This window comes from Oncorhynchus keta, chromosome 29, assembly GCF_023373465.1.
Source record: "Oncorhynchus keta strain PuntledgeMale-10-30-2019 chromosome 29, Oket_V2, whole genome shotgun sequence".
In the NCBI taxonomy this organism is placed as follows: Eukaryota; Metazoa; Chordata; class Actinopteri; order Salmoniformes; family Salmonidae; genus Oncorhynchus; species Oncorhynchus keta.
Window position 1 is genome coordinate 45,755,901 of NC_068449.1, and position 282,500 is coordinate 46,038,400.

The following is a 282,500-nucleotide window of genomic DNA, read 5'->3' on the forward strand; positions in this document are numbered from 1 at the left end:
AGATTGTAACAAAAATCCTGAAAGAGGAGTTATGATTCTGATGTAGGTTTAAAAACAGTTGGAGTTAAGGTTAGATTGGATTAATAATGGGTGAAGAGTCGGATAAACATTTATAATAATGTTAGTATGAGTAGATTAATATTTCTATTTTGTAGATTTGAATGTATAATAGTTGATCAAAGGGAGGATTGATAGAGGAAATTATAGTTGAAATGATTAATTATATATACATTTCTGATTAAAACCATTTATTCTGATACTATTATGTTATGATATGAAATGCATGGGTTCTTGGTTCTTGGCTGTTACTGAAAATGTAAGCAGAACAAATTAATTGTCTGTGCCTCTTGGGAGGTTTAAGGGGTAGAGATGATATAGCTTTTCAGACAAGATAAGAATGTTTGGGCTATATTCCATTAGTGGAGAAAAATATATATTTTAGACAGATTGGAATGTCTGGTTTATGAGGGGAGTAGAAAGCATCTCCGGACCTAACAAAAAGGGGCTATTGTGGGAAACTGATGATGTCATTTTCAGTTTATAACCTGTGGAAATCTGTGTATGTAGTTAGTACTCTCTTGTAACAAACGCTGTTACCTTTGGCTTTTAAGACTGGTCTCAATCTACTTCATGCATAATTAATGAACTTACAACTCATTAATGAATTAGAAATGAGTGCGAATTGGTTTTGGCAATAAAACATACAGGAATTTAGAATTCCTCTATCAGATGGACAACCCACTGGGTGGACTTGACAGATTTAGAATTTAACCTACTACCTTTCCATTCGTTGCCCTGTTTGAGTAGTGTGCCCAAAACAGAGAGCATGCGTGATATTTACTTTGCGTGTGTTTTTATGCATGCTATTGATCAGAGAGAGAGATTAATCTAAACATCAGCACCACAGGTAACTTCCACAAAGCTGTGAACGAGCTGAGAGACAAGGCAAGAAGGGCCTTCTATGTCATCAAAAGGAACATCAAATTCGACATACTTATTAGGATCTGGCTAAAAATACTTGAATCAGTTATAGAACCCATTCCCCTTTATGGTTGTGAGGTCTGTGGTCCGCTCACCAACCAAGAATTCACAAAATCGGACAAACACCAAATTCTGGAAGCAATTCCCAAACCTTCCATAACAAAGCCATCACCTACAGAGAGATGAACCTGGAGAAGATCCCCTAAGCAAGCTGAACCCACAGAGACCCAGGACAGCAACACAATTAGACCCAACCAAATCATGAGAAAACAAGAAAGTATTTCTTGACACATTGGAAATAATTATTTAAAAAACAGAGCAAACTAGAATGCTAATTGGCCCTGAACAGAGAGTACACAGTGGCAGAATACCTGACCACTGTGACTGACCTAAACTTAAGGACTATGCCTTGCTATTGAGAAAGGCCACCATAGCCTGTCTTCTCTTGAGAGCCAGGTCTGCCTATGTGCAACACTGCCCACAAAACCTTCTGACAAATATACAGTATGACAATATTAGAGACACATATTTCCTTTAGATTACACAGATCCACAAAGAATTTGAAAACAAACCCCATTTTGGGTGAAATATCACTGTGCCATCACAGCAGCAAGACTGTGACCTAATTGCCACAAGAAAAGGGCAACCAGTGAAGAACAAACACCATTGTAAATTCAACCCATTTTTATGTTTGCTTATTTTCCCTTTCCTACTTTCACTATTTGCACATCGTTACAACACTGTATATACACGTAATGTGACATTTGAAATGTATTTATTCTATTGGAACTTCTGTGAGTGTAATGTTTACTGTAAATTTGTATTGTGTATTTCACGTTTGTTTATTATCTACTTTACTTGCTTTGGCAATGTTAACATATATGTTTCCCATGCCAATAAAGCCATATTGAACAGACATTTTGTAAATAATATTGCTTTTTTTGTTTGTTTAATGACCATATGCTAATGACCATTTAGCCTACTAAATCTTTTTACAACTAACTTTGAAGCTTATTTTTGGCCAAGTCACTGGATGATTTAGGAGTGTGTTGTTGTCGCGGTATCTGATTTAGGAGTGTGTTGTTGTCGAGGTATCTGATTTAGGAGTGTGTTGTTGTCGAGGTATCTGATTTAGGAGTGTGTTGTTGTCGAGGTATCTGATTTAGGAGTGTGTTTTTGTCGACTTATCCGATTTATGAGTTTGTTTTTGAGCACCAGATGCAGTTGGTTCCGGATGAGTGGTTTGACCACACTGTTTGATCCCATTTTCAGGCCTAGAAATGCAGAAATAGTCTAGTTGAACATTGGGCTAATAAACATTAGAGTATTAAGTTATTCTAGGAAATAGGTAGGCCTAATTGGGGTGTGATGATATTTAGGCTGTTTATTGGTGGTGCGTTACAAATGGAGGTGGGTGGGTAGAGAGAGGGGAACAGAAGGGTTGATTAAGGAAATATGAAATTATTGTTTTATCCTAATTTCCTCCACCTCTTCCAAGGTCTCAAGGTTATCGATGTACTGTAGGTTATTCATTGCAGCTTGTGTGCATCGGAAGCATTATTCTGTCTGGTAATTATTTTTATAAAACTTTACAGTGGATTTAAAACACATTGTTTCACTGACATAAAAACCACAAAAATGCATGTGAGTGTGATTATCTCACTACAAACCTACCACCACAACAACTCTGCTGGCTCTGTGTGTGTGTGTCAACAGAGAAGTGATGTGGCTGGGGACGATGTGGAGGTTCCAGTGGAGAACCAAGCCTTTATGGATGATTTCTTCGCCCAGGTATTTCTGACCATATGTCACGACTTCCACCGAAGTCAGTCCCTCTCCTTGTTCGGGCAGCGTTCGGCCGTCGACGTCACCGGTCTTCTAGCCATCGCCGCTCCACCTTTCATTTTCCATTTGTTTTGTCTTGTTTTCTCGCACACCTGGTTTACATCTCCTCATGATTACTATGTGTATTTAGCCCTCTGTTCCCTCCATGTCTGTGTGGGGTATTGTTTATTGTCTAGGTTGGCACGCTTCCGGCTGGTTTGCGCCTGGTTTTATTTGTTACCTGTGATTTGTGGCAGCCGGTACTTTGTACTTGGACGTTGTACTTTGTGCTGCCTCACTTGTTCTTTGGGCATTTGTTTTTGTGACGCGGTTGGGTTCTGTTCTTACGAGAGGTCGACCGATTACGATTAACAATTATTGGAGCACCAAAAAAGCCATTACCGATTAATTGGCTGATTTAAAAAAAAATATTTGTAATAATGACAATTACAACAATACTGAATGAACACTTACTTTAACTCAATATAATACATCAATAAAATCAATTTAGCCTCAAATAAATAATGAAACATGTTCAATTTGGTTTAAATAATGCAAAAACAAAGTGTTGGTGAAGAAAGTAAAAGTGTGCCATGTAAAAAAGCTAACGTTTAAGTTCCTTTGCTCAGAACATGAGAACATATGAAAGCTGGTGGTTCCTTTTTTTACATGAGTCTTCAATATTCCCAGGTAAGAAGTTTTAGGTTGTAGTTATTATAGGACTATTTCTCTCTATATTATTTTTATTTCATATACCTTTGACTATTGGACGTTCTTATAGGCACTTTAGTATTGCCAGTGTAACAGTATAGCTTCTGTCCCTCTCCTCGCCCCTAACTGGGCTCGAACCAGGAACACATCGACAACAGCCACCCTCGAAGCAGCGTTACCCATCGCTCCACAAAAGCCGCGGCCCTTGCAGAGCAAAGGGAACAACTACTCCAAGTCTCAGAGTGAGAGACGTGGTGGTCTCACGGGGCTCTCACGGGGTGGTCGTAAGAGTGCTCGGGGAGGTGTTTAGGGGTTTCCATTGGTGCTACTACGGTGGAAAGTCCAGACCAGGTCTCCACCGTGCACATTCCCTCCGAATATTCCGATTTGGCTCTCGCCTTCTCCAAGAAGAAGGCGACTCAATTACCACCCCATCGTAGGGGGGATTGTGCGATAAACCTCCAGGTAGACGCCACACTTCCCAGGAGTCACGTGTCTCCGAATCTCTGCGTCAGGGGTACATTTGGTCCACCCCTGACGCTCCCCTCACCCGCCTCCTCGAGTTTATTTTTTGTGAAGAAAAAGGAGGGAGGTCTGTGCCCGTGTATTGACTATCGAGCCCTAAACCAGATCACTGTGAAGTACAGTTACCTGCTACCTCTCATCACCACGGCGATTGAGTCAATGCACGGGGCGCTTCTTCACTAAACTAGACCACAGGAGCACTTTTAACCTGGTGCGTATCCGGGAGGGTGACGAATGGAAGACGGCATTCAGTACTACCTCAGGGCATTATGAGTACCTCGTCATGCCGTACGGGTTGATGAATGCCCCGTTAGTCTTCCAAGCCACTTCTTTTTTTTTGCACTGAAAAATAAAAAATAAAAACTTCTAGGGAGAAATGCAGGTTTTATCTAATTAAACAACAAAGAATATGATCTACATGATCTGTCTCTGTGTGTAAAATAAAGTGGTTAATGGGAACCTAACTCACAGCTAAAAAATTTCAAAATAGCAATCCAATGTTATTTGTTGCCTAAACTTTACTGCAAATGCCACTTAAGTCTTGTGACAAAAACAATACACTAATATTGCAGTTAGCCATGACAGCCTTTATAATAGAATGCTTGTGACCACACACACATAAATATTGCACTTGGGAAAAAAACATCTTAAAGTAGAAAAGAATGAACCAAACATGCATTCTATTTTTTCTCTATATATATATATATATATATATATATATATATATATATATATATATATATATATATATATATATACACACTATACAATAGACATCGATCAAGTGCACAAGGCTACATGTGTGCAAAAATAACGTTCACTAAATAAAAAAATATATATATAATCCCCCTCACTCACACACGTGTTACTGTCAAGTTCAACACAACAAAAACAATATATTTGGGCTACCCTGCAAATTATACACTTTCTGCCTGTGGACATCTGTTCTACAATGTGTTTGAGCAAAAGTGAGAAAGAGGGAAAGTGTGTGGTGGTCCTTTCACAGCTATAGTGGCATCCAGCTTAAGCCAGGCCCAGCTCCAGCTCCACTTGATCCCTGAATCCACTCATTTTCACCTAATTCTCTCATTCCAAAAATTAACCACATACTGTAGAGGGAAAACATGAGTTAACAGATAGTGGTTTGTTCGATAGCTAGTTAACATTTCACACAGATTTCCAGGGTCCAGTAAGCAACTAACGTGTTATAACTTGAGCGGCAAGGAGTCGTATACCAGTTAATACTATAGCGAATTAGTTAGGTTACTAATGTTAGCTCTGAGAGTAAACCGTTTTCTTTGCTTGCGCCTAGTTTTTGAAAAAACTTTCACCTTTTATGCTTTGCTGCAAAGTTTATTTTATAGCTAGCTACGGAATCAGTTTCAGACATACGGAATCAGACATGATGCAAGCAGTTTTCAACAATTAGCTCATTTGCTTAGTAAGAAATGCCTCCAGTCTGAGTGATAAGGAGACAATATAAAAAATGGATGCGTGATGAAAACTTCCCTTTTCCTCGACACACCAGGTCAAGCAGGAATATTAAAGTGTTGTTGTTATATTGCCTTTGCTCGGTGTGAGCTCTAGAAAACTAGATTCATTTGTTTATGTAGCTACAACCATATTACTATTTGGTGTGTTCAGTTGCTTATGCTATGCTGTTACTGGTATGTATACACTAGCTGTATATCTGCTAGCTAGATACAGTAGCTAATGAACTTGCTAGGTAGATGGTACGCTGACAGTGTTTGTATTCAGTATCTAGTTTCTCGCTAGCTACTTACAAACCTCAATCAACATGGCTCTGATTATTTAGAGCCATGTTGACCCACACACACGGACATTCAGTTTCTTAGCCTCACCCTTGTGAAGTCAGTGTCATGTATTCTAGCTAATATTTTCATTAGATAATGTTCTGTGTTGGTTTTCTCTGTTACTTTTTTAGAACCCTCTAACACACCCCAATCAACCTGGTTATGATGATTTAGACCGTGATGATGCCCTTGAGATGGTTAGTGTCAGGTGCACAAACACACGCACGCACACACACACACACATTTGTTTTTCTATCCTTGTAGGGACTTGAGACCTAAACTTGACCCCAAAAAAACATGTTCCCTAGCCCTAAACGTAACCCTAACTCTGATCCTAACCCTAACCTCAATGACCTAATTGTTCAGCCTAAAAATCACCTGGCCCTAATGCCTAACCCTAAACTCAACCCGCAATGCCTCAACCTAATAGTAACCCCAATTCTAACACTATATCCATTTGTATGTTTTCCCTGAACTTAACCCCTAAGCCAAAAATCGCAATTCCCCTCATGGGGACTTGCCAAATGTCCCCACGAGGTCCAATTTGTCAGGTTTTTGTATACGTGTGGGGACATCAGGTACCCACATAAATGTGGTACAAACACACACAGACATTCAGTTTCTTAGCCTCACCCTTGTGAAGTCAGTGTTATTCTAGCAAATATTGCAGTTAGATAATGTTCTGTATTGGTTTTCTCCATGTATTCCTAATTTAGGACCCCCTGACACTCCCCAATCAACCTGGCTCTGATCATTTAGACTATGATGATGACCGTGAGATGGTTAGTGGCAGGTGTACAAACACACACAACTCTCAGGCCTTAGCAATCTGTTCTACCTTTGCAGATTTAGTATAGGTTTCCTTCTGGCTTAAACAAATGTCTAAATATACTTTGCATCTAACTCTTTTTAAAATTAAGAAAGGATTTACCCTGGGGAATCAGTAACAAATGTGTCACACCCTGACCTTAGTGTTCTTTGTTTTCCTTGTTATTTTGGTTAGGTTATGACATGGGGGATGTATGTGTTTACTCTTGTCTAGGGGTTTTGTATGTTTATGGGGCTGTTTCCTTTCTAGGTAGTTTGTATGTCTATGGTTGCCTAGATTGGTTCTCAATTAGAGGCAGCTGGCAATAATGCTATTTTTTCTGCGTCATCACCTGACTGGAACTGCCCTGATAGACCTACTTGCCTTGCTGAATTTGCTTGTCTCAAACATCTAAATATCTCTTCAAAAGGTTTTTGGGTAATCCAGCCCTGACAGCTGTCTCTAATTTATTTTGTGATGAATGCCAAAATGATGAAAGCAACCCGAAGACACAAATTGCTCACATTGTGGAACGTCCTTCATCAGAGAAACAAAATGTTTTAATTTTGTCAATACCTTTAAGGCACCGCAAGATACACTGGAGAACCATAGAATAGATATTTTGAGGAAAACGGTGAAGGAAGAAGAATATGAAATTGAGGATGTCATGGATGGAAAGATGTACCAAACATTACTGAAAGAGAAGAGGCTATCTGCTGATGATTTAACATGAACCTGGAACTGTGATGGAGTACCCATTTTTAACTCCTCAAATTACTCAGTTTGGCCCCTTCCAATTTACCATAAATGAACTGCCTTACATACATTGGAAAGAAAATGTGATGGTTGCAGGACTTTGGTTTGGCCCAGAAAAACACAGAATGGATACCTTTTTATTGATTAATGTTGCGATTTAGCCCGAAAACCCATAACTTTGAAGAGAGAACAGTGGGATTCTGAAGAGGACAAAGGTCTTCTCCTTGATTTGTTCCTCAGATGCAATTGCCAGGCCAATCCTTCATTACTGTAAGCAATTCAATGGTGAATATGGTTGTGACTGGTGCTTGCACCCTGGTAAAGTTGTCCCCAAAGGCAGAGGATATGTAAGATCCTTACAGTCAACAACTCCAAATTGAAAGATCACACAATCAATTTAAGTGATAATGCATTTCACGCTGCTCGCACTGACATTCTGTAAAATGGTGTAAAGGGGTTGTCAACACTGTTTGTGCTTCTGTTGTCCAACCGAAGAGACAGAAGTTGTAGAGTTATGCCGAGGAATGCATGTGGTCAAGCACAAAACCAAACACAATGTTGAACAACGGAAGCAAATACGGGATACATGCAACTGTTTGAATCCACGGTACATAGGTCGACAAATGACAGAATTAGACTCTCGACTGCCAAATCTCAAGCCCCCAAAGGAAACCACAAGAATGCCGCGATCACTGCATATAAGAACATTCTGAAAAGCATCGGAGTGTTGTGGATTTCTTCTGTTTTATTCAATGACTGTTCTGCCATTCAGCATGCATATTTTGCTTCAAGGATCTATTTCACAGCGTGACCTTAGATGAGCTCACATTTCTTTAGTCGTCTTTGTCAAGAAAATGGAAGAATTATATGGAAAGAAAATGTTTCTTTCAATTGTCATCAGCTAATCCACCTTACTGATAGTGTACTGAATTGGAGGCCTCTCAGGGCAATGTCATCTTTTACATTTGAGGGTAACAATGGAAGTTTGAAATCTCTTTTCCATGGGACGCAGTGCGTTCCAGAACGAATTTGCCAGCTTTTCTTTCTTTGGCAAGTCATTCCCAAGCGTCTTAGTGTTTTAGGATTTCACCCAGAGTTAGAGTTCGGTATATTCCTTACATACCTTGCAGACAGGAGACTGAAAGGAGAAAAAATCTCAGGCTCCCTCAACACTCTTGGAAAATCTGTACCTCTTCACCTCACAGCTTGTGTAAAACTGGCTGTAGAATAACTAATTACCGGATCTGCCTCGTCCCAGCCTGTGGAGACATAAGGCCGATTCATTTATGAACAGATTGTTTATCACACAACTAACTACAAAATCTCAGAAAAAAAGGGATAATTACCTCAGTCGTGTTCAAAAATGGACGTTGTGCACAACTGCTGTTATTTTCCTTTGTTAGACTGAATTGCTTTTGTCAAACAAACTGCTTATGTCCACCTGTTCCCATTGTTGTGGTTCAACCGTATGTAATTCAAGCTGACAGCATGTTCATCAACCGCAATCTAGGCATCTCATCATCAAAAAAAGTGTGAAGGTGAGAGGTCGAGACGAAAAAAAAAAAAAGATATCAAGTGTAAATGTATTTATGTGGGTTGCTGGCTTGTCCCTCTGCCAAACACTTATGAGAGAGATTAGTTATGGCTGTTTTTTAGTGAGCTGGTTGATGTTATTGAGCTGATTTGATCATTAGAGCTGATTCTCATTTGCAATGGTGACCTGGCCAAGAAAAGCATCAACATACCTTAGTTCAGGTCCGTCCAGTGTGAGGACATGTTAGGGACGGGCAGCTTCCAGGTAAAACGCATGCATTTAGTTTTGAGGAATAGTTGGAGATCACAGAATGTGTGTTGTATGTCATTGAATCTGTGTGATTCTAATAGTATCACACATTGATAACTTATCAGGGACATACATCAGTGATGCAAGGCCCATCACTTATATATTGTATTGTACATGTTAACCACATGTTCAGTAAAAAAAAATAGATGTTTTTTTTATTAATATTACTGGTCTGTTTTTACTAAGATCCAACGTGTTTTTAATGGATGTAATGTATTGAAAGTATCCATTCCCAAAATGCACACTACTTTAAAAGTAACCTGGCTATACCCATGTTGGCATATAAAATAAATATTGGTTGGCTTTCTGTTTTTGCTTGCAGGAAATGTTTTGGCTTGGATCATTTTCATCACCTCAACTAGAATACTATTACAAACCCGACAGGAATAGCCTTCAATGACTTCAGGGGAATACTACAAAAAATAATGCAGGAACGCTATTTAAATTCAGAAGAATACTATAGAGATACTGCAGAATATTTATACCATTGAAATCTTATTACCATTGAAAGTTATTATAGGTCAAAAATACATACTATAGAGACTCCTATAATCATTCTATAGTATTGTCATGGCAAAATAATATATCATAGCATACTATAATATTTTGTTTTTCCCATTCATATTGTAACGACCCTGGGTTTATAAGCGCGGAAATCGACTCTGCTATGTACTATGAATAGCACACATACATAATCCATGTCTCAAGGCTTTAAAAATCCTTCTTTAACCTGTCTCCTCCCCTTCATCTACATTATTTGAAGTGACATTAATAAGGGATCATAGCTTTCACCTGGATAGTCTGTCGTGGGAAAAGGTGTTCCTAATGTTTTGTACACTCACTCAGTGTCGTTTACATGTTGTCAACAATCTAGGCCAACCCCCGTCAGTTTTGTTGCTTAACAAACAACCCGTCTGTTGGAGAAGCAGTTTCTGCCTATACTCATATTGTACTCTTTGATAAAACCATCAACAACCTTCTCTGTTGACCGTCAGAGATCACGTGATAGACACAAAAGCGTCACATACATTAGCCAAATTAATCAAAGGCCAACAGCACCAAGCTAACTGTCCCATCCGAAATCGTGGGGGTAAGTGTGGACGTAAGATTTTTGAAAATATTCTAAATTTACTCATCCATGTCAAAACACAGACATCAATTCAAAGATCTGAATACAGAATGATAATTATTGTATTGACACTCGTGCCTCGTCCTAAACAACGTTTGCAATTATGTTATTTAGTTAGCTAACGTTGTATAGCTTGTTAGCATAGTCAGAGAATACGTTCGTTCACGGTGGCTAACGTTAGCATATCGACTTGTTCCGCTCGAGCTGAGATTTATCAGTGCATCATGGTCATGCATGGTTGTAAATGCAACAGTTTTGTTTTGGTACATTGTCGTAAAAATAAGTTGTTAGGTACTGGACCAAGTGTGACGCCTCGTGAAAAAGTGCTGTAGTTCGCTAAATATAGGGGGTAGGCGGTTTGACTGGACTTATTGCATATGTAACTATAGCACGCTATAACTGCAGCAAAACGGTGTATACAGTTGGACCACTTCCATAAGGCAACAGTAGTCAGGTTTCTATTGGCCCAGGTTTATTCGACAAAAATGTCGCAAATAAAATCATTGCAACTTGTAATGGAAACGATAGATATAATGGCCGTTTTTTTTAAAGCTCAACAACATTTCTATTCGTATGACCGGTGCGTTTTTCTTTAATAGAAATTTCCGTATTTGGAGGGGGGGGCTGGTCCAGACTCAAGGTGTCATAAATATTGATTGGTTTCCTTAAATGAACTGTAACTCAGTAAAATCGTTGCGCTTATATTTTTGTTCTGTATATTTTCTACGCAAACGTTCGAATTGTTGCTCCAAAAAAGTCCAGATGATGTGTTGACGGAGATGGCAGCATCCCGACTAGTTTACGAAACTCTCCACTATTTTGTTTGTTTATGTACTATTTTTAAAAACTATTTAGCTCAGAAATGGTTTTATGTCATTACATACACCTGGGAATAACTATTGGATATAAAGAGCGGCGGTACCTCACCAGAACTTCCCTGAAGCGAATCCTTTGGTTTCTTTCCCCAGGGCAATTTAATTTATTCCAGAGTAGGGTTGCACATTTTGGGGAATATTCAGAGGTGGAAACTTTCCGTGGAAATATATGGGAATTAACGGAAATGTATGCAAATTAATATTAATACCATTTTTAATGTAGATTTTTTTGCATTGGATATATTTACCATATCATATGGAGACAGAAACATAAACATTTTAACTTATCATAAGTAGACATAATTGCAAATTATTAAATCCTTCCAATAGAAATGTAAAAAAATAAAAAATAGTTACGAATTGAACTGTAATTCAATTATTTGACTCTCCCGAAAACGTTTTCAGCATAAAATGATAGTCTAGAAATTAAAGCTTTGGTTGTCTTCCTCTGGCTTACATACCTTCTCCCTGGACCTCCTCAATGTCCACCTCTTCAACATCAGACTCTGAGGCCTCATCTTCACTGTCACTTTCCAACCTTGTTGATGATGGCTCGCTGTCAGGCTCAAAAAGCCTCAAAAGTTGCCTGGATGGCCACCAATTTTTCAACCCTTGTATTGGTCAGTGGGCAATGCAGTATGGATTTCTTCTCATACATCTGCACGCAGAGTCTGAACATCAGACAGGATGGCATTTTCTCCCTCAATTTGCGCAATGGCTACTGCTATAGGTTTCAGGAGATTCAGGCTGCTTACCACTCTTTCCAAAAATACATCATCCAGGAGGATCCTCTTGATGGTGCTGTCCATATCGGCAGACTGTGATATGGCCATTTCTTGGAGAGACTCCTTCCCCTCCAGGAGACAGGAGAGATGGTGACATCAACACCACCACAACAGGGGTTGCTGGGCAGCTTCAATGTGGTGCTCTTATTCTTCTCACTTTGCTTGGTGAGGTAGATTGCTGTTATAACTGGATGACCCTTCACATACCTAACCAATTCCTTGGCTCTCTTGTAGAGTGCATCCATTGTTTTCAGTGCCATGATGTCCTTGAGGAGCAGATTCAATGCACAAGCAGCACAGCCAATGGGTGAGATGTGAGGGTAGGACTCCTCCACTTTAGACCAAGCAGCCTTCATGTTCGCAGCATTGTCTGTCACCAGTGCCAAAACCTTCTGTGGTCCAAGGTCATTGATTGCCTTCAGCTCATCTGCGGTGTGTTTGTTGTCCCTTGTGTCTCTGCTCTTGTAGAATACTGATTCAGGAGTGGAGATGATGTAGTTAATTATTCCTTGCCTCGAACATTCGACAACCCATCAGAGCTGATTTCAATACAGTCTGCTTTCTCTCGGATTTACTTGACCTTCACTTGAACTCTGTTGAACTCTGCATCCAGCAAACGAGTAGATAAAGCATGTCTGGTTAGAGGGGTGTATGCTGGGCGAAGAACATTCAGAAATCCCTTCCAATACACACTGCTTGTGAGCATCAGAGGTGAACCAGTTGCATACAAAGCTCGAGCAAAACGTGAATCAGCATTTCCCTGACTATGTTCCTCCATTGAGTCAAAAACACTTCTGATTCCAGGAGGACCATGAGCTGTTGCAAATCGATAAGGTGTCTGATTCACCATTTTCACCTCGAATAGAAGTAGAGGGACTTTTGTCAGAGATTGCTTGTTGTGAGCGCCAAGTGAACTTTATGCACTTGGCCAGATGATTCTGCATTTTTGTTGCATTCTTCACATATGATTTGGCACAGTATTTGCAAATGTACACTGCTTTTCATTCTACATCAGCTGCAGAGAAATGTTGCTCTACATCAGATAGTGATTTTCCTGTAAAGATTAGAAAACCCAAATACAATTCCATGTACAGATAAATAGTTAAGCAGTTAGACTAAACAACTCCTTTGTAAGATAAATGTTTTTAAATGAAACAGGTGAAGTAACACTCCTCATTTAGCTGGCTCAATCAAGCTAAAACCCACATGGTAGCAAAAACTAACTAGCAAATCAAAGTTTATTTGTCATGTGCGCCGAGTACAACAGGTTTACTACTGAAATGCTTACTCACAGGCTCTAATCAATAGTGCACAAAAAGGTATTAGGTGAACAATAGGTAAGTAAAGAATTAAAACAACAGTAAAAAGACAGGCTATATACAGTAGCGAGGCTACATACAGACACATACAGAAATTGTTAACAAGTTAGAAATGATTTAAACACACTTTGATGTCTACTATTTACTACTTAACAAAAAATCATGTATATCATATAAAATATATTCACCCCACCCAGTATGGTAATCAAAACTTACCCGAAAGCATGTAGCCCTTCGCTCAGACAGCGTAGGGCTCAATAGCATCTCATTAGTGTGCAAGATCTTGAGAATCAGCTGTACATGTGATGGAAGAATGCACTGTGCATTCAGAGGGTTGCAATTCCATTGAATTGGGGATACTTTAAATTAACCCAAATATGCCCCAAGACCTAGAATTGCCTTATGTGTATCCCACAAAAAAATATTCATTGTTATAAGCTAACTTTTTTGATGAATTTAAGCCCGAGAATTTTGTTTAACTTCCCATTGGAAAATTTCTGGAAAAAATCCAACCTGTAGCAACCTTTTCCATAGGCTGACCCAAAACAATGCCGGCGGAGGACAACTACTCAAGGCTGTCTTCTGGTCTGACCACCGTTCCCAAGTATTTTACTCGTTAACAACACCTCTTCGCCAATCCTTAACACTGGGGACCTACAAGGGTGCGTGCTCAGCCCCCTCCTGTACTCCCTGTTCACTCATGACACTCCTCCAACTCAATCATCAAGTTTGCAGACGACACAACAGTAGTAGGCTTGATTACCAACAATGATGAGACAGCCTACAGGGAGGAGGTGCGGGCTCTGGGAGTGTGGTGCCAGGAAAGTAAGGAGATGATCATGGAAACAGTAGAGGGAGCACCCCTTATCCACATCGGTGGGACCGCAGTGGGGAAGGTGGAAAGCTTCAAGTTCCTCGCCGTACATATCACTGATAAACGGAAATGGTCCACTCACACAGACAGTGTGGTGAAGACTCTTCAACCTCAGGAGGCTAAAGAATTTTGTCTTAACACCTAAAACCCTCAAACTTTTACAGATGCACAATTGAGGGCATCCTGTTGGGCTGTATCACTGCCTGGTATGGCAACTGTACCGCCCACAACAGTAAAGCTCTCCAGAGGGTGGTGCTGTCTGCGGAACGCATTACCGGGGGAAAACTTTCCGCCCTCCTGGACACCTACATCACCCGATCCCATAGGAAGGCTAAAAAGATCATCAAGAACATCAACCACCTGAGCCACTGCCTGTTTATCCCGCTATCATCCTGAAGGCGAGGTCAGTACAGGTGCATCAAAGCTGGGACCGAGAGACTGAAAAACAGTTTCTATCTTAAGGCTATCAGACTGCTAAACAGCCATCACTAGCACATCTGAGGTGGCTGCCTATAGACATAGATTAGGAATCAATGGCCACTTTTAGGAATGGATCACTAGCCACTTTAATAATGTCTCCGTATCTTGCATTACTCATCTCATGTGTATAAACTGTACTCTATACTATTCTATGGTATCTTAGTCACTTTAATTGTGTGTAAATATTGCATCACCCATCTAATATGTAAACCCGGCAAAAAAAAGAAACGTCCACTCACTGTCAACTGCGTTTATTTTCAGAAAACTCAACATGTGTAAATATGTGTATGAACTTAACAATATTCAACAACTGAGACATAAACTGAACAAGTTCCACAGACATGTGACTAACAGAAATGGTATAATGTGTCCCTGAACAAAGGGTGGAGGGTCAAAATCAAAAGTAACAATCAGTATCTGGTGTGGCCACCAGCTGCATTAAGTACTGCAGCACATCTCCTCCTCATGGACTGCACCAGATTTGCCAGTTCTTGCTGTGTGGTGTAACCCCACTCTTCCACCAAGGCACCTGCAAGTTCCCAGACATTATTGGGGGGAATGGCCCCAGCCCCCACCCCCCGATCCAACAGGTCCCAGATGTGCTCATGGGATTGACATCCGGGCTCTTCGCTGGCCATGGCAGAACACTGACATTCCTGTCTTGCAGGAAATCACACACAGAACGAGCAGTGTGGCTGGTGGCATTTTCATGCTGGGGGGTCATGTCAGGATGAGCCTGCAGGAAGGGTACCACATGAGGGAGGATGTCTTCCCTGTAACGCACAGCGTTGAGATTGCCTGATTGCCTGCAGGCCTCGGTGTAACGCTCATTCCTTCGACGATAAATGCGAATCCGACCATCACCCCTGTTTAGACAAAACTGTGACTCATCAGTGAAGAGCACTGCTGTCCGGTCCAGCGACAGTGGGTTTGTGCGCGTAGGCAACGTTGTTGCCGGTGAGGACCTGCCTTACAACAGGCCTACAAGCCCTCAGTCCAGCCTCTCTCAGCCTATTGCGGACAGTCTGAGCACTGATGGAGGGAATGTGTATTCCTGGTGTAGCTCAGGCAGTTGTTGTTGCCGTCCTGTACGTGTCCCGCAGGTATGATGTTCAGATGTACCTATCCTGTGCAGGTGTTGTTACACGTGGTCTGCCACTGGGAGAACGATCAGCTGTCTGTCCTGTCTCCCTGTAGCGCTGTCTTAAGCGTCTCACAGTATGGACATTGCAATTTATTGTCCTGGCCACATCTGCAGTCCTCATGCCTCCTTGCAGCATGCCTAAGGCATGTTCACACAGATGAGTAGGGAGCTTTCTTTTGGTTTTTTTTCAGAGTCAGTAGAAAGGCCTCTTTAGTGTCCTAAGTTTTCCTAACTGTGACCTTAATTGCCTACCGTCTGTAAGCTTTTAGTGTCTTAACGAACGTTCCACAGGTGCATGTTCATTAATTGTTTATGGTTCATTGAACAAGCACTTGAAACAGTGATTAAACCCTTAACAATGAAGATATATGACGTTATTTTGATTTTTCTGAATTATCTTTGAAAGACAGGGTCCTGAAATGAGGCTGTTACTTTTTTGCTGAGTTTATATACTGTATTCTATACTATGCCACCATCTTAGTACAATGCCGCTCTGACATATATGTAAATATATTCTTAATCATTCCTTACTTAGATTTACGTGTATTTTGGATATATGTTGTGAAAATGTTAGATATTACTTCAAATCAAATTTCAAATCAAATTGATTTATATAGCCCTTCTTACATCAGCTGATATCTCAAAGTGCTGTACAGAAACCCAGTCTAAAACCCCAAACAGCAAGCAATGCAGGTGTAGAAGCACGGTGCAGTAATACTTGTTAGTTGAGCTAGAAGCACAAGCATTTCGCTACACCCGCAATAACATCTGCTAAACACGTATGCAACCAATACATTTGATTTGAACTTTAGCTTGGTGTCTAACATTAGCTAGGTTAGGGGTTTAAGTTTAGGAGTTAGGTTAAAGGTTTAGGGGAAGGGTTAGCTAGTATGCAAAATAGTTGCAAAGTAGCTAAGACGTAAGTGTTCGCGTGTTTGAATCTCATCACCATTTTAACAAACTTTGGTTGCTAGACATTCGCATTATGTACCTACCTATCCACCCCGACCAACCACCCTCCTATCATATTTGCCTTAAGTAACTTTCTGTCTTATGTAACCATGCCCAAATGTAACATATCATACTAATTTGAGTGTCCTGGATGTATGTTTACAATGTTACGCCTAGTCTGAGACCAGGCTGGTTTTTCAGCCTCTCTCTCTCCACCGTGTCTCAAACAAAACACATTGAAATGGCTTTCCTAGTGCCAAGACAGTCATGTCAACCAAGTGTCAATAACTGAATAACATGTGAATTACTCAAGTAGTTAACACTAATAGGACATGGTTGTCTGTCTGTTGCCACTTTTGGCAGGTATTGTTGTGACGCCACATCACACCAGCAGCACCCTTTGTGGCTTCTAATATTGATGATTTGATGCTGTCTTTTGAGCAGCACTGTAAAGGGTGAGACACAAACACTGCCAATTGTTGACCTGTTCTTCTTCTCCTCTTGTTATTCCAGTGTTTAATCACCAACTCATAGAACAGACCGCTATGGCAGAACCAGATGTACAATTTAAGGTGAATCTTTGACGATTTACAAGTAGCCCATTATTGTAAATAAGAATTTCAACTGACTAAAATAAAATTCAGGTGTCATTTGGAATTGTTCCATCGTCTAGCACTAACCAGTAGTACATTGGTGTTTAGTTGCTATTACCTTTAACAAATGTGTTTAATTAATTACTGTCCGTGTTTCAGCTAGTGTTGTGTGGAGATGGAGGCACAGGAAAAACCACCTTCGTGAAGAGGCATTTAACGGGAGAGTTTGAGAAGAAATACGTTGGTGAGTTCCTTAGAATCCAGACAGTCCTCTCTCCCTCTTCTCTCTCTCTCTCAGCTTTACATACCTCTTATTTGCCGTCTTCTGCTTCTTCTCCTTCATAACCCCACCATACCTTCAATCAATAATCAGACTTAATTCTCTCTAGAGGGAAATTGAGTTTGCAGGCAAGGGTAGCATGATGAACAAAATATGCTATCCATACAAGAGTTGAAACCCTTCTACATCCCTGAACCATGGCTGACCTGCCCTTCGCTCCCCCTCCTCTTTCCCCTGTAGCGACTCTGGGAGTAGAGGTGCACCCCTTGGTCTTCCACACCACTCGAGGGACCATCAAGTACAACGTCTGGGACACAGCCGGCCAGGAGAAGTTTGGGGGGCTCAGAGATGGCTACTACATACAGGGTACGTCACATTTGTGTGGGTCACATGTCTGTTTATTGTAGTACATACAGAGTAGGTCACATCCTGACCTCAGATCTCTACACAATCTTACCCTCTGGTGCAAAATGACTCGGATGATTACGGGCACCACACATTTAATGATTATCTGAAACACTCAATCACTCTCCCCCTTCTACTTTTCTGTACCCTACCTCTCTCCAGCCCAGTGTGCGATCATCATGTTCGACGTGACATCTCGCGTCACCTACAAGAACGTGCCCAACTGGCACCGTGACCTTGTGCGTGTCTGCGAGAACATACCCATAGTCCTGTGCGGCAACAAGGTGGACATCAAGGACAGGAAGGTCAAAGCCAAGAGCATCGTGTTCCACCGCAAGAAGAACCTTCAGGTAACCGTTGCAGCCCAACGCACACACTTTTAGAAAGTGTTTTGTAACTGCCAACGACCACACCTGTCTGTACAAGTCTATATTCCTCAGCTGGAGTGTTGTGTGTCTGCAGTGTTTCTCCTTTCCTGGTTCACATATTTTTAGATTCGTGTGTGTATATACACTGCTCAAAAAAATAAAGAGAACACTTAAACAACACAATGTAACTCCAAGTCAATCACACTTCTGTGAAATCAAACTGTCCACTTAGGAAGCAACACTGATTAACAATACATTTCACATGCTGTTGTGCAAATGGAATAGACAACAGGTGGAAATTATAGGCAATTAGCAAGACACCCCCAATAAAGGAGTGGTTCTGCTGATGTTTTGGTCACTTTTGAATGCTGGCGGTGCTTTCACTCTAGTGGTAGCATGAGACGGAGTCTACAACCCACACAAGTGGCTCAGGTAGTGCAGCTCATCCAGGATGGCACATCGATGCGAGCTGTGGCAGGAAGGTTTGCTGTGTCTGTCAGCGTAGTGTCCAGAGCATGGAGGTGCTATCAGGAGACAGGCCAGTACATCAGGAGATGTGGAGGAGGCCGCAGGAGGGAAACAAACCCAGCAGCAGGACCACTACATCCGCCTTTGCGCAAGGAGGAGCAGGAGGAGCACTGCCAGAGCCCTGCAAAATGACCTCCAGCCGGCCACAAATGTGCATGTGTCTGCTCAAACGGTCAGAAACAGACTCCATGAGGGTGGTATGAGGGCCCGACGTCCACAGGTGGGGGTTGTGTTTACAGCCCAACACCGTGCAGGACGTTTGGCATTTGCCAGAGAACACCAAGATTGGCAAATTCGCCACTGGCTCCCTGTGCTCTTCACAGATGAAACAGGTTCACATTGAGCACATGTGACAGATGTGACAGAGTCTGGAGACGCCGTGGAGAACGTTCTGCTGCCTGCAACATCCTCCAGCATGACCGGTTTGGCGGTGGGTCAGTCATGGTGTGGGGTGGCATTTCTTTGGGGGGCCGCACAGCCCTCCATGTGCTCGCCAGAGGTAGCCTGACTGCCATTAGGTACCGAGATGAGATCCTCAGACCCCTTGTGAGACCATATGCTGGTGCGGTTGGCCCTGGGTTCCTCCTAATGCAAGACAATGCTAGACCTCATGTGGCTGGATTGTGTCAGCAGTTCCTGCAAGAGGAAGGCATTGATGCTATGGACTGGCCCGCCCGTTCCCCAGACCTGAATCCAATTGAGCACATCTGGGACATCATGTCTCGCTCCATCCACCAACGCCACGTTGCACCACAGACTGTCCAGGAGTTGGCAGATGCTTTAGTTCAGGTCTGGGAGGAGATCCCTCAGGAGACCATCCGCCACCTCATCAGGAGCATGCCCAGGCGTTGTAGGGAAGTCCTACAGGCACGTGGAGGCCACACACACTACTGAGCCTCATTTTTACTTGTTTTAAGGACATTACATCAAAGTTGGATCAGCCTGTAGTGTGGTTTTCCACTTTAATTTTGAGTGTGACTCCAAATCCAGACCTCCAGGGGTTGATAAATTTGATTTCCATTGACAATTTTTGTGTGATTTTGTTGTCAGCACATTCAACTATGTAAAGAAAAAAGTATTTAATAAGAATATTTCATTCATTCAGATCTAGGATGTGTTATTTTAGTGTTCCCTTTATTTTTTTGAGCAATATATATATACTACACACACACACACAGTGGGGAGAACAAGTATTTGATACAATGCCGATTTTGCAGGTTTTCCTACTTACAAAGCATGTAGAGGTCTGTAATTTTTATCATAGGTACACTTCAACTGTGAGAGACGGAATCGAAAACAGAAAATCACATGATTTTTAAGTAATTCATCTTTCATATATATTGAGAGAGATATGACTATACCTAATCAAGACTCTCTCCACCTCCTCATCAGTACTACGACATTTCAGCCAAGAGTAACTACAACTTTGAGAAGCCCTTCCTGTGGCTGGCCAGGAAGCTGGTAGGAGACCCCAACTTGGAGTTTGTGGAGATGCCTGCCCTCGCCCCCCCGGAGGTTGTCATGGACGCCTCCCTGGCCGCGCAGTACGAGAACGACCTTAAAGTGAGTACACACACGCATGCTGAAAGTGTACACAAACACACATGCAGGGGACCCGTATGCAGAACACACACAAATGCAGAAGTACAGATAAATAGTTAAGCAGTTAGACTAAACAACTCCTTTGTAAGATAAATGTTTTTAAATGAAACGGGTGAAAATGTATGGAAACAGGTGAATTAACACTCCTCAGTTAGCTGGCTCAATCAAGCTAAAACCCACATGGTAGCAAAAACTAACTAGCAAATCAAAGTTTATTTGTCACGTGCGCCGAGTACAACCGGTTTACTACTGAAATGCTTACTCACAGGCTCCAATAGTGCAAAAAAAGGTATTAGGTGAACAATAGGTAAGTAAAGAATTAAAACAACAGTAAAAAGACAGGCTATATACAGTAGCGACGCTACATACAGACACTTGCAGAAATTGTTAACAAGTTAGAAATGATTTAAACACTTTGATGTAGGCTACTATTTACTACTTAACAAAAAATCATGTATATCATATAAAATATATTCACCCCACCCAGTATGGTAATCAAAACTTACCCGAAAGCATGTAGCCCTTGGCTCAGACAGCGTAGGGCTCAATAGCATCTCATTAGGGTGCAAGATCTTGAGAATCAGCTGTACATGTGATGGAAGAATGCACTGTGCATTCAGAGGGTTGCAATTCCATTGAATGTCTGTCAGCGTAGTGTCCAGAGCATGGAGGTGCTATCAGGAGACAGGCCAGAAGTCGCACACGCCGTACACACACAGGCTGGGTCAGTGTTTAATGTGTTCTTTTTTGAAATTGTATTTATTTACATCAGGAACTTGCATACTAGTATTTAGTTTTATAGGTGACAAAAATAATGAATACACAATTTTTATTCACACCTCCAGGTGGCCGCAGAAACAGCGCTCCCAGATGAAGACGATGACCTTTAACCTGTGACCTCTCTCTGGCCTCTTCAGTGTTCTGGGGGTGTGGCCTATTGCTGACCTTGACCTTTAATTGTACAAGCCCCCCCCAATGTTTTTTTTTTTGTGTGTTTCAAACTGAAAATGTGTCTCTGGTAGCGTGAAGATTTTAGTAGAGACAAACAGGAGTAGAATTTCACACTGGTCACAGTAGGCGTTACACACACACACACACACACACATACAAAAGAAAGACTTTGTTCACTCGCTGTACGATACTGACTAAGGGTGATATGAAATCACACTAAATAAAAAGTATTTGACTATAAACTATTTGCTGTATCAATTCATGTGAACAAAAGGGCGCGTGACTGGAATTTAGCAAAAAGCACGTTTCACTTCCTTGTGGGACTACCTGACTGATTGTTTGACAGCATTTTATTCTTCAGAGGTGCCTGTGGTGTGGTTGACCAGGATTGACAATGTACTGGTTCCACAACAAAGTTGTATAGTAAATACCTTAATACATATTTGTGTACAATAATCCATTTGTACTATTTGTAATATACAGTGCCTTCAAATTATTCATACCTTTTGACTTATTCCACATTCTGTGTTGCAGCCTGAATTCAAAATGGATTTTAAATCCTTTTTTTAATTTCTTACCCATCTACACACAATACCCTGTAATGACAAAGTGAAAACATGTTTTTACATAAGTATTCAAACCCCTGAGTCAATACACCTTAGAATCACCTTTGGCAGCGATTACATAAATACAATATTTGCACATTTTATTATTTTTTGAATTCTTCAAGCTCTGTCAAGTTGGCTGTTGATCATTGCTAGACAGCCATGTTCAAGTCTTGACATCGATTTATTTAGTGGATTTAAGTCAACAATAAAGCTAGGCCACTCATGAACATTCAATGCCGTCTTGGTAAGAAACCTGTGTGTATGTTTGGGCTTGTGTTTTAGGTTATTGTCCGGCTGAAAGGTGAATTTGTCTCCCAATGTCTGGTGGAAAGCAGACTGAACCCGGTTTTCCTCTGGGATTTTGACTGTGCTTAGGTCTATTCCGTTTCTTTTTATCCTCCAAAACACTCCCTATTCCTTGCTGATAACAATGCTTGAAAATATGAAGGGTGGTACTAAGTGATGTTGTGTTGGATTTGACCCAAACGTAACACTTTCTATTTAGGACATGAAGTTCATTTCTTTGCCACATTTTTTTCCATTTTTACTTCAGGGCCTTTTGCATGTTTTGGAATATTTTATTCTGTGCAGGCTTCCTTCTTTCCACTCTGTCATTTTAGGTTAGTATTGTGGAATAACTACAATGTTATTGAAACATCCATTAAACTGTTTTAAAGTCACCATTGGCCTCATGGTGTATCCCTGAACGGTTTCCTTCCTCTCCGGGAACTGAGTTAGGAAGGACGCCTGTATCTTTGTAGTGACTGGGTGTATTAATTACATTTTGGCTGGTGTGTTAATAACTTCACCACAGGAGGTTTGGTGGAACCTTAAATGGGGAGGACGTGCTCGTGGTAATGGTCGGAGCGGAATAGGGGGAATGGTATCAAATGCATCAAGCACATGGTTGCCATTTACTGTAGTTTTTGTTTTATCATCTTTGACCTAGAAGTTGAGGCTTTCTTCTTCAGGAAACCTACTGGAGAAATAAGAGCTAAGAGCTAATTTTCAATAACCTGTAGGGAACACAATATTTGTTATATACTTAACAACCCAAATAGCATGTAGGTTCTGGAATGTAGGTTTCTCACTTATGGGTGGACAAAAATGTGAAATGGGTGAGGGAAATGGGCAGGTTATATGAAAATAAGATAGTGTAGTATTTACTATAGTTTAAAAAAGTGTAGTGTTTTTGCAGACTGGAGTGTTTTGAGGAAACTACTGTACTATTTACTACAATTTGTTTTTTTTTGTGTGGATAATACTGTAGTATTTACTATAATATTCTACAGTATACTACAACATTCTATAGTAAGTACTACACATGCTCGAGGGATGCAACAGTGTGTATGTAGTATAGTATTCTACTGTTTACTATGGATTCTATAATAAGTACTGTAATATTATATATCGTAAACTGTAGTTTTTTTTTCATGTGGGTGGGAAACCAGCCCTGTGAGTATATGGACGGAGCCTTTCTCATATCTGTCCTTTTAATCTCTCCCTTGTTCTTTTAGAACCTAAACGGGTCTCTGCGAAGGTCAAGGCCTTTCTCCCATGTCCTGGCCATTCTACCTGGTATAAACTGGGTGTCACGACTTCCGCCAAAGTCGGTCCCTCTCCTTGCTCGGGCGGCGTTCGGCGGTCGACATTGCCGGTCTTCTAGCCATTGCCGCTCCACTTTTCATTGTTCATTTGTTTTGTCTTGTTTTCCCACACACCTGGTTCACATTCCCTCATCAGACTAAATGTATATTACCCTCTGTTTCCCCCATGTCTGTGTGTGGAATTGTTCTTTGTGTAGGGTGTTTGCGCTACAGGCTGGCTTGCGCGAGGTTTGTTTCTAACCTAGTTTTGTTTGTTTTGTTTAATCTGGTTCAATGTTACCGTGGTTGTGCTTTGTGCTGCCTCGCCTGTGCCTTTGGGCCAGGGTGTATATTAAAGTTATCCTGTTATCACCCATCTCTGCTCTCCTGCGCCTGGCTTCCCGGCAACCAGTTTCTCATCCCGTTACACTGGGGTCCAAATGTGTTAAGCACTTCAAGGAAGAATTGGACTTTACATCCGCTGAGGTAAATTCAGACTTCTCTAAGGTTTTAGTCTACAGACCCAGTTACTTAACCTTTATTTAGGCAAGAGAGTCCCATTGATACCAATGTCTCACTATATACTGTAGTATACCTCTGTATCTCTACATGATATGCAGAATTACCAAAATTACCACCATAACTAACTCAAAGCAGCATGCTGTACAATTATTGTTGATGGAGATTCTTTATTGAGTCTGCTTTTTAGTCCAGGACTAGGCTTAATGTGTATCCAGGAACCCAAACCCATAGTGTTCATCATTCAATTTGACCAACTAGATAAAAACCAGGTGGACAACAGTGTTCATGCCCCCCAACGCCTTCTGTCCTTATGCTTGATCTCTGTCTCTTTCATTATCTCTCTCTCTCTCTCTCTCTCTCTCTCTCTCTCTCTCTCTCTCCTCTCTCTCTCCTGTCTCCTGTCTCTGTTTCTCTCTCTCTCACAGCCTCACCGCTACCTCTGGACTGATGGGTCCAGCATGGACTACTTTACCTGGCTTCAGAAGCCCAAGCAACCATCCGGTGATGGACAGTGCATGGAAATAATCTGGCAGAGGAAGCAAGAGACGGCAGGGATAATGAGAGGGGGTGATGGATGAAAGGGAGGGAGCAGGGGGCAAGGGGAAGAGGGGACATGAAATGTTTTGAAATTACATTTTACATTTTAGTCATTTAGAAGACGCTCTTATCCAGAGCGACTTACAGGAGCAATTAGGTTTAAATGCCTTGATCAAGGGCACATCAACAGATTTTTCACTTAGTCAGCTCTGGGTTTAAAACCAACTCTCTTAACCTCAGCTACCATCTGCACCAAATCCAGTATGCTGATCTATTCAGAATTGTGTTAACTACTGTGGAAAAGGGAGTGGGAGGTTTTTGATTTGAAGTATGACAAATCTCACAAGTTTTGTGTTATAACTCAGCGACCATGTGGTTAGAGTGACTGTCCTGAACTTGAAAGGTTGGAGGTTCAATCCCAGGTCGAGTCATACCAAAAGGGGCCAGATTCCTCTCTGCTTGACACTCAGCATTAAAGAGAAGGATTCGGGGTAAGGCCCTGCGATAGACTAGTGTCCAGGCGGTGTACTTGTATTAAACAATACATCAAAAGCCTCATGGTACAGAAACAGTAGATAGGTTCATGCCATTCTGGCTTGGACAAGGCTGCTTAGCTAATTATATAGCTCAAAAAGGGACTAATAATGAATAAAAATAACTTTTTTGTTTTATCTACATCTCAGTCCAAGGGGGATGGAATGGCAAGTCGTGCAGCCAAACCAATTACTTTCTCTGTGCCTTGAAACCTGAGGAAAGAGAGGAACTGAATGGAGGAGAAGAAGAGGGGATGGTGGAAAAGGGGAGTGGGAGGTTTATCATTTAAAGTAGGTGACAGATATAGTATATACTACCTGTCAGATATGCTTTGCATTACAGCTTTCTCAGACATCACGACCCCAGGACCCTGTAAAATGTTAGAGAAAACCCACTGCTCAAAGACTGTGGTGGAAAAAGGACCCAATTTTCATACTTGAGTAAAAGTAAAGATACTGTGAAAGAAAATGACTAGAGTAAAAGTGAAAGTCACCCAGTGAAATTCTACTTGAGTAAAAGTCTAAAAGTATTTGGTTTTAAATGTACTTAAGATTCAAAAGTATAAATAATTTATAATGTCTTATATTAAGCAACATGATTTTCAGACAACATGATTTTCTTTTTTTCTTTTTTCTTTAAGGATAGCCATGGGCACAGTTCAACATTTCAACATGTGTGTTTAGTGAGTCTGCCAGACCAGAGGCAGTAGGGATGACCAGGGATGTTCTCTTGATAAGTGTGTGAATTAGACACTTTTCCTGTCCTACTAAGCATTCAAAATGTAAGGAGTATTTCTGGGTGTCGGGGAAAATGAAAGGAGTAAAAAGTACATTATTTTCTTAATAGTAAAGTAAAGTACAGATCCCCCAGAAAACGACATAAGTAGTACTTTACACCACTGCATTTGAGAATCCAATCTAGGCCTATTGTCAGAAAACAGTGTAACCTAATCTATTTTCAGGGGGAATGGTGTTGATGAAATGCTGCTTCACTTGTTTGTACTATGAAACACTGTGCATTGCTTGACTAGCAAATAAAAAAGGAATACAACAATATCTTCATGAATCAATAATCATTGCATGACTTTCTTTTGTTGACCTGACCTTATTTAGCAACCAGATGGGGACAAGGGGTCAAGACATAACAATACAGCCTCATCTTATTTTTAGATGGACAACCCACTGGGTGGACTTGATAGATTTAGAATTTAACCTACTACCTTTCCATTCGGTGCCCTGTTTGAGTAGTGTGCCCAAAACAGAAAGCATGCGTGATATTTACTTTGCATACGTTTTTACGCATGCTATTGATCAGAGAGAGAGAGAGAGAGAGATTAATCTCCCTCTACACAACTGTTGCTCTAATCCTCTTTGAGAGGATAGGCTTAGTAAAACTACAGGTTGGAAACACTGCTGCAGCCATATTGAACAGACATTTTGTTTAAAAAAATAAAAAGAACGATTGTTTTTTATTTTATTTGATTACCATATTCTAATGACTATTTAGCCTACTGAGTCTTTTTACAACTAACTTTGAAGCTTATTTTTGGCCAAGTCACTTCTGATGAATCAGTAGGCTAATTAATTGTAATGGTCTAATTTGGTAACCGTTTAATTAGTGGTTGTAGATTAGAATATCTCTTCTTGATAGTTTAGAGATTGTGACAGTGGCAACACAGTTTTGAAGATGAAGGACCGACTGGAACAGTTGAAGGCGGTAAGCTTAGTCTTTTTATACACTTGTTCATGTTTTCGTGGCCTTGCTTGCTATTAGCTTAACATATAACCGTTGCTAATCATATAGAATGATATAATAGGGATGGGGGACGTATCTGATTTACTTGTTTGTTTTTGTCGAGGTATCTGATTTAATCGTTTTCTTTTTGCGCACTAGATGCGGTTGGTTGCGGTTGAGCGGTTTGACCACAACGTTCGATCAACTGTTGATCCCATTTTCAGGCCTAGAAAAGCAGAAATAGTCTAGTTGAATATTGCGCTATTAAACATTAGAGTATTAAGTTATTCTTGGAAGTAGGTAGGACTAATTGGGGTGTGATGATATTTAGGCTGTTTATTGGTGGTGCGTTACAAATGGAGGTGGGTGGGTAAAGAGAGGGGAACAGAAGGGTTGATTAAGGAAATATGAAATGATTGTTTTTATCCTAATTTCCTCCACCTCTTCCAAGGTCTCAAGGTAATCGATGTACTGTAGGCTATTCATTGTAGCTTATGTGCACCGCAAGCCTAATTGGGTCTGGTTTAAAAAACAACAACTTTATAGTGTATTCAAATCACATTGTTTCACTGACCGCTAAAAAGACTGTGAGTGTGATTATCTCACCACAACAACTCTGCTGGCTGTGTGTGTGTGTGTGTGTCAACAGAAAAGTGATGTGGCTGGGGACGATGTGGAGGTTCCAGTGGAGAACCAAGCCTTTATGGATGACTTCTTCGCCCAGGTATTTCCGGCCATACTCCTGATGTATGTGTGTGTGTGTGTGTGTGTGTGTGTGTGTGTGTGTGTGTGTGTGTGTGTGTGTGTGTGTGTGTGTGTGTGTGTGTGTGTGTGTGTGTGTGTGTGTGTAGGTGTTCGCCATACTGTGTGCGTGTGTGTTCACCGGTGTGTCATCATTGCCCGTCTCGGTCTCAGATTGAGGAGATTCGCAGCAGCATCGATAAGATAGATGAGAGTGTGGCGCAAGCAAAGAAGCTGTACTCGACCATCCTCTCCGCCCCTACATCAGAGCAGAGTAAACATCATCCTTCAATCCCTCTCTCTCTCTCTCTCTCTCTCTCTCTCTCTCTCTCTCTCTCTCTCTCTCTCTCTCTCTCTCTCTCTCCTTCACTCTCTCGCTCTTCTCCTTGTTATCTCACCCACTTTCATTCCCATTCCAAAGTTTTCCGTCCTTTGTGGCTTGTTGATACTTCTATGTTACAACCTCTCTCTCTCTCTTTTTTTTCTTCTCTTTCTCTGTCTTCACCAGAGACGCAAGATGACTTGGAGGCGGTCACCAACGACATCAAGAAAGCAGCCGGCACCGCTCGCAACAAACTAAAGAGTAAGTCCTTCCTGCCCCTTTAAATATTAAACGCACCATATCTTACCCCACAGTCTTTCTGACGACCAACCGTATTCTGACGACCAACATAAATGTATAAATGTAGCTTTCCTGTCAAGATCATGTGTGTTTCTTCATTGCCATGGACGGCAATACCATGGTAGCTATTGTTGTCGGTGGCCGTAGTCATGGTAACGGGTGCATGTTCCCATCCCTGGCAGGTATCGAGAAGCAACTTGAGACAAACACAGAGGAACGGTCGTCAGCAGACACGAGGATCCGGAAGTCCCAGGTAACCCTTTAAAAAACGAACTAACCTCAACAAGATCCTTAACCCTATCGGTTTGCACGTCAATCACGTCCCCGTCATTTTTCCTGTTGGAGACCGGGGTTGGAGACTCGGGTTTCATTCCCACTGGTTACCATAACAACCTCTTTACCCATCTCCACCTTTTTCCCAGCATGCCATCCTGGCCAAGAAGTTTGTGGAGGTGATGACCAAGTACAACGAGGCTCAGACGGACTTTAGAGACAAGAGCAAAGGCCGCATCGCCCGGCAGCTGGAGATCAGTGAGTCTGATGCCAGTCGTAGAGACAAGATACCTGGTGTAACTAGGGCCAGGGTTTTTGTTCCTGGACAAGTCAATTGTCAGGAAAAAAAATCCAGGCCCAAGTTGCATTACGTTGAAGATGGGAGTGCATGTTTCAACCTATCAAAGACAGACTCAAGCCAATACAGTGCTCTTTACCAGTTAAAATACTTGGAAAATCCTTTCAAATACTTTGAGTGTTTGCTTGAATCTGCCTGGAGTTGGACAGGATTGCAGTTTTGTTAATTTTCTTTTCTGGTTTATTAAGCCAGGCAAGCGGTAACGGACACAGATAAAGTATTTGAAGTATTTGTTTTAAGTATTTGAAACCCAGATCTACTTTTGATGGTATGTATTAGTTTATTCTATGCCAGCATTAAGGGCCTATTATATGTTGTTAACTTGTCATTAAGCCTTTTAAACATGTTATTAATCCTTTCATACGTGTTATTAACGCTTTTCTGTGAAATCTCCATTCCACAGCGGGAAAAACAACAACCGACGAGGAGCTGGAGGAGATGTTGGAAGGAGGGAACGCAGCCGTCTTCACCGCAGGGGTAATTCTGTGTGTGTGTGTGTGTGTGTGTGTGTGTGTGTGTGTGTGTGTGTGTGTGTGTGTGTGTGTGTGTGTGTGTGTGTGTGTGTGTGTGTGTGTGTGTGTGTGTGTGCGTGTGTGTGTGTGTGTGTGTGTAACCGATGTGAAATGGCTAGCTAGTTAGCGTTGGTACGCGCTAATATCGTTTCAATCGGTGACTTCACTTGCTCTGAGACCTTGAAGTAGTGGTTCCCCTTGCTCTGCAAGGGCCGCGGCTTTTGTGGAGCGATGGGTAACGATGCTTCGTGGGTGGCTGTTGTTGATGTGTGCAGAGGGTCCCTGGTTCGAGCCTGGGTATGGGCGAGGGGACGGACTAAAGTTATACTGTTACATTGATGCTGTTGACCCGGATCACTGGTTGCTGCGGAAAAGGAGGAGGTCAAAAGGGGGGTGAGTGGTACCGATGTGAAATGGCTAGCTACTTAGCGGTGGTACACGCTAACCGTTGTGTATATATGTGTGTTAAACCGTTGTGTATATCTTCTCCTATGTGTGTGGGTGACGTCACTTGCTCTGAGACCTTGAAGTAGTGGTTCCCCTTGCTCTGCAAGGGTATATCTTCTCCTATGTGTGCGTTGTGTATATCTTCTCCTATGTGTGTTTGTGGAGCGATGGGTAACAATGCTTTGTGGGTGACTGTTGTTGATGTGTGCAGAGGGTCCCTGGTTAAACCGTTGTGCGCCCGGGTATGGGCGATGTGTGGGACGGTCTAAAGTTATACTGTTACATGTACAAGAGGGAAAGCTATGTGTGTGTTGTGTGTGTGTGTGTGTGTGTGTGTGTGTGTGTGTGTGTGTGTGTGTGTGTGTGTGTGTGTGTGTGTGTGTGTGTGTGTGTACTATGTGTGTGTGTTAAAGCTATGTGTGTGTGTTAAACCGTTGTGAAAGCTTGTGAGTGTGTGTGTACAAGCTATGTGTGTGTGTTAAACCGTTGTGAAAGCTTGTGAGTGTGTGTGTACAAGCGAGAATGCTTGTGATTGTGTGTGTGTGTGTGTGTGTGTGTGTGTGTGTGTGTGTGTGTGTGTGTGTGTGTGTGTGTGTGTGTGTGTGTGTGTGTGTGTGTGTGTGTGTGTGTGTGTGTGTGTGTGTAAAACCGTTGTGTATATCCTCTCCTATGTGTGTGTTAAACCGTTGTGTATATCCTCTCCTATGTGTGTGTTAAACCGTTGTGTATACTCTCCTATGTGTGTGTTAAACCATTGTGTATATCTTCTCCTATGTGTGTGTTAAACCATTGTGTATATCTTCTCCTATGTGTGTGTTAAACCGTTGTGTATATCTTCTCCTATGTGTGTGTGTTAAACCGTTGTGTATATCTTCTCCTATGTGTGTGTGTTAAACCGTTGTGTATATCTTCTCCTATGTGTGTGTTAAACCGTTGTGTATATCTTCTCCTATGTGTGTGTGTTAAACCGTTGTGTATATCTTCTCCTATGTGTTTGTTAAACCGTTGTGTATATCTTCTCCTATGTGTGTGTTAAACCGTTGTGTATATCTTCTCCTATGTGTTTGTTAAACCGTTGTGTATATCTTCTCCTATGTGTGTGTTAAACCGTTGTGTATATCTTCTCCTATGTGTGTGTGTTAAACCGTTGTGTATATCTTCTCCTATGTGTGTGTTAAACCGTTGTGTATATCTTCTCCTATGTGTGTGTGTTAAACCGTTGTGTATATCTTCTCCTATGTGTGTGTTAAACCGTTGTGTATATCTTCTCCTATGTGTGTTTGTTAAACCGTTGTGTATATCTTCTCCTATGTGTGTGTGTTAAACCGTTGTGTATATCTTCTCCTATGTGTGTGTGTTAAACCGTTGTGTATATCTTCTCCTATGTGTTTGTTAATATCTTCTCCTATGTGTGTGTGTTAAACCGTTGTGTATATCTTCTCCTATGTGTGTGTTAAACCGTTGTGTATATCTTCTCCTATGTGTGTTGTGTTAAACCGTTGTGTATATCTTCTCCTATGTGTGTGTTAAACCGTTGTGTGTGTGTGTTAAACCGTTGTGTATATCTTCTCCTATGTGTGTGTGTTAAACCGTTGTGTATATCTTCTCCTATGTGTGTGTGTTAAACCGTTGTGTATATCTTCTCCTATGTGTGTGTTAAACCGTTGTGTATATCTTCTCCTATGTGTGTTTGTTAAACCGTTGTGTATATCTTCTCCTATGTGTGTGTGTTAAACCGTTTGTGTATATCTTCTCCTATGTGTGTGTGTTAAACCGTTGTGTATATCTTCTCGTATGTGTTTTGTAGATCATGGAGTCGGGTATATCGAAGCAGGCGTTGAATGAGATTGAGGCGCGGCACAAAGACATTGTGAGGCTGGAGAGCAGCATCAAAGAGCTTCATGACATGTTCGTGGACATTGCTATGCTGGTGGAGAACCAGGTAACCCTTCACACCTTTTAGTGTGCATCCCACACTATTCCCTACATAGTACACTGCTTTTGACCGCTGTTTGTGTGTGCGCCTCTCCCAACACTCCGCTCCGCCCACCCCCTTCAAAGGGCGGTATGATTGACAAGATTGAGAGCAACATGGACCAATCGGTGGGCTTCGTAGAGCGGGCGGTTGCCGACACCAAGAAAGCAGCCAAATTTCAGCAGGAGGCCCGTAGGGTGAGTGGGGCTGAAACCATAGAATTAGAATGAGGGTCGGTCGATGATGCCATAATAGGTGATTCTATTTCTACGGCTGAAACGTCCTGTTTATAGGTCCACTTCAGTCCGGACCCTAGACCTATTACCTATCACCTTGGTTCATACAGGTCAAGGGATACATTGGTTTTGTCCCAAATGGCACCCTATTACCTTCATAGTGCATTGCCTTTGAAAGTACTGCACTATACAGGAAAGTACTGCACTATACAGGAAAGTACTGCACTATATAGGGAAAAGGGTGCCATTTGGGACGCACTCTAAATCTACTGTCTTGCAACAGGGGGTTCAGCATTCTCACTGATGCAAAGAATCTCTTAAAACTTCAGAACCTGCAATGCCACATTTAGTTTCGAAATACTTATCTTGGCTTATGTTTTCTCTCTATGCTCAGGTCAATTGTCCCTTTCGTTTTTCTGATGTTTCTCTCGTTCTGTTTCTTCTCTCCCTTCCCTTCATTGTTTCTTTATATTTCTTCCTCCTCCACTTCCTCCTCTGTGTCCTCTTCCTCTCTCGCATCCTCTGTCTTTCTTTTGACTGTTTTGTTCTGTCTTCCGCCCTTTAGAAGCAGATGATGATCATGTGTTGCTGTGTCATCCTCTGTGTCATCGGAGGGTCCTTCCTCTACAGCTTTATCAAATAGGAAATACCGTCCGGGTAAAGCTGGTTGTAAAACTGAGATGTGTTCAAAACTCAAAACTTACACTTTTAAATCATGTATTGATGCAGAAGGATGTCAGCCTGGTCACAAATGTGTTTGTACTCTTGCAAACTCCATTCCTGTCCCTGTCAAGCCAAATATGTGTGGCATGGCGATGAGTGACAAGGAGTTGGCATGATAGCACAAACAGGCTGGCACTCAGGCTAAAAGGATGCAGATGTGCGTAAAAGATTTCTGGGTGTGATCAGGGCCTGTATTTATAAAGCCTTTCAAAGTGTGAGTGCAGATCTGGCATCAGTTTAACCTTTTAGATCACAATGAATAAGATTACATGGACAGGCGGTGCAGGATCCTAGATCAGCACTCCTTACTCTGAGATGCTTTATGAATACGGAACCAGATTAGATAACATTAGATCCAGGTTATTCTTAGTCTTTGTCCCACATGGCACCCTATTCCCTTTGTAGTACATAGGGAATAGGGTGCCATTTGGGATGTAGACTTAGGCTGTATTATTGGCCTCAATGTGATAATCACCTGTGACTCTGGCCTCAGGTGAAGTTGAAGAGGAGTGTCCCAGATTACCCCCAGTCTAACCTGGGTGGATGGATCAACAGTGGACACTGTCTGTCAAGAGATACATTCAGCGCTACTCAGAGGAGATACACCTCAGTCCGGCTAAAGGCCTTCCACACTACATTGTCTTTCGTCTTCTCTCTCTCTCTTTCCTTCCATCTTTTTCTCTCTCTCTCTCTCTCTCTCTCACACACACACACACACACACACACACACACACACACACACACACACACACACACACACACACACACACACACACACACACACACACACACACACACACACACACACACACACACACACACTCTCTCTCCCTCTTTTCCCTCTCTCTCTCGTTCTTTTTTTAAGGCATGCTTCCCCCCACAGCTCCTTTTCCCACTTCAAGGATTTGTGTCAATTAGCTTTGGTAGTGTGCTTCCTTAATAATCAAGGCGGAGACAGGTGAACGTTAACACTGTGTAATCATGTCAAGTAACCTAAAGATATTGGTAAACAAATAAAACGATGATTAAAAAAACTATACAATTTCTCACTGCCCTACTGACAGCTAGCAATCAAAAGGACCCCAAAAGGGCACGCTTTTATGTTGTTATTGTATTATTGTGTGTTGAAGTTATTGCATAATATTTCACCCACGCATTTCATTTTTATCCTACATGTGTATCGATGCATGTACCACCAGGGGGCATGCCTGTGTCAAACTGTCACATGCACTCTCTCTAGAAATGATGTGTATAAACCCTGGATGACTGTCAGGGGGCGCTGTATTGAAGCCACCGTGCAGCCATCTTGGTAATCCTCCTCAAGCGTTAAAAATATTTTGGAAGCAATAGAAATGGATTTGTTAATGTCTACATTCGTTTTGACACATTTTCATTTTTTTATTAAATACACTTTAATGCATACTTTTAAATGATATTATGTGAGCTAAAAAAAAATGTATATGGGGAGAGTACTTATGTTACTGTCACCACAACATAAAAACAACAACTTAAATACATGTAATTTTGTCCTTGAAATACCGTAGAATTACATTCATTCCTATGGAGGACTGCGCCTTAAGGGAATGCCAATATGGCTGACCGGTGGCTTCAAAGCATTTCATTGGCATCAACAGTCCAGGGTTTATTTATGTAAGTCATTGCTCTATCCTATCTAATAATAGATAAGATAGTATTTTTGTTGTGATGTGAGCAAGCAAGCAGTATCAAGTGAATAGCCAATATATGTGTTTGTGTCTTCAGTCGCATACGTTTGTAGTGATTTTGTATGCATTTATATGGAAAATGTTATCTGATCAAAATGTAAGGTCAGATTTCAGTTTTTGTAGCCTTTCCCGTCTGTTGACAAAGAATTAAAAAAATATAAAGATTCGCCCTTTGCCAAGTGTTTTTATTTGTAAGTTTTCATTATTCAAATATTTTAAACTGCTTTGAAAAATAGAAAATAAAACGAAACGGATTGCCTTTGACATTTCTCGCCGTCTGTATATTGTTTAATTGGCAGGCCAAAGCCTCCAATTGCTGCCATCCACCCAACTGTGGGACCAATAGACAGCCGCTTCCGGATTACAACTGCCATGAATGGGCGGCTTTGCTGTAGCAACCCAAGACAGAAGTAGCTACCCAGAAAACGTGTCTCAGCAATGCAAAGCTCCGGGAGTCAAGACATAGCAGAAGCCAGGAAGCAGACTACGCAGACTGGCCCGGTCGACCGTCCTTGAACAGTTCTACTCAATCATGGTGGTGTGTAACAGAAATACATTTTATTTTTATGGGTTCATAAGTTGTATGGCTGGTCTGGCAATTTTTGTAAGGTTGAGTTGGGTAACACGATGTCTGAATTGCGTGATAGTTCATTGGCTGCCATATTGACCCCTTTTGTATGTTGACCAATTATTATTCTCCTCTGAAGACCGTAGCAAAATGGTCGCCAATTGGAGTTCGAGGCGTCCAATAACTTGCAATGTAATTGGTCATTCACGTGTCGTTTTCACTTTTTGCTGTATGTTTGTCCAATCCCTATCGACAATGTATTTCTGAGTGACATACTTACCGACCATTTAGCGCCTCGCCGGCTTTGCTGCCTTTGGACAATTTTATTGTTGTAGGCGGGTCTTGAGAAACTAGTGGCGTTTTGTGACGAGATGAAAATGGCGGCTGATGGCTGACCGCCGACTATCGGATATTATACATATAACTGCGATTTAAACCGGCGTTCTCTGTCGATTTTAACAGAACTTAATTGTCATTTAATATTACCCGATTTTTAACGATTTCCTAAACTCTTTGGCTGGAGTTTTCCAAAAGACAAAACGGAAAGTTCCCTTGGAAATAATAGGTTACTCGCTGTCTGCGGTTGCATTTTAAACTCGGACGTTCGTTTTAGTTTAGCTAACAGTTTGTTGTTCAGCATAAGAAAATGTGTGTGAACTAACGTTACTTGCCGCAAATAACCCAGGACTGGTAACCCCCTCACCCCCCTCACCACCCTAAAACTAGCCAGACAAGTGTCTAAATTGTATCAATAGTAAGCTACACTCTATAGCTAACTTTAGCTATAACAACGCTAAACGCTAGATAATGAACCACACTATAATCCCAAATGCAATATTGGCGCTATAAACACAAACTAAAACTTGTTTGTTAATCCTATTCTCTCGGTAGGGTTTTGTTTTGGTGATCGACAACAATGCTTCCCTTTAGTGGGGGATAGCTAGCCTCTTTACTATTTCACTAGCTATGTCCTAGTAGTAATTATCTATCGGTAGCTCTTTATTCGTACGGTGTTGTTGAATCAAATCAAAATGTCTTTAACTTGGCTACATTGTTGACTGTATTTTAGATGTAGTTTGTCCGATTTGAAAGGCTGCTTTTAACCCGCAAAGTGACAGTAGACACATCTGATTTCTAGTAGTGCAATGTTTAAGTTAGCTTAGCTCTGTCAAATAAAGTCAAACTATATTTCCAATCACGAGTTAGTTGTAGTGTTCAGCAGCTTGACAGCGCGGTCAGGGACCCACGTGTATCGGCGAATCGCCTACCAAAGCAGTCCACTGTCAAGTGACTGTCCATAAAATATGGAAGATAAGCGTCGACCACGGTTCAGCAAGCGACTGGTAAGTAACTAGTTGGCCCAGCGTTATTTCAATGTCTCCTTGTTTTGTCTGTAGTAAGAGTTCTTAGCTAACGTTACTTTAGACGTTGGTGATGAACGATCTGAAATGGCATGGACTGCCGGTAGTCACTAACTATGTTGAAAAGTGCGTGGTATGGATATTTAATTATTTGTTGTGTTTTTAAACTATGCATATGGATTGAGATGTTGGGATTTTAAAGACAGTCAGAGAGGAAGTGAGTTGACGTTACTAGTCTACGTTTAAATTCCAATACCTCATAATTTAGGTTATGGGAATAACTGTAGTGTTTTTTTCCACCTAAGTAACCATTTAATTTGTTACCAATACCAAAAAGCTGAGAAGTTTGTCTCTGACTTGTCTTGCTTGATGGTGTCATGTAGTCCATATTGGCACTCTTGACTGCAATTTGAGAGAGCACGGAAAACAGGCTCTTTGGTCAAAAGTAGTGCATTATAAAGGGAAGCGGGTGTCATTTTAAGACGAGCCAGGTTCATGTGTTCATTGTTTGGGAGGTTAAACCCTGCCAGGAGTGTGCATCATGTCACAGTCGCGCCAAAACATTGTAAAAGCAAACCGAACAGAAGACATTTGGTTAAAGAGGACCAGATCAACTATGTCTGGAGCAGTGATCACAGGGTTGGGTTGGGCAATGGCTGGGATTAGTGTCAGATCTAGCTAAAGCCTTGAAAAGGAATATTGCACATTTTTGTTACAGTGTGTGTTTTTTGATTGAGGGTCCAACATGTCAGATAAGATTATTGATTGTGTTTGAGGTGAGTAATCTTCTTCCTTTTTTTTGCATTCGATTGTAATTGCATTTCTGGTTTGTTATGGGTATCAGACAGGAGTATCCTTGGCTTCACGCCTGTTGAGCGAATTTGAATGTGTACTGCAGGGTTTAGTAAGGTGACTAGGATCTCAGCCTACCTGACTGTGTAGAATCTGGATAGTTACAGGTGAGGTGACACACAAAGGCTTTTACTAGACAGTGGACCGTGGACATTATGTTTGTAATGTACAGTGTTGTGATTGTTAAAGTTGCGTTTCAGACGATAGTCACGTTTGTCAGAGCAGAAGCAGAACATATATCGCTCAGAGCAGTAGCCAGGCAGCATCACTCCTCTGATGCAGAGACAAAGTTTTTAAAATTATGAATAGGATGAGATTTAGGCAGTAGTGGTCAGGTCTACATCTCTTAGTCTCTGTTCTGTTAGGGAGCCACTTTGAGCCATGCATCTCCAGAAGGCATATTGCATGCAGTACAACGGTGTAAGTGGATTGGAGGGAGGTGGGGTGTGTGTGTGTGTGAGTGGAGAGGACACTGGTGAGAGCACGCTGTCTGCTCTGTGTGAAGCGAGAGAAGTTGTTACTGGAGAGGCTGGCTGCCTGACTGGCCATGTGAGCAGAGATGCGGATGAAGGAGATGATGATGATGATGTGGGGGGGTACTGCAGAGGCGAAAGGATGACAGAGCTGGATAGACCGCAGGCCTTTTTTCCACTCTAAAAAGAGAGACGAGGGGGAGCGGAGGATGGCGAACAGAGATGCTGCTGCACTACGAAGGGATGTGGGAAAAGAGGAGGAAGAAAGATAAGGAGAGGAAGAGGGGTGTAATGGTGACACTGAAGGTGCGAGGTGTGTCGAGTCTCTCTCCATCCCACAGGATTCCCCAAGGTGCACTGCAAGAGAGGGAAAGGGCAAGAGAAAAGGAGAGAAATAGAATAAAATTTAGAGGATACTGGATTGCTGCAGTGAGGGGGAGAGAGAGCATCTGTAGCCCTGCTTGTACTGCTTCCGAGACCCACCGTCTCTTGGCGACGATCTTTGATAATAAACATGGACAATGCGGTTAGATACTGCGTCGGCCCTTACCCACTCTGGTTGCTCAGGCGTTGTGGTGGGATTGTGTAGCTCAGGGTCGTCCATTGTTTCTTCAGTAGCTGAGTGAGTGGGTGGCCTGGAGACCCAGGATCTAGACAGGGGCTATGGCTGTCCTTCGTTCCGCAGCCAAGGCATCTCCCAGACGGACCCCCCCGCACCCCTCCAGACTGTTTCTCTCTCTAGAGTTTGTCGTCATGCAAGCTGAGTTCCCGCCTTGGGAATACTAGTTGGAGCTGGACACTGCAGTGTGTGTGTGACCAGCAGCTGGTCTGTGTGATGTCTTCGTTAAAGGTCGTTGGTTTCGCCGGGTGCTGTGGCAGCGTAGTGCGTCGCTGAGAGACGGTATGCTGTGTCATTGTCTGTGTCTCCAATGGCACCCTATTCCCTACGTCGTGTACTATCTAGGGAGCCATTTGGTTACACGCAGCCACTGTCCACTGGGCACTGGCCCAGGGGAGTACAGACGGACAGGCGCACTGCATTACGCCGCTCGTTGCAATTCACTGCAATGCCGTTGTTTCCGTCTCCTCTACCAAACCGCCTGAATGGAACAAAGCTCTCTCGTCAAACCAGGCTTAAAGATGGATAATGGATTTTGAATTTACTGGGCCAGGGTTGTCTTTTTGAAGGGCTGGGCTGCCCGGAGCCAAGGAGGATTGCGGCGGCTGGCAGATGGGCAGTGAGATATTGGAGGTAGGGCAGGTGCCTCGTGCTGCATCTGGTGTCACTGATTTGGCTGCTACAGCGGTGGATACTCGTGCTGTTTAATGTCCTGCTGTGGAGTGGCATTGGCTTGTGGCTGACTTGTGGACAATACAGCGAGGTCGTTTCACATTGTGCGGTCATGTTGTTGTGTCATGTTGAGTTGTGTGTGTCATGTTCAGGCTGAAGCTGTTTAGAGGTGTGTGTGTGTTCAGGGCCAGCTGAGGATGTTTGTATGTGTAAGACGGGCGGAGAGATTGCGTTCTCCGACATCTCTTATTGTTGTCACTGAGCTCTGGGCTGCTCCCCCCCCTCCTCCCTCCCAGGGTCAGCTGGTGCATTGCTATGGCAACCCTGGCCCACTCCCTGGTCCACTTTGTGTAGCTGTTAGCGATACTGCTAATGATAACCATCTGCTGGTAGATGGAAAGACTTTCTGAAAAACCCTCTCAGTTTAATGTTAATCAAAAAGTAGCCTCTGCCTTTCTGGCAGAATTATATCATGATTAATTGCGTCAATCCAATGGCCATTTGTTTTTGCAGACTCTGCAATCACATGAGCGCTATAGAAACACTGCTAACCAAAGGACATGCACACTTGCTTTAAAGGGTAACTACACCCATAATTAAATATATATAATATATATCCCGATAATTAAAAATGTCTTTACTTTTGAGGTCTTGGAAAAATCAGTCTCCTGATGTGGTGTATCCATTGTTGTGCACTTAGAACATTAAATGTTGTATTTCTTAAACTTTTTACATTTTTTATTATAAACATTTTAACAGAAACATGGAAAAACAAACAAAACTGAGAAAATGGAATTTGGGGGGGGGGGGATTATGTGGATTCAGGCCAAAAATTAACAATTTTATGGGGGCCTAAATGTCAGACAGATTGCTTTCATTTTATTACCTACCTAGGTTTTTTGAAAAGTCCCCTTTGAACTCACCATGCTTTTTTAATCATTGAAGCTGTCAACCCAATGCAAGGCGGTGAGAATGGATGGACACTAAAAGGGGGTTTACTATAACCTAGCATGTGTTCTTGAGGATGAGTTGGGGTGGACATTGGATAACTAGATCCTTTTTTTCCCTCATATTTATCCAAATTTTATGTGTCCTCGTGAACTTGTGTTGCCAGCTGCGTTACAAACTTAAAATCTATGGACTTCTACCTAATATCTTATAAACCTAGGTTGACAACATTGAGCGGAGGAGCAGGGGAAAGGGGCATGGTCCTTAAGTCAGGTTTAGGGGAGGGTGGGATATTATCCTTCTATCATCTGTTGTGCCCTTGAAGCACTGGGTAAAGAAAGGTTCCAAGTACCCCCCCCTGTTCTTTCTCTCCCTCTCGCTTTATCCCCCCATCCCCGAGAGAAGGGAGAGTCAGTGTGAGGGGAAATTAATATAGGCTACATTAGAGAATTGATACCCTAGTCTGAACATCAATGTACTGTGTGTTGTCTGTGTTGATATGGGGTTGATATGGGTATGTTCATTCTTCCTTGCCCCAGTGTGTGTTGTTGTATTCCAACTTCAATCTCTTGGCACGAGAGCAGGTTTCTTTTTGTAGGAGGGAGCAGCAGGCAACTGTGTGGGAGCATTGTTAACACAGCCTAACACTGCTGTCTTTAAGTAGCATTACATTTGACAGAAAGCCCTTAAAGAACCTAGAAGTATATTAAGCCTAACTTACAAAGTACCGTAAATACCCTAAAATAGTGCTCAATGGGATTTAAAGGGTTTACAGCTGTTGAACACATTGAGGTAAATCTCTGCTCTTTATTCCCTCTTCCTCACATTCCTCTTTCCTATTCTATTTTGCTCCCCCCTCATCTCTTTCCTCTTCCCCCTCCTCACTCCAGCGGTCGGGCACGAGGCGGCGCTACCATGACGATGGTATCTCGGACGACGAGATCGAGGGGAAGAGGACCTTTGACCTGGAGGAGAAGTTGAGGAGCGAAAGGTTCACCTCAGACAGGGTGAAACGCATGGAGGGGAAAGGTCAGTGTTGGGGGTCATCGTAATCCTACATCTGTGTCCTACAGTGGAGGGTTTGGCTGTGGCTAAATATTGGAGACATTGGCTGCGTCTGAAATTGCACCCTATTCCCAATATAATGCACGTCTTTTGACAGTAGTAGTATGCTATCGGGTTACAAACTTGAGTAGCTTTGAGGATTCCTGTTTAGTTTATGGATTATCTTGTGTGTGTGGTTTTTCCAGACCTCACGTTTGAGTACATCCAAAGAGGTGGGTTGAGGGACCCGATCATCTTTGAGAAGCCAGACGGACTGGGTATCAAGTCAGTCCCCCCCTCCAAACTCTGTTGGAAACGCACTCGCTTTATTCTCTCTGCGGCAATTAGAATGGCTGAAATTGTGTTAGTCTGTAAGTCTCCTTGAGTAATATGTAACCCCGGTTTGTTGTGTTCTCTAAAGGATGCCAGATCCAGACTTCAGTGTGAACGACGTCAAGATATTTGTTGGTAAGATTCCACCCTCCAGTGTTTCTATCCAAACACGCCTCTTCCCCTTTTTTCCAACTTCTCTCCTTCACCCACACTCTATCTCTATGCTAACTCTTCCTCCATTTCTTTTGGCTTTTTAACACTCCCTCATTTACTCATCTCCTTTATTTCCCTCCCTCCCATTTTTAACAACACAGTCGACCAAACAAGCCTGCAGGCTCTAGTTTGATCTAATAGTGATATGGTCAAGTGCTGCAAAGAAGGACTTAGAAAATCTGCAGCTGGCCCTAGAAAATCTGCAGCTGGCCCAGAGCAGAGCAGCATGTCTTGCCCTTCAATGTGCACAGAGGGCTTATGTCAACTGTCTGCATGTCAGTCTCTCTCTGCTCAAAGTACAGGAGAGATTGAATGCATCAATTCTTGTGAGAAATAGTGTTAATTTCCAAATTGGTTGTATAATCATTTTACATATAGCTCTGACAGGTGTACTTACCCACCAGACATGCCACCAGGGGTCTCTTCAGTCCCCAAATCGAGAACAAATTCAAGGCAACGCACAGTATTCTATGGAGCCATTATTTCATGGAACACCCATCTCAAATGACTCAAGCAAACCGCAAAAAATGTTGCTTCAAAACAAGACCTCACAGAACAAGGCCTCTCCCGATCTGACCTAATTAACTGATAGCCAGTATTCAGACCCCTTCACTTTCCCCACATTTTATCACGTTAGTCGTATTCTAAAATTGATGAAGTACCCCATAATGAAAAGGCAAAAACAGGTTTTTATGCATTGTCAGGTTAGATGGGGAGCATCGCTGCACAGCTATTTTCATGTCTCCAAAGATGTTTGATCTGGTTCCAACCCGGGCTCTGGCTGGGCCACTCAAGGATATTCAGAGACTTGTCCCAAAGCCACTCCTGCGTTGTCTTGGCTGTGTGCTTAGGGTCGATGTCCTGTTGGAAGGTGAACAGTCTGAGCACTCTGGAGCAGGTTTTCATCAAGGTTCTCTGTACTTTTCTCCATTCATCTTTCCCTCGATCCTGACAAGTCTCCTAGTCCGTGCCGTTGAAAAACATCCCCACTGCATGATGCCACCACCATTTTTCACCATAGGGATGGTGTCCCGGGTTTCTTCCAGACATGACGCTTGGCATTCAGGCCAAAGAGTTCAATCTTGGTTTCATCAGACCAGAGAATCTTGTTTTTCATGGTCTGAGAGTCTTTTAGGTGCTTTTTGGAAAACTCCAAGAGGGCTGTCATGTGCCTTTTACTGATGAGTGGCTTCTGTCTGGCCACTCTACCATAAATGTATGATTGGTGGAGTACTGCAGAGATGATTGTCCTTCTGGAAGATTTTCCCATCTCCACAGAGGAATTCAAGCTCTGTTGGTGACCATTTGGTTCTTGGTCACCTCCCTGACCAATGCCCTTTTCCCCTGATTACTCAGTTTTGGCCGGGCGGCCAGCTCTAGGAAGAGTCTTGGTGGTTCCTTAATTCTTCCATTTAAGGATGATGGAGGCCAATGTGTTATTGAGGACCTACAATGCTGCAGGAATGTTTTGGTACCCTTCTCCAGATCTGTGCCTCGACACAATCCTGTCTCGGAGCTCTACAGACAATACCTTCGACCTCATGGCTTAGCTTTTGCTCTGACATGACTGTCCACCTTTTAGACAGGTGGGTGTCTTTCCAAATCATGTACATTCAATGGAATTTACCACAGGTGGACTCCAATCAAGTTATCGATACATCACAAAGATTATCAATGGAAACAGGATGCACCTGAGCTCAATTTCAAATCTCTTAGCAAAGGGTCTGAATTCTTATGTAAATAACGTATTTCTGTTTTTTATTTTTAATAAATTACCCCCCAAAAAATCTATACCTGTTTTTGCTTTGCCATTATGGGGTATTGTGTGTAGATTTGATCCATTTGTGAATAAGGCTGTAACGTTACAAAAAGTGGAAACGGGCAACGTGTCTGAATACTTTTAGAATGTACTGTACATGTACTGGTGTGTGGGTACCTGTCAGCAGGACATTTTTGTTGTCCTGTTCTCATTTTAAATTGGTGTCGTTCAGTCCTTGAGCTGTTCTTGTTCGTTGATGTTCTGTATTATTTCACGTTCAGGAAGAGTTGCTGCTTCAGCAACAGTTAATGGGGATCCCAATAAAACACTAAATACACTGACCTTTTCCTCTCACCTTTTTGTCTCTCTCTTTCTCTCCTTTGTTCCTCCCCTCACCGTGTCACCCATCTCTGTCCCCCTCCTCTGTCCCCCCCCCTTGCCTCTCCCAGGCAGCAGGCGTATGATCGATGTTATGGATGTGAGCACTCAGAAGGGTATAGAGATGTCTATGGCCCAGTGGCGACGTTACTACGAGACGCCCCCCTCCCAGAGGGACAAACTCTACAACGTCATCAGCCTGGAGTTTAGCCACACCAAACTGGAGAACCTGGTCCAGAGGCCTACATCGGTCAGTCTGATATATATATACACATAGGAACGCACGGGCACTCACACACACACACACCGAGCTGACAATCCTGATCCGGAGGCCCGCGTTTGCCAGTCTGAGACACACACACAGGCATATTAGCACGCAGACACGCATATCAGCGCACACACACCCTCCTGTCTGTTCTTACCACCTCCTGTGTATCTTATCAGGTGGACATCATAGACTGGGTGGACAACATGTGGCCTCGGCACCTGAAGGAGAGACAGAGAGACTCCACCAACTCCATCACAGACATGCAGTACCCCAAAGTGCAGAAGTAAGGCTCAAATGTGTCCCCAAATGGCACGCTATTCCCTATGTAGTGCACAACTATTGACCAGGGTCTTCAGGCTCTGCCAACTCCCATCACAGACATGCAGAAGTGAGACCCTCTCCCTCATCAACTGCATTCTCCTTCCCCCTTTTCCCTCCTCCAACCTCTGTTCCAGGTACTGTCTAATGAGTGTGCAGGGCTGCTACACGGACTTCCACATTGACTTCGGAGGTTCCTCGGTCTGGTACCACATACTGCGGGGAGGCAAGGTAAGAGCGGGCGACTTAATCTCACACTGCAAGACTTGACTCGAGTCTCGACTTAAGAGTCGGACCCCTACGACTTGAGATTCGAGTAAGAGCAACTCTTGTTTCCCCACACTTCTTACCTCTGACCCCTTGCTTCCTGTCAGGTGTTCTGGCTGATCCCGCCCACGCCTCAGAACCTGGAGCTGTATGAGGACTGGGTGTTGTCAGGGAAACAGGGAGACATCTTCCTGGGAGACAAGGCCCAGGACTGTCAGAGGATAGAGCTGAAGCAGGGCTATACCTTCATGATCCCTTCAGGTACCCACTTAATATGTAGTGAAATCTGGTGTACATGTATTGTAATGCCTTGGCAGCAGCTAATGGGGATCCATAATAAATACACTTTGAATTGTACTTGTGCTTTGGCACATACAGATATTTAGCCGTTTGAACTTCAACCTTGTCTGTTCCTGTTTCTGATGTTGATCTTTGTTTGTGTCCTGTCAGGATGGATCCATGCGGTCTACACTCCAGTGGACACCCTGGTGTTTGGGGGGAACTTTCTCCACAGCTTCAACATCCCCATGCAACTCAACATCTACAGCATTGAGGACAGGACACGGGTGGGTCACACACACACACACATTCTCCCATTTAATCTCTCTCTCCTAAATGTACTGAATGTTTTTATTCCTGAGCACTCGTAGAAGAGAAGTTCCTATGTATGTAGTGGAGGTTACTAATAAGTTGAACTTGGTGTCTGTGCAGGTACCAGCCAAGTTCCGTTACCCGTTCTACTATGAGATGTGTTGGTACGTGTTGGAGAGATACCTCTTCAGTCTGACCAACACTTCCTACCTCACGCCTGACTTCCAGAAACATTCCCTGGGCATCGGTCAGTGCCAACACTACCCTCTCTCTGTTTCTGTCTCTTTGTTTCTCTGTTCTCGCTCTCACCCCCCCCCATCCCTCCCTCTCACCCCCCCAACACTTCTCTAACCATCATTACTCTATATTAGGTGATTACGTGTGAATGACAACACGAGATCTATAGCTTGAGGCGTGCGTTCTCCGTATTACGTGTTAGACTACAAACCTTGAATTGCTCCGTGAAGTGCCTTCTCTTTCCAGCTCCGCCTCTTAATCTCTCCGTCTGCCCCCCCAGGTCTTACGAGAGACCCTCCACCTGTGAGTCCGTCAACGGCCACACCCAGAGGGAGGATGAAGAGGAGGCTCCCCCGACGCGGGGCTCTAAGCCCGGGGTGAAGGTTCACCTGACGCCCTTTGAGCTGGAGGGTCTGTGGAACCTGCTGGGGAAGCTGGAGTCGCTGCCCTCACAGAAGAACTGTGTCCCGGCGGGCATACACAATGCTCCCGCGCTGCTGCACGACATCAGGGTGGGTACGGGGTGTGTCTGACAAGAGTTAAATATCCTAATATCAAAATGGATGCATGCAGGGCTGACTGTAAGTCACTTTAGATGCGTCTGATGATTGGCATGTATTATAAAGTGTGTGTGTCTTTTTTGTTCACGTATTAACCTTCCTGTCCTCTCTTAAGGCCCTGCTGAAGGAGCATGCTAATGACATCCCCAAACTGTCCTACACTGGGAAGCCCATCGTCAAGTGGCCCACTAGGGTGAGAAGGACACGCCACATTCAGTCACGTGCTCATAGTAACCGTTTACACTCGTCGCCATAAACGGGTTCAGATTGGCAGGTTTGGCCACTGAGAAGCGCCTTAATTGGGACGCCAGCGGCTGTACGGTAACATGCTGTACCTGACGTCAGAGCTCAGGTTGTCCACTTCACGGCTCCTGACAGCCATTATAAACTTGAGCACCGCACGGCAAGGAGTTGACCTCCCCACCCCTCCTTTTTGGGGGGGGGGGTCGTCTGAGTCACGGAAATGCATTTTAAATTATGAGGACTCAATGTATTTTGAAAGATGAAGTGTTGAGGTTGATAATAAATACAGCTTTGACATCATACAAGCCAAACACCTGGGTCCAAATGTGAACTGCACATTTCCATATAAAACTCATGTCATATACAGCGTGAATGATCACTGTTTGATGTATAAGATGGCATGGTGTCATAGGCTCATTCTGTTCAGAACAGGGTATGTTTGTCTATCGTGAAGAGAATTTCTAGGCACACGAATGCACTCCCGACTCCGTTCTACACACACCGAAATTCCGATCTGTTTCTCTGAATTGCCGTGTGAAAGCCTGACACCGTAAGATCGTATTTGACAACTTAGCCAGTCATGTTGGCAGTAGAAACAAGTTTTCAAGTGATGCCCACTTGACCCAGACTGCAGTTTATAATGAGATGTTTTTGGACAGCAGTAATTGTGTGATGGCGGGGACACAGGGCTGTGTTCCAAACAAATCATCTACAAGTGTACTGGTACTTGCTCTAGTTCCTCAGCGGCACAACTAGCAGAGCTCAAAAAGGACCTTTATATAGTTGAAGACTCTTCACATAAAAGTGCATTGAATTGAATAATAATTATTGAAAAATATATTTAAATAATGTTACTGAAGTATCCAGATTACAGTAAATGTAAAATGCACATAAAATCAAGTTTAATGTTTGGATTCAATCTTGTCAGGTAAACTGTTGTCCTCAACTTTGGTTGAATCATTTTCCCATCATAACCCATAACTGTTGCTACCATTCTTATGCATTTTGTTCTGTGAGAACCATTTCAATGTAGCCCTGTCCATATAGGCCTCTAGCCACAAGTCTGAAGGGTTAACACGCGTGTACTGTACATTGTCATAAGACGAGAGCGAATCATGCCACGTTCATGCCATGACTCCTCCACACCTCAAACGCTTAAAATCCATGTTACTTATCTGACTCTCAAATTCGAAGGGTCATTTAATCCACAGAGGGATGCTTTTCCAGACAGAGATTAAGCCTTGTGCTGGACTGTTTCCTTCCTTCGCCTCCAAAAACTTTGAATGTATCTTTATCCCATTCATTCTCACCCCCCCCACCCTTCCAGCCGTCGTGGTACCAGCCTCCTCCCCCTCCTCCCCCGGTGGCTCGTCCCAAGCTGTCTGCCACGGTGGTGACCCCGCGACCCCAGAAGCCCGCCTCCTCCATGTCCGTGCTGCGGCGGCGGCGCGTGCGGTGTAAGCGCTGCGAGGCCTGCGTCAGGACGGAGTGCGGGGACTGTAACTTCTGCAGGGACATGAAGAAGTTTGGCGGGCCGGGGAAACTCAAACAGACCTGCGTGCTCCGACAGTGTCTGGCGGTGAGAGAAAGAGGGGGGTGTGTTTGATCTGTGTGAGCTGTCAGATTTGTACAGTCGAAGCATTGTCACTCTCCCTCTGCTAGCTGTGTGTGTCACTTACTGCTTGGATTTGATGCCTGTGTCCTTATCTATCTGTTTCCCAGCTAGTATACTGTGTGTGTGTGTGTGTGTGTGTGTTTGATTCATTCTGACAGAATATACTAGTCTCTGTGTATTAACTCCTCTCTCTCTCTCTCCCCCAGCCGGGTCTGCCCCTGTCAGTGGTGTGTGAGCTCTGTGGAGAGGGGAACCAGGAGGGAGGAGAGGGGCCAGTCTTCGCCCTCACCCTCATGGAGTGTTCCAACTGTGCCCAGATAGCCCACCCCGCCTGCCTCAAGGTAACCCCCGACACACTCCTCAAACTATACTTTACCTTCAAGTTTCAGCTTCATCTTACTCACCAGAGCTCTCGCAATCTAATCCGCATTCAAACATGCATGACCACACACACAATCACTTTTTTGTTGTTGTCTTGTGACATCAGTACAGATGGAGGTTAAACTCTCCCTCTTACCTCTTTCTTTTTGTTCTCAAACAAAATGCTCTATACCTCTAACCACCCTTTCCTCTCTCCCTCCACCTCTCGCTCTCTCTCTGTCTCTCTAGGTAACAGGGGAGGGTGTGGTGAACACCGATCTGCCCAGCTGCTGGGAGTGTCCCAAATGTGTTCTGGGAATCACCGATACTGAGGTAGACCCTCCTCCTTTATCTACACGCTCTCTCTCACACACACACACCACTGTGTCCCGGCGAGCTAACGGCCGTGACTCTCTCCCTGTGCTGTGTGTCAGTCTTCGGGTACCGATGATGATGACGACAGCGGGGCGTCCGTTGGCCTCTGCGCTGGCGCAAGCCCCCTCTCCCCCGCCGCCCTCTCCTCCTCCCAGGGGCCTTTAGGGGTCTCCATGGAGCCAGGCTCCGCTCCTGGGTTGGGGGACGAGGGCTGGGGCAGGGCGTTACTGCTACACCCAGGGCTGGTTCCCAACCACCCCCCCTCCTCCTCCTCCTGGTCCTCAGAGGCGCCCCTTCCCTCCCCTGGTCAGCTACTACCACAGCAGCGCGGCCTCAAGCGGGCGGGGAGATGGGCAAGCGGGCGCAGGAAGAGGGTGAGAGGCCTACCGCCGCCACCGTCCTTCCCCCCGCCCGTTACATCATCATCACGCGCCTATCGCTGCTCTGACTGACGAGGGGAGGGGCTGGGGGAGACGTGGTGCTTTGGGCTCCACAAATACTGGGCGAATGCAGAACCCTTTGCTTTAGGGTTGATATCAGACCTGAGTTTTAAGTCATTTCAAATACTTTATCTGTTCTTGTTTTGAGCTTCCCTAGCTTAATGTTCCAATAGAATAGTCCCAAATCTGCACATCTTGCACTCCGGGCAAACTCAAAAGTATTTCGAGGTTTTCAACCCTTTGAACCCAGGTCTAGTCCATATGAGACAGTATTTGTGGAGCAGAAAGTGTTTGTAGCCTGAACGAAAGCCCAAAGCATGCAGAGGTTGAGTGAGAGAAACGGCGGCTTGTGATGTGAATGTTCTTGTCTGTCTTCACAGTGCAGCATTATGTCAACAGAGATGTTACAGTATTCAATGAACAGTGAGTTTCTGTTGCATTGATGTTTTTTATTTGTTTTTTGATTTCAGGTGAAAGGGGACAAGAATAAAATGTTACACGCGGTAAGCATGCCAGCCAATAAAAATTTATTCAATTAAACCGAAGACCGTTTTTCATCCTTACCCTAACGGATACTTTGTTCTCTCCCTCCTATCCTCCCTCTCTCCTTCCAGAAACGCAAGTCTTCTTCGTATCTCGACGGCCGCATAGCTAAGATCTACCGTCGCGGTGGTCACAGCGATGACTCGGGCAGCGATGATGATGATGACGACGATGATGAGGATGATGATGATGATGAAGGATCCAGGGGCGGAGGAGGCGGCGGCGCGGGAAGGAAGATGTCCGGACCACGCCCTCGCGGCAGTGGTTCCGCCTCTCGAAGAGGGTACGGGACTGGGAGGCGAGGCATTTGGAGAGGCTCCTCCCACAGAGGGGCAGGCCGTGGGAGCGGGCTGGCCCCTCACTCCTCCCTGAAGATGAGGCGTGGCAGAGGGGGGGTGGGGCGAGGGGACAGGGAGAGAGGCGGGAGAGTGCGCCTCCGGGGAGGCACCAGGATGCAGAGACGCAGGGACGAGTCAGAGGAGGACGACAACGATGATGATGATGATGAAGATGACGACAGCGAGGAAGATCCGCAGCATCACCACCGGCATAAAGACCACCGGCCACGCCGCAGGCGGAGGAGAACGGACGACGAGGAAGACGACGATGAAGACGATGAGGAAGACAGCTCGGCCCGGGACCTGGAGGGGGAGGATGAGGACGTGGACGATGAAGATGAGGATGAGGAAGACGACGAGAACCAGTCAGACTCCGAACCAGAGCCTCCTGTTCTCCTGGTGTCTGACCTTAACGACGACTTCCTAAATGGCTCGTACCTGACCGTGACCCTACAGCGCCCCCCAAGGGCTAAACGCCACCCCGGCTCCATCGTACCCAAGCTGGAGGCCGCCATGTCTCCCAGAACCCACGGCGGCGGTCCAGGTTACGTCCAGCATAAAACCCTCGGGAAGACGCGGCACAAAAACGGCACGGTCGCCGCCGGCAATGGCCTGGCCCAGCCCGCCAAGAATCCAGTCGGCCGGCCGCCTCGTCACCGTATCAACAATCCCCACGGCGACACAGCAGACAGGGAGAGGGACACTGCCTCTCCTTCCTCCTCAGACTCCTCGGCCTCCCCCACCCCTCCTCCCCACTCCTCCCACTCTCCTTCCTCGCTCTTGTCGCTGCCCTCCTTCAAGGATGTAGGAAATGAGAAAGGAGGGGAGAAGGAGGTGTGGGTGGCGGTGTTCCTTTACCTGAGCAGAGCCGAGCTGGCTAGCTGTATGACTGTCTGTAAGGCCTGGTACAAATGGTGAGTCACACCCGTCCCTCTGTTATTAGAGTAACATTCACAACCATTCGCATGGCTTGTTTTAGTGATTGGGTGGGGGGTGCTATACAGTTGCATATTGGGATATTATTTTTGTGCTTGTTTTTCCTTTATAGCTTGTTCTCCGCAAATTTTGTTTTCAGCACTTATTTCCATGACTGATTTAAAACTCGTTTTCTCGTGGCTCTCTGAGCAAAACGTTTGGAACATCGAATCGCATTAAAATCGCAGTATCGAATCGCGTTACAAATAGAATCTCATCGGCACCGAAGTGTCGCGATAATATCACATGGTGAGCTCCCTGGCAATTACCAGCCCTACTTATTGTTTCTACAGATAAAGGAGTTTATTTCCCGTTTCTGCTTCAATGCAGTTTTAGGATTTTTCATCCGATAAAGTTGCATGACTGTCTCCGTAATCGGTGGACTAAAGGACACTTTCTATGGGGCTTCTCCATAAAGCAGTTTTTTTTTTACACCCGAGGATGAGACGGTGATGTCATTTTTATGGCTGGGAAAATACTTGAGCTTTGTTGAACCAGAAACGGGAGACATCCAACAAGACTGTGTCCAGATCCTCATATCTTCACCCCCCCATCCCCACCCTGCTGGATTCCCCCTCTCCTTTCCTGCCCTTCTCCTTCTCTCTCCTCTCTGTAGGAGTTGTGACAAGCGTCTCTGGAGTGGTGTGGATGTATCGCGTTGTCCCTCGCTCTCCTCCCAGGCCCTGCAGGGCATCATCAAACGCCAGCCCACCTCCCTGGACCTCTCCTGGACCCCCGTTTCCAAGAAACAGATCACCCTGCTCATACACCGCCTGCCAGGTAGGACACACACACCTCAACCCTGCTGCCTGTCCGGTACACACACACACACCTGAAAAATGCAAGATGAATTAACCTTCCTCCTCTCCTCTCTCAGGTCTGAAAGAGTTGATGATAGCAGGTTGCTCCTGGTCGTCTATGTCAGCCTTGTCCACCCCCAGCCTGCCGTGCCTCCGTACCCTGGACCTGCGCTGGGCAGAGGGGGTCAAAGACACCCAGATCAGGGACCTGGTCACACCACCAGGTCACTAGTCAATATTAACTGACTGAGGTGTTAGGAGTTACATCTCTCTCTTCTTTTCCGACAGGCTGTTATAACTGCAGCAGGCCACCGGTTTGTGGGCGCGCGTGTGTAGTGGTTTCTTTTGGGGAATTATCTAGCTACCTCACCTATGATAAATGAATCTAGTGTTTTAGGCGGTTGGGTTGGCAAGTAAGTATTTGTATTGAAGGGTGTACTGTATCTAACCCCTCTCTCCCTGCAGGCTGTGACAGTCGGTCTCGGCTGCGTGGCTGTGTGGTGCTGCGTCTAGCCGGCCTGGACATCAGTGACTCCACCCTGAGGCTGATTCTCCGTCACATGCCCCTGCTAGAGCGGCTGGACCTGGCTCACTGCGGAGACCTCACGGACCAGTCAGTCTGCCTGCTCACCGCCGCCGGCACACACACGCGTAACACACTCACGGAGATCAACCTCTCAGGTAGGCACACACACATCCCATGAAAAACATAGAGATTGACCTTGGAGGTACACACATACACACACACACATCGCAATCCCTGAGATCAACCTCGCAAGTACACACACTCATTTCCCTCGTACAGGTTGTATGCCTCTACCTGTGTCACAGCCCTCCTCCTCCCCCAGGCTGTAACAAGCTGACGGACGGCTGTCTGGCGTACCTGAAGAGAGCGTCTGGCCTGGTGCTGCTGGACCTGCGGGGCTGCAAAGGTGTGACGCGGCGGGGCTGTGAGGGCTTCATCTCGGACCTCTCTCACTGCGTCCTGTTCTGTATGACGGAGGAGAAACTCATCCAGAGGATATCATAACTGACCCCCCCTCTCGTTCGTACCCCTGCGCAAGGGGCACAGAGACCCCACACCAGCCAGGCAGGGGGGAGAGAGGGGGAGCAGCAAGCACCCCTCCCCCGATACGGAGAACAAGCGCTCCAGAAAAGGGGGGGCAAGAAAAGGGTGAAAAGACGTTCACACTCCTCACTTAGGGTGATAGAAGGAAGACATGGGGGTTTGGTGGAGGGAGAGGGTAGACTGTGCTGTTGCAGCATCATGTGTTTATTAGGCGGGTTAGGAGTTATGAATAGCACAGACACTTGTTAGTGTTGTTCACGCTAGATGGCTGAAAATGGGAACCCGAAGGATTGAATGTGCGTGTTTGTACGATGTGGTCCCACAAAGCGGTAGAGTGAATCGGTATAGATTTCAGAGGGAATGGGACTGGAGAAGATTCCGGACATGACTGGTGTCCCACTAGGTCTAGACTCTATGCTGAACTTTCCATGGACTCCTTGGGAAACCGAGCCGTCGAACGGGTGCCAAACCTGTCCTAGAAACCCCCCCGCCCCGCTGTCCCTCCTTTTCGCACCATCCTCACCCCTCTCCGTTTGATACGCTCACAGCCGTGAGTTTTGTTGGATGAAAACCGTACTGTATCGCTCATTAGGGTGCGTCCCAAATGGAGCCCTAGTTCAAAAGTAGTACACTATATAGGGAACAGGGTGCTATTTGGGACGAATACATAGTCTCTCTTCAGTTTTACTTGACTCCCTTTTCTCACTACCAGCCACTACAGGTCTTAACGTTATAGTCTTCGAATTCCCTCATTTGACAGAATATTTTCCTCCTGTCGTATTCATCTCTTTCCTTTCTGTCAGTCCTTTTCAGAGGTGTAACGTTTTGTTCATCCCTTCGCTCTATCACCCATAATGTTATTGTTGAACCGGAGGGCTCATGGGATGCGTCCCAAATGGCACCCTAGTCCCAGTATAATGCACTACTTTTTCAAAAGTAGTGCACTATATAGAGAATAGGATACCATTTGGGACGCGATCTTGGTGAATTGTCGGTTGCCCTACTGCAGTTGCTCAATGGGCCTGGAACATGCCTGTAGCATTGCAATCAATGATATAAATATTTTCTGAAATGTTTTGCAGAAATACTTTTTTGTTTGTTCATTTGTGGTTTTTACAAGAAAAAAAGAAATAAAACAAATCTTCAATGAGTAGTGTGTGCGCACGTCTTGATTTTTAAATTAAATGGAGGTCAGTAGCCATATACAGTACCATTTAAAAAAAAGTTTGGACACCTACTCATTCAAGGGTTTTTCACTATTCTACAATGTAGAAAATAGTACAAATAGAGAAGACCTCAACTATGAAATAACACACATGGAATCATGTAGTAACCAAAAAAGTGTTAAACAGATTTTAGATTCAACGTAGGCACCCTTTCCCTTGATGACAGCTTTTCCAACAGTCTTGAAGGAGTTCCCACATATGCTGAGCACTTGTTGGCTGCTTTTCCTTCACTCTGCGGTCCAACTCATCCCAAATCATCTCAATTGGGTTGAGGTCAGGTGATTGTGGAAGCCAAGTCATCTGATGCAACACTCCATCACTCTCAAATAGCCCTTACTCAGTCTGGAGGTGTGTTGGGTCATTGTCCTGTTGAAAAACAAATTATAGTCCCACTAAGCGCAAACCAGATGGGATGGCGTTATTGCTGCAGAATGCTGTGGTAGCCGTGCTGGTTAAGTGTGCCTTTTTTTAAAATTCTAAATAAATCTGTCACCAGCAAAGCACCATCACACCACCACCTCCATGCTTCACAGTGGGAACCACACATGCGGAGATCATCCGTTCACCTACTCTGTGTCTCACAAAGACAGATATTGGAACCACAAATGTAAAATTTAGACTCATCAGACCGAAGGACAGATTTCCTCCGCTCTATTGTCCATCGTGTTTCTTGGCCCAAGCAAGTCTTCTTATTGGTGTCTTTAGTAGTGGTTTCTTTGCAGCAATTTGACCATGAAGGCCTGACTCACACAGTCTCCTCTGAACAGTTGATTTTGATGCGTCTGTTACTTGAACTCTGAAGCACTTAATGAACTTATCCTATGCAGCAGAGGTAACTCTGGGTCTTCCTTTCCTGTGGCGTTCCTCATGAGTCAGTTTCATCATAGCGCTTGATGGGTTTTGCGACTGCACTTGAAGAAACGTTCAGTTCTTAATGTTCCTTATTGACTGACCTTTCATGTCTTAAAGTAATGATGGACTGTCGTTTCTCTTTGCTTATTTGAGCTGTTACAATAATATACCACCCCTACATTGTCACAACACAACTGATTTGCTCAAATGCATTAACAAGGCACACACGTTAATTGAAATGCATTCCGGGGGTCTACCTCATGAAGCTGGTTGAGATTATGCCAAGAGTGCAAAAGGTGGCTACTTTGAAGAATCTCCAATATAAAATGTTGATTTAACACTTTTTGGTTACATGATTTCATAGTTTTGATGTCTTCATTATTCTACAATGTAGAAAATAGTAAAGAACCCTTGAATAAGTAGGTTATCTAAACTATCATATGTTGGCTGCCGTGTTCATACTCAACATTGTAGTGGATTTTCAGTAAAGTAGAGACAATCCACAAGCTTTTAGGGATTATAAAACAATCCTTTAATGGCATTCATTTATAAGTTGTAATAACATAGAAGGCTCCCATGCACAAAATGGTGCCCCAGTTGTCCCTGGGAAACGTAGTGCACTCCTACAGTAGCCATCTTTGTTGTAGGCTCATCATTAAAGTGAAACTGCAAGTCAAAAACCGCTAACTATATTCACAAGTTCCTCTCCTTTTTAAGAAGGATACCATCTGCAAGATGAAAATTCAAGTCAAAATTTTTTAGTATCAAACATTCGCTTATTAGGCTATGGATGTATCTGAAATGGAACCCTAAAACCTATATAGTGCACAACCTTTGACCAGGATCCATAGGCCTCTTGTCAAAAGTTGTGCACTATATAAGGAATAGCTTGCCATCTCAAACACCCTACATCTGTCAGTATTTCATATGTAACATAACGTCCTGTGTTGAAAGCGGTATATAGAACAATGCAAGCTTATTATTGGGCAATTCCTCTGTAACAATGTCCTGTGTTGAAAGCCTATACAGGGTTCAGGATGGAGGAGAAGGAGAAAGGGTTGAGCTTGTATCCCGTTCCACTGTAGAACTTATTCTGGAACTCCACCCTGGGAAGAGGAAAAATAGGAATATTAGGGATGGAGAATGGTGTGGCTTGAAGGACGTCACGCTGCTTATTCAGCGACGACCACTTCTTCCTGACATGGCTCGAGCTGAGGCTGGAACCAAGCATCTCTGCTTTGCTAGCACACGTGACTGCCCTCCCGAAGCGCCACCGAAACGCTCACAATTCTGCGACACTCCAGGCTGAGAAGTTTCACATGTCCCCATGTGTGCTGTGCGTGGGATACAAATCAACTGGTTGTGTTTGTGGGCGTGAGAGATGGAAAACATTGAGGGGCAACAGTTTGGTATGTGAATGACAACAGGGTGTGTGACCCACCAGTGCAATCTGAGCGCGTGCAGGAACGCGGACAGACCCTCCATGACGAGCAGGATGGAGACGGTGAGTGTGGCGAAGAAGGAAAAGATGACTGCTAGAACTACAGATCCCACGTAGCCCTGCCACGACAGGCTGATACGCATCACCATCACCCATAGTACCTCCGACAGCTCTGCAACACACACAACTGGTATTATGCCGTACTCAAAACTACTGGGAACTCTGACTTGAGTGAGTTCAAGACAACTGGTAACTCTGAGGAAAAACTAGCTCCGACTGGGAAAAATCATTTTGAACGGTCATCTTTCTAGAGCGCCGACCTGAAGCTCACTGACGTCATGATTTGACCTTGTTTTTTTCCCAGATGTCTTGAAAGCACCAAAAGTAGGCGGTCACTTTTCCATTTAGCAAAGAGCATACAAATATGTGGCTCTTTTTTTAAATTTATATAATCACCAGGTCACACAAATATATAAATGATTATGTATGTAGAAGAGCTGCTTAAAATGTACACTGCTGTCAAAGGTTTGGGGTCACTTAGAAATGTCTTTGTTTTTGAAAGAAAAGCAGTCTAGACATTGACAACAGTGAAGAGGCAACTCCGGGATGCTGCACTTCTAGGCAGAGTTGCCAATAAAAATAAAATATTAAGATGGGCAAAAGAACACACTCTGGACAGAGGAATCGCCTCTTCACTGTTGACGTTGACACTGGTGTTTTGCGGGTATTATTTAATGAAGCTGCCAGTTGACTTGTGAGGCATCTGTTTCTCAAACTAGACACTAAAGTACTTGTCCTCTTGCTTAGTTGTGCACCGGGGCCTCCCACTCCCCTTTCTATTCTGGTTAGAGCCTGTTTGCACTGTTCTGTGAAGGGAGTCGTACGAGATCTTCAGTTTCTTGGCAATTTCTCGCATGGAATAGCCTTCAATTCTCAGAAGAATAGACAGTTTCAGAAGAAAGTCATTTGTTTCTGGCCATTTTGAGCCTGTAATCGAACCCACAAATGCTGATGCTCCAGATACTCAACTAGTCTAAAGAAGGCCAGTTGTATAACTACTTTAATCAGGACAACAGTTTTCAGCTGTACTAACATAATTGCAAAAGGGTTTTCTAATGATCAATTAGCCTTTTAAAATGATACACTTGGATTAGCGAACACAACGTGCCATTGGAACACAGGAGTGATGGTTGCTGATAATGGGCCTAAGTAGATATTCCATTCTTTAAAAAATCTGCCGTTTCCAGCTACAATAGTCATTTACACCATTAACCGTGACTCCACTGTATTTCATCGGACAACACATTTGCTCTTCTTTAAAAAACAAGGACATTTCTAAGTGACCCCTAACTTTTGAACAGTAGTCAAGATATGTGTACAGTACCGGCCAACACTTTGGAGCCCTTGACTTTTTCCACATTGTGTTACGTTACATCCTTATTCTAAAATGGATTAAATAAATCAAAAATCCTCAAACAAAAATGAATGACATTTTTTTAATGTAAGAATTCCACCCCTTTGCTATGATATTTGAAATTGAGCTCAGGTCCAGCCTGTTTCCATTGATCATCCTTAAGCTGTTTCTACAACTTGGAGTCCCCCTGTGGTAAATTCAAATGATTGGACATGATTTGGAAAGACACACACCTGTCTATATAAGGTCCCATAGTTGACAGTGCATGTCAGAACAAAAACCAAGCCATGAGGAGGAAGGAATTTTCCATAGTGAGCCGAGACAGGATAGTGTCGAGGCACAGATCTGGGGAAGGGTACCAAAACATTTCTGCAGCATTGAAGGTCCCCAAGAAGAAAGTGGCATACATAATTCCGCCCTAGAGCTGGCCCGCCCAGCCAAATTGAGCAATCGGGGGAGAAGGGCCTTGGTCAGGGAGGTGATCAAGAACATAATGGTCACTCTGACAGAGCTCGAGAGTTCATCTGTGGAGATGGGAGAACCTTCCAGAAGAACAACCATCTCTGCAGCACTCCACCAATCAGGCCTTTATGGTAGAGTGGCCAGACAGAAGCCACTCATCGGTTAAAGGCACATGACAGCCCACTTGGAGTTTGCCAAAAGGCACCTATAGACTCTTAGACCATGAGAAATAAGATTCTCTGGGCTGATGAAGCCAATATTGAACTCTATGGCCTGAATGCCAAGCGGCACGTCTGGAGGAAACCTGGCACCATCCCTACGGTGAAGCATGGTGGTGGCAGCAGCATGCTGTGGGGATGTTTTTCAGCGGCAGGGACTGGGAGACTAGTCAGGATCAAGGTAAAGATGAATGGAGAAAAGTAGAGAGATCCTTGATGAAAACCTGTTAAGACGCTCAGGACCTCAGACTGGGGCGAATGTTCACCTTCCGACAGGACAACGCAGGAGTGGCTTCGGGGCATGTGTGTCCTTGAGTGGCCCAGCCAGAGCCCGGACTTGAACCCGATCGAACATCTCTGGAGAGACCTGAAAATAGCTGTGCCGCAACCTGCCAGAGATTGAGAGGATCTGCAGAGCAGAATGGGAGAAACTCCCCAAATACAGGTGTGCCAAGCTTGTAGCATCATACCCAAGAAGACTCAATGCTGTAATCGCTGCCAAAGGTGCTTCAACAAAGTACAGAGTAAAGGGTCTGAATACTTATGTAAATGTGATATTTCACTTTATTTTTATTATCTAAAAACCTGTTTTTGCTTTGTCATTATGGGGCATTGTGTGTAGATGGATAAATAAGGCTGTAACGTAACAATATGTGGAAAAAGTCAAGGGGTCTGAATACTTTCCAAAGGCACTATCAGTGGATCAGGAGCTATAGCTATCAGTGGGTAAGTAGTTATGGGATACTTATGGTATATTGGATATTGCATTCAAAATGGCATCCCGATAGCCTTTTTAGTTTTGGACTCAACCAGAACATACTGTATCTCAAATCAAATGTATTTATATAGCCCTTCGTACATCAGCTGATATCTCAAAGTGCTGTACAGAAACCCAGCCTAAAACCCCAAACAGCAAGCAATGCAGGTGTAGAAGCACGGTGGCTAGGAAAAACTCCCTAGAAAGGCCAAAACCTAGGAAGAAACCTAGAGAGGAACCAGGCTATGTGGGGTGGCCAGTCCTCTTCTGGCTGTGCCGGGTGGAGATTATAACAGAACATGGCCAAGATGTTCAAATGTTCATAAATGACCAGCATGGTCGAATAATAATAAGGCAGAACAGTTGAAACTGGAGCAGCAGCACAGTCAGGTGGACTGGGTATCTCCATGAACTGCCGTGCTATGTTGGCATCGTTCAACATTTGGAGTTAACTTGGGAATAGAATGTGGGCTCTCTTTCGATTGCTTAAAGGTGATAGGATAAGGGTTTCCTGATCAAAAATAAAACAAGTAGTCTTCTCCTTGTCTCCCGCCCTTCATCTATTGATTAGGAAGTACTACTGATTAGTAAGTACTACTGATTAGAAAGTACTACTGATTAGAAAGTACTACTGATTAGAAAGTACTACTGATTAGAAAGTACTACTGATTAGAAAGTACTATTGATTAGGAAGTACTATTGATTAGGAAGTACTATTGATTAGGAAGTACTACTGATTAGGAACTACTACTGATTAGGACGTACTACTGATTAGGAAGTACTACTGATTAGGAAGTACTACTGATTAGGAAGTACTACTGATTAGAACTACTTCTGATTAGGACGTACTACTGATTAGGACGTACTACTGATTAGGAAGTACTACTGATTAGGACGTACTACTGATTAGGACGTACTACTGATTAGGAAGTACTACTGATTAGGAAGTACTACTGATTAGAAAGTACTACTGATTAGAAAGTACTACTGATTAGAAAGTACTACTGATTAGGAAGTACTACTGATTAGTAAGTACTACTGATTAGAAAGTACTACTGATTAGAAAGTACTACTGATTAGAAAGTACTACTGATTAGAAAGTACTACTGATTAGAAAGTACTATTGATTAGGAAGTACTATTGATTAGGAAGTACTACTGATTAGGAAGTACTTGACAGGTGAAAGAAAGTAATGTGATGGAAGCTGGATTTAAGGCCAGACCACCACCCCTGCATTCAGTTGTCCAACTGACTAGGTATCCCCTCTTTTATCATTAGGCTTAGCTTTCACCTGGTCAGTTCTTTCAGATCAGTGCCATGAAGGATGGATTTGAAAAACAATTGAGACGCGTGTAGATAAAGCAGGAGATTTAAGATTTAAGTTTGTGTGTGCATGTGCGTTATGACAATGTCACACACAGGCACAAGCGTCACTGGCACAATGTGACTGTGTGTGTGTGAGTGTGAGTGAGAGACTCACGGGCATGTGCGAGGCTGAGGGCCCACAGTCGTAGATAGGAAGCTGTGTTGGAGATGCAGCCCAGACAGTACTCTATAGTGTGGATGGCCTGGTGCATGAACACATCCGCTGTATCAAACTCCTGCAGGGGAGGAGAGAAAGGGTTAAAACCAGAATCCCAAATCAACACTTAGCCCTGGTCCATATTCACGAGACACCAAACAAAAAAAACAGACCGAAACCTGGAGGGACTACCTTGTCCAATAAGAAACACCCATTTTCATTTTCAGTTGAAAAACCTTTTGGTATGGTTTACATTAACAAGACCCAGTTTCCTCAAATGAACCCTCCTACTTTCTATCCCTCCCTCTCCCTCACCTCCTCCTCTCTGGTTCCTCCTTCCTCCAGGTCTCCTTGTAACGCGTTGATGGAGCTGGTGTCCGTCACAAGGGGGCGCTCTTCTCCCTGTCGCACACACACACAAGACATGTGGCATCTATTACTTACAATCAGAGGGTTGAGGTCTAGAACCAATGACTCAGTGGGGTAAACAGACTTCATGTCTCAATCACACACACTTAACTGTTCGCATTTGTTACAAATGCTGTCGGACTCCTTTGCTTACAAGCAAAAATGTAGTTATCCACTTCCAATCCCGCTCTCCCTCCCTCCCTCCCTCCCTCCCCCCCTTACCCCTCTTGTGTTGGCTCGTCTCCTGTGGTTGTAGTAGAGATAGAGTGGTTTCCCTAGTAACAGGACAGGCACTGACGCCAGAGCGACCACCACCAGGACCCTCTGGACTATCATCTAGAGGGAGGGAGGGGACAGAAGAGAAACAGACATTCGTTCACGTTGTCCATTGCTAGAGCTTAATGCAGCTCGGTGGACAGGGCAGGTACGATCACGTGTGTGCGTGCATGTCTGTCCGCCGTCCACACGTGACGTGTGTGCGCGTCTCACCTGTCCGCGGTAGAGGGGTGGATTATCCTCATTCTCAGTGAACAGGAACATATCTATGAAGTGTATGAGGATGCTGGGGGCCCGGTCGGAGTCCTGGGGGCTGAACGCCACCCACTTCAACAACACCATGAAGACCAGGTAGCCAAACAGACACTGCATGAACAACAGCTCTGGGATCAGTACCAGGAACACACTGCTCAGCTGGTTCAAGTGACTGGAGGGTGTGAGAGAGACAAAGAACATGACTGTGATCAGATGTGTTACTAAGGTCTCCTTGGAAAAGACGGGGTTCATTATAATACAAGGGTTAGAAGATATAGTGGCAAAAGATGTAGACGATATATAAATCCCCGTGGATTTGTTACGGTAATGGTTTTAGGGTTGAAATGTTTGTGTCGGAGTAGAAGTGGAGACCTACATGTAGTTGAAAAAGGACAGGCAGACTCCGAAAGTCATGTGGACGACCCCGATGATGACGGACATCTTCATCTTGTACGAGTTCAGGAACGTCAGGTGGTTGTTGGCCAGCCGCCAGATCTACAGGTCAAAGGTCAGAAAACAGAGCCCAACAGACATCGTTTTGGAATGTGTCGAATTCAAGTATTCCGCACACAAGAATGTTTCTTTACGTTTAGTTTGTTTCTCTTTTCATTTCTTGTTGAAACTAGCACAGTACCTCACATATTTGTACGGTTATAGGCCTATCTATGCCTGTCAGTAATCGTCATTGCAGGACAATAAAAGGAAATGGAATTGCGTAATGTTAACGCCATGTTTTCATTTGACTCAGTCCTGAAAAGTGTTGATGTGGCATCACCAGAGCCGACTCACTCCAAAGCAGCAGTATGAAAGAGCTGGGATACATGTTTCCAGGGGGTTCCCAGAGCCAACTCACTCCAAAGCAGCAGTATGAAAGAGCTGGGATACATGTTTCCAGGGGGTTCCCAGAGCCGACTCATTCAGTATGGAATGAAGACGTCGAACGGGAAAATAGGCCAAACCGATATAGATAAAAAGAGATGGATGGATGTAGTTTAGAGTTAGTTACCGGGTCGATGCCAAACGGATAGGGTCCCTGGAACACTCCGGTCACGTTCGGGTCCAGAGTAAGATACTGGTTCTCCCTCAGAGTCTCATCACTGACACAGAATGGAGAGGACAATGTTAGTGTGTGTGTGTGTGCGTCTGTGTGTGTGTACGCATACATATGTGTGTGTGTATCCATTTACGTCCAGTTGTAGTGCTGGAACATAGGTTGTAGGTGCCATCCCGACGGGAAGGGGCTGAGGCCTTTACTGAAACACTCGTTGTAGACGGCTCCGGTGTAGATAGAGAATAGACCCATCAACAAGATCAGATACCGACCACCAAACATCATCTGCCAGATCTGTGAGAGAGAGAGTGAGAGAGAGAGTGAGAGAGAGAGAGAGAGTTGCTCTTCAGTTGGATGAGGTCAAGACAGGTACAGTGTGTGGCTGGGCCAGTTGAAACACTTTACTTTCCAGTACTGATTTTACATGAAGACAAACTAGAGACAGGAAACTGGGATGATTGTGTGTTTGGGAAGAGGCTCTAGCTTCAGCTCCAGTCCCCTGCATTAGAGGACTCTCCCCTCCTCCTGTTTACCTTGTTGCTCCCGAGTGGAGCAGCGGTCTAAGGCACTGCATCTCAGTGCTAGAGGCGTCACTACAGACACCTTGGTTCGAATCCAGGCTGTATCACAACCCGGCCGTGATTGGGAGTCCCATAGGGCCGAGCACAATTGGCCCAGCGTCGTCCGGGTTTGGCCGTCATTGTAAATAAGAATTTGTTCTTAACTGACTTGCCGGTTTAAATAAATAAAAAAATATATTTTTTACATAAAATAGTCCTGAGTTTCGGGTCTTTCTCCTGTAGTACCATCCACAAGGAGAGTGGTAAAGCTGTGTGTACCTCGTTGTCGTTGGTCCTGAGATTGAGGTCTCTCTCCTGCAGCACCATCCAGAGGGCGGCCATGGTCATTAGGAGGCCGTGTCCCACGTCCCCAAACATCACCGCAAACAGGAAGGGGAAGGTGATGATGGTGTACACCGCTACAGACGGAGCCACAGGAGGGACAAACACACAAAACATACACAGAGAGCGAGAATTAGGGTTGACAGAGTTGGTGGATGACTGTTTAGTTTTCGTGTGTGTGAGTTTTCGTGTGTGTGTGTGTGTGTGTGTGTGTGTGTGTGTGTGTGTGTGTGTGTGTGTATATATATATATATATATATATATATATATATATATACCTGGGTTGACCTCTCTGTATCTGGCAACACCGTATGCGTCTACAATGCTCTGGAAGCCGGCTGTGAAGGAGTTGGTGTGGAAGAGGGTGGGAGGAGGAGTGCTGGGGTCCGGGAGGCGGTTATAGAATGAGTCCACACCACTACCGTTCTTCCTCTGTGGGAGAGGGAGAGATGCGAGAGAGAGATATTCCTGTTAAAGTAATCATAACACCAAAATCTGATTACGCATTCTTATGACGTTTCTACCTGACCATGTGGTCCTTCTGTAGCTCAGTTGGTAGAGCATGGCGCTTGTAACGCCAGGGTAGTGGGTTCAATCCCCGGGACCACCCATACGTAGAATGTATGCACACATGACTGTAAGTCGCTTTGGATAAAAGCGTCTGCTAAATGGCATATATGACCAAAAGTCTCATTTCTTTCACCTTGATCATCCCTGTCTATTCTTTCACCTTGATCGTCCCTGTCCTCCCTATTCCTCCCATCTCAGAGCAACTTTGATGGGGGTGGGGGCCACACAAAATCTTAACTGGTCATGCGGGTCTGCAGTAAACTTGCGGGTCTGCGTACCCACATCCATACACACACATGTAGTCGACTGATTTGTGCAATCAATCCATCTGTGCAGTTAAACTACACTGAACAAAAAATATAAAAGCAACATGCAACATTTTCAAATATATTTTTCAAATGATTAGATGATTATTAGATGATTTATTTATTGGTATTTTATCCTCTTTTTTTCCTCCCCAATTTCGATCTTCTCTCATCTCTGCAACTCCCCAGTGGGTTTGGGATGCGGAGGTCGAGTCATGCATCCTCCGAAACGTGACCAGTCAACACCCGCGCTCTTAACACCCGCCCGCTCAACCCGGAAGCCAGCCGCAACAATGTGTTGGAGGAAACACTGTTCACCTGACGACCGAGGTCAGCCTGCAGGCGCCTGGCCCGTCACAAGGAGTCACTCGAGCGCAATTAGCCAAGTAAAGCCCCCCCACCAAAACCCTTCTCTTACCCGGACGACGCTGGGTCAATTGTGCGCCGCCCTATGGGACTGCGATCACGGCCGGTTGTGATACAGCCCGGGAACGAACCAGGGTCTGTAGTGACGCCTCTAGCACTGAGATGCAGTGCCTTAGACTGCTGTGTCACTCGGGAGCCCAATTTCTACGATTTTACTGAGTTACAGGTCACAGAAGGAAATCAGTCAATTAAAATAATTAAATTAGACCCTAATCTATGGATTAGCTATAGATTGTGGCATGTGGAGTGTTGTCCCACTCCTCTTCAATGGCTGTGCGAAGTTGCTGTATATCGGCGGGAACTGGAACATGCTGCTGTACACGTCAATCCAGAGCATCCCAAACATGCACAATGGGTGACATGTCTGGTGAGTATGCAGGCCATGGACAAAATGGACATTTGCAGCTTCCAGGAATTGTATATACAGTTGAAGTCGGAAGTTTACATAAACTTAGGTTGGAGTCATTAAAACTCGTTTTTCAACCACTCCACAAATTTCTTGTTAACAAACTATAGTTTTGGCAAGTCGGTTAGGCCATCTACTTTGTGCGTGACACAAGTCATTTGTCCAACAATTGTTTACAGACAGATTATTTCACTTATAATTCACCGTATCACAATTCCAGTGGGTCAGAAGTTAACATACACTTTTATTGTCCCCAGCACAAGATGCACCTGTGTAGTGATTATGCTGTTTAATCAGCTTCTTGATATGTCACACCTATCAGGTGGATGGATTATCTTGGCAAGTAGAAATGCTCACTAACAGGGATGTAAACAAACATTTTTGAGAAATAAGCTTTTTGTGTGTATGGAATCTTTCTGGGATGTTTATTTCAGCTCATTAAACTGGGGACCGACACTTTACATGTTGCGCTGATAGTTTTGTTCAGTATACTTAATTCTCTAAACTAAATGCATTATACCAGTAGCCAAGCCAGGCCTGGTCCTAGCCTTTTGGGGGCCCTAAGAGATATTTGGTTTTGACGGTGGAGAGAAAATGTAGATGTAATTTTAAAGTTCTAAACATTTTGCAATTTTGTCATGGGGCGGAGAGAAAATGTTGCAATTTTATAACTCATTTCATGCAATTCTACCCAATCTACCATGGGGCAGAGGACAACATTTTTGTTTTACAACAAATATTTTCTTTCAAAGCAATTTTCCTGCAATTCGGCACATTTTTACATGACTTAATATGATATCAATGAGGGCCCCCTGGAAGTAGAGGCCTCTGGGCATGTGCCCGGTCAGTACTCATCCATGATTAATTACTACACGTTTTGATCGCTGGCTAGACTAACTTACCAATCTAAAAATGATGAGCTGACATGGATAATTGAGTGACTGTCAGTGACTGACATAACAAGAGGAAAAACTGCTGGTTCACAACCAAATATAGAAATTGCACCTTGTATATTCTACTATTCTAACTTGTAAGTTGAGACCTCTACTGAGTTCTTAAAAGAAATAAAAAAATAAATGTTTTTGGAAATTGATCCGAGGGCTTACAAAAGCTAAAAAAAAGAGAGAAAGAAAGAGAGAGAGAGAAAGCCGCCATTTGCACATCCCTCCTCTATCTCCTCCCCCTCTCTCACCGTTCCCTCTATCAGGGCGCTCTGCAGCAGTAGCAGTTTCCTGACGGGACACCAGGCCTCGGCGATCAGACACTTGTCAGTGACGGAGGGGCTGCAGAGGTTGAGCACGGCCTGGACGGCCTTACACTTCTGGACCCGCACCTTCCACTGGGGCAGCACGGCCACCGAGCGACACAGCAGCTGCTGCAGGTAATGTTCCGTCTGGGAGAGGACCTGAGGGAAACCATGGAGGGAAGGAAGGGGTTTAATAAACACAGAATAGATAAGAATCCATACAAATAGAATGAGAACCATTCTAATGATATGGATAGAACACCTTCCACTGGGGCAGAACCTCCTGTCTGGGAGACCTGAAATAAATCATGGCGAAGAGGAAGGGGTTAACAAACCAGGGTGCTGCCATAGGAGTATTTTTTAAATGTAAACTTTATTTAACTAGGCAAGTCAGCTAAGAAGAAATTCTTATTTACAATGGCAGCCTACCCCGGCCAAACCCAGACGACAGCCTACCCCGGCCAAACCCAGACGACGGCCTACCCCAGACGACGGCCTACCCCGGCCAAACCAAGACGGCGCTGAGCCAATTGTGCGCCGCCCTATGGTACTCCCAAACAGGGCCGGTTGTGATACAGCCTGGAATCGAACCAGGTTCTGTAGTGACACCTCGAGCACTGAGATGCAGTGCCTTACACCGCTGCGCCACTCGCGAGCCCAAGATAGAACGGGAGTAGCCTGATATCTACCCAACATCGATGACGGCTGACGAAGACACAGAAAACTGAGAGATAATGATTGTTCCAGCTCAAAATGATCTGATCGTCTCTGCCCATCTCTCTCTGTCGCTCAATCTCTCCCTTTTCTTACCGTTTTGATGTCTACTATCCTTCCCTGCAGCCCGTGCAGAATCTTCTCTCTCTCCGTCGTGCCCTCTGGGTAGTCAAAGGTGTGGGTGTGGAAACTGAGAGAAGGACAGAAGAAGAAAGAGACGGAGGAAAGAAAGAAAGGGAGACAGAAAGAGAGAGAGAGAGAGAGAGAGAGAGAGAGAGAGAGAGAGAGAGAGAGAGAGAGAGAGAGAGAGAGAGAGAGAGAGAGAGAGAGAGAGAGAGAGAGAGAGAGAGAGAGAGAGAGAGAGAGAGAGAGAGAGAGAGAGAGAGAGAGAGAGAGAGAGAGAGAGAGAGAGAGAGAGAGAGAGAGAGAGAGAGAGAGAGGGTAAGAAAAAAAGGAGACCAAGAATCATTAGATTAGACAGTAAATTAGACAAATTCAACATGTAACTGAAAATTGTTATAAACTTTGGATCTGCTCTCACTAACCAATCACAGATCTTCTTGACTTTCTGTCCAATTTGCTCGCCCCAGAAAGAGATGAGGAATACTGTCCACTGGACCATCTCACCCTGTGATTGGTTGAAGTAAGGAAGTGGGATTTAGAAGGGGGGGGGGGACATAATTTTGCTGATGTGTGTGGAAAGGGAAATACGTCCATTCTTCATAAGGATCCTCCGACATTCTTTCCTTTGCTCGTCCATCTTTATTCCTTATTTCCTGTATTCATCCCTCTCCTGTCCACCCTCTCATTTATTACCGTTTCAGGGAGCTCCAGCCTCTCCTCCATCTCCCTGAAGTCGACGATGATGTAACCGCGGCACGCTCGCCATAGCAGCCGCTCAAACGACGGAACCTTCCACGGGTGGACCACGCCAGCCACAAAACTGGGAAGAAGACGGAAGAAGACACGTGAGGGAAAAATACTCGGAAACACTTTATTTGGATAGTCCGCCTGTCTACTGACTATCAGTAACATTTCGACCAACTATCTACTAACCCTAGCTCTAACCCTAACCCTAACCTTGACCCTTATCTTAACCTTGACCCTTATCCTAACCCGTTATCTAACCCTAACTTTAAGCCTTAACCTTATGCTTAATCTAACCCTAACCTTAGAAAGCAGTTGCTTATCAACAGATAGTTTATTGGTCGTATGACCATCTGTAGAGCATCTACAGATGGAAAATCCGGAATATACAAATAACGTTTGACCAAATATCTTTCATCTTTTCTCCTCTTGACTCTGGTTGCGTCAAATGGCAACCTATTCACTATATAGTGTACTTATTTTGACCGGGGCCCTTAGGGAATAGAATGCCACTTGGGACACAACCCACTTTTGCTTATCACATATTCTCTTTTCTATATTGCAATGCAAACTCTATTTAGGCTGCTTGTCAAGCCAGTAGAGAATGGCACCCAGCCCAATTGCCTTTATAGTGCATTACTTTTGACCAGAGCCAGACCACCGCATAGGAAACAGGGTTCTATTTGAGACGCAGCCATTGACAATGAAGTGATTGATATCAGAGGAGGCTGGTGGGAAGAGCTATAGGAGGACAGGCTCCTTTGTAACGGCTGGAATGGACGGAACGGAGTCCAACGTGGTTTCCATATGTTTGATGTATTTCCATCGATTCCGTCCCAGTCTTTACAACGAGCCCGTCCTCCTATAGCTCCTCCCACCAGCCTCCCCTGATTGAGATATATATATATATTTGTCCGTCTGTCACCTCAGCCTGATGTCTTGTCTGTTGTCCAGTAAGGCAGCAGTCTCCAGTGTCGAGGGAGGATGAGCCTGACAAGAGAGGGAGAAGAGTACAAGGTGCTCAACCAATGAGAAAATAAGTACAACCAAAAATCATGAGAACATTTGGAAGGAATAGGTGCAACTCTCGCTTAAAATTCTAATCTTGATCCTTTATTTATCAAATTTGAGGTAAAATCGTGATGTTTTGGCCGTCAATGTCCTTTTTCAGAATGAAAGCTTCAGCTAAAGAAATCAACGCTTTTCCATACACATCTGCTGTGTTCAAGAGTTCCTCGGAAACTTGGCCCATCCCGTTTGAAAATAACTTCCGAGGTTTACTTGAATCGTTTTTTTGACATTGGGACCTCTTAATTCCAAGAGCGTGTGAGTACAACAATGGCCGCTCACAGAGCAGCAGAGAGAACACTGGGATCTGTAGTTCATACCTGTGAGGTGATAAGAGGCCATGCTGGGAGCTGTCGTTCCTACCTGTGAGACAGTGAGAGTGTGTGTCTGGATCAGAACCCCTCTGTATTGGCTGAGCTGGATCAGCTGGTTCATCAGGCAGTCTCTGTTCCTGGACACCTGGACCAATCAGACAGCAGAACAGTATGAATAGCCCAAACAATGAAAGGAATCAAAAATAACCTGGCGTACAGCTGGATATGGTCCTGTCGAGTCAATTGCAACGTTTCGACTGGAATGTCTAAGGAGGGATATATATTTTTTTAGGAAAACAATTCCCCCTCCTTTCTCAGTACCTCTCCCCCTCACTCCTCTCCCATTTTCTCCCCCCTCCTAGCTTCTCTTTCTCCCCTCCTCACCTCTCGTAGCTCCCTGGCCAGCCTCTCGCTCTCCTCCTCGATGGCCATGAGTTCTCTGGGCTGGGGGGCGGCGGGCAAGGGGCTGGGGGTGGGGAGAGGACCCGCCTGCGGGGGGAACAGGGACCGAACGATCTCCTGCTCCAGGTACGCTGGGGAGGGAGGGACGAAGAGAAGGAAAGGTGGTGCGGAGAGATGAATGAACGGAGTAGGCGATGAACAGAAGGGCGGATGGAGGGATGGAGAAGGGAAAGAAGATGTGCAGAAAAGGAGAGTGGAAGAGGGGCGAGGGAGCAAGTGGACATCAGGTGCCGATTATCAAAGAGGAAGTGAGGATATGTAGAGGAGGCTTGATGAATATCCCATTTGGGAATGCTCTCTGATCGTATGGTGTGAAGGTCAGAGACTCACTGAAGGTCTTCTCCATCTCCTCACAGCGCCGCACCTCGTTCACAAACTTCCTCTGGAACGAGTTGACACTGGGGTTCAACTGGAGTGGAGGGGAAGAGAAGAAGAAGGAGGAGAAGGAAGAAGAGGAGGAGGATTTAGAATACTAGAATGGACGTGAGCCTTCTTATGACGGATTAAAAAGTCAGCCATTTTAGTAAGGGAGTTGGTCAACCATAGTCTGCCAGTGCTGTAATAAGATAATTGTGTAAAACAATTAATGTGAATATTATTTGCACTGTATGTTGTCTAGCTCGCCAGCCATACAGTCTTAGAGGAATAATTACATTATTTTTTCCAGATTAACTGCCAATATCCCAACACTCCATTCAAACAATGCAGTCAATTCACAGCCACACACTGGCTGAAATTAGTTGCTGATAGGACTTAGACAATTTATGTTTCACTACATACCTGACTTTTACTTTACTGCTTAAGTAGAAGCAGGAAATGCATCACCTATGCATTTAATACCATTCATTCCAATTAGACTGGTTTGGATTTCTCACTGACCCCAATGGCTGCTATTTTCACCCCAGGAACTGAGGATTTGTGGCATAGCCCCTCCGGTAATTTAATAGGATATCTATGGTATTGACGTTAATTATACATTTATAAGCCAAGTAAGCTTATTGTCTAATTAGTCTACTATCAGCGTTTACAATAGAGGTTCAATACTAAAATGTCAAAGATAAGAACTCACATCTCGGAATTCGACCAGTCCCAGCTCTCCAAGCTCGCTGACGCAGTTGTAGGCTGACCCCGATTGGAGAAAGAGCTGCACGAGACACACCTCCTCGCTCCGAAAGAAAGCGCCCATGGCGGCCTGCAGAAATGAGTGTCAAATAAACAATCAACTATAAAAGACATTATAAATGACCTGTTCAAAACTTCCGATAGACTCATTATTGGAAAAAGACAATAGCCTGAGTGTCAATGTTTGGCCTGACGCTGATCAGCCGATGGAGTTCGCAAAGAGCACAAACAGGTCTGGGACCAGGCTAAAAAAAAGAAAAGGTGTTTCTTCTCAACTTTACCTGTCAGGTTGGTTAAATAACAACGGTAACACAAATGTCAATAAATAAAAGCTAATATAGATCGTCCGGAGAGGAGTGTAAGCATCAAGAGAAAGATGGAGAGTAAGAAGGGATAAGACCAGGCAGGAGGAGTTGTCGCGAGCTACTGAACACAGAAAAGTTCATTTCTCGATATGTGACTCTGGGACAGATGGCCGGACAGTAATTGAGTTAGGATGAGGGGAAGAGAACAGGATACCACCCCATGTGACTGAGAGATGGTAATGAGAGAGAGACTGATGAAATACTACAGTCACTCAAACCTATAATCAAAGTCAGCTGAGGCGTAGTGGGGGCCCTAAAACACACACACACACACACAGATGTAGGTACTGCAAATAAGAAAAGGAAATCAGAGAGCTGTAGTACACTTTAGTATACATGGAAGCACTATCACTACTAACATAAATAGTAGCTAGTTACCATCTAATTAAATTGTTAGAATGAAGTATTCAGACCTACTTAGAGGAAGACATAGCAAGGAAACATGTACAGGCTGTATTCAACAGTGATGGACTCTCACGAGGACTGTGTGCTCTCGGTCGCCGTGGCCGACGTGAGCGAGTCGTTTTAGCGCGTAAACCCTCGCAAGGCTGCCGGCCCAGGCGGCATCCCAAGCTTCAGAGCATCTCTCCATATCCCACTCTGTTGTTCCTACTTGCTTCAAGATGTCCGCCATTGTTCCTGTAAACCAGGAAAGCGAATGGCAACTGAACTAAATGACTATCGCCCCGTAGTACTCACTTCTCGCCATCATGGAGTGCTTTGAGAGGCTAGTCAAGGATCATATCACCTCCACCTTCCCCGACACACCCCTAGACCCACTGCAATTCGCATATCAAATACACGACTGATGCGATCGCCATTGCTCTGCACACTGACCTATCCCACCTGGGCAGGAGAAATACTTATGTAAGAATGCTGTTCATCGACTAAAGCTCAGCCTTCAACACCATAGTGCCCCTTCCAAGCTCATCACCAAGCTGGAGGCCCTGGGTCTGAACCCCTCCCTGTGAAACTGGGTCCTGGACTTCCTGACGGTAGGAAACTACACCACCGTCACGCTGATCCCCAACACGGGGACCCCACAGGGGAGTACAGCTCTCTCCTGTGCTCCCTGTTCACCCAATGACTGCGTGGCCAACTCAATCTTCAAGTTCGCTGACGACACAACAGTGGTAGGCCTGATTACCAACAACGACGAGACAGGAGACGAGACAGGAGGCGAGACAGGAGGCGAGACAGGAGGTGAGGGCCCTGGCGGAGTGGTGCCGGGAAAATTACCTCCCTCTCAACGTCAACAAAACGAAGGAGCTGATCGTGGACTACAGGAGACAGCAGAAAGAGCGCACCCTCATCCACGTTGACGGGCCGCAGTGGAGAGGGTCAAAAGTTTCAAGTTCCTCGGTGTGCACATCACTGACAACCTGAAATGGCCCCTCAGATCCTGAAAAGGTTCTACAGCGTTGAGAGCATCTTGACTGGCTGCATCACCGCTTGGTATGGGAAACTGCTTGGCATCCGACACCACAGAGGGTGGTGCGAGGACATCACTGGGGCCAAGCTCCCTTACCATCCAGAGGAAGGCCTGTAAAACTGTCAAACACCTCGAGCCACCCAAGTTATAGACTGTTCTCTCTGCTACTGCACAGCAAGCGGTACCAGAGCACCAAGTCTGGTACCAAAAGGCTCCTGAAAAGAGTTAACTGTTCAGACTGCTGAACAGTCATCAAATGGCTACCTGGAATTTAATTCACCCTTTCTTTCCCATTAACTATCATTGACTCTATGCACACTCATATACTTATATTGACACTCCAACACAGACATACACACACACTTTCACATACGGTGCTACTACTCTTTATTAACTATCCTGACTGCCTAGTCACTTTTACCCCTACCTTCATGTAGATATTACCTTAACTACATTGTTCCCCTGCACATTGACTCCTACTGTTACTCCTTGTATATAGCCGGGTTTATTGTTTATTTGTTACTATTTTTTAAGTCTAAACCTGTTTATTTCGGCTTATGCGTCAAATACAATTTGATTTGAAATGGTCTATTCAGACAGACAGCTTGGTGAAGGCGACCTCAGGAGGCTGAAGAAATTCAGCTTGGCCCCTAAGACCCTCACTAACTTCTACAGATGCACCATTGAGAGCATCCTGTCGGGCTGTACCACCGCCTGGTACGGCAATTGCACCGCTCACAACCGCAGGGCTCTCCAGAGGGTGGGGCATCCAGCCCAACGCATCACCGGGGACGCACTGCCTGCCCTCCTTCCAGGACAACTACAGCACCCGGTGTCACATGAAGGCCAATTTAGATAATCAAGGACCTCAGCCACGGCCTGTTCACCCCGCTACAGTTAAGAAGGCAGAGACAGTACATCAACGCTGAAACTAGAGCTCTGGAATCCTAGGGGCAGTGATGGGCTAGTTTTAGTTTCATCGGATTCAGCATAGCTAGCTAGGATACGATGCGAGGAGGACACAATTACTCACCACGAGGCAATGTCGCTAACTACTCTCTTTTGGAGTCATGCAACACTGTCCCGAATCGTTGCAGTAGGAGACGCTAAACTGGCTAGCGGCCATCAATCAGCAGCGTCAAAACGGCTAGCAGTAACCTAGCTGGTAAAGGCAAGCTAGCCGACGTTGGCTCGCATAGCTATACACATGCCCGTGAAATAATAGAGATGGTTGACCTATTTCATCGAAACGTCTTCACGTCGTAGGGCGATAACGTTACCTGGACCGAAAAGGAACTTCTGTAACTTACCGTTATCTCGCTCGCTCCCCGGTTAGCAGTCTATTAACTGGGGCATGCTATCCCAGTGTTTCTCCCTCTAGCAGGTGGGGTGGTGCAACGTGCACGATGCAGAGATGTATGTAAACAAAGGGACTACAGTACAGATGACCGTTACGTTAGATAACGACGTTAGATGGCCGAAACTATTTGGGACAGTGTTGTCACACACACCGGGGTAATTGCGTTGTATGACAATGTGTGTAACAAACCTTTAATAGACAGCACACAATGGGAGCGGATTAGACTGTTTTGACGTTTATTGATTGATGATCCAAAAACAATCTGAACCTGGCAAAAGCATAATGCATAAAACAGGCATTTCATGAAGAAAGCAGGGACAATACGATAATAAAATAAAGATATGAAGGTTAAAAAAATATATACAAATATTAGAATTTCCTCAAATCATTGGCATCACTTACCAACTAACCGAAATCATTCACATTGTACAATAAACAATGGATAGTTAAAAAAAAGGATGAGGAGAATAAAAGGCATGAAATCAAGACGTTCACAAGCTGTAAAGACTAATACCACATACTGATACTGTAATGATATGAATACAAATAAAGGTGGCACTGAGCTTCAAATATATATATATTATATATATCTACAACATTAATGTTCACTCTGAAGTCACCTCTGTGTGTGTGGTGGGGGGGGGGGTCTTACAAGGTACGATATACACATTGATGAATGGACATGGTCTACAATATGCTTGTATGGCTCTTGGTGTGATTCAGTCAATGCTTGCGTCCCAAATGGTACCCTATTCCCTTTATCGTGTACAACCTTAGGGCTCCTGTCAATAGTAGTGTAGCCCTATATAGGGAATAGGGTGCCATTTGGGACACGCACCATGGCTCTTAGTATAGTATGATTGTTGCATGACATATTTTGGGTGAATTCCAGTCACCCGGAATCCAAACTGATGTGCTCTGTTTCACCATTGTTCATGGAGCATATCAGTTAAAAATCCATTCTAACATTCCAGCCTCAGATTATTATCCAATCAGGCTGCATTTTCCTTCTGATCAACTGCTGCAGGGTCTGTGTGTCCCCCAGATGGCATCCTATTCCCTAGGGTGCCATTTGGGACGCATCCAAAGTCTCTTTCCATGTGACCTCAGAGAGGCCAGCCAATCAGAGCCATCCATCACTCTGCCCATATGATCTTTGATCCCTGTTGTTACAGGCTGTAGAACTTGAGGCTCCTGTCCATTCCGGTGGAGGTGAGGAACTGTGCGTGCTCCCCGAACGCCACGCCAGTCACCACCCCAGTGTGTTCTGGGTAAAGAAAAACAAAACAATAACAAGGCAAAAATGTTAGACTTGAACTCAACTCAAAAGCATGAGTTGACGCACACCCAATAAAGTTGGGGAGGTGCTGATAAACAGAATAGTACATTTCACAGATACACTTTTTAAATATTTCATAAAGTACTGTATATACATACAAACATGCTATCATCATCAACCCAGGCACTTTGAAGACCCACCTCTAGACCACTGTTTCTGTCCCAAGCTAACTCAGCACTACTTGCCACTGCATCTCTAGCAGTATAACACACACCCACACACACACTGTGCATTCTCTTACCTGTGAAGTTGAGGACCTCGGACCACTGCTTACAGATGTAGACCCTGATGTCAGTGCCACCCACAGCCAGGTACGTCCCACTCTGGTCAAACACCAGGGACTTCACCTGAGGGAGAGGAAAGAGACTCGCATATAATTTACCTACATTGACAGGGTAGTTCAGTACAAGGAGATTACAGTAGTCATACAGGGCAGATCGTTGCTAGCCTGGGTGCCAGTTGGTTTCTGCTCTCTTGCAAACTCCTTATGGAATTGTCATGCCAGTGACAGAAATGAAGAATGCAAGAGCACAGATGTGGGACCAGGCTAGATTGTAGCACGACTAGCTTCTGAATGTCCAGTATACAACGACTGTCTCAAATAGCAGTGGATTTCTTAGATCATACACTAGGCTCTGGTCAAAAGTAGTGTAGGGGATAGGGGTCATTTCAGATGGGCACAAATTATTTTCTGTTCTTTTTACCTCGTAGTTGTTGTCCAGGGTGATGGTTTTGAAGTTTTTCAGCTTCCTCAGATCCCAGAGCTTCACTGAGCTGTCCTGGGCACCTGGAGACAGGAGAGGTGGTGAGGTGAGCAGGGCCAAAAATGTACTCATTTTTTTAACCAGACAAAATATTTTGGTTTGCGATAATTACACCAACAAAACAAGAAAAGAAAAAAAGATGAGCGTACTTTAATGTTTCTAAAACAATACAATTTATAACTAGTAAGAAGTTGTGGTATATTGTTTAATTTTTTTTTTGTGACCCTAGTCTCTTAACCAAAATATCAGATGACACAAATGTTCACCTGCCCCTTTAAGGGGGAGGTTACCGTGGTAACGTGAATCAAATCAAGTGTGTGCCAGTGAGATTGAGTCTGAATTAGTAGACGCATTGTTTTCTTGTTCCAAGCAGATGAAACTCAAACATTAAAAAACAACCCTAGCTTGTGAATAAAACAATGTACATAGCCAAGAAACACAAGGACAAAGTCTCACTTCGGTAGACTTTCGTTTCAAGTCAATTATACCAACTTTTATGCCAGTGTGCAGCGCTTCTAAAAATGAATATTTCAACTCGGCTCTTCACTTACACTGTTGCAGCACGAGGTGGGATAGGCTATAGGATTTGTAGTGATATATCTGTTTGCAAACAATGTGAACATTGTTTTTATAATAATTGAGTTAATAAAGCCACGTACAAACATGGTCTCTTTCTTTAGTAAGGCAGCTCCAAAATGCAGGTGTTTCAGTGCTTTCTCTGGTGGTGGGGCAGCCAGCGGAAAATACGAAGTCTAGGGGTTGGTAATGTTCTCTAGTTGCGCCGTAATTGGCTCAGTGTTCTGTCACTACCTCACTGCAAAATCTACAGGGAGAGCTCGAAAATGTAAGCCTCTTGGGTGCTGCCATAGATTTACATTAGAAGTGCCCATCCAAGATGGCTCAAGGTCATTGGCCATAAAATGACATCAAATCAAGTGATATCTACCGTAGCTTTGATTGACGTCGACATGAACAGTCCATACTTTCAAAATTGTAGCTAGTCAAGCAGTCGTCATCATGAATCAAGTCGACAATCTACTGGCAAATCCTTTTCAATCCTTGTCATATGAAGATAAAGTATAAATAAAACATATCGGTGGCCATTGGACATAAAGATTATACAACAACTTGGAAATCGCAAATTCAACAATGAGTGGTTTGGAAGGAATCAGTGGTTAACTGCAAGCTGCAAAGAAATCACTAGCCTGCTACTCAGTGGAGTGGGTGTGTGGTCCAAGTCTGGGTTTAAGTGTCTCTTGAAAGTATAAACATTCACGTGCCATGAGCCAGAAAAGGTTGAATACATAGGCTATGCTGTCAATACAGACAACTGGGAACTCTGGGGGAAAAAATTAGTTCCGACTGGGAAAATATGTTTTGAAATGTCCTCCAACATGGAATTCCAAGTCGGGAACTCAGGCCTCTTTCTAGAGCTCCGAACTGAAGGTCACTGACGTCATGATTCAACCTTGTTTTTCCCCCCCGAGTTCCTAGTTGTCTTGAACGCACCATAAATCCAGAGAATGCTAAACTTTGATGACAAACTTTGCCCACAAAAAGGACCACAGCGCCACCTTCCTGTTCAAGTGAGCACAGCACAACAAAGTGAGTCCACAAATATATTGTATGCTGCTGCATAAATGATGTAATATGGAGATATGTAGGGGAGATATTTATACTGTAGCCAAGAAAGTTATACTAAGTGTATGTTGTGTAGTAAGCTGTTAGTAGTCCATGTGCCTCACCCTAATAATTTGGTCCCTTTCCCCCTCATAACTTAGCCAACTGTTCTGACTTGTTGGTGCACATGTAGCCTATAGCCTGTTTTAGAGAAATGTAATTGAATATTGTAAGAGCATTCATTGTCTGCTTATATGCCCCGTTTATTTATCATACGGTTTTGACTTGGTGTACAGGGAGAACACTGTAAGAACGGCCCATCTTCTGAATTCGGTCGCTGTACATTTCAAAAGTGCTGAACAAATAGTTATATTGACTACGTCCGTCCTAGCTCGCTCATTAATGTCTTAATCGAAATTACGGATTGCCTCTTATCTGCTCGTCGTTCCCTTATGCCATAGTTTGTACATCTCAATTGTCAGTAGAAACCACATTTGTTTAAGTCAGTCAGCCATATCAGCTATGTTTTTTTTAAAGGCAGTAAATGAGGCTGGATGAACTGTTTCACTGCCAGATAAGGCTCTGCTGATAGCCAGGTGTAGCAGTGGCAAAGATTCACTCCATGGTGCTTAACAGAAAGCTCCGTTGTTGGGACAGCTTTTTGTAGGCCCTAACAGTTTATGGGCACTGTTTGTCACCGTTATAGTGCAATTTATGTATTGTTTAGTGTTGCGTTGTGTAGTGGTGGCTTTGCTGCCTAAATCCCAAATAATGTGGGGGACTTTGCCCCACCAAAATGTATATGCTAAAATCGCCTGTGTGTAACACACAGGAACAAAGACAACTTTCCACACAGTCACTCAGACAGAGAGTAACAGAGACTGACACACACACGCTAGTCTTCTCTCTCTCACGTGTGCACTCACACACATAGAGAGTCCTCTCACACACACACACGCTAGTCTTCTCTCTCTCACGTGTGCATTCACACACATAGAGAGTCCTCTCACACACACACACAGCAATCTCACCTGTAGCCAGGTAGTATCCGTTCTCAGAGAAGGCGATGGAGGTGACAGGGCCGATGTGGCCGGGGAAGTTGGCCACATTGGTGCGCTCCTTCAGGTCCCAGATCTTGATCTGAGAGTCGGCCGTCCCCGTCCCGAAGATCAGACCGTCAGGGTGGAACTGGGCACAGGTCAGAGCTGGAGGGGCACAAGACAGGATGTGTAAAGAACATGCATTTGCAATGTATCAGTGTGCTTTGAGAGTACAGGGGACGGGTTGGTTAGAAATATTACCACAGTTAGGTACTAGGTCAGTCAATTCACAGGGGGAGGGTTGGTTAGAAATATTACCACAGTTAGGTACTAGGTCAGTCAATTCACAGAGGGGAGGGTTGGTTAGAAATATTACCACAGTTAGGTACTAGGTCAGTCAATTCACAGAGGGGAGGGTTGGTTAGAAATATTACCACAGTTAGGTACTAGGTCAGTCAATTCACAGGGGGAGGGTTGGTTAGAAATATTACCACAGTTAGGTACTAGGTCAGTCAATTCACAGAGGGGAGGGTTGGTTAGAAATATTACCACAGTTAGGTACTAGGTCAGTCAATTCACAGGGGGAGGGTTGGTTAGAAATATTACCACAGTTAGGTACTAGGTCAGTCAATTCACAGGGGGAGGGTTGGTTAGAAATATTACCACAGTTAGGTACTAGGTCAGTCAATTCACAGGGGGAGGGTTGGTTAGAAATATTACCACAGTTAGGTACTAGGTCAGTCAATTCACAGAGGGAAGGAAGCTGGTCCCTAGCAACATGTGGCCACTAAAACATCTTGCCCCTAGCAACATGGGGCCACTAAAACATCTTGTTCCTAGCAACATGTGGCCAATAAAACATCTTGCCCCTAGCAACATGTGGCCACTAAAACATCTTGCCCCTAGCAACATGTGGCCACTAAAACATCTTGTCCCTAGCAACATGTGGCCACTAAAACATCTTGCCCCTAGCAACATGTGGCCACTAAAACATCTTGTCCCTAGCAACATGTGGCCAATAAAACATCTTGCCCCTAGCAACATGTGGCCACTAAAACATCTTGTCCCTAGCAACATGTGGCCACTAAAACATCTTGTCCCTAGCAACATGTGGCCAATAAAACATCTTGTCCCTAGCAACATGTGGTCAATAAAATGTCTGGGAAGAGAGAGAGGGTCCAACGGTGTGGGCCAGCGATTAGAGCTGCCACACTCGCCATGGGTTCGAATCCGGCCCACTGCCCTTTCACTCCCCCTACCGTCCTGTGGTAGACTAGTGTCCTGTCTGGGGGGGTGTACTTATACATCAAGCTGCCTCACACTACAGAAACAGGACAGATGCTCCTGCCCTTATGGGCCGTTCTGGGTTGGACAAGGCTACTTTACTTACTCCCATCTTTCATGTCTTTTCACCACAGTCTTATCTCCTCAATTAAACATAATAATTGGGTGGGAGAGAGATAGAAACACTCACCACATCCTGCAGCCTCATCAGTGACTTTGGTGAGAACACGACCTGTTTGGATGTCAGAGAAGGCCCAGTACTGATGGAGAGAGAGAAGGGAAGAGATAGCAATTGGAGAAAGAGGGGGAGACGGCGGATTGTGAGAAAAATCGTAATAATAGGTCTTTACATAACAGTAGCATTCTCGACATCCAAATCCACGTGTGTGTTTACATATGTTACGTGTGTGTCTGTTTTTTTTACCTGATCCTCGGAGGAGCTGAGCAGGTAGTCTCCGGTGGCGTGGAGAGAGAGCCCGGTGACGCTCGCCTCGTGAGCCCGCACCACCTGGACACAGTTGCCCCCGGTAACGGACCACACGCGGATAGTGCTGTCTGGAGAGGCCGAGAACACTACCGACTGGAGGGAGAGAGTGAGAGGAGGAAAGTGCGCAGAGAGAGAAAGGGGGGAGAGAGAGAGAGAAATTGTTGAGGTAAGGCATATTAGAGTTAGAGAGTAATTCCAGTGCAAGACGTTGCTGCTGACTACGTCAACGGAGAGTAAAGGAAAGGAAGTGTGTGCGTCTCACCTGAGAGGGGTGGTAGATGACAGAGGTGACCTTCTTGGTATGTCCTTTCAGGGTTGCGATGATCTGCTCCTCCTTCTTATCAAACACCACCACGTTCTTATCAGCCCCGCCTGTAGAGGGAGACAGAGAGAGAAGTTAGGGGATTGTATCTGGGTCTGGCCAGGATCTCCATCCCAAACGTCACCCTTCTGGTCAAGAGTAGTGCACTATATAGGACATGTAGAGTAACTGTTGGGACACAGCCATAGTATTTTCTTATTATTATTATTTTTTCTTGAGGAAGGAAGCATTTTGATTGAATTCACACAGAAACAATATGTGTGTGTATATCTACAATGGGCAATGGACGGTGTATGTGTGTGTGTCTCACCAGTGAGCACTTTGTTGGTGTCGGAGGGACACAGGTCCAGAGACAGGATCCCAGGCACACTGGCACTGTGGAGACCCTGACAGACAGACAGACACACAGAGAGAGAGAGAGAGAGACATAGAAACATAATTTAGGGCTGCGTTCAGTAGGCATGAAACGGAAGAAAAATGATCTGAAACAGGGAGGAACTTTTCTGAACTTGCCCAAGGTTTGAAGAATAAGTGTTCCAACACAAGCCATAGCTAGAGGTCCTACACACACACACACACACACACACACTCACTCACAGCATGGGTAGCCACTTGTCTGTACTTGCTGAGGTCCTCCGTTCGGACCAGCTCTTCTGGAACTGTCTTTCCTCTCTGTGGGAAGAGGAGAGACGGTAGAGGTGAGGTCCAGACAAAAATGTCTCCCAGCGTGGCTATGTCCCAAATGTCACCCTATGGCCCCTGTTCAAAAGTAGTGCCCCGTGTAGGGCGTAGAGTGCCATTTGAGACACAGGCCATAGCTTATACTCAGCTGACAACTGGTTGGACATTAGGTCGGTTCTTCTATGAATAACAACAGGGAAGTTGTTTGAATTGGTACCTTCTTTCTCTCCGTGGTCAGGACAGTGGCCTTGTCTTGCAGCTGTGGAGAGAGGCGGACATCTTAGTATAGGTCACTCTGTGCTGTGTTGACTGATTGGATGGTTGACTGCATGGTTGATTGGTTATTTGTTGTGGTATCGTTTCTCTTGTACTGTGGATGTGAATGTCGTGAGGTCATGGATCATCTCTTACCTTCTGTATGATCTCTGGTATCATTCCCACCTGCTCACTGACCTCCATGGGCTCTCCTGCACCTCCAGCCTGTGAAATGAAATACAGAATGAATAACAAAACGAGAATTGGAGATTTCTTATTCGAAACTGTGTGTTTGCGTCAGCTGTCCAAAAAATGATTTTTATTTTAACAAATAGATACTACAACTTTACAGGTCTTAGTTAGACAAAAGACTTCAAGTCAAGAAACGTTTTGAGCTCATGCGTTTATGAGAAGTTAACCATCAAACCAGTTAACTATCAAATGAAACCCATTAACTGGAGGGCTGTGAGCTAATCACTGACCGTGACAGAGGGCTGGGAAGCGACTGCCTGAGCAACCACCAATCCCGCCTGTGGCTTCAGAGTGGCCAGAGCTACGGGGAGAGAGAAGGGTAAAACATAGAAAAGGAGAAATGAGAAGTGACGCCCCATGGCCACTAACATCCAGATGAACATAAAAGAGTGTGTGTGTGTGTGTGTGTGTGTGTGTGTGTGTGTGTGTAAAAGAGAGTGTGTAGGTATGTTAGAATGGACAGTGGCAAAAAAAGAGAGCATGTGAACCCTTTGGAATTACTTGGAATTCTGCATAAATTTGTCATAAAATGCGATCTGATCTTCGTGACAACAATAGACAAACAGTGTGCTTAAACTAATAAACACACACATGATTGTATTCTTCATGTTTATATTGAATACGTCATTTAAACATTCACAGAGTATGTTGGGAAAAGTACATGAACCCCTAGTCTAATGACTGCTCCAAAAGATAATTGGAGTCAGGAGTCAGCTAACCTGGAATCCAAACAATGAGACAAGATTGGAGCTGTTGGTTAGAGCTGCTCTACCCTATAAAAAACTAAACATTTAGTTTGCTATTCACAAGAAGCATTGCCAGATGTGAATCATGCCTCGAACAAAAGAGATCTCAGAAGACATAAGATTAAGAATTGTTGACTTGCATAAAGCTGGAAAGGGATACAAAAGTATCTCTAAAAGCCTTCACGTTCATCAGTCCACGGTAAGACAAATTGTCTATAATTGGAGAAAGTTCACCACTGTTTCTACTCTCCCTAGGAGCGACCGTCCTACAAAGATGACTGCAAGAGCACAGCGCAGAATACTCAATGAGGTTAAGAAGAATCCTAGTGTCAGCTAAAGACTTACAGAAATCTCTGGAACATGCTAACATCTCTGTTGACGAGTCTACGATACGTAAAACACTAAACAAGAATGGTTTTCATGAGAGGACACCACGGAAGAAGTCACTGCTGTCCAAAAAAAACATTGCTGCACGTCTGAAGTTCGCAAAAGTGCACCTGGATGTTCCACAGCACCACAGTGCTACTGGCAAAATATTCTGTGGACAAATGAAACTACAGTCGAGATGTTTGGAAGGAACACAACACTATGTGTGGAGACAAAAAAGGCATAGCACACCAACATCAAAACCTCATCCCAACTGTAAAGTATGGTGGAGGGAGCATCATGGTTTGGGGCTGCTTTGCTGCCTCAGGGCCTGGACAGCTTGCTATCATCGACGGAAAACTGAATTCCCAAGTTTATCAAAACTTTTTGCAGGAGAATGTAGGCTGTCTGCCAATTGAAGCTCAACAGAAGTTGGGTGATGCAACAGGACAACGACCCAAAACACAGAAGTAAATCAACAACCGAATGGCTTCAGAAGAAAATACACCTTCTGGAGTGGCCCAGTCAGAGTCTTGACCTCAACCCAATTTAAAATGCTGTGGAATGACCTTGAGAGCGGTTCACACCAGACATCCTAAGACTATTGCTAAACTGAAACAGTTTTGTAAAGAGGAATGGTCCAAAATTCCTCCTGACCGTTGTGCAGGTCTGATCCGCAACTACAGAAAACGTTTTGGTTGAGGTTATTGCTTCCGAAGGAGGGTCAACCAGTTATTAAATCCAAGGGTTCACATACTTTTCCCACCCTGCACTGTGAATGTTTACACGGTGTGTTCAATAAAGACATGAAAACGTATCATTGTTTGTGTTATTAGTTTAAGCAGACTGTGTTTGTCTATTGTTGTGACTTAGATGAAGATCGGATCAAATTTTACAACCAGAAATCCAGTGTATGTATAATCAAATGTGTTGAGTGTATATATGTGTATAGCGTGTGTGTGTGTGTGTGCGTATGTATACGTCTCTTACCCTCTCTGGCGGCAGTGACCTCCTTGGTGAGACGGGCGATGACCCTGCAGGCGGCGTCGTGCTGGTAGAGGGCGTGGCTCAACTCCTGACGTGTCGTCTGTAACTGCTGCCTCAGGGTGAAACTGTGGAGCATCACCGCATCCTGAGAGAGAGAGATTTAGAAGACTGTGTGGTACGAAGGGGAGTGTCTATGTGTGTGTCTCGGTTCAGACACAGCAAAAGGGGAGTGTAGGAGAGTATACCCATATGGACTCACCCACTCGTCCTGCAGAGCTTTGAGGATGGCTGGGATACTAGTGGATGAGGGAGCTTTGGGTCTGATGGGGTGAGAGACTGACACAGGGGGGGAGACAAAAATAACTTAATGTGTTGAGATATCTTTTGACGCCTGACTAGTGGGGTTATCATTGTTGTTGAAGTGGCAGAATGCACTCCAGCCTAGAGATTGCTGGGCACCGTGCAGGAATAGTAGGAAGTAAAATGATATGGCTAACCCTTACTGTGTCAACTTCAGCTCAACATCAGATCTGAACACACTCTGCTCCATGTCTCCCTCACCTTTAATGTCTATCAGCTGTTCCTCTGACAGAGGCTGCCCATTCATAGGGTCTGTTCCATTCTCGGCGATGTACTTCTCAATCAGCCGCCGCTCGAACACCTGGTTGGACACCGGCGACACGCAGGGGTGCTCCGGCACCTCATTCGAGACTGGATGGACGGTAGAGCGAGAGGGGTAAATTAGCATGCCCGAAATTACAACAGAAATACAGCAAACATTACTAGAGTCAGAAGATGGAAGAACACATGACCGTTTAAGTGTACTTTGCACATAAATAAAGCAAAAATCAGCAAAAAAAGAAATAACACCCTTTTCAGGACCCTGTCTTTCAAAGATAATTAAGGTCACAGTTATGAAAACTTAGGACACTAAAAGATGCCTTTCTACTGACTCTGAAAAACACCAAAAGAAAGATGCCCAGGGTCCCTGCTCATCTGCGCGAACGTGGCTTAGGCATGCTGCAAGGAGGCATGAGGACTGCAGAGGTGACCAGGACAATAAATTGCAATGTCCGTACTGTGATACGCCTAAGACAGCGCTACAGGGAGACAGGACAGACAGCTGATCGTCCTCGCAGTGGCAGACCTCGTGTAACAACACCTGCACAGGATCGGTACATCCGAACATCACACCTGCGGGACAGGTACAGGATGGCAACAACAACTGCCCGAGTTACACCAGGAACACACAATCCCTCCATCAGTGCTCAGACTGTCCCCAATAGGCTGAGAGAGGCTGGACTGAAGGCTTGTAGGCCTGTTGTAAGGCAGGTCCTCACCAGACATCACCGTCAGCAACGTCGCCTATGGGCACAAACCCACCGTCGCTGGACCAGACAGGACTGGCAAAAAGTGCTCTTCACTGACAAGTGGAGGTTGTGTCTCACCAGGGGTGATGGTCGGATTCACGTTTATCATCGAAGGAATGAGCGTTACACCGAGGCCTGTACTCTGGAGCGGGATCGATTTGGAGGTGGAGGGTCCGTCATGGTCTGGGGCGGTGTGTCACAGCATCATCGGACTGAGCTTGTCGTCATTGCAGGCAATGTCAACGCTGTGCGTTACAGGGAAGACATCCTCCTCCCTCCTGTGGCACCCTTCCTGCAGGCTCATCCTGACATGACCCTCCAGCATGAAAATGCCACCAGCCGTACTGCTCGTTCTGTGCATGATTTCCTGCAAGACAGGAAAGCCAATGTTCTGCCATGGCCAGCGAAGAGCCCGGATCTCAATCACATTGAGCATGTCTGGGACCTGTTGGATCGGAGGGTGAGGGCGAGGGCCATTCCCCCCAGAAATGTCCGGGAACTTGCAGGTGCCTTGGTGGAAGAGTGGGGTAACATCTCACAGCAAGTCAATGGGATTGCAGTCCACGAGGAGGAGATGTACTGCAGTACCTTATGCAGCTGGTGGCCACACCAGATACTGACTTACTTTTGACCCCCCTTTGGGACACATTATTCCATTTCTGTTAGTCACGTGTCTGTGGAACTTGTTCAGTTTGTCTCAGTTGTTGAATCTTATGTTCATACAAATATTTACACGTGTTAAGTTTGCTGAAAATAAACGCAGTTGACAGTGAGAGGACGTTTGTTTTTCTGCTGAGTTTAGTAACACTGATGTCAAGCTGATCCAGTGTACAATGTTTGAAAAAGGATGCTTGCGAATTGAAATGTATAACATGCATAGGGTGACAATAATAAGGGAAGGTTCAAGAGACATTTTTATACACAAACATACGTGATATTTGCGGTCTATATAGTTACCGCTAACGTTACGGAAGGGCAGCTCAACTCATTCATTTGAACTTACTTGCACAAACCAGGGACATTTTCAGTAGCTAGCTAAACCCTCGGTCGTTCGTTTCCTCCAATATCACCGTATCAGTACAGATAAATTAATGTTATTCGGATCCAAATATAGCTTGTTTTTGTGTTGATTCTCATATAATAATAATCCGGCTAAATAAAATTTTGATGGATGAATTTTCCTTTCCGTATTCATGCACGCTGTTCCGCGGCTGCGCGTGTTGGGTACAGCTCCGACTATTGCATGCTGGGATAGCACGGGTCCTCCGAACCCGCCCCTAGTCTGTAGTCCCCAACAAACTATAGTGTTCTTCAAAATCCTTGGGACACCCGTACCCTAATGTAAACTTCAATGGGGGCAAGGACACCCCGAAGATCCCGGATAGCAAGTACCAACAAACTATAGATTAATAACAGAGATAGCCTAAATACTATATAGTCATCAAAATGTGACAAAGGCAGTGCTGAAATGTGGGTGAATCTGCTTTCACCATTCACCACTGGGCTTCCGAGGGGCGCAGCGGTCTAAGGCACTCCATCTCCGTGCTAGAGGCGTCACTAAAGACACCCTGGTTTGATTTCAGGCTGTATCACAACCGGCTGTGATTTGGAGTCGCAAAGGGCGGCGCACAATTGGCCCAGCGTTGTCCCGTGTACGCCGTCAAATTAAATAAGAATGTGTTCTTGCTTAGTTAAATAAAGGTTACATAAATAAACCCAGAAGAAGTAGACTTATAGTCTAGACAAGTGGACTAGGGCTATAAATAAAACCAGGCTGGGCACGCCCCCTTCCTCATCAACGGAGCTGCCACGGAGACGGTCAAAAACGTCAAGTTCCTCAGCACTCTGAGGAGCTGAAATGGTCAAACCACACGGACACCGATGTGAAGAAGCCACCACAGCGCTCTCCAAGGAGCTGAAATGGTCAAACCACACGGACACCGATGTGAAGAAGCCACCACAGCGCTCTCCAAGGAGCTGAAATGGTCAAACCACACGGACACCGATGTGAAGAAGTCACGACTGTGACTCTTCAACCTCAGAAGGCAAGAAGAAGCAGCCTATAGGGAGGAGGTCAGAGAACTGGCAGTGTGGTGCCAGGACAACAACCTCTCCCTCAATGTGAGCAAGACAAAGGAGCTGATCGTGGACTACAGCAAAAGGCGGGCAGAACACACCCCTATTAATATCAACGGGGTTGTTGTGGAGCGGGTCGAGAGTTTCAAGTTCCTTGGTGTCCACATCACCAATGATCTATCATGGTCCAAACACACCAAGAGAGTCGGGAAGAGGGCACGACAAAACCTTTTCCCTCAGGAGACTGAAAAGATTTGGCATGGGACCCCAGATCCTCAAAAAGTTCTACAGCTGCACCATCGAGACCATCCTGACCTGGTATGGCAACTGCTCGGCATCTGACCATAAGGCGGTACAGAGGTTAGTGCGTACAGGCCAGTACATCACTAGGGCCAAGCTTCCTGCAATCCAGGACCTATATAATAGGCGGTGTCAGAGGAAAGCCCATAAAATTATCGGAGACTCACCCAAGTCATAGACTGTTTTCTCTGCTACCGCACAGCAAGCGGTACCGGAGCACCAAGTCTAGGACCAAAAGGCTCCTTAGCAGCTTCTGCCCCCAAGCCTTAAGAGTTCTGAACAATTAATCAAATGGCCACCGGACTATTACATTGACCCACCACCCTCCCCATTTGTTTTGTACACTGCTGCTACTCGCTGTTAATTATCTATGTATAGTCACTTCACCCCTACCCCTACCTTTACAAATGACCTCAACTAACCTGTACCCCCGCACACTGACTCGGTACCGGTACGTATATAGCCTCGTTATTGTTATGTTACTTTTTATTATTAGGTCAATATTTTCTAAACTCTTCTTGAACTGCACTGTTGGTTAATGGCATTTTCACGGTAAGGTTGTTGTATTTGGCGCATGTGACAAATAAAGTTCAATTTGATTTGAAATGTGGCCTGTCCTCGAGGGCCCTCACAGTGTTCTACAGGAGCACCATCGAGCTGCATCAAATCAAAATCAAATCAAATTTATTAATATAGCCCTTCTTACATCAGCTGATATATCAAAGTGCTGTACAGAAACCAAGCCTAAAACCCCAAACAGCAAGCAATGCAAGTGTAGAAGCACAGTGGCTAGGAAAAACTCCCTAGAAAGGACAGAACCTAGGAAGAAACCTAGAGAGGAACCAGGCTATGAGGGGTGGCCAGTCCTCTTCTGGCTGTGCCGGGTGGAGATTATAACAGAACATGGCCAAGATGTTCAAATGTTCATAAATGACCAGCATGGTCAAATAATAATAATCACAGTGGTTGTCGAGGGTGCAACATGTCAGCACCTCAGGAGTAAATGTCAGTTGCCTTTTCATAGCCGATCATTAAGAGTATCTCTACCGCTCCTGCTGTTTCTAGAGAGTTGAAAACAACAGGTCTGGGACAGGTAGCACGTTCGGTGAACAGGTCAGGGTTCCATAGCCGCAGGCAGAACAGTTGAAACTGGAGCAGCAGCATGGCCAGGTTGACTGGGGACAGCAAGGAGTCATCATGCCAGGTAGTCCTGAGGCATGTTCCTAGGGCTCAGGTCCTCCGAGAGAGAGAAAGAAAGAGAGAATTAGAGAGAGCATACTTAAATTCACACAGGACACCGGATAAGACAGGAGAAATACTCCAGATATAACAGACTGACCCTAGCCCCCTGACACATAAACTACTGCAGCATAAATACTGGAGGCTGAGACAGGAGGGGTCAGGAGACACTGTGGCCCCATCCGATGATACCCCCGGACAGGGCCAAACAGACAGGATATAACCCCGCCCGCTTTGCCAAAGCACAGCCCCCACACCACTAGAGGAATATCTTCAACTGCCAACTTACCATCCTGAGACAAGGCCGGGTATAGCCCACAAAGATCTCCGCCACGGCACAACCCAAGGGGGGGGGCGCCAACCCACAACCTGGTACAGCCACTCCACTGCCTCTGGCCCCCCCGACCCTCCCCCAATGGACATTTACCCTGCCTCCACCCCAATGGACATTTACCCTGCCTCCACCCCAATGGACATTTACCCTGCCTCCGCGCCAATGGACATTTACCCTGCCTCCACCCCAATGGACATTTACCCTGCCTCCGCGCCAATGGACATTTACCCTACCTCCGCCCCAATGGACATGTACCCTACCTCCGCCCCAATGGACATGTACCCTGCCTCCACCCCAATAGACATTTACCCTGCCTCCACCCCAATGGACATTTACCCTGCCTCCACCCCAATGGACATTTACCCTACCTCCACCCCAATAGACATTTACCCTGCCTCCACCTCAATAGACATTTACCCTGCCTCCACCCCAATGGACATTTACCCTGCCTCCGCCCCAATAGACATTTACCCTGCCTCCACCCCAATGGACATGTACCCTGCCTCCACCCCAATGGACATTTACCCTGCCTCCGCGCCAATGGACATTCACCCTGCCTCCACCCCAATGGACATTTACCCTGCCTCCGCGCCAATGGGCATTTACCCTGCCTCCACCCCAATGGACATGTACCCTACCTCCGCCCCAATGGACATGTACCCTGCCTCCACCCCAATAGACATTTACCCTGCCTCCACCCCAATGGACATTTACCCTGCCTCCACCCCAATGGACATTTACCCTGCCTCCACCTCAATAGACATTTACCCTGCCTCCACCCCAATGGACATTTACCCTGCCTCCGCCCCAATAGACATTTACCCTGCCTCCACCCCAATGGACATGTACCCTACCTCAACCCCAATGGACATGTACCCTGCCTCCACCCCAATAGACATTTACCCTGCCTCCACCCCAATGGACATTTACCCTGCCTCCACCCCAATGGACATTTACCCTACCTCCACCCCAATAGACATTTACCCTGCCTCCACCTCAATAGACATTTACCCTGCCTCCACCCCAATGGACATTTACCCTGCCTCCGCCCCAATAGACATTTACCCTGCCTCCACCCCAATGGACATGTACCCTACCTCCGCCCCAATGGACATGTACCCTGCCTCCACCCCAATGGACATGTACCCTACCTCCGCCCCAATGGACATGTACCCTACCTCCACCCCAATAGACATTTACCCTGCCTCCACCCCAATAGACATTTACCCTGCCTCCACCCCAATGGACATTTACCCTGTCTCCGCCCCAATAGACATTTACCCTGCCTCCACCCCAATGGACATTTACCCTGCCTCCACCCCAATGGACATTTACCCTGCCTCCGCGCCAATGGACATTTACCCTGCCTCCACCCCAATGGACATTTACCCTGCCTCCACCCCAATGGACATTTACCCTGCCTCCACCCCAATGGACATTTACCCTGCCTCCACCCCAATGGACATTTACCCTACCTCCACCCCAATAGACATTTACCCTGCCTCCACCTCAATAGACATTTACCCTGCCTCCACCCCAATGGACATTTACCCTGCCTCCACCCCAATAGACATTTACACTGCCTCCACCCCAATAGACATTTACACTGCCTCCACCCCAATAGACATTTACCCTGCCTTCACCCCAATAGACATTTACCCTGCCTCCACCCCAATGGACATTTACCCTGCCTCCGCGCCAATGGACATTTACCCTGCCTCCACCCCAATAGACATTTACCCTGCCTCCACCCCAATAGACATTTACCCTGCCTCCACCCCAATGGACATTTACCCTACCTTCACCCCAATAGACATTTACCCTGCCTCCACCCCAATGGACATTTACCCTGCCTCCGCGCCAATGGACATTTACCCTGCCTCCACCCCAATAGACATTTACCCTGCCTCCACCCCAATAGACATTTACCCTGCCTCCACCCCAATGGACATTTACCCTACCTCCACCCCAATGGATATTTACCCTACCTCCACCCCAATGGACATTTACCCTACCTCCACCCCAATGGACATTTACCCTACCTCCACCCCAATGGATATTTACCCTGCCTCCACCCTAATAGACATTTACCCTACCTCCGCCCCAATGGACATGTACCCTACCTCCACCCCAATGGACATTTACCCTACCTCCACCCCAATGGATATTTACCCTGCCTCCACCCCAATAGACATTTACCCTGCCTCCACCCCAATAGACATTTACCCCCTACCTCCACCCCAATGGATATTTACCCTGCCTCCGCCCCAATAGACATTTACCCTACCTCCGCCCCAAAGGATATTCACCCTGCCTCCACCCCAATGGACATTTAACCTGCCTCCACCCCAATAGACATTTACCCTGCCTCCACCCCAATGGACATTTACCCTACCTCCACCCCAATGGACATTTACCCTACCTCCACCCCAATGGACATTTACCCTGCCTCCACCCCAATAGACATTTACCCTGCCTCCACCCCAATAGACATTTACCCTGCCTCCACCCCAATGGACATTTACCCTGCCTCCACCCCAATAGACATTTACCCTACCTCCACCCCAATGGATATTTACCCTGTCTCCACCCCAATAGACATTTACCCTACCTCCACCCCAATGGACATTTACCCTACCTCCACCCCAATGGACATTTACCCTACCTCCACCCCAATGGATATTTACCCTGCCTCCACCCTAATAGACATTTACCCTACCTCCACCCCAATGGATATTTACCCTGCCTCCGCCCCAATAGACATTTACCCTACCTCCGCCCCAAAGGATATTCACCCTGCCTCCACCCCAATGGACATTTAACCTGCCTCCACCCCAATAGACATTTACCCTGCCTCCACCCCAATGGACATTTACCCTACCTCCACCCCAATGGACATTTACCCTACCTCCACCCCAATGGACATTTACCCTGCCTCCACCCCAATAGACATTTACCCTGCCTCCACCCCAATAGACATTTACCCTGCCTCCACCCCAATAGACATTTACCCTGCCTCCACCCCAATAGACATTTACCCTGCCTCCACCCCAATAGACATTTACCCTGCCTCCACCCCAATGGACATTTACCCTGCCTCCACCCCAATGGATATTTACGCTGCCTCCACCCCAATGGACATTTACCCTGCCTCCACCCCAATGGATATTTACCCTGCCTCCACCCCAATGGATATTTACGCTGCCTCCACCCCAATGGACATTCATAATTGTTACAGTTGTAAATATGTATAAATGATTACCTGCTGCCCCTGTCCTGCAGACTTCCTACCCCTGCTATAATATATTGCTATCAATGTGAATTAATACAATTTGTTTCACTTTAGGTTAGAGGCAATACCATTTTAGAGTAAGCTAAACTAGAATGAACGCCTAAATTAGAGCACATCACTTAGGCCTAGGCTCTGAGAAAACAAAGTTTTCTAGGCTTCTAAAGACTATTAATAGTAAGCTATAACAAGTTATCATTTTCAAACAGTAATTACCATTATTTTGAGAGAATCATCTAGATACATTGTCTCCTCCTGTATCTTCTAGAACATACATCCCAAATGGCACTCTACTCCCTGTAATGCAGTACTTTTGGCCAGAGCAGAGCACTAAGAGGAACAGGGTGCCATTTGGGACTATCGTACTGATGAAGCAATGTGGGAAGTCACGTGTTAATGCCGCGTTTAAGACAACTGGGAACTCGTGACATCAGTGATCTTCAGGTCGGAGCTCGTTTTTTTCACAGTTGTTTTGAACCCACTAAAGTCGGAAGTCGTAGATTTCCTAGTTCCCAGTATATTTGAACGCGGCATAAATACGCGAGGAATTTCTGCTGCCTTGCTTGACCACACCCTCCTTCCTTGCTCCTGGCCTGCCTCTTCCACCAATCCAATTGTTTCTTATGGACAGAAAAGAGCAGAGGCTCTGAGCTGTCCGATCAGGTCCATTGTCTACTCGTCCGTCATTAGCAGTCCCAACACGCCCGTGCGTTTTCCCCCCCCACTAAACTCAGACTACCCTTTTAGTTATATCATCTCCGGTCACTGCGTGAAGCTCCTCCCGGAAAATAGAGAGAGACACTGTTATGAGAAAAACAGCAAAAGAATCAGCTGGATTCTTTCATATCAAGGTATGTCTCCCTATCTATTTCTTCTGCATGCACAATAAGAAGTGTGTGTGAGGTCCATGTTTACTGCTCAAAGTGAAATGTTTCATTGTGGCTTTTTAGTTTATCCAGCCTGTTTCTTTGCAACAGGCAGTTGACACTCTTTGTAGGATTTACTTCAATTGCCTTGTTCAGTGATGTTTGTTTAGAATTTGCTTTGGAGATTCTTGTTATTTTTATTGCATCGTAATCCACGGTGTCTGGGCGTTTGCGTGCGAGTCTCCCTGTCTCGTGCAAGGTGGGTTGTGCGTGTGTGCATATTGTTTTGAGTCAGACTCGCTGTCTCCCCGGTCACAGTGAACCGCACTATAGGCGTTAATGGCACAGTGCAGTCCAAAACGTGACAATCCTGTGTTTTTATGTATATTTGAAGAGTTTCATTCCAAAACACTGCATATCCATGTTAAGAAATGTTGATTTAATTTTTTCACTATCTAATCATGGCATAGGGTTGTTCAATTAGACATGTATTCGTTTAAAATCTCACTTGATAAAAAAAAAAAAAAAGTTGTACTTTTTTAAATTATTTGGTAAATATTTTCTTAACTCTTCGTGAACTGCACTGTTGGTTAAGGGCTTTACACGGTAAGGTCAACACTTGTTGTATTCTGCTTATGTGACAAATTAAGTTTGATTTGAAATGTGACCTGTCCTCGATGGCCCTCGCAGTGTTCTATAGGAACACCATCGATAATGTCGAGTTGCATCACAACCTGGTACAGCCACTCCACTCCAATGCCGCTGACACCCGACCCTCCCCCAACGGACATTTATCATTGTTAGTTGTAAGTAGTATAACTTATTACCTGCTGCCCATGTCCTGCGGACTTCCTACCCCTGCTATAATTTACTTTATCGTGTAATGCACTTAACCAACTGCAACTGCCATTTGGCTTCGCAGTGTTAATGCAGCGTTTAAGACAACTAGGAACCCGTGACATCAGTGATCTTCAGGTCGGAACCTCACTTGCTTTGGCAATGTTAACACATGTTTTCCTCTAGAAAGAGTTCCCGAGTTGGAATTCCGAGCGGGTTGACCGTTCAAATCGATTTTTCACAGTCGGAGCCCGTTTCTTTCCCGATTTCAGTTGTTTCGAACCCACTAAATTAGGAGGTCGTAGATTTCCTAGTTCCCAGTTACGAGTTCCCAATAGATTTTAACGCGGAATAAATACGCGAAGAATTTCTGCTGCGGGTCTGAACACGCCCGCGGCGTTCTTTTCACTAAACTCAGACTACGCTTTCAGCTCTGCCATCTCCGGTCACTGCGTGAAGCTCCTCCCGGAAAATGGAGAGAGACACTGTTGAGGACAGACATGTATTTGTTTAAAATCTATCACTTGAGGGTTTCATTTGAGGCTAATCGTATGTTTGTTTGTTTTTTTCAGCAAAATGCTATAGGCTACATACATCCGCCTCACTCTCAAATAAATAAGTAGTACTGCTAGGTTTTACACAGTCAAATGTAACAAATAACTCCTTTTTTATAAAGAAATGATACATTTGTGACATGTCTAAACATATTATACCAAAATAATTCGATGCAGTAATATGAGATCTGTATGCAAAACATTTACATTTGGTATTTTATTCATTTAGCAGATGCTCTTATCCATAATGACACAGTAAGTGGATTAATCTTAAAATAGATACTTGAGATGCCCACATATCACAGTCAAATATACAGGATATGAACATTCCATTTCAGTTAAACAAGTCATAAATAGCGTTTTTCATACACTATGAATTATCAATCTGAGAACAATAATATAATAAACACACATGAAGGTACCCATGATCAAGAATTTCTGATGAAAAAACAAATGTGAAAAATTGGTGGATCTAGCATTTTGGGAATAAACTCTTAATTTCCACACTATGGGGTTGGAATAATACTGTGGAAATTCTAATCCCCTTTTTAGTGTAATAGCTATTTGAAATGTCAGCCTGATTTGGTGGGATGGAGTTTTGGCCTGCTTCGTGACATCACCAGGCAGCAAATTAGTTTATAGACCAATAAGAAAGGTCTAACTAGTATTTCCCTCCCTCCCCGTTGTCTCCAAACCTCTCTGCCAATTACAGCTAGTTTTCAGTTTTCCCCTCCCCGCTCCGACCACTCCAAGACAGTCCTGGCAAAAATCTTGCTTGAGAAATTTCTCTTTGCTAAGAAGCTTCTTTTGATTTTTTTTGTTTTACCATTTACATTGAAAACAGTAAGATACTTAATTGTTACCCAGAAATTATTTGACATTGAGATAAAAATGTCTGCATTGGATTTTTTTTTTTTTTTTTTTTTTTTTTAAGAAAATATAAAATAGTAGACTTCCTTCATTCCTAGAAATCTGCTTGAATGTGGTTCTGGTTCATCATTGTTTGTTTTTTGTTGTTGCTTAAATTCTATTGTCCCACTCCCAAAGTAAAAGCATCATTCTCTGTAGATTATACAGCCCCATGTGAACTGCCAGTTCTCGGCAGAGACGGCCACTACTAACTAGTGTTCTATGGATCCTCATCAGGTTGAGGCCGTTTAACCTCTTATGTGATCGGGATGGTTGAGCTAACGTGCCCTAATGTGATTAGCATGATGTTTTAAGTAACAAGAACATAGACATGTCTGAAATGGGCAGAAAGCTTAAATTCTTGTTAATCGAACTGCACTGTCCAGTTTACAATAGCTATTACAGTGAAATAATACCATGCTATTGTTTGAGGAGAGTGCACAATTATGAAATTAAATGTATTGATAGCCCAAACGTGCCTAATTGGTTTGTCTTGATACATTTTGAACAGAAATTCAATGGGGCATTGGATTAGTCTACAACTTTGCACATTCACTGCTCCCATCTAGTGGCCAAAATCTAAAGATTCCTTAGATTCCTAAGTCACATATTAGCCTTTATCTTGCATTTCAAAGATGATGAGATTTATTTTTTTGTATTATCTTTTACCAGATCTAATGTGTTATATTCTCCTAAATTAATTTCACATTTCCACAAACTTCAAAGTGTTTCCTTTCAAAGGGTAACAAGAATATGCATATCCTTGCTTCAGGTCCTGAGCTACAGGCAGTTAGATTTGGGTATGTCATTTTAGAAAAAAATGGGCGGGGGAAATGGTCCGATCCTTATCAAACGGTTATGCTAGTCTCCTAGTTTCATTTCAATTGGCTGACTAAATTGCCCACCTTTCGGTTTAGTGTGGCAATGATTTAAAATAAAGTTTCAGAGATTGTTTGATGGTTAGGCTACACAAAGGTACAAGGCTATAATAGTTTATCACAGAGCCATATTGCCATAGAATCACGAAATGTGAAGCATCGAATTCCACACTTCTGTAGCGTGCAAATTCCAGAGGATGTGGGTAAACTGTGTTTTTTTCCACGGTGGCTGTGCTGTGTGTGGGAGAGGACTGTAAGCATTACAACAACAGGAAGGGTTGTACAATAAAGTTTGTTCTGAGACATGACGGGGGGGTAGCGGTGTGACCGGCCATGTTGTGTGAGTTCTTATTTACAATGATGGCCTACACCGGTTAAACCCGGACGACGCTGGGCCAATTGTACGACGCTGGGCCAATTGTGCGACACCCTATGGGTCTCCCAATCACGGCCGGTTGTGATTCGGGAGCCCACGTTACCTTGGCAACTCCATGGACCCCTAAGTGTCTCAGAGTAGGAATGCCGTGGATCTAGGATCAGTTAAGCTTTTTATAGTATAATAAATAAGAGGGGGGTGTGATCATTTCAGTTTTGCGATTTTTACTTTAACATTCCTAAAGGTAAAGCTGCAAATAGCCTACATTTGAGCTCAGTTGATTTGCATTATTTGCGCTCATCTCTAAATCCAACAAAATCTGAACTCCTCATGAGGGTCTGCGGTTGCCCACAACTTTTTTGGGAAATGTATCTGAGGGTCTCCAGTTTCCCATCACTGCACTAGAAGAACTGCTTCTGACTCATACCGATGCCACACAGGCTGTTTTCAATCACTCCCCCGGTTTTGTTGTGACTATTTAGATTGCACAGAAGACATTCTTTTGGTGTAGTTGTACTGTATAAATGATCAGCATCACTGTAAATTGGGTTATTTTATGTATTCGCAACCTGTTCATAATACAATTTCTTGTGATATGCCAATACAGATGATGTGGAGTCTTTGGATCCTGCTGGGCACCGTTCTCAGTGTGGGTGAGTTGGAGCTTCCTGTGTATTTATTTTTATATATATATATATATATAGTCGGGCACCACGTAACCATCTGAGTGCGAGAGAGAGTGTGTGTGTGTGTGTGTGTGTATATATATATATTATTCTTCCCAGCTTTCTCTCTTCTCTCGCACTCAGATGTCATTTATTTTCTTTCCTCTTTATTATATATATATATATATATATATAAATATATATATATATAAAAATATATATATATATATATATATATATATATATATAAGAGGAAAGAAAATAAATGACACGGGTGGAGAAGGGAGAAAGCTGGGAAGAATGACATACTGATTTTTAACCCTATCCCCAGCCGGGGGTTGCGAGCGGGGAGTGTCACCAGAACCCCACGGCACTCCCGCTTTACCGGCTCTTACATTCCACTGAAAGGTCACGAACAAACCAACAACAAAAAAACATGTGAAAACACAGTTAATGGACAAATGATATTTGGTTGACATTTCAAGATGAATAGACAGGAATGTTCAAAAGTACACTGCCGTGTAGGTAGGGCCCGTTTACGGCTCCTGCACCACACCTTCCTACACCACCAACTGCATTAGGCAACAGCGGAAACCTTGGGCCCCGTCACTAATGGCACCCTATTCCCTATATAGGGCACTACTTTTGACCACGGCCCATAGTGCACTTTATAGTGAAGATGCCATTTGAGACAATGTCAGCAGATGCCAAGAATTTGTAGATTAAAGTTGTTTTTAAAAGGGTTTCAAGCGACATTATCTGTGTTTACCGCGGCTTCAGATAATGTGGAGTAAAATGTGTTTAATCCTCACCCTTTTTCTCTCTCCACTTTTGCTCTCAACCATTTTCTGTAACTCACTCTCTCGCACTCAGATGGCTACGTGGTGCCCGACCTGCACAAGCGTCTGTCCCACGGGCATCAGCTGAAGATCTACCTCCCGAAGAGTGCTGAGAAGCTGGAGTTCACCCCCGCTGCAGAGCCCCTGAAGACGTACCTGTACTGGGACCGTGGGTCCCGGGCCACCAGAGGAAAGGTGTCTGGGACAGGAACCGACAGGAGCTGGTATCTGGACAAAGTGAGTGACTATCTCTTTAATTGTCTAAGTGAAATTTCACCCCCGAGGACAATAAAGTATATCAACTCAGATCATACCACCAGAGGTCATTGAGCGGGGATTTGAGGAGATGGTATCCTACTTAACAAAACTCACCACTTGGTTTTGACCGGTACTGTTAATATTACTTAACACCCATCCTGTCCCAGCAATGCACCTACCATCCTCTACCTCTTCATTTAATATATTATTTAAATATTTTTGTGAAGAGATTTTAAATTAACTTATAAAGTTTGATTTTATCGTCCCTGTTAAGTGTTTGACCTTTGCCCCCTGAAGGTGACTTACAAGGACCAGGGGACCTATGTCCAGAGAGACTACTGGAACAAGGAGATCTCCTCGCTCAAAGTGGCTGTGACCAGTGAGTGCTTTGCATGTTATTTTAAAGGGACATGTTATTTTAAAGGGACTTCCACAGAGTCCGATGAACTTGTGGATACCATTTTTATGTCTCTGCTTAAGTTTGAATGAAGTTGCTAACTAGCTGTTAGCGCAATGACTGGAAGTCTATAGGAACAGCTTGCATGCTCTAGAGCTAGTTAGCATTGGCTCGCAAAACAAAACTACCTCTAATGTCCTTCATAAATGGTATCCACGAGTTCATCTGACCCTGGGACTATGGCTATCCCTTTAATTAGATAGCCATAACAATTACTTTGTTATAGTCTTGGCCTTTTGTCTTTCTCTCTCTCACCCTTTCCCCCTAATGCAACATGTTCTTCCTTTTCTCAGCCAGGCGTGAGTACACGAAGTGCGTGGTGGGCGAGGAACTCCACATCTCATTGGAGGGCATCGACCAGGCCGACGCCACGCTCTCCTTCTCGGGCGCCAACGCCAACGTCACCCTGGTGCATGATGGGGCAGTGGTGGCCCAGGACCTCCCGGACTACTGGAACCGGGTCAAGACCCTTTCCACCAAGATCAGCATCCAGAACGTCAACACCTCGGACGTGGGCTACTACACGCTGAAGGACACGCGAGACCGGGTGGTCGCCATCGTCAGGATGGAACTCACAGGTTGTGGTTTCGCTGTGTTGCCATAGATTGTTAGTTAGCTCTGCAGCGTTACTCCCTTCTACTGAGTTATCGTGTGTGTGTGTTGGGAGGGATACCACTTCACTCCAAACCTTGGTCTGCGCAGACGCTTCCTGCGTTCCAAATCATGAAAAAAAAAATCTACAGTTATTTGTCACATGCTTCTTAAAACAGGTGTAGGACTGGTGAAATGCTTAGTTACGGGCCCTTCCCAACAATAAAAATAATAATAATAATAATAATAATAATAATGAGGAATAAATACACAATGAGTAATGATAACATGGCTATATACAGAGTACCAATACCCAGTTGATGAGCAGGGGTATGAGGTAATAAGGCTGTAACGCAACACGCCTTATTCTTAAAATGGTCTAAATAAATAATCCTCATTACTTTACAGACAACCCCATAATGTCAAAGCGAAGACAGGTTTTTAAAAGCTTTCGTAAAATACAGAAATATTGAGCTCAGGTGCATCCCGATCCTCCTTGAGATGTTTCTACAACTTGATTGGAGTCCACCTGTGGTAAATTCAATTGATTGGACATGATTTTGAAAAGGCACGAGCGTGTCTCTATGGTCCCACAGTTGAAAGTACATGTCAGAGAAAAAACCAAGCCACGAAGGTCCATATCGGAATTGTCTCTAGAGCTCTGAGACAGGATTATCGAGGCCCAGATCTGGGGAAGGGTACCAAAAAAATGTATTCAGCATTGCAGGTCCCCAAGAACACAGTGGCCTCCATCATTCTTAAATGGAAGAAGTTTGGACCCACCACGTCTTCCGTTACAGGAAGTCTGTAACGTAATTTAATGGGGAAAAAGTAGAGGTCTGACTATTTTGCGACTGCACTGTACATATACAGTGGGGAGAACAAGTATTTGATAACCTGCCGATTTTGCAGGTTTTCCTACTTACAAAGCATGTAGAGGTCTGTAATTGTTTTAATCATAGGTACACTTCAACTGTGAGAGATGACATCTAAAACAAAAATCCAGAAAATCACTTTTTTTTTTAAGTAATTCATTTGCATTTTATTGCATGACATAAGTATTTGTTTGATACATCATAAAAGCAGAACTTAATATTTGGTACAGAAACCTTTGTTTGCAATTACAGAGATCATACGTTTCCTGTAGTTCTTGACCAGGTTTGCACACACTGGAGCTGGGATTTTGGCCCACTCCTCCATACAGACCTTCTCCAGATCCTTCAGGTTTCGGGGCTGTCGCAGGGCAATACGGACTTTCAGCTCCCTCCACAGATGTTCTATTGGGTTCAGGTCTGGAGACTGGCTAGGCCACTCTGGGACCTTGAGATGCTTCTTACGGAACCACTCCTTAGTTGCCCTGGCTGTGTATTTTGGGTCGTTGTCATGCTGGAAGACCCAGCCACGACCCATCTTCAATGTTCTTAATGATTCCTCCTCTGGATCATCCAGATGGTCATTGGCAGACTTCAGACGGGCCTGGACATGCGTTGGCTTGAGCAGGGGGACCTTGCGTGCCCTGCAGGATTTTAATCCATGACGGCGTAGTGTGTTACTAATGGTTTTCTTTGAGACTGTGGTCCCAGCTCTCTTCAGGTCATTGACCAGGTCCCGCCGTGTAGTTCTGGGCTGATCCCTCATCTTCCTCATGATCATTGATGCCCCACGAGGTGAGATCTTGCATGGAGACCCAGACCGAGGGTGATTGACCGTCATCTTGAACTTCTTTCATTTTCTAATAATTGTGCCAACAGTTGTTGCCTTCTCACCAAGCTGCTTGCCTATTGTCCTGTAGCCCATCCCAGCCTTGTGCAGGTCTACAATTTTATCCCTGATGTCCTCACACAGCTCTCTGGTCTTGGCCATTGTGGAGAGGTTGGAGTCTGTTTGAGTGTGTGGACAGGTGTCTTTTATGCAGGTAACGAGTTCAAACAGGTGCAGTGAATACAGGTAATGAGTGGAGAACAGGAGGGCTTCTTAAAGAAAAACTAACAGGTCTGTGAGAGCTGGAATTCTTACTGGTTGGTAGGTGATCAAATACTTATGTCATGAAATAAAATGCAAATTAATTACTTAAAAATCATACAATGTGATTTTTCTGGATTTTGTTTTAGATTCCGTCTCTCACAGTTGAAGTGTACCTATGATAAAAATTACAGACCTCGACATGCTTTGTAAGTAGGAAACAATGCCGATTTTGCAGGCTATCAAATACTTGTTCTCCCCACTGTAGGTAGGGGTAAAGTGACTAGACCACAGGATAGATAATTAACAGTAGCCGCAGCGTATGTAATAAGCACCCCATGGCACCCTATTTTGTACACTGGGCTCTGGTCAAAACTAGTCCACAAATATCCAAGTATGCTTAGTGCATAGTGTAAGTAGTAACAAGTCCGAGAGATACAAACTGGTGCTGTATAGAGAGAGACAAGTGGTGTTGGCTGCATAGAATTCTTAGAATTAAATTACCTCTGTTAGGTCATGTTGAAGTTCGAGTAGGTCATGGAAATAGACACAGCATCAGGATCCCTTCCCAATGGTCTGGTATACTGGCCCTTCGTTCCAAATGGCACACTATTCCTGATATAGTGCACTACTTTTGACCAGGGCCCATAGTGGAATAGGGTGCCATTTGGGATACACATTGTTTGACTCGCAGCTCATCTGTCCCTGTTTGTCACTAATTAGTTGGTTATTTGTAGGACTACAGGGCTGCTCAGTAAGCTATGGGGTGGTGGGAAAGAGGCGGGTGGGGTGAGGGGGGGATAGAATACAACATGCATAGAGTGAAACACATGTCGTCTGTCAATCACTCCCTCCTGTTCCCCTTACGGCTTTGCAATGTCTCCCAAATTAACTTACCCGTCTCGCTCCTTCTGCATCTCTCTCTCTCCTCCCTCCCTGTCCCCCCCCCCCCCCCTATCCCCCTCCAGACAAACATGAGTATGAAGCAGGCAACCCCCTCATGGCCCTCCTCCTCCTGCTTGGTATCCCCGCCAGTATCTGCTTCTGTTGCCGGAAGAGGATCTTCAAGAACAAATCCCCCGACACCACCGCCATCCAACTGGACAACCCCGAGACTCCGCACCCCCCTCCCGGCTACAACATGCCCGGAGGAGGGGTGTCCCCTGGACCTGGTGTGCCGGTGAGGGATAGTTAGATGGTGGCTTGGCTACGAAACGGCACCCGATTCTCGCCATAGGTCTCCGGTCAAAACTAGTTCACTCGGGAATATGGTGCCGTTTGGGACAAATCCCGTGTAGAAGTTGCCCTTAGGTTCCTCCCTCTAATCGGTCTCTCCTCGTCTCCCATGCTGCACTACTAGAATAATGACATTGTTGCAGTAACGCATGGTGTATTGTAGTTGAGCGGGAATAACGTGACGTGTTTTATTTTCTGTGGTTATTGCAGACGTCCTATCATGGCCCAGGCCCAGATGCATGCCTTGTGTTTTATATGTCATTGGAATAGATAGTGATTATATGTATATGTATGTATATATGCATGCATGCATGCATACACACACACACACACACACACACACAGTCGTGGCCAAAAGTTTTGAGAATGACACAAATATACATTTTCACAAAGTCTGTTGCCTCGGTGTCATTAGATATTTTGGATATTTATGTTACTATGGAATATTGAAGTATAATTACAAGCATTTCGTAAGTGTCAAAGGCATTTATTGACAATTACATGAAGTTGATGCAAAAGAGTCAATATTTGCAGTGTTGACACTACTTTTTCAAGACTTCTGCAATCTGCCCTGGCATGCTGTCAATTAACTTCTGGGCCACATCCTGACTGATGGCAGCCCATTCTTACATAATCAATGCTTTGAGTTTGTGGGTTTTTGTTTGTCCACCTGCCTCTTGAGGATTGACCACAAGTTCTCAATGGGATTAAGGTCTGGGGAGTTTCCTGGCCATGGACCCAGAATATCTATGTTTTGTTCCCAGAGCCACTTAGTTATCACTTTTGCCTTATGGTAAGGTGCTCCATCATGCTGGAAAAGGCATTGTTCATCACCAAACTGTTCCTGGATGGTTGGGAGAAGTTGCTCTCGGAGGATGTGTTGGTATCGTTCTTTATTCGTGGCTGTGTTCTTAGGCAAAATTGCGAGTGAGCCCACTCCCTTGGCTGAGAAGCAACCACACACATGGTCTCAGGATGCTTTACTGTTGGCATGACACAGGACTGATGGTAGCGCTCATCTTGTCTTCTCCGGACAAGCTTTTTTCCGGATGCCCCAAACAATCGGAAAGGGGATTCATCAGAGAAAATGACTTTACCCCAGTCCTCAGCAGTCCAATCCCTGTACCTTTGCAGAATATCAGTCTGTCCCTGATGTTTTTCCTGGAGAGAAATGGCTTCTTTGCTGCCCTTCTTGACACTAGGCCATCCTCAAAGTCTTCGCCTCACTGTGCATGCAGATGCACTCTCACCTGCCTGCTGCAATTCCTGAGCAAGCTCTGTACTGGTGGTGCGCCGATCCCGCAGCTGAATCAACTTTAGGAGACGGTCCTGATGCTTGCTGGACTTTCTTGGGCGCCCTGAAGCCTTCTTCACAACAATTTAACCGCTCTCGAAGTTCTTGATGATCCGATAAATGGTTGATTTAGGTGCAATCTTACTGGCAGCAATATCCTTGCCTGTGAAGCCCTTTTTGTGCAAAGCAATGATGACTGCACGTGTTTCTGCACATGGTTCCTCCAGGTAACCATGGTTGACAAAGGAAGAACAATGATTCCAAGCACCACCCTCCCTTTTGAAGCTTCCAGTCTGTTATTGAAACTCAATCAGCATGACAGCGTGATCTCCAGCCTTTTCCTCGTCAACACTCACACCGGTGTTAATAAGAGAATCACTGACATGATGTCAGCTGGTCCTTTTTTGGCAGGGATGAAATGCAGTGGAAATGTTTTTTGGGGATTCAGTTCATTTGCATGGCAGAGGGACTTTGCAATTAATTGCAATTCATCTGATCACTCTTCATAACATTCTGGAGTATATGCAAATTGCCATCATACAAACTGAGGCAGCAGACTTTGTGAAAATTAGTATTTGTGTCATTCTCAACTTTTGGCCACAACTGTGTGTGTGTGTAGTTTTCTTATCTTCGTCTTGTCATTAACCATAATGTGTTGAGTATATAAGTCCTTCTATCTAACTTTGGGAACTGTGGTTGTCCATGTTAGTATCTGTTGATGTACAGTACTTGTATGAGTATATCGCATATAGTATTCAATTCAAAATACTTGATTTATCCCACGAGGGATAAAAAAAAAAAAATAGCATCCAAGAACATACAACACCAATAGTGTTTGAGTCCCTCTGTTTTACTGTGGTGCTCCTCCATGTACAGGGAGGTTACCCTCAGGTTTACCCTCCCCCCAACCCTGGGATGCCTGGCCAGCCTCAATGGACCGGACCCCCACCTCAACCAGTGAGTCCATCCATCTCTCCTCCATTATGTTTCTCTCTGTGAGTCCACCCATCTCTCCATTATATCAGCGGTTGGTATGGTTGTTAGTGAACCCTCATAATCCCCCCCGTCAGGGGTGAAACTCCTCGGGAAAAAAAAACTAAAAGAGTGTGACAGTGTTTTGTTGTGGTTTGTTTCAGTGCTTCAACCCAGGCTACCCCTCCCAGGACCCTTTGTACCCCCCTGCCCAGCCCCCACAGTGGAATGGCCCACCACCCAACCAGCCACAGTACAACCCTGGTGCTCCTCCGATGGTAGGGATTTATACTCTACAATCTTCGAAAAAAGGGGTTCCAAAAGGGTTCTTCGGCTGTCCCCATACAAGAGCCCTTTTTGGTTTCGGGTAGAACCCTTTTGCATTCCATGTATAACCCTCTGTAGGAAGGGTTCTACCTGGAACCAAAAAGGATTATCCTATGGGTACAGTCAAAGAACCCTTCAAGGTTCTACATAGTACATTTTTTTTCTAAGAGTGTACTCTGTTCTATTCCACTCTATGCTAGTCAACCCTATTCTACACAACTCTACAAATCAGCCCCTACTCCTCTTCCCTCTGTTCTACAATCTAACTGTGCCTCTCCTCTGACCACTAACAGTAGTGGGCCACCTAACCAGTACCCTGTTTCTCCTCTGACCACTAACAGTAGAGTGGGCCACCTAACCAGTACCCTGTTTCTCCTCTGACCACTAACAGGAGAGTGGGCCACCTAACCAGTACCCTGTTTCTCCTCTGACCACTAACAGTAGAGTGGGCCACCTAACCAGTACCCTGTTTCTCCTCTGACCACTAACAGTAGAGTGGGCCACCTAACCAGTACCCTGTGTCTCCTCTGACCACTAATAGTAGAGTGGGCCACCTAACCAGTACCCTGTGTCTCCTCTGACCACTAACAGTAGAGTGGGCCACCTAACCAGTACCCTGTGTCTCCTCTGACCACTAACAGTAGAGTGGGCCACCTAACCAGTACCCCGTGTCTCCTCTGACCACTAACAGTAGAGTGGGCCACCTAACCAGTACCCTGTGTCTCCTCTGACCACTAACAGTAGAGTGGGCCACCTAACCAGTACCCTGTTTCTCCTCTGACCACTAACAGTAGTGGGCCACCTAACCAGTACCCTGTGTCCCCTCTGACCACTAACAGTAGAGTGGGCCACCTAACCAGTACCCTGTGTCTCCTCTGACCACTAACAGTAGAGTGGGCCACCTAACCAGTACCCTGTGGCGCCGATGGTATATTCCACTCTGGTTTTGATCCTTCTCATCTCAGAGTGTAGTTAGTGTGTGTGTGTGTGTGGAAGCTTGCGTAACTGTGTGTGTTTCAGGGGTATGCGCCGGTGATGTACAGCGCCCCCTCAGGGAATGAGGAGATAAAGATGGAGAACATGTCTCCTGCTGATCCCCTCCTTGCCCATCCACCACCCCAGGTCAGTCGCCTCACTCACACACACACTCTCTCACACTCATACACACAGCTTCTGACATTGTTCCTCCGTCCTCCCCCCAGGTCCCCCCGCCCACCTCTGAAACTCTGCACTCCACAGACGGAGCCTTCCAGTTCAACATCGACACAGGAAAAAATGCCCCCACCAACTTCCTGTAGAACGCCTGTCATCGGTCCAATCAGGAGCGGCCTTAGTAATGTTGCCACGGCTCCGTCCGGAATACGGTTCAATGGCTTCCTTTGCTCATCTCCTTGACTGTGACCACTTATATAAATGGGGAGGGATAGGAGAGGAAGCAGTATGTTGTAGATGTAACTGTGACCTAGACATTGCCCCTCAAATCACCTATCCATCCTTTTCTGGTGAGTGTTATACTGTTTTCTGACATTATTATTATTATTCCTTTTAAAAAGGCATATTTAGATGACCCCCGTTAAACCATGGGGCCTGTTTGCGATTCAAACTAGGGAGGTGTTAAACAATGGAAGTGTTAATGAATTTCCCTGCAAAAAGACAGAGATCCATTCTCATAGATACCGTTTTTGTTTGTTTTTTTTGGTTACAGGGTCTGTGAAAAAACAGGTTTCATTACTAGGTCTCGGTGGTTTTTAAAAATGTACCCATGTTTTTTTTATTTTTTACTCCCTACCCCTTTTCACATATACAAAAACGAAAGTAACAATTTTATTTTTTATTTTTTTTGTCTCTGTGTAAATGGGATATTAGTGAAGGAAAGGAGATCATTTAAAAGGACTATTTCCTGTATAGCTGTGATGAAGTCAGTCAAAATGTCTGGGCGGGGGGGGGGAAACGTGTCAAACTTAATCAGAGGCCAGATCCCTACCCTTCTCCAGAAGTGTGCACAGATCCCTACCCTTCTCCAGAAGTGTGCACAGATCCCTACCCTTCTCCAGAAGTGTGCACAGATCCCTACCCTTCTCCAGAAGTGTGCACAGATCCACTCCCTCTCATGCATTGGATTAGTGCAAAAAATGTCTTTGAGGGAGTTTCCACCATATTCCCAGTCCAGTTATTTTTAGAAGGGGAGTGTACAAGAGAATTGGAATGTAGCCCATAGAATGATAGAGGCCTCTAGTGGCCAAAAGGCAGTATTGGCATGTGCAGCGCCATTGAGGGCTTCCACCAATTTAACACTGGTCGTGTTCCCCTGCGGAGGCGCTGCATGCATCAACCAATGGTTGCGTGCCACGTCATCGGCTGTGCCGTCGTGCACAGTCGATAACATGTGGTTAGCTGATACGTAAAATAGCTATCCAACAGTTGTAAGATCTGGCATTTGTCTGAGGATAGGAACACAACCGATAACTGCCTGAGAACTCCCTACCTGGAACCAAAAATAGGGACAGCCAAAGAACCTTTTTGGAAATGTTTTTTTTCTAAGTGTATCATAATCCAATCAGAACCCACATCACTCCTAATCATACAATCAGAAGATGCTAGGACAAATCATCATCCACTCGGTAGACCAAGTAAAGCTCTCCGCCAGTCAGGTAGCCACTTCCTGTTGTGTATATTTAGTGTGTGTGTGTGTGTAAAATATATATATATGCAAATACGATCAGAAATGACTTTACTTCCCAAAGTATAGCCGTTTTCATTATATGCATGATGTATCATTTTAGTTCTACATATGAAACTGCTGTCATTTCAACAGGGTGGGTATGTAGTTAACTTATTAATACACTGGGAGGGCGCTATTTTATTAAGACGTTATACATCGTCTGCATCCCCCTCAAAAGTAGTGTACTATAGGGTGCCATTTGCAACACACATCATCTTGGTTTAAAAGGCTCATTTTGGTATTTAAATATAAAATCCTATTTCTCTTAAATAATGACGCACTCCTGAAGGTTTTACAGACAGTTCGAGCGGATCACTTTTGTCAAGTCAGTGGCCACCACCTTTCAAAGTGTGATGCATTATTGGGATAAAAATGATCCCACTTGTGCCTAAATGTCAACTGCATGAGCTTACCAAAAAAAGGTAATATGAAGTTTTGACTGCATGTTTCTGCAGTTGCTCTTCACCAACTTCCTCCTGCAGCCATCGCCTGCATTGTGGGAGGCTCTATTAGTCAACCAATCATTAGGTTGTTTTTGTTTGACCCACACGAACATGACTAACATGTTGATTCTTGACTGAAAAAGGAACCAACTTTGCCTTGATTTATGTATACAGTGGATATATACAAAATGAATGTGATAGGAGTCTCATTGTTTGTACAATGTACACCCGCATGATTTCAAATTATGATTGTGTGATAAGGGAGTTGGAGACGTGATTATTTTAACGTTACAAAGAAATACTTTCATAACAATGGCAACACTTATGTTCGTCTGAGATTTGGTGCAAAACCACGTGCCCAAACTTGGCTGTTGCCGTTGCTCCTCCCCCGATTTCACTCCTCGAATTTAATCTAGTCGTTTGCTTAAGCCTTATCACACAAACGCATCCAGTGCCGCCTTGTCCTGGGGTATCTTCATAAGTGCACAATGAAGCAAACAGTAACAACTTTTTGGGATAAATTCAGTTAGTCCCTACCCGTTTCAACCTCTTTGCTTCCGTTAGGTTCCTAATGAATGTACCCCTGGTCAGGTCAGGGGGTGAGAAATGTATTTTACATGATTATATTCAGGGAGAGGTCATTTCCAGACCATGTAACCAGAACAGTGAACTCCTGGCCCTAGTTGGTCAAGGAAAAAAAATCTCAATTGGAGAAGGGCAGATGAGAAGGCCTCTTGATTACGCTTAAACTTTTGGAGTTACTTTTAAAACGTTTTTCGCACCAACTGTCTCATCACCCTACACCAAACACGCTTTAAAAGGAATGGACAGATCTCAAATGTAGGTAATAGGAAGTATGCATGAGTTTTGTTTTATTTGAGAACTTGTTTGTGTTGTATACTGCCATAACTGGAAAGGCGTGAGAATGAAAGGTGATCCGTGTAGACATGAAGAAAATATGATTTCCAATGACATATCACGAGACCTTATGGAATGTTTAGTGTTTCTATTCTGCGAATATCAAAAGCATTTATTGTAGGACATGCATAGGTCCACCTCAATAAACAGAAAACACAATACTCTGTCCGTCTGTTTCCTTTAAAACAAGCCAATCATATTTGCTGTCAATTCTGTTTCTCACACACATTCACTAAGATCTTTATGAAAAAGGCAAAGTACTTCATTATGCAAAACGATACCATTTTTGTTTTTAAACAACTTTATGTACAACGTCCTTGTTACGATCCTAGACCTAGGTTAATGTACAAAACAAGGCCTTTCAGTTCCCATCCAGCCACCCCTCACTTCTCTTTCCTCCTCTCCATTTCTCTCACTCGTCTCTCTAGCACCCTCACTTGATCCTCCAGGTAGGTTTTGTCGCCCCCGGTGCCAGAATGCCCGATACCCAATAGGACGCAGACGCTCACCAGGCCGGCCAATCGCAGCGCCGTAGTCTCCGTTCCAGCACTGCTGTCACTTAGGATCAGGCAAAACAGTCCTAAAACCACACCCAGCTTCAGTAGCCACAGGACCCGCCTCAGAGTGGACGCCACCCATCGGAAGGCCAGGGACAGCAGCCAGTAGCCAATGAGAGCCAGCAGAAGCCACTGACCGATATAGACCACAGCATCTGGGGTGATACTGTTAACAGGCATTTCAACTGGAGGACAGAAAGAAATAGATACACATGATATTAGTGCATTTTCTGGCCTAGCAATCTTAAAATGCTCCCCTTTACTTGTCTCCATTCCAAGACTTGGCAAAAATGTGGTTTTAGTATGTTGCTATGTAATTATTGTACCGGTAGTTAGTCACAACGCCTAGTAGGTTACTGTTGGCAATGTGGAGAAAAAGCTTTCTCCGTCTGGCGCACACACCTAAACCAGGGCATGTCTGTCAGTGGCTCCCTTGGCAGGTCAGACTTTCATCCGGTTTTGTGTTGTGTGTCTACAGAGAACAGTTACAGTAAATGACGATGTGAGTGTACCATCGCACTGTATATGGGTTGTGTTGATGTTGCACGATGTGGGATCAATCAATAGAATGACTTATTTGAAATGATTATTTTTGTGTTGACAACTGTCTGTTCAATTATTGAATAGTGCACTGGTTATCAGCCCTGGTCCTGGGGAGCCACAGGTTGTGCAGGTTTTTGCTCCAGCCCCGCTCTAACACACCCGATCATCGAGACATTGATTCGGTGTGTTAGTGCTGGGCTGAAACAAAAGGCCTGCACGTGACATGCTTTAGCTCTCTGGGAACAGTGTTGGTGACTGACTAGAGTATTGCAATGGCTTTCTGGGCCTGTATTCCTAAAGTGGGAATAGGAGTGTTGATCTAACATCTGTTTTGCCTTTAATATTATAACGAATGATCCCAGCTGTTTACCATCAACTCCTGCTGCCATCAGGAACTGGGCGAGGTACTTCATAACCACATTCGCTCCACTGGCCGCTGCCTCAGCCAGATACTTGACCACCTGAAAGAAACACTGATAGGAGGGTTGAGAGGGTTCTGTTTGAGCAAACACATGGGTCACTAAATCCGGAACTAAAACAAGCTGTGCATAAGGGTTCCCGTATATGGCCGAGTTGTTACTACTTGCACCTACCTAATTCGAATCATTAGACTAAGAATTTATGATTCGAACTAAACTTAGAGCCGGCTATTCTTTGTTCCTCACCTTCTGTGCATTTTCAACGGACCTTGCCCCGAGAAGGTGGACCAGGTAACCGTGCGCCTCCTCGGACAAATCCGTGAGCGTCTCCCGGAGGAATTGCATCATTCCCGGGGAATAGTTGAATGACTTCTCGAAGCGACTATTTTCTCCCGAACAAGAAACTACCACCGTGCTCAGCACACACACGACGAAACACACTTTCATTTTTTTCAGACGCCTTATTGAAAGTCAAACCATAAAAAACATCCAACGTCTTTTAATTTAGTTGGATATGGTTAGTTGAATATGGTTTCACTGCAAAAAATATATGCTACGACAATCTAAACCGGCCACTTTACGGACAGGAACATATTGGCTACAATGTAGCCTATGTCTTACATATGGCAAGAAAAAAAAAGTCAGTTTCTAACGGAAGTTTCTAGGATATAGTAAGTAGGCAGGCCAACTCAACGTACTGCAGTAGTTGCGTTGCCTTTCTTCTTCATCTGAAGTTTTATTGGCGAATCGCAATTAACTGACAAGTGCATACACCGCCACCTACTGTACTGGAGTGTGAAGACATATCTATGCCACGATATTCTCTTAACTAACCCCGGATTTCTAATAAAATAACTCTGTACAAACCTCACATCACCCCCACCCAAAATACCACCCACACCCGTCCAACCTCTGACCCTGTCAAACAACCTACACACATTCCACAAAATGGTAATACATGTTCAACCGTTTCCTCTACCTATATAGCCATTACACATTCCAGTACCATGTTCCCCTATCAATTTCAAAAGATAAATTCAATCCCATATGCCCGAATCTCATCCTACACAACATAACCTCCTCCCTTCTGTTCTCATTATATGACACCATCTCCAGTACAGATTTCCTTGTACTATAAAAACGTCTTCCTTTACTACTTCCATCCCATTGTCTTTGCCAGCGATCTAACCCATTTTTTTTTCGAATTAATGTTTTAATTTCTCCTCTACCCAACTGCACCTGTATATCCACAATTGTACTTTTCACTGCTGTTTTTCAATTATATCTACTATATAATTTCAATACTCCTGTATGAGCCGTATTCAACTGAAATAAATTTCAGTACCATTTTATTTGTAACCCCAACGAACTGCATCATTATTTCTAACCACACATCCTTTCGTTTTGAATTTTCAGATCTTAAACTACACAGATCTGATGCAGTCCCGACGTATTACTAGTCTTCTTGGTTGCGCCTCCTCTATCGGGTGGGTATAATTTGTGGAACGTTCCAAAAGGAATCTGTTCCAAAAAACTTAGTAAATGACAAGGTTGTCAACAAACAACACATACAAAGTTGTATAGAGGCAGAATAAAATACCAAACAAATTTGGCAGTCGACAGCCCCAAATGTATTTTATACCAACCTTTATTTTCATACCCTCATCTCCCGTTGTCTATTTGTTCGACACTTTTTTTTAAAATGTACTAGCAGTAGGCTTATATATCTATCACACGCAAAATAACTAAAATAACTGAATGAACTTCAAGTGTTATCCCGGGCCCCGGTGAAAAGTAGTGTTGATTTAATTCCCTATGGACCTGGTCAAAAGTAGTGCACTAGGGTATAGGGTGCCATTTAGGACACACTTCAAAGTCTTCTTCCTTTACTTGTTCCTCTAGGCGTGAGCCTTGCAGGTCAGGTAGGCCAGCTTAGTGGTGAGCTGCTCGGTGAAGACGGGGTGGAACGCCCGCGTGATCCTCAACATGTTGCCTTCACGGGCCTCGTCCACCAGAGTCTGGCCCCAGATATCTATCTCCTGGGTGGGAGGGGAGGAGAGGAAAGAGAGAAGAGCAGGAGAGAGGACACAAGACGAGAGCTGAGGTAAGTGGGAGGAGTAGATCGAACTTGAAGGTGAATTAGGAAAAATGACATTCATTGCCATTGTCAGATTTAGTGGTGGTATGTTGAGGATGATGCTGAAACCCTAACTGTAGAGTAAAAACACGTAGGAGGCATAACGGTCCAGTTGCTACAGTGCTTGGGTGAAGTCTCAATCAAGTTCTATTTTACCTCTCCTACCCCACCCTGAGATGAGCAGGGTCGCACTGTAGAAAAACGTTTCAAAACATTGTGCAAGGGAAAACGTAAACAAGTGTTTCTTATTGGACAAGTTCATATAGTACCATTTCGGCCTGTTTGCTTCCGTTTAGTACCTAGTGAGTAAATATGACCCTGTTTTTTTACCAGAGGGTGGCCCTAAACTGCCCACAGGACTTCTTATACCTCACATCTCTCCTTCTGTCTACCCCATTTGAGTACATCAGGGCGGTATTTACTAGGCACGAAATGTAAGCAAATGGGCCGAAATTTGAGGATACGGGAGGGACTACCTGAACTTGTCCAATAAGAAATGCTTGTTTTCATTTTTCATTTGATCAGAGATCCCTCGCTGGGGTTCTCTCTATAGCTGTGACAAAGAACAGGTGGTGTGTATTACAAAAGATAAACACGCAGAATGGGTAAAATACCAAAGCTATCTAACTACTCTGCTAACGTTACTAGAAACTAGCACATCAAGTTCAGGTAGCTAGCTAATTGCAGCACTTAGCTATCTTCCCTCTACATATAGGGGTGAACTAACTAAAGTAGCTTGCTACCTTTCTATAGTATCACCAAATATGTATTGTATGGACTTAATTCATTGTAATTACGTTACTTTTTAAACACCTAACTGTTCCTGTAGCAATCTAGCTTGCTCATCAAGATGCCAGTGCCAACCAACCAACCAACCAACCAACCAACCAACACAACCGTTGGACGGCGCCTGAGATGAATGGCCAGATTTGTTTTTTGCTTTTGTCTTACAATTTATAATGTCCACTAGGTGGTAGCAATGCCCTATATTGCGTTGAATACATGCCTCTTTTGGTGGCACAAAATGACAAATGTGCATACAGTGGGGCACAAAATGTATTTAGTCAGCCACTAATTGTGCAAGTTATCCCACTTAAAAAGATGAGAGAGGCCTGTAATTTTCATCATAGGTACACTTCAACTATGACAGACAAAATGAGGGGAAAAAATCCAGAAAATACATTGTAGGGTTTTTAATGAATTTATTTGCAAATTATGGTGGGAAATAAGTATTTGGTCATCTACAAACAAGCAAGATTTCTGGCTCTCACAGACCTGTAACTTCTTCTTTAAAAGGCTCCTCTGTCCTCCACTCGTTACCTGTATTAATGGCACCTGTTTGAACTTGTTATCAGTATAAAAGACACCTGTCCACAACCTCAAACAGTCACACTCCAAACTCCACTATGGCCAAGACCAAAGAGCTGTCAAAGAACACCAGAAATAAAATTGTAGATCTGCACCAGGCTGGGAAGACTGAATCTGCAATAGGTAAGCAGCTTGGTTTGAAGAAATCAACTGTGGGAGCAATTATTAGGAAAAGGAAGACATACAAGACCACTGATAATCTCCCTCGATCTGGGGCTCCACGCAAGATCTCACCCCCTGGGGTCAAAATGATCACAAGAACGGTGAGCAAAAATCCCAGAACCACACGGGGGGACCTAGTAAATGACCTGCAGAGAGCTGGGACCAAAGTAACAAAGCCTACCATCAGTAACACACTACGCCGCCAGGAACTCAAATTGTGCAGTGCCAGACGTGTCCCCCTGCTTAAGCCAGTACATGTCCAGGCCCGTCTGAAGTTTGCTGGAGAGCATTTGGATGATCCAGAAGAAGATTGGGAGAATGTCATATGGTCAGATGAAACCAAAATATAACTTTTTGGTATATAATATATATATCCCACCACACCCCATGAATAATATGATCACGGTAATTAAGCAATAATACCCCAGATAATAACGAATATTACAGTGCTGAACAAAATATTAAAGGGGAAGCGTTTTACAACTTGATGTTAGATGGTTCCTAACCTGGAAAGTAGTCTATGGGCCAGGAGACACTGTAATCTGTAATCTACATGTGCTCTACACACATACATGCACATTGTCATGTTGCTGTATTGTGGATTTTATATTGTACATTTGTAATAATATAGTAATAATGTATTTTATGATTTCTTGTTTTATTCTTGATGTAGGCTGTTGTGTTTTACTGTGATCTAATTATTTTAACCCTGTTTGGACCCCAGGAAGAGTATCTGCTAAATGGGGATCCTAATAAATAATACATATAATGTACATGGTAACCTTGTAATCTACAACTGTAAATTGAATGAAATACTGAAATTCCCCTTTAAATGTATTTTCCCGTCTGTCTTACTGAGTATGGTCCGTAACGCCTCCTCTCCATGTACAGGATGTAAGAGAGTGTTGAGGAGATGGAGATCTGGATGATGGTGAAGAGAAGAAGGGACGACTTTACTCCATAACTGAACATCTGAGGTACTGAAAGGGGGTGGGGGGGGTTGGACACACCTACTCATTCATGGGTTTTTCTTTATTTTTTTTTACTATTTTCTCCATTGTAGAATAATAGTGAAGACATCAAAACTATGAAATAACACATATGCAGTGGTGTAAAGTACTTAAGTAAAAATACATTTAAGTACTACTTATGTAGTTTTTTGGGGGTATTTGTACTTTACTTGACTATTTATATTTCTGACAACTATTACTTTAACTCCACTACATTCCTAAAGACAAGTATGTACTTTTTACTCCTTACATTTACCCTGACACCCAAAAGTACTCGTTACATTTTGAATGTTTAGCAGGACAGGAAAATTGGCTAATTCCCGCACTTATCAAGAAAACATCCCCAGTCATTCCTACTGCCTCTGATCTGGCAGACTCACTAAACACAAATGCTTTGTTTGTAAATTATGTCTGAGTGTTGAACTGTTGACCCTGGCTATCTGTACATTTAAAAAACAGGACAATCGTGTTGTCTGGTTTCCTTAATATAAGACATTTTAAATGATTTTACTTTTGATACTTAAGTACATTTAAAACCAAATACTTTCAGACTTTTACTCAAGTAGTATTTTACAGGGTGACTTTTACTTTGACTTTTTTATGTATGACAATTGGGTACTTTTTCCACCACTGCACATATGGAATCATGTAGTAACCAAAAAAGTTATTCTCTAGGGTAGGGGGCAGCATTCAGAATTTTGGATGAAAAGCATGTCCAAATCAAACGGCCTGCTACTCGGGCCCAGAAGATATGATATGCATATAACTGGTAGATTTGGATAGAAAACACTCTAAAGTTTCCAAAACTATTAAAATAGTTTCTGAGTGTAACAGAACTGATTTGGCAGGTGAAAACCTGAGAAAAATCCATTCAGGAAGTAGTTTTATTTTTGGTTTTGTAATTTAGGACTCAAATTGCAGTTCCTATGCCTTCGACTAGATGTAAAAAGTCTTTAGAAATTGTTTCAGGCTTGTATTCTGATAAATGAGGGAGTAAGACCAGTCTGAATGAGTGGACCCTGACGTGTCACAGAGCTTTTTCATGCGCAATCCCGAGAGAGTGCCTTTCTTGTTTACTTTTTATATTGACAACGTTGTTGTCCGGTTGAAATATTATAGATCTTTTAGGCTAAAAACAACAACAACAACAACAAGGTATGAGTATAAACATCATTTGACATGTTTCTATGAACTTTACGGATACAATTTGGATTTTTTTTGTCTGCCTGTTTTGACTGCGTTTGAGCCTGTGGATTACTGAAGAAAAACATATTTTTTTAATCTGACACTGTGGTTGGATTCACAAGAAGTTAATATTTAAACCTTTGTAAAATATGTCTTGTTTTCTGAATTTTTATAATGAGTATTTCTGTATTTGAATTTGGCGCTCTGCAATCTCACTGGATGTTGGCCAGGTGGGACGCTAGCGTCCCACATACCCTAGAGGGGTTAAACAAATCTGTCATGGATGACCCCCGGTACTGCTACTCATTCTGTTCACCAGTTCCGGAGGTCTACGTCACCGGCTTTCTAGGCTTCACTGAACGGGATTCATTATCATCAACCCCGGACTGTCTTGTCTGATTAGACACCCCTGGTTCCCATTTCCCCTGATAAGTATGTTATATATGTGCCCTCTGTTCCCTCTGCCTTTGTCGGTTATTGTTCCCATATCCGTTGGTCATTTGAGTACCTATGAGTTGGTGCAGCTGTTATGCTGCGTGCTTCATATTTTGTGTATTACGGGTATCGTCCCATGTCGTTCAACAAGGTTTACCCTTGCTCTTTTGTTTGGGTACAGCCCAGTGTGTTGTATACGTGTTTTGTTTTGGGTGTATTAAAAACCCTTATTGTGTATTCCTGCGCCTGTTTCCAAATCTTTTATACCCGCGTGACAGAATAACCAACCCCGAAATGGAGACAGCAGGAAAGGCGTAGTGACCTGTACCTCGCTCACTACGCCGGGACTGTTTCCAGAAGAGACAGGGTTGCCATCTCGGCACTGACCGGACGGGCTCTGGACTGGGGTGCCGCGGTCTGGGAGATAGGTGGACCCGAGGTCGCGTCCTATGAGCGCTTCACTCTCCTCTTCCACTCAGTGTTTGATCATCCTGTGGAGGGCCGTGAGGAGGGTGAGCGTCTACTCCGACTACTCCAGGGATCTAGGACCGCCTCGGAGTTCGCCCTGGAGTTCCGGACCATCGCAGCCTCCACCGGATGGAACGAGTTGGCTCTAGTCACCGTTTTCCGCAGCGGACTGCGGGAGGAGGTACAGCTGGAGTTAGCCTGCCGTGATGACAACCTGCCATTCAACCAGCTCATCAGCATGGTGATCCGGTTGCACAATCTCCTGCGGTCCAGAAGAAGACCTGCGCGGAATTCAGAGCCCATGGCTGCCCCTGCTCCGTGGCCAGAGCCGATGGAGGTGGGCTCGGCACATTTGCCTGAGGCAGAGCATAGGAGGAGGAGGAATCTGTGCCTCTGCTTCAATTGTGGAGAACAGGGTCATTTCTCCCCGACCTGCTCTCTATCCACTAGGAGGCGAGGAGGTGACAAGCCAGAAAATTCCTCTGCGCCAACCCAGGTAGGAGGCAAGGTCACTTCTCCTTGTCTGTCAAATCAACCAGTGTGTTTTCCCGTTAAATGTTTTCCCATTAAATATGATAATTGACTAGTCTCTCAAAGCACTTCTTGATGAAAGGAGTCAGTGCTAAAGGGTGATAGTCATTTAGTTCAGTTACCTTTGATTTCTTGGGTACAGGAACAATGGGGGCCATTCTTGAAGCATGTGAATACAGCAGACTGGGATAGGGAGAGATTGAAAATGTCGGTAAACATGCTCTGAGGACGCGGCTAGGGATGCCGTCTGGGCCGGCAGCCTTGCGAGGGTTAACACGCTTAAATGTCTTACTCACATTGGCCACGGGGGAAGGAGAGACCACAGTCCTTGGTAGCGGGCCGCGTTGGTGGCACTGGGTTATCCTCAAAGCGGGCGAAGAAGGTGTTTAGATTGTCCGAAAGCAAGACGTTGGTGTCCGCGACGTGGCTGGTTTTCCTTTTGTAGTCCGTGATTGTCTGAGCCGTTGAATTGCAACTCCACTTTGTCTCTATACTGATGTTTTGCCTGTTTGATTGCTTTTCTGAGGGAATAACTACACTGTTTGTATTCTGCCATATTCCCAGTTACCTTGTGGTGGTTCGTACTTTCAGTTTTGCGCGAATGCTAACATCTGTCCAGGTTTCTGGTTAGAGTAGATTTTAATAGTCACAGTGGGTACAACATCTCCTATACACCTCCTGATAAACTCAGTCACCGTATCAGTATAATCGTCCATGTTATTATTGGAGGCTACCCGGGAACATATCCCAGTCCACGTGATCAAAACAATCTTGAAGCGTGGATTCCAATTGTTCAGACCAGTGTTGAATAGTCCTTAGCACTGCTAGCAGTGGTCGAGTGTTTTAGCAGCGTAAGTATTACAGTCAATGCGTTGATAGAACTTTGGAAGCCTTTCCTAAAATCTCCAGCTACAATAAATGCGGCCTCGGGATATGTGGTTTCCAGTTTGCATAAAGTCCAGTGAAGTTATTTGAGGGCCATTGTGGTATCGGCTTGAGGGGGGATATACACGGCTGTGACTTTAACCGAAGATAATTCCTTTGGGGGATAAGGAATGAGTGGTTGTGAGGAATGAGTGGTTGTGTCCAAACTTTTGAATGGTACTGCACATGTATTAAAGTAGTAGAAAGTATTTAGTCCAATTATTTATAGCATGCAATTACTACATCAAGCTTGTGACTCTACAAATTTTTTATATATATTCGCTATTTGTTTTGGTTCTGTTTCAGATTTTTTTTGTGCTCAATAGAAATTAATGGTTCGTAATGTACAGTTGAAGTCGGAAGTTCACATACACCTTAGCCAAATACATTTAAACTGTTTTTCACAATTCATGACATTTAATTTGAGTTTTAAAAACTGTCTTAGGTCAGTTATGATCACCACTTTCACTTTTAAGAATGTGAAATGTCAGAATAATAGTAGAGAGAATTATTTATTTCAGCTTTTATTTCTTTCATCACATTCCCAGTGGGTCAGAAGTTTACATACACTCAATTAGTATTTGGTAGCATTGCCTTTAAATTGTTTAACTTGGGTCAAACGTTTCGGGTAGCCTTCCACAAGCTTCCAAAAATAAGTTGGGTGAATTTTGGCCCATTCCTCCTGACTGAGCTGGTATAACTGAGTCAGGTTTGTAGGCCTCCTTGCTCGCACATGCTTTTTCAGTTCTGCCCACAAATGTTCTTTATGATTGAGGTCAGGGCTTTGTGATGGCCACTCCAATACCTTGACTTTGTTGTCCTTAAGCCATTTTGCCACAAATTCGGAAGTATGCTTGGGGTCATTGTCCATTTGGAAGACCCATTTGCGACCAAGCTTTAACTTCCTGACTGATGTCTTGAGATGTTGCTTCAATATATCCACCAAAATTTCCTCCCTCATGAAGCCATCTATTTTGTGAGGTGCACAAGACCCTCCTGCAGCAAAGCACCCCCACATCATGATGATGCTACCCCCATGCTTCACAGTTGGGATGGTGTTCTTCGGCTTGCAAGCCTCCCCCTTTTTCCTCCAAACATAACGATGGTCATTATGGCCAAACAGTTCTATTTTTGTTTAATCAGACTAGAGGACATTTCTCCAAAATGTACAATCTTTGTCCCCATGTGCAGTTGCAAACTGTAGTCTGGCTTTTTTATGGTGGTTTATGGCAGTGGCTTCTTCCGTGTTGAGTGGCCTTTCAGGTTATGTCGATTTAGGACTCGTTTTACTGTGGATATCGATATTTTTGAACCTGTTTCCTCCAGCAGCTTCACAAGGTCCTTTGCTGTTGTTCTGGGATTGATTTGCACCTTTCGCACCAAAGTACGTTCATCTCTAGGAGGCAGAACACGTCTCCTTCCTAAGCGGTATGACGGCTGAGTGGTCCCATGGTGTTTTTACTTGCGTACTATTGTTTTTACAGATGAAGGTGGTACCTTCAGGCATTTGGAAATGTCTCCCAAGGATGAACCAGACTTGTGGAGGTCTACATTTTTTTTGTGAGGTCTTGGCTGATTTCTTTTTATTTTCCCATGATGTCAAGCAACGAGGCACTGAGTTTGAAGGTAGGCCTTGAAATACATCCACAGGTATACCTCCAATTGACTCAATTGACTCAAATGATCAGAAGCTTCTAAAGCCATGACATCATTTTCTGGAATATTCCAAACTGTTTAAAGGCACAGTCAACTTAGTGTATGTTAACGTCTGACCCACTGAAATTGTGATACAGTGAACAATTGTTTATAGAATTACTTGTGTCATGCACAAGGTAGATGTCCTAACCGACTTGCCAAAACTATAGTTAGTTTAAAAGAAATTTGTGGAGTGGTTGAAAACAAGTTTTCATGACTCCAACATAAGTGTATGTAAAATTCCGACTTCAACTGTATATTGTATTTAAGAATATAATATGTTTCGAAACATTTCTACATTAATGTTACAGACTCACAAATATGATATCCCCAAGTCATGCTAACCTCTCACCATTATAATAACAGGGGAGGGTAGCACTTTTTTGGGGGGTATGATATTTGTGTTTCTGTAACTTTCTTACTCATCATTATTCACAATTTATTCAGGATTATCCATAATCATGGTAGCATCCACATTAATTCAGAAGTGTTTAGAAACACATTCTATTGTTATTTACAATATAAGTGACTCCAAAATTGCACAATGGTGTTTACCATTCAATGGCCATAATAAATAGGTATGTTGCCAGAGGGCAACCTTGTTTTATGCCTCTTGACAATTCAAAGTTCTCAGAGGAGTAACTGTTATTTATTAATTCACATAAAGGATTGTTGTTCATGACTTTTACCCATTTTATGAGAGAGTTCAAAAATCCAGGGACTGTATAAAATGCTTTCTCAAAATCTGCCATGAAAATTATACCTGGTTTCCCTCATTCTCATAGTTTCCCTTTATTTATAGTAGTTGTCTTATGTTGTCTCCAATATATCTTCCTTTTAACAATCCCGTCTGATCGTGATGAACAATGTCCGGTAGGACCTTTTTATTTTATTTTATCAGAAATACATTTTGCCAATATTTTTGCATCACAACATTGAAGGGTGACCATGTATTTGATATATTTCATACCATTCTACCAATTCCGCTCCAGCCATTACCACGAGCCTGTCCTCCCCAATTAAGGTGCCAAGCTTCATGTGGCTTCTGTTTATTTTATGCATAAACTATATGTGATATAGTGTACATCATTGGATGGTTTGGTTTTCTTTTTTAACATCTGTAGCAATTGAAACAACAGATATTGTTTATACTTTCTTTTAAAGTTTGTGATGGCAGGGTTGTTCGCCTTGGCCTGTGAGAAGTCTCCCAGCAGACAGCTAGTAAGTCATTACAACAGTCACATGTTGCATTGCATACACTGCTCTAACCGGGTTTAATAGATTCCATTATTTAAATGTCCACCTGGGTCGACCTGCAAAGCAACTCACATGTTAGGCTGAACATGTTTCCCATAGGCTACTGTGCAATGTATATATCCTATTACGTGTATGAGAAGATACTTCCATTATATAGCAACATTTAGGTCCTATACCTTTTTTCTCTTAGGAACAATAAAGTTTATCGTATTTCATGTTTGGGGCCAGGAGATTTTCCTGTCTCTGCTTACTCTTTCTTCCATGTTGTGTCTTCCTCCCCAGCTGACGGGCTGTGCCTACACTAACGTGGCCAGCCTGGTGGCGGGCCTACTGGCTCTGTGTTTGTACAGCGTCTCCCTACACTCCGTCTAGGGCTCTGCTGCACCCTGCACTCTGCCAAGCATCGACCTGTACACATGGGCTGCACAAAAGTGCCCAGGAGAATACCTAGAGGTAAGGAATGATTTGTGGGTGGTTCATAAGCGTGTGTGTGTGTGTGTGTGTGTGTGTGTGTGTGTGTGTGTGTGTGTGTGTGTGTGTGTGTGTGTGTGTGTGTGTGTGTGTGTGTGGACAGTTTGTCTTGTTTGCCACTATGCTATTTTAGTGCCCTGTATTGTGTGTGGCACTGTGTTTTTTTGTGTTGTTGTTTATCCTTCCTTGTGCTTTTCTCTGTCCCATGAGTTCTTCAGGAGTCTCACAGTCCTACTCATCGTTTATGACTTGGGTGCTCTTACCCTCCACTCTCTCCTCTCTTTCTCCGCACTCAAGGGACTCGGAGTGAGACTGTGCTGAATTATCAATTAATCAATTAGTCCAACTGATTAACCAATGGATGCTAGTGGAAAAACCTGTTTTAGAAAAATACTGATCTGTTAAACAAAATTTTCTCAGTGACCACATTACCGTTAACTTGTTTAAGTTCAAGTTTGTTTATTTCATGGGTTTGTTTGTTCCTTTCGAGCTTTACAGGCTTACAATGTTTTGAGAAACCTAATAAAATAATTTGTATAAACTCCGTGGACTGATGCTTATTTAGATTGAGGGTTGTGTGTTCAGTGTAAGGTCACTGCTGGCTTTTTATAATAACCTATAAATATCAGTAAAATGGTATAGAATCAGCTTGATCCCCTCTGTCGAAGATGCTTGGACCTTCCTTTTTGATATTTTCAGTGGTTTTGTCCCCATAAAGAAAATGATCATTAAAAACAGGTTCAGCCCCTGGTTCGACTGTGACCTTGTAGAGTTACTCCACCTCAAGAATTGCATTTGGCTAAAGACTCCGAACACGCATACTCAGGCTGACTGGCTCTCGTTCAGGCAAATGAGAAATAAGTGCACTCAGGCTATCCGGAAGGCCTAAGTTAGTTACTTTAAGGAGTAGTTCTCGCTCTGTGGGTCTAACCCAAAGAAGTTCTGGAAAACGGTTAAAGACCTGGAGAATAAACCCTCCTCAGAGCTGCCCATGTCCCTTAAAGTTGATGATGTGGCTGTTACTGACAAGAAGCACATGGCTGCGCTCTTTAATCACCTCTTCATTAAGTCAGGTTCCTATTTGACTCAGCCATGCCTCCTTGCCCATCCAACATTTCCTCATCTTCCACCCCTTCTGATGTGACTACCCCCGATGCTTCTCCCTCTTCTTCCCCTGCCCCACTACAACGTTTCTCTCTGCAGGAGTCACTGAGTCCGAGGTGCTAAAGGAGCTCCTGAAACTTGACATCTGGGTCAGATGGTTTAGACCCTTTCTTATTTAAGGTTGCTGCCCCTATCATTTCCAAGCCTATCTCAGACATTTTTAACTTGTCTCTCCTTTATGGAGATGTTCCCATTGCTTGGAAGGCAGCCACGGTTCGTCCTTTATTTAAAGGGGAGACCAAGCTGATCCTAACTGTTGTAGGCCTATTTATATTTTGCCCTGTTTATCAAAAGTGTTGGAAAAACTTGTCAATAATCAACTGACTGGCTTTCTTGATGTCTATAATATTCTCTCTGGTATGCATTCGGGTTTCCTCTCAGGTTATGGATGTGTCACTGCAACCTTAAAGGTCCACAATGATGTCACCATTGCCATTGATTCTAAGCAATGTTTTGCTGCTATTTTTATTGACTTGGCCAAAGCTTTTGATACGGTAGACCATTCCATTCATGTAGGCCGGCTAAGGAGTATTGGTGTCTCTGGTGGGGTCTTTGGCCTGGTTTTGCTAACTACTTCACTCAAAGAGTGCAATGTATAAAGTCCGAAAATCTGCTATCTCAGCCACTGCCTATCACCAAGAGAGTACCTCAAGGCTCAATCCTAGGCCCCACGCTCTTCTCAATTTACATCAACAACATAGCTCAGAGAGTAAGAAGCTCTCTCATACATTTATATGCAGATGATACAATCTTATACTCAGCTGGCCCCTTCCGGATTTTGTGTTAAATGCTCTACAACAAAGCTTTCTTAGTGTCCAACAAGCTTTGTCTACCGTTAACCTTGTTCTGAACACCTCCAAAACAAAGGTAATGTGGTTTGGTAAGAAGAATGCCCCTCTCCCCACAGGTGTGATTACTAACTTTGAGGGTTTGGAGCTTGAGGAAGTCACCTCATACAAGTACTTAGGAGTATGGCGAGACGGTACACTTTCCTTCTCTCAGCACATATCAAAGCTGCAACCTAAGTTAAATGTAGACTTGGTTTCCTCTATCGTAGTCGTTCCTCTTTCACCTCAGCTGCCAAAATAACCCTGATTCAGATGACCATCCTACCCATGCCAGATTACGGAGACATAATTTATAGATCGGCAGGTAAGGGTGCTCTCGAGCGGCTAGATGTTCTTTACCATTCGGCCATACCTTAGATTGTAAACTGTCATGGTCAAAACATAGATTCAATGGTTGTAAAGATGGGGAGAGGTCTAGCCGTACTAAAGAGATGCTCTGCTTTTTTGACACCATTCTCCAAAAAGCAAGTTCTGCAGGCTCTAGTTTTGTCTAATCTTGATTATTGTTCAGTCGTGTGGTCCAGTGCTGCAAGGAAAGACCTAGTTAAGCTGCAGCTGGCCCAGAACAGAGCGGCACGTGTTGCTCTCAATTGTAATCAGAGGGCTGATATAAATACTATGCGTGCCAGACTCTCTTGGCTAAGAGTTGAGGAGAGACTGACTGCATCACTTATTTTTATAAGAAACATTAATGTGTTGAAAATACCAAATTGTTTACAAAGTTAACTTACACACAGCTCTGACACACACACTTATCCCACCAGACATGCCACCAGGGGTCTTTTCGTAGTCCCCAAATCCAGAACAAATTCAAGACAATGTACACTATTATACATAGCCCTTATTGCATGGAATTTCCTTCCATCTCATATTGCTCAAATAAACATCAAACCTGGTTTCAAAAAACAGATAAAGCAATACCTCGTGGTACAACGCTTCTCGCCTATTTTACCTAGATCGTTTGTGTGTATGCATTGATATGTAGGCTGCATGTGCCTTTTTAAAAATGTATGTAGTTCTGTCCTTGAGCTGTTCTTGTCTAATGATGTTCTGTATTATGTCATTCTGTATTATGTTTCATGTTTTGTGTTGGACCCCAGGAAGAGTAGCTGCTGCTTTTACAACAGCTAATGGGGATCCTAATGAAATACCTACTATACCGAATACCATCAGATTTGCCATTGCTCTTTATAGGGCACATCACTGCACTCTATACTCTGTATACCCATTGCAAGACCCAATGGTTGATGCTTATTTATAAAACCCTCTTAGGACTCACTTCCTCCAATCTGATACCTCCTGCAGCCCTCATCCTCCACACACAACACCCGTTCTGTCAGTCACATTCTGTTAAAGGTCCCCCAAAGCACAGACATACCAGGGTCGTTTGTCTTTTCAGTTCGCTGCAGCTAGCGACTGGAACGAGCTGCAACAAACACTCAAACTTCATCTCAACCTCTTCATTCAAAGACTCAATCATGGACACTCTTACTGACAGTTGTGGCTGCTTTGTGTGATGTATTGTTGTCTCTACTTTACTGCCCTTCGTGCTGTTGTCTGTGCCCAATAATGTTTGTACCATGTTGTGTTACTACCATGTCGTTGTCATGTTGTGTTGCCACCATGCTGTGGTCATGTGTTGCTGCCTTGCTATGTTGTTGTCTTAGGTCTCTCTTTATGTAGTGTTGTCTCTCTTGTCGTAATGTGTGTTTTGTCCTATATTTATACACTGCTCAAAAAAATAAAGGGAACACTAAAATAACACATCCTAGATCTGAATGAATGAAATATTCTTATTAAATACTTTTTTCTTTACATAGTTGAATGTGCTGACAACAAAATCACACAAAAATTATCAATGGAAATCAACTTTATCAACCCATGGAGGTCTGGATTTGGAGTCACACTCAAAATTAAAGTGGAAAACCACACTACAGGCTAATCCAACTTTGATGTAATGTCCTTAAAACAAGTCAAAATGAGGCTCAGTAGTGTGTGTGGCCTCCACGTGCCTGTATGACCTCCCTACAATGCCTGGGCATGCTCCTGATGAGGTGGCGGATGGTCTCCTGAGGGATCTCCTCCCAGACCTAGACTAAAGCATCCGCCAACTCCTGGACAGTCTGTGGTGCAACGTGGTGTTGGTGGATGGAGCGAGACATGATGTCCCAGATGTGCTCAATTGGATTCAGGTCTGGGGAACGGGCGGGCCAGTCCATAGCATCAATGCCTTCCTCTTGCAGGAACTGCTGACACACTCATGTGGCTACATGAGGTCTAACATTGTCTTGCATTAGGAGTAACCCAGGGCCAACCGCACCAGCATATGGTCTCACAAGGGGTCTGAGGATCTCATCTCGGTACCTAATGGCAGTCAGGCTATGTGGGCACATGGGCTGTGCGGCCCCCCAAAGAAATACCCAAAGACTGACCCACCGCCAAACCGGTCATGCTGGAGGATGTTGCAGGCAGCAGAACGTTCTCCATGGCGTCTCCAGACTCTTTCACGTCTGTCACATGTGCTCAGTGTGAACCTGCTTTCATCTGTGAAGAGCACAGGGCGCCAGTGGCGAATTTGCCAATCTTGGTGTTCTCTGGCAAATGCCAAACGTCCTGCAGGGTGTTGGGCTGTAAGCACAACCCCCACCTGTGGACGTCGGGCCCTCATACCACCCTCATGGAGTCTGTTTCTGACCGTTTGAGCAGACACATGCACATTTGTGGCCTGCTGGAGGTCATTTTGCAGGGCTCTGGCAGTACTCCTCCTGCTCCTCCTTGCACAAAGGCGGAGGTAGCGGTCCTGCTGCTGGGTTGTTGCCCTCCTACGGCCTCCTCCACGTCTCCTGATGTACTGGCCTGTCTCCTGGTAGCGCCTCCATGCTCTGGACACTACGCTGACAGACACAGCAAACCTTCTTGCCACAGCTCGCATTGATGTGCCATCCTGGATGAGCTGCACTACCTGAGCCACTTGTGTGGATTGTAGACTCTGTCTCATGCTACCACTAGAGTGAAAGCACTGCCAGCATTCAAAAGTGACCAAAACATCAGCCAGGAAGCATAGGAAGTGGTCTGTGGTCACCACCTGCAGAACCACTCCTTTATTGGGGGTGTCTTGCTAATTGCCTATAATTTTCACCTGTTGTCTATTCCATTTGCACAACAGCATGTGAAATGTATTGTCAATCACTGTTGCTTCCTAAGTGGACAGTTTGATTTCAGAGAAGTGTGATTGACTTGGAGTTACATTGTGTTGTTTAAGTGTTCCCTTTATTTTTTTGAGCAGTGTATATTTAAAAAATATATTTTTTAAATGCCCAGCCCCGGTCCCTGCAGGAGGTCTTTTGGTAGGCTGTCGTTGTAAATAAGAAGTTGTTCTTAACTGACTTGACTAGTTAAATAAAGGTTAAATAAATCAATGAAAAAAAAAATAACAGACAACATATTCTTTCCATACTGTTAGAATGTATTTTTTGGATATAGTGCTGCCAATATGTTTTATTAGTAAAAGCATTTATTGTGAGAGTCATGATGACAGATATTGGCCGTTGACATAATGTTTCCAGTTCTTCCAACCAGACTTCCTTTACTTTACTGGTTACCTCTCTGCTGGCATTCATGGAATACTCTTGTCACGTAGGGGTGGATTTCCCTTCAAATCAGCTGCGCGCTGGATGAAACCATTGCCCCAAGAAGTGGATGTACTGTCAAAGAAAACTGTTCGTGCTATCTAAAGATTCGTGTGGTAAAAACAGCAACACGATCACAATATATTTGAATTTTCTTTAGTTGGAAAGGTCATTAAATTATTGACACTGCATTTAATAACCCCCCACGGAAGCAGAATATGGGTCATTCCAAAAATGGCGGCGGTTTCTGGTAGTGTGAAGTGAAACTTTCCAAATATTGCTGATAAAACATAGCTATTCTTTAATCTATTTTTATGATTGTCGTCGAGCAGATATTAAAGTAATTATTGTTGGACTACTGCTGTATCTGACATCAAGCAACACGGTCGAATGAAGATCGCGAACGGTGGGCTTTCCTCAAAGTTGACGGTAGCAAGATTGCCTTTCATTGAATGTGATCATAACGATTGTTGTTGTCATGCCTTCACGGAACTCGAACAACCCGTTAAGGCTAGCTAGCACGTATAATTATGTTAGATTCGTCTTTTACCGGTTATTTGTCCTCAACCAGATTGCCTTGTTTGTATATTGGGATCAGGGCTCCCGTGCCCGTTTTACGTCATCTGTCACACACACACACACACACACACACACACACACACACAGAGGTTGATGCCCGTAAATGTTGTGCGCCCTGTCGCAAAGAATTTCTTGATTTGCTAGCAGCATAACATAAGTAATGTTGCCCTCTAACTTGCTTTATAATGTGATAGCCAGTCTGCTTCCTGTGGCTAACTATAGCTGGTTGACAACAGTATTAGTGTTGGTTAGCTGATGGCAAGCCATCAATCAAGATAGCTAGGGTGCGTTTAGCAGGGCACAATGTTGTGGAGCGTTACAAACATGCCTTTCTGACATGTAGAATAAGGAGCCACAACGACAGATGTCAGCTCCCACTCAGCCCAGTCAAAGCTCTTCTCTGTCTTGGGACCCCACTGGTGGAACAAGCTTCCCCCCCTAATGTCAGGGCAGCGGAGTCCCAGCCCATCTTTTGCAAATTTATTTGAAACCCTAACTCATCAAAAGAGTATCTTAAATAAGAAAATAATTATCTGCAATTGTCTTTTCCTGCTAGCACTGGCTTTGTTGATAATTTACTTTGAGGGAAAGTGTATGTAGTGGTGTGGTAGCAAGACTGGTGTGTTGTCTCGCCTAACTATCTTAACATGCATGCACTAATTGTAAGTCTCTATTCGTTTAGTTTGGTTTATCAAAGCATAAAATGTATGTGGTAGAGCTTGGGCGATAAACCGAAAATCATAGACATATCAAATTTTAACACCCCGACCTTACCATTCACTTATCACAACCATTTTGCTGATACCGTTCATTACGATAAGTAACCTATACTAGAGAAATGTGAAGTTTTGAATGAAATAAGTTTGCTAATATGGGTGAATCTAATGGGACAATTGATGGCTACAACCATCAAACTAGTAGTAGTTTAAAGGATAATAAAACACTTTAAAAACTGTGGTGCACATTCATGTTAAAAACTTATTGTTCTGTTTATCGTTATCTCATCAATTCAGGGAATTTATTGCAATATAGATTTTTGTCCGTATTGCCCAGCTCTTGTATGTAGCATCATGGTGGAACAATGTAACATTTTAGTGCTCACATATAACTGCCAATTCTGTCTTGTATGATAACGTTAGATTTTTGTCTAGAAAATAGATTTCCCATTTAATATTTGATCAGCCTGCCTGTTCATTTCTCAATTTGTGTGGATCTATTTTGTATCCTATCTGTTAACTTTAAGTTTAATTTCTTAAATGATCCATGTTCGGTAAACAGGTGACATTGACAGCTCACTTTTCCCTCCATGTGATTGACAGCTGTCCTTGCAAATCAATGGACAAGCTTCAGGACCTCAGCCAATCCGAGTTGGAGGATTTGCTGGACAATACAGAGCGGGTGGAGTCCATGGCATTGGAATCTGATGAGGTAAGCAATCACGTCTTTGCTTTGTCTCATTGTCTGTCGATTGTGTCTTAAATAGATTGAGTTGTAGCCTGGTCCCAGATCTGTTTGTGCTCTAACCAACTCCTATGGTCATCTATTATTGTCATGCGTCATGTTTGGCGTGACATTGACCACAGGACTTTGCAAGACGGCACAAAACTGATCTGGGACCAGGCTAGTCGAGATGCGCCTCATACTGAAATGCTTCCCGTGGTTTTTTTTTGTATCTGATTAAGGGATAATGAATAGCCAAGTTTGTCTATAGGGCCTATCTCTGAGCTGAGGCCTTGCTTTTTCTGTCACACAACTTGGCTATTACTCAGTGTAGGACCTAGATGAATGATTCATCGGAGGACGGACATCTAGGTCTCATCTCACTCTGACCAGTAGCAATGTCCAGGCTCATCCTGCCATCAACAGTCATATTTACTTCTCTTCCACCTTTGTCCATAAGTCCAAAACACTAACCAATGGGTTTAATTTGTTTGTCTCCACTCTTCAAGTGGGGAGTTATGTTAACTAGATGTAGATGCAAATGACCTGTTCCTGGCTAACTCGTCGTGTTAAGTTGCTGCTGTCTTAGCTAGCCAGGTCTGCCTAAACAAAACATCTGACTTTTGTCAAGCAGGTCTCAGAAGGCAGGACCTGGCAACTTCTGTCATACACCAACTGGTAATGTTGTCATTCAACTTGTTGCCGTGGCGTCACGTACAGGAGGAGAGAGTAGTGCCCTGAGCAGGACCTGAACCCGGGTCGCCTGACCCCGAAGACGAACGCACTATCCACAATCCCAATAACGCTATCCCAAATGGGAGCAATCCTATCATGGTGATCAAGGCTAGGGTCATTATGAGAATTAGCGAGCTATGGAAGTTAACGTCCGGTCGCTACAATGTCTGTTGTACATAGTCCCGGTCAAACAGACGTGAAGGAAATACAATGTATTATGGACTCCTCCTTCTTCCTCGTCTATAGATTCAGAACATCCAGCTGGAGAGGGAGATGGCACTGGCCTCCAACCGTAACCTGGCAGAACAGAACCTGGACATGAAGCCTCGCCTGGAGAGACAGAGAGAACATCTAGTGGAGAGATACTCTGAACTGGAGGGAGTCAGAGAGATCTACAGACAACACTGTGACCAGAAAGGTAAGGGATAGAGGGAGGGATGAGGGATGGAGAGATACTCTGAACTTGAGGATGTCAGAGAGACCTACAGACAGCACTGTGACCAGACCGGTAAGGGATGGACGGAGGGAGTCAGAGAGACCTACAAACAGCACAGTACCCAGGGAGGGAGGGAGGGATGAGATGGGAGGTTATTGATGGATAATAGATAGAGATGAAGAAAAGCAACATTATAGAAGAAGAGGGAGAGGATATGGAAATAGAAATAGGAAGATGCAGCGATGAGCGGGAGGGAGACACAGACAGACGGCAGGAACAGACTTGAAAGAGATTGTGTAGTGTAGGGATAGATAGAGATTGTGTAGTGTAGGGATAGATGGAGATTGTGTAGTGTAGGGATAGATAGAGATTGTGTAGTGTAGGGATAGATAGAGATTGTGTAGTGTAGGGATAGATAGAGATTGTGTAGTGTAGGGATAGATAGAGATTGTGTAGTGTAGGGATAGATAGAGATTGTGTAGTGTAGGGATAGATAGAGATTGTGTAGTGTAGGGATAGATAGAGATTGTGTAGTGTAGGGATAGATAGAGATTGTGTAGTGTAGGGATAGATATAGATAGAGATTGTGTAGTGTAGGGATAGATGGAGATTGTGTAGTGTAGGGATAGATGGAGATTGTGTAGTGTAGGGATAGATGGAGATTGTGTAGTGTAGGGATAGATGGAGATTGTGTAGTGTAGGGATAGATAGAGATTGTGTAGTGTAGGGATAGATGGAGATTGTGTAGGGATAGATAGAGATTGTGTAGTGTAGGGATAGATGGAGATTGTGTAGTGTAGGGATAGATAGAGATAGAGATTGTGTAGTGTAGGGATAGATAGAGATAGAGATTGTGTAGTGTAGGGATAGATAGAGATAGAGATTGTGTAGTGTAGGGATAGATAGAGATAGAGATTGTGTAGTGTAGGCATAGATGGAGATTGTGTAGTGTAGGGATAGATGGAGATTGTGTAGGGATAGATGGAGATTGTGTAGTGTAGGGATAGATGGAGATTGTGTAGTGTAGGGATAGATGGAGATGTGTGTAGGGATAGATGGAGATTGTGTAGTGTAGGGATAGATGGAGACTGTGTAGTGTAGGGATAGATGGAGATTGTGTAGTGTAGGGATAGATGGAGACTGTGTAGTGTAGGGATAGATGGAGATTGTGTAGTGTAGGGATAGATGGAGATTGTGTAGTGTAGGGATAGATGGAGATTGTGTAGTGTAGGGATAGATGGAGATTGTGTAGTGTAGGGATAGATGGAGATTGTGTAGTGTAGGGATAGATGGAGATTGTGTAGTGTAGGGATAGATGGAGATTGTGTAGTGTAGGGATAGATGGAGATTGTGTAGTGTAGGGATAGATGGAGATTGTGTAGTGTAGGGATAGATGGAGATTGTGTAGTGTAGGGATAGATGGAGATTGTGTAGTGTAGGGATAGATAGAGATTGTGTAGTGTAGGGATAGATGGAGATTGTGTAGTGTAGGGATAGATGGAGATTGTGTAGTGTAGGGATAGATGGAGATTGTGTAGTGTAGGGATAGATGGAGATTGTGTAGTGTAGGGATAGATGGAGATTGTTGTGTAGGGATAGATGGAGATTGTGTAGTGTAGGGATAAATGTAGATTGTGTAGTGTAGGGATAGATGTAGATTGTGTAGTGTAGGGATAGATGGAGATTGTGTAGTGTAGGGATAGATGGAGATTGTGTAGTGTAGGGATAGATGGAGACTGTGTAGTGTAGGGATAGATAGAGATTGTGTAGTGTAGGGATAGATAGAGATTGTGTAGTGTAGGGATAGATAGAGATTGTGTAGTGTAGGGATAGATAGAGATTGATTGTGTAGTGTAGGGATAGATAGAGATTGATTGTGTAGTGTAGGGATAGATGGAGATTGTGTAGTGTAGGGATAGATGGAGATTGTGTAGTGTAGGGATAGATGGAGATTGTGTAGTGTAGGGATAGATGGAGATTGTGTAGTGTAGGGATAGATGGAGATTGTGTAGTGTAGGGATAGATGGAGATTGTGTAGTGATAGATCTTGTCTGGCCTGTTCAGATCCTGGACACTCAGTTCGTCTCTACTAGTCAAACACAGTGACTGCGTCCCAAAAGCACTCTCTCGCCCCAAATAGTGCACTGCTTAGGTAGTATGGGAAATGGGGTGCCATTTGGGGCTAAGCCTTGGTCTTTATTGGTTACACAGGTACACAGACAGCCCCCCCCGCCTTCCCCAGGCTTCCAGATCTGGCCTGTGTGTCTGTCTGCCAGGGTCTCGCTGGATACCACCCCATCAACTCCCATTCCACTGCCGTCAGCTCTCAGACCAGGCCGTGTGATCTGTGTACATGCACACATTACATTCCCGCAGCCTTGTTTTGTCAGCTTTTCATGAGAAGCTGTGTTTGTGATGGTGTCCGTTTGCAGGGCTGGAATTGGGTACGGCTCATTATAGTTACGTCGTATGTTTTTCCTAAAGGTGATTAGGTCATATGGAATGCGTTGTTATTTCGCCCCTGAATCAGTCCTCTGAGTGATTCACCTTGACTGGGTGTTAACCTTGAGCTTGCCCTCATTGAGAAGTCTACCAGAGGTATTTGAAGATGCATGAAAGTCGATTTTCCTGTTGCGTGTGTATCCATGTTTATCCAACATTGAGCTTCATAACATTCGTTTGTTCTCATTTTTAAATGTGTTTAATAGGCTTCGGCGGTATCCAGATTTTCATACCGTCCTCCTCTCATTCCAGGATTTACGGTGTTACCTGTATGGCACACATGGGGGCGCTAAAAACGCAAGTACCCATTGTGCTTCTATTACCAGAATGCTAGCAAAATTAGCACAAACTAATAGTGAAATCACATAGACGCTGTTAGCTAAGTGCTAACAAGCCAAAACGAACAAATGCATTGCAAGTCCAGCTCATTAAGTTATACAAGCATAGTTAGTAACTACCGAATGACGTTTTTGGAGAGTGTGGACGTTTACGAGAGAAATCGCGCAAATGAACAAAGTTTTGGCGCGTACTTTTCTGAAGGAAGAGCTGCATGTGTACATGGAGCAAATGGGAGGAGAAAGAAAACTATTAGTAGGAAGCACAGGGGGTAAAAAATGGCTACATTTAGTAGTGAATTGCGTACAATTGTAACTTCATCACCTCTTGTGTGCCGCACAACTGTGATTCGCCGATAGATGTCAAACGCTACGGACTCACTAGCTCGCTTTCTCCCGTTGTGCCATTTACAAACAAACACGTGACTGTCTCAACTGTTCTGGCGAACAACGGCAAGCTTCATAATGTAAAATAATGAAGAACGCAATCTGCTTTATCTCCTAACATATTATACAAGTTGCCTGCGGGTAATAACTTAAAAAGTAGCTACAAATGTTCCAATTTATTGAAAAACTTCAGCTAAGTAGTTTTGACGGTATTGAAAAAAAACAGCCTGTGGCTTTTTCCCAAATACCCCAGGATATGGTATATACAGTATACCTCCCAAGCCTACTGTTTAACAACAGGCGCGAAGCATTGTGCTGTCGGTGTTGTGTGTGTCTACGGGGACTGAGAAGCTTGGCGTGACATTGAAGTGTGGGAGGTGTTTATGCCCCTTTCTCTTTCTTTCGCCCTCTTTCTCCCTTTTTCTCTCTTACACTCCCTCCCTCTATACTGGTCTCTTACACTCCCTCCCTCTATACTGGTCTCTTACACTCCCTCCCTCTATACTGGTGTCTTACACTCCCTCCCTCTATACTGGTCTCTTACACTCACTCCCTCCCTCTATACTGGTCTCTTACACTCCCTCCCTCTATACTGGTCTCTTACACTCACTCCCTCCCTCTATACTGGTCTCTTACACTCACTCCCTCCCTCTATACTGGTCTCTTACACTCACTCCCTCCCTCTATACTGGTCTCTTACACTCCCTCCCTCTATACTGGTCTCTTACACTCCCTCCCTCTATACTGGTCTCTTACACTCCCTCCCTCTATACTGGTCTCTTACACTCCCTCCCTCTATACTGGTCTCTTACACTCACTCCCTCCCTCTATACTGGTCTCTTACACTCACTCCCTCCCTCTATACTGGTCTCTTACACTCACTCCCTCCCTCTATACTGGTCTCTTACACTCCCTCCCTCTATACTGGTCTCTTACACTCACTCCCTCCCTCTATACTGGTGTCTTACACTCACTCCCTCCTCTATACTGGTCTCTTACACTCACTCCCTCCCTCTATACTGGTCTCTTACACTCACTCCCTCCCTCTATACTGGTCTCTTACACTCACTCCCTCCCTCTATACTGGTCTCTTACACTCACTCCCTCCCTCCCTCTATACTGGTCTCTTACACTCCCTCCCTCCCTCTATACTGGTCTCTTACACTCCTCCCTCCCTCCCTCTATACTGGTCTCTTATACTCTCTCCCTCCCTCTATACTGGTCTCTTACACTCACTCCCTCCCTCTATACTGGTCTCTTACACTCACTCCCCTCCCTCTATACTGGTCTCTTACACTCCCTCCCTCTATGCTGGTCTCTTACACTCACTCCCTCCCTCTATACTGGTCTCTTACACTCACTCCCTCCCTCTATACAGGTCTCTTACACTCACTCCTCCCTCTATACTGGTCTCTTACACTCTCCTCCCTCCCTCTATACTGGTCTCTTACACTCACTCCCTCCCTCTATACTGGTCTCTTACACTCACTCCCTCCTCTATACTGGTCTCTTACACTCCTCCCCCTCACTCCCTCCCTCCTCTATACTGGTCTCTTACACTCCTCCCTCCCTCTATACTGGTCTCTTACACTCACTCCCTCCCTCTATACTGGTCTCTTACACTCCTCCCTCCTCTATACTGGTCTCTTACACTCACTCCCTCCCTCTATACTGGTCTCTTACACTCACTCCCTCCTCTATACTGGTCTCTTACACTCACTCCCTCCCTCTATACTGGTCTCTTACACTCACTCCCTCCCTCTATACTGGTCTCTTACACTCCCTCCCTCTATACTGGTCTCTTACACTCCCTCCCTCTATACTGGTCTCTTACACTCACTCCCTCCCTCTATACTGGTCTCTTACACTCACTCCCTCCCTCTATACTGGTCTCTTACACTCACTCCCTCCCTCTATACTGGTCTCTTACACTCACTCCCTCCCTCTATACTGGTCTCTTACACTCACTCCCTCCCTCTATACTGGTCTCTTACACTCACTCCCTCCCTCTATACTGGTCTCTTACACTCACTCCCTCCCTCTATACTGGTCTCTTACACTCCTCCCCCCTCTATACTGGTCTCTTACACTCCCTCCCTCTATACTGGTCTCTTACACTCACTCCCTCCCTCTATACTGGTCTCTTACACTCACTCCCTCCTCTATACTGGTGTCTTACACTCACTCCCTCCCTCTATACTGGTCTCTTACACTCCTCCCTCCTCTATACTGGTCTCTTACACTCACTCCCTCCCTCTACTGGTACTGGTCTCTTACACTCACTCCCTCCCTCTATACTGGTCTCTTACACTCACTCCCTCCCTCTATACTGGTCTCTTACACTCACTCCCTCCTCTATACTGGTCTCTTACACTCACTCCCTCCTCTATACTGGTCTCTTACACTCACTCCCTCCTCTATACTGGTCTCTTACACTCACTCCCTCCTCTATACTGGTCTCTTACACTCACTCCCTCCCTCTATACTGGTCTCTTACACTCACTCCCTCCCTCTATACTGGTCTCTTACACTCACTCCCTCCTCTATACTGGTCTCTTACACTCACTCCCTCCTCTATACTGGTCTCTTACACTCACTCCCTCCCTCTATACTGGTCTCTTACACTCACTCCCTCCCTCTATACTGGTGTCTTACACTCACTCCCTCCCTCTATACTGGTGTCTTACACTCACTCCCTCCCTCTATACTGGTCTCTTACACTCCCTCCCTCTATACTGGTCTCTTACACTCACTCCCCCCCTCTATACTGGTCTCTTACACTCACTACCTCACCCTCCCCTCTATACTGGTCTCTTACACTCACTCCCTCCCTCTATACTGGTCTCTTACACTCCTCCCTCTATACTGGTCTCTTACACTCACTCCCTCCCTCTATACTAGTCTCTTACACTCACTCCCTCCCTCTATACTGGTCTCTTACACTCACTCCCTCCCTCTATACTGGTGTCTTACACTCACTCCCTCCCTCTATACTGGTCTCTTACACTCACTCCCTCCCCTCTATACTGGTCTCTTACACTACACTCCCTCCTCTATACTCCCTCCCTCTATACTGGTCTCTTACACTCACTCCCTCCCTCTATACTGGTCTCTTACACTCACTCCCTCCCTCTATACTGGTCTCTTACACTCACTCCCTCCCTCTATACTGGTGTCTTACACTCACTCCCACCCTCTATACTGGTCTCTTACACTCCTCCCTCCCTCTATACTGGTGTCTTACACTCACTCCCTCCCTCTATACTGGTCTCTTACACTCACTCCCTCCCTTATACTGGTGTCTTACACTCACTCCCTCCCTCTATACTGGTCTCTTACACTCACTCCCTCCCTCTATACTGGTCTCTTACACTCACTCCCTCCCTCTATACTGGTGTCTTACACTCACTCCCTCCTCTATACTGGTGTCTTACACTCACTCCCTCCCTCTATACTGGTGTCTTACACTCACTCCCTCCCTCTATACTGGTCTCTTACACTCACTCCCTCCCTCTATACTGGTCTCTTACACTCACTCCCTCCCTCTATACTGGTGTCTTACACTCACTCCCTCCTCTATACTGGTGTCTTACACTCACTCCCTCCCTCTATACTGGTCTCTTACACTCACTCCCTCCCTCTATACTGGTGTCTTACACTCACTCCCTCCCTCTATACTGGTCTCTTACACTCACTCCCTCCCTCTATACTGGTGTCTTACACTCCCTCCCTCTATACTGGTGTCTTACACTCACTCCCTCCCTCTATACTGGTCTCTTACACTCACTCCCTCCCTCTATACTGGTCTCTTACACTCACTCCCTCCCTCTATACTGGTGTCTTACACTCACTCCCTCCCTCTATACTGGTCTCTTACACTCACTCCCTCCCTCTATACTGGTCTCTTACACTCACTCCCTCCCTCTATACTGGTGTCTTACACTCCCTCCCTCTATACTGGTGTCTTACACTCCCTCCCTCTATACTCCCTCCCTCTATACTGGTCTCTTACACTCACTCCCTCCCTCTATACTGGTGTCTTACACTCACTCCCTCCTCTATACTGGTGTCTTACACTCACTCCCTCCCTCTATACTGGTGTCTTACACTCACTCCCTCCCTCTATACTGGTGTCTTACACTCTCCCTCCCTCCCTCTATACTGGTGTCTTACACTCACTCCCTCCTCTATACTGGTCTCTTACACTCACTCCCTCCCTCTATACTGGTCTCTTACACACTCCTCCCTCCTCTTACACTACTCCCTCTCTATACTGGTCTCTTACACTCCCTCCCTCTATACTGGTGTCTTACACTCACTCCCTCCTCTATACTGGTCTCTCCCTCCCTCACTCACACTCCTCCCTCCCTCTATACTGGTCTCTTACACTCACTCCCTCCCCTCTATACTGGTCTCTTACACTCACTCCCTCCCTCTATACTGGTCTCTTACACTCACTCCCTCCTCTATACTGGTCTCTTACACTCTCTATACCCTCCCCTCCTCTATACTGGTCTCTTACACTCACTCCCTCCCTCTATACTGGTGTCTTACACTCACTCCCTCCCCCTCTATACTGGTGTCTTACACTCACTCCCTCCCTCTATACTGGTGTCTCTTACTCCCTCCCCCTCTATACTGGTCTCCTCCCTCCCTCTATACTGGTCTCTTACACTCACTCCCTCCCTCCTCTATACTGGTCTCTTACACTCCTCCCTCCTCTATACTGGTCTCTTACACTCACTCCCTCCCTCTATACTGGTCTCTTACACTCACTCCCTCCCTCCTCTATACTGGTCTCTTACACTCACTCCCTCCCTCTATACTGGTGTCTTACACTCACTCCCCCTCTATACTGGTCTCTTACACTCACTCCCTCCCTCTATACTGGTCTCTTACACTCACTCCCTCCTCTATACTGGTGTCTTACACTCCTCCCCCTCTATACTGGTGTCTTACACTCACTCCCTCCCTCTATACTGGTGTCTTACACTCACTCCCTCCCTCTATACTGGTCTCTTACACTCACTCCCTCCCTCTATACTGGTCTCTTACACTCACTCCCTCCTCTATACTGGTCTCTTACACTCACTCCCTCCCTCTATACTGGTCTCTACACTCCACACTCCCTCCATCTATACTGGTCTCCCTCCCTCCCTCTATACTGGTCTCTTACTTCACTCCCTCACTCCCTCCCTCTATACTGGTGTCTTACACTCACTCCCTCCCTCTATACTGGTGTCTTACACTCACTCCCTCCCTCTATACTGGTGTCTTACACTCCCTCCTCCCTCCCCCTCTATACTGGTCTCTTACACTCACTCCCTCCCTCTATACTGGTCTCTTACACTCACTCCCTCACTATACTGGTCTCTTACACTCACTCCCTCCCTCTATACTGGTCTCTTACACTCACTCCCTCCCTCCCTCTATACTGGTCTCTTACACACTCCTCCCTCTATACTGGTCTCTTACACTCACTCCCTCCTCTATACTGGTGTCTTACACTCCTCCCTCCCTCTATACTGGTCTTACACTCACTCCCTCCCTCTATACTGGTGTCTTACACTCACTCCCTCCCTCTATACTGGTCTCTTACACTCACTCCCTCCCTCTATACTGGTGTCTTACACTCCTCCCTCCCTCTATACTGGTGTCTTACACTCACTCCCTCCCTCTATACTGGTGTCTTACACTCACTCCCTCCCCTCTATACTGGTGTCTTACACTCTATACTCCCTCCCTCTATACTGGTGTCTTACACTCACTCCCTCCCTCTATACTGGGTCTTACACTCCTCCCTCCCTCTATACTGGTCTCTTACACTCACTCCCTCCCTCTATACTGGTGTCTTACCTCACTCCTCCCTCCCTCTATACTGGTGTCTTACACTCACTCCCTCCCTCTATACTGGTGTCTTACACTCACTCCCTCCTCTATACTGGTCTCTTACACTCACTCCCTCCCTCTATACTGGTCTCTTACACTCACTCCCTCCTCTATACTGGTGTCTTACACTCCCTCCCTCCCTCTATACTGGTGTCTTACACTCACTCCCTCCCTCTATACTGGTGTCTTACACTCACTCCCTCCCTCTATACTGGTCTCTTACACTCACTCCCTCCTCTATACTGGTCTCTTACACTCACTCCCTCCCCTCTATACTGGTGTCTTACACTCACTCCCTCCCTCTATACTGGTGTCTTACACTCACTCCCTCCTCTATACTGGTCTCTTACACTCACTCCCTCCTCTATACTGGTCTCTTACACTCCTCCCTCCCTCTATACTGGTGTCTTACACTCACTCCCTCCCTCTATACTGGTCTCTTACACTCACTCCCTCCCTCTATACTGGTGTCTTACACTCACTCCCTCCCTCTATACTGGTCTCTTACACTCACTCCCTCCCTCTATACTGGTCTCTTACACTCACTCCCTCCCTCTATACTGGTGTCTTACACTCACTCCCTCCCTCTATACTGGTCTCTTACACTCACTCCCTCCCTCTATACTGGTGTCTTACACTCACTCCCTCCCTCTATACTGGTCTCTTACACTCACTCCCTCCCTCTATACTGGTCTCTTACACTCACTCCCTCCCTCTATACTGGTGTCTTACACTCACTCCCTCCCTCTATACTGGTGTCTTACACTCACTCCCTCCCTCTATACTGGTCTCTTACACTCACTCCCTCCCTCTATACTGGTCTCTTACACTCACTCCCTCCCTCTATACTGGTCTCTTACACTCACTCCCTCCTCTATACTGGTGTCTTACACTCACTCCCTCCTCTATACTGGTCTCTTACACTCACTCCCTCCCTCTATACTGGTCTCTTACACTCACTCCTCCTCTATACTGGTGTCTTACACTCCCTCCCCCCTCTATACTGGTGTCTTACACTCCCTCCCTCCCTCTATACTGGTCTCTTACACTCACTCCCTCCCTCTATACTGGTCTCTTACACTCCCTCCCTCCCTCTATACTGGTGTCTTACACTCACTCCCTCCCTCTATACTGGTCTCTTACACTCACTCCCTCCCTCTATACTGGTCTCTTACACTCACTCCCTCCCTCTATACTGGTCTCTTACACTCACTCCCTCCCTCTATACTGGTCTCTTACACTCACTCCCTCCCTCTATACTGGTGTCTTACACTCACTCCCTCCTCTATACTGGTCTCTTACACTCACTCCCTCCCTCTATACTGGTCTCTTACACTCACTCCCTCCCTCTATACTGGTCTCTTACACTCACTCCCTCCCTCTATACTGGTCTCTACACTGGTCACTCCCTCCTCTATACTGGTGTCTTACACTCACTCCCACCCTCTATACTGGTGTCTTACACTCACTCCCTCCTCTATACTGGTCTCTTACACTCACTCCCTCCTCTATACTGGTCTCTTACACTCCCTCCCCACCCTCTATACTGGTCTCTTACACTCACTCCCTCCCTCTATACTGGTCTCTTACACTCACTCCCTCCTCTATACTGGTGTCTTACACTCCTCCCTCCTCTATACTGGTCTCTTACACTCACTGGTGTCTCCCTCCCTCTATACTGGTCTCTTACACTCACTCCCTCCCTCTATACTGGTCTCTTACACTCACTCCCTCCCTCTATACTGGTGTCTTACACTCACTCCCTCCCTCTATACTGGTCTCTTACACTCACTCCCTCCCTCTATACTGGTCTCTTACACTCACTCCCTCCCTCTATACTGGTCTCTTACACTCCTCCCTCCCTCTATACTGGTGTCTTACACTCCTCCCACCCTCTATACTGGTCTCTTACACTCACTCCCTCCTCTATACTGGTGTCTTACACTCACTCCCTCCTCTATACTGGTCTCTTACACTCACTCCCTCCCTCTATACTGGTCTCTTACACTCACTCCCTCCCTCTATACTGGTGTCTTACACTCACTCCCTCCCTCTATACTGGTCTCTTACACTCACTCCCTCCCCCTCTATACTGGTCTCTTACACTCACTCCCTCCTCTATACTGGTCTCTTACACTCACTCCCTCCCTCTATACTGGTGTCTTACACTCACTCCCTCCCCTCTATACTGGTCTCTTACACTCACTCCCTCCCTCTATACTGGTCTCTTACACTCACTCCTCCCTCTATACTGGTCTCTTACACTCACTCCCTCCCTCTATACTGGTCTCTTACACTCACTCCCTCCCTCTATACTGGTCTCTTACACTCACTCCTCCCTCTATACTGGTCTCTTACACTCACTGGTCTCTCCCTCCCTCTATATTGGTCTCTTACACTCACTCCCCTCCCTCTATACTGGTCTCTTACACTCACTCCCTCCCTCTATACTGGTCTCTTACACTCACTCCCTCCTCTATACTGGTCTCTTACACTCACTCCCTCCCTCTATACTGGTGTCTTACACTCACTCCCACCCTCTATACTGGTCTCTTACACTCACTCCCTCCTCTATACTGGTGTCTTACACTCACTCCCTCCCTCTATACTGGTCTCTTACACTCACTCCCTCCCTCTATACTGGTCTCTTACACTCACTCCCTCCCTCTATACTGGTCTCTTACACTCACTCCCTCCCTCTATACTGGTGTCTTACACTCACTCCCTCCCTCTATACTGGTCTCTTACACTCACTCCCTCCCTCTATATTGGTCTCTTACACTCACTCCCTCCCTCTATACTGGTCTCTTACACTCACTCCCTCCCTCTATACTGGTCTCTTACACTCACCCCTCCCTCCCTCCCTCTATATTGGTCTCTTACACTCACTCACTCTCCCTCTATACTGGTCTCTTACACTCACTCCCTCCCTCTATACTGGTCTCTTACACTCACTCACTCCCTCTATACTGGTGTCTTACCCTCCCTCCCTCCCTCCCTCCCCTCCCTCCCTCCCTCCCTCCCTCCCTCCCTCCCTCCCTCCTCCCTCCCTCCCTCCCTCCCTCCCTCCCTCCCTCCCTCTATACTGGTCTCTTACACTCCCTCCCTCCCTCCCTCCCTCTCTCCTCCCGTGTCTCTTACACTCACTCCCTCCCTCCCCTCTATACGTGTCTCTTACTCACTCCCTCCCTCCCTCTATACGTGTCTCTTACACTCCCTCCATCTATACTGGTCTCTTACACTCACTCCCTCCCTCCCTCCCTCCATACTGGTCTCTTACCTCCCTCCCTCCCTCTATCTGTCTCTCCCCTCCCTCCTCTATACGTGTCTCTTACACTCACTCCCTCCCTCCCTCCCTCTATACGTGTCTCTTACACTCACTCCCTCCCTCTATACTGGTCTCTTACATTCTCTCTCTCCCCCCCAGATGGCATCATGGGGCAGGTATCACCAGAGGGGTTGTTCTCCAGACTCCAGACAGAGGGCGCCAGCACAGAGACTGAGTCAGAGGTGAGAGGCCACAGTGACAGACGACTCAGTAGGAAAATGAAACCGTCAGATTATACTGTTGGCGAGATTGGGAAATGCCTATGTATCCTTAAACACAGGACCAATGGCAACAAAATGATCTACTCATCTCTTACTCTATTGAACGCCGTACAGAGAACCAGCAGTTGGAATAAGACATAATTACAATACTAATGTTCTCAGACATTGTCAATAGTGTGTCCATATTTACCCAGATCCCTCGCTCTTTTTCTCTCCATCTCTCTCTGTCTCTCTCTCTCTCTCTCCATCTCTCTCTGTCTCTCTCTCTCTCTCTCTCTCTCTCTGTCTCTCTCTCTCTCTCTCTCTCTCTCCATCAGAGTCTGGCAGATGAGTTTCTGGATGGCCAGCTGTCTCTGGACTCGTTCCTTGACCGTTTCCTCTCCCTCCGCTCCCTCGCTCACAAAAGACGAGTGCGGATAGAGAAACTGCAGGAGATCCTGCGCCAGAAGAAGGAGACTGCCGCCGTTGACGCCGGCTCCATGACATCACAAACAAGCGCCAGTCAGGACCCAGCGACAACACAGTCATCGCCATGGAATCATCATCATCATCATCAAGCTCCTCAGCAACAACAACCGCAGCAGAATTCCAATCCCAACAATCACTCTAGCTTCCAAAACCCCTCTTCCCAAAATGGCCCTGGCTCCGCCCTACCTTACACCCCTTACCCCGTCTCCCCTCCTAACCCGACAGCCACTTCCGCAGGACCAGGCCCGTCCATTCCCCCAGGTCAATTTCCTCCCTATCCCAGCCCCGGCTCACCTTTCACCTCAGCGGCGAGCTACTCAACCCGTCCCGCTTTCGGGCCTCCGGCCAATGCCTGCCCGTACCCCACCCAGCCCACGTTCCCTGGCGTCCCCGGCTCAGGGTCTGCGTTCGGGCAGTACAGCGCCCCCTACCCTTCTGCGTACCCTTACGGCGGGATTGAGGGGTATAGCTACCCCACGGGCCCTGCTCTGCCCAACTCTCAGTCCCCCACAGGCAGGCCATTGTACAGGCCCGGGTTTGGAGTGCCACAGCCCTACTCCTGAACCTCCCTCTGCTCTCACCTCGTCACTCCTCTCCCACCACACATTCTCCAGTCTCTCCCTCATTTTTCTCGCTCTCTCTCTTTCTTTCTCTCTCTTTCTCTCTCTCTTTCTTTCTTTCTCTCTTTCTTTCTCTCTTTCTTTCTCTCTTTTTCTCTTTCTCTCTTTCTCTCTCTTTCTTTTTCTCTCTCTCTTTCTGTCTCTTTCTGTCTCTTTCTTTCTTTCTTTCTTTCTTTCTCTTCTCCTCCCCTCCTGTCATTCTCAAGTGCATAACTGTCTCAGGACCTCCCCTTGTGTTCCAATGTGTTGTTAGAAACACTCTCCCATTGGCTGTCGGGCCCCTTCACTCTCCCCTTTCTCTCCTCCTATTGGCTGTCGGCCCTTTCACTCTTCTCCCTCCCTTTGTGGAATACTGAGCCAATCAACAATACCTTGGCCATGTACGTTTCAGATAGAAATGGAGCTGACGTGACTCCTTATTCTACATGTCAGAGAGTCATGTTCTACATAAAATAGATCTATGTATTCCTTATCGCTGGTTTCACCCCGTAGCACAAGTCCCTTGTGGCACTGTACGGTATACGCATTGGAGTACATTTGACTTGTTCTAACACCCATATCATTCTACACCGATGTCAGATGACATGTGTTGATCATATTCGTTCGTACATGATGATGTTAACTTAATACCCACCCGAGCCAAAACGTTTTACAGGTGCAGTTCTGTTCAGGGATTCTGTTGTCCTGTAAACTGTCTTTGTCGCTCTTCGTTCTGGTTAGGAAGTACATAAGACAATACTAAAGAAGGAAAATCCCTTGAAATCATAGCAACTCTAGGACCTGTCCATGCAATCGTATTCATTATGATCTAAAAGGCTAAACTGATCCTATATCAGTACTCCTACTCTGAGCGGCTTTATGAATGCGGGCCCTGATCAGTGGTCATTTTGGAGACTTCAATAACCCTATCTTCTTTCTTATTCACCTGGCTCTGCATGTATGATGTGTGTTTCTATGCCAAATCTGGACATCTTTACAGGTGTAGGATCTTAGTTTGATCAGTTTCTCACAGCAGGAAAATAATCCTGCAGCAAAATGACGTGTGGATTATAATGGAGGTTTTTGTAGGGTTCGATAAATTGTCAAGGCAAATTAAGTCTGAAATGAATAACTTAAGACAGTTTTCCACCTTGAATACACTATAAGTTTGAATTTTCTGCTGTGCAGGAAATTTCCTGCAACAACAGTGTGATCAAGTTAAGATCCTACATCTGCATGTCTTACAAGTTTAGCTTCCAAGTCTTTTTTTTTTTCTTGACAGGATGTTTTGGTTGGTTGGTTTAGGTGTTTTGATGCCTATTGACAATGACGTCATTGTTTACAGAATCATATCTGTATTCTCTGTCGAGAATCATGCCTGTTTCTCTTCTCTCTGATCTCTCTGTTTTCTCACTTCACACTCTGTCTTTTCGTCTCTTCCCCCACGAGGCTCCCTTGGCGTTAAACTCGCCTCTCGTCTTTCTCACCTCACTCTCTATTTCACCCTCTCTCCATAATCTGCCAGTCGACATGAACTGATGCTTGACAATGAATACAATGAGGAAATAGTTTATTTCTGTAAGTTCACTTTCAATGAGAATAATATAATGAAATTTGTATAAATGATTAAAGAGCTGTGATCAATAACATGTGACATGGCATTAAAACAAGGGATTGATAGATTGCTCCCCAAATGGAACCCTATTCCCTTAGGGCTCTGGTCAAAAGTAGTGCACTACATAGGGAAGTGGGTGCCATTTGGGACTCGTCTGCCTGCTTTGGCTCAGAAAGCACAAGAGGAGAGAGCTGTTACCGAGGGGGGTTCTACAGAGATTCATACCGCCTTCACGACGACTCATACAGCATTCATAGACTCGTCTTAAAGTCGTGGGCTCCACAACCTTAATCGGTGGTCTTCAACAGAGCATTACTACATTGGTTGTCATCATGCCCCTATGAAGGTGTTATGAAGCTTCTGTTTAGTTATGTAGGGCTTCTTCATCAGGTTAACTGGTTGGACTGACTGGTGAGGTCTACGACCAGGGGGCAGTGTCTTAATGGGATTGTCACACTACAACTGTCCCAAATAGCACCCTACCCCTAACAAAAATGCACCACTTTTGACCAGAGCCCCTGTGGGCAGAGAATGGTGTTCCGTTTGGGAGACAAGCCTAACTCCGTATTTAAGGAAGAAAAGATGAGTCCGAAATTGGGTTTTAGAAGCCCAACGGGAGATATGCAGCATACTTAAGAGGGACATAAAAATACAAGCTTGGAGCTTGTTTTAAGTTTCTTATTTTTTTTGTGTGAATATTAATTAAATACTGAACTTGATCTAAGAGGACTGTGTTCTGACTCGTAATTTGAATGATAAAAAAAAATGTTTTATCTACTTATCTTTTCTCCGGTGTTGGGAGAAAATACTAATTCCACGATAACTGCCTGACGTGGGGTGAAAGTTAGTTTTGCCTGTTACTCCCAATTGCTTCAAGATGAATTCAATCGGATAGAACTTGATAAGAGTTTAATTGATTTGTTCTGAAAGGGCGTGGGCCTTGCTTGTTTTGTCTCGAACAGAGTTTACTATCAGGCCTTCGTTCCCCCTCGCTGATTGTGATTATCTTTTTCTGATGTGGGCCGAGAAGACCTAACCAGGGAGAAGAAAGAGAGCGAGAGAGAGCGACGGATCGCCGCGGGGAAAGGAGGCCACTGAAACACTAGGTGACTTCAGTGGAGGAAAAACTCCCACCCAACCGATCAAATATTACTACTCAGTGATTATTGTCATCAATCAATTGTTGGTGGAACGATTTCTGTAGCTGTAGTCTATAATATACAGTACAGTAGGTGTATGTAGGCTCAATTGTACATTTACTGATAGACAAATATCATCCAAATTCATACTGTTACAGAAAGATTTTTAAAAATGTGAGAAATTTAGATTTTTTGTTTTGTTTAACAACTAGGAGGAGGAGGGGAAAGCGGGATGGTCCTAGGTTTTGAATATTCAGTCAAAGTACGGAGAGAAGTGTCTCATAGAGAAAGGAAGAGGAGGGCAATTTTTTACGGGGCTTTCTACACATCTACGGCTCGGTAAACCAGAGACTGAAGATGAGAGAAAACGAGAGCAAAAGAGGGAGGGAATGGACGGGTGTGAACGAACAGAAAACATGAGTAATGGTTGAATTAAGAAAAGAAAACATTAAGTACAGTGCCTTCAGAAAGCGTTCACACCCACACGACTTTTTTGACATTTTGTGTGAATTTTAAATGGATTAAATGTTGACTTTTAGTCACTGGCCTACAAACAATACCTCATAATGTCAATATATATATATATTTTTTAACAAATTAGTAAAAAATGAAAAGCTGAAATGTCTTGAATCAATAAGTATTGAACCCCTTTGTTATGACAAGCCTAAATTAATTCAGGAGTAAAAATGTGCTGAACAAGTCCCATACGTTGCATTCACTCATTGTGTGTGCAATAATAGTGTTTGACATGATATTTGAAGGACTACCTCATCTCTGTGCCCCAGACATTCAATTATCTGTAAGGTCCCTCAGTCGAGCAGTAACTTTCAAACACAGATTCAACCACAAAGACCAGGGAGGTTTTCCAATGCCTCGCAAAGATGGACACCTATAGATAGATGGGTAACATTTTTTTAAAAGCAGACATTGAATATCCCGTTGAACATGGTGAAGTTATTAAATACACTTTGGATGGTGTATCAATATACTCCGTCTCTTCAAAGATACAGGCTTCCTTCCTAACTCAGTTGCTGTTGACATGAAGGAAACCACTCGGATTTTCACCATGAGGCCAATAGTGACTTTAAAACAGTTACAGAGTTTAAGGGCTGTGAAAGGAGAAAACTGAAGATGGATAAACATTGTAGTTGCTCCACAATACTAACTTAATATTTCAAAACATGCGTCCTGTTTGCAACAAGGCACTAAAGTAATACTGGGGAAAAAATGGAATAGCGATGAACTTTTTGTCCTGAACACAAAGTGTTATGTTTGGGGAAAATCCAATACAACACATTACTGAGTACGAATCTTCATATTTTCAAACATAGTTGTGGCTGTATCATGTTATGGGTATGCTTGTATTTGACTGGGGAGGTTTTCAGGAATTCATGAATTCACCTTTCAGCAGAACAATAACCTTAAACGCAAGGCTAAATCTACACTGGAGTTGCTTATCAAGAAGACAGTGAATGTTCTTGAGTGACCGAGTTACAGCTTTGATTTAAATCTACTTGAAAATCTATGGCAAGACCTGAAAATGGTTGTCTAGCAATGATCAACAACCAATTTGACAGCATGAAGAATTTTGAAAGACTCTCAGCTCTAATTGCTGCCAAAGGTGCTTTTAACAAAGTATTGATTCGGGGGTGTGGATACTTATGTAAATGAGATATTTCTGTATTTAATTTTTAATAAATTAGAAACCATTTCTAAAAACACGTTTTCACTTGGTCCTTATCGGGTATTGTGTGTAGATGGCTGAAATAAAAAATGAATAGTCCATTTTGAATTTCTGCTGAAACACAACAACGTGTAGAACAAGTCAAGGGGTATACATATTTCCTGAAAGCACTGTAGGATAACAAAGAACATAATAATAATATGGTTATTAAATAGGATATAAAATAATATGATATGGTCATTTAGCAGACACTTTAATCCACAGCTAATGTATTACGCTACAGTTAAAGGGAAGGTTGTACACAACACTATCCACAAACTAACAACGGATTTATAATATCCCCTTTAAATCCTCTAAATTCCCCAACAATATAAATGATCATTAATACATCGTGAACAGGTAACTGCCAAAGTAAAAGAAACACTTGAGTAAATGAGGGATACAAAGTATATTGAACGCAGGTGCTTCCACACAATACACTTCCTGAGTATATTAAGCAGTTAGCATCCCATCATGCTTAGAATCATTTATTAAAATGCCCAGTTGCCAAAAAATATATTGGCTACCATGGCTAGAAGAATAGATCTCAGTGACTTTGAAAGAGGGGTCTCAAAGATGCTTAGTGTAGGGTGTTTAAAGCGTGTGTGAAATCTCAACCCAATTGAACACTTATGGGAGATTCTTGAGCGGTGCCTGAGAAAGCGTTTTCCACCACCATCAACAAAACACCGAATGATGGAATTTCTCGTGGAAGGATGGCGTCACGTCCCTCCAGTTCCAGACAGAATCTATGCCAGGGAGCGTTGAAACTATTCTGACGGCTCGTGGAGGCCCAGCGCCCTATTGACCCTTTGTGTTGGTGTTTCCTTCATTTGGGCAGTTACCTGTAGATGTGGCCTATGCAGGAATCAAACTCATAATAGGGATCTTGCTGCAAACAACTGGTGTACCTGGCATTGACCTATTGGAGAACACACACAAACACAGGCGCACAAACACACTTCACTGTTGGAAGGCGTATGAAAATCAGGGTCATGACTGACTCAACAAAAATGTCTAAAGGTGAACAATTCTCATTTTTCTTTCAGCCTCTCGCACTTATCCTCCACTCTTCTCCTTTTCACTTCTTTCTTTTCTTCTTCTCTCTTTCTTTTTTTTGTGCCTGTCTTTGAAGTGAGGAAGTTTGCAGAAAACCTCTCAGAAGAAAAGCAGCAAACGCCAAAGATGAAGAGAAGGCTTTATGGATAGAGAAACAGAGGGTGGGGAGAAAGGAGAGCGAGGAGTTTAGACTTCTGCACCGTTTCCTCTCTCTTCAGTCTGTCTGTCGTTTTTTTTTTGAAGCGCATTGTCTCTCTTCTCTTCTTCTCTCCCCTGTTTTTCTCAAGCTGGTCATCTCCAGAATGAATAGAAGGCTTGTACTTACAGTCCTGGCCCTGAATGTTGGTAAGTTTTTATTGAAATACAGTCTCGTGGTTTCCGTGAGTCCATTGTGACACACAATTTTCTCGTGTTCTGATACACAACACTGACATTGACGGTTGAACTCGAAGCAGCAGAATTGTAGTCATTTGGCTGCGTCCCTATTCCCTCTCAGAGATGGGCAGTATTTCTGTTACATGTATTTGATATGTGTATTTCAATTACTTCGGAGTATTTTAAAACGTGTATTACACTGGGCTAAACTCCAATGTATTTCGTAACAAGATACTTTCAAGAGCTGTCATTTTTATTTTCATTCAATACTTTTCTACACAATTTCTTTTATAGCGGTTCACAATTTTGCGTCCCCCTTTCTCCCTGCATTGGTATCAGCATTTTGATGGCACTATGGTGTGCTAAAAGCATCTGCTAAATCAATTAAAACATCAATGTAAATGTGAAATTGTACAATTGCAAAGGATGCTGAGTATTATTCTAATGAGGTCCAACCCCGAAACAAGGCCAATAACAATAACCACTGTGCTTTTGCAGATCATTTTGGTATGTTCATTTTCACATATTTATTTACATTTTGGTCATTTTAGCAGACACTCTTATAGAGCGTGACTTCGACTCAGTGCATTCGACTAAAGTAGATAAACAACAACATATCAAATAAAAGAAATGTGTATTTGTCACATGCTTTGTGAACAAAAGGCTGAAGGCGAACAGTGAAATGCTGACTCACGGGTCCTTTTCCAACAATACAGAGTTAAAGATAATAGAACAAATATGAATAACAAATATAAAGAGTGAAACGAGGAATAAATACTCAGGGGAAAACAACTAACAGTAATGAGTCAAAATAACATGGCTATATACAGGGGACAACAGTTCCCGAGTCGATGTGCAGGGATACGAGGCAGTTGAGACACAGTGCATTCGGAAAGTATACAGACCTTTTGACTTTCTCCAAATGTTGTTACGTTATATCCTTATTCTAAAAAGGATTAAATAGATTTTTCCCCCTCATCAATCTACACACAAATATCACATTTACATAAGTATTCAGACGTTTTACTCAGTACTTTATTGAAGCACCTTTTGCAGCGATTACAGCCTTGAGTCTTCTTGGGTATGACGCTACAAGCTTGGAGTACCTGTATTTGGGGAGTTTCTCCCATTCTTCTCTGCAGAACCTCTCAAGCTCTTTCAGGTTGGATGGGGAGCGTCGCTGCACAGCTATTTTCAGGTCTCTCGGGTTCAGGTCCGGTCTCTGGCTAGGCCACTCAAGGACATTCAGAGACTTGTCCCGAAGCCACTTCTACATTGTCTTGGCCGTGTGCTTAGGGTCGTTGTCCTGTTGTAAAGGTGAACCTTCGCCCCAGTCTGAGGTACTGAGCACTCTGGAGCAGGTTATCACCAAGGATCTCTCTGTTCTTTGCCCTGTTCATCTTTCCCTAGATTTTGACTAGTCTCCCAGTCCCTACATTTGCAAACATTTCTAAAAACCTGTTTTCATTTTTTGTCATTATTGAGAATTGTGTGATAGATTGAGGAGGATTTTGTATTTATTTCATCCATTTCAGATTAAGGCTGTAACGTAGCAACGTGGGAAAAGTCAAAAGTGTCTGAATACTTTCCGGAATGTACTGTAGCTATGCACATGTAGGTCGAGTGACTAGGCAACAGGATCAGTCACGGCACGCAAAACATTCCTGTTACTGTTGCTGAGAATGTTGACCGTTGTTCGGGGCCGGGTACCTGCAAGTGCATTTCTGTATTTTAAAATGTAAAAGTACATGTTTTTTAATACAATACATTTCCAAATACAAGTATTTGGTCGTTTATTTTGATACATTGATCTTTATGGTATTTTGTCATTGTATTTTGTCATTTATGCCCATCCCTCATCCCTATGGGCCCTGCTTAAAGGTAAGTACACTATAGGATGCTGTTTGTTGTAGTATTATTATTATTATTATTATTATTATTAGTAGTAGTAGTAGTAGTAGTAGTAGAAGTAGAAGTAGTAGTAGTAGTAGTATTATTATTATTATTATTAGTAGTAGTAGTAGGAGAAGTAGAAGTAGTAGTAGTATTATTATTATTATTAGTAGTAGTAGTAGTAGTAGTAGGAGAAGAAGTAGTAGTAGTAGTAGTAGTAGTAGTAGTAGTAGTAGTAGTAGTAGTAGTAGTAGTAAATATCATCCATTGGTCTGATAATTACCCTTATGACCTCATCTCTCAGTAGAGGGTGAGCATTTCCGTTTCGTTAATTTGTTGTATTAATTGATAGATTAGAGAGGGTTAGGCTAATTCAGGCCAATTTTAGTCCCCGCTGCAGGTGGACAAACATTCCCTGTTAGACTTTTGAAAAACTGCCTCTGTGATTAGAAACTACCGCATGACATGTAATATTGATTTTTTTAAATCTAATAAAAATATTTTTTGTAGATATGGATTCCAAGATACCAATTTCCTTTCTTTGCTGTTGTTTCCGTGGTATGAATAATCTCTCTCTCTCTCTCTCTCTCTCTCTCTCTCTCTCTCTCTCTCTCTCTCTCTCTCTCTCTCTCTCTCTCTCTCTCTCTCTCTCTCTCTCTCTCTCTCTCTCTCTCTCTCTCTCTCTCTCTCTGTAGTAACCAATGAAATCAAGGTATCCACCTCCCAACCTCTCACACCATCCAACTCCACTCCTGCTACCTTCATTCCCCCTGCTCCCACCACTTCCTGTGTGTGTAAAGTCTCCACTTCCTGTTCCTCTCCGACCCAGCCCGAGTCTCCTCTACCTGCGCTGGGTGTTATCAAGGTCAAATGGGAAGAAAAGTCCTGTAAGGGGGACGTACACCTGTCTCTCCTCTCGTCCCATTCCTTGCCAGTCTGCTTTAACATTCTTACCCATCGTAGCCTTCATCGTGCAGGGCTGTGTAAGAGGAAGGGCTGCGAGGGCTCCCCAAAGTGGACTAAGATCAATCCTAAAGCTTTGGGTTACCAGATCAGTACGAATGGAAGTGTTGCCAACAACCCCTGTACAACACTGGGGATCCAATGCGAAGGTGAGTCCTGTATGTTTGTGTGTCCTTTCTGCGTATATTTCTCGAAGTGTCTTGACAGTGGGTTGAAATACCCCACATGGGTACAAGTACATGAATATCTTTGTAAGTACACTTTTTGACATATTTTTGTCAGTGTTTTATACGGTGCTGTAAAACAATAGCCTGGTCCCGTATCTATTTAGGTTGTCTTGCCAAATGACCATAGGAGTTGGTAAGACTGTACGAACAGATCTGGGGCCAGCCTAGTAAAGTCACGGTTAAATATGAATCTCATCTCCTCTCCACTCCAGTCGTCTCAGATCAGTTAGTGGGCTATAAGGTGGTGACTGGTCTGCTGTGTGTTCTGGTGCTGGTGGTGCTGATGGTGCGTTTCGGGCAGCCCTCCCTCAAGGCCCTCCGTAGGAGACGTGAGTACCAGACACCTGGGCCTGAATCCACAAAGCCTGGCGGCGTAGGAGCGCTGATCTAGGATCCGTTCATGTACTCGTCGTCTTCATTACGATCCAAAAGGCCAATGCTGATCCCAGATCAGCACTTCTACGCTGAGATGCAGTGCGTTAACGGGCCCAGATCTAAACACTGAACACATGAGCGTACATTTAGGATGACAACAAAGTACTTCAATTACTGCAATAAAGTTCTTAAAGAAACAAGTCCACAGTACTTGGACCGATCCAATAGCAGTTGATCAAATAATGTGTCATAAGGTCATGGCAGAAAAGAAAAGGATGTTGATACCAGGATCGGTGTGGCATTTATTTGATTCGTATTTTGTCAGTTATGGATCAAGTGTTTCTTTTGTCATTGAGGCATGTTATCTTGGTGTGTGTTGGTAATGTGGTGTGTGTTGCTCGGGTACTTGGTGTGTGTTGGTAATGTGGTGTGTGTTGGTCGGGTACTTGGTGTGTGTTGGTAATGTGGTGTGTGTTGGTCGGGTACTTGGTGTGTGTTGGTCATGTGTGTCGACAATATAACATTATAACATGACCTCTACTCAACATGTTTTATGTCTGTGATTCAGTGTCAGACAAGAGGCAGAGTCGGTGGATCGGACCTACGCAGAGCCAAAGTGGTGAGTCAATGACTCCTAGACACACGCACACCCACCAGGCCAAGCTGCAGGCCTAAGTAGGAGAGACGTGGAATCGGTGAATAATGCGTGGAGTTGATGAGTTCACGTTACACGCACACACAGACTTCGGTTGTTCTCTCTCAAATAATACAGCATCTTGGCAAGCGTTGTAAATCCATAACCACCTCTTCCCCCTCCTACGTCTGTCTGTCTGTCTGCCTGTCTGTCTGTCTGTCTGTCTGTCTGTCTGTCTGTCTGTCTGTCTGTCTCACAGTCTCCTACCATAGAGGGAAGGCTGGACTCCAACTTAACGACAACACAGACAAGAGACACTCCTACCCTGGTGAGGCACACACACACACACACACACACACTCTTCTATTTACACAGGCGGAAGCCTAACCTGACAATTGTGTGACTTACACAAACTTTGAATGACGCATGCATGCAAAGGTATCTCAATTTTAGTATTAGACCCTAAAGCGTTTACGTTCCCTCTCGTTCTCCCAGGATTGGAGAGGCTGACGGTGAACACCAGCCGAGAGCCTTCGTCTAACAGAAACAGTGATTACGACTCTTATAACTTGTGATCATCATCATCATCAGTCATATCCTTCATCCACAATGACAATACACTGTACATGTATTTTTCATATTTTATTATATTTTTAATATTTTTATGCTAATTGTAATATTTTTTTAAGCACATAATATCTTTTTTTGGGGGGGGGGGTCACTGTACGTAATTCAGTCATTCACTTCTTTTATTGAATAAAGTAACGTTTGTTGTTGAATAAAATGTTTGGACCTCGTACTTAGAAGTGGTCCTTCTGTAGCACAGTTGGTAGAGCATGGCGCTTGTAACGCCAGGGTAGTGGGTTCGATTCCCGGGACCACCCATACGTAGAATGTATGCACACATGACTGTAAGTCGCTTTGGATAAAAGCATCTGCTAAATGGCATATATTAAGTGAACCGGATGCTCAAGAAGGCAATGAAAAGCAGGATGAAAGCAAGACGGAGAGAAAAGCGTGTTGTGAGAAAGAAAGGGGGATACAGAAAGATGTGGAGGTGACGAGTGAGGGGTCTCGCGCGCGCACCAACTTCTGATTTCTGCAACGGTGTGGCTTCCTGTGCCGTTGACACCAACATCCTGTTGCTGTTATTTCTGTCACACTGTTGTTCCCTCGTTATAAATTGATGTTCACCTTTTACACCTCTGTCGCTCTGCTCCTCCTCAAATAACCTCCATCGCCCGTTTGTGTTCTTGTTCCTCCGTCCGTCATCCCTTTCTTCATTAATCCCCCTCTTCCTCTCCATCGTCCTGCCTATTCATTTGGCTGTCGTGTCTCCATTTTTCTCATTTATTCTCTTAAAATACGACTATTGTTGTGAGGGGAGCTTGTTCTTCCGCATCGTTTCACGCCTCCTTTGAGTTGAGTGAAAGGATGTTTTCTGTCTGGAATTGAAGTGGAGAAGATTGTGCTGACGGCATCTAATTGTAGCAAAACATTGTTTGGCGAACCGAGCCTCAGTCAATCTTCCGCGTGTGTTTGCGTGTGGGTCAAAAGGTCAAATACAGGGTGCTTATGCATGTCCTTTTTCACACGTGTACAAGAGTGCAACCTATAGAGGTTGTGGTGAAATGGAAATCTTTTTTTCATATCCCGTTCCCCCTGAGACTCCCTTGGAGAGTGGGGTCACGGTGTGTGTGCATGCATGAGTGTCTCTCAATTCAATTCTCAATTCAATTCAAGGGCTTTATTGGCTCACACAAACACACCATTTGGCATGGAAGACAACTATACATTTGTACAAATAATTGTGTGGGTTGTATTTACAATGGTGTTTGTTCTTCACTGTGTGTGTGTGTGTGTGTGTGTGTGTGTGTGTGTGTGTGTGTGTGTGTGTGTGTGTGTGTGTGTGTGTGTGTGTGTGTGTGTGTGTGTGTGTACATGCAGGGCAGTGTGTGACATAATATGTGTGTCTGTGAGCGAGAGTGTGTGGGTGTAGTTCTGTGTGTACACAGCAGTGTGTGACATAATATGTGTGTCCGAGAGTGTGTGGGTGTAGTTCTGTGTCTTCCTCTCTGTCAGGTCACGCTAGACTAGACGATTAAATCTGTCCCATCAGAGGAACAATGACAGATGACAACAGATTACACACAGAGATTATCTCAGAAAGAGGGAGAGATGTGGAGTGAGAGGGTGATGAAAGATGGGAGAGAGAAGAGAGAGAGTGGAGATGAGAGATGAGAGAGGGGAGATGAGAGAGCAGGAGATGAGAGATGTGTGTCTGTGAGAGAGAGAGGAGTGAGAGAGAGGAGAGAGATCTGAGAGGAACAATGAGATGAGAGAGAGAGAGGAGAGATGTGGAGATGAGAGGAGATGAAAGAGAGGAGTAAGAGAGAGGGGAGATGAGAGAGAGAGGAGAGGAGATGAGAGGAGAAGAGAGAGGAGAGAGAGAGGAGATGAGAGAGGAGATGAGAGAGAGAGTGGAGAGAGGAGATAGAGAGGAGAGAGAGAGAGAGAGAGAGAGAGAGAGGAGAGAGAGAGCGAGGAGGAGAGAGAGAGGAGAGAGAGAGGAGATGAGAGAGGGGGAGAGAGGAGATAGAGAGAAGAGAGAAGAGAGAAGAGAGAGGAGAGAGAGAGGAGATGAGAGGAGAGAGAGAGAGGAGATGAGAGGAGAAAGAGAGGAGAGAGAGAGAGGGGAGAGAGGAGATAGAGAGAGAGGAGAGAGGAGAAAGGAGATGAGAGGGGAGGGGAGAGAGAGGAGATGAGAGAGGAGATGAGAGGGGCGATGAGAGAGAGGAGAGAGAGAGGAGATGAGAGAGGAGAGAGGAGAGAGAGGGGAGAGAGGAGAGAGACAGAGGAGATGAGAGGAGAAAGAGAGGAGAGAGAGAGGAGATGAGAGAGGAGATGAGAGAGAGGGGAGAGAGGAGATAGAGAGAGGAGAGAAGAGAGAGGAGAGAGAGAGGAGATGAGAGGAGAAAGAGAGGAGAGAGAGAGAGGAGAGGAGAGAGAGGGGAGAGAGGAGATAGAGAGAGAGGAGAAAGGAGATGAGAGGGGAGGGGAGGGGAGAGAGAGGAGATGAGAGAGGAGATGAGAGGGGCGATGAGAGAGAGGAGAGAGAGAGGAGATGAGAGATGAGAGAGGAGAGAGGAGATGAGAGAGGAGAGAGGAGAGAGACAGAGGAGATGAGAGGAGAAAGAGAGGAGAGACAGAGGAGATGAGAGAGGAGATGAGAGAGGGGATGGGAGAGGAGAGAGAGAGGAGATGAGAGGAGAGAGAGGGGAGAGAAAGGTTTTACGCTAATCCGTCCGTGTCGGGGACGTGGGTCACGTCTCAAAGGTCCCTATATAGTGCTCTACTTAGTGCACTGTGTAGGGAATAGGGTGCAATTTGGGGCGCAGGCATCATCCCTAAGCCCCTTCTGTTGGCCTGTTACAGGTGTATCACTGCACAGAAATGCGGGGAGAGAGGGATCAAAACTATCCAGAATTAAATTAATATTGCAACTCTCTCCGAGTCCTCTCAATCTCTCCACATTTCTCTATCTTGTTCTCCTCTTCTCTCTCCCCCTTTAGTTTTGATCCCATCCTCCTCTCATCTCAACATATTTCGAGCCAAATATTCAACACCCACCTACAGTTTTGTTTGTGTGTACACTACCTGTGTTCTGTAATGGCTGCCGTCAGATGATGATGTCACAGTTGTGATATATCACGGTGGGACACCATCAGACACCATTTGAACTGTTATGGGGGAATCAGAGGAGTAACATGAAAACATGGAGCAGTGGATGTTTATACGGTGATGGGAAATGATGGTAATACCACAGTTAGAGAGAGAGTGGCAGGGGAGAGAGAGGGAGTGGCAGGGGAGAGAGAGGGAGTGGCAGGGGAGAGAATGGTGGGGGAGACAGTGGCAGGGTGAGAGAGAGAGTGGCAGGGGGGAGAGGGGAGAGAATGGTGGGGAGACAGTGGCAGGGTGAGAGAGAGGGAGTGGCAGGGGAGAGAGAGAGAGAATGGTGGGGGAGACAGTGGCAGGGTGAGAGAGAGAGAGTGGCAGGGGAGAGAGAGAGAGAATGGTGGGGAGACAGTGGCAGGGTGAGGGGAGAGAGAGTGGCAGGGGGGGGAGAGTGGCAGAGAGAGAATGGTGGGGAGACAGTGGCAGGGGAGAGAGAGAGAGAGAGAGAGAGAGAGTGGAGTGGAGAGAGAGAGTGGCAGGGGAGAGAGAGGAGTGGCAGGGGAGAGAGAGTGGAGGGGAGAGAATGGTGGGGGAGAGAATGGTGGCAGGGGGGAGACAGTGGCAGGGTGGCAGGGAGAGAGAGGGAGTGGCAGGGGAGAGAGAGAGTGGCAGGGGAGAGAAGGGGGGGGAGAGAGAGAGGCAGGGGAGAGAGAGGGAGTGGCGAGAGGAATGGGAGAGAGAGAGAGAATGGCAGGGGAGGAGTGGCAGGGGAGAGAGGGAGTGGAGAGTGACAGGGGAAAGAGAATGGTGGGGGAGAGAATGAATGGTGGGGGAGAGAGAGCGAGAGAATGGGTGGGGAGAGAATGGCGGGGGAAAGAGTGGCAGGGGGAGAGAGAGAGAGTGGTGGGGGAGATAGGTATTGGGGGAAAGCAAGGAGGAGAGGAGAAGAGGTGGGGGAAAGGTTTCGCGGGTTCACTTACAGATCTGTCATTTAATCAAACCGTGATTATGAAAGGATAGACGGAGAGATGGAGGGAGAGAGAGCTCGACAGAGATGGAGAGAGTTCATATAGGATAGTGAGAGGAAAATACAGAGGGTTAACATGGGATAGGTTGGATGTGTTGATGACAGAAGGATAGATAGAGGGAGAGAAAGAGGCATATTTGTGTTCTGTAGCAAACCACATCACAGGGTCTGCATCCGAAATAGCACCCTATTTCGGATGCAGAGAGAGAGAGAGAGAGAGAGAGAGAGAGAGAGAGAGAGAGAGAGAGAGAGAGAGAGACAGAGAGAGAGACAGAGAGAGAGAGACAGAGAGAGAGAGAAAGAGAGAGAGAGAGAGAGAGAGAGAGAGAGAGAGAGAGAGAGAGAGACAGAGAGACAGAGAGACAGAGAGAGAGAGAAAGAGAGGGACAGAGAGAGAGAGAGAAAGAGAGAGAGAGAGAGAAAACATACAAATATAAGAATCAATCTGGCCACTAGCTGAAAAAAAAGAAAAGTTGAAAGAGATGTATTTACTTTAAGAGACTGACTGGGTAGAGGAGAGTGGTTTGAACCTCTGATGCGCCGCATTTAGAACTAAGCCTCAAAATGATTCTACTATTAAACATGAGCGGCTTAATGCAGCAGATACATAGACACTCTGACTCTGAACAGAGTTGAAATCACTCCCGAGAGGAGAAGAGAGAGCGGGGGATGGATGGAGAGATAAAGTGTGGGGGAAGGATGGAGAGATAAAGAGTGGGGGAAGGATGGAGAGATAAAGAGTGGGGGAAGGATGGAGAGATAAAGAGTGGGGGAAGGATGGAGAGATAAAGAGTGGGGGAAGGATGGAGAGATAAAGAGTGGGTGATGGATGAGAGATAAAGAGTGGGGGAAGGATGGAGAGATAAATAGTGGGGGAATGATGGAGAGATAAAGAAGGATGGAGAGATAAAGAGTGGGGAAGGATGGAGAGATAAAGAGTGGGGGAAGGATGGAGAGAAAGAGTGGGTGATGGATGAGAGATAAAGAGTGGGGGAAGGATGGAGAGATAAATAGTGGGGGAATGATGGAGAGATAAAGAGTGGGGGAAGGATGGAGAGATAAAGAGTGGGGGAAGGATGGAGAGATAAAGAGTGGGGGAAGGATGGAGAGATAAAGAGTGGGGGAGGATGGAGAGATAAAGAGTGGGGGAAGGGGGTGCTTAGCTAAAAACTTTAGGGCGAATGAATCTGGCAGCGAAAGGGGGGAGGACGTAAGAAAGAGGGGAGAAGAAGAAAGAGGAGAAGGGAGGGGGAGGGGAGGGAGGAGGGGAAGGGAGGGGGAGGGGAGGGATTATTCACCGTTTCAAATGAATAATTGCGTATTGTGTGAATCTGGCACACAGAGAGAGAGAGAGAGGCAGTGAGGGAGGAAAATCACATTGAAAAAGACCTAAAGATCAAAGAAATCCACATAAAAAATAGAGGGGAAGAATTCTCAACTGCCAAGAAAAGGGGAAGAACAAGAACTGATTTTTAAAAAAGTGTTTTCATGATCTCTAAAATCTCTCTGCATTGGACTTGGAATACGCTTCTCTGCAGTGACAACCACCAGATACCAACCAACTAAAGAAGACTTCGCTTTAACATAAACTTTGGAACAGCAAAGAGGAGCTGGAGCCCTGAACATACGATAACAGAACACGAAAGAGAAACGAACGAACATGGCATTGGAATAAAGAGAAACTCAGAGTGAGCACAGGTGCAGAAGAGAAGATAAGAGAGAGAGAGAGAGAGAGAGAGAGAGAGAGAGAGAGAGAATCGAGTGAAGAGAAAAAAAGAAGAGAGAAGGAAAGCATCAGAGGGTATATTATTTCTGCTTCATCACCCCCCGATGAGAGGACAACACCTGCCAGGTGAGTTATGTTGTTAAGCACAGTCAGGTGGGTTATGTTGTTAAGCACAGCCAGGTGAGTTATGTTGTTAAGCACAGTCAGGTGGGTTATGCTGTTAAGCACAGTCAGGTGGGTTATGTTGTTAAGCACAGCCAGGTGGGTTATGTTGTTAAGCACAGCCAGGTGGGTTATGTTGTTAAGCACAGCCAGGTGAGTTATGTTGTTAAGCACAGTCAGGTGGGTTATGTTGTTAAGCACAGCCAGGTGGGTTATGTTGTTAAGCACAGTCAGGTGGGTTATGTTGTTAAGCACAGTCAGGTGGGTTATGTTGTTAAGCACAGCCAGGTGAGTTATGTTGTTAAGCACAGTCAGGTGGGTTATGCTGTTAAGCACAGTCAGGTGGGTTATGTTGTTAAGCACAGCCAGGTGGGTTATGTTGTTAAGCACAGTCAGGTGAGTTATGTTGTTAAGCACAGCCAGGTGGGTTATGTTGTTAAGCACAGCCAGGTGAGTTATGTTGTTAAGCACAGCCAGGTGAGTTATGTTGTTAAGCACAGCCAGGTGGGTTATGTTGTTAAGCACAGCCAGGTGAGTTATGTTGTTAAGCACAGCCAGGTGGGTTATGTTGTTAAGCACAGCCAGGTGAGTTATGTTGTTAAGCACAGCCAGGTGGGTTATGTTGTTAAGCACAGCCAGGTGAGTTATGTTGTTAAGTACAGCCAGGTGGGTTATGCTGTTAAGCACAGCCAGGTGGGTTATGTTGTTAAGCACAGTCTGGTGAGTTATGTTGTTAAGCACAGCCTGATGGGTTATGTTGTTAAGCACAGCCAGGTGAGTTATGTTGTTAAGCACAGCCTGGTGAGTTATGTTGTTAAGCACAGTCAGGTGAGTTATGTTGTTAAGCACAGCCTGGTGAGTTATGTTGCCGGGCGGGGACAGTTTTGCAAATAACTACATAACAGAATGATGTAAAATATGATTTGTCACGTTTTAGTTCTGATAGTTGTAACTATATGAGGGCGCTGTCAGTGTACGTGTGGTCCATGTAGTAGGACTCTGTTCTGTCAACCACTAAAGAACCTACGGTTTCACGAGGATGTTGATGATATAGGACCTACTGGTTTATGAAGGACAGTTTTTGGATGTATGGTCAATAGAAGCCTACTTCCCCAGATGCATTTTTTTGAACGCGTGTGAACCTAAACCATCGCAACACCTCTCAACACGTAGCAACACCTTTCAACACCTCGCAACACCTTTCAACACCTCTCAACACCTCTCAACACCTTTCAACACCTCTCAACACCTCTCAACACCTCTCAACACCTCTCAACACCTCTCAACACCTCGCAACACCTCTCAACACCTCTCAACACCCCTCAACACCTCTCAACACCTTGCAACACCTTCAACACCTTTCAACACCCTCAACACCTCTCAACACCCTCAACACCCTCAACACCTCTCAACACCTCTCAACACCTCTCAACACCCCTCAACACCTCTCAACACCTCTCAACACCTCTCAACACCTCTCAACACCTCTCAACACCTCTCAACACCTCGCAACACCTCTCAACACCTCTCAACACCTCTCAACACCTCTCAACACCTCTCAACACCTCTCAACACCTCTCAACACCTCTCAACACCTCTCAACACCTCTCAACACCTCTCAACACCCCTCAACACCTCTCAACACCTTGCAACACCTCTCAACACCTCTCAACACCCCTCAACACCTCTCAACACCTCTCAACACCTCTCAACACCTCTCAACACCTTGCAACACCTCTCAACACCTCTCAACACCTCTCAACACCTCTCAACACCTCTCAACACCTCTCAACACCTCTCAACACCTCTCAACACCTCTCAACACCTCTCAACACCTCTCAACACCTCTCAACACCTTGCAACACCTCTCAACACCTCTCAACACCTTTCAACACCTCGCAACACCTCTCAACACCTCTCAACACCTTGCAACACCTCTCAACACCTCTCAACACCTCTCAACACCTCTCAACACCTCTCAACACCTCTCAACACCTCAGAGCTGTAAGGATGTTACAACACTTTTGGGGTTGTGTGGTGTTTCTGGATCCTTCAGGTGTGCAGTGATGGGTGAGCTCAGCTGCCCTAGTGCATCGTGGGGGAGAGAGGGTGTGAAGGCTCTCGTGCTCTATTCGCTCCTAGTAGTCGGTGAGTGAAGTTATTTTTCTTCAAAAAATCTAGTGTATTGAAAATATGTTTTTTAATTATTTTTTTATGAAAAATCTATTGTATTGATATATATATGTTTTATGAGTGTATATATACCAACAATTTATCTGCTACCCTTTTCACGTGTTTAAAATAGCTGATATTTGTGATTTACAGTAGGTGTAGGCCTAACAATTTATGTGAAATTGATGTGAACTATACCAAAGAGAAAGAGACACAAACCAGTCAATATTTCCCTCCTCTCCTTTTCTGTCGATCTCTTTATCTCATCCACCAGTACACACATCCCATGCCCAGCCTCCCCTCCCTCTCTCCCTCCTGGCCAAAATCATTGTCCCCCCTCCCTGGCACGCTCTGCCCCTGTCGCAGGCTGATCTTGGCCCACTGTTCTCCAACTCCAGCCCCTTCGCCTTCACCCAGTCCCTGCTCATGGTGCCTCCGGCTGGGACAGCCTCCAAAGCGGGGGTTCGAGCTTCATTCGGGCCTTACTCTGTCAGCCAGGTAAATCAATTGGGATAGGGATCCTTGACAATCAGCAGAATGCTGTAGATCTCGACTTAAACGTTTGGATAATTAGTTCCATAGATATCATATTATTCCTGCGTGTCCTAAGAAGTTGCAAGATCATCTGTAACGCAGAGCTCTTCCTCTAGCCCTCTCTCTAACAGTGTAACCCTCTCTCTAACAGTGTAACCCTCTCTCCTTCTCTCTAACAGTGTAACCCTCTCTCCCTCTCTCTAGCAGTGTAACCCTCTCTCTAACAGTGTAACCCTCTCTCTAACAGTGTAACCCTCTCTCTAACAGTGTAATCCTCTCTCTAACAGTGTAACCCTCTCTCTAACAGTGTAACCCTCTCTCTAACAGTGTAACCCTCTCTCTAACAGTGTAATCCTCTCTCTAACAGTGTAACCCTCTCTCTAACAGTGTAACCCTCTCTCCCTCTCTCTAACAGTGTAACCCTCTCTCCCTCTCTCTAGCAGTGTAACCCTCTCTCTAACAGTGTAACCCTCTCTCTAACAGTTTAATCCTCTCTCTAACAGTGTAACCCTCTCTCTAACAGTGTAACCCTCTCTCTAACAGTGTAATCCTCTCTCTAACAGTGTAACCCTCTCTCTAACAGTGTAATCATCTCTCTAACAGTGTAACCCCTCTCTCTAACAGTGTAATCCTCTCTCTAACAGTGTAACCCTCTCTCTAACAGTTTAATCCTCTCTCTAACAGTGTAACCCTCTCTCTAACAGTGTAACCCTCTCTCTAACAGTGTAACCCTCTCTCTAACAGTTTAATCCTCTCTCTAACAGTGTAACCCTCTCTCCTTCTCTCTAACAGTGTAACCCTCTCTCCCTCTCTCTAGCAGTGTAACCCTCTCTCTAACAGTGTAACCCTCTCTCTAACAGTTTAATCCTCTCTCTAACAGTGTAACCCTCTCTCTAACAGTGTAACCCTCTCTCTAACAGTGTAACCCTCTCTCTAACAGTGTAACCCTCTCTCTAACAGTTTAATCCTCTCTCTAACAGTGTAACCCTCTCTCTAACAGTGTAACCCTCTCTCTAACAGTGTAACCCTCTCTCTAACAGTGTAACCCTCTCTCTAACAGTGTAACCCTCTCTCTAACAGTGTAACCCTCTCTCCCTCTCTCTAACAGTGTAACCCTCTCTCCCTCTCTCTAGCAGTGTAACCCTCTCTCTAACAGTGTAACCCTCTCTCTAACAGTTTAATCCTCTCTCTAACAGTGTAACCCTCTCTCTAACAGTGTAACCCTCTCTCTAACAGTGTAACCCTCTCTCTAACAGTGTAACCCTCTCTCTAACAGTGTAATCATCTCTCTAACAGTGTAACCCTCTCTCTAACAGTGTAATCCTCTCTCTAACAGTGTAACCCTCTCTCTAACAGTTTAATCCTCTCTCTAACAGTGTAACCCTCTCTCTAACAGTGTAACCCTCTCTCTAACAGTGTAACCCCTCTCTAACAGTTTAACTAACAGTGTAATCCTCTCTCTAACAGTGTAACCCTCTCTCTAACAGTGTAACCCTCTCTCTAACAGTGTAACCCTCTCTCTAACAGTGTAATCATCTCTCTAACAGTGTAACCCTCTCTCTAACAGTTTAAACCTCTCTCTAACAGTGTAACCCTCTCTCTAACAGTGTAACCCTCTCTCTAACAGTGTAACCCTCTCTCTAACAGTGTAACCCTCTCTCTAACAGTGTAACCCTCTCTCTCCTCAGCTGGTCTCTGGGCCCATCCTCCCCCTCTCCCCTCCTCTGACTGCGTCTCTCCTCTCTAAACACGTGGCGAGAGAGGGGGATGAAGGCGGAAAGGAGAGGTATAGGGTGCGGGTGTTGTTCCACCTACGAGGGGACACCAGCAGGGGGAGCTGTATCACCCTCCACGCCTTCAAAGAGACAGAGGAGCAGAAGGCCTCGTGTGTCACACAGGTGTGTTCGTGCCGCACACTATATTCAGCCACCGTCACCTGTGACCATTCAAAAGACTGAAGCCGGTCTAAACGTCTTCTTTGGGACTCTGAATGATGTCGTGTCGTGTGTTTGTTACACTGGCCAACACACTGAAATGTTCTGTTCTATATAATGTATGACGCCTGTTCGGTATAAAGTACGACACTTCTTCTATATAAAGTATGATACTTGTTCTATATAAAGTATGACACTTCTTCTATATAAAGTATGACACTTCTTCTATATAAAGTATGATACTTGTTCTATATAAAGTATGACACTTCTTCTATATAAAGTATGACACTTCTTCTATATAAAGTATGACACTTCTATATAAAGTATGACACTTCTTCTATATAAAGTATGACACTTCTATATAAAGTATGATACTTGTTCTATATAAAGTATGATTCTTGTTCTATATAAAGTATGACACTTCTTCTATATAAAGTATGATACTTGTTCTATATAAAGTATGACACTTCTTCTATATAAAGTATGACACTTCTTCTATATAAAGTATGATACTTGTTCTATATAAAGTATGACACTTCTTCTATATAAAGTATGATGATTGTTCTATATAAAGTATGACACTTCTTCTATATAAAGTATGACACTTCTTCTATATAAAGTATGATACTTGTTCTATATAAAGTATGACACTTGTTCTATATAAAGTATGACACTTGTTCTATATAAAGTATGATACTTGTTCTATATAAAGTATGACACTTCTTCTATATAAAGTACGACACTTCTTCTATATAAAGTATGATACTTGTTCTATATGAAGTATGACAATTCTTCTATATAAAGTATGATACTTGTTCTATATAAAGTATGATACTTGTTCTATATAAAGTATGACACCAAATGCTCACCAATCACTCTCTTCATCCATTCCTCCTCTCCCCTTCCCAGCCTCCACTGGGTCTGTGTGTGGTGACCCTGGCCCTACCTAAGGACTGGTTTGAGGCGGGCCAGACCAGCCAGCCCTACCTCAGCCCCAAACAGCGTGCCAGGCACACACACCGACACCGCACCCGTAATCGGGGACGACGGCACGAGGGTGTTGTCGTCGGTGGAGCCGGTGGCATCCCCTTCCCAGGAGCTCTCCGATATAGCCCTGCCCACGCCGGCGACCGCATCCAGCTGTACTACTCATTGTTCGGCACGGCGTCCAACCTCAAACTAGCGCCCCCTAGGTGTGTGCAAGACAAATTACCACAGTCTCAGAGAGAGTTGTTTTATATAGCAGCTGTAACTTTGAGGGAGGACAATAAGCGGAACGAGGCCAACAGAACCAAAGAGGAAATAGGCTGTTGCAATGGACAGGAAGAGGAGGAGCTACGGTTGGATTCCAACGTGCTGATTCGCTATCGCAGGGGACCAGTCCGAGCGGGACAGCCAATTGGGGTTTCTGTGAACCTGAGGGCCAATTTCAGTGCAGAGTTTGTTGTTATCCGGTAAGTCTTTGTTACGTGATGCTCTGTGATGTAAGTGATAATCCAGCAAATTGAAAAGGGAGACCTGATGACGACCTAAACACTTATAGGAACATAGCAGTGTGCAGGTCCTTCTCTTTTACTGATAAATACTGTGTTCATATTTCGATATCAAACCATGTCTCTCATTGCCAGTGTATCTGTCTAGTATGAACAGTATGTATACAGTATGTAGTACATGTACGTTGGGGACGGCAGGTCGCCCAGCGGTTAGAGAGGAGAGCCAGCAACCGGAGGGTTGCCACTTCCATTCCTGGGTCCGACGGGAAAAACCAGCCAGGAAGTGAGCTGGCAACCGGAGGGTTGCTGGTACCAAATCCTAGATGCCATTGTCTGCCGCTGTGCCCTTGAGCAAGGCACGTAACTCCCCCCACAGCAACAGCTCAACGGGCGCCTAATGTGACAGCCCCCAGCTCCTCTCCAGAACCTGTGTATGTGTCTTTCAGAGGGGTTGGGTTAAAAGTGGAAGTCAAATGTCATTTTAGAATAAAGTGGTCTTAATTTCCATTTTTAGTCATTTCCCAGACGCTCTTATTCAGGGCGACAAACAGTAAGTCACACTATATCTGTATGTCTCTATTCCAGGCTGAAGGTGAAGAAAGGCCTTTTGTCTCTGGTGGCCCAGCGCTCTCTGAACTCTGACCTCTGGGTTGTGAACCTGGAGAGAACCCAGGGCTCCAAACATGATGTCATCTCCATCATCTGCCACAAACTGGCCAGACACATGGACAGCGACGGGTATTACTTCATCATATATATTACTGTACAATATTACTCAGGCACAATATTACCTCAGTGAAGGAACGTATTCAATTTAACCGGTTTGTGACACGTCGGTTACATTTTTGACTATATACACTATTCATATTGCGTGCAAGTGATACCACATATGTGAGAGAATATCACTCTGTTAAATATTCCAACATATGTGATTTATTTCCATCAAATGGCTTTTTTCTTACTCTCCCCACCTATTCTCCTGACTCTCTCTCTCTCTCCTCCCCACTCCTTGTCCCTCCCTCTTTCTTCTGTCGCCGCCTCCTCTCCCTCAGTCCCGCTGCTCTGCAGCAGGTTGCCTGTCTGTCAGTGGACGGCTTGCGCAGGAGTTTCGGGGTTGCCATGACGGTATCGGCCAGCTGGCGGGTAGAGTACTCAGGCCGTAAAAACCCTCCGCCACCACACGGCGGAGTCGTGAGCAGCTTCTCCTTCACTGACAGAGAGATCGTGGGCATCTCTCCCATAACTGAAGTAGGTGGAACTTTACTCAATCAGTAGGGTCAGTTTCCCGGGACACAGAATCTCCATTGAACATGCCTCTTAGTCCAAAACTCTTAGTCCGGGAAATTGGTTTCTTCTTGTTACATGGTCTGTATGTATGTACTATGCAGTAGACTAATGGATAATGTGATAGCTACAGCACATATCCATACATCTATGGATCTCTTAGTGCCGCAGTGGACTGGTTCTGCCTTAAAAAAAAAGCTCATTCCTAAATAAGGCCAATAAGCTAAACTTGTTGTCATCAACACACAGAGTGGCATGATCGTCAACACGGCCATCTTGACCAGCGAGCCCGTGTCACTTCCTGTCATTGTGCTGGCAGTGGGGCATGACGGGAGGGTGTCGGATATCACCGCGGCGGTGAAGTGCCAGTCGTCCAACGATGATATCGTCAAGGTAAGCAGGTCTACATACTGTACACACACAGGCACAGGGCTCCTGTCCAATGCCGTTGTTTTCTGTGGGTTTTTTTACGCCGATATTAACTTTTTTAGTACATAATGTCTCCGCCATCATTTCCTATGACCGAAATCAGCTTCTGTACATCAGAACAGCAATGACTAACCTCAACGAGTTGGCACCTCTGGACGTCAGCACCTCTGGACTAGCCCTAATCCCTGGGACGCAAAAGAGGAAGCGACGGCGCAAGAGAGGCAAACGAGTACACAACTGGGGCCGAGCTCCCAGCCATCCAGAACCTCTATGCCGGGCGGTGTCAGAGGAAGGCCCACAAAATGGTCAAAGGCTCCGGCCACCCAAGTCATAGACTGTTCTCTCTGCTACCGCACGGCAGGTGGTACCGATGCACCAAGTCTGGAACCAACAGGACCCGTAACAGCTTCTACCCCCAAGCCATAAGATTGCTAAATAGTTAACCAAATATCTATCGGGACTATCTGCATTGACCCCCCTTTTGACTCATCACATATGCTGCTGCTACTGTTTATTATCTATCCTGTTGCCTCGTCACTTTAACCCTACCTACATGTACACATCTACCTCAACTACCACAGACCCCTGCACATCGACTGGGTACTGGTGCCCTTAGTATTTAGCCAAGTCATCGTTACTAATTGTGTATTTATTCCTCTTGTTGTTATTTGTATATTTTTCTCTCTGCACTGTTGGGAAGGGCCCGTAAGTAAGCACTTCACTGTTAGTGTACACCTGTTGTTTTACTAAGCATGTGACAAATACAAGTTGATTGGTTTATATTGATTTGACCCACAATCCTCCACTCCCTTTTATCACCCTCTGACTTTATTCAACAGGTGTCAAGCGATTGCTCCACCCTCTTCGTGGACGGAAGTGAATCAGGGGTGGGCAGCACCTGTGTAGGGGTGGAGTTTCTCCTGGGCACGCTCAGTGGGTCCCTGTGTCTGTCCGTGTGGGCTCCTGTCGTCCCGCTGCGCGTCTCCCTGTCCGACAACGAGCTGAGCGCCATCAAGGGCTGGAACCACGACGCGGAGAACGGGTGAGTCCCTGTGTGTGTGTTTGGCGAAAGATGAAGACACACTGAGCAGGAATGACATAAAGCAGGATTAGACATGGCCATGTCATTAACATCAAGAGTCCTAAAACAGTTGATAGAACGATTGGAACAGTTGCAACTCCAATTTGTATGTATTTTTATTTAACCTTTATCTAGGCAAGTCAGTTAAGAACAAATTCTTATTTACAATGATGGCCCGGCAATATGGTCTCCTTTTGGCATAATCTCCTTTCCTAATCCCTTTTTTTTCCTGTCTCAAGACAGAGCAGGAGGTTCAAACACCGAAACCAGGAATGTCCATTGGTGGAAAATGTACTCGATTGTCATACTTGGGGAAAAGTAAAGATACCTTAATAGAAAATGACTCAAGTAAAAGTGAAAGTCACCCAGTAAAATACTAGAGTAAGAGTCTAGAAGTATTTATATTTAAATGTACTAAGTATCAAAAGTTAAAGTACTAATAATAATTTAAAAAAAATATCTTTATATTAAGAAAACCAGACACTGGGGTGACAGGGTAGCCTAGTGGTTAGAGAGTTGGACTAGTAACCTTAAGGTTGCAAGTTCAAACCCCCGAGCTGACAAGGTACAAATCTGTCTTTCTGCCCCTGAACCCACTGTTCCTAGGCCGTCATTGAAAATAAGAATTTGTTCCTAACTAGTTAAGTTAAGGTAATTAAAAAAACAAGGCATTTGGGATGTTCTCTTGATAAGTGTGTGAATTGTCAAATGTTCTGTCCTGCTAAGCATTCAAAGTCTGGGATAATGTATTGAGGAAAAAGTACATCATTTTCTTTTGGAGTGTAGTGAAGTAAAACTGGTCAAAAATATAAATAGTAAAGTAATGTACAGATACCCCAGAAAACGACATAAGTAGCACTGGCAATGTCTGGTAGAACAGTGAAGGGCTGTGTTCCACTTGGCACACTATTCCCTATATAGTGCACTACTTTTTACCTTAGCCATATGAACTCTTGTCAAAAGTAGTGCACAATATAGGGAATAAGGTGTGATTTGGTCTACTGCCAAAAAGCTTCATTCGCCATACAAACAAACAGCTGGTAGAAGAGACAACTAATTCCCTAACAGAGAGCTTTAAAATAGGCTCTCTGCTTTATCCACCTCTGATTCCTAGATGGCACCTGCTCAACAATTCAAACACTAACATTATGACTTGCTGTCACATCTCAACCAGGGGTCAAATGAGGTCAATTCAGTCAATTCAGAAAGTACACCAAAATTCCAATTGTCTTCATGCTTTTCATGAGGAAAAATTGGAATTTGATTGGAGTTTGGTTTACTTTTTGAATTGACTGGAATTGAAATGGAATTTACCCCAACCCTCAACATATTTAAGCTTGTGATGTCTCCATTTTTGGTTTTGCCCAGCTTCTATGCCACATCCAGATTTGTGTAATATCTCTCTCTCCTCCTCATCCATCCATCCTTCTCTCTTCCCCCACCCCCTCTCTCTCCCTCCCTCCCTTTCTTTCGCTGCTCCCCAGCTGTTCTCCGGTGTATCAGAGGTCCACGGTTCAGGTTCTGACCCAGTTCAGTGCTCAGGGGGGCCAGGGTCAGCTGACCTACCTGCTGGGCTCCTCTGATTGGTTTGTGGATGCCACGGAGATGGTCCGTAATTGGCTGAGGGTAGAGAATCCTCTCGTGGCGGTCCTCGACAAGCAGAGCAATCTGGTTGGTCTACACCCGGGGAAAACTTCAGTTCATGTGAGTAATATGTAATATGATGTTGTATTTTCAATAGCATGGTGCATTTTAGTTGAGGGATGGTCATTATAAATGATGAGTGGTCCTTCTGTAGCTCAGTTGGTAGAGCATGGCGCTTGTAACGCCAGGGTAGTGGGTTCGATTCCCGGGACCACCCATACATAGAATGTATGCACACATGACTGTAAGTCGCTTTGGATAAAAGCGTCTGCTAAATGGCATATATTAAATCTCCATTTGGTCAAATCTCAAATATATTTATAACCTATGGAAAGTAAACTTGAACAAGACACTACCTTTATTGGCACCCCTCTCTCTCAGGTCATATCAAGCCAATGGGACGGTGTTCTGGGTAGCTGTGATGTCATCGTGACCTCTGAACCCGTGACCCCAGGTGACCTCTCAGTGCAGGTTGTGGGAGGACTCAGTATGTCAATCAATGCAAGCCCTGCCCATCCGGCTGTTGTCACGGCAACAGTGACAGCATACAACATCCTCTACCACCATGGGCAGGTGAGTTCGGTGTTTTTCTTGACCCACTAACTTCACTAAAACGTTTTAGTTTTACATAACAGTAACTTCTGTGGGACATTTTTGCTTCAATGGAAGGACCTTTGTGCATAAGTATGGTATGATACTGAACATTTCTCTCTTTCTCCCTCCCCCTTATCTCCATTGTCCTTCTCTCTCTCTCCACCAGGAAGCGTCAATCAGTGTCTGGCTCCAGTTCAGTGATGATAGCGCCACGTTGCTCTCCACCTTCAGCCGTGGTACCTTCGCCCTTCGCCTCTCCTCATTGGCAGAGACCGTGGTTGCCGTGATGCCCGGCCCGTTGCTGCGCGTCGTCGCCCAGGGCGAAGGGGGCGGGCCTTTACTGAAAGCAGAACTCCTGGTCACCCCCTGCAAGCCAATGGCGAACTCCGTTGACGGGGACCTGGCCAATTCGAAAGAAGGAAGCGGGCCCAGGAGGCTGGCTAAAGGATCAGGTTGGATCAGGGTGAACCTGGACACAGACCTTCGTCCAATGGGAAGCGAGGAGGCGGACTTTGAGCTGCTCGACATGTTGGACATGCTGGTTGAGTCATCGGACAGGGACGTTAAGTACAGCAACTTCCTGGACAATGACATCATCATAGGGAACGTCACCACCGTCAAAGGTGACGACTACTATGACAAGGCCAGCGATGGGATGATCGCCAGGAACGACCTGGAGAGAGCGGTGTTGACCCCAAATCACGAAGAGAGCGCTGTGTACTTCTCTCCCGGGGTGGAGAGAGAGAGGGAGGGGAAACTGGAGGATACAGAGCTGGGGGTGGGTGTCGGGGCAGTTCTCTCCCTTCTCTGCCTCTCTGTACTTCTCTTCCTGGTGAATTGTCTGCCCTGCGCTTTGAGGGAGCGGAGGATGAGGAGGAAGGGCGTGAACACGGAGGGGGTGGAGGAAGAGGGGGAGGAAGAGGGGGAGGAAGGAAAAGAGGAGGCGGCAAAGGGTGTTGCAGAAAAGAACGACATAATGACATCGTGCCCCGGGGTAATATCGCTCCATGAGACTTTTCCGGAAGAGGGGCAGTCAGATCAAAGCATTGACCATTAAGGCTGCATCCGAATAGGCACCTTAATCCTTTTAAAGAGTTAAGAGCCCTGTGGTCAAAAGTAGTGCACTATGTAGGGGATAAGGTGCCATTTTATTCAGGCGAGAAAGGTTGTTGATAAAAATCATTGTTCTTAGGAAAATTGACTACGTATTCCTGTCACCGTGTCACCAACAATGTATCTTAACGTCTTACAAGGTCATCTTCGTATAGGCTAGTTTTTTTTCTTGGGTATTTATGTATGTCTGAATGTTTGTCTAGCTACCATCGTAACTATCCAAGCTTTAAGCACCAACTGTCAGAGCATCTTACAGATTACTGCACCTGTACATAGCCCACCTATAATTTAGCCCAAACAACTACCTCTTTCCCAACTGTATTTAATTAATTAATTTATTTTGCTCCTTTGCACCCCATTATTTTTATTTCTACTTTGCACATTCTTCCATTGCAAAACTACCATTCCAGTGTTTTACTTGCTATATTGTATTTACTTTGCCACCATGGCCTTTTTTGCCTTTACCTCCCTTCTCACCTCATTTGCTCACATTGTATATAGACTTGTTTATACTGTATTATTGACTGTATGTTTGTTTTACTCCATGTGTAACTCTGTGTCGTTGTATCTGTCGAACTGCTTTGCTTTATCTTGGCCAGGTCGCAATTGTAAATGAGAACTTGTTCTCAACTTGCCTACCTGGTTAAATAAAGGTGAAATAAAATAAAATAAATAAAATAAATAAAAAACTATCCAACATAAAAACAATAGACCTACTGAACTATAGGACCAAACATTTAGGTGTTGGGTAACAAAAATAGTTGGAACAATTGTAATGTTATCTCAGAAATGTCAAATCTTGATAGTCCTAAGTTAAATATGTGTGCAGAAACAATGCACGTACACGACTGTACTTATCTGTCATATTTACTTTATCGGTATTATTTCACATTCATCCATATACAACTGGTTGTCATTCCTTTTTCGATTTAGGACTCAATGCAATCCGTATCGCTGAAGTTCACCGCTATATTGCAATTGAGTTTTAAAGGCAGTGTTCCAGCATTCCCGCGTTCCAGCGTTCCCGCGTTCCAGCATTCCTGCGTTCCAGCGTTCGCAGAGAAATTTCAGCTCAATCGGAAACGACCTTTACATTTCAATGAATCAAGCCCTTTTAGGCCTTTTGACAAAATAGTATAAGGTTGCAAAATCCTGGTAATTTTCCCAAAAAATCCTGCCGGGATGACTCCCAGATGACTCCCAGTAGGATGCCAACATGCTTATTCCCGCCTGATTCCAGAGATTCTCCAACTGGGATTTCCGTAAGAACTGGGAATTTGGAGCAAATTACCAGAATGTGCAACGTTATTCCTGCACATACTTATGATTGCTTTATGCCTCGCTTTATGTCTCTCGCTTTATGTCTCTCAAATGTCAATATGCCTTGTATACTGTTGTTTAGGTTAGTTATCATTGTTTTATTTTACAATGGAGCCCCTAGTTCCACTCATCATACCTCTGAAACATTTTCCATCAAGATAGAACTGCCAAAAGGGGGAGGAGTTAGCCTGTAAAGGTCGGTCATACTTTCCAGGTCTATACCCAAACAGTTCGAACTTCTAATGTTAAAAATTAATCTCTCCAGAAATAAGTCTCTCACTGTTGCCTCCTGGCTACTCCAACCCAGGCCAACAGCTCCGCCCCTCCCTCCCCCCGCAGCTACTCGCCCGAGCCTCCCCAGCTTCTCCTTCACCCAAATCCAGATGGCAGATGTTCTGAAAGAGCTGCAAAAGCTGGACCTGTACAACTCAGCTGAGCTAGACAATCTGGACCCTCTCTTTCTAAAACTATACGCCGCCATTGTTGCAACCCCCATTACCAGCCTGTTCAACCTCTCTTTCATATCGTCTGAGATCCCTAAAGATTGGAAAGCTGCCACGGTCATCCCCCTCTTCAAAGGGGGTGACACTCTAGACCCAAACTGCTATATACTGATATCTATCCTGCCCTGCATCTCTAAAGTCTTCGAAAGCCAAGTTAATAAACAGATCACTGACCATTTCGAATCCCACCATACCTTCTCTGCTGTGCAATCTGGTTTTCCGAGCCGGTCATGGGTGCACCTCAGCCACGCTCAAGGTACAAAACGATATCATAACTGCCATTGATGAAAGACAGTACTCTGCAGCCGTCTTCATCGACCTGGCCAAGGCTTTCAACTCTGTCCATCACCATATTCTTATCGGCAGACTCAATAGCCTTGGTTTCTCTAATGACTGCCTCGCCTGGTTCACCAACTACTTTGCAGACAGAGTTCAGTGTGTCAAATCGAAGGGCCTGTTGTCGGGACCTCTGGCAGTCTCTATGGGGGTACGACAGGGTTCAATTCCCGGGCTGACTCTTTTCTCTGTATATATCAATGATGTTGCTCTTGCTGCGGGTGATTCCCTGATCCACCTCTACGCAGACGACACCATTCTGTATACTCCTGGCCCTTCCTTGGACACTGTGTTAACTAACCTCCAAACGAGCTTAGATGCCATACAACACTCCTTCCATGGCCTCCAACTGCTCTTAAACGCTAGTAAAACCAAATGCATACTTTTCAACCGTTTGCTGCCCGCACAAGCTCACCCGACTAGCATCACCACTCTGGACAGTTCTTACCTAGAATATGTGGACAACTATAAATACCTAGATGTCTGGCTAGACTGTAAACTCTCCTTCCAGACTCATATTAAACATCTCCAATCCAAAATCAAATCTAGAAATCGACTTCTTATTTCGCAAAAAGGGGCCTCCTTCACTCACACCACCAAACATACCCTAATAAAACTGACTATCCTACCGATCCTCAACTTCGGCGATGTCATCTCCAAAATAGCTTCCAATACTCTACTCAGCAAACTGGATGCAGTCTATCACAGTGCCATCCGTTTTGTTACCAAATCACCTTATACCACCCACCACTGCGACCTGTATGCTCTAGTCTGCTGGCCCTCACTACAAATTCGTCGCCAGACCCACTGGCCCCAGGTCATCTATAAGTCTATGCTAGGTAACGCTCCGCATTATTTAAATTCACTGGTCACGATAACACCCACCCGTAGCACACGTTCCAGCAGGTATATCTCACTGATCATCCCCAAACCCAACACCTCATTTGGCCACCTTTCCTTTCAGTTCTCTGCTGCCAGTGACTGGAACAAATTGCAAAAATCGCTGAAGTTGGAGACTGCTAAATGGCTGCTAAATGGCATATATTACTTATATTTCCCATACCAACTTTAAACATCAGCTATCTGAGCAGCTAACCAATCGCCTCAGCTGTACATAGTCCATCTGTAAATAGCCCACCCAATCTACCTACCTCATCCCCATACTGTTTTTATTTACTTTTCTACTATTTTGCACACCATCATCTGCTCGTTTATCACTCCAGTGTTATTCTACTAAATTGTAATTCTTCACTACTACAGCCTATTTATTGCCTACCTCCTCATGCCTTTTGCACACACATATAGACTTTCTTTTTTCTACTCTGTCATTGACCTGTTTATTGTGTTATTGGCTTGTTTATTGTTTATTCCATGTTATTCCATGTGTAACTGTGTTGTTGTGTGTCACACTGCTTTGCTTTATCTTGGCCAGGTCGCAGTTGTAAATGAAAACTTGTTCTCAACTGGCCTACCCGGTTAAATAAAGGTGAAAAAATATATATATGTTCTGGTTGATCTCATCAACCAAAAGAAAAACCCACTAAATATACATTCTAGAATAACTCATGTGAAACTCATTATTCTCCTGCTTGCCCCACTTTTCCCAGGGGGCAAGAGCCCCCATTCTGAACCCACACTGCAGGCATACTATCAGTGGTGTAAAAAGTACTCAATTGTCATACTTGAGTAAAAGTATAGATACCTTAATATAAATTGACTCAAGTAAAAGTGAAAGTCACCCAGTAAAATACTACTTGAGTAAAAGTCTAAAAGTTTTTGGTTTTAAATATACTTAAGTATCAAAAGTAAATGTAATTGCTAAAATATTCTTACGTTTCAAAAGTAAAAGTATAAATCATTTCAAATTCCTTATATTAAGCTGTGTAAATTCAACACAGGGACACCCAAAGTCAATACTAAATTAATCATTCTATTGTCAGCAAGCTGGAGAGGTCCTAGTCAAACTTAGATGCACTTTCAAACCCTTCATTCTGGGTTACCCAATCTAATTAGTAGCTGATCCAAGCACGGGCAGGAACCAAGGATTATTTATGACAAAAGAGACTAGATGACTAGACTGTCCCTCCAGACTATACATTTCCTTCACATAAGCAAACCATTTATTTATGACTAGCCAGGGGCACACTCCAACACTCATATGCCATTTACAAATAAAGCATTTGTGTCTAGCGAATCCACCAGAGCAGAGGCAATAGAGATGACCAGGGATGTTCTCATGATAAGTGCTTCAATTTGACAATTTTCCTGTCCTGCTAAGCATTCAAAATGTAACGAGTACTTTTGGGTGTCAGGGAAAATGTATCAAGTAAAAAGTACATAATTTTCCTTAGGAATGTTTTGAAGTAAACGTCGAAAAATATAAATAGTAAAAGTACAGATACTCAAAAAAAAAATACTTAAGTAAAACTACTTAAATACTACTTAAGTACTTTACACCACTGCAGACTACTTCATTGGTTGCTTGGTGAAAGGCATCAATCAGTATTACTCTTTGAGCCACTCCAGAGTGTTTGCCTATCACACTTGCCAGTATTAACTTTGCATGAGTAAGGCTTTGAACCCCCGATTGTCGGTTTGTTTTAAATTGTCTAGGCATATTGCACTAGTGTTTATGATGTGAATGCAATAGTTTAAACCTTACATTCACGTAGCCCCTAAGAAATATGATGTTCAATTTGCCATGGGCTTGATGTGACTGCTTGGGGATATAGTTAAAATTCTCTTTTCACCACACCAGTACATTATCAATATCATAGATCAGGGTTATATTTTTCTTATAAAACTCACCGAAAATGTTGGAGCTTGCAGATTGTAATTCTGGACAGGACATCTCTTTGAAACAATTCAGTACCCACTATAGCCTGTACCCACATTTTAGGTATGCTATAGGTCTACAGTAGCCTTTATGCCAGGGTCCGGCCTACAGTAGCCTTTATGCCAGGGTCCGGCCTACTGGCGGCCTGAACTTTTGCCCACGCATGGTTTTATTTGGCTCCCCAAGTTCTCTGTGCAAAGAATGATTTTCATTTTGGAAATCTGTTCCCAAGTATTCCCACGTATACTAGAGATTTGATTGTATACTAAATGTAAGCAAAGTTGGAAACGATTATGTTTTAGTCAAATATACCCGTTTGGGCTTCTTGCGGTCAATTTGCAGTCTACAAAATTATTTGGGGAAATAAATTGGCCCGCGACTGAATTTAGTTGACGATCCCCGCTTTCGACCCGTTCCCCCCTTAAAAAGTCAACCACGAAGCGCTGCATTTAAATTGATATAGCGCGACATGCTGAGTCACATCCAACAGCATAGCAGCTTTCGTTTGCATAAAAGAAAGACACGACGATACGTATTGTTGGACAAAATAATACCATTCAAATTAAAAAGGGGGAGTCATATTGTACCGTCTGGACTACGGAGTCCTTCACTCATTAGATGAACTACGTGCGGGTGGTTATAACTAGAGGTTGCTTCAGAAGCCTGGTTCGGAGCACAAATATTCAAAACGTGCACGGACTGGAGCAGGCGACCAAAATCAAACGACGCAGATCATAAAAACGACACATTACTTACAGCGTGATTCTGCAACAGAAAGCAAAGGGGCGAAAAGAAAGTTGACTACCATTTTGAATTAATGTTATGCAAATTAAATCTATTTCTTGATTGTGGATTAATACAATAATTATCTATCAATCTATCTATCTTAACCAAGGTGGGAAAAAACGGCACATTCGTTTCAGAGATTGTCTACAGATCTAAAACAAGTCAAGTAGGGACGCAAAAAAAGTGATCACATTATGGAAAAATATATTTATTTTGCACATGCAGATCCTTCTACACATTACATCTTAGAAGTGACAAATACAAAATGGAAGTTAACATGCTAAACAATTGATAACATAACATTGCAGCCATCGCCAGCTTCTGAGCGGTGTACGTTTGTCTGTAAAAAAATGTTTTGATGTATTAATGCTCTCTTGCGGTGGCTTTGTGGTATGGCATGTGCTGAGACAATTTCAGGTAGGCCTCCTTGCTTCAGCTTCAAGGCATGTGAGAAGTATGATGTATCACTCATTTGAATCTCAGTTTTACATGTCTGGTGTATTACCAGAGACCCACAAAAAAAACTCCCCCTGTGAGCCTCTGATTTAAAAGACACAAAGCTACATCTCCTCATAGGCCAGTTTGTGTCCACAGGTGTTTACAGGCCTTCCTGTAGAGATCCTCCTCTTCATCCACTAGTTCATCAGGGCCGTGCTGTTGAGCACTGGTGTCCTTTGTCCACACGCTGGTCCTCACTGCACGACAACAGCTCTGTTCACAACAGAGAAACAAACTATCCCATCAATAACAGGCGTGTAGGAATTATTCAATTAATGACTTAAAAATACAAGTCTGCACACTGTTTGCCAGTATCGCTTGTGTTTACAGCCTTCAGTAAACACAAATGGAATGGCAAGCACAGCGTGTGGCTTTTTTCATTTAAGTCAATGACAAAGAAATACAACTGAATGACGTGTTTTCTACAATCCACTGGGGGGTGCTAGTGTTCTCTCTATGTCACTATCGCTCAGATAGTTTTGGAATGAGAAAAGGTGACAAATGGGGAAATTTAAGATGACTTAAGTTCATATTCAGTTTAGAGTGGTTAAAACACTGTTTAGCTAAAATATATTTACCCTTTTCTGTAATACACATGATTTCCAGTGTTCTGTTTGTGACACTCAAGGTGCAGGTTGATGGTCACTAGACTTGATAGTGAATGTTATGGATTATTCTCCTATCTGTTGATAGTGGTTGACGCCAGACTGGATGTACAAGGACACACTGATTATTCACTGTTGTATTGTACTGATGACATCCTGTGAACACTGTGATTCTGTAACAGCTGACAGTCGCTGCCTTTTTGTTTTGTCTTCCTACAAGCCTCTCTGGCTGGTGTTTACAGAACATTTGGTGCTGTCTGATTAGGATAGAAAGGCCCTTGTCTCCAAGAGGTCAGTTAGACATTTTCTCTGCTTCTGGGATGGGTGGTGTCGCTCTGTTGCAACTCCATTTTCTGAAATGGACTTTACCAACTTTACCAGCCGGTTAGAACCAGTGATGGTTGGTATCGGTTAGCTCGTCCTACCTGCAGCTCGAGGTAGATTTTGATGTCTCCCCGGTGAGGGTTGTGTGGGGTTCTTCTTCAGGACAAACCTCAGCACTGGCTCCCTCTGGTCCAGGTCACAGTCCTTCAGTAGGTAGAGCTGCTGAGCCTCCGTACGGGATATCAGCTTGTGTTTCACCTCGTCGTCTCTGATCGGGGGGACATTAACAGAGGAAAGACAAGACAGAATACCTGTTCAGATGCATTTTTGCATCCTCTTACCATTGAAGCACAATGCAATGTAATTCTGCAGTGCACTCCGTTTATAGTGAATATGTGGTTCTAGCAATCAACCGGTCATACTGATCAACTTGTCCTGCACACATGTGAACTCTATTATGAGAAGCACACTGTACAACAACAACAATATAAATATATATAGTTATTTGTGTTGGTTGTCATTGACACAAGAAGTTTGACTTTACCTGCAGTTGTCACAGACTGCCAGATCGAAGCCGTTCGCTGAGGTATGAATCCATCAAACGGCGTGTCACAGTCATCACACAGCAGACAGTCAGCCTCCATCACCGGGGGCTAGGGGGAGGACGGAGTCAGAGAGAGCAGCAGAGCGCAACACTCAGTAGACTGGCACCCAGGCTCAACACTGACAATACACTACTAGTACATTTAAAATGATTACATTCTAGTCATTTTAGCGCACACACACTTATCCCGAATCACAGGCAGTGCAGAGAGAGTACTAGGAGGGAGAGGTTAGCCAAGGTGTCTTGTCAGTAAAAACTGATCTACAGTCATTCAGATAGTGGTTGGACGGTTGTCATTATGAACTTCCTTTATAAATAGGGGACGTCTGTAATACCTGAAACTGACTCCACTCAGCAACTGGCATGTGGAATGAAATTAATCCACAAAGGGCCGCACATGAACCAACAATGCAACTTTCTCTGTTACACCGGACATGCAGAGGATCTGCAGATAAGATTAATTCTATTTACATCATGCAACAAATGTGAATACTTCCCCCTGCCATATTTGACTGACTATTAATGCACATGCCTGGTTGATGCACAACCTTCTTTGTCCTTTGCTCCTCCTGTCGCTCTCCGTCAATGAAGAACCATTCTCCAGAGTCGACTGTCTTGGCGACTTCAGCCGAGGTTCCACCCCTTCTCCTGCCGATTGTCTGCTGGCCAGTCGGGCTTGCCTCAGCATCAGAGCCCGCTGTTTGTTTCGTTCGATATGGGCTCTCACCGCAGGACACAGATCGCAGTTCTTGGCTTTGGATTCCGAATGAGAAGAAGCATTATCCTTCACCGGCGTTGGAGGCTCCAACAGATCAATCGCAAAAAAAAGCATGCGCTAACTAACTTAGCGGTAGGCTAAACTCTCCAGCGTTTTGGAAATTGCAATTAAGTAAAGTTGTTTACCAGCAAGACAGCGGGCAGAGGGGTACAATTGTTTGTGTTTTTACTTTTAACCCGCGAGCACAGCGGCTGCCATTTGTCGGTTGCACAACCAAACTCCGGGTTTTTATCATGTCAAAATAAAAGCCCTGTTATGAAACTGCTGCTGCTTCTCTATGTGACCGTGAGGTGTCGCCGGAGAGCGGACATATACCACCTCCACTCAACACTAGTAGTTCTTCACAGCTTTATCCTGTCCTTTATTAACTATGTCCTCACTGCTGGGGCATATCCTGAAATCCAAAAAAACAATACATATATAGATTTTTTTTAAGGAACAAAACTTTAAGAGTACAGATTATTGTATGGGACAACATACAAACGTTTTTGAGAAATATCTTCTTTTTTTAAAATTACATTTTATTGAGTAAATGTATTTCATTTGGATAACAGATGAAAATGTAATAAATTGACGGTTATTTGTTGATGTCAAATCTAAATTTGACCGATTTTAGGTTGTGTCAGGAGATTTGGTGGCGGAAAAAAATAGAGTCCCTGCTGAAAAAGTTTGAATATTCACTGCAGTAAAGGGTGTCCATACACTATGCTTAGCGTCTATTTAAAGCAGTGCAGGACAGGAGCTTTAGTCATTACCGATCTTAATCTCATTTTAACAGAGTTGCATTAATCTATTGCTCTTTTTAGGGTACCGCGGAGAGTGCTGCCAATACACTGAAATAGAGACTATATTCCCCCGCGTATTAGAATAACAACACAGTCTTAATATGGGATCCCGAATAGAAGACAGTTCAATTCCGTGTTAAATGGAGACTTACTGTAGGCTATATCGGTATTCCATATGCTTGTGGTCCCAATGTCAATAATATCAATGCTTCACGCAGTAACTTTTGAACCCTTGGGATTGACAAATTGGCATTGACCTTTACATGCCTCTAGAAACTAAATTATTTAAAAAATAAGAAAAATAATTTCACATTTAAAAGGAAAATAACAATCATGTTTTTTTATTTATAACACCTCAGTTTGAGCATTATAAGAGTTCTACCTTACATGACAATTTAGCTGTTATGTAATATATTTAGCCTGCCTCGGTTCTTCTTAAAATAGCAGTGACGGATGGTTACATGGGTTACTTTGAAGCTGACCTTGGTTAGGCCTAACCTGTAAAGTAGTTTATCTGCCTTCCCACACTACCTCATGTCATCTAGGGCCAAAGGGCAAGGACACTTATGCTGTATACTAGTACCACAGGTGGCTGGTGGCACATCAAATGGGGAGGACGGGCTCATAATAACGTCTGGAATGGAATGAATGGTATGGAACACATCAAACTCTTGGTTTCCATGTGTTTGATACCATTCCATTCACTCCATTCAAGACGTTATTATGAGCCTCCCTCCCCTCACCAGCCTCCTGTAACTAGTGCCCATCTCTACTACACTTCTATCCTGTACTTCTGCCATACAGTACCTAATTACACTTATAAAAGTCAGGAGCGTATGATTTTATCTCGGCATGGCAATAGCATTTGATGATGCTCAGTACCATGTCATGTATTCATTCTGTAAAGATTTCTGTGTCAAAAGGCTCACGGGTCCTGTACTGAAATCCACATGCAGGCAATTGTACAGCCAACAGGTTCACAGCCAAAGAACAGGCACCCAGCAGAGCAAACATGCATGTCTCTTCTTCTTTACCACATTCTACCTTTCTAACAGGCGATGGCTGACTGCTGCCCCACGGTTCTACCCATGTAAGGGGTAGGCTGGGGGGGAGGGGGGAGAAGAGAGCCAGTACAGGTCAGATAAGTCGAGCTCACCTTCAGCAGAGAGGCTGCAGAGCATTAAAACCCTAATGGCGCACGTGTTTAGCCTGACCTCACCACCACCAGCTTTAGTCTCCAGAAGAAGAAGAAGAAGAAAAAGCTGTTGGGAGGATTCTAATACAACCCCCCCCCCTCTCACCCCCTCCTGCCCTCTGTCCATCCCTGCGTGTGCTTACTTACAGCTCCATATGACGATGAGCCTCCGTAATGGACAGGTCTTTGACAGACGCCCAATTCTACACATGGACTGGCACTGTAGGCCTATAGCGAACACAACGTGGCTTTTGAGCCTTGGTGACATTGTACTATAAACAGGCTACCTGGCGAGGCAGGTAGCCTAGTGGTTAGAGTGTTGAGCCCGTAACCAAAAGGTTGCTTGATTGAATCCCTGACCTGACAAGGTAAAACTCTGTCATTCTGCCCCCGAACAAGGCAGTTAACCCACTGTGCCTAAGCCATCATTGTAAATAAGAATTTGTTCTTAACTGCCTTGCCTAGTTAAATAAACTAGATATTATTTTCTTTTCGTTTATAAAAATAAAAATAATGTTACCACAGTAAACATCATAAACAGCTATGTCTTTGAAAATGGGAAGAGTCTCGGTGGTTCCAAACTTCTTCCATTTAAGAATGATGGAGGCCACGGTGTTCTCTGGGACCTTCAATGCTTCAGACATTTTTTTTGGTACCCTTCCCCAGATCTGTGCCTCAACACAATCCTGTTTCGGAGCTCAATTTCAAGTCTCATAGCAAAGGGTCTGAATACTTATGTAAATATGGTATTTCTGGTTTTTATTTTTAATGCATTTGCAAAAAAAATGAAAACCCGCTTTTGCTTTGTCATTATGGTGTATTGTGTGATGAGGTGAAAAAAGTATGTGGACACCCATTCAAATGTGTGGATTTGGCTATTTCAGCCACACTGGCTGCTGACAGGTGTATAAAATTGAGCACACAGCCATGCAATCTCCATAGACAAGTCAGTTCATAAAATGTGTAAAAGTTGTTATTGTAAAGTGGAATTGTCTAGGAGCAACAACAGCTCAGCTGCGAAGTGGTAGGCCACACAAGCTCACAGAACGAGAGTGCCGAGTACTCAAGCGAATAAAAAATATCTGCCCTCAGTTGCAACGCTCACAACCAAGTTCCAAACTTCTTTATTTAACGGTTATTTTACCAGGTAAGTTGACTGAGAACAGATTCTCATTTACAGCAACAACCTGGGGGATATTCACAGGGGGATGAAGTAACCATTGTAAGCTGGGGATGATTAGGTGACGGTATGAGGGCCAGATTGGGAATTTAGCCAGGACACAGGGGTTAACACCCCTACTCTTACTATAAGTGCCATGGGATCTTTAGTGACCACAGAGAGTCAGGACACACATTTAACATCCCATCTGAATGAGAGCAACCTACACAGGGCAATATCCCCAATCACTGTCTTAGGGCATTTGGATATTATTTTAGACCAGAGGAAATAGTGCCTCATACTGGCCCTCTAACATCACTTCCAGGAGCATCTGGACTCCCAGCTAGGGAGTGAACAGGAACAACCCTGCAAAGCAAGCCAGCAGTGGGATGGAAGGTGGTATGCTGCTGGCTCTGGAAGCAACGTCAGCACAAGAACTGTTCGTCGGGAGCTTCATGAAATGGGCTTCCATGGCTGAGCAGCCGCCTACAAGCCTAAGATCACCATACGCAATAGCAAGCGTCGGCTGGAGTTGTGTAAACTCGTTGCCATTGGACTCTAGAGCAGTGGAAATGTGTTCTCTGGAGTGTTCTCTTCACCATCTTGCAGTCCGATGGACAAATCTGCGTTTGGCGGATTCCAGTAGAATGCAACCTGCCCTAATGCATAGTGCCAACTGTAAAGTTTGGTGGGGGAGGAATAATGGTCTGGGGCTGTTTTACATGGTTCGGGCTAGGCCCCTTAGTTCCAGTGAAGGGAAATCTTAATGCTACAGCATACAATGATATTCTAGACGATTCTGTGCTTCCAACTTTGTGGCAACAGTTTGGGGAAGGCCCTTTCCTGGTTCAGCATGCACAAAGCGAAATCCATTCAGAAATGGTTTGTCGAGATCGGTGTGGAAGAACTTGACTGGCCTGTACAGAGCCCTGACCTCAACCTCATTGAACACCTTCGGGATGAATTGTATCGCAGACTGTGAGCCAGGCCTAATCGCCCAACATCTGTGCCCACCTCACTAATGCTCTTGTCGCTGAATGGAAGGAAGTCCCTGTCACAATTTTCCAACATGTAGTGGAAAGCCTTCCCAGAAGAGTGGAGGCTGTTATAGTAGCAAAGGGGGGACCAACTCCATATTAATTCCCATTATTTTGGAATGAGAAGTTTGACAAGCAGGTGTGCACATACATGTCATTTAATATGTGTATCAACCTACTGGTAGAGCTCTTTTGGTTAGTACACTACACAAACTGTCTTATGTAACCATTCCACACGTAACATATCACACTAATTTGAGAGTCGTAGATTCACGTTGACTATGTTGCGTCTAGTCTCTGAGGCCAGGCTACAATACGACGGCCTGGTAGGATAAGGCCTATCAATAGGGTTGGGTTCTGGTCTTTCAAGCAACATGATCTCACGTTTTCCCCTCAAATCAAATGAAGACAGAAGAAGACCTTAGGTAAGGTTGATTCCTGTCACGTGGCTGGTAGGCAGGTACACAAGGTAGAGGGGGAGGAGTCACCTCACCATAGGATTGACTGTTAGTTTCTGTAATCTCCACCCCTTCGGTGCTAAGGAAATTTTTAGAGCAGATTTACATGAGCTATTCAGTCCACAGTCGGAGCCTAAAGGAACTTGTCACTCAGGATTGGCTTTACTGGCAAATTCTTCGCCACCTACCTTAATTTCTTCTGTACAGCGTCCAAAAGGAGACTGCAAGTGTGGTAAATTAGTACTTTTATTTAAATTGCTGCGCACTGTTTTGTGTTTTGTGTTTGATATTGCATTGGTTTGGATGGTGGTTTGGCATGGTGGACTAGGTGATTAGTTGATTGGCTCTGGTCTGTGTTCTTGCAACTATGCAAGAGAACAGGGCTCATTGTTGATCTAATGATATATTTTCTATTTACAATGTTTTGCATTCCTTTTGAGTCTTAGCGTTGGAGGAAATTGCCAGTAAAGAAATGTGAACTGTAATCTTGGAGGTTTTAAATTAGCCTAATTGGTTTATCAATTCTAAGCATCTATCACCTATCACCTCACCTGACACACGGCTTCTGCTTATAGATGCCTGCTCTGTCATAACCACACGAATAGGCGCACGTTTTAAAGATATTGGACAGGTTTTCAAGATACCTTTCCAGGGTTTTGATAATCATAATAGCCTAGGCTAAGCTTGGTTGATGCAGGTACATGGAGAAATCAAATTATAATCAAGTCAACTGAATGTATAGTATTTGTGCAAAGTATTCATCTTTCAAAATCAATCTCGAAAACATATCTATTATGTTTAATTAAGCAATGATATGGATTTATGTGAGATTGCCATTCAGCGATAGAGCTGCTGAGATTTGATTTTCAACAGGACTGGACAGGACTTTGAAAGTCAGTGGTTTTACAAGTACTAGAGATAGCGGGGTTGGATTCATCTATAAGTTAACACAGCTGTATTTCATTTATGGTTATGCCAATGTACAAACACACCAAATAGAGGATATACATTAGATTGGACAGAAAATAGTCATCTATCACAGTTTTTTTCAAGCCCTGGTCTGTGAGTGGCTTGAGAAAAGTTTTACTTAAGCAGCCCTCAAAGAAAAAAGGCCTATAGTGTATTGGTTCCTGGTAGGCGTACAGTAAATGTTGATACACAGGGCTTGTATACTGAGTGTACAAAACATTAAGAGCACCTTCCCAATATTGCATTGCACCCCCATACCCCTTTGACCCTCAGAACAGACTAAATTAGTCGGGGCATGGACTCTACAAGCTGTCGAAAGCATCCCATAGGGATGCTGGCCAATGTTGACTCCAATGCTTCCCACAAGTTGTGTCAAGTTGGCTGGATGTCCTTTGGGTGGTGGACCATTCTTGATACACAAGAAACTGTTGAGCGTTGCAGTTGTTGACACCGACTACCATACCTCTCAATTGTCTCAAGGCTTAAAAATCCTTCTTTAACCTGTCTCCACGCCTTCATCTACACTGATTGAAGTGGATTTAACAAGTTACATCAACAAGGGATCACAGATTTCACCTGGTCAGTCATGGAAACAGCAGCTGTTCAAAATGTTTTGTACACTCAAGTGTATATAAATCTCAGCCTATAACTTAGTGAACTAAGGTTCACATTGGGCCTATTGATTGGGCCTATTGATATTTCTACAGATGTGATGTGATGATTGACCTTGTAATAATCCTCTCGCTTCCCCGTTTGTGTTTTGCAGACACTAATATGAGGAAGCCTTTACATGCCCCAGACCCTGGAGAACATCAGGAGCCAGTCGGTTGTTGTGTTTAGAAGACTATGCTCTCCTCGACACCGTAAGGCAAGTGCTCGTGCTAAACCAGCCAGAGCAGCCTCACAGCCAGCCTGAGCCTCAGCCTCCACCTATGCAACAGCGATGGAATTGATGCTCCCAGGTGCTGACATGGGGCCCCAGAAGGACTCCTTCCCCCTGAGCAGAAGGCATCACTACCTCCACGTCCGGAGAAAATTGAGGCCCATAAGGATTCTAGCTTTCGTCCTCAGCATTGTGACTCTCAGCACAGTCTTCTCATTGGGTGCCTTCCAGTGGACTACTTCTTCTACTGGGCGTGATGGAAATGGAGGTGATCTACTTTCCTCCTCCCCCGCTGCTATGTCCGGGGGAGACCTACTGCAGTCGGCCCCCCGCAGAACACTGCTCACCACCAAGCACCAGGGAGGCCACAACGTCTCTATGATGGAGGACATGCCCGTGGCCATGAAGTCTTCCATGGATGAGATGAACCAGGGGGACTACCCCACGGATCTCTTCAACCTGGAGGAGAGAAGGCAGGGGGCTGTGGGTCTGCACATGTTTGGGATGTTGTACATGTTCATCGCCTTAGCCATTGTGTGCGACGAGTTCTTTGTCCCGGCCCTAACTGTGATCACAGAGAAACTTCAAATCTCAGACGACGTTGCCGGGGCAACCTTCATGGCGGCCGGGGGTTCTGCCCCGGAGCTTTTCACTTCCGTCATCGGGGTGTTCATCTCCCACAGCAACGTGGGCATAGGAACCATTGTGGGTTCGGCCGTGTTCAACATCCTGTTTGTCATCGGGATGTGCGCGTTGTTCTCCAAGGAGGTTCTCCAGCTGACCTGGTGGCCCCTCTTTAGAGATGTCTCCTTCTACATCATTGGTCTGTTGATGCTCATCCTGTTTTTTTTGGATAACCAGATCTTTCTGTGGGAAAGTATCGCCTTGCTGCTGTGCTACTTGAGTTATGTGACATTTATGAAGTTCAACGCAAATGTAGAGACCTTCATAAAGAGTAAATTGGGCCAGAATCAAGTGGATGAGGTGGAGGCCGCTCCTAAGGTGAGTTTTGCCGCCACCTTTTCCTCCCCAGATGTATTCTTAACTCACGTTCCTTTTGCTTTTGGCAGGAGGCTGCACGCATGCAGCGTAAGGAAAGGGTATTTAAAAGTCGTCCTGAGGGCCAGGTAAACGGACAGACGCCAAACCTCTGCCTGCCCAGGGATTAACATTGGGTTTAGCTGCATGTCACCTGTGCATGGCCTCACAGAGATGGCCCTCCCTATTCGTGCTGACTAAGTCAAACCACCAAGCAGGTCGCTCCATGGAGTCTTCCATCCACTCCCATATTAAATAACAGGCCTCTGAGCCCTTTGCAAAGCTGGCTCACCATACATACAGCCCTCGCAGTAGTCAGTCAACCAACTTTACGCAAATCTAGTTTTCCCTTTAACATTTTAAACATACACGAGACATATTTACACAGCCAATGTTTAGGAAATGTATATGCCATTTAAGTAATAAATATGTAGACTTTTTAATCTTCTTGATGATGGATACTGTAATTACACACCATTTATTAACTTTGTCATTAACTTCGACCTATAGGAAATCAGTTACACATTAACTGGTTTACTGAATTCAGTGGTCTGTGGTTATCTGAGGGAGTCTTAAACATTGGAACCAACCAGCTGTCGACTTATACCAGGAATTGTCAATATCTGTAATGGGCTGCAAATGGGGGAGGGTGGTTGCTCTGACGAGGTCTCAATGTTTGGAGATTCCAATTCCTATTATCAACATGGCCCCAGAGGGTAGCTTTGTGTGGCCACATTTCTTCAAAGGATCGACACGTTTGAGTGCATAGGCCCGACAATGTGCACTGCACAGTGTGTCCCCTTGAACCGACTTCTCAACAGCTGTATTCAATCAACATCTCTTCATGACCAGAGTTGAGATAAAGACAGTAGGCTAAAGTAGCTTGAGCACTCACCGTTTTCTCAAAACTCCCATGTGTACTTTATTATCAAGATCGGCTAGCTAGTATTTTTCCAGAAATGCTGGTCCTAATGTAAGAAAACAACAGATTTGAGGATTGAGACTTTAAGGAGGCTGTACATACATTTCCATGGGATACAACATTAAGGGTCCGACCCCAAAAGACACAGCGAATAAATTGATGTGTGTAGATATAGATCAAATACATTTTTTTTTAAATACAAAAATAAACTGCATCATTATCATTCAAAACTCTACTGTTGTGACATATCTCCTACATGTGTCCGACCTGCTGTGTTCTTGTCTTTGTCTTCAGTTGGAGTCTGATTCATTGCTCTCAGATGTTATATACTCAGAGTCACACTCTTACGGAGCCCAGGTGAACCCTAGCTGGATGTTGGCTGTGATTGTTAGGGCTTACCTGTAGCTTTTTTTTTTTTAACCTGTATTGCATCCCAATTCAGGTCTTCAGGGGTTTATACTTTAATACTACTGTGCAATTTGGACTAGATTATAGGCCTGTATTTGGCATTTAGAAGACAATAATATCCATATGTACTAATTATTATCATCGTCACACCACATTGAGACACTAGATATTGTAAAGAAATATCTAGCAATGAGGTTTGATATAATGATTCCAGCAAGCAGTACTTTAAAAAATACCTAGTTAAATTCATTAATGGTAACTAAGTTACGAGCCATTTTTTTTCTCCTAAAAATACGGACCATTGTTGTAGTGACAGCAACATTTAGTGGGTGGCAGCAAACCTTGCTCTTACATCTTTACATAACATGCAAGTATCTGATCAGAGGTTATTTGATATGTGGTATGTTCAGTTTACACCTCGGATCTTAACGTTGAGATGCAAGTGCTATTATTAAACCCGACTTGAAGAGGTGGTTACTATTTCTATCATCAAGGGGATATAAAAACTATTGTTTGTATTCCGTCATTCGGGGAAAACTGCCCTGTTCACACGAAGTCTCTCATCCTTGTACTGGTCTGACTCCTCAGGGATTTCTTTTAACAAGCCAGCACATGATGTACGACTTGCTTGCCCTCATATGTCTGTAGTTCTTAAGTAATCCCTCTGCAAATCCTCCAATCCATTTACCACAGCTAATTTTAGCCAGGTGCTACTGCTGGTGTGGAGATCAAAACTCACTCAACACTAGGAAACGTTTTATTTAAAAATGTTAACCAATTGTGTTTATTTTTTTGTCATTCAGAGTAAATTCTGTTATTTTAACCCGAATCATATATATGTAGAGAGATATGTATAAATATGTAAGACGTTGGAAACAGGAAGAACTCAACCTACTTGATTATTCTAAGACTCCAATCCTTCTTAAACCCTTAACTGATTACCATTTGTGACGACAGCAAATATAAAGCAACAGACTCCTGGGCCCCGTTTCCCAAAAGCATCTCAAGACTAAGTTCATTGTTAGAACCCTCGAAGGAGCATCGTTAAAGCTCCGAGCTGTTTTCCAAAACCATCGTTAGTAAAGTTGCACTTGAAAACGTTCGTTATTTACCAACTGCCTCCAGACCACTCGTACAACAGCCAAGTGTGTCGTTAGATGCATAATTGCCCTTCTGCGTTACTTTATAGTTACTTTATACACAGAAGATCTCCACTAAACATAGGCATCTTGATGCTATCTGAATCTTCTGTGACCAGCCGGTAACTTCACAGATAACTCATGTGACCAGCCGATAACGAAGCTACAAATTTGCCAATGTTTTTACAATTGTTACAAACAAGCAAGGGATACAAATATTCTTAAATGAAAAACAAGATGACTGCATTAAAATATAAGTACAGTATAGACCGATATATTTAAACCATACTGAAATCAATGTCATGTTCAATCAGAATTGTTTTGTTGTTGCTAATTCTAAACTACTGTATGTAATTGCCTCAATATATTTAATGTTGTGTCACATGTGCGGAATACCTCATTTGTGATATAGTGTATTATTATAGGGTTAGCATTAAAATAATGTGCCCCAATATTTGCAGCCATAAGGAATAATAATCTCTCTCTATATATATATATATATATAGGAGCTGAACCGTCGTCAGTATTGTGGAATAATTCTACTGTTAAAGTAAGACTTGGAAGGCAAAAGCTGATATGACAGCGGTGCTGTATTTCGTTCGATCCTATCAGTATCGATACATGAACCAACAACACTGAACGTTTTGTGAAACGCATATGATATTCAGCTGCTATAGGCAAGATGCACCGTTAAAACACTCCTAAGCTTAATGCTGCATTCTATCTACGTGGAAAGCGGGTATTTACCACATAGGACGGGAAATTCTATTAAATGCCCCTCCAACTCGTAATTAGTAGTGGGAAACTTGTCTATCTATCATCGCTGAGTGCCAACTCATGCTACATGCTGACCTTTGACGTCCCCTACCAAGGAAATAACAGTATTTTCAATAACAGCATTTTCGGCAGTTAAATTAAACAACTAAATTGTTTGTTTTTTTTAAACAATCTATTAACATGGTTTTGGAACACTATAATTTGTTTATAAGCATGATATCTGTAGTTATAGTTTATGGTTGACGCAGCTTGTTGGCCATTAGCCAATCAACGTTTCTTGACAAAGCTCAAAGCTCGTGAATGCATGATGCATCCAACTGCATTTATGACTTCACAACTTGAAATGACGTCCTTCCCACTTGGTTATGAACGCAGCATTAGTTCCATCGCTATCGGGAATCGGGCCCTGGACATGATGTGAGCAACCTGCTGCAGCTGACTGACTAAAAACACAGAAGCCTACAGTGACTCAAAGAATGAACAATGAACAGTAGAGGATCTTTTCCACATTACGTTTCTCTACATCCTCTATATATATATATATATATATACACACTGAACAAAAATGTAAACGCAATATGTAAAGTTGGTCTCATGTTTCATGAGCTGAAATAAAATATCCCCAAAATGTTCCATATGCACAAAAAGCTTATTTCTCAAAAATGTTGTGCACATCCCTGTTAGTGAGCATTTCTCTTTTGCCAAGCTAATCCATTCACCTGACAGGTAGGGCATATCAAGAAGCTGATTAATAAACAGCATGATCATTACACAGGTGCACCTTGTGCTCGGGACAATAGCTTTTTCACACAATGTCTTGGGGGAGCGTGTAATTGTCATGCTGACTGCCGGAATGTTCGAACAGAGCTGTTGCCGGAAAACGTCATGTTAATTTCTCTACCAAAAACTGCATCCAATGTTGTTCTAAAGAATTTGGCAGTCCGTCCAACTGGCATCACAACCGGAGACTACGTGTATGGTGCTGTGTGGGCGAGCGGTTTGCTGATGTCAATGTTGTGAACAAAGTGGAGTTATGGTATAGGCAGGCATAAGCTATGGACAATGAATACAATTGCATTTTATCGATGGCAATTGAATGCACAGAGATACCGTGACGAGATCCTGAGGCCCATTGTCGTGCCATTCATCTGCGGCCATCAACACGTTTCAGCATGATAATGCACGGCCCCATGTCGCAAGGATCTATAAGCTACAAATGGCCTAGTTCTTCCATGGCCTGCATACTCACCAGACACGTCACCCATTGAGCATGTTTGGGATGCTTTGGATCGACGTGTATGACAGCGTGTTTCAAAGTCCACGCCAATATCCAGCAACTTCACACAGCCATTGAAGAGAAGTGGGACAACATTCTACAGACCACAATCAACATGGGCGGCAAGTAGCCTAGTGGTTAGAGCATTGGGCCAGTAACCAAAAGGTTGCTAGATCAAATTCTTGAGCTGACAAGGTACAAATCTGTCATTCTGCCCCTAAACAAGGCAGTTAAGCCACTGTTCCTAGGCCGTCATTGTAAAGGAGAATTTGTTCTTAACTGACTTGCCTAGTTAAATAAAAACAGCCTGATCAACTCCATGCGAAGGAGATGTGTTACGCTGCATGAGGTAAATGGTGGTCACACCCGATACTGACTGGTTTTCTGATCCACACCCCTACTTATTTTAAAAGGTATCGGTGACCAACAGATGCATATCTGTATTCCCAGTCATGTGAAATCCATAGATTAGGGCCTAATGAATTTATTTCAATTGACTGATTTCCTTATGAACTGTAAAATTGTTGAAATTGTGGCATGTTCCGTTTATATTTTTTGTTCAGTATAATACACTAGCGTATAGTACTTAGAATGAAGCAACGTATTGGGAATGCATTCTAAATAGTATGCTAGTATGGACATTGGAACTCATGTGTAAGAGCTTTTGACGAGCATGATCTGACTGCACTAGGAAGTGTTTGCCGGCAATTTGTTGTTGTTGCAAGAGACAAGAAGACTGCATGCTTATTTTGCAGGGCAAAATTCTCACTGATGTTTTAGATAGAAAGCAACCACCAGTGTTCACGTATTTCCATCAACATTTTTCCTTTCAATCATGCCTCTCAATGACATGTAAATGATTGTGGACCATTTTTGTAAATGTCCATGCTTCCATAATCATTAGTACAGGGCCCTCCAACCCTGTTCCTGGAGAGCTACCGTCCTGTAGACTTTCATTTGAACCCTAATCAAGCGCACCTGATTCTAATAATTACCTGGTTGATAAGCTGAATCAGGTTAGTTACAACTGGGGTTGGAACGAAAACCTACAGCTTTCCAGGAGAAGGGTTGGAGAGCCCTGCTTTATTGTAATGTTTCCCTTAATTGCGAGGGTTCACTTCCTGCGCTAAACCCCAGGGCCACAACTGACCAATCAGCTCCACTGTGTTTCATTGTTTCAGAAATAGGGTTATGCTCCAGTCTTTATTATTAATTGTAACTAAAAGTGTACTTGTATTGTTATTGAGTTAACTTCTTTCCCATGAAGAAAAGGTACCGGTAAACACACTTAACATTGTATTCTATATCCAATATCTTCTATATCCAATGGACACCGGGGTCCTTAAGGGTTGTAACACCACCCAAGTAACAACCATTATTCAACCCAATACAGAATAAGTGTAATAAAAGTGTGCGGTTCGAATCAAACGTCACATCGTGACATGTGAAGGTTGTTATCAGAGTTAACATGAAGGGGTTGAAATGACTGTTCTAAATACGGTTATCTCTGTGGATTAGTCCTCTCTAAGTCTGGGAGCTTGGCGGGTCAGGTGGACACAATTGACTTCTGCCTTGCAAGGATACTTGCAGAAACTCCCGGCTTCGCAGAAAGCCTTGGCTGGCTGGCTGTCAGCCTTATGGCATTTACGGCTACAGTATACTGTGAATAATTGTTATTTCGAAAAGCGTCACGTGTTCCTTATAAAGATCTTAAAGATAATTTTGTTTGGCAGTTTGAATGAATTACACTTGAATTAATCGCATTACATAACAAGGCAGTTAACCCACTGTTCACCGGGTGCCGAAGACGTGGATGTCGATTAAGGCAGCCGCCCGCACCTCTATGACTCAGAGATGTGGAAGACACATTTCAGTCGAATGCGTTCAGTTGTACAACTGACTAGGTATCCCCCTTTCCCTTTCCTTCCCTAACATGCACTTTCCAATGGTGCAGTTACCTTCTGCAGTGCACGTTTGATTGAATTCCAGGCATAGCTATTTCCTGTTATTGAGGCACTGAAAGAAGTAAAAAAAAAAATATGTCTTTGAGATATATGTTGATTTTCTCTTCCAGATATTTGTTTTAGTACAGTGTGTGCATGTATGCATGTCCAGTTTGTGTGTTTGCTTGTATGTTTATGTATGGAGAGTATGAAAACCCTGCAAATTCCCTCTCCTCGCCATTCCCCAGCATTTTTGGTAAATATTGTTTTAGCTATGAGGACATGTCTAGTGTTTGATTGCGCTTCTACAGCAAAAACACTTTGTGGAAAATAGTACTTAAAGTAACTTTAATAAAAAGTATATTTCCATCGTTATTGTAGAGGTTTAAAGGGAGTTAGGGCGCCCAAGCTACTTGATATAAAAACAATGGCAGTGAATGTAAAGATCCCTATTAATCAATTAACTTTAATTAACTTCAATTACCCTGTTTGTGGATCAAATGGATCACCCATTAGTGCATTGTTTACTCAATCCCAGATTCTGTACCGAGAGACATCTATGCCTCTATCATTTTGGCAAGAGTTAATAACTATCAATTTGATGACGTTCTATTATAATGATAGGAATCACAGTTCATCCTGTGCTCCGGTGTTATTTTTGGTATATGTTTTTATATGTAGAGTCATACATAATTCACCTCAAAATGAATTTCTCGATAGGCCTACAGAATTTGTCAAATCATTAGTTGACCTTTAATAAATCCCTTTCCTGCAGTCAAATGACCAAATCCCCCTCCAGTGGCCTCGTTGGAATGTTAAAATGTTTCACAATTTCATAATTAATCAACATAAAAATACATTCAACACAGAAAATCCAGTGTTTCTATGTCAAATGGTTTTGTTATATTTAAGTCTTCTGTGATGCATATAAAGTGTAATGTTGGGATGCAAACCCAACAACGGAATACATTTCAACTCTATATCTGACATGGTACAGGTGTCTTCTTTTCTAAGTCCACAACCATGTGTGTGAGTTGTATACATTTGTTTCAAAGTAGATTTCTTTAAGACTACCAAGAAACACTCTGTGACCCTAATTTAGCCCACTGCAGTAAAGGGTTCATGCTATAAGCTATAGCCAGTATAAGGCCAATTACTTTTCAGTTGGACAAAGATGGATTTGTAAAGTATTATTGCTACATTTGTATCGTGTCGACCCCATTTTGTTTCTACCCCATTTGTGGCTACGCCAAAAACCTTGAGTATTCTCCAAACCCACTCCCTTCCTGACCTAGGTGGGAGTTCTGTTAAGATTCTATTTCTACACGGTCCGTGTTTATGTCCTGTCGATGTCAAATCCCAAAATCAAACACATTCATCGCGTACACAGTTTACAGCAGGTATAAACGGTGCAGTGAAATGCTTGTGTGCTAGGGACGATAATGGCGCCCATTTCAGACCACATTACACACAGCAGACCAACTGTTAAGCAAACTGGTCAGTGTGGTGAGAACGGGACAGGTTGGAAATGCGACCGTGTGGCGGTGTTTTGGCGGTGGTTTCAGAGGAGATAAAAGGTACCATGTCTGTACATTTGACATTTTAGTCATTTAGCAGGCGCCCTTATCCAGAGCGACTTACAGGGGCAACGAGTTAATTGCCTTGCTCAAGGGCACACCGGCAGATTTTTCAGCTCGTCGGCTCGGTGATCCGAACCAGGGGCCTTTCGGTTACTGGCCCAATGTTCTTAAACTGCTAGACTAAATGCCTCCCACAGTAAGCCAGGCCACAATGCAAACCTCCAGCAGTTCTCCATCTTGCCAATCCATCCATTCCTAACCCTAAGCTCCGGCAGCAGATGCTCTGCAGGTTATTAGGCTCAATGCCTAATAAATAACCTGTATGACCCGTTAGGGCCATGTGAGCATTAGGCAACAGCCAACCACCGGGAATCAAACACAGCACAGGGCCTTAGCCTGCCTTACTGGAAAGGCCTAAGTTTGGGTGCTCACATGGCTAACGCTCATCCGCTAACACTTTGAGAGACAGCTACTAGTGGCTCTGGATGGATCCTCCTAACCCCAATGAAATCCTTAACTAGATGACATGACTCGGTCTACATTGATACAAACTGGTTGTGTAATTGTTGTCCCATTTTGTCCCAAATAGCAGGGCTGTTCAGGGTTTTCAACTCTGCTAATTGAAGAAAATAGCTGAAATTCGGTATTTTTTTTCATTGGTAATCATAGTCTATAATTATTTTATAGAATCATACAATAGTTAACTACAGTATGGCTAACACTTGGCCTATGTCTGCTTAGTCAAATTGCTCCTGTAACTCAAGACATTTAGCTCCTATAATTCAAGATGTTCCTTCTTCCATTTTTAAAGCAAATAAATATTAGGATTGTCATGTATTCCCATTCGCTTGTTTTGTGGTGTGAAGATACACAGTTAGCTATAGTATAACACTGTGTCTGACCACAGCAAGCTGCTGAGGTGTTGCATCGTTTTGTCGTCTTTGCGCAGGGTTTCAGTGAAGTTAGTCAGTCATTTCATATCATTGATTTACAGTGCCGTCATAAAGTATTCAAACCCCTCGACTTTTCCCCACATTTTGTTGTGTTACAGCCTGAATTTAAAATGGATTACATTTAAAAATAAAATTATGTCACTGGCCTACATGCAACACCACATGATGGCAATGTTTTTCACATTTTTCTCTCCAAATGAATTAAAAAGGGAGACCTACTGCTTGCTTTGGTATCATACTGTACCTTACATTCCAAACAAAAAAAGCAGTATGCTTTCTCAATTTAATTTCTCTCTCAAACGGTTGTGTAAAACGGGATTCTGTCTCCACAACTGTAATGTATATGTCCTCTGAAGAACTGTTGGCTTTAGATTAGAGGAGCTGCATCTGTAGGTTTTACAAGCTTTATGTCTTCCCAGCTGCCAAGTATTCCCAGCTGCATTACAACCTGTACATTCTCTATGGGTCATTTTGAAACCGGTTTAGCTATTGACCGTTTGATATCCTGATAATTTATCATGACGGCTGCTTCTATTTCATTCATTAGGCCACACCGTCTTGTCAATAACTAGCATTTCCTGGCAGATGATGTTTACTGTTTACGCGCGATTTCGTGTGACTTCATACATGCACGTCTTTCTCTTTACCTCTTCCCTTTGAAGGCAACCACGGGTGACGACGAAAACAAGTTGACGGTACGTTTATATTCTGTCGTGGCATCTTCATCTGTATTTATATGTGTCATGTTGACAGTACTGAAAATCCAGTGTTCTTATTCAGCAAGCACACAAAGCACGTTGCCATAGACAGCAATGCTGCATGAATACAATGAAATGTAATGGTCCACATGTTGGCCCAATGCCGTTTCTGCATTATCACACATTTACATGACACAGCAACATTCTATAACAGCCATGTTAGCTCCCCACTAACCAATGATTTACTTGGGGAATATTTCCCCCAAAATATTATAAAACTGAATGTCTAGGAGCATTATGATGCATTTACATGACACAGCAACATTCTATAACAGCCATGTTAGCTCCCCATTAACATTACATGGGCAATATTTAAACAATGCTATGTCACTGAATGCCCAGAATTAGAACAAAAGTTGACCTAACTCTCTAAATATATGAACTCTCTAAATATATGCCGCTGGTTTGCACTACAAGGCACTGCATTATTGACACTCACACACTTGACACATCGCACTGTGTATTCACTGTGCATACCACTTTTTTCAACTGCCTCATTGTTACACCACTGTGTATTCACTGTGCATACCACTTTTTTCAACTGCCTCATTGTTACACCACTGTGTATTCACTGTGCATACCACTTTGTTCAACTGCCTCATTGTTACACCACTGTGTATTCACTGTGCATACCACTTTGTTCAACTGCCTCATTGTTACACCACTGTGTATTCACTGTGCATACCACTTTGTTCAACTGCCTCATTGTTACACCACTGTGTATTCACTGTGCATACCACTTTGTTCAACTGCCTCATTGTTACACCACTGTGTACCAAAGACACATATGCATTGTGAGCTCACGGTTGGGATCAATCCAGGAAAGTAAAATTGAAACTCAATTCATACATTGAATTTCAGTTCACTTGACTGAATTGAAAACCAAATTGACTCCACCCCTGCAGTTTTAGATTAGAGCTATGTAATGAAGCTGTAGATTAAAGCTTTGTATAGAAGCTATAGAAGATCTAGTATTGAAGCTATAGATGATCTAGTATTGAAGCTATAGATTAGAGCTATGCATTAAAGCTATAGATGATCTAGTATTGAAGCTATAAATTAGAGCGATGCATTAAAGCTATAGATGATCTAGTATTGAAGCTGTAGATTAGAGCGATGCATTAAAGCTATAGATGATCTAGTATTGAAGCTATAGATTAGAGCGATGCATTAAAGCTATACATGATCTTGTATTGAAGCTATAGATTAGAGCTATGCATTAAAGCTATAGATGATCTAGTATTGAAGCTGTAGATTAGAGCGATGCATTAAAGCTATAGATGATCTAGTATTGAACCTATAAATTAGAGCGATGCATTAAAGCTATAGATGATCTAGTATTGAAGCTGTAGATTGGAGCGATGCATTAAAGCTATAGATGATCTAGTATTGAAGCTATAGATTAGAGCGATGCATTAAAGCTATACATGATCTTGTATTGAAGCTATAGATTAGAGCTATGCATTAAAGCTATAGATGATCTAGTATTGAAGCTGTAGATTAGAGCGATGCATTAAAGCTATAGATGATCTAGTATTGAATCTATAGACTATCATCTGGTATAGATATGTTAAAGCAGCCTCTGCTCTTGGTCTCTACTGCAGGCCAAGCCCCGTCTCCAGAGAGGAGGCTCATCAGCCTCCCTCCACAACACCCTGATGAGGAATAGCATTTTCCAGCTCATGATCCACACCCTGGACCCTCTCAGTGAGGGGGAGGGACTGGGGGGTAAAACAACAGGTTTTTTTTGTCACACCTTCAATATAGACACACTTCCAATATCTATATTTGATGTATTTGATTCAATATGTTTCTGTATTAGACATGTTTTCATAATTTCTCATTAATGGAAACCAAGTCAAATATTTGTAATGTTTTGTTTTATGTTTCCATTAGTGGGGAATCCGTAGCTAGGTTTCATATCGTTAGGGTTTATCACTGACTCTATGCAGCAACGATTGTGTTTCAGGGCGATTCAAAGAGAAGGCCTCCATTCTCCACAAGATGGCCAAACAGAAATGTCAAGATGGCGGGGATGGGGAAAAACCCAACGGTGTCGCAGGTGAGCTTTACATTTCAAATGTACGTAAATGTTAAATATGCTAAAATACTTTATACGTGTTATATACTATATTAAAAACTGGGTGGTTCCAGCCCTGAATGTTGATTGCCTGAAAGCCATGGTATAAGAGACCGTATACCATGGGTATGACAAAACATATATTTTTACTGTTCTAACTACATTTGTAACCAGTTTATAATATCAATAAGGCACATCTGGGGTTTGTGGTATATGGTCAATATACCATGGCTAAGGGCTGTGTCCAGGCACTCCGTGTTGCGTCGTGCTTAAGAACAGCCCTTAGCCGTGGTATATTGGCCATATATCACACTCCCTCAGGCCTTATTGCTTAAATATACTGTATATACATAATATATATTATATTACATCCTCCAGTGACTCTCACCGTCTCTCATTCAAGTCTAACTCCTGGCCTCTGTCTGTCTGTCTGTCTGTCTGTCTGTCTGTCTGTCTGTCTGTCTGTCTGTCTGAGCAGACAAAAACATCCCCAACAGTTCCAACGTCACAGTGGAAGTCACTTCACCTGCAAATGGCGACGTAGGACCGGTAGGCTTTGTCTACCAAATACCTCCAAAATCAGTGACATGATGTTTAAGAGAGTAACTGACACACACACATGTTTAAGAGAGTAACCCCCCTCTGTTTGGTAGGCGGAGGAGGAGGAAGATGAGGATGCTCCTCTGAGTTTGGAGTGGCCGGAGACGAACCGCAAACGAATAACGTATCTCCTTATCCTCCCCATCGTCTTCCCCCTGTGGCTCTCTCTGCCGGATGTCAGGAGAGAGGCAAGTGGAGCTGCTCCTCAGACTACATTAACATTTGGGGTGTAGCTACGGTTGGTTGATTGATTTGTGAAAGTCTATGACGCTGTAAAAAAGGACAACCTTTCTTTCTTTTTCTTTTTTTGCAGACTTCCACAAAATTCTTCCCCATAACTTTCATTGGTTCCATCTGTTGGATTGCTGCCTTCTCCTACCTCATGGTGTGGTGGGCTCATCAGGTAAGCCCCTCCCTGACACATGTCACTTTCATTCTGAGCCAATCAAAGCATAGGGTTTGGTGTCAATCATTACCTCACCTCACCTATGGCCTTTTGATTATGGTGGAAGCGTGCGTATCAGTCTGTGTGTGACCACGACACATAATCAAGAGCCAACCAATCCAAACAAGATCCAGTCAATCGATTGAGTTCCAGCCGTTCCTATCGCCAGACGTCATAACGCCAAATCTGATTCTTTGTCTTTGTTTGAACAATGCAGTTAACCCATTTTTACTCTCAGGTTGGAGAGACCTTCTGGATTACAGAGGAGATCATGGGATTGACCATATTAGCAGCTGGTACATCAATTCCTGATCTAATCACCAGTGTCATTGTAGCCCGGAAAGGCCTTGGTGACATGGCTGTGTCCAGCTCTGTGGGCTCCAACATATTTGACATTACCGTGGGGTAAGTCGGTCCAAAAGCACATTTAAAATGCTGTTTGCATGAATGAGTCATTTTTCAAAATGTTTTCTCAGGCAAGCTCTATCGCTGCACATTTGCAGTGTGACAGTAGTTTTGCACAGATTTATGCTCTTTTGCATGACAAAAATGTCAACCTAGAAGTCAAGGCTCAACTGCAACTATGTTTTCACTTTACCACCATATAGTCAACTCTAGACAGTACATGTGATTCCTCTGTTTCTCCGTCTACCCTTCCAGCCTGCCGTTCCCTTGGCTCATCTACGGCCTGGTCAATGACTTCAAGGCGGTGCAGGTGAGCAGCAACGGCCTGTTCTGCGCCATCGTGCTCCTCTTCCTCATGTTGCTCTTCGTCATCATCTCCATCGCCTCCTGCAAGTGGAAGATGAGCAAGGTGCTGGGAGGCCTCATGTTTTTACTGTACATCTTCTTCCTGGTAACCAGCGTCATGCTGGAAGACAAGATCATCATGTGTCCCATCTCCATCTGAAGGCCCCTCTTCAACCCCAACCTCCTGGAAACACAAACACACCTTCTCTCTCTCACACACACATACAGTACACACGATCAATTGATCCTCCCGTTGTCAATGGAGGCTTCCATTGGGAGGAGCAGTAGAAAACTAGCATGACTTGATTGATTGATTCCAAATGCCTGAGCACAACCTGCAAATGACAATTTGTGAACTTTGAGCAGGGCAGACGGACCTGTCGATGAGGGATTGATTCACGACGCTACTGCCCAATGGGATGGGTTTCTCCCCACATCACATGACCACATCTGAGAGCTTCCATTGGTTTAAATCTGTCGTTGACTGACAAACAGGCGATTGTAATCACGTCCATGTCGGAGAGTAGGGGACCACGTCTGGTTACTCTAATCCAGAGGACTATGTGATATGATTAGAGAATAGATTTGAATATGTCAGGTATCAACTGTCTGTCCGTCAAAAACTTTGATGGCTGTATGAAGTGGAGATCTGGAAAAAGGTCCTGCAGGTCCTAACCAGAAAGTGGAACCTGGCAGAGAAATGGAAGAGAGGTTCATCAGATGCAAGAAATATCAAGGCATGAGGAACATGGTTGGATCCACCAACAGGTAGATTAAAGAGCAGCGCCTCAGCTTTCACAGAGTTTACCGAACTCTAGTAAATCGCGATCAATTTGCACAGGTCCTTGCTATAAGAGTGTCTGAGGATTGCGTGGATCAAGCGGAAGTGTTTTTCTTGATTTTTGTAAATTAGTTTTCAGTTGTATTTATATTACAATTGCTTAATTTGCAAAATCACAAAGATTTTTGTTCTCAAATCAAAATCTAGAATTTGTACAGTTCTGATTGGGCTTATAACTGTTACATGTTTGTATGGACTTGCAAAGTTTGGAAAGGTAAAGGTGTAAATGAAGAGAAAATGGTAGTAATATGACGAGGGTGGTTTTGTTTGGGACAATTTTGTGAAGTAAATATAATGTAGTATTTCTAATTTATCTTCTGTTTCTTAAACCCAACCCATATTTTCAAACTTGTTTGACATATAATATTAAGGTGAATCCAGTTGAGCAAATCTATTGTACCTAATGCTACAACAATTTTATGGTTGAAAATGTAACAATACCATTTTTTTCCGGTAAAAGGTATATACACTGTGCTCCACTTATTCTATACGCAAATCAGCTGAGGAACATGACAAGTGTAAATAGTTCAACCGGTCGACAGGTGTGATGTAGGGACACACTTTTCAACCCCTTTTAATCAAATGTATTTATAAAGCCCATTTTACATCAGCAGATGTCAGCAGTCCTATACAGCAGTCCTATACAGCAATCCTATACAGCAATCCTATACAGCAATCCTATACATCAGTCCTATACAGCAGTCCTATACAGCAATCCTATACAGCAATCCTATACAGAAAGACTAAAACCCCAAACAATGCAGACGTAGAAGCAGATGTGAAGTGAAAATATATATAAAGGGGTTGTGAACTCTGTACAAATGATCAGTTTTCCATGTTTGATACAGTTTGTATGCTTCAGAATCATATAGGGATATAAATGTATATTTTTTATACGTCATTTGTTTGCTTGTTTTCTCTGTATAATAGAGCAAACAGTAACATGTATATCTGAATAACATCCTGTTTTTTTTCTCACTTGTGATCAACTGAACAGAATAAGGGGTTTAAGATTTTATATGGACCAAAAGCAAAATAGCATGTGAATGATATTCTCAGAATAATCGATAGTTCTACACTGTAAAAAAAAAAATATATATATATATCTTTCTTCTCCACTATAAGATCGATCATAAAACATGTCAAACTATTTAGTTGCTTTAGAATTGTTACCTTACCGTTGCTGTATGGGGCTTGCCCTTTGACTGGCAATGGCAAACCCTATCCCTATCACAGCATTCTCCAACCATGTTCCTGGCGCGCTGCCAAGGTTTCCAATCCAACCACAGATGTAACTAACCTGAGTCAGTTGATCTACCAACTAATTATTAGAATCAGGTGCGCTAGATTAGGGTTTGAGCGACAAATTCATAAGACGTTAGCTCTCTAGGAACAGGTTTGGAGAGCCCTGCTCTAGCACATGAAGCATACAGTATGGGCATCACCACAATTAAGTTGTTTTCTTATAAATAATTGTTAAGATAACAAGCCCAATTTTGCAATACTTGTACCATAATAGTGACTTGTTATATTATCACATCCTAGTGGGCAAAAGTGGTGTAAAATATGTCTTTTGGAAAGAGATGTGCAGTGGAAACAACGTATTTTGAACCATATTTGCTCACTGGGATATGCTATATGTGATTTCTAACAATAATAGTTGAACCATCTGAGACTGAATAGGCAACAACAACAAAAAGATCCACTATATTGACAACTAAAATAAATGGATTATCTTTGCTAAAATATTTTCCATGTACTACTGTAACCCCTTTCACTTTTTGTTAATTTCTCTAAGCCAATTACATCATTGTCAATTTGTTTTCTCTCGCGAATGCAATGTGTATGCATACAAACAGTTTGTAAACTGATAATGATAATTCCATATTCTGTTTAGACCAATATCGCTTCCACTGCTTTAGGGTTTAATGTTATTGATATGTATAGAACATGTTTAAAATACAGATAACGTTCATGACTTTAGACATCCACGTTGCATTAATAAAGAAACACTTTCATATAGCGGGTTATTTCTTGATCTTTTTTTCAATGGATCTTATGCGTGTGTAACATTTAATGCATGGATGAGTAGGAAGGAAAGACGATCAGTCAATATACAGAACTATATGGACAGCGTGGAAGTCTATCGTAATAACACAGAACAAAGAATGAACGGCAATGCTTTTATATTTCTGTTACATACCATATATTTAAGTATGAATCGTGTATTTGAATCATAATCATGTATACTTGAATCATGTAAAATATTGTTTTTAAAAAATCATATCAGTCATTCTGTATAAAATGTCATATGATAATAAATGAAACTGTTTGAAATTGCTTGGTTTCAGAATCAAATCACCCAAAACGAACCTATCAAAATTATCCACTAAATGTTGTCCTCTACCATATAATATATCATATAGAAATATTAATTATAGGGTGCAATGGTGCATACATTATTGATTTGGTTACCCAAGAATACAAATTTGATATGCACAAGTACATAAGCCAGTAGCGCCACCTAATGGTTAAAAATAAAAACTGCAACAGGGCCATATTCAAATGGAAATGATTGAAATAGAAATGTCATGAATAGAGCTGTTAGGATTCCCTTTTCTACTTGTCAGAGGCATCTTCGTTCTTCATAAAAATTGTATATATGAACGTCCCACAAAGTTTCTCCCTGCTGAACGCCCTCTGATTGTTGGTGGTAGTGGTGGTATTTGTAACATAATTTCGAAAGGGTTTTCTAATGATCAAATAACTTTTTTAAATGATAAACTTGGATTAGCTAACACAACGTGCCATTGGAACACAGGAGTGATGGTTGCTGATAATGGGCCTCTCTTCGCCTATGTAGATCCGGAATATCTACACAGTCAGAGCAGACGAATTCAATAGATATGTATCATGGAATAACCTCTTACCTCGTCCATCCCAGAAGCGGTGAAGAAGATTCCAACCCCTTTGCATATTTCTGGAGCTCTCTATATTGTTCGTGACTGAACTCTAGATGGCTCTTGTGGGCACCTATTTCTTTCCCCAGGAATGTTTGGAGGTGTAGGGACGCTCCAGAGCACGCTTGTTGAACTTGTACTCAAGTTCACTCTTCTGAAATTTGGCGCAGTCTGCCCCACAGTCCTGTGAATTGATGCCAACATGAGTAATAGCATCAAACACACACACACACACACACACACACACACACACACACACACACACACACACACACACACACACACACACACACACACACACACACACACACACACACACACACACACACACACACACACACACTATTTCCGTTTATACAAATCCATGCACAGCAGCAGTACAATATCAGGATCACAGCAGAAAATACCTTTCCCCTCAGTCCTGCCATTTCTACATGAGCTTTTGATTTGAGGTTATTAAAGGAAGATTTACATGGGAAGGATGCAGGATGAATAAGTTGCTCCACACTCATACATGTACGTGTGCCTTTCTATCCAATGTCAACCACATTAAGGGGCAGTTTCCCTGAGTCCAAAAATCATTGAGCATGCTTTTAGTCCAAAACTAGGCTTAATTTGTCCAGGCAAAATGTAAGAATGTCTCTTCATGTAGCTTCCATTACCTTGGCCATCTTGAATATTTTCTTTGGGATTTCAATATCTCCCTGATGGTTCTGTCCAATTTCTGCAATAATAAAACAGGGGTTAGTAGAACCCCGAATCATCCTGCCAGGACCAAGTTCGAATTTCAGTTTCAGAGGCATTTTCAAATTAAAGTGATACATTTAGTTGGTAAATGACTAAAAGCCTATGGCAAATAAAGCAAACTATTTTTAAGGGTGAGATTGTCAGAGGCAATCTTGCACGGTGGAAAAAGGAAGAGATTGCTTATCACCTGCCCTTTAATCCAGTTCCTTCAAATCGGCCCATCCAATGATATGCCAATATCCTCATCCGTAAAACCGAAAGAGACAGGTGGGACTTTGTTTTGGTACCGGTCTGTTTCTGTTTACTTTATGGAACTGTCAGTTGGCAAGAGCACAAGAAAATCTAGTACCAGGTAAAAAAAAAAGGTGTGCCTTCAGAAAGTATTCACACCCCTTGACTTTCAAAAAAAAATACTGTGTTAAAGCCTGAAAAAATGTGGCAATCAAAAGTGTGCAACTTTGATCATGTGTCCATTAGGCCTATGGATATATTTTTTTCCAGCATGAATTAGATAAAAGCTCCACTTTTATTCCGTAGGCTGGGATCCGCACTAAGCAGTTTTTACAAGAGCGCATTTTTCACTGGCTGTCCCCTGGTTTCAAAAACAATGATTGATAAACTGCTTAAACTTCTAGAATTCAACCGTTATTGGGTTCAAATGCACATTTAGATTTGTGAACAGCCACAATCTGTATACGCAAATTGTTAAATGTGAGAGCAGCAGTGTGATTCACATCAACGCGCTGTGTAGATATCAATAATAAGTGATATCCGTATCGCCGTAGACTACGCCACTACTGTCATCTTTACCGCCAAGCGTTTATTCAAATGAGATAATCTTTGGATGCCGACAGCAGTCGCACCATTGGAAGACATAGGTTGGATTGTGGCCTACAAAAACCTATTCCTGCTCTTTTCCCGCGATCCATCAAACACATTTGGTGTGTCATCATAGTGGTCTCTGATTTTTGGTCAGACTCGCTCAGGTGGAACAAATGTAAATATTTTTTCCGCAAACAACCTTTCTGAATTTAAAACTAATCCTCGAAGTAATCATCTAGATTTTCAGAAGTATCGGTAATCTGATTACAATACTTTTGCTGGTAACGATTACAGTTCCCGTTTTTAGTAATCCCTTCCACGTAATCCGTTACTCCCCAACCCTGTAAAATAGTAAAATAATGAAAACCCCTTGAATGAGTAGGCGTGTTCAAACATTTGACTGGTACTGTATATCAAGCAAGTATTTTTATATTCCACAGAGTATTATCATATTAACTGTTCTGTACAGATAATGATCAGACTCACGTTACAAATGCTGGTTAACAATCCAATACATTTAGTTTAGATTGTTTCACAAAAGTAGTGCGCTAGTCTTTTACTAGTCCCGTATTAGCATACCAATATTGACTTCATCAGCACAGGCAAATGGCTGCTGCAAGAAAACGTATGCTATCTGGATTTGAAGATGTGATAGATGGAAAAACAACGATTTTCAAAGACAGCGGCGAGAAGATACACGTTGCAGCCCTGATCCTCGCTAGGGGAGGCAGTAAGGGGATCCCCCTGAAGAATATAAAAGTTCTGGCCGGCGTCCCGCTCATCGGATGGGTTCTGAGAGCTGCCGTGGATTCCAAACAGTTTGACAGGTGACAGATTCCGTTCAATCTACAATTGACTTTCCAATGTAGCTACAGTATATGGATTTGCTCTGAGGCTGTTAATAATAACTAGCTGCAACAAATGCATGTGACATTCTTGTTTTGCGTGCACGGATAATATTGTTCATCCGAGTGATAAAGTATATGTTGTCTATGATGATTGATGCATTTAGTCATATCTGTACATTATCAATTGTTTGTGTGTGAATATAAACCCATGTCAGATTCTAATTGAAATAGTTTGTCAAGAGGATGTTTGAAAATGAGCTGTCTCTGACTTTGTCTTGGCCACGCAAGACCGGATTGCATTGATGTAGCCTACTTGCAGTGGTGTACTTTAAAAATATATATTTTACCTTTATTTAACCAGGCAAGTCAGTTAAGAACAAATACTTATTTTCAATGAGGCCTATGAACAGTGGGTTTACTGCCTATTCAGGGGCAGAACGACAGATTTATACCTTGTCACTTCTGGGGTTTGAATTTGCAATCTTCCGGTTATTAGTCCAACACTCTAACCACTAGGCTACCCTGCCCCCCCCCCACACACACTTAAGCAAACGGTACTTAAGTAAAAATACTTTGCAGGATTTGCAGTAATTATGTCGTTTTGTTGGGTATCTGTACTTTACTTTACTATTTATATGTTTGAGTACTTTTACTCCACTACATTCCTAAGGAAAATAATTTACTTTTTACTCCATCAATTTTCCCTGACACCCAAAAGTACTCGTTACATGTTGAACACGGTCCAATTCACACACTTATAAAGAGAACATCCTTGGTCATCCCAATTGCCTCAGATCTTGCAGACTCACTAAACACAAATGCTTAATTTCTAAGTCATGTCTGAGTGTTGGAGTGTGCCCCCGCCTATTCATAAAAAAAATAATAAAAAAAAATCATGCCATCTGCCGTTTGCTTAAATACAAGGAATTTGAAATGATTTATACTTTTGATACTTAAGTATATTTAAAACCAAATACTTTTTAGTCTTTTACTCAAGTAGTATTTTATCGGGTCACTTTCACTTTTACTTTTACTTGAGTCATTTTGTATAAAGGTATCTTTCCTTTTACTCAAGGATGACAATTGGATACTTTTTCCACCACAGTCTACTTGTTACAAAGCCTGAGGAATCAACTTCTTCATTTCTTTCTCCCACCAGTGTGTGGGTATCAACTGATCATGATAACATTGAGAAAGTGGCCAAGGCATGGGGAGCTCAGGTTCACCGCAGGAGCCCAGAGGTGTCCAAAGACTCCTCCAGCTCTCTCGACACTATCCAGGAATTTGCCCGGTTAAACCCAGGTAAGGGGTGAATCTCAATTGTAATTTCCTTGATTCCTCATGTCCTCACTCCTTGCCTCCTTCTCAAAATGCATTTGAGGAGGAGATCTGAGAGGAGGAACTGCAAATCTTCTGCTCCAATGTGCTGTGAGAAGGAGACAAGGAGGGAAGTGTGAGGAATCAAGATAATACAATTGTGATTTACTCAATGGCATAGCAACAGGGAAGTATCAACGTTTGTTATAATTTATTGTGACAAAACCACACCCTCTTTGATGCTTCACTGTCTTTGTTAGGACTCTTATGCAGTGCTTTATTATAGATGCCAGCCGTTAATGGAAAATATGCAGAAGAACATATTAGCTAGACTACGGCTCTGAGGCGATATGTGTCAAGCATCTCAGAGCAAGAATACTGATCTAGGATCAGATCCCCCCAGCCCATATGTAGTCTTATTCATTGTGTTCTTTGAGGCAAAGCTGATTGTAAATGTCACGACTTCTGCCGAAGTCGGTCCCTCTCCTTGTTCGGGCGGCGTCAGCGGCCTTCTAGCCATCGCCTATCCATTTTTCATTTTCCATTTGTTTTGTCCTTTGTCCTTACACACCTGGTTTCAATCCCCCAATTACTTGTTCATTTACTTAACCCTCTGTTCCACCATGTTTGTTTGTGAGTGATTGTTTATTGTATTGCGGTCCGTTATTTGTGGCCTTGGATTTATTGACGTGTATTGTGATTATAGTTGAGTAAAATTGTGTACATTACTCATATCTGCTGTCCTGCGCCTGACTCATCTACACCAGCTACACACAGACGCATTACAGTAAATCTGTAGTCCTCCTCTGCTTCACTTGATACGTACAACCTCCAGGGCCGAAGTGCCTGCTGCAGGTTTTCATTCCGGCCTTTTAATCAGATCCTGAGAACCACTTGCTGGGAAACCAGATGTACGGTCTGACTCTCCACTCTCCAGCCAATCAGTGACCGTTCTTGTCTAGCTAGGTAGAAACAAAACCAGCACGACTGTCATCAATGAAAATGCTCACGTTGTGTTGTCTTTTAATTCCATTTCTAATCTAAGCATAATCCCAATCCGAGTAAATTGTTGCATATCAAGTATAAACAGAGTTTCAGTTGCTATCTTATTGATAGTGTGAGAGTGACTATAGACAACCCATGAATAGGAGTTTATCCAAATAATGTGGGACTCACTCCGTAGCTACAAATGTCAACAGGGACCATATAGCTTTATTCATATCTCATATCATATGACTATCTGGTTAAATAATGGATAAATCAAATGTCTGCTGTGTTGTGTTGACTTCCTCCAGAGGTGAATTTGATCTGTCACATCCAGGCTACGTCTCCCTGCTTGCACCCCTTCCACCTGAAGGAGGCCCTAGAGTTGATCACCAATCAGGGCTTCACGTCTGTCTTCGCCGTGGCCCGGCAACACCACTTCCGCTGGCAGGAGGTCAAGAAAGGAGGTATGGGACAGCCATGTGTTATGTTTAGGGCTTTCCGGGGTAGCCTTGTGTTATGTTTAGGGCTTTCCGGGATAGACTTGTGTTATGTTTAGGGCTTTCCGGGATAGACTTGTGTTATGTTTAGGGCTTTCTGGGATAGCCTTGTGTTATGTTTAGGGCTTTCCGGGATAGACTTGTGTTATGTTTAGGGCTTTCCAGGGTAGCCTTGTGTTATGTTTAGGGCTTTCCGGGATAGCCTTGTGTTATGTTTAGGGCTTTCCGGGATAGACTTGTGTTATGTTTAGGGCTTTCCAGGGTAGCCTTGTGTTATGTTTAGGGCTTTCCAGGTTAGACTTGTGTTATGTTTAGGGCTTTCCTGGGTAGCCTTGTGTTATGTTTAGGGCTTTACGGGGTAGCCTTGGGTTATGTTTAGGGCTTTCCGGGATAGACTTGTGTTATGTTTAGGGCTTTCCGGGATAGCCTTGTGTTATGTTTAGGGCTTTCCGGGTTAGACTTATGTTATGTTTAGGGATTTCCGGGGTAGCCTTGTGTTATGTTTAGGGCTTTACGGGGTAGACTTGTGTTATGTTTAGGGCTTTCCAGGAAAGCCTTGTCTTATGTTTAGAGCTTTCTGGGGTAGCCTTGTGTTATGTTTAGGGCTTTCCGGGATAGCCTTGTGTTATGTTTAGGGATTTCCGGGATAGCCTTGTGTTATGTTTAGGGCTTTCCAGGATAGCCTTGAGTTATGTTTAGGGCTTTCCGGGATAGCCTTGTGTTATGTTTAGGGCTTTCCAGGATAGCCTTGTGTTATGTTTAGGGCTTTCCGGGATAGCCTTGTGTTATGTTTAGGGCCTTACACGTAGGCTTGTTTTCCCGGACACAGATTAACCCTATTCCTGGATTTTAAAAAAGGTAAATGGAGAATCTCCATTCAATTCTTTGTAGTCTAGGATTAGGCTTAATCTGTGCCTGAGGAAAAACTGTCCCTTACTTAATAAATTCTGTCAGGAGTTTGCCCCGGCCACATCAACATAGCCAGGAAAAACTTGAGTAGCCTAGATATGTTGTATTTGAAAACACCTACCCAATATAGCTTGTTGTAAGATGCTAATGCTCAATGATAATGAATTGTTTGTATAGTGCCTTTCACAAGCACAATACATGGAAGTCATCCCATCCACCACCAATCACTGTGTATCACAATAGAGAGATGAGGGGTGTTTAGACAAGTACGTCTTTTTTTCTCTGGACAAGGAAAATCTAATCAAATCAAATGTTATTGGTCACACACATATTTAGTAGACGTTAAACCTTTTAGGGCTAGGCGTCCCGCTAGCGGGACAACTTCCGGTGAAACTGGAGGGCGTGCAATTCAAATAAATAATCATACAAATTATGGATATTAAACATTTAGGTACATATAAGTGTCCTATATTGGTTGAAAGTTAAACATTTTGTTAATCTAACTGCACTGTCCGATTTACAGTAGATATTACAGCGAAAACATGCCATGTGATTGTTTGTGGACGGCGCCCCAAATCAAAATATTTTTCCACCGGCACAGGTTTAATGAATTCACAAATAGCGATTAAATATTCACTTACATTTTGAAAATCTTCCTCTGATTTGTCATCAAAAGGGTCCCAGCTATAACATGTAGTGTCGTTTTGTGAGATAAAATCTTTCTTTATATCCCAAAAAGTCAGTTTAGTTGGCGCCATCGATTTGAGTAATCCACTCATAGAACATGAATAGAAAGGAATCTGAAAATCTACCCCTAAACTTTGTGTCAACAAGTCAAAATACGTTTCTATTTTCTCGTCAGATACCCTAAAATGTAATCAAACTAAAATATTTCTTACGGAAAGAAGTATGTTCAATAGGAAACTGATTTTAGCAGGTGCGTCCTGTCTTCATGGCGCACAAACACGAGTTTCCAAGACTGTGTCCCTGTACTAAAACTGATACTTCTTCATCGTTTTTGAAGTTACTCGTCTGAAACCTTGAACATAGACTGCTGAAACCCTGTGGAAACCATAGGAATTATGACCTAATATTGCCATTCAAAGGGTTAGGGTTAGGGATAGCGTTAGGGTTAGATTCTGTTTGGTTTTTCTTTGGATTTTCTCCTACCATATCTATTGTGTTATATTCTTCTACATTATTTTAACATTTCTACAAACTTCAAAGTGTTTTCTTTCCAATGGTACCAATTATATTCATATCCTGGCTTCAGGGCCTGAGCCACAGGCAGTTTACTTTGGGCACGTCATTCAGGAGGAAATTGAGAAAAAAGGGGCCTAGCCCCAAAATGCAGGTGTAGCAAAATGCATGTGTTCCAAACTCCAAAAGTGAAGTAGTATCTAACAATTCACAATAATACACACAAATCTTAAAGAAAAATAATGGAATTCAGAAATATATAAATATTAGGGCGAGCAATGGCTGAGTGGCATTCACTAAAATACAGTAGAGTACAGTATATACAGTGAGGGAAAATGTATTTGATCCCCTGCTGATTTTGTACGTTTGCCCACTGACAAAGAAATGATCGATCTATAATTTTAATGGTAGGTTTATTTGAACAGTGAGAGACAGAATAACAACAAAAAAATCCAGAAAAACGCAAGCCAAAAATGTTATAAATCATTTCCATTTTAATGAGGGAAATAAGTGTTTGACCCCTCTGCAAAACATGACTTAGTACTTGGTGGCAAAACCCTTGTTGGCAATCACAGAGGTCAGATGTTTCTTGTAGTTGGCCACCAGGTTTGCACACATCTCAGGAGGGATTTGGTCCCACTCCTCTTTGCAGATCTTCTCCACGTCATTAAGGTTGCAAGGCTGACTTTTGGCAACTCGAACCTTCAGCTCCCTCCACAGATTTTCTATGGGATTAAGGTCTGGAGACTGGCTAGGCCACTCCAGGACCTTAATGTGCTTCTTCTTGAGCCACTCCTTTGTTGCCTTGGCCGTGTGTTTTGGGTCATTGTCATGCTGGAACATGCTGGTACATCCATGACCCATTTTCAATGCCCTGGCTGAGGGAAGGAGGTTCTCACCCAGGATTTGATGGTACATGGCCCCATCCATCATCCCTTTGATGTGGTGAAGTTGTCCTGTCCCCTTAGCAGAAAAACACCTCCAAAGCATAATGTTTCCACCTCCATGTTTGACGGTGGGGATGGTGTTCTGGAGTCATAGACAGCATTCCTCCTCCTCCAAACATGGTGAGTTGAGTTGATGCCAAAGAGCTCCATTTTGGTCTCATCTGACCACAACACTTTCACTCAGTTGTCCTCTGAATCATTCAGATGTTCATTGGCAAACTTCAGACGGGCATGTATATGTGCTTTCTTGAGCAGGGGGACCTTGCAGGTGCTGCAGGATTTCAGTCCTTCACGGCGTAGTGTGTTACCAATTGTTTTCTTGGTGACTATGGTCCCAGCTGCCTTGAGATCATTGACAAGATCCTCCCGTGTAGTTCTGGGCTGATTCCTCACCGTTCTCATGATCATTGCAACTCCACGAGGTGAGATCTTGCATGGAGCCCCAGAGGCTCCAACTGTTAACACCTTCTCACCAAGCTGCTTGGCGATGGTCTTGTAGCCCATTCCAGCCTTGTGTATGTCTACAATATTGTCCCTGACATCCTTGGAGAGCTCTTTGGTCTTTTCCATGGTGGAGAGTTTGGAATCTAATTGATTGATTGCTTCTGTGGACAGGTGTCTTTTATACAGGTAACAAACTGAGATTAGGAGCACTCCCTTTAAGAGTGTGCTCCTAATCTCAGCTCGTTACCTGTATAAAAGACACCTGGGAGCCTTAAATCTTTCTGATTGAGAGGGGGTCAAATACTTAATTCCCTCATTAAAATTCAAATAAATGTATAACATTTTTTGACATGCATTTTTCTGGATTTTTTTGTTGTTATTCTGTCTCTCACTGTTCAAATAAACCTACCATTAAAATTATAGACTGATAATTTCTTTGTCAGTGGGCAAACATACAAAATCAGCAGGGGATCAAATACTTTTTCCCTCACTGTACATGTGAAATGAGTAAAACAGTATGTAAACATTATTAAAGTAACTAGTGGTCCATTTAAAGTGACCAGTGATTTCATGTCTATGTATATAGGGCAGCAGCATCTAAGGTGCAGGGTTGAGTAACCGGGTGTTAGACGGCTAGTGATGGCTATTTAACAGTCTGATGGCCTTGAGTTAGAACCTGCTTTTCAGTCTCTCGGTCCCAGCTTTGATGCACCTGTACTGACCTCGCCTTCTCGGATGATAGTGGGGTGAACAGGCCGTGGCTCGTGTGGTTGTTCTTCTTGATGATCTTTTTGGCCTTCCTGTGACATCGGGTGCTGTAGGTGTCCTGGAGGGCAGGCAGTGTGCCCCCGGTGATGCGTTGGGCAAACCGCACCACCCTCTGGAGAGCCTTACGGTTGTGGGCGGAGCAGTTGCCGTACCACGCGGTGATACAGCCCGACAGGATGCTCTCAATTATACATCTGTAAAAGTTTGTGAGGGTCTTAAGGGCCAAGCCAATTTCTTCAGCCTCCTGAGGTTGAAGAGGCACGGTTGCGCCTTCTTCACACTGTCTGTGTGGGTCGACCACTTCAGATTGTCAGTAATGTGTACGCCGAGAAACTTGAAGCTTTTCACCGTCTTCACTGCGGTCCCGTCAATGTGAACAGGGGCGCGCTCTCTCTGTTGTCTCCTGATGTCCACGATCAGCTTCTTCGTTTTGTTGATGTTGAGGGAGAGGTTATTTTCCTGGCATCACTCCACCAGGGCCCTCACTTTCTCCCTGTAGGATGTCTCGTCATTGTTGGTAATCAGGCCTACGACTGTTGTGTCGTCTGCAAACGTGGTGATTGAGTTGGAGGCGTGGCCACGCAGTCATGGGTAAACAGGAGTAAATACGGGGGCTGAGCACGCACCCTTGTGGGGCCCCTGTGTTGAGGATCAGGGAAGTGGAGGTGTTGTTTCCTACCTTCACCACCTGGGGAAGGCCAGTCAGGAAGTCCAGGACCCAGTTGCACAGGGCGGGATTCAGACCCAGGGCCTCGAGCTTAATCATAGTATTAACCCTAGTTAGAACCTATTAACTGATATTGATTATTTTGATCTCTCCTCTTCAGGTAGTGTAGCCACCAAGCCACTGAACCTTGACCCGTCTAACAGGCCCCGGAGACAGGACTGGGATGGAGAGCTGTGTGAGAACGGATCTTTTTACATTCATACCAGATCGACAATAGAGAAAGGCCTGCAGGTAACTGGCACTATACCCCATCGGGGCCCATAGTCACAAAGTGTTTCAGGATAGGATTGTTGATCTAGGATCAGTTTTCCCTTTTCTATCATTATTAATGAGATTGTATGGGCAGGGAGGACCTGATTCTAGATCAGCACTCCTATCCTGAGACGCTTTATGAACAGTGGTCCTGATGTGCATGTCTGCTGCTGGAGGTGAACCCTATTTTCCTCAGGTGATCAATAATGTTTAGTCATTCAGTGGATGTGAGCTTGACCAGAGACAAAAGACACACTGAGAAATCGACTTACTGATCTATAATTCTAGATATTCTATTGTCAACTGCCGTTGTTTCAAATGATAATTGAAATCCCCTTTCTCTTGCATTGTCTTTCTCAGGGGGGAAAGTGGGCATACTATGAGATGCTGCCAGAGTACAGTGTGGATATTGATGTGGATATCGATTGGCCCGTGGCAGAACAGAGAGTACTGAGGTAGTCTGAAGTCACTGACTCAGAGATTCACATTCTCTCTCTCTCTCTCTCTCTCTCTCTCTCTCTCTCTCTCTCTCTCTCTCTCTCTCTCTCTCTCTCTCTCTCTCTCTCTCTCTCTCTCTCTCTCTCACTCTCACTCTCTCTGTGATTACTTGAACAAACTAAACGTGTCCCTTCCACAGGACGGTTGAGCTAAAGTAGGCTAATGGAATTAGCATAAGGTTGTAGACATATCTGTAATTGTCAGAAAGCTTCAATTCTTGTTAATCTAACTGCACTGTCCAATTCACAGTAGCTATTACAGTGAAAGAATACCATGTTATTGTTTGAGAAGAGTGAACAATTTTGAACATGAAACGTTATTAATAAACAAATTAGGCACATTTGGGTAGTCATGATACAACATTTTGAACAGAAATGCAATGGTTCATTTGGATCAGTCTAAAACTTTGCACATACACTGCTGCCATCTAGTGGCCAAAACCTAAATGTCACCTTGGCTGGAATAATACATTATGGCCTTTCTCTTGCATTTCAAAGATGATGGTACAAAAAAAATACAAAAGAACGGTTGGTTTTCTCTTTGTATTATCTTTTACCAGATCTATTGTGTTATTTTGTCCTACGTTCCTTTCAAATGGTAACAAGAACATGCATATCGTTGCTTCAGGGCCTGAGCTACGGGCAGTTAGATTTGGGTATGTCATTTTAGGCGAAAATTGAAAAAAAGGGCGGATCCTCAAGAGGCAACACAATAAACATTGATGTAACACAGAGGAGTCATTATACAAATGCATTTGACATCCTGGAACAGTGTGTTCTGGATTACGACCCTATCCTGCTTGGCATTCGACCGCAAGGCGCTACGAAGGGTAGTGTGAATGACCCAGTACATCACTAGGTCCGAGCTCCCTGCCGTCAAGGAAGTTTATACCAGTCGGGGTCAGAGGAAGGCCCTAAAAATTGTCAAAGATTCCAGCCACCTAAATCATAGACTGTTCTCTCTGCTACTGCACTCCAAGTGGTACCGACTGCTAAATAGTTAGTTAAATAGTTAACCAATAGCTACTTGGAATATCTGCAATGACCATTTTTGTAATCTCTTTTGACTCATCACATGATGTTTATCTCACCCGTTGTCCTAGTCACTTTATCCTTACCTACAGTATATGTACATATCTACCTCAACTACCTCGTATCCCTGCACATTGACTCGGTACTGGTAGCCAAGTTATCATTACTCATTGTGTATGTATTACTTGAGTTCATTTTTACTTTTTTTCTCTCTCTCTCTCTCTCTCTCTCTCTCTGCATTGTTGGGAATGGCCCGTAAAAGTGAGCATTTCACCTTTAGTCAACGCCAGTTGTCTACGAAGCATGTGACCAGTAAGATTTTTTGATACAATTGTATTTGATTTGTTCCTCTCCAGGTTTGGTTACTTTGGCCTGGACAAGCCTGAGGCGGTGCGTCTGCTGCTGTGTAACGTCTCCGGCTGTCTGACTGACGGCCGCGTCCTCATCTCTGTCTCTGGAGAGGAGATGGTCTCTGTCAACACCAGAGATACCACGGGTATCCGCATGCTGCAGGGAGAGGGCGTGGAGGTACGTCGACTGTAGATATAGAACATATAGAACATATAGGACATACACCAGAGAGGGAAAGGAGATACGGTGCAAAGATAACGTGATGAATACGGATGATGGAAGATCGACGTCGATTCGTCGTTGGAATTTGAAAGATCACATGTGGTAACAGCAAATAGTGACAGACAGGCTTTACTTTATTTATTTATTTATTTTTTACAGTTAAAAGAGAATCCCAATCATGCGATTACTGCTTCCACAAATACATGTGTTGTCTATGTTGTAATAGGAATTTCCAGGTGAACAAAAAGGAGAGCGTTGGTAAAGTCAATCAAAAATATGTCGGTTTTATTACAAGTTGCAACAGGGAGACACCATGCAGCCCAGAAGCAGAGAAAATGTCTAACTGACCTCTTGGAGACAAGGGCCTTTCTATCCTAATCAGACAGCACCAAATGTTCTGTAAACACCAGCCAGAGAGGCTTGTAAGGAAGACAAAACAAAAAGGCAGCGACTGTCAGCTGATACAGAATCACAGTGTTCACAGGATGTCATCAGTACAATACAACAGTGAATAATCAGTGTGTCCTTGTACATCCAGTCTGGCGTCAACCACTATCAACAGATAGGAGAATAATCCATAACATTCACTATCAAGTCTAGTGACCATCAACCTGCACCTTGAGTGTCACAAACAGAACACTGGAAATCATGTGTATTACAGGAACTCAAAATATGCTAAACATTGTGTTGATCACTCTAAACTAAAGATGAACTTTAGTCATCTTAAATTTCCCAATTACATATGAAGAAGAGGAGACAATTCATTGTTTTGATAGTGAAGTTACAGGTCATCCATACTCAACAGGGGCGGCAGGTAGCCTAGTGGTTAACCGAAAGGTTGCTGGATCGAATCCCAGAGCTGACAAGGTAAAAATGTGGTGATCTGTCCCTGAACAAGGCAGTTAACCCACTGTTCCCCGGTAGGCCGTCATTGTAACTTAGAATTTGTTCTTAACTGACTTGCCTAGTTAAATAAATACAAAATAGGCGGACTGTGATCTGGACCCAGAACGGGGTCAGTACAGACTGCGGGTTCTGACCGAGTTTTTAAAATAATAATTATATGAATATAAATACAGTTTGGGGGGAGGGGGACATTTTGTCAGGATTTGACTCATGCTATGATCTGAACACACATAAGACATGGAACATGTGTAGAATTGCAGGCAAAGAGTTTTAAAATGGCACATTTTTCTCTCTGCCAACAGGAGGGGTGCGAACAGTTTGGGGTTGCGAGGTAGAGGTTTGTTAATATGCTGATAAATGACAATATCCATCCGAACCTTTGCCATCTCGGAAATTTGTGTGACCGGACCTTCTGAAATAGTATTAGAATATAATGACTCTATTTTTCCAGAAGACACTTCAGTTGTGGCAAGTCAGATAAGATAAAGATATATAGTAAACAAAAAATGGCAACATTCACACGACAGATACAAATTCTTACAAGATATATATACACTTTGTGTACAAAACATGAAGAATACCTGCTCTGTCCATGACAAACTCACTGGGTGAAATATGATCCCTTATTGATGTCACTTGTTAAATCCACTTCATTCAGTGTAGATGAAGGGGAGGAGACAGGTTAAAGAAGGATTTTTAAGCCTTGAGACAACTGAGACATGGATTGCGTATGTGTGCCATTCAGAGATTGAAGTGCCTTTGCATGGGGTATGGTAGTAGGTGCCAGGCACACCGGTTTGTGCCAAGAACTGCAACGCTGCTGGGTTTTTCACACTCAACCGTTTCCCGCGTGTATCAGGAATGGTCCACCACCCAAAGGACATCCAGCCAACTTGACACAACTGTGGGAGTCAACATGGGCCAGCATCCCTGTGGAACGCTTTCGACACCTTATAGGGTCCATGCCCAATGAATTGATGTTAGCAACTCAATATTAGGAAGTGTGTTCTTAATGTTTTGTTCACTGTGTATATATATATTAGATAAATATAAGTCACAAACATCTCATTTCCTTTAAAAGCCATGCTATAGAAAAAAAAGAAACCCCTGTTAGATACCAGAGTCCAGCACAGTAGCCAAGTTACTGTCTGCCCCTGGTACGTCAAGATTAGCCACAGCACATCACTGAAAGCACCACCCATTAAACACACACAGGCTACTATTTACTCTAGCTGTCATGTGTATCATGTTTCAGGAGGAGACCCAGATGCAGACAGTGTCGAAGTAACACCGTTTATTACTAGAACAGGGGGCAGGCAGAGGTCAGTAATCCAGATCAGAGTCTACAAAGGTACAGAACGACAGGCAGTCTCGGGGTCAGGCAGAGGTCAGTAATCCAGATCAGAGTCTACAAAGGTACAGAACGACAGGCAGTCTCGGGGTCAGGCAGAGGTCAGTAATCCAGATCAGAGTCTACAAAGGTACAGAACGACAGGCAGTCTCGGGGTCAGGCAGAGGTCAATAATACATTTTTTTCAGTTTTACAGCAAATATCCTTCAATTCTACACATTTTGCAATAGGGTGGAGGCAAATGTTTGCCGTTTTTAATGATAACTGATGAGCCATCGGCCCACCCCGGTCGGTAGTTGGACCATGCTCACCACAAGTTTAGAAAGCTGGCTGCTAGACTAACTTAACGATCTTTAAAATAAATAAAAATGACTGACTTGGGCTAATTGAGTGACTGCTGATGCCCAACCAAATTTTGAAATTGTACCTTGTGTATTCTATTATTCTAACTCTCAACAGGAAGTTGAGACCCCGAGTCCCCCTAAAAAAAAGCACAAATCAGAGCTTGCATAGAACACTTAGACAATAAATCAAGTGTTTTATGCTGTCTCCTCCAGGTGATCCTGATCTCGTCCAGTGAGGACCTGACCAAGGCCTTGGCTGACAAGCTGTCCCAGAGAACGGGCTGCGAGGTCAGACAGCTGGGCAAGGACATCCAGGGCGAGGCCAAAGCCATGATGGACGACAGGGATCTGGGCTGGAAGGAAGTCGCCTATATGGGTATACTCACTATTCTTTTCACTTAACTGACTACTACTACTAATATTACTATTACATTTACTTGTTTAGTGATCATTTGTAAAGTGGCTCTCTATTTTCCTTCTGCATGTAGGTTAGGCTACCACTGCAGAAAACTACTGGCATTGTTCTGAGTTCATGTCACTGTCAGTCAATTGATATTTATGGGCAATGTGAGAAGGGTGATGTCAGCTGTCAAGTTCTGGAGAAATTGAGATTCAATTTAAAATGAATCCATTTCTATACTGAACAGAAATATAAACATAATATGTAAAGTGTTGGTCCCATGAAACATGAGCTGAAATAAAATATCCCAGATATTTTCCATATGTACAAAATGTTTATTTCTCTAAAATGTTGTGCATAAATTTGTTTACATCCCTGTTAGTGAGCAATTCTCCTTTGCCAATATAGTCCATCCACCTGACTGACATGTGTGGCATATCAAGAACCTGATTTAAACAGCATGATTGTTACACAGGTGCACCTTGTCCTGGGGATAATAAAAGGCAACTCTATGTGCCGTTTTGTAACAAGTTTTCTCAGGTTTTGTGGGAGCGTGCAATTGGCATGCTGACTGCAGGAATGTCCACCAGAGCTGTTGCCAGAGAATTGAATGTTCATTTCTCTACCATAAGCCGCCTCATCTAGCACATCCAACTGTCCTCACAAACGCAGACCACGTGTAACCACGCCAGCCTCAATTGTTGCATGTTGCGTTTATTTTTTGTTCAGTGTATGATTTCACTAATTCATTTTTAAGATTTCCCTAAACCCAAAATTGGGAACTATTCATTAAAAAAAATCAATTTCTATGATTTCCTTAAATCATGTAATGTTTTTGCATATTTTGTCCATGTTGTGTTTTTGCAACATACTAATCATCCTATGAATACTTCCAGAACCACGTTATGGACACTTTAATAGATAAACAAACTCATCTCACCCCTCCATTCCATCCCTCCTACAGGTAACGATGCACCAGATGTTGACTGTCTGAACATGGCTGGGCTGAGTGCAGTACCCCGGGATGCCCCAGTGGTGGCAATCAATGCTGCTAAATACTCCTGCCACAATGTTGCAGGCCTCGGGGCTGTGAGGGAGTTTTCGGAACTCATCCTGCTGCTCAAGGAGAAGGCCAAGTCTCAGATGGAACAGGACCGCATCCACAGAGATACATTCTAAACTCTAAAATGTGTTCTAAAGTCAGAGATACATTCTAAACTCTAAAATGTGTTCTAAAGTCAGAGATACATTCTAAACTCTAGAATGTGTTCTAAAGTCACAGAGATACTTTCTAAACTCTAGAATGTGTTTTAAAGTCACAGACATACGTTCTAAACTCCAGAATGTGTTCTAAAGTCACACAGATACATTCTAAACTCCAGAATGGGTTCTAAAGTCACTGACATGCATTCTAAACTCCAGAATGGGTTCTAAAGTCACAGACATGCATTCTAAACTCTAGAATGTGCTCGAACTCTAATCTGGCTCAGATATGTTCTAAACAAAGAGTTGCATTCTTGAAGCTTGAGTGCCAGTCTGTTTTTACTTGTTTGCCAGCTCCTTGTCATTCCAAACATATTTGGCATTACAATTCCAAAAAGAGTTAACTAGAGAGCAGAAACAGACGGGCACTCAGGCTATTTTATTCTAGACTATCAGACAAACCTAAACCTGTGCCAAAGATTAGGCTAAATGACCTTGAAGCTTATTGACAATCCTCAATACTTTCTCTGGAGTATTTACTCACTTTCAGGCACGTAGCTCAGGTTGAGGTGTTTTTTTACAGGTTGTCAGATCAAGGTAGTTTTAGTTTTACAGGTAGTGTTGACAAATAGTCAGTGTGTCTATAGATATATATTAGTATATACACAATTTAGGCAAGTGAGTATTCTGATATTATTTCAATGCACATTTTCCAACTCCCAAACTATATAAACTTGAATGCTTATTGGATTTAATTATATTTGTGTAATGAGGGAGGATGTGGCGAAAGTGAATAACACCTGGTCCCCCTGGAGCACAAGGTTGTAGATTCATATAAACTCAGCAACAAAAAAAGGTCCGTCCTCACTGTCAACTGTGTTTATTTTCAGCAAACTTAACATGTGTAAATATTTGTATGAACATAACAAGATTCAACAACTGAGACAAACTGAACATGTTCCACAGACATGACTAACAGAAATGGAATAATGTGTCCCTGAATAAAGTGTGTGTGTGTGTGTGTGGGGGGTGTCTGGTGTGGCCACCAGCTGCATTAAGTACTGCAGTGCATCCCCTCCTCATGGACTGCACCAGATTTGCCAGTTCTTGCTGTGAGATGTTACCCAACTCTTCCACGAAGGCACCTGCAAGTTCAGTCTGAGCACTGATGGAGGGATTGTGGGTTCCTGGTGTAACTCAGGCAGTTGTTGTTGCCATCCTGTACCTGTCCCGCAGGTGTGATGCTCAGATGAACCGATCCTGTGCAGGTGTTGTTACATATGGTCTGCCACTGCGAGGACGATCAGCTGTCTGTCCTGTCTCCCTGTAACGCTGTCTTAAGCGTCTCACAGTACGGACTTCAGTACGGACATCTGCAGTCCCCGTGCCTCCTTGCAGCATGCCTAAGGCACCCTTTACAATGTTTAAACCCTTACAATGAAGATATGTGAAGTTATTTTGATTGTTACGAATTATCTTTGAAAGACAGGGTCCTGAAAAAGGGGACATTTCTTTTTTTGCTGTGTTTATCAAAAGGTGTGCACAATTATTAGGCAGCTTCATTACCTCAGGTAAAATGGGCCAAAAAAGAGAGATGTAACTGACACTGAAAAGTCCAAAGTTGTAAAATGCCATTCAGACAGATGCAACATTCTTGAAATAGCTAAACTATTGAAGGAATGACCACCGGACAATCAAACGGTTCGTTTGCGAATAGTCAACTGGGGCGCAAAAAAACGCATGGAGGAGAAAAGGTGCAAATTAACTGAAAAAGACTTGAGAATAATTAAACGTCAAGCTAACAGGAACCCACTCTCCTCCAGTGCCACCATATTCCAGAACTGCTACCTACCTGGAGTGTCCAGAAGTACAAGGTGTCAAGTGCTCAGAGACATGGCCAAGGTCAAGAAGGCTGAAACACCACCACCACTGAATAAGATTCACAAGTTGTAAGCGTCAAGATTGGGCAAAGGTATACCTGAAGACAGGTTTTAGGGTCAGATTAAATGAGAGTGACTGTTGATGGACCAGGTGGATGGGCCCGAGGCTGGACCAGTAATGGACACAGGGTATCACTTCGAGTCAGGCACCAGCAAGGTGGAGGAGGGGTACTGGTATGGGCTGCCATCATTAAGGATGAGGTAGTTGGACCTTTTTGGGTTGAAGATGGACTGAAACTCAACTCCGAAACCTGCTGCCGGTTTCTGGAAGATTCTTTCTTCAAGCAGTGGTACAGGAAGAAGTCCTCAGCGTTCAACAAGGCCATGATCTTTATGCAGGACAATGCTCCATCACCTGCATCCAAGTACTCCACTGCTTGGCTAGCCAGCAAGGGCCTCAACGATGCCCCAATAATGACCTGGCCCCCTTCCTCACCTGACTTAAATCCTATTGAGAACTTGTGGGGCCTTCTCAAATGTGAGATTTACAGTGAGGGAAGAGAATACACCTCTTTGAACAGCATTTGGGAGGCTGTGGTTGCTGCTTCAGTGAAGTTGATCGTGAACAGATCAAGAAACTGACAGACTCCATGGATGGAAGACAGTTATTGAAAAGAAGGCTAGTTATATTGGTCTCTGAAAGGCCAAAAATGTTATTTGTCATTGTGTGTTATGTTACCCTTACTCTAAAAACAGAATAAACAAGTTGGGAGAAATTATTTTTGTAATTTAATAATTCTGCACACTTATATTCCCCTGAGAAAGACAACTCACTTTTCCGTTGTTAAACATTCAGGTTTGAGGTTCAATAACATTTGATTGACTGAGAGCGTGGCGTTTGTTCAACAATAAAATGAATCCTGAGGAATACAATTAGTCTAATAATTGTTCACGCAATATATATATATATATATGACATTAATTTGTAGGCGATTTTGATTGTTTTTCTCACCACTTTTTAATTTTGTCTTAATGTTTTTTGAACGTAGGACATTGATTTGAGTTGCTTTGAGATTCTTGTTGGCTTGGTTGTTAACTTCCGTAGTGTATTTTGCTTGCAATTTGTTTGTGAAATGCTGTATGATGTACTCATAAATTAAAAGAAAACAAAATAATTGTAATTTGGCATGGTGTCATATGCATTCATTTTTATAAAACTGCACCATTTTCTCTCCACCCCATTGCAAAATGTATAGAACTGTAGGAAATGTAAATTCTCTCTCAACAGTCAAGAGGGGGGGGGGCACTAAAATATTTTGCCACCACCAACAAAATCTCGTCTAGGACCCCCAAAAGGCTAGAGCCGGCCCTGCATGGATTACAGTTAGTGGTAAACCAGAGACTGGTACCCAGATTATATTGAGATTTTAAGTCAGTTGCCTACCCACAATATACCATTGTAATGATGTTTTAAGAAATACTTACAAATTCATTACAAACAGAAAGCTTGTTTTTTGGGTGGGCTATTAATAACATGTGCTGAAAACAAAGCGTTATGTTCGGCCAAATCCAAAACATCCCAGAGTACCACTCTTCATATTTGCAAGCACGATGGTGACTGCATCATGTTATGTGTATGCTTGTCATCGGCAAGGACTAGGGAGTTTTTTGGGGGGATAAAATGAAAAAAAGAATAGAGATAAAAACAGGCAAAATCCTAGAAGAAAACCTGGTTCTCTGCTTTCCAACAGACACTGGGAGACAAATTCACCTTTCAGCAGAATACACTAGTTGATTACCAAGATGACATTGAATGTTCCTGAGTAGCCTAGTTAAAGTTAGCTTAAATAATAAAAAAATATATATATGGCAAGACGTGAAAATGGCTATCTAGCAATGATCAACAATCAAGTTGACAGAGCATGAAGAATTTTCTTAAGAGAATAAAAGTGCAAATATTGTACAATTCAGGTCTGCAATGCTCTTAAGGTGACTTACCTAGAAAGAATCACAGCTGTAATCACTACCAAATGTAACTTGACTCAGGGGTTTGAATACTTACGCAATCAAGATAAGTGTTCTCTTTTTTTTTTTTTTTTGTATTTTTACAAACGTTGAGAATTTTTCTTCCACTTTGACATGAGATTATTGTGTGTAATTTGTTGACAAAAAATGACAGTCCCACCTTGTAACACAACAAAAGGTGGAAAAAGTCCAGCGGTGTGAATATTTTCTGACGGAAGTATATATTATATTACATCCTACAGTGACTCACAGTCTCTCCTTCAAGTCTAACTCCTGGCTTCTCGCTCTGTCTTTCTAAGCAAACTTCACTATAACACCATATAGTCAACTCTAGACAGTACATGTGATTCCTCTGTTTCTCCGTCTACCCTTCCAGCCTGCCGTTCCCTTGGCTCATCTACGGCCTGGTCAATGACTTCAAGGCGGTGCAGGTGAGCAGCAACGGCCTGTTCTGCGCCATCGTGCTCCTCTTCCTCATGTTGCTCTTCGTCATCATCTCCATCGCCTCCTGCAAGTGGAAGATGAGCAAGGTGCTGGGAGGCCTCATGTTTTTACTGTACATCTTCTTCCTGGTAACCAGCGTCATGCTGGAAGACAAGATCATCATGTGTCCCATCTCCATCTGAAGGCCCCTCTTCAACCCCAACCTCCTGGAAACACAAACACACCTTCTCTCTCTCACACACACATACAGTACACACGATCAATTGATCCTCCCGTTGTCAATGGGGGCTTCCATTGGGAGGAGCAGTAGAAAACTAGCCTGACTTGATTGATTTCAAATGCCCGAGCAGAATCAATAGATTATAAATCGTTAAGGGCAGCAGGGCAGACGGACCTGTCGATGATTGATTGATTCATGACGCTACTGCCCAATGGGATAGGTTTCTCTCCACATCACCATATCCATGAGCTTCATTGGTTTAAATCCATTGTTGACTGAAAGACCTGTAGGTTTTCAATCCAACCCCAGCTGTAACTAACCTGATTCAGTTAATCAGCCAACTAATTATTAGAATCAGCTGTGCTTGACTATAGTTGGAGTGAAAACCTACAGGACAGTAGCTCACTTGGGAAACGTTTGGAGAATCCTGACTATAGTAGTCTAATTGCATCACAACAATTAAGTCATTTTCTTATAAAACTTTATAACATGCCCAATTTTGCCATACTTGTACCATTATAGTGATTTGTTATATCACATCCTAGTGGGCATAACTGGTTAAAAATGTATTTTCTAACAGTTTTGCGGTGTTAACGTCTTTTGAACCAGTTTTGCTCACTGGGATATACAGCGCCTATGGAAAGTATTCAGACCCCTTGACTTTTTCCACTGTTAGATTACAGCCTTACTCTAAAATTGATTGATGAGGAAAAGAAAACAAAATCCACACACATTATCTCATAATGACAAAGCAAACACAGGTTTTTAGAAATTTGAATATTTAGTCAAAATAAAACATTTACACAAGTATTCAGAGCCTTTACTCAGTACTTTGTTGAAGCACCTTTTGCAGCTATTACATCATCGAGTCATCTTGGGCATGACGCGTCAAGCTTGGCAAACCTGTATTTGGGGAGTTTCTCCCATTCTGCTCTGCAGATCCTCTCAATCTGTCAGGTTGCTGCACAGCTATTTTCAGGTCTCTCCAGAGATGTTCGATCGTGTTCAGTCCAGGCTCTGGCTGGGCCACTCAAGGACATTCAGAAACTTGTTCCGAAGCCACTCCTGCATTGTCTTGGCTGTGTGCTTAGGGTTGTTGTCCCCAGTCTGAGGTCCTGAGATCTCTGGAGCAGGTTATCATCTAGGTTCTCTCTGTACTTCGCTCCGTTCATCTTTCCTGACTAGTCTCCCAGTCCCTGCCGCTTAAAAACATGCCCACAGCATAATGCTGCCACTACCATACTTTACCGGTGGTGCCAGGTTTCCATTGGACGTGGCACTTGGCATTCAGGCCAAATAGTTCAATCTTGGGTTCATCAGACCAGAAAATCTTGTTTCTCATGGTCGGTAAGTCTTTAAGTGCCTTTTGGCAACCTCCTAGCGGGCTGTCAAGTGACTTTTACAGAGGAGTGGCTTCTGTCTGGTCACTCTACCACAAAGGCCTGATTGGTGGAGTGCTGCAGAGATGGTTGTCCTTCTGGAAGGTTCTCCCATCTCCACAGAGGAACTCTGGAGCTCTGTCAGAGTGACCATCGGGTTCTTGGTCATCTCCCTGACCAAGACCCTTCTCCCCCGATTGCTCAGTTTGGCAGGGCGGCCAGCTCTAGGAAGAGTCTTGGTGGTTCTAAACTTCTTCCATTTAGGAATGAGGTTACTGTGTTCTTGGGGACCTTCAATGCCACAATTTTTTTAGTTCTCTTCCCCAGATCTGTGCCTCGACATCATCCTGTCTCGGAACTCTACAGACAATTCCTTCGACCTCATGGCTTGCTCTGACATGCACTGTCAACTGTGGGACCTTATATAGACAGTTGTGTGCCTTTCCAAATCATGTAAAATCAATTGAATTTACAACAGGTGGACTCCAAGTTGTAGAAACATCTCAAAGATAATCAATGGAAACAGGATGCACCTGAGCTCAATTTCCAGTCTCATAGCAAAGGTCTAAATACTTATGTAAATAAGGTATGTTTTTAATTAATACATTTGCAAAAATGTATAGAAACCTGTTTTTGCTTAGTCATTGTTGGGTATTGTGTGTAGATTTCTGAGGACACTTTTAGATGATAGATAGCATCTTTACTTTAGACAGCCACATTAAAGTAAAGCACTTTCATATCTAGAGTATAATTTATTGATCGTTCTCAAATGGATTCCTGGTAAATCTGGTTGAGAGAATGTCAAGAGTGTACAAAGCTGTCAAAGGCAAAGGGTAGCTGCTTTAAAGAATCTCAAATATATTTTCATTTGTTTAACACTTTTTGTTAGTACATTATTCCATATGTGTTATTTCATAGTTGATGTCTTCACTACTATTCTAAAATGTAGAAAACAGTAAAAATAAAGAAAACCCCTGGAATGAGTAGGAGTGTCAAACTTGACTGGTACTGTACATACGGTATGTTTTCACTTGACACTCATTTGTACCAGAATTGTATCACAAAATAATATAATTGCAATCAAGGAGTGTGATTTCGGATGCAAAAGGTAAAGATGACAATCATTAGTGTTTAGCATGTTGTATTTGACATTTTTTTTGTGCAATCAATTGTGCAATTTAACAAAAAAATGGCCATTTCATTTATACATGAACAGTTAAACATTGAATTAGAATGCAATCATTTCAGCCACTACTCAACATAGTTTGTATTTTCTCTTATTAACTAGGCACTTGTAGTCAAGTCTGAATCATTGAAGGTTTGTTTCCATCTAGTAAAAAAAAACAACATGAAACCAGAAAAATAAAACACGTCCCCGAAACTGAGACTTCTGGGCCTCTAAATAATATCTATATTATCGATGTTCCCACAACCACCTATTTCACTTTTCTCAGCCTGTAAAAGTGCATTGTGTTGTTTGGCATTGTGGTTAAGGTATTACAATGGTTACAGTAGGCTATTACCAGGGTGATTACTCAACTCAGCACTTGATCTTCTTGCCGTAGCTTTCGACCACGTCTGGGGTGATACTCTCGTCCTCCTCCACGTCCTCTGTGACGGACTTGCCCACCAGCTGGTAGATGTCTTCGGGAGGAACGCCCTTCGGCTCGCCCACCTTCACCCCCAGCATGTCCATACTCAGCACCGTGCCTTTGGTGATCGCCACCTTGGCCACCACTGATTTCCCCAGCTGGAAGAGGACACAATGAATATATTAAAAGAAGTTCTGACACCCTTTCCTGTTTGAAGCAACATGATTGGGCCCAGTACTTGGGTATAACAACAAACCAAGAAACCCTAAAAATCTAAGATCATATAGCCTATAGGGTACAGAGTTTTTCCATGTCAGATGACAAGATTAGGAAAAAAAACTCCTAGCCCTAACACACACCCACCCACCCCTGAATTGGAATAAATGCTAAATAATGTTTGTAAAAATAAATACCCCATTGTCTTGCATCAGATTGCCATTAATCATTGCAGTTGGCCGTCAGGCTATGTGGCAATAATAACATAATCTGTTGGAATACAATGAAAAGTGCCCATCCAGGAAGTACCTTATCGTGGCATGGCTCCTCACAGGGCAGCATCTGCTTGATGCTCGTCCCCAGAGACCTCTCCACCAATCGGATGGCTTTCACCAGCTCTGTCAGCTCAGAGGGCTCCAGAGAAGCTTCGTGGTCACTTCCCTTCCAGCTTTTGTCCAGGGTCACATGACGCTCAATGACCTTTGCCCCCAGAGCCACTGCTGCCACGGAGATGTGGACCCCAGACTCGTGACCGGAATATCCGATGGGAATATCAGGGAATTCCTTCTGGTATTCCTATGAACAAGATTATGGGTCATTTTCCTGCCTCGAAACATGTATTCTCTCTGGATTTAGCCTTAACCACAGACTAGCACTAATGGTCCATTGATTTATAACATAAATAAGATGCACCGTGTGTTTAGGGGTGACAAGGTTGACAGCCAACTTTCTGATCTTGCCTGAAACAACTCCTTTGTTCAAACCAATGAAAAGCTCTTACTGCGATGACACGCAGGTTGACATCTTCAGCCTCCAATGGGTAGGCACTGGTGCACTGCAGGATGCAGAAGTTCTGATTGTGTTTCTTGACCGTCTGGTAGACCCGTCTCATTGTCTCCATCGACTGCATCCCACTGGATATCACCATGGGGCGACCTAGCATTATAAACCAAAGAGATTTGAGATTCATTTCAACAACAAAAAAAAAACACTGCTTCATCCTCGATATTCAACATTTTTTTACTACACTTTCAGGGGTATAAAGTAGATTTAGCAGCCAAAGACAAATATCTATCATACTGTAAACTTTAAATCACTGACCTTTTTTAGCAGTCTTTTCCAGATAGGGAAAGTTGTTGGTGTCCCCTGAACCGACTTTGAAGAAAGGCACATCAAGCTCATGTAGAAACTCCACAGCCATCTAACAAGAGATACAACAAATAACGAACAAATAACTAATACAGTTTTGATATGCATTATACAGGCCCATTCAATATAGTACCACAGGAGTCAATAGACCCCCCCAAAAAAAGCCTAGCAGTCAAACAGGGAAATGGTTCCAATTGCTTTTCCCCCATTCACTGAAATCTCCTATGGGGAAAAATAACACTTAAAATAAGGGCTGAGTTTCATGTAGGATTAACCTGGTGTGCCATTTTGATAACTGTGTAAATCTCTCTAGGACAAGGTGACTTATCAATATATTTGCCTGTATTTACCCCACAAAAATTAAATGCTAATTAGCAGCTAATGTGGCTATCATAAAGAACTACAAATGCCATGATGACATGAGTCGAGGCAAAGATAAGAATCTCTGGATTAATTTACTAATGTTAGCTAAATGTACCAGTGAATAAATTGGCTACATTTCTTTAAAAAAATTTACAATCCTGTGAACTGTCTTGTGCAAGTTTTAAATTGACAATATCTGTCAGCAAAGGTGTCAGTTGGAGACAAAGTTCAGGAGTGCAGGGATTTGTCGTTTTGCATGATGTCTACTTTGATGCTAATTAGCATTTTCGAATCTGAGCATAAATAGAGCTGAATATGTTAATAAAAGTCACCCTGTCAGATTGAGATTTACATGGTTATCAAAACATCATGCCGGGGTAAAGATACAGGAAACACAGCCCTTATTTTCAGCGTTTATAAAATTCCCTATGGGAAAAATGCATTGTGAAACAATTGGAACCATTTCCCTATTTGACTGCTAGATTTGATGGGTATTATGACACCTCCACTATGGGGCTCTATGGGCCTATTCCACATCAACATCATTCTTACCTCATCCATTCCTGAAGCAGTAAAGAAAATTCCAACCTCCTTTGCATAATTCTGCAGCTCTACGTATTGTGTATGACTGAACTCAAGGTGGCGCTTGTGCTCTCCGTACGTCTTGCCCCAGGATTGTTTGGAGGTGTAGGGACGCTCCAGAGCACGCTTGTTGAACTTGTACTCAAGTTCACTCTTCTGAAACTTGGCGCAGTCTGCCCCACAGTCCTGTGAATTGATTTCCAATATGAGTAGGGTCACATAGTTGTCAAATGTGTTACCAATGACGACGACAAGGGAACCTTGTTTCAAATCTTATCTCGTTGATTGAGACAGGTGGGTCCACACCCCAAAGTGCCACATGCCATGATGACACTCACCTGTCTCGAACAATGAGAGAAGATTTGAAATAGACAAGATGGCGACAAAGACATTGTTGTATTACTCATGGAGCAAAACATGAATACATTTAAACGCATCACCTGCAACTGGACACTGACATTTTAGAAGATAGATGTTTGGCTGAATCAAAAACAAAGATAGTATTGCCAAGTTAAGGTTGGTTGAAATGTCACTGTGCTACACCAAACAGTACCTAACCTGTAACTCAGGCAAGAAAGGTATTTCACTGTACTTGTGCACGTGAAACTAAAAAGCTTAAACTGGACTTGAATGGATACCAAAAAATCTTTGGTTAGATCACATTATAACGTAAATCTGTAGCTTACACAACCACTGCCTTTTAATTAAACAGTCAAATGGTGTGATAATTGTGTGTATATGAGGTTGGTTATCTGTGCCACATCTCTGGCTCTGGTAGGAAATCCGAATCCACCAATATCAATCCTTACTAAATTGACCAATATATGCCCATGGTCTCAATGTCACAAATTCACTATTTTAAATACAGCCCCAGCAATCAACAGAGCAGTTAGTAGCAGAGCTACTTTCATTTTACAGTCCTGTGGGCACTGGAATCAATCATTTCCTCATTGGCACTGTAGCAGGGCAGTTGTTAGACAAGAAGCAGCGTCATTCAAAAGAGACTGGACTGTCAATTGAAACTGCCAAATTGGTCAAATGCATTTATACTAAAGTAGCTGCTAGTTTACTAGCAAGTAAGTCAGTACCATGGTCCCCAATACAGCAGCTGGGCTAAGAAAACTGATTAAAACATGCTACTAACATTACCTTGGCCATCTTGATCATTTTCTTGGCAATTTCGATATCTCCCTGGTGGTTCTGTCCAATTTCCGCAATAATGAAACAGGGGTTAGAACCCCCAATCATCCTGCCAGGACAAAGCTCGAATTTCAGAGGCATTTTGGAAATGTGATAAATCCGGTTTCCTAAAAATTTTGTGGCGATAAAATGTTCGCTTGCTCTGAGCCAGTGGTACAGAGATGGTCAGGTGCGGGTTCTCGCGGAAAAAGTCGAGCTAATTTCCACGTTGCACATCCGGAATCCACGTGGTTTCCTCTCCACTCATGTTTCAAAATAAAGGTTCTCCATTCACTCACAGGTCATTTCAGGATTCTCAAGAGTCAAAATGTGAGACACTGTAATGAGTAATATTTTATTATTATTATAGGAGCAGTCAATCATTATCTGTATACATTGTATTTTACTTTTTAACACCAAATTCTATTTCACATCCTCTGATATAGAAAAGTAAACATCCACCACATGTGTATAAATACATGTACCTTATATAGACAGTCAAGTCTACTATATTCGGATCTAATCTGTTTGTTTCTACCTATAAAAAAACGTTAAAAACTTGCATCTGACTATACATCGCCCAGTGCCATGTTCAGGAGCGTTGCAGATAGAAATGAAATGAATAGAGCCGACGTGATTCCTAACATGCAAACCAGGCATTAAAACGTAAAGTGATGGGCCAGGTTATATGTTTGGCTAGTTCAATCTTGATGTGACTTGGATCTAAAAGAATAATAGCCTAGACTGGTGCAATAAATATGGTGGAAGGAAACTCTCTTGCCCATGTTTACACCAATCCAAAGCTTCTTTTTTTTAAACTTTAGTAGTACATGTAAGAAGAATCAAGTAGACTACCTTTACTTAAGTGAAAGACAGAGAGGGGGGTGGGACGGGACAAATTAAGTCAAGGCACATGTTATGCTTATGCAATATTGTAGAATTTTGAAACTGAAAAAACAATTTTTGGATGACAGCCAGGTGTATTTTGTTACACCGAAATTAACATGTTTTTAGAGGAATGAGGATGAACAGTCCGCCACACAAACCTTTTTAAAATTGTCCACAATGAACGCTTGTGATGCAGTGTAAATATTATGTAACTAATAACATTTTCAGCCAGAGTTTATTAAGGTTAAACGTAAGATTCACTAACACCTTCAAATAAGGTTAATAAAAAACAGCTGCAACAAAAGCAACAACAAAAAATCCACATTTAACATGTTATGTTTATGTAATATTGTAGAATTTTGCATCTGAAAAACATATTGAGTGACAGCCAGCAGTAATTTGATTGTTGACAGAAATTAACATCCGTTTTAATGATGCAGGTCAATAATCCACCACACAGTAAAAAACAAAATTGCCAACAATTAACACTTGTTAGGTTAGTGTTGAATACTCCTGGCTCCTCGCATAGTCTTTAGACGTGACAGACTCGATTAATAAATTAAACAGTGCTTCTTCTCTCTTTTTAAACTAATTTGAATGAGGTTACCAAGTTTCTGCTACTGGTTGCCGTTGACGTTGAGCTAGTAATAGCTGGAGGCTGTCTCACCTTGACTTCATCTTGATTTTACTTAATCTCTGTTCCACACTGGCTGCCATCTTCTGACACTACAATACAATTCAATTTGTCCTTTCCAGTAATATACTCTAAATAATCTCATATGGGGTTTTGCCTTTCTTCACTGATAACTAGTGATGCACAAACTAGGCCTATTTGAAACATCACCATCTACTAGAAGCATTTAAACCGACGGAAGCTTGAAAACCAATGACGTATATATACCCTGGATTGCTATTGGTACTCCCTTGTTGGAGAAGTCCTCCATAGGAATGAATGTAATTCTACAGTATTTCAATTAAATATTTAAAGGAAAAAATGACATGTATTTAAGTATGTTTTCTTGTTGTAGTGGGCACAGTAAAAGTAGTACTCTCTCTAAAAAAAAGACTAAGAAATGTTTTATATATTTTTTCATTTTTTATGTTTAGCTCACATAATATAATTTCAAAGTATGTTTTAAGGTGTCTAATATAATACACATGTCAAAAACTAATGTAGACATTTAAAAAATGCATTTCTATAGCTTCCAAATGAGGTGTGCCAAGATGGCTATGCGGTGGCTTCTATACAGCGCCCCCTGTCAGTAATCCAGGGTTTATACACATCAGTGTCGAAAACCCCAGTAGTAAAAAAAAAAAATGAAAAGGTCTTAAATTGTTGTTTCAGTATAGTTTTAGTTTTTCAAATATTTTTATTAATTATTTTATTACAGGTTACAGAATAGTTTTTCCAATTTTAGTTTTTACTTTAGTTTAAGTTTTTGTTACACTTACATGTTATTCAATAATTTCCCCCACATCTCGCGCCTACTTCTGCGTAGCCAAGAGCTACAGTAGAACATGGTTCTATTTGAGATGCACTGTGTGTTGACTGTCGCCTCCTTATTGGATCTCAGGAAAAAGATACAAAGACACGTTGATTCTTGAAATACACGAGAGATTCATTAAAGATAATTAACTAGGTTTCTCTTTTCATCTGTGGTGGGGATTTATCGTTGGAGTAGAGAAACACACGATTTTGTACGACTCCGGGTCAAAATTGTACAAAGAACCAGCTAAATTCAGGAAAATATGCATGTCAGGCAAAATAACAACTCAATGTTCATCTCCCAGGACAAACTATCTAGCAACAGATAGCGACCTAAATGTCCATGATTGTTTCGAACTGTCCACAAATGAATATAGTTTGTTCACAGTTGCCTTTGATATTTTCACATGAGTGTCATGATCGCATCTGATGTGGATGGACAAAATCAACATGCGAATGCATGCATGTGCCGCTTCACCAAACCAGCCCCCTGAAATGTTGATTTCGACTATCCCCATCAGAGACGTTCATGACAAGCAGGTTAAATTATAAAAACAAACTACAGTATATTAATTTGGGGACAGGTTGAAACACACGACTCATTCACGGATATTTAACTATTGCTAGCTAATTTGCCCTGGGACATAAACATTGGTTTGTTAGTTTAAATATGGGGTCCCTTTTTTTGCTGAATCTTTGCAGAATGTTTTGTTGTCATACAAAATCATGTTCTCTACTCCGACAATTAATCCACAGATGAAAGGGGAAACCTAGTTCGTTTTTAGACAGCGTTCTTTGATTAATCTCTTCTCGTTCATCTTTCAATCACCCACGTGGGCTAGTATGCTCGTGAAAACCAATGAGTAGATGGGAGAGGCGGGACTTGCAGGCATTAAGGGTCTGAAATGGAACCAAGTTCTATTTATCGTCTGACTATGCCCATTGATGCGCATGAGCAGTTAAATGATATATAATGAATAATGGGTACATTCATTTTGCGACACCCCAGCACGCAACGTGGCCGTCTGGTGATACTGATCATATGTCGGATTGATGGTCTGTTTACATAGCGGGTTGCGGTAATTAAAGTGGCAGGTTAGGTGAATTAACGTGGCTGATTAGGGGAACCAACACATTAGGTTTGGTGAAATAACAGCAGGTTATGAGACTGAGGTTAAAGCGAGGAAAATAATTGGGGTTAGGCATTGCTACAATACTGACATGACCACTAGATGAAGATGTATGCCTACTCAATCTAGCCAAAATGGTGGAAATGTAAACAGACCATCAGTATCATAACACTAGTCTAGTCAGCATGTTAACATGTTTGTCAGCCCTTGTTGTTGTAGACGTCCACCATACGTGGCGTGATGCTCCCATCCTCCTCCACGTCCTCTGTGACGGCCTTGCCCACCAGCTGACCCATGTCTTCAGGAGAGACGCCCCTCGGCTCGCCCACCTTCACCCCCAGCATATCCATACTCAGCACCGTGCCTTTGGGTATCGCCACCTTAGCCACCACTGACTTCCCCAGCTGGAAGAGAAAATAATACGGAGATTTCCTCCTACAGTATGTGCTGTTGTAGGTTATACAGTACAAAGAGAATACTTGACGTAAGGGAGGTTTATGACAAACATAATGGTCCTACCTTTTAAATGAAAGTGAATATAACATCATTTTTGGTGAAAGTTATTATTACAAATGTCAATGGGAAAATATTTATTTAGTATATTGTTGATATATGTTGTATATTTTGTATATGTAGTGCCTTCGCAAACTATTCAGAGCCAAGCACTTTTTCCAGATTTTGTTACATTACAGCTTAACTCCAAAATGTATTAAATAAAACATTTTCCTTATCAATCTACACACAATACCCCATAATGACAAAGCAAAATCAGGTTTTTAGAAATGTTTGCAAACATAAATACATTAGTTATTTATTTACATTTGTATTCAGACCCTTTGCTATGAAACTCGAAATTTGTATTTTGTATTTATTATGAATCCCCAGCTACTCTTCCTGGGTTCCAGCCAAATTAAGGCAGTTTATACAATTTTAAAAACATTACAATACATTCACAGATTTCACAACACACTGTGTGTCCTCAGGCCCCTTCTCCACCACTACCACATATCTACAGTACTAAATCCATGTGTATGTATTGTGCGTATGTTATCATGTGTGTGTTTGTATGCATGTGCCTGTGCCAATGTTTGTGTTGCTTCACAGTCCCCACTGTTCCATAAGGTGTTTTTAAAATATTTTTTTAATCATTTTTAAAAATCAAATTTTACTGCTTTAGTCAGTTACTTGATGTGGAATAGAGTTCCATGTAGTCATGGCTCTATGTAGTACTGTGTGCCTCCCATAGTCTGTTCTGGACTTGGGGACTGTGAAGAGACCTCTTGTGGTATGTCTTGTGGGGTATGCATGGATGTCTGAGCTGTGTGCCAGTAGTTTAAACAGACAGCATTCAACATGTCAATACCTATCACAAATACAAGTAGTGATGAAGTCAATCTCTCCTCCACTTTCAGCCAGGAGAGATTTACATGCATATTATTAATATTATCTCTCTGTGTACATCCAAGGGCCAGCCGTGCTGCCCTGTTCTGAGCCAATTGTAATTTTCCTAAGTCCTTTTTTGTGGCACCTGACCACATGACTGAACAGTAGTCAAGGTGCAACAAAACTAGGGCCTGTATGACCTGCCTTGTTGATAGTGATGTTAAGGTAGAGCAGCGCTTTATTATGGACATACTTCTCCCCATCTTAGCTACTACTGCATCAATATGTTTTGACCATGACAGTTTACAATCTAGGGTTACTCCAAGCAGTTTAGTCATCTCAACTTGCTCAATTTCCACATGATTTATTGCAATATTTAGTTGAGCTTTAGGATTTAGTGAGTGTTTTGTTCCAAATATAATGCTTATAGTTTTAGAAATATTTAGTGCTAACTTATTCCTTGCCACCCACTCTGAAACTAACTGCAGCTCTTTGTTGAGTGTCGCAGTCATTACAGCCACTGTAGTAGCTGACCTGTATAGTGTTGAGTTATCCGCATACATAGACACTGACTTTACTCAAAGTCAGTGACCCTCAGCGCACAGAAATTGAGCTCAGGTGCGTCCTGTTTCCATTGATCGTCCTTGAGATGTTGCCGCAACTTGGAGTCCAGCTGTGGTAAACTAAATTGATTCGACATGATTTGGAAAGGCACACACCTGTCTGTATAAGGTCACACAGTTGACAGTGCATGTCACAGCAAAAACCAAGCCATGTGGTTGAAGGAATTGTCTGTATCTCCAAGACAAGATTATGTCGAGGGACAGATCTAGGGACGGGTACCAAAACATTTCTGCAGCATTAAAAGGTCCCCAAGAACACAGTGGCCTCCATCATTCTTAAATAGAAGAGGTTTGGAACCACCAAGACTCCTCCTAGAACTGGACAAACTGAGCAATCGGGGGAGAAGGGCCTTAGTCAGGGATGTGACCAAGAACCCGATGGTCACTCTGACAGAGCTCCAGAGTTCCTCTGTGGAGATGGAGGACCTTCCAGAAGAACAACCATCTCTGCAGCACTCCAGCTATCAGGCCTTTATGGTAGAGTGACCAGACAGAAGCCACACCTCAGTAAAAGGTACATGACTTCCCGCTTGGAGTTTGCCAAAAGGCACCTAAAGGACTCTCAGACTATGAGAAACAAGATTCTCTGGTCTGATGAAACCAAGATTGAACTAATATAATAATAATCCCACACTTTTGGCATTATCTCAACCAGTTTCACCTGGGATGTTTTTCCAACAGTCTTGAAGGAATTCTCACATATGCTGAGCACTTGTTGGTTGCTTTTCCTTCACTCTGCGGTCCAACTCATCCCAAACCATCTCATTTGGGTTGAGGTCAGGTGATTGTGGAGGCCAAGTCATCTGATGCAGCACTGTATCACTCTCCTTATTGGTCAAATAGCCCTTACACAGCCTGGAGGTGTGTTGGGTCATTGTCCTGTTGAAAAACAAATGATAGTCCCACTAAGCACAAACCAGATGGGATGGTGTATGGCTGCAGAATGCTGTGGTAGCCATGCTGGTTAAGTGGGCCTTGAATTCTAAATAAATCAGACGGTGTCACCAGCAAAGCACTGTTACACCTCCTCCTCCATGCTTCATGGTGGGAACCCCACATGCAGAGATCATCTGTTCACCTACTCTGTGTCTAAAAAAGACACAGCGGTTGGAACCAAAAATATAAAATTTGGACTCATCAGACCAAAGGACAGATTTTCACCGGTCTAATGTCCAATGCTCGTGTTCTTGGCCCAAGCAAGTCTCTTCTTATTGTTGGTGTCCTTTACTAGTGGTTTCTTTGCAACAATTTGACCATAATAGGCCAGATTCATGCAGTCTTCTCTGAACAGTTGATGTTGAGATGTGTCTCTGCAGCAGAGGTAACTCTGGGTCTTCCTTTCCTGTGGCGGTCCTCATGAGAGTCAGTTTCATCATAGTGCTTGATGGTTTTTGCGACTGCACTTGAAGAAACGTTTGACTGACCTTCATGTCTTAAAGTAATGATGCTTATTCGAGCTGTTCATGCCATAATAAGGACATGGTCTTTTACCAAATATATCTTCTGTATACCACCCCTACCTTGTCACAACACAACTGATTGGCTCAAATGCATTATGAAGGAAATAAATTCCACAAATGAACCTTTACAAGGCACACCTGTTAATTGAAATGCATTCCAGGTGACTACTTCATAATATTCATGAAGCTGGTTGAGAGAATGTCAAGAGTGTGCACAGCTGTCATCAAGGCAAGGATGGCCACTTTGAAGAATCTCAAATATAAATATGTTTTGATTTGTTTAACACTTTTTTTGGTTACTACATGATTCCATATGTGTTATTTCATAGTTTTGTTGAAAATAGTACAAATAAATAAAAACCCTTTAATGAGTAGGTGTGTCCAAACTTTTGACTGGTACTGTATGTACATCTATTATTTCAGTTTTATATTTTTTATTAACTAGCAAAAATGTCTAAAACCCTTTTTTTGTCTTTGTCATTATGGGGTATTGTGTGTAGCTTGATGAGAGGGGAAAAAAAACAATTCAATACATTTTAGAATAAGACTGTAACATAACAAAATGTGGAAAAGGGAAGGGGTCTGAATACTCTCTGAATGCACTGTGTGTCAAAAATATACTAAATAAATATTTTCCCTTTACCATTCAAAAATGATGTTGTATTTATTTTCAGTTAAACCTTCTGAGGCTAACTCACCTTGACATGGCAGGCTTTCTCACAGGGTAGCATCTGTTTGATGCCCGTGCCTTGGGCCCGCTCCACCAAGCGGATGGCTCTGACTAGCTCTGTCAGCTCAGAAGGCTCCAGTGACGCCTCGTGGTCATTGCCCTTCCAGCTCTTGTCCAGGGTCACGTGACGCTCCACGACTTTTGCCCCCATTGCCACTGCTGCCACAGTGATGCTGATTCCCCTCTCATGGCCAGAATATCCGATGGGAATATCAGGGAATTCCTTCTGGTATTCCTACAGTATGTCAGGAAGAGGGAGAGTAAAATTCCATGGGTCAATTCATTTCCTTTAGTGGTGGCCTGAACAGAAATATGTTAAATTCTTGTTCTCTCCCTCTCTCCCTCTCTCCCTCTCTCCCTCTCTCCCGCACTCTTCTCTCTCTGTCTCTGTCTCTGTCTCTGTCTCTGTCTCTGTCTCTGTCTCTCTCTGTCTCTGTCTCTGTCTCTGTCTCTGTCTCTGTCTCTGTCTCTGTCTCTGTCTCTGTCTCTGTCTCTGTCTCTGTCTCTCTCTGTCTCTGTCTCTGTGTCTCTCTCTCTCTGTGTCTCTCTCTCTCTCTCTCTCTCTCTCTCTCTCTCTCTCTCTCTCTCTCTCTCTCTCTCTCTCTCTCTCTCTCTCTGCTGTGCACTTGACTCAACCTATGTTTCCCTATGATGTTACTCTGGGGTGACAACAGATATCTTGCTGATCCATCCTGCCTGACAACCCTTTCCTTGTACTACACCAATGGGAAGTCTTACTGCTATGACACATAGGTTGACATCCTCAGGGTCCAATGGGTAGGCACTGGTGCACTGTAGGATGGTGAAGTTCTGATTGTGTTCCTTGACCGTCTGATAGACCCGTCTCATTGTCACCATCGACTGCATCCCACTGGATATCACCATAGGCCGTCCTGAGGTTCAACAAAGTTGTAATTTCAACAGTAACTGACTTTACTGATATGCCGCATATTACCCATGTGGACTGCACATTCAGAGTATAACTTTTCACTTTTACCACAGTAACAGGTGATAAAGGTGTAGTACATATATAACACAGTGTTAACTTAAATCACTTCACCTTTTCTTGCAGTCAGTTCCAGATAGGGGAAATTGTTGGCATCGCATGAGGCAACTTTGAAGAAGGGCACATCAAGCTCATCCAGGAACTCCACAGCCATCTGACAAGCGAAGCGAAGCAGTTGGGGTGGTCATGCATGTTTTGCTTGAAATCCGGAATATCTACACAGTCGCAGCAGACGAATTCAATAGACATGTATTAATGGAATGACCTCTTACCTCGTCCATCCCAGAAGCGGTGAAGAAGATTCCAACCTCCTTTGCATATTTCTGGAGCTCTCTATATTGTTCATGACTGAACTCTAGATGGCGTTTGTGGTCACCGTATGTCTTTCCCCAGGAATGTTTGGAGGTGTAGGGACGCTCCAGAGCACGCTTGTTGAACTTGTACTCAAGTTCACTCTTCTGAAATTTGGCGCAGTCTGCCCCACAGTCCTGTGAATTGATGCCAACATGAGTAATAGCACCAAACACACACACACACACACACAATTTCCGTTTATGCAAATCCATGCACAGCACCAATACAGTATCAGGATCACAGCAGAAAATACCTTTCCCCTCAGTCCTGCCATTTCTACATGAGCTTTTGATTTGAGGTTATTAAAGGAAGATTTACATGGGAAGGATGCAGGATGAATAAGTTGCTCCACACTCATACATGTATACATGTGCCTTTCTATCCGATTCTCCCAGAGAATCTTGTCACCCAACCTATTATATTTAACTGAAGCTTGAAAATACTTTCAATGAAGACCATGTTCTGTATTCAGCATGCTTTTTGTCCATAACTGTGTCCAGGAAACCAGTCCTTAAAGTCTTACAATGTCTCTTCATTTAGCTTCCATTACCTTGGCCATCTTGATCATTTTCTTTGCGATTTCAATATCTCCTTGGTGGTTCTGTCCAATTTCTGCAATAATGAAACAGGGGTTAGAACCACCGATCATCCTGCCAGGACCAAGTTCGAATTTCAGACTCATTTTCAAAAGAAAAGTGATAAATTAAGTTGGTAAATGCTTTAAAGTCTATGGCAAATAATTTTTTAAGGATGAGATTGTCAGAGGCAATCTTGCGCGGTGGAAAAAGGAAGAAATTGCTTATCGTCTGCCCTTTTATCCAAATCCTTAAAGTCAGCCCATCCAATGATATGCCAGTATCCTGACCAGTTATGCAAAAAGTGACAGGTAGGGCTTATTGTTTTTTTTTTATAGCCTGGATGCCAGTCTGTTTCTTTTCACCTTATGGACTTGTTCTCACGTTATTGTCATTTGACAAGAGCCCAAACAAATCTGGAACCAGGCAACAACAACAAAAACGCAAATAAGATGTAAATAAGGATATTTGCAAATACATTCAATAAGGAAATGGGTACAGTGATAGATACCAAGTTCTCTCTCTCGTGCACAGTTCAGACAATTAGTGAAGGAGATAGACTTATATGTAGGCTGTTGTTGTTTTACTGGAAGAAAGACCCACGTTGAGCGCAGCTTTATAAAAACATTATTTACGTTGAGTGTAAAATACTCTTTTATTATTACTGCTTTATATCTTTACCTTTTCATGGAATTATATCCTCTTTGATTGTTTTCATATATCCATAGAGATTGAAAGTAGGGTTAGGTTTAAAGCTCTTTGTGTATGACAGTGGACTGTAGGAATGTGCACTCCCAATAACTCAAGGCCTCTCCTGACTGATTAGAAGTCCTGTGATATGCACAGAGAAATCCTGGGTGATGGAAATGTATTGAAGTACATCTTTGTGGAAGGGAGAGGGTGAGAGCTGAAGGTGTAAGTGGACACGGCGCTGTCTGGAATGCACTGTATTCGGCTGGACATCTTTGTTGACGTCACTTTGAGTTTGGGCTCTTTTGTGTGATAAATATGTTTATGGTTTTTTGAGATATGGGTCTTCTTATCAATCGGCGTTGTCACCAGGATATCACGCTTAAGGAACAGAGAGTTTTCTGTGGAGAGTGACGCTTCAAATGTTTAAACAAATCTTAGATATGGCCATTTAGGAAACATCCTGTGCGTGTGCGTGTGCGTGCGCGTGTGCGTGCGTGTGACAGTTGGATGTATCCCGTCTGTAACAGGTGGACAGTGCAACCGTTACTAAATCCGAGGGGATAGAGATAGTATTTAGAACTCAACAGCGTATGGTTCTGGGGTGGGAATTGTATCTAGTACAGATTCCCACAGGAGAAGGATATATTGTACATGTACAAAATATTCCTAAATAAATGAATGAATCTAGAAATTTTGACTGGAAAATGAACACAATTAGTGAGATACGATTGGTCCCCGAAAGGATACATTATAAAAACGCCACAATATAACCCACAACTTGGAATGAAAGTCGTTTTAGAAGGAGTCACTGCTTATTGGGAATAAACTTGGGTTCCAATATAGGAATATGATGGGAATGAGAGAGATTGTCCGTTCGTTGAACCTTTACAGGAAAGGGAGAGACAAGGACTGAGAGCTTTGTGGTGATATGGCTCTTCATGCCTGCCAATCCACCGACCGGTGGGCACAAACAGTGAAGCAAACAGAAGAGAAGTTTAAAAGTGTGTATATAAAGGTTGTCACGGTAAGTTTCCAGAGACAGGAAAGGACGTCTCAGGGGATGTGTTAAAAGAAGTGATCATGGTATGTTATCACTGAGCTATAACTTGAACTACAGACAGCCTCCAAGATGGCTGAAAACCGATTTGTGGGGGGCTGACATCTTGCTAGTTCCTGTTTCAGGAGCTCATTAGTACATGACCACTGGCCCAGCCAAGACGTGCATTCCAGGGCAAGCCGGAGCAGGCCGAAGATATTGATTAGTGGTGGAGGGGAAATATGCAGGCATGAAGAACCACCACACAACCCTGACACAGCCACTGAAAACAGGACTAAGAGGACAGTGCTTCAGCTTGCTCAATATGTGCACCTCAGGAGACAGTTGGATGCTATTTTCTGTTTAAGACAACAAAAGAACAACTTGTTTCAAACGTATTGAATGTCCTTGAGTTTTGTTTGTTTGTTTGTTATACAAGGTGACTGTACTGATTGATAAACATCTTTTTTCCCCTCATCAATCTACACACAATACCCCATAATGGCAAAGCAAAAACTGTCACTATGCTCACAACAACATTATGCATAGCCAAGGACATTATGAGTGACGTCAAACCACTAATAGGAGCGATGTCTGATGTACCGTTTTCTGTGACTACATGGATCTCTTCAAACTTTCTTTTCATGATGTCACGATCGTCATATGGAGGAGACCAAGGCTCAGCTTGGTAAGCGTACATACTTCTTTATTAAAGAAAGACCACTGAACAAAACATGACGCAAATATGGCTAGTGCAGACAGACAACTAAACATAGAATAAGAACCCACAAAATACCCAAGGAATATGGCTACCTAAATACGGTCCCCAATCAGAGACAACGATAAACAGCTGCCTCTGATTGAGAACCAATCTAGGCAACCATAGACATATAAACACCTAGACTTACAAAAAACCCTAGACAATACAAAAACTAAACAAACAACCCTCGTCACACCCTGACCTAACCAAAAGAATAAAGAAAACAAAGATAACAAAGGTCAGGTCGTGACACAAGATGAGTACAGCATGAGGCACTTTATGTCCTGCTATCCAAAACAATCAACAATTGCTTAATCAGAGTAAGAACGGTTCAAATAATATTTATTTATTTAAAAAGGAATATTTGAACTAAGAACAACTATGTAAGAAATGATTAAATCAAATAAATGAATTGAAGAAGAAAAAACCATACAGCCCTGGTCTATGATGTTCTTCTCTCTTTATAATAACTATTTAAGGCTGTGATGGATGGCGTTTAAACATATCTAATTACCCAAAGGGGTGAAATGAACTCCGTCACGCAGAAATAGGTGGGGTTATTATGTTTCATGTGAGGATGGCTAACCCAGTGCCTTTCCAAAACCTGAACAAATTTGATAAGCGCATTGTTTACACATTTCCTTGCTCTGTCTATTTTGCACCAGTGAGGGGGGCATCCTTCCTCTCCTTTACAGCCTTGGCTGGACGCAATGTGCAACATATCCTAAATTGTCAGAAAATCCGAAAATGGTGATAGAAAATGGAGTTTCATAAAGAAAGTATGCATATTTTCCCCATTCCCCCCCGGCTTTCTCGCAATTGAAGCTAGTTAAGAAAGAAAATGATGCCTTTGCAGCCTGAATGGAGGCCAGGAATGCACATCAAGCCTAGACGATAGTGCAGATTGGCTGCCTAGGCCAGGTTTAATTGAGGTTCTCTGACAAAATGCAATAAGTTCGATTGGAAAAGAGAGGGAGGTACATAGGCCTAGTATCGAATGTTGACATTTTAGGACTGATTAAGATTTACTATAGTGAAAACTAACTAAATGTTTTATTTTTCTCTTCCAAGAGTGTATGGAATGTCCACTACCAAGTATTTTGATGAGTTGAACAATTACTCTTTATCTCTCCCTTTGAAATGATTCCTGAGGCCTGATGCGTTGTGACAGCAGTTATTGAAATTCTGCAAGTATAAAAAGGTACCCAAAATCCGGCCGTTAACGGAGCTCCCAAATTAAGAAAGGCCTGGCCCTTTGTTTATTTTGCTTCTACTTTTTACCCCCAGACTTTGCATACACAACCCACCCATTTATACTTGTGAATATTTGTTAGTGGTGTTAATACCATGTCTGATTTATTGTGTGTGGTCTTTTTATTAGGTTTTAGTAGGTTCTTCACAGGTGAGAAAGGATATACCTTAAAGGACACGCAAAATAACATTTTCTGAAGTATCTAGTGTCCGAATTTTGGCTGCACACATGTAAGTTCTCCTGATGAGAAACGTACTGAACAACTACACAGACCTGGTACAGAGAACGTTTCAAACAAGGAGTCTGTACAGGGAAGGAACAGACTCACAAGGGTTGGGCGTATCCAGATTTTCATATCGTTTCTGTACCATACCGGGGTACATGATATTATCCGAAATGCACACAAGGGGCACAATTTCTAAAAAACGAAATAAAAAAAACGAATTCTTTTTTTTAGACACAAAACTATTTAGGCAAAAGGGATTTTGATCCAGGAGGGGAATGAATGTCTCAGCTCTAACCAAAAGGCTTGATCTTGACATCAATTTAGTAAACCAAATGCATTGCTGGAGCACTGAGCTGGAGAAAATGTATTTGACACATTTTATATTTCTTATAGATATACTCAGCTTGATTATAAGTAGTGGGGTAGCACGCTCCCCCGCAGCCCCTCGGCGGTTTATATTTTAAATTAATTGAAAATCATACTTTTGGTATTTCGATACCCTGGTATACAGTATAAACGGTCTATTGCCCAACGCTAGTGTTGACCTCTATTCTGACTTTCTGGTGAGGCCTGATCACCCAAAAAGATCAGCGAAAATTGGTGGAAATTGTTATATAATATGTAAGTAAGATCATTATGAAGACGTGTATTTCTGTTGTTGTTTTGTTTATTTTGTTTTTGTCTTTGCTTCAACACAAACTCACCAGATTGGGTCTGCTGTATTATCTATATTTCTTGCCAAGGGTTGGCCCTCCAACTCCCTGGCCCTGCAACCTTGTTGTGAGATCGCCAAATATGACAGGAAATATAAGTCAACTTTCAAAATGGTTTCAAAAGTGTATATTTATTATAGACATTTGTATTAAGAATTTTGGAAAATGTTATAATTAGTCATACAATGAATAGACAATCTTGAATTCCTGAATCAGAAATGCCATAAACTGTTGTTCTGGTCTGTCTTCTCTCGAGGTTTATGGTGATAGTGACCCTGATGATGTGAGCCATGACCAGCCTTTCAAAGCACTTCATGGCTACAGATGTGAGTGCTACGGGTCAGTAGTAATTTAGACAAGTTACCTTAGTGTTCTTGAGCACAGGGACTATGGTGGTCTGCTTGAAACATGTTGGTATTACAGACTCAGACAGGGAGAGGTTGGCCATAATTGATTGGGTATTGCCCTCCCCTCCAAAAATTGGGGTCTTCACACTGGGAAAGTATAATAACCTAGACTTTAAAATAAGGTAAGATACCGATCTGTCATTAAAACGCAACGGTATGAGAGAAGGCAAAACTGGGGCCGTACTGACAAAAGTTAATGCTAGAAATGTAAGATTAATAAAGTGTATGTTGACGTTAGTAGGATACTGTATAGACACTCAGTCCCCAGTTTATTATGTCCACCACCCCATTCACAAAAATGGATCGCTCCTACCAACTGTTAGTAACGTGGCCGGGGCATACTATATAAAGCAGGCAGACAGGCATCGAGGCATTCAGTTACAGTTCGATTGAACGTTAGAATGGGCAAAAGAAGTGACTTTAGCGACTTTGAGCGCAGTATGATCGTTGGTGCCAGGCGCGCCGGAACCTGTATCTCAGAAACGGCTGCCCTCCTAGGCTTTTCACCCACGCCAGTGTCTAGGGTTTACAGAGAATGGTGCGTCAAACAAAAAACATCCAGTCAACGAAAGTCCTGTGGGGGCGAAAAAACAGCTTCTTGATGAGAGAGGTTGAAAGAGAATGGCAAGAATCGTGCAAGCTAACACGAACAAATAGCAGCCCAGTATAACAATGGTGTGCAGAACGGCATCTCGGGACACCCAACTCATCGATCCTTGTCACGGATAGGCTATTGCAGCAGACAAACACACCAGGTGTCCCTCCTATCAGCTAAAAACAAGAAGGAGCTTATTCCACGGGACACGCAATATTCCAACACTTGACAATTGAGGAGTGGAAAAACATTTCCTGGTCTGACAAATCCCAGTTCCTGTTGTGTTATGCTAATGGCAGTGTCAGAATTTGGTGTAAGCAGAACGAACCCGTGGACTCATCCTGCCTGGTGTCAACGGTACAGGCTGGTGGCGGTGGTGTAATGGTGTAATGGTGTGGGGAATGTTTTCCTGGCACACGTTAGGTCCCTTGATACCAGTTGAGCAACGTTGGAACGTCAAAGCGTCTCTGGACATTGTTGCTGACCAAACCATTTTGCACGCCCAATTTTTCAGTTTTTGATTGTTAAAAAAGTTTGAAATATCCAATAAATGTCGTTCCACTTCATGATTGTGTCCCACTTGTTGTTGATTCTTCACAAAAAAATACAGTTTTATATCTTTATGTTTGAAGCCTGAAATGTGGCAAAAGGTCGCAAAGTTCAAGGGGGCCGAATACTTTCGCAAGGCACTGTATATGTCTCCCTTTCTGGAAATGTATGTTCTGCCAGTGTCTGTTTGGGCTTTCATGGAGTTTCGGGGTGTCACATAGCGCATGAGTCACTGTCCCAGTAGTATGTGTGGCAGTGACAGCTGAATGAATAACTGGGTCTATTTGGCTATGTCCATAGTTTTATTCCGTCATTCTCATCAATGGCTTCGCCGTTGAATACTTTGACAGAAGTGGGGAAGCAGGGACAAGACCCAGTAGACACTAGTGTCAAGAAGAGTTTGAGAAGTTAAAACAAGCACTGTGCTAGTTCCTCACTCTGGGAATACCAGATAGGGAGTTTGAGATGTTTGTGCACGAAGATAAGGGGCTGTCATTCTAAATTTGGGTTGTATAATTTATCAATAGTTCCAATTCGGTTTCGGACAGGCAAGAGACAGAGCGCTGTCCCTGAACTGTGAAGAAAGCACCAAGGGAAGGGCGGGTGCGCTGCTCACACACAGCAGCACATGAGGAGTGTGAGAGAAACCAGTCTCTAGTCTATTTGACTATTCCTTGAATTCCCTTATGGATGAAAATCATTTCCTTTTGAATTTATAAAGGGTTACAATTATAATTTGGCTTGGGTGATTCATTATGTTTGTTTATCTGATTCATTTCTTTTTTTATTCTGCTGAGGAAATATTGAGCTACACTGCCAAGGGCGAGACGTGGGGGGGTGTTATATCATGTAATATGGGGTCATCCTGCGAGTGGTTTCTGAAACAAATTAAATCTTTGTACAAACGAATCTAACTTTTCGACCTTAGAAGAAAACCCTCCCTAATTTAGACTCACTAAGTTACGGAGGGTTTCCTCCCAAGGTTGAGATAGAAGGCCCTACTGTAGACTCCAGCCGCTAACAAGCTACTCTGTATCAGTGGTTATACCAACAACACTGATGTAATGGTTAAGCTAGTCACCTAGAAGCTTAGACAAATATTGTCTACTGGTTTATTGAAACTCTACAATCAAGCTGTTGTGATATGTTGAATTTGATTACTGTAACCAATTATTGCAATTTCATACTCTGTTGACTACATAACGGGAGGGCTTTACTGACGAAGGAAAAACCCTTGAACGATTAGCCACAGGCCCAATATACAGGAAGCCAGTTCACCAGAGGAAAAGTTGTCTGTGTTAGTGGTCGCTCATCTGCTGCGGAGTGTTATTAGGAAATATGTGACTCAGAGTTTCGTTGAAATGACGTGAAAACAACGTTGATTCAACCAGTGTGTGCCCAGTGGCATAGAATGAAGTGAGGAGGACATGGCGTGGGAACACATTTTGTAGTCCTGGGGGAAGACTGAGAAGGAGCTTGGGGAGGTGAATAGATCCTTTATTTTTGTCAATCTCAGCAGAAAAGCAGCCCAGGTCAGTCAAGAGGTGGGAAGCGCCGGGTTTCTTACTTCTTTCTTCAAATATATCCACATATTAGTATGTGAGTCTATTGTAATGCTTTTCTATGTTTTTCTCTCCATCAAGTGTCTGTTAGTCCACTCTTGGATCTCCAGCAGAATGAGAAGAAAAAAGGTCAAAAGCTCCAGTTGGAATGTTAGTGCCTATTGTATAAAACGTCTAAAAGGGGGGACTGATAGAATGTAAATGACTGTTTTACAGCATTATAATTTTAGTATGAAAATATTGTTTTTATACATCCTTTTGAAAGTAGTGCTAGGTTTAAGCTCTGTGGGTATGAGAAGTGTAATTATTTAGTGGACTGCAGTGGACTGTAGGAATGTGCACTCCCAATAACTCAAGGCCTCTCCTGACTGATTCGAAGTCCTGTGATATGCACAGAGAAATCCTGGGTGATGGAAAAGTATTGAAGTACATCTTTGTGGAAGGGAGAGGGTGAGAGCTGTATTGAATGTTTGTATTCAGCTGGACATCTTTGTTGAGTACACGTTTGAAACGTTACTTTGAGTTTGGGCTCTTATGATATATAAGCTTATGGTATATTGAGATATTGGCGTGTTTTGTCATTGCAAGCAAGAAGGAATCCACATTCATCCACTACATTCAAAAGAGTCAGATATCTCTGGAAATGAGTCACAAGCAATGGACCTCAGTTGAGTTCAGGAATTTTGTGGCCAAGTTAGGTTTTGTGGGTGAACCACAGGGAATGCAAATAAGGATATTTACAAAGGAAATAGGAAGGCTATAGCGAGACAATTATTTCATTAAATGTATGATGTATCAATTAATTATATGACAGGTCAGGGCAGGCAGAGGTCAGTAATCCAGAGTGCCCTGACCCTGAGCCTGCCAGCTGTTTTGTGGCAGAATGGTAAAAAAACAGGAAAGCTAGATAACAAGAACGAGAGAAAGACAGGAGCATGGGAAAACCATTTGATGAAAAACAACTGGCAACAGACAAACAGAGAACACAGGTACAAGTACACTGGGGATAAGGCTCTCTTCCAGATACGACAACAGCGGCAGACAAACATCTGGGCCGAGGGTATGCCATCCTCTTCCTCTTGCTCCGGGAAGAGCAGGGGCTGATAACCCAGGGAACACTCAAAAAGAAAGAGCCCAGTGGCAGAGCAGATCAGGGTGTTGTGGGCATATTCAACCCACATGAGATGTTGGCTCCAGGTGGTGGAGTTGGCGGAGACAAGGCAGCGAAGAGGCATCCCCAAGTCTTGACTGGCTCTCACCGACTGGCCGTTGGACCGAGGGTGGAACCCGGAGGACAGGCTGGCCGATGACCCAATGAATGTGCAGAACGCCTTCCAGAACCGGGACGAGAACTGAGGACCCCGGTCGGAGTCCATGTCCACCGGGGCTCAAAGGATCCGGAAGACGTGTTGAACCATGAGCTGAGCCATCTCTTTGGCAGAGGGTAGCTGTGGGAGAAGAATGAAGTGGGTGGCTTTGGAAAACCGGTCCACTACTGTCAGGATTGGGTTGTTGCCATCAGACGGGGGGAGACCGTGATGAAGTCCAGGGATATGTGAGACCAGGGACGGTGAGGGACAGGCAGTGGTTGAAGGAGACCAGGCGGAGCTTGCCGAGGAGTCTTGGTCTGCTCACAGATCGTGCAGGCGGCGACGAACGCAGAGACGTCCGGGACCATGGTAGGCCACCAAATGCATTGCTGCACAAGGGCCAGGGTCCGACGGGAGCCCAGGTGGCAGGTACGTTTGGAGGAGTGGGCCCACTCCAGGACCGAGGGACGGGAACAAACATCAGGTTATCTGGGCCCCCCTGGGGTTCGGCTGGGGATGCTGCACCTCATGGACCTGCTTCCCTATTCCCCAGCTGAGTGCCGTCGCCAGGCACAAGGTGAAAAGGATGGTCTCAGGGTTCGAGGGTGTAGCCACGGGGCTATAGCGGCGTGAGCGCATCCGGCTTAATATTCTTGGATCCCAGTCGGTAGAAGTTAAACTGGGTGAAAAGCAGAGCCCACCTAGCTTGCCTGGAATTGAGACGCTTGGCGGTGCGGAGATACTCTAGATTCTTGTGATCCGTTCACATAATGAAAGAATGTTCCGCCCCCTCCAACCAGTGTCTCCATTCCTCCAACGCCATCTTCACCGCGAGAAGCTCACAATTCCCGACATTGTAATTCCTCTCCATGGCGTTGAGACGATGGGAGAAGAAGGTACAGGGATGTAAGTTGAGGTCCAGGGCAGAATGAAGGGACAGGACATCCCCCACTCCGACATCCGAAGCATCGGCCTCCACCACGAACTGACAGGATGGGTCAGGATGACACAATATGGGAGCTGTGGTGAAGCGGTGCTTGAGGTCCCGAAACGCCCGGTCCGCAGCAGGGACCACATGAACGGAACCTAGGGAGAGGTGAGTGCAGACGGGGGGAAGCCAGATGCTGTAACCCCGGATAAAGCAGCGATAAAAGTTGGCAAATCCCAGGAAACAGTAAACAGCTGCACTTTGGACGTAGGCTGAGGCGAATCCACCACCGCTTTCACCTTCCTGGGATCCATTTGTACATTCCCTGCAGCAATGATGTAACCAAGGAAGGGGATGGTGGAGCAAATCGAGAAAGACAGGCGCACGGGGACTCCGCTGGTAGGCTTGCCGAAACAAAATATACTGGCAACAGACAAACAGAGAACACAGGCATAAGTACACTGGGGTTAATGGGGAAGATGGGCGACACCTGGAGGGGGGTGGAGACAAGCACAAAGACAGGTGAAACAGATGAGGGTGTGACAAAAAAAATGCTCATTCATGTTGGTTCATTTAGGATTCAAAGATAATCTTTGAAAATATATCGTTTAGCTTAGCCCACACAAAACATAAATGACATGACAGAGCACAGAGCAGTTATAGACAAGAACAGACAATATTAGAATCAATTAAAAATAAGAGTCAGATTGTCAAGAAAACAAAAATACTTCTTACACACTATTAATATATAGGTATTCATAGTATTATACACAGTACAGTGTATTAGATATTTTAAAAGAAAAGAGGCCCTGTGACACTGTTTAATTTGTTTCTGTTTTTTAAAACTTTTTGCCTGAGTAATCTCTGGTCCAAAATGAAATGGTTCTATACATAACTAAGCGACAGATTAAATCCGTTTTTGGTTTGGGTACAGTAGGCCTAAAGAAACCCACAGTGGTGTGTCTGGTGGGGAATATATTGTGCCATGCAACTTATTATGTGACTTGTTAAGCACATTGTTACACCTGAATTTAGGCTTGCCATAACAAAGGGGTATTGACATTTCAGCTTTTCATTTTTTATTAATTTGTCAACATGTGGAAAAATATAATTACACTTTGACATTATGGGGTATTGTATGTAGGCCATGACAAAGGTTAAGGGGTATGAATACTTTCTGAATGCACTGTATGTCTGTTTGACTTTATAGTTTTACCCAACTAGAAGTGGGTTATTTCTATGGGTTTCTTGTCAGTAGCTGCTTTATAGTCTGGTCCCAGATCTGCCAACTCCATTGCTATCTTTGTCAAGCCAAACAGAGTTGGCATTATAGCGCAAACAGACTGTCACTCAGGCTAGAAATGACTCCTTCATTGTTAATAATAATTAAAAAAGTAACCTTTATTTAACTAGGCAAGTCAGTTAAGAACAAATTCTTATTTACAATGATGGCCAACGCTGGGCCAATAGTGCACCGCACTATGGGACTCCCAATCACAGCCAGATGTGATGCATAATAGGCACCAATTATCAAATAGACCACTTGAGTGAAAAGAGAAGTGTATCAAATTGGTTATAGATATCAGATACATCCCATAACCCATTGATTATACATATTAAATTAACATCAGGAGAGTTGAATATTATGATCACAGGCTAGCAAAGCTGACAGTATATGTCCTTCTGTGGCTCAGTTGGTAGAGCATGGCGCTTGTAACGCCAGGGTAGTGGGTTCGATTCCCGGGACCACCCATACGTAGAATGTATGCACACATGACTGTAAATCGCTTTGTATAAAAGCGTCTGCTAAATGGCATATATTATTATTATTATTATTATTAATCTCCCCATTTGCCCTTTAAAGATATATAAAATAAGATTGTTTTTCTTTGAACCAATCTTTGCTTTACATATTTTTATAGTGCATATTTTTATATTATGCACATTTGCTGTACCCTGCATATAGAGTCTATTCATGAAATGACTAATATTCTAATTCATTTTTTTTTGACAACCCTGAGATGCAAAATTGCCTAACCCAACGCACGCTAGATCATGGGACCCTTACATATCAGGTGCAATCATATTCCTTGTGTGGTTGGTGCACAGCACAGTCAATAAAAATTCCTCGTTTCTGACTGGCCCTGCCAGAGTTTCCGCATTTTCATTGTCTCCTCCCGAGCTGATCCACTGCTCTACTCCCCCATTACATACGGTAACGTTATCAATAGCTAGCCACCACCATCAAATAGCTAGATATGGAGGATTTTGACATGCTCAGCGCACCACAGGCTGCGGCCGGCAATGGGACGGACGAAGACCCCGCTGCCGCATTCTTGGCCCAGCAAGAAAGCGAGATCGCGGGGATTGAGAACGACGAAGGATTCAGCATCCTGGACAGCGGAGAGGTTCCAACGTCGCTAGACAATAATCTGACAGGCGATGCAAACGGTAACTGTGTTCTAAAAACTCTTAATTTAGCAAGTTACAGTAGCTAGCTCGTTCGTATTATTCGGCTGGGTCAAAGCCTAGCAAATTGTCTATAACTGATTAGCTATGGGCTAGCCAGCTAGTGTGTACACAGTTAGCTAGCCATCTTAATTAGCTAGCTAGCCAGCAAACGAGCTACATTAGCAAGCTACGTCGACTGTCTGCGGGAGACTTAAAGGAAAGAGATTACGCGAAAAACATGTAACGTCATTTTAGCTGGCTGGATCCAATATTTCAGAGCATCTATTTAAAATGTTCGGGAAACTAGCTCGTAATGCGCAAGGTGACGCTAGTTTCGCTAAGTTAGTCTCTACATTACATGTGTATATGTGTATATTCTAGTTAATAACGTAACTTTACTTATTGATATATTGATGTTTGTGAAGTGTCGTGAATAAACTAACAGAAAATATAGTGTATTTGAATGACCGGTTAGCTAGTTATTGCGTCTATTTCCTGTCATTGGTGTGTTCCCAATGATCCCACTGCACCAACAACATTACTGGCCACTTCATTACTGCAATTTGATATATGGCCCAATGACCATTGGACTTTAATACAAAACTGTCGTCTTCAGGAAGTTAGATTCTTGACCGATTAGTTAGCTACATTGGCCAGAAGCAAGTTCATGTTATGCAACTCTTTTGGGGGTAGTACATGTTCATCTGTACAAACAATAGAACGTGAGTATAAACACCATGGGACCACGCAGCCGTCATACCGCTCAGGAAGGAGAAGCGTTCTGTCTCCTAGAGGTGAACATACTTTGGTGCGAAAAGTGCAGATCAATCCCAGAACAACAGCAAAGGACCTTGTGAAGATGCTGGAGGAAACCGGTATCTATATCCACAGTAAAACAGGTCCTATATCGACATAACCTGAAAGGCCGCTCTGCAAGGAAGAAGCCACTGTTCCAAAACCGATAGAAAAAAGCCAGACTATGGTTTGCAACTGCACACGGGGACAAAGATCATACTTTTCGTAGAAATGTTCTCTAGTCTGATGAAACAAAAAAAAGAACTGTTTGGCCATAATGACCATCGTTATGTTTGGAGGAAAGCTTGCAAGCTGAAGAACACCATCACAACCGTGAAGCACGGGGGTGGCAGCATCATGTTGTGGGGGTGCTTTGCTGCAGGAGGGACTGGTGCACTTCACAAAATAGAGGAAAATTATGTGGATATATTGAAGCAACATCTCAAGACATCAGTCAGGAAGTTAAAGCTTGGTCACAAATGGGTCTTCCAAATGGACAATGACCCCATGCATACTTCCAAAGTTGTGGCAAAATGGCTTAAGGACAACAAAGTCAAGGTATTGGAGTGGCCATCACAAAGCCCTGACCTCAATCCTATAGAACATTTGTGGGCAGAACTGAAAAGTGTGTGCGAGCAAGGAGGCCTACAAACCTGACTCAGTTACACCAGCTCTGTTAGGAGGAATGGGCCATAATTCACCCAACTTATTGTGGGAAGCTTGTGGAAGGCTACCCAACATGTTTGATCCAAGTTAAACAATTTAAAGGCAATGCTACCAAATACTAATTGAGTGTATGTAAACTTCTGACCCACTGGGAATGTGATGAAAGAAATAAAAGCTGAAATAAATAATTCTCTCTACTATTATTCAGATATTTCACATTACTTAAAATAACGTGTGATCCTAACTGACCTAAGACAGGGAATTTTTACTAGGATTAAATGTCAGGAATTGTGAAACTGAGTTGACATGTATTTGGCTAAGGTGTATGTAAACTTCTGACTTCAACTGTAGCTAGCTAGCTAGTTCCAATGAATGAATCGTTCATCGTAAAGATATTGCCAAACCAAGCATTTATGTACTAGGGCACTAGACTAGAACAGGTGGGTATAATTTGTGGAACGTTCCAACAGGAATCTGTTCCAAACACTTTGTAAAATACAAGGTTACCAACAAACAACGCATACAAAGTAGTATGATCAATTCACTTAGCTAACCAGCTGCCGAATAGGCACCAACTTACCGCGTATCTTATTCTTAATGTTTGTCCATAGGCTACCAGAGTGAGGACAAATATATTTCGGAATTAACGTGATGAGTGAATTTAATGAAATAGCTCACTCCTTACCTGGTATCTTATTCTGCCGCTATACAACTTTGTATGTGTTTGTTGGCAACCTTGTTATTTGCAACGTTTTTGGAACAGATTCATGTTGGAACATTCCACGAACTATACCCACCCGACTAGAACAAACCAACGTGTAGTATTTTTGCAAGCTTACAACTACAAATCCATAATCTGAATTTGATCCTATCCGTCTTAGAGTAAGACGTGTAGTGAGGTCTGATACACACCCACTCAGTGATGTGAATTGATGATGTAGCCCATTTCATTGTCTTCGATATGGCTTTGTTCGTGATGAATGGTTCATTTTATTTGCAGATGCAGTGGACGGTGCTGTCAATGGAGACTTTAATGAGGTAATATCTTGTGTTTTCCCATTTTGTCTTACAGCAGATATTGTGAATATATCGACTCAAGGAAAACATTAGAATACTTAACCATGCATGTTTTGTTTTAACAAATACTAAATGCCATGGTTGTGTCATATTATTGACCGTGGTTGTGTTCAGTAGGCACAAAATGGAAGAAAATGCTCTGGAACAGAGTGAGAAAAGGGGGGAGTTGCTATCTACTTGTCCAATGAGACACGTTTTAACGTTGCTACAGTGTGCCCTGTTGAACACCACCCATGTGTTTGTTAGGAGAGCAATGGCCCGTCTGATGCATACTCCGCCATCTCCAGTGCCGACCGGCTGCAGGCTGAGCCAGAGAGCCTGCGTAAATGGAGGGAGGAGCAGCGAGAGAGGCTGGAGGTCCTAGGTAAGGAGAGGCCCCTGGTATATCCTGGCTGGAGGGCCATAGCGGCCTAACAATAGAATAGAAGGAACCAATGTGACTATTTACAGTTGAATCCAAAGCGCCGAGTGCCCAATTCTAACACCACAATCTTTGGAAAACGTATGGCCTGACTTGCAGTGCAAGAAAAACACTGAGCACATTTTTGCTGATGTTGAAATCGCCCCTGGTTTTTAGAAGTCTTCTTTTTTTTTGTGATGTAATTTTTCAAGAGAATTGCATGTACTGTGTGAATCATAAGACCTCTTCTTCCTAATTTCCCCTTCCCCAGACGCTAACTCTCGTAAGCAGGAGTCTGAGTGGAAGGACAAGGCCAAGGTAGAGCTGGAGGAGTGGCACACTCGACAGGACGAGCAGCTGGAGAAGACTAAAGTGAATAACAGGTAAAAATGCATAGAAAGAGTCCAGTCATTCTATTTCTATGTAGAAACGGCCCGGGTTGAGCCAGGAGGACTAAAAACCCCACTGGACTCCAAGGAAACCTTTTGTCCACTGACTCACTTTTCTCTACAGGAGCCGTCGAAAGGAAACCCTGTCCATTGAGTGTAAATGACACTCTGCAGAAATCTCCTTGCAGAATAGTTTAGTTATTATGCAGCAATTGTTCCTATTGGTCCCTCTATGTTCTCTACGACCTCTTATGTGTTTTAATGTTTATATAGGCCTACATGAAAAGATGTAGGCTAGCTGTGTGCAGTCTCTGGTAGACCAGTGAAAAAGATCAGTGTAGTATGTTCCAGAATGAAAAATTATCATGTATATTAATTCTCAGGGTAATTTTATTTCTGATAATGACCTGGAGCGGCAATCCAAGTCATGCATGGTGTTGCTAAGAGGTGAAACAGCTGTTGCTAAATGACGAGACCCCAGAGTTGACCCTTGAACCACAAGCCTTTTGAGCACGGCAGATTCAGAAATATCTAGATGAGGTCAGGAATTATAATATCAACTCCCTCCCTCTGCTCTGAATAATGTATCAGCCAATGTTCCAGTCTCTTGTCTCGTGTCTAGCTACCTCTAACCTGCCTCTGTTATGTTGTTTGTAGTCTCTTTTGTATATAGGTGCATCTGAAATGGCGCCCTATTCCCTATGTAGTCTCATAGGTCTCTGGTTAAAAGTAGTGCTACTAGGTAGGGAATATGGTGCCGTTTTGGACGCAGATTACTGTACGAGGGAGAGCTCTGGGCTGGGTTTGTTCTGTCGTTTTTGCTCTTCTCCTTTTTACCGCTCTCTCTCTTCTCTCCTGCTTGCTGCTTTCCTCTGGGACATCCCCCTGTGTCTCCCAGGGTTCTGGATGAGGATTTCTACAAACAGCCCTTCTCTGACCTGATTGGTTATGTGTATGTTGCTAAACTAACATTTGTTTCTTTTTTTTTTTTTCTCCCCACGTGACGTCAATCGCACGCCGCATCTTCCATTTTAACTCTGATTTTTACGTTTGGCTTTCCCCCTTCATTTTTTTTTTTTAAACGTTATTTTTCAAAGAAGTAGACTTTATCTTGAGCGTGCGTGACTGTTTTTGCGACATTTAAACCCACCAGGTGTCTCTTATTTTAAAATTGTATTTTTTAATGCCGTGAATGTTTGTTTGTTGAATGTCATTGCATCAGCCTTAATGCTTAATGCTCACTTTCCGTATGAATTATGTTGCCATAACTGTAGTGTAGTAAATCGAGTGGCCATTTCTTTTACTTTGGTCTTGTTTAATTACATCGTCCATGATCCATCTATATGTCCCATCATCTCATCACGCCATTTGCAAATGTTTTTGTATTCTTAGGTCCCTTTTTAAATCATCTGTACTTGTATTATTCATATGTGCACATGGACAACTAGTTATAGAAATTGACGCTATGTAGAAAAACATTGGTTAGGTGTGTTACTTGGCGACGCACTACTTTAAATGTATTGACGGAACCGTATAGCTACTACCTCAGCTGCGTGTCGATACCGTGTGGCTAATGTCTCTAGTAGAGTTAAGACTGTAGTTTTGTTTCAAGCAACTGTGTCTCCAACTCTTAACAGTCCTATCAATATAGTAGTACCTTCATATAATATGCAGGCATATAATCTGAAGGTTAACTTTAGTCTGTTAAATACTAGTTAAGAGATCTCCTGCCATTAGAAAGGCTTTTTATTTATATCTGATTTATACCTGGTAACCTGCAGCCTTTCGGGTTCAATAAGGCTCCTGAAAAGCTGTGCAAAGGCAACCATGTTGTTGGAGGGCTGTTTCTTTCCAACATTATCACAACATTATCTCTGCTGTTTCAGTGTCTTCTAGAATACCCCCCCCCCCCCCCCCTCGCGCAAATAACTGCAGAGATGGGTGTTTATTTTGTATTTTTATAGGAGTTATTTATGCAATAGCTATTGTACTGTACTAGAATGTCTTTTGGTTGACATAATGTTGAACGGACACTCTGAATCCCTCATTTGGAGAGCGCCATTACAATTTTTAAGAATGACTACGCCAACTTGGTGGCCATGTGGTTGGAGTGTCCGCCCTGAGATTGGAAGGTTGGGAGTTCGATCCCTGGCCGAGTCATACCAAATACGGTCAAACTAAGACTCTGCATTAAAAGATGTATATTTGGAGGGGGGCTGCAATAGACTAGCGTCCTGTCCAGGGTGGAGATGGGCTCCTGTTCTGATGAGCTGTTCTGGCTAGCACAATCCAAGGCTCGTACGAGGCGACTTATGACAAAATCCAACAGTTGAAGTCTAATTTCAGTAGCCTGATACTGTCGCAGAGCCCTGCATGTAGACAGTCAACTGCTGCGTTGATGTCGCTAGTATGTCTGTATTTCTAAACTGAAAGCTCATTGGATACACCGTTGCTTCAAACATGCGAATGTGATCTGCTTAGAATCTGTTAATAGCTACTAGCATCCCACTGTCTACCATAGAATGACATGCTACTCTTGTTGCCCAACTCGCACTCTTAGTCTTGCAGCCCTTGTATCTATCTGCCATTGAATTAATTCGATCGCTAAAGAGCAAAGGTTCCCATATAACCAAACGTCCTTGTCTCTGCCAAAACAAAGACCCACGGCTACTGAGACCAAGGGGGCACGTATTTTTGCCTCACCCAACCAACTCAATGGCACAGCAGATGAAGGCTGCAAGCTAAGCACACTTAGTGCACAGAAAAAGAAAAATAATCTGCCCCCCCCCCCCTGAAATGACTTTTTTTCTCTCTGGGAAAATGCATGCTGGCTTTTGTCATCTGCATAAAGCTCATTTACTTTTCATTTCTATATATCTGACTTGTGATCTGTTTCTCCTTGTTTCTTTTCCTATGCACCTTTAAGCACACACATTAACCATCCTTGCTACCGCCTAGACCAGTTAAGTAAAAAAACAAAAAGACAATATCCTAGTAGGGAGAAGTGTATATTAGCCTAGAAAAATGGCAAGACAATATTCAATAGTGGTGCACAATTAGACTAGACTGTAGTCGAGGCTCTCCAACCCTGTTCCTGTAGATTTTCGCTCCAACCCTTTAAATTTTTTTTTTTTTTAAAGATAATGAACTGGTCGATAAGCTGAATCGGGTTAGTTCCAACTGGAGTTAGAAAGCTACAGGAGGGTAGTTCTCCAGGAACAGGATTGGAGAGCCCTGCTGTAGATGAATACAAAATCCACTGCCAATTGAAATGATTTTAGAAGCTGGGTGTCCCTTCTGTGATACGTTTGGTCCACTAGTCCTGTTCGTACCTGTAGTCTCGTGGTGACAGTGAATTTTCATTGGCTTCTCATCCCCATTTTGCTCTGTGTATTGTGTTCTAGTTTATAGAGGGGGTCTTTCAATTTTCTTAACTCTTTGGCAGTGGAAGTGTCCTATCTTGGGTGGGTGGGTTTGTTTGGGTGGGTGGGTGGGTGTTTGGGCGGGTGGGTGGATGGGTGGGTTTTGCTATTCCCCCTGGCTTGCATTTCAAAATGTCTTATTGTGATTGTGGCACTATCATTTTTTATTTATTTAATTTCAGTTATGTATGCTAAGCCTTCAAGTGGAATTAGATGCCCTTTTGGGTTCGGTATCGGTGTGAAGATTGTGACATGTCAATCAAGTCTCTTATGGTTATTATATCAAGTGTTTGCTGCATTTCAAATGGCCTGCTTTCCAACCGCAGCTAAATGCATGGCAAAGTCTCCGGTATCCAGGTTTTGGTTGTTAAAAAGAAAAGGAACTTGCCACTAAGCGCACTTATCAAGCACAAGTATAGAGGACATAAAACAAAACATATTCCTAATGCTATACTTGGATCTTGAGAGAATATTTGAACGTAACCAAAAGGCAAGTTACACCCCCCCAGTTCTGTGACGAACTGCATTTTTAACCAACCAAACCGCGTTTTAACCGTTCCAAAAAAAAACTGCGCTTGTTTTTTCCCAAAACCCCTTGATTAGACTGACAGGGAAAAGCAGGTAACTAGCTAGCTGTATGACTGGGGTTATAGGGGGCATGCTGTATGATCTTATCCAACCCTGTTCTCATCTGTTTTTGATGTGGCCACCCGGAGAATGTTTATTTTTTGGATGTAATGTAGTTGGGTTTCCGCTGCTGTCCACTCGACACTTCCTCCTCAAGCAAAGGATTTTAGATTCAGACCTCACTAAAACTGTTTGACTAAAACGCTGGAAAATCCATGCTAAAATGGCACCATTTTCATATTTAATCTTTTTTATTTTTACGTTATTGTCAACTACCAAATTGATTTGTGTCATGCAGGTAGTTTAGATCCATTCGGCATGTATTTCTATGGGGATTCCCCATGTCTGTCCCTGTGGTGTTGCAGAGGAGGAGGTGTGTAAGTGAACAGCAGTAAGGCCCTCTGTAAAACTCTGCTGATCTCTGGGGCCCAGGCCTGCTCCCTCCCTCTCTAAAGCGCTGTCCCCCTCCCGTGTTGCCTTGCAGAGCGGCCGAGGAGGCCATGCTGTCGGACATGGACGAGAACAACCCGGGCACCGAGTGGGAGCGCGTGGCGCGCCTCTGCGACTTCAACCCAAAGTCCAGCAAGCAGGCAAAAGACGTGTCCCGCATGCGCTCTGTCCTCATCTCCCTCAAGCAGGCCCCTCTGGTCCGCTAACCCCCTTCGCTCTATTAGATGTCTCAATTCAGTCCCTACCACTCCCCTTCGCACTAACCATTCATTCGGCGTTTGCAGATCTGAAGGCTCTGGATGCGTAAAAGCAGTGTCTTGGTGGAGCTTCCACGATCCACCATGTCGCTTTTCACCAGAGATCTGTTAATGTTGAAGGTCCGAGGGAAAAGGGGGTGAATTGAGACGGCTGTATCTCTACCCTAACCCTCTCTGGACCCAGATTGCAACCAACCTTTCATAGGGCAATGTATCATTCCCCCCACCCCACCTACCTGAGGTCGTTGTTGTTCATGGATTGATATTATTCCTCTCTTCCATCTCCCTTTCCATCATTAAAGAACAAAATAAGTATATACGCATTTATTTTTTGTTTCTATTCTTTTAAGGACCAAACTCTGTTTATTAAGTGTGTTGGAAACTCATTTAGAGCCGGCTTGTGGCATTTATTGTGACTATTTCAATCTATGCATTTTCCCATTTGAACCATGAATCAAGTACGGTAAATATCTATGTGTGTGTGTGTGTGTAAACATCAAGGTTGGGGTCAATTCCATTTAAATTCCGGTCAATTCAGAAAGTACACAATTCCAAATCAAATTTTTGCTAATTGAAAAGCATTGAAGAGAATTTGAATTTCCGTGTACTTTCTGAATTGCAACGGAATCACCCCCAATCATCATGTGGTGTATTATGTACTCTATATGTGTGTACCTATGTACATATACAGGCAATATATAAATTTACATTGTGGTTAAGAATTACTGTAGCCCATGTGTTGCTTAATGTGTTCATTGTCCATCAATTTCAATATCGGTGAAACTTTTGTCGTCAACGTCGTTATTGAAGTGTTGTCCGTGACATTGAAATTATTATGGTTGCACTTAATTGGAAGTAAAATTTCAGGTGAGACAAATTACATTTTATACTGTGTTTTCAATTAAATGATGTTTAGTGTTCCCTTAGGCCCTCCACCACTTTTGCTGTTTGTTGTATGGCCATGGGTTCTCTCTGGGTTCAAAAGAATCTGGTGAAAATGAATATCTGGCTTCAAATTAATCTCTGAAAATGGCATTGAGGAAGAGGTGAAGCGAGGGGTTTTTTCTTCTGTTCAAATCTGTCCACGGGAAGCAGACCGCCTGCCTTTTGGATGACTCCCATTGTTAGGGCAGAGACAATCATCTCAAGTATGCAGTATCTCAAATGGTCAAACCGAAGTTGCCTACCTTTGATCAAAGCCACGCTGTTGGTTGGGAGGTGGCCAGTCAGAACGTGACATCTTTGAGCTTGAATCTGTTCAACCAATAAATGGCTTTATTAGTTATGTTCATGTATATTTGGTGTAGCAACAAGCTATTGTGGATTTTTACAAATGCAACCTAATTTGGAATGTCTATCAGGAGTATTCAACTCTTAAAGCCAATTTCTGGCTCCGTATGAAGGGTGTGACACAATTGCAGAGGCCGAATTGAGTTCCGTACGCATTGCCGCGTGCCTCCCAAATGTTTTAACGATGCGGAGGGCTCCGCACTGACATGATTGGTTGGCGGAAGGTCCTGTTTAAACAAACTCACTTCCTTGAGAACTTCCTTCACAACAGCTCTACTCAACTGTACTGCTCATCGAAGCACAATAAGTATTAAAGCCCCGACCTCTGCAGAGGCTGTATCAACGTAAATACTGCACGGCCAATGCAGACGTGGGATTGCCAATGCGGTGCCTTTAACACGACTGAGGTCTGGAGCCTGCTGGTTTTCTGTTCTACCTGCTAATTAATTGCACCCACCTGGTGTCCCAGGTCGAAATCAGTCCCTGATTCGAGGGGAGGAATGAGGGGGAAGCAGTGGAACTAGCTTCAAGGTCCAAAGTTGAGTTTGAAGGGGTTTATATGGTCATTCCATATAGGCTAGATATACACTGCTCAAAAAAATAAAGGGAACACTTAAACAACACAATGGAACTCAATCGCACTTCTGTGAAATCAAACTGTCCACTTAGGAAGCAACACTGATTTACAATAAATTTCACATGCTGTTGTGCAAATGGGATATACAACAGGTGGAAATTATAGGCAATTAGCAAGACACCCCCAATAAAGGAGTGGTTCTGCAGGTGGTGACCACAGAGCACTTCTCAGTTCCTATGCTTCCTGGCTGATGTTTTGGTCACTTTTGAATGCTGGAGGTGCTTTCACTCTAGTGGTAGCATGACACGGAGTCTACAACCCACACTACCTGGCTCAGGTAGTGCAGCTCATCCAGGATGGCACATCAATGCGAGCTGTGGCAAGAAGGTTTGCTGTGTCTGTCAGCGTAGTGTCCAAAGCATGGAGGTGCTACCAGGAGACAGGCCAGTACATCAGGAGACGTGGAGGAAGCCGTAGGAGGGCAACAACCCAGCAGCAGGCCCGCTACCTCCGCCTTTGTGCAAGGAGGAGCAAGAGGAGCACTGCTAGAGCCCTGCAAAATGACCTCCAGCAGGCCACAAATGTGCATGTGTCTGCTCAAACGGTCAGAAACAGACTCCATGAGGGTGGTATGAGGGCCCGACGTCCACAGGTGGGGGTTGTGCTTACAGCCCAACACCGTGCAGGACGTTTTGGCATTTGCCAGAGAACACCAAGATTGGCAAATTCGCCACTGGCACCCTGTGCTCTTCACAGATGAAAGCAGGTTCACACTGAGCACATGTGACAGACGTGACAGAGTCTGGAGACGCCGTGGAGAATGTTCTGCTGCCTGCAACTTCCTCCAGCATGACCGGTTTGGCGGTGGGTCAGTCATGGTGTGGGGTGGCATTTCTTTGGGGGGCCGCACAGCCCTCCATGTGCTCGCCAGAGGTAGCCTGACTGCCATTAGGTACCGAGATGAGATCCTCAGACCCCTTGTGAGACCATATGCTGGTGCGGTTGGCCCTGGGTTCCTTCTAATGCAAGACAATGCTCAACCTCATGTGGCTGGAGTGTGTCAGCAGTTCCTGCAAGAGGAAGGCATTGATGCTATGGACTGGCCCGCCCGTTCCCCAGACCTGAATCCAATTGAGCACATCTAGGACATCATGTCTCGCTCTATCCACCAACAGAGTTGGCGGATGCTTTAGTCCAGGTCTGGGAGGAGATCCCTCAGGAGACCATCCGCCACCTCATCAGGAGCATGCCTAAGCGTTGTAGGGAGGTCATACAGGCACACGCACTACTGAGCCTCATTTTCACTTGTTTTAAGGACATTACATCAAAGTTGGATCAGCCTGTAGTGTGGTTTTCCACTTTCATTTTGAGTGACACCAAATCCAGACCTCCATGGATTGATAAATTTGATTTCCATTGATAATGTGTGTGATTTTGTTGTCAGCACATTCAACTATGTAAAGAAAAAAGTATTTAATAAGAATATTTAATTCATTCCGATCTAGGGTGTTATTTTAGTGTTCCCTTTATTTTTTTGAGCAGTGTATAATAGCTAGGCTATGAAAACATTCCCAGAGGACTTGACATAGTACTTTACGTTCAACTAATTCATTGTTCAGGGAAGAGTATTTACCTAATTTTGGAAGCCAGGCCCCTCGCATCTCACTGTATTTGTACATGGAAAACAGTGTGGTGACATACCGTAACCAAGTGATACATCTATAACAGTAAATATTAGGCTGAACGCGAGACAGGCATTGTTGATGGCCACGTTCCACCCTCTATGAAAACAGAGGAGGCATTCCAGTCAGTAGCTCTACGTTTCCTTTAATCTTTGGTAGGTGATGGTCTGACTGACTGTTGCTCAGGTGAATTGTCTGACTCTAGACAACTACACTGAACAAAAATATAAACACAACATGCAACACTTTCTTAGATTTTACTGAGTTACAGTTCATTTAAGGAAATCAGTCAAATTAAATAAATGCATTAGGCCCTAATTTATGGATTTCACATGACTGGGAATACAGATATGCATCTGTTGGTGTCACAGTTACCTTAAAAAAAAGGAAAACCAGTCAGTATCTGGTGTGACCACCATTTCCCTCGTGCAGCGTGGCACAACTCCTTCGCAATAGAGTTGATCAGGTTATTGATTGTGGCGAGTAGAATGTTGTCCCACTCGTCAATGGCTGTGTGAAGTTGCTGGATATTGGCAGGAACTAGTTGTACATGTTGTACATGTTGATCCAGAGCATCCCACACATGCTCAATGGGTGACATGTTTGGTGAGAATGAAGGACATTTTCAGCTTCCAGAAAGAGTGAACAGAGGTAGGGTTGCAAAGGGTCGGAAACTTTCCGGTAAATTTCCATGGGAAGTTAATCCTGGGAATTTGTGGAATTTTGCTTAAATTCATCAAAAAAGGTTAGCTTTTAACAGTGAACCTTTTTTTCTGGGAGAGACAAGGCAATTCTAGGTCTTGTGGCATATTTTGGTTAAACTATCCCCAATTCAATAGAATTGAATTGCATGTACAGCTGATTCTCAAGATCTTGCATACTAATGAGATGCTATTGAGCCCACAACTACTACACTGTCTGAGCCAAGGACTACATGCCTTTTGGTAAGTTTTGATTACAATACTGGGTGGGGTGAATATATTTTGACTTTTTGTTATCTAGTAAATAGTAGCCTACAGAAAAGTGTTTAAATAATTTCTAACTTGTTAACAATTTCTGCTAGTTAGTTTTTTCTACTATGTGGGTTTTAGCTTGCTTGAGACTGCTAACTGAGTGTTAATTCACCTGTTTCCATACATGTTTCATTTTAAAACATCTATACAAAGGAGTTATTTAATCTAACTGCTTAACTATTTATCTGTACATGAAATTGTATTTTTTTTTGTACACATTTTTTACTAATCTTTTCAAGGACAATGCCGAGCACCACCTGATGTGTGGAGACATTTCACTGCAGCTAATGTAGAAGGAAAAGCGGTGTACATTTGCAACTACTGTGCCAAATCATGTGAAGAATGCAACAAAGATGCAGAATCATCTGGCCACGTGCATAAAGTTCCCTTAGCGCTCACAACAAGCAACCGCTGGACAAAAATCCCTCTACTTCTATTCAAGGTGAAAATGGTGAATCAGACACCTTAACGATTTCAACAGCTCATGGTCGTCCTGGAATCAGACATCTGTTTGACTCTATGGAGGAACGTAGTCAGAGAAACGCTGATGAATGTCTTGCTCGAGCTGTGTACGCAACTGCTCACAGGCAATGTGTGTTGGACGAGATTTCTGAATGTTCTTCGCCCAGCATACACCCCTCCAACCAGACATGCTTTATCTACTAATTTGCTGGATGCAGAGTTCAAGTGAAGGTTAAGCAAATCATAGAGAAAGCAGACTGTATCTGATGGGTTTTCAAATGTTTGTGGACAAGGAATAATTAACTACATCATGTCCACCCCTCAACCAGTATTCTACAGGAGCAGACACACCAGTCTCTAGATTGCAGATGAGCTGAAGGCAGTCATCAATGACCTTGGACCACAGAAGGTATTTGCACTGGTGGCAGACAATGCTGCGAACATGAAGGCTGCTTGGTCTAAAGTGGAGGAGTCCTACCCTCACATCTCACCCATTGGCTGTGCTGCTCATGCATCGAATCTGCTCCTCAAGGACTTCATGGCACTGAAAACAATGGATGCACTCTACATGAGAGCCAAGGAAATGGTTAGGTATGTGAAGGGTCATCAAGTTATAGCAGTAATCTACCTCACCAAGCAAAGTGAGAAGAATAAGAGCACCACATTGAAGCTGCCCAGCAACACCTGTTGTGGTGGTTTTGATGTTATCATGTTTGACAGTCTCCTGGAGGGGAAGGAGTCTCTCCAAGAAATAGCCATATCAGTCTGCCGATATGGACAGCCCCATCAAGAGGATCTTCCTGGATGATGTATTTTGGGAGAGAGTGGTAAAGCAGCCTGATACCTATAGCAGTAACCATTGCACAGATTGAGGGAGACAAAGCCATCCTGTCTGATGTTCAGACTCTGCTTGCAGATGTAAGAGAAGAAATCCGTACTGCCCTGCCCACTTCACTGTTGCTCCAAGCAGAGGAAACTGCAGTTCTGAAATACATCAAAAAGCGCGAAGACTTCTGCCTGAAGCCCATACATGTTGCAGCGTACATGTTGTACCCCAAGTATGCTGGCAAGAGCATCCTGTTTGCTGCAGAGATCAACAAGGCCAATGGTGTCATCACCACTGTCTCGCCACCTTGGCCTGGATGAGGGCAAGGTTCTTGGCAGTCTGGCAAAGTACACTTCCAAGCAAGGGCTTTGGGGTGGAGATACAATATGGCAGTCATGCCAACATATCTAATCAGCTACCTGGTGGAAGGGGCTTTGTGGATCTGAGGCTCTTTTCCCTGTTGCCATCATCATCCTCCAAATCCCACCAACATCAGCCGCCTCAGAGCGCAACTGGTCCTTGTTTGGGAACACACACACCAAAGCACGCAACAGGCTGACCAATACAAGGGTTGAAAAATTGGTGGCCACCTGGGCAAATGAGGCTTTTTGAGTCTGACAACGAGCCATCCTCAACAGGGTTGGAAAGTGACAGTGAATATGAGGCCTCAGTCTGATGTTCAAGAGGTGGACATTGAGGAGGTCCAGGGAAAAGACATGGAAGCCTGAGAGGAAGACAACCAAATCTTTAGTTTCTAGACTATAATTTTACAGATGTTGAAAACGTTTTTGGGAGATGTGATGGATCATTCAATATTAACTTTATTTTGTTGTTCAGTGAAATCATGCCATGTGAAGTCGACTCATTCGTATCAATTTTAGTTTTCTATTGAAGGATTTAATCATTTGTAATTATGTCTACTTATAAGGTAAACAGTTTGTTTGTCTCCATATGATATAGTAAATATATCCAATGCAAAAAATATCTACATTCAAATGATATTAATATTAATTCCCAAGGAACTTTTCCACCTCTGAATATTCCCTATAATGTGCAACCCTATACAGAGGCCATGCAACATCGTACTGAAACATGAGGCGATGGCACGACAATGGGCCTCGGGATCTCATCACGGTATCTCTGTGCATTCAAATTGACATCAATAAAATGCATGTGTGTTGGTTGCCCATAGCTTATGCCTGCCCATACCATAACCCCACCATGGGGCATCCACACAGCGCCGATGCCAACTGCCCAGTACAGTTGAAACCAGGATTCATCCTTGAAGAGCATACTACAATCCTGCAGTCAGGATGCCAATTGCACACTCCCCTGAGAGATCTGTGGCATTGTGTTGCCTTTTATTGTCCACAACACAAGGTGCACCTGGTGTAATGATCATTCTGTTTAATCAGCTTCTTGATATGTCACGTTGATGGATTATCTTCCCAAAGGAGAAATGCCCACTAACAGGGATGTAAACAAATTTGTGCACAAAACTTGAGAAATAAACATTTTGTACATATGGAAAATATCTGGGATCTTTTATTTCAGCTCATGTTTCATGGGACCAACACTTTACATATTTTTGTACAGTATAGATTCTAGTGTCCGTCTATGACATGGTCAAAACAGACAAAAGAACAGGGGTATTGCCACAGGACTACTTTGTATTGTCACATTTGAAACCATACTTATTGTAAATACATTTTCTCTCCTTTACCAAGTAGATACCTGGCCATTTCTGTACAGTAAAAGTGTGCAACTTTTTTGTGAACCGGATGCGATTCTATAAAATCAATCAAATCTATTACTGTGACCAAACAGCTGGAGGCGGATCATGCTTGCCAACTGGAGATGAAGGGCATGGGAAGAAAGTAGCCATTCTGGTTTGCGGCGTCTCAATCGCACCACCACCTGATCACTATGCCCAGAGTTTCTCTGCAGCTCAGTTGGATGGTAAAACCTGGAGCTTGTATCACCTGGATAGTGGATTCGATTCCAGGGATTAGTGGCCGATAATACACTAAAACGTCACTGATTGTGATGACAATGAGTGACAAGGTGTGTATGACATGGGAAAGTGCGTTGTATTATGTTAAAATATTTCATATTCAGTGTTTATTTGTATATAGCAGTACTGGATTTAAGCCAATTTTCCCTCAGGGACATTAAAGTTCTACCCTACGATAGCACAAACAGACTGGCACTCCGCCATGCCCTGTGGTGTGTTTACGATGTAGCCTTGTTCTGCCACACCTAAAACCATGAATAGCATCTAATGAACCATATTAACCCATCCACCCATCCGTAACGGACATGTTCTTGCGTGTGTTTAATGTGTAGAATACCCATTGCATTGAAGGGGGGTCACAAAGTACCCATGTGAAGTAAAATAAAAAAGCTTCAGGATCCATGACATGATCAAAAACAGAAATACACAAACGGGATAATCACATGACTGATTTGTACACAGTAAACTCTTCAAATACGACAGATCAAGGCAACAACAAAAACGTGCACATAAGACAAAACAAAGAATGATAGTGAATACAAGTGATTTGGCAGCACACCTTCAATTGAAGCACACAGTCAAGACAACTATGACATACATAGCATAGGCATTACATTTGAGGGTACGTCGTAACTGTGGTCCTAGAGAGAGTGGTCCTAGAGAGAGAGTGGTCCTAGAGAGAGTGGTCCTATAGAGAGAGTGGTCCTATAGAGAGAGAGGTCCTAGAGAGAGAGAGAGTGGTCCTAGAGAGAGAGAGAGAGATAGAGAGAGAGTGGTCCTAGGGTCCTAGAGAGAGAGAGAGTGGTCCTAGAGAGAGAGAGAGTGGTCCTATAGAGAGAGTGGTCCTATAGAGAGAGTGGTCCTAGTGGTCCTAGAGAGTGGTCCTAGAGGGAGAGTGGTCCTAGTGGTCCTAGAGGGAGAGTGGTGGTCCTAGAGAGAGAGAGTGTTCCTAGAGAGAGAGAGTGTTCCTAGAGAGAGAGAGTTGTCCTATAGAGAGAGAGTTGTAGAGAGAGAGGTCCTATAGAGAGAGAGTTGTCCTATAGAGAGAGAGTTGTCCTATAGAGAGAGAGTTGTATAGAGAGAGAGTTGTCCTATAGAGAGAGAGTTGGAGAGTTGTCCTATAGAGAGAGAGAGAGAGAGGTCCTATAGAGAGAGTGGTCCTATAGAGAGAGAGTGGTCCTATAGAGAGAGTGGTCCTATAGAGAGAGTGGTCCTATAGAGAGAGTGGTCCTATAGAGAGAGTGGTCCTATAGAGAGAGTGGTCCTATAGAGAGAGTGGTCCTATAGAGAGAGTGGTCCTATAGAGAGAGTGGTCCTAGAGAGAGTGGTCCTATAGAGAGAGTGGTCCTATAGAGAGAGTGGTCCTATAGAGAGAGTGGTCCTATAGAGAGTGGTCCTATAGAGAGTGGTCCTATAGAGAGTGGTCCTATAGAGAGTGGTCCTATATAGAGAGTGGTCCATGGGTAAGTCACCTGGTTGGAGAACTGGTTCCAGTTCCACATGCTCAACTTAAATGATTGAATGGTAATGAATCATTTGATTGATTGATTGAAATGAAACATTTAACGTGGCAGAACCTAAAACATCTCCTTAGGGCATTTGGTTTTCCAAACCAGCAGTGATGTTTGCCGATTCCAAAATAAGATAAAGTGGCGCAAAGTGCTTACAGCTCGGTATGACAAATACATAGTTAAATATGTCATAGCAACATGCTGCTTTCATAGCGTGGCTTCAACAATAACATATTGTACGTTTAGAATTAAGACGTAACAAAAACATGGAATTATGAGGGTCAAAATATGGCCAGTAAAGCATAAATGAATATGAATTTGGTCACATCTTTTGTCTGGACACACCCAACCGTTTACTCATACTGTGGCTGTACTCATATTACTGTATAGGCTGTTATATATGTATCCACACACACTACTAATTCAGTAAGGTAGTTAATAGTACTACTATTTCAGCACTGTTGTTTATAGTACTACCATTTAAGTACTGTATCCCCTGTAGAAATTGTATTATGTTGACATTGAAAATTAGACTGACACCTTAGACGATGACAAGTTGGGTATTTTCCTAACTGAAATAAATGAACGTCAACGGTTCGTCCAATCGAAGGAGTCGATAGCTGGAAGAGCATGTGCATGTCAGATTGTCCCATTTGGGACAGCAGCATAGATGTAGGCCCCATTGAGCAGATCTATCTGTAGATGCTACCTTTATCTTATCCATTTCTATTTGCTAATAGCAAATCTTTCTACACCAGGGAATTGCAAAATATGTCCCTCCTCCTTTGGGGACCACAAATGAAAACTAGAGCTTGACAACTGACCAATGGTTCTTAATAGATGCGCCCGTTGTGTAGTCCATTACTGTAATGTTCTTAATAGATGTGCCTGTTGTGTAGTCCATTACTGTAATGTTCTTAATAGATGCACCCGTTGTGTAGTCCATTACTGTAATGTTCTTAATGGATGCGCCAGTTGTGTTGTCCAATACCGTAATGTTCTTAATAGATGCGCCTGGTTGTGTAGTCCAGCACCATGCTAGCGGCCCCCAGTAGGGCGGGTTCTTCGAGGTCAGATGTCAGGACCTGGATGCGCTGGGCGGAGGTGAGGGCTCTTTGACCTATGACCTGCTGGACAGGTGCCTGGTAGTGGGCGGCCAGCACTCCTGACAGGATGACCAGAGAGGGGTTGACCACGTGGAGGATGTTGACGATGCCCACTCCGAGGGCCATGCTGGCTGAATGAGGAGGAAACGGGGGAGAGGAGAGTGGTTAGCTATAAAATACAGGGTGGGTTTCATATAGATGCACTGATTCAAACTGGCTCTGGACTATGATGTCAATGTCACATTTGATGTCTTGTTGTCATGAATCATATTTCAGCTAGTAAATGAAAATGATCAAACGTATTTATCAAAGGTATTTAACCAGATCAGTCATTGAGGAAAAATAAATGTACAATGCTTTGAACTTTCACATTTTGTCTGCGTTACCATTAAATCTATTTCAATCCTACTTTGTAATTTTTGGTCATTGAATAAAATATTCCATAATGTCAAAGTGACAAGAAAATTTCACAGATTTTATTTTATTTAAAGAGGCAAGTCAGTTAAGAACAAATTCTTATTTTCAATGACAGCCTAGGAACAGTGGGCTAACTGCCTGTTTAGGGGCAGAACGACAGATTGTACCTTATCAGCTCGGGGGTTTGAACTTGCAGCCTTCTAATCACTAGGCTACCCTGCCGCGCCAGGGAGCTTTTCGAAAGCCTCATAAAGAAGGGCAGTGACTGGTAATGGGTAACTTTTTATTTATCTATTATTTTATCAGGTAAATTGACTGAGAACACGTTCTCATTTGCAGCAACAACCTGGGATATAGTTACAGGGGAGAGAAGGGATGAATGAGCCAATTGTAAACTGGGGATTATTAGGTGACCGTGATGGTTTGAGGGCCAGATTGGGAATTTAGCCAGGACACCAGGGTTAACACCCCTATTCTTACGATAAGTGCCATGGGATCTTTAATGACCTCAGAGAGTCAGGACACCCATTTAACGTCCCATCTGAAAGACGGCACCCTACACAGGGCAGGATGGTCCTGGTCAATTCCTGGATGGGAGACCAGATGCTGCTGGAAGTGGTGTTGGAGGGCCAGTAGGAGGCACTCTTTCCTCTGGTCTAAAATAAATATCCCAATACCTGACACTGAATAATTTTGCCCGCCCAATTTTTCAGTTTTTGATTTGTTAAAAAAGTTTGAAATATCCAATAAATGTCGTTCCACTTCATGATTGTGTCCCACTTGTTGTTGATTCTTCACAAAAAAATACAGTTTTATATCTTTATGTTTGAAGCCTGAAATGTGGCAAAAGGTCACAAAGTTCAAGGGGGCCGAATACTTTCGCAAGGCACTGTATGCTTGACATTAGCAAAGACGGGAGTTTTTCAGGATGAAAAGAAATAGGATGAAATTCTAGAGGAAAACCTGATTCAGTCTGCTTTACACCAGACATTGGGAGAGGAATTCGCCTTTTAGCAGGACAATAACCTACACTGGAGTTGCTAACAAAGAATACAGTGAATGCTCCTCAGTGGCCAAGTTACAATGGAGTTAAATCTGAATGAAAAGCTTATAGCAAGACTTGAAAATGGCTGCCTAACAATGATCCCAAAAACCCTGGCAGAGCTTGAAGAATTGTGAAAAACATAAATGGCCAAATATTGCACAATCCAGGTGTGAAAATCTCTTATGGAGACATAGCCAAGGAGACTCTCCGCTGTAATCACTACCAAAGTGTTTCTCATTGACTCAGAGGGGAGAGGATTTATCTAATTAAGGTATATTAATGCTTTGTTTCATTCATCTTTTTTTATGTTAAAATTTTTCTTCCACTTGAAGAGTATTTTGTGTAGATCATTGACAACATAAAATGTAATACCACTTTTTAACAATCAAAATGTGAAGAAATCCAAGGGAGGTATAGACTTTCTACAGGCACCGCATCATTTAACTTATGAAAGAGTAGGTCTGATTTAAGGTGATGTTCAACCAACATAACGAGCGCGGACCCACCTGTTCTGAGAACGGCTCCAGCCTTGCTGTTGCCCAGGCGGGCTGCGTTGATGAGGTGGATGGCGCTGACGAACTCGGCCTTCTTCAGATCCACCATCCCCTCCACCTCCAGCAGTTCCTCTGGAGAACCAAACAGACACAGGCCAGGGGTCAAATCAACATCTCTTTTTCATAAGACGTGCCGTTTTAAGCTTTGCGTCCCTCCCTGGTGAAGACGGACATCCAATGTGTGCCTGGTTCAATGCATTATAACCACCATGCATGATGCTTTTCCGGTTTTAAGTGAAGGGTTACCTAAAAAAATGGAATCAAGAAGTGTTCTAACTAACCGTCATGGAGCCTCTTGGCTTCTTTCTGCAGGGCCATGCCTGATGCGTAGGCCTCGATGCAGCCACGGCTGCCGCACATACACTCCGGCCCGTCCAGAGACACCATGATGTGGCCCAGCTCGGCCGCGCAGAACGTACTGCCGTGGATCAGCTCGTTGTGCTGGATGATGCCCCCGCCGATGCCTGTTCACAAATCAAACACAATGGTTAGTGGCTTCCCGATCAGCACGACTAGGATATTTGTTAGGGGTCCTTTGTTAGTAAGGTTCTGACACCCCTATAGTGACAAATGTTGTTTTGATGGGTAGGTACACTACGTAGCTACACCGGCATGAACGAGCAATCCTTAATAGTGTAACGACCCTGGGTTTACAAGACCGGAAATCGACCCTGCCGCAGGAGCATGCTTTTGCGGCACAGTCGGACCTCGGGCTAGAAGGTCGAGGGTTCGAGGCCTGCTCCCTGCCTGTTTCATTACAATATGTTGTGACTAACAAAAAAACAAAACGTGTGGCGTATCTTGTGCACCAGCTTGATGATAGCTAACATTTGCTATCTGACTGATTAGCTAGCTAATTGTTATGTTCGTTCCTTGATCAATGACAAACTGGGGGGGGGGGGTGTTAACTTTGACTAATTAGATACTTCAGCTAGCAATACAACGGTAGAGCAAAACAAAACAACCTCATTCGTCACTATGGGCGACGGAACTTTGCTTAGAACGGATCCTGTGCAAATCAGGAAGAAGCAATGCTTATTGGGTCGCTACAGCGGTTCACAAATGACACAACGGTTAAGTCCAGAGACACACACATACATGAGAGAGAGAGAGAGTTCTGTCCGGTTTTTAGAACGGCTGCCATGTTAGCATCTTTATTCTCTACATTTTGGAGACACGAGAGCGCCTCCAACAAGTCCCTCTATGAAATGACCCGCTGTAAACAAGCAAAACAGAGGGGGGTTTTAACGGACGTTTTTATGGATTGACATGCGTTTCCACAGCTGTACCGTGTTGTGTCAACAAATTGCATATCTGCTTTCACTGGACATATTCATTAGGTATTGAAAACTAGCAGAAATAAAGAGCACAACACAGAAGCGTCAATTATCACTTAGCAACGGCTTCGGAGGAGAAAGGGGCGCTCTCGGAAAGTTCAGACAGAAACCACATTGGCCCAAATCTAGATATGACTGGTTAAGTGTAAGTAATTAAACGGACTAACATTTGCATTTTATATGCATTAGTTAAAAATGTCCGCTTTCGGAATGTGGAACTTGACTATAGAAAATCATACTATTGTTATGTCGGATATCAAAGGACAGAGGCATGGAAAGAATGTCACCACGCCCGGCCCGGTTTGCAGACGGTAGAAACGTTTCCAACCCCGAACAATTATGCGCAGGTGTGTCTGTAAACTGTAAAAATCCGTTTGACATGGGTGAATTATTTTGTCATCAATGAAATCAGACAAAAATGGCTATTGATGCTTTTTTTGGGCGTGTATAGCCTGTTGATCGAATAACCAGGTGTCGCAACGTTAAGCTTTAATTAAGCCGTCATCAACCTATGATTTACACATTAGCACTGCGTTAAGAGATTACATACAAACAGGTGCGGTCATCAACCTATGATTTACACATTAACACTGCGTTAAGAGATTACATACAAACAGGTGCGGTCATCGTTGCTATCGTTTCCAATGCCTCAGATTAAAAATGTCATTGCCCTCAGGAAAAGCTCAAGTGAATTAAATAGGAGACCTTAATAGTATCAGTAGCATTGTCAAAAGATGGTTACAGCGAGGTTTTTTCCCCTTTAGTCGCTCACGTTTGTAAAACCGAAATCAAAATGGTTTGCAAATGCCTCAAAGACAATCCCTCATTCAACAGAGGGTAGCCATGGAGGACTGTGCTCCAGGAAACAAATCCAGGTTTTTCAATACCTTTTCAATCCACTCAAAATGGAAAAAAAAAAGTACCGACTGACATTTGATTGCCAAGATTCGATTGCACGCCATCCACCCACACAGTCATTGTTTACTATCCATCTCATCTGGGTGTGGAATGTATTCTCAACCTTTGCAAATAATCTAACCTTTAGTTAAAAAGGTTATCATGACAGTCGTGCATATTTCATAGAAACACAATGAATCAGCAGAATGAACGGTAATAGTACCTGTTCCAGTGATGATGGTGACAAAGTTCTCCACTCCTTTGCCGTGGCCAAACTTCTTCTCTGCCAGGGCGGCACAGTTGCCGTCGTTGTCGACCCAGACGGGCAGGTGGAGGGCGTCAGAGATGGGGGTGCGGATGTCGATGGAGCTCCACTCCTGGATCAGCTTGGTGGAGTGGAGGATCACACCCTCCTGTGGGTTCACCCTGCCCCCAGTCGACACACCTGAGGGGGGTGGAGGAGAGCAAATCACATCCTGTCAAACTAGGGGTCTTTTCCTACTAGCTACTAACAAGTTCTTCATTGAGGAAAAATGTACTTACGACTGTGATATGTGGTCGTCTCACCTAGCAACCTTAAGATGATTGCACTAACTAAGTCGCTCTGGATAAGATCGTCTGCGAAATTACTAAAATGATTATATAGTGAGAAAACTAGGGTCTACGCAGACTTTGAAGCGTATTTATTGTCGCGGAGCACAACAAACTGGGGCAAGAGATTGGGACGTTTAAGCATTTAAAACATTGAATAAAGTGAAGTTATTTGACACAAGTACAGTGAAAGGGTTCAATTGCAAGCCCCGCCCAACATTTGGTATAGTCAATGTGCTTGACACATTCGCATAAGAAAAGGTTGCAATATTCAAGTGCAATTCAAAGCATAAAAAGGGACATTTCATGAAGGAGAGAAAGCCACATACCCACTCCCAGAATCCGGCAGTTGAGATGAACAGCGTCAAAGACTGCCTCCGCACACATCTTCAGTATCAGCTCGATCCTAGCCTCGTAGGTTTTGGGGTTCGCATGAGAGTACTTCTTCACTATCTTACCCTACAATTAAAAAATACGTATTAAAAAAATAAAATAAAAAAATCAGACCAATACACTAATATTTAAAATAAAATGTTCCTTAAAATTACATTTTATTCTGTTGCCCATAATAAATAATAAAGTATATGCCAAAAGAATAAAGTATGCTATTTAGGAGACGATTTTATCCGAAGCGAGTTAGTGATCCTATCGGTGGCCCCAGCAGAGCTCTAACCCACAACCCATACAAGTGTCTTGCTCTACCAACTCAGCCACAGAGAACCAACACGTGTTAAATTGTTACCCACAAAGATATTTCAAGCAGATCAATCCACTTGTTCAACACAATCAACCCATAAGTACAGTTGGTACATTATTTGATAAGGAAGGCGCCACAAGGAAAGGACA

The 282,500-nt window shown here is 43.5% G+C and overlaps 16 protein-coding genes, 4 long non-coding RNA genes and 1 pseudogene across 38 annotated transcripts in view; 12 read left to right on the top strand and 9 right to left on the bottom strand.

Annotated features, from left to right (window-relative positions):
* The first annotated feature begins 10,096 nt into the window (after nt 1–10,096).
* On the top strand, nt 10,097–22,834 carry LOC118362978 (GTP-binding nuclear protein Ran-like). 2 transcript variants are annotated; one of them, XM_052486644.1, is made up of 7 exons: nt 10,097–10,364; nt 17,333–17,391; nt 17,572–17,656; nt 17,933–18,058; nt 18,260–18,447; nt 20,386–20,556; nt 21,441–22,834. In XM_052486644.1, exons 2-7 carry the CDS (start codon nt 17,365–17,367, stop codon nt 21,483–21,485), a joined length of 642 nt encoding a protein of 213 aa, XP_052342604.1. In that variant the 5' UTR covers nt 10,097–10,364; nt 17,333–17,364; the 3' UTR covers nt 21,486–22,834. The 2 variants fall into 2 exon arrangements, with proteins under 2 accessions (XP_052342604.1, XP_052342603.1); XM_052486643.1 differs by having other exon boundaries at nt 10,102–10,352.
* Nucleotides 22,835–26,877: 4,043 nt separating this feature from the next.
* LOC118362979 (syntaxin-3-like) lies at nt 26,878–33,587 on the top strand. Its single transcript, XM_052486642.1, has 11 exons — nt 26,878–27,049; nt 27,717–27,791; nt 27,983–28,082; nt 28,317–28,391; nt 28,613–28,683; nt 28,853–28,961; nt 29,465–29,538; nt 31,828–31,962; nt 32,082–32,192; nt 32,797–32,888; nt 33,448–33,587. Exons 1-10 carry the CDS (start codon nt 27,020–27,022, stop codon nt 32,872–32,874), a joined length of 858 nt encoding a protein of 285 aa, XP_052342602.1. The 5' UTR covers nt 26,878–27,019; the 3' UTR covers nt 32,875–32,888; nt 33,448–33,587.
* A 2,001-nt stretch (nt 33,588–35,588) lies between these two features.
* LOC118362982 (lysine-specific demethylase 2A-like) lies at nt 35,589–54,047 on the top strand. Its single transcript, XM_052486647.1, has 21 exons — nt 35,589–36,589; nt 41,062–41,200; nt 41,422–41,500; nt 41,637–41,683; nt 43,970–44,148; nt 44,343–44,449; nt 44,622–44,715; nt 44,859–45,012; nt 45,202–45,317; nt 45,463–45,593; nt 45,860–46,091; nt 46,255–46,332; nt 47,710–47,961; nt 48,204–48,338; nt 48,607–48,690; nt 49,643–49,675; nt 49,787–50,967; nt 51,645–51,808; nt 51,906–52,052; nt 52,294–52,509; nt 52,677–54,047. The coding sequence occupies exons 1-21, from the start codon at nt 36,551–36,553 to the stop codon at nt 52,856–52,858; spliced, it is 3,789 nt and encodes a 1,262-aa protein (XP_052342607.1). The 5' UTR covers nt 35,589–36,550; the 3' UTR covers nt 52,859–54,047.
* Nucleotides 54,048–55,479: 1,432 nt separating this feature from the next.
* On the bottom strand, nt 55,480–74,439 carry LOC118362983 (V-type proton ATPase 116 kDa subunit a 3-like). Of its 3 annotated transcripts, none has more exons than XM_035743738.2 (21): nt 74,289–74,439; nt 71,129–71,251; nt 70,390–70,468; nt 69,982–70,130; nt 69,647–69,742; nt 69,141–69,205; nt 68,165–68,291; nt 67,894–67,976; nt 67,445–67,538; nt 66,581–66,793; nt 63,960–64,113; nt 63,619–63,758; nt 62,916–63,073; nt 62,735–62,825; nt 62,105–62,223; nt 61,687–61,900; nt 61,420–61,533; nt 61,105–61,191; nt 60,748–60,868; nt 56,417–56,588; nt 55,480–56,081 (listed from the first exon to the last, which is right to left on the bottom strand). In XM_035743738.2, exons 2-21 carry the CDS (start codon nt 71,243–71,245, stop codon nt 55,997–55,999), a joined length of 2,478 nt encoding a protein of 825 aa, XP_035599631.1. In that variant the 5' UTR covers nt 71,246–71,251; nt 74,289–74,439; the 3' UTR covers nt 55,480–55,996. The 3 variants fall into 3 exon arrangements, with proteins under 3 accessions (XP_035599631.1, XP_035599633.1, XP_035599632.1); XM_035743740.2 differs by lacking the exon at nt 74,289–74,439 and adding an exon at nt 74,012–74,219; XM_035743739.2 differs by lacking the exon at nt 74,289–74,439 and adding an exon at nt 71,463–71,618.
* A 118-nt stretch (nt 74,440–74,557) lies between these two features.
* On the bottom strand, nt 74,558–95,235 carry LOC118362984 (pre-mRNA-processing factor 19). 4 transcript variants are annotated; one of them, XM_052486648.1, is made up of 17 exons: nt 94,783–95,235; nt 89,189–89,464; nt 85,043–85,192; nt 84,741–84,817; nt 84,485–84,626; nt 82,613–82,683; nt 82,287–82,355; nt 82,093–82,134; nt 81,792–81,866; nt 81,505–81,580; nt 81,135–81,244; nt 80,810–80,965; nt 80,576–80,645; nt 79,093–79,266; nt 76,382–76,464; nt 75,919–76,024; nt 74,558–75,605 (listed from the first exon to the last, which is right to left on the bottom strand). In XM_052486648.1, the coding sequence occupies exons 2-17, from the start codon at nt 89,247–89,249 to the stop codon at nt 75,508–75,510; spliced, it is 1,560 nt and encodes a 519-aa protein (XP_052342608.1). In that variant the 5' UTR covers nt 89,250–89,464; nt 94,783–95,235; the 3' UTR covers nt 74,558–75,507. The 4 variants fall into 4 exon arrangements, with proteins under 4 accessions (XP_052342608.1, XP_052342609.1, XP_052342611.1 ...); XM_052486649.1 differs by lacking the exon at nt 94,783–95,235 and adding an exon at nt 93,306–93,439; XM_052486651.1 differs by lacking the exon at nt 94,783–95,235 and having other exon boundaries at nt 89,220–89,368.
* LOC118362986 (uncharacterized) lies at nt 93,716–110,352 on the top strand. Of its 2 annotated transcripts, none has more exons than XM_035743742.2 (10): nt 93,716–93,940; nt 98,117–98,162; nt 99,048–99,250; nt 99,569–99,650; nt 100,022–100,306; nt 103,250–103,461; nt 105,688–105,768; nt 105,948–106,061; nt 107,131–107,232; nt 107,313–110,352. In XM_035743742.2, exons 1-10 carry the CDS (start codon nt 93,896–93,898, stop codon nt 107,406–107,408), a joined length of 1,266 nt encoding a protein of 421 aa, XP_035599635.2. In that variant the 5' UTR covers nt 93,716–93,895; the 3' UTR covers nt 107,409–110,352. The 2 variants fall into 2 exon arrangements, with proteins under 2 accessions (XP_035599635.2, XP_052342612.1); XM_052486652.1 differs by lacking the exon at nt 93,716–93,940 and adding an exon at nt 94,005–94,214.
* LOC127913654 (uncharacterized) lies at nt 106,071–107,154 on the bottom strand. Of its 4 annotated transcripts, none has more exons than XR_008086323.1 (3): nt 107,013–107,154; nt 106,665–106,962; nt 106,071–106,614 (listed from the first exon to the last, which is right to left on the bottom strand). It is a non-coding gene; the product is annotated as an uncharacterized LOC127913654 (long non-coding RNA). The 4 variants fall into 4 exon arrangements; XR_008086322.1 differs by having other exon boundaries at nt 106,665–106,864; nt 106,963–107,124; XR_008086324.1 differs by having other exon boundaries at nt 106,071–106,564; nt 106,665–106,864; nt 106,963–107,111.
* On the bottom strand, nt 110,272–112,436 carry LOC118362987 (transmembrane protein 109-like). Its single transcript, XM_035743743.2, has 3 exons — nt 111,959–112,436; nt 111,664–111,766; nt 110,272–110,935 (listed from the first exon to the last, which is right to left on the bottom strand). The coding sequence occupies exons 1-3, from the start codon at nt 112,157–112,159 to the stop codon at nt 110,577–110,579; spliced, it is 663 nt and encodes a 220-aa protein (XP_035599636.1). The 5' UTR covers nt 112,160–112,436; the 3' UTR covers nt 110,272–110,576.
* Nucleotides 112,437–122,036: 9,600 nt separating this feature from the next.
* Nucleotides 122,037–123,899, top strand: LOC118362988 (uncharacterized). Its single transcript, XR_004821301.2, has 3 exons — nt 122,037–122,848; nt 123,167–123,337; nt 123,574–123,899. It is a non-coding gene; the product is annotated as an uncharacterized LOC118362988 (long non-coding RNA).
* A 5,074-nt stretch (nt 123,900–128,973) lies between these two features.
* On the top strand, nt 128,974–148,254 carry LOC118362989 (vacuolar protein sorting-associated protein 37C-like). Of its 3 annotated transcripts, none has more exons than XM_035743746.2 (5): nt 128,974–129,112; nt 130,895–131,003; nt 131,997–132,168; nt 144,727–144,809; nt 145,166–148,254. In XM_035743746.2, exons 2-5 carry the CDS (start codon nt 130,911–130,913, stop codon nt 145,877–145,879), a joined length of 1,062 nt encoding a protein of 353 aa, XP_035599639.1. In that variant the 5' UTR covers nt 128,974–129,112; nt 130,895–130,910; the 3' UTR covers nt 145,880–148,254. The 3 variants fall into 3 exon arrangements, with proteins under 3 accessions (XP_035599639.1, XP_035599637.1, XP_035599638.1); XM_035743744.2 differs by lacking the exon at nt 128,974–129,112 and adding an exon at nt 129,192–129,425; XM_035743745.2 differs by lacking the exon at nt 128,974–129,112 and adding an exon at nt 129,192–129,402.
* Nucleotides 148,255–151,595: 3,341 nt separating this feature from the next.
* On the top strand, nt 151,596–156,627 carry LOC118362101 (uncharacterized). The gene is made up of 6 exons (XM_052486654.1): nt 151,596–151,796; nt 154,415–154,831; nt 155,122–155,238; nt 155,853–155,903; nt 156,178–156,246; nt 156,414–156,627. Exons 1-6 carry the CDS (start codon nt 151,754–151,756, stop codon nt 156,491–156,493), a joined length of 777 nt encoding a protein of 258 aa, XP_052342614.1. The 5' UTR covers nt 151,596–151,753; the 3' UTR covers nt 156,494–156,627.
* A 5,310-nt stretch (nt 156,628–161,937) lies between these two features.
* On the top strand, nt 161,938–174,730 carry LOC118361853 (transmembrane protein 132C-like). Its single transcript, XM_052485230.1, has 12 exons — nt 161,938–162,472; nt 164,565–164,656; nt 164,955–165,178; nt 166,903–167,112; nt 168,058–168,602; nt 169,227–169,379; nt 169,694–169,889; nt 170,175–170,318; nt 171,194–171,396; nt 172,920–173,139; nt 173,461–173,652; nt 173,840–174,730. Exons 2-12 carry the CDS (start codon nt 164,575–164,577, stop codon nt 174,728–174,730), a joined length of 3,060 nt encoding a protein of 1,019 aa, XP_052341190.1. The 5' UTR covers nt 161,938–162,472; nt 164,565–164,574.
* A 6,024-nt stretch (nt 174,731–180,754) lies between these two features.
* On the bottom strand, nt 180,755–182,089 carry LOC118362990 (uncharacterized). The gene is made up of 2 exons (XR_004821302.1): nt 181,644–182,089; nt 180,755–181,278 (listed from the first exon to the last, which is right to left on the bottom strand). It is a non-coding gene; the product is annotated as an uncharacterized LOC118362990 (long non-coding RNA).
* Nucleotides 182,090–182,095: 6 nt separating this feature from the next.
* On the bottom strand, nt 182,096–183,620 carry LOC118361855 (DNA repair protein complementing XP-A cells homolog; annotated as a pseudogene).
* A 4,476-nt stretch (nt 183,621–188,096) lies between these two features.
* On the top strand, nt 188,097–207,703 carry LOC118362991 (sodium/potassium/calcium exchanger 2-like). Its single transcript, XM_035743747.2, has 10 exons — nt 188,097–188,242; nt 189,746–190,864; nt 200,561–200,593; nt 202,261–202,384; nt 202,626–202,718; nt 203,215–203,285; nt 203,390–203,524; nt 203,650–203,739; nt 204,020–204,186; nt 204,442–207,703. The coding sequence occupies exons 2-10, from the start codon at nt 189,923–189,925 to the stop codon at nt 204,689–204,691; spliced, it is 1,905 nt and encodes a 634-aa protein (XP_035599640.1). The 5' UTR covers nt 188,097–188,242; nt 189,746–189,922; the 3' UTR covers nt 204,692–207,703.
* Nucleotides 207,704–209,923: 2,220 nt separating this feature from the next.
* On the top strand, nt 209,924–226,427 carry LOC118362102 (N-acylneuraminate cytidylyltransferase-like). The gene is made up of 8 exons (XM_035742302.2): nt 209,924–210,728; nt 211,909–212,051; nt 213,362–213,517; nt 218,646–218,776; nt 219,158–219,252; nt 220,683–220,854; nt 223,714–223,876; nt 224,865–226,427. The coding sequence occupies exons 1-8, from the start codon at nt 210,508–210,510 to the stop codon at nt 225,077–225,079; spliced, it is 1,296 nt and encodes a 431-aa protein (XP_035598195.2). The 5' UTR covers nt 209,924–210,507; the 3' UTR covers nt 225,080–226,427.
* Nucleotides 226,428–231,885: 5,458 nt separating this feature from the next.
* Nucleotides 231,886–236,372, bottom strand: LOC118362993 (sialic acid synthase-like). Its single transcript, XM_035743748.2, has 6 exons — nt 236,103–236,372; nt 234,924–235,139; nt 233,961–234,060; nt 233,641–233,795; nt 233,169–233,435; nt 231,886–232,801 (listed from the first exon to the last, which is right to left on the bottom strand). Exons 1-6 carry the CDS (start codon nt 236,232–236,234, stop codon nt 232,592–232,594), a joined length of 1,080 nt encoding a protein of 359 aa, XP_035599641.1. The 5' UTR covers nt 236,235–236,372; the 3' UTR covers nt 231,886–232,591.
* An 864-nt stretch (nt 236,373–237,236) lies between these two features.
* On the bottom strand, nt 237,237–246,518 carry LOC118362994 (sialic acid synthase-like). 2 transcript variants are annotated; one of them, XM_035743750.2, is made up of 7 exons: nt 246,449–246,518; nt 245,743–245,804; nt 245,111–245,326; nt 244,893–244,992; nt 244,571–244,725; nt 243,801–244,067; nt 237,237–240,040 (listed from the first exon to the last, which is right to left on the bottom strand). In XM_035743750.2, exons 2-7 carry the CDS (start codon nt 245,758–245,760, stop codon nt 239,837–239,839), a joined length of 960 nt encoding a protein of 319 aa, XP_035599643.1. In that variant the 5' UTR covers nt 245,761–245,804; nt 246,449–246,518; the 3' UTR covers nt 237,237–239,836. The 2 variants fall into 2 exon arrangements, with proteins under 2 accessions (XP_035599643.1, XP_035599642.1); XM_035743749.2 differs by lacking the exon at nt 246,449–246,518 and having other exon boundaries at nt 245,743–245,992.
* Nucleotides 246,519–257,948: 11,430 nt separating this feature from the next.
* Nucleotides 257,949–267,054, top strand: LOC118362995 (clathrin light chain A-like). 3 transcript variants are annotated; one of them, XM_052486659.1, is made up of 7 exons: nt 257,949–258,249; nt 260,711–260,748; nt 261,034–261,151; nt 261,459–261,570; nt 262,475–262,528; nt 264,503–264,538; nt 266,110–267,054. In XM_052486659.1, exons 1-7 carry the CDS (start codon nt 258,057–258,059, stop codon nt 266,279–266,281), a joined length of 723 nt encoding a protein of 240 aa, XP_052342619.1. In that variant the 5' UTR covers nt 257,949–258,056; the 3' UTR covers nt 266,282–267,054. The 3 variants fall into 3 exon arrangements, with proteins under 3 accessions (XP_052342619.1, XP_052342620.1, XP_052342621.1); XM_052486660.1 differs by lacking the exon at nt 264,503–264,538; XM_052486661.1 differs by lacking the exons at nt 262,475–262,528; nt 264,503–264,538 and having other exon boundaries at nt 257,954–258,249.
* Nucleotides 267,055–274,670: 7,616 nt separating this feature from the next.
* On the top strand, nt 274,671–275,719 carry LOC127913655 (uncharacterized). Its single transcript, XR_008086325.1, has 6 exons — nt 274,671–274,849; nt 274,893–274,933; nt 274,979–275,038; nt 275,208–275,268; nt 275,337–275,389; nt 275,573–275,719. It is a non-coding gene; the product is annotated as an uncharacterized LOC127913655 (long non-coding RNA).
* Nucleotides 275,556–282,500, bottom strand: part of LOC118361856 (bifunctional UDP-N-acetylglucosamine 2-epimerase/N-acetylmannosamine kinase-like) — a 42,717-nt gene continuing 35,772 nt past the window's right edge. For all 4 annotated transcript variants that reach the window (XM_052486656.1, XM_052486658.1, XM_052486655.1 and 1 more), the window contains exons 9-13: nt 281,984–282,113; nt 281,287–281,508; nt 279,111–279,293; nt 278,782–278,901; nt 275,556–276,944 (exon numbers count right to left, since the gene is read on the bottom strand). In XM_052486656.1, coding sequence (XP_052342616.1) covers nt 276,709–276,944; nt 278,782–278,901; nt 279,111–279,293; nt 281,287–281,508; nt 281,984–282,113 — 891 coding nt within the window. In that variant the 3' untranslated portion in view covers nt 275,556–276,708. The remainder of the gene's footprint in view (nt 276,945–278,781; nt 278,902–279,110; nt 279,294–281,286; nt 281,509–281,983; nt 282,114–282,500) is intronic.

Coding starts and splice junctions, on each gene's coding strand:
- LOC118362978 (XM_052486644.1), top strand. CDS start 17,365: ATGGCAGAACCAGATGTACAATTTAAG. Junction 17,657..17,932: donor GTTTGAGAAGAAATACGTTG/GTGAGTTCCTTA, acceptor TTTCCCCTGTAG/CGACTCTGGGAGTAGAGGTG. Junction 18,059..18,259: donor AGATGGCTACTACATACAGG/GTACGTCACATT, acceptor ACCTCTCTCCAG/CCCAGTGTGCGATCATCATG.
- LOC118362979 (XM_052486642.1), top strand. CDS start 27,020: ATGAAGGACCGACTGGAACAGTTGAAGGCG. Junction 27,792..27,982: donor TGGATGACTTCTTCGCCCAG/GTATTTCCGGCC, acceptor TCTCGGTCTCAG/ATTGAGGAGATTCGCAGCAG. Junction 31,963..32,081: donor CTATGCTGGTGGAGAACCAG/GTAACCCTTCAC, acceptor CCCCCTTCAAAG/GGCGGTATGATTGACAAGAT.
- LOC118362982 (XM_052486647.1), top strand. CDS start 36,551: ATGGAAGATAAGCGTCGACCACGGTTCAGCAAGCGACTG. Junction 48,691..49,642: donor TGGGAATCACCGATACTGAG/GTAGACCCTCCT, acceptor TTTTGATTTCAG/GTGAAAGGGGACAAGAATAA. Junction 51,809..51,905: donor GCTCATACACCGCCTGCCAG/GTAGGACACACA, acceptor CTCCTCTCTCAG/GTCTGAAAGAGTTGATGATA.
- LOC118362983 (XM_035743738.2), bottom strand. CDS start 71,245: ATGGGCGCTTTCTTTCGGAGCGAGGAGGTGTGTCTCGTGCAGCTCTTT. Junction 69,743..69,981: donor TGGCCAGGGAGCTACGAGAG/GTGAGGAGGGGA, acceptor TGATTGGTCCAG/GTGTCCAGGAACAGAGACTG. Junction 61,901..62,104: donor CTGTCCTTTTTCAACTACAT/GTAGGTCTCCAC, acceptor CACACCCTCCAG/TCACTTGAACCAGCTGAGCA.
- LOC118362984 (XM_052486648.1), bottom strand. CDS start 89,249: ATGAAAAGGCAACTGACATTTACTCCTGAGGTGCTGACATGTTGCACC. Junction 81,867..82,092: donor TGACCACGGAGAGAAAGAAG/GTACCAATTCAA, acceptor CTCTTCCCACAG/AGAGGAAAGACAGTTCCAGA. Junction 80,646..80,809: donor TCAGCTCCTCCGAGGATCAG/GTAAAAAAAACA, acceptor TCTCTCCATCAG/TACTGGGCCTTCTCTGACAT.
- LOC118362986 (XM_035743742.2), top strand. CDS start 93,896: ATGAGAAAAACAGCAAAAGAATCAGCTGGATTCTTTCATATCAAG. Junction 98,163..99,047: donor GGGCACCGTTCTCAGTGTGG/GTGAGTTGGAGC, acceptor TCTCGCACTCAG/ATGGCTACGTGGTGCCCGAC. Junction 100,307..103,249: donor CGTCAGGATGGAACTCACAG/GTTGTGGTTTCG, acceptor ATCCCCCTCCAG/ACAAACATGAGTATGAAGCA.
- LOC118362987 (XM_035743743.2), bottom strand. CDS start 112,159: ATGAAAGTGTGTTTCGTCGTGTGTGTGCTGAGCACGGTGGTAGTTTCT. Junction 111,767..111,958: donor CCGTTGAAAATGCACAGAAG/GTGAGGAACAAA, acceptor CCCTCCTATCAG/TGTTTCTTTCAGGTGGTCAA. Junction 110,936..111,663: donor GATGGCAGCAGGAGTTGATG/GTAAACAGCTGG, acceptor TCTGTCCTCCAG/TTGAAATGCCTGTTAACAGT.
- LOC118362989 (XM_035743746.2), top strand. CDS start 130,911: ATGGACAAGCTTCAGGACCTCAGCCAATCCGAGTTGGAGGATTTGCTG. Junction 131,004..131,996: donor TGGCATTGGAATCTGATGAG/GTAAGCAATCAC, acceptor CCTCGTCTATAG/ATTCAGAACATCCAGCTGGA. Junction 132,169..144,726: donor ACAACACTGTGACCAGAAAG/GTAAGGGATAGA, acceptor TCTCCCCCCCAG/ATGGCATCATGGGGCAGGTA.
- LOC118362101 (XM_052486654.1), top strand. CDS start 151,754: ATGAATAGAAGGCTTGTACTTACAGTCCTGGCCCTGAATGTTG. Junction 151,797..154,414: donor AGTCCTGGCCCTGAATGTTG/GTAAGTTTTTAT, acceptor CTCTCTCTGTAG/TAACCAATGAAATCAAGGTA. Junction 156,247..156,413: donor CAAGAGACACTCCTACCCTG/GTGAGGCACACA, acceptor TCGTTCTCCCAG/GATTGGAGAGGCTGACGGTG.
- LOC118361853 (XM_052485230.1), top strand. CDS start 164,575: ATGGGTGAGCTCAGCTGCCCTAGTGCATCGTGGGGGAGAGAGGGTGTG. Junction 169,380..169,693: donor AGACACATGGACAGCGACGG/GTATTACTTCAT, acceptor CCTCTCCCTCAG/TCCCGCTGCTCTGCAGCAGG. Junction 170,319..171,193: donor CCAACGATGATATCGTCAAG/GTAAGCAGGTCT, acceptor TTTATTCAACAG/GTGTCAAGCGATTGCTCCAC.
- LOC118362991 (XM_035743747.2), top strand. CDS start 189,923: ATGGAATTGATGCTCCCAGGTGCTGACATGGGGCCCCAGAAGGACTCC. Junction 200,594..202,260: donor ACGACGAAAACAAGTTGACG/GTACGTTTATAT, acceptor TCTCTACTGCAG/GCCAAGCCCCGTCTCCAGAG. Junction 203,286..203,389: donor CAAATGGCGACGTAGGACCG/GTAGGCTTTGTC, acceptor TCTGTTTGGTAG/GCGGAGGAGGAGGAAGATGA.
- LOC118362102 (XM_035742302.2), top strand. CDS start 210,508: ATGGCTGCTGCAAGAAAACGTATGCTATCTGGATTTGAAGATGTGATA. Junction 213,518..218,645: donor GCAGGAGGTCAAGAAAGGAG/GTATGGGACAGC, acceptor TCTCCTCTTCAG/GTAGTGTAGCCACCAAGCCA. Junction 223,877..224,864: donor GAAGGAAGTCGCCTATATGG/GTATACTCACTA, acceptor TCCCTCCTACAG/GTAACGATGCACCAGATGTT.
- LOC118362993 (XM_035743748.2), bottom strand. CDS start 236,234: ATGCCTCTGAAATTCGAGCTTTGTCCTGGCAGGATGATTGGGGGTTCT. Junction 234,061..234,923: donor CTGCTTCAGGAATGGATGAG/GTAAGAATGATG, acceptor ATCTCTTGTTAG/ATGGCTGTGGAGTTTCTACA. Junction 233,796..233,960: donor GGAAAAGACTGCTAAAAAAG/GTCAGTGATTTA, acceptor TTATAATGCTAG/GTCGCCCCATGGTGATATCC.
- LOC118362994 (XM_035743749.2), bottom strand. CDS start 245,874: ATGAGTCTGAAATTCGAACTTGGTCCTGGCAGGATGATCGGTGGTTCT. Junction 245,327..245,742: donor AAATGATCAAGATGGCCAAG/GTAATGGAAGCT, acceptor ATCAATTCACAG/GACTGTGGGGCAGACTGCGC. Junction 244,068..244,570: donor TCAACCTATGTGTCATAGCA/GTAAGACTTCCC, acceptor GACATACTGTAG/GAATACCAGAAGGAATTCCC.
- LOC118362995 (XM_052486659.1), top strand. CDS start 258,057: ATGGAGGATTTTGACATGCTCAGCGCACCACAGGCTGCGGCCGGCAAT. Junction 261,571..262,474: donor AAGACTAAAGTGAATAACAG/GTAAAAATGCAT, acceptor TGTGTCTCCCAG/GGTTCTGGATGAGGATTTCT. Junction 264,539..266,109: donor CCTTGCTACCGCCTAGACCA/GTTAAGTAAAAA, acceptor GTTGCCTTGCAG/AGCGGCCGAGGAGGCCATGC.